The sequence below is a fragment of the Coffea arabica genome, chromosome 2c (genome assembly GCF_036785885.1).
Source record: "Coffea arabica cultivar ET-39 chromosome 2c, Coffea Arabica ET-39 HiFi, whole genome shotgun sequence".
NCBI lineage: Eukaryota > Viridiplantae > Streptophyta > Magnoliopsida > Gentianales > Rubiaceae > Coffea > Coffea arabica.
Genome location: NC_092312.1, coordinates 4,371,570 through 4,649,450, shown reverse-complemented (window position 1 = coordinate 4,649,450; position 277,881 = coordinate 4,371,570). Strand labels below are relative to the sequence as shown.

General features: G+C 36.5%; 35 protein-coding genes and 3 long non-coding RNA genes across 75 annotated transcripts; 20 read left to right on the top strand and 18 right to left on the bottom strand.

Annotated features, from left to right (window-relative positions):
• The first annotated feature begins 975 nt into the window (after positions 1-975).
• Positions 976-2,941, top strand: LOC113730277 (transcription factor bHLH61-like). Its single transcript, XM_027254863.2, has 4 exons — positions 976-1,223; positions 1,746-1,871; positions 2,047-2,220; positions 2,387-2,941. The coding sequence occupies exons 1-4, from the start codon at positions 1,146-1,148 to the stop codon at positions 2,483-2,485; spliced, it is 477 nt and encodes a 158-aa protein (XP_027110664.2). The 5' UTR covers positions 976-1,145; the 3' UTR covers positions 2,486-2,941.
• Positions 2,942-5,209: 2,268 nt separating this feature from the next.
• LOC113720660 (BTB/POZ domain-containing protein At3g56230-like) lies at positions 5,210-6,237 on the bottom strand. The gene is made up of 3 exons (XM_027245373.1): positions 6,055-6,237; positions 5,789-5,965; positions 5,210-5,668 (listed from the first exon to the last, which is right to left on the bottom strand). Exons 1-3 carry the CDS (start codon positions 6,235-6,237, stop codon positions 5,210-5,212), a joined length of 819 nt encoding a protein of 272 aa, XP_027101174.1.
• An 858-nt stretch (positions 6,238-7,095) lies between these two features.
• Positions 7,096-9,660, bottom strand: LOC113721226 (BTB/POZ domain-containing protein At3g56230). The gene is made up of 3 exons (XM_027245534.2): positions 9,283-9,660; positions 7,888-8,064; positions 7,096-7,758 (listed from the first exon to the last, which is right to left on the bottom strand). The coding sequence occupies exons 1-3, from the start codon at positions 9,460-9,462 to the stop codon at positions 7,300-7,302; spliced, it is 816 nt and encodes a 271-aa protein (XP_027101335.1). The 5' UTR covers positions 9,463-9,660; the 3' UTR covers positions 7,096-7,299.
• A 6,154-nt stretch (positions 9,661-15,814) lies between these two features.
• LOC113725304 (uncharacterized) lies at positions 15,815-19,606 on the top strand. The gene is made up of 4 exons (XM_027248409.2): positions 15,815-16,467; positions 17,215-17,773; positions 18,546-18,618; positions 19,221-19,606. The coding sequence occupies exons 1-4, from the start codon at positions 16,032-16,034 to the stop codon at positions 19,356-19,358; spliced, it is 1,206 nt and encodes a 401-aa protein (XP_027104210.1). The 5' UTR covers positions 15,815-16,031; the 3' UTR covers positions 19,359-19,606.
• Positions 19,607-24,071: 4,465 nt separating this feature from the next.
• Positions 24,072-25,441, top strand: LOC140035809 (uncharacterized). The gene is made up of 3 exons (XR_011839730.1): positions 24,072-24,439; positions 24,865-25,139; positions 25,255-25,441. It is a non-coding gene; the product is annotated as an uncharacterized lncRNA (long non-coding RNA).
• An 11,394-nt stretch (positions 25,442-36,835) lies between these two features.
• LOC113725303 (protein NRT1/ PTR FAMILY 5.1) lies at positions 36,836-41,472 on the top strand. Its single transcript, XM_027248408.2, has 4 exons — positions 36,836-37,107; positions 37,626-37,843; positions 38,507-39,063; positions 40,488-41,472. Exons 1-4 carry the CDS (start codon positions 37,005-37,007, stop codon positions 41,365-41,367), a joined length of 1,758 nt encoding a protein of 585 aa, XP_027104209.1. The 5' UTR covers positions 36,836-37,004; the 3' UTR covers positions 41,368-41,472.
• A 3,818-nt stretch (positions 41,473-45,290) lies between these two features.
• On the top strand, positions 45,291-47,588 carry LOC113725302 (peroxidase P7). The gene is made up of 4 exons (XM_027248407.2): positions 45,291-45,564; positions 46,026-46,217; positions 46,626-46,791; positions 46,972-47,588. Exons 1-4 carry the CDS (start codon positions 45,352-45,354, stop codon positions 47,364-47,366), a joined length of 966 nt encoding a protein of 321 aa, XP_027104208.1. The 5' UTR covers positions 45,291-45,351; the 3' UTR covers positions 47,367-47,588.
• Positions 47,589-51,515: 3,927 nt separating this feature from the next.
• Positions 51,516-52,783, bottom strand: LOC113721185 (LOB domain-containing protein 15-like). 2 transcript variants are annotated; one of them, XM_027245531.2, is made up of 3 exons: positions 52,588-52,783; positions 52,191-52,452; positions 51,516-52,072 (listed from the first exon to the last, which is right to left on the bottom strand). In XM_027245531.2, the coding sequence occupies exons 1-3, from the start codon at positions 52,599-52,601 to the stop codon at positions 51,653-51,655; spliced, it is 696 nt and encodes a 231-aa protein (XP_027101332.2). In that variant the 5' UTR covers positions 52,602-52,783; the 3' UTR covers positions 51,516-51,652. The 2 variants fall into 2 exon arrangements, with proteins under 2 accessions (XP_027101332.2, XP_027101333.2); XM_027245532.2 differs by having other exon boundaries at positions 52,191-52,449; positions 52,588-52,782.
• A 6,393-nt stretch (positions 52,784-59,176) lies between these two features.
• Positions 59,177-60,821, bottom strand: LOC113725300 (LOB domain-containing protein 3). 2 transcript variants are annotated; one of them, XM_072077206.1, is made up of 3 exons: positions 60,644-60,821; positions 60,073-60,343; positions 59,177-59,908 (listed from the first exon to the last, which is right to left on the bottom strand). In XM_072077206.1, the coding sequence occupies exons 1-3, from the start codon at positions 60,655-60,657 to the stop codon at positions 59,498-59,500; spliced, it is 696 nt and encodes a 231-aa protein (XP_071933307.1). In that variant the 5' UTR covers positions 60,658-60,821; the 3' UTR covers positions 59,177-59,497. The 2 variants fall into 2 exon arrangements, with proteins under 2 accessions (XP_071933307.1, XP_071933308.1); XM_072077207.1 differs by having other exon boundaries at positions 60,085-60,343.
• Positions 60,822-77,050: 16,229 nt separating this feature from the next.
• Positions 77,051-80,069, top strand: LOC113725299 (WEB family protein At2g38370). 2 transcript variants are annotated; one of them, XM_027248401.2, is made up of 2 exons: positions 77,051-77,490; positions 78,415-80,069. In XM_027248401.2, exons 1-2 carry the CDS (start codon positions 77,323-77,325, stop codon positions 79,852-79,854), a joined length of 1,608 nt encoding a protein of 535 aa, XP_027104202.1. In that variant the 5' UTR covers positions 77,051-77,322; the 3' UTR covers positions 79,855-80,069. The 2 variants fall into 2 exon arrangements, with proteins under 2 accessions (XP_027104202.1, XP_027104203.1); XM_027248402.2 differs by having other exon boundaries at positions 77,052-77,490; positions 78,418-80,069.
• A 2,028-nt stretch (positions 80,070-82,097) lies between these two features.
• On the top strand, positions 82,098-84,397 carry LOC113725298 (uncharacterized). Its single transcript, XM_072073745.1, has 5 exons — positions 82,098-82,347; positions 82,468-82,623; positions 83,073-83,160; positions 83,280-84,095; positions 84,304-84,397. Exons 1-4 carry the CDS (start codon positions 82,265-82,267, stop codon positions 83,373-83,375), a joined length of 423 nt encoding a protein of 140 aa, XP_071929846.1. The 5' UTR covers positions 82,098-82,264; the 3' UTR covers positions 83,376-84,095; positions 84,304-84,397.
• A 1,000-nt stretch (positions 84,398-85,397) lies between these two features.
• On the top strand, positions 85,398-89,487 carry LOC113725297 (5-amino-6-(5-phospho-D-ribitylamino)uracil phosphatase, chloroplastic-like). 2 transcript variants are annotated; one of them, XR_003457306.2, is made up of 11 exons: positions 85,398-85,613; positions 85,718-85,837; positions 86,139-86,207; positions 86,349-86,453; positions 86,536-86,590; positions 87,293-87,366; positions 87,767-87,850; positions 87,942-88,082; positions 88,556-88,621; positions 88,714-88,895; positions 89,138-89,277. XR_003457306.2 is itself a non-coding variant. In XM_027248395.2 (11 exons), exons 1-11 carry the CDS (start codon positions 85,506-85,508, stop codon positions 89,304-89,306), a joined length of 1,101 nt encoding a protein of 366 aa, XP_027104196.1. In that variant the 5' UTR covers positions 85,398-85,505; the 3' UTR covers positions 89,307-89,487. The 2 variants fall into 2 exon arrangements, 1 of the variants encoding a protein (XP_027104196.1); XM_027248395.2 differs by having other exon boundaries at positions 88,714-88,823; positions 89,138-89,487.
• A 757-nt stretch (positions 89,488-90,244) lies between these two features.
• On the top strand, positions 90,245-94,289 carry LOC113725296 (uroporphyrinogen decarboxylase, chloroplastic). 2 transcript variants are annotated; one of them, XM_027248394.2, is made up of 7 exons: positions 90,245-90,385; positions 90,512-90,606; positions 91,566-91,687; positions 91,927-92,037; positions 92,267-92,455; positions 92,997-93,122; positions 93,490-94,289. In XM_027248394.2, the coding sequence occupies exons 3-7, from the start codon at positions 91,661-91,663 to the stop codon at positions 94,003-94,005; spliced, it is 969 nt and encodes a 322-aa protein (XP_027104195.1). In that variant the 5' UTR covers positions 90,245-90,385; positions 90,512-90,606; positions 91,566-91,660; the 3' UTR covers positions 94,006-94,289. The 2 variants fall into 2 exon arrangements, with proteins under 2 accessions (XP_027104195.1, XP_027104194.1); XM_027248393.2 differs by having other exon boundaries at positions 90,345-90,606.
• A 1,330-nt stretch (positions 94,290-95,619) lies between these two features.
• On the top strand, positions 95,620-98,548 carry LOC113725295 (CBL-interacting protein kinase 18-like). Of its 4 annotated transcripts, XM_027248392.2 has the most exons (3): positions 95,620-95,851; positions 96,171-96,265; positions 96,726-98,548. In XM_027248392.2, exon 3 carries the CDS (start codon positions 97,058-97,060, stop codon positions 98,387-98,389), a length of 1,332 nt encoding a protein of 443 aa, XP_027104193.1. In that variant the 5' UTR covers positions 95,620-95,851; positions 96,171-96,265; positions 96,726-97,057; the 3' UTR covers positions 98,390-98,548. The 4 variants fall into 4 exon arrangements, with proteins under 4 accessions (XP_027104193.1, XP_071929845.1, XP_027104192.1 ...); XM_072073744.1 differs by lacking the exon at positions 96,171-96,265 and having other exon boundaries at positions 96,737-98,548; XM_027248391.2 differs by lacking the exon at positions 96,171-96,265 and having other exon boundaries at positions 96,702-98,548.
• A 3,101-nt stretch (positions 98,549-101,649) lies between these two features.
• On the top strand, positions 101,650-103,374 carry LOC140035808 (uncharacterized). Its single transcript, XR_011839729.1, has 3 exons — positions 101,650-101,920; positions 103,053-103,111; positions 103,211-103,374. It is a non-coding gene; the product is annotated as an uncharacterized lncRNA (long non-coding RNA).
• A 10,478-nt stretch (positions 103,375-113,852) lies between these two features.
• On the top strand, positions 113,853-116,112 carry LOC113725294 (adenine/guanine permease AZG1-like). Of its 2 annotated transcripts, XM_027248389.2 has the most exons (2): positions 113,853-115,250; positions 115,338-116,112. In XM_027248389.2, exons 1-2 carry the CDS (start codon positions 114,128-114,130, stop codon positions 115,904-115,906), a joined length of 1,692 nt encoding a protein of 563 aa, XP_027104190.1. In that variant the 5' UTR covers positions 113,853-114,127; the 3' UTR covers positions 115,907-116,112. The 2 variants fall into 2 exon arrangements, with proteins under 2 accessions (XP_027104190.1, XP_027104189.1); XM_027248388.2 differs by having other exon boundaries at positions 113,853-116,112.
• Positions 116,113-124,005: 7,893 nt separating this feature from the next.
• Positions 124,006-127,427, top strand: LOC113725293 (phosphoglucan phosphatase LSF2, chloroplastic). Its single transcript, XM_027248386.2, has 4 exons — positions 124,006-124,417; positions 125,659-125,864; positions 126,549-126,719; positions 126,913-127,427. Exons 1-4 carry the CDS (start codon positions 124,093-124,095, stop codon positions 127,114-127,116), a joined length of 906 nt encoding a protein of 301 aa, XP_027104187.1. The 5' UTR covers positions 124,006-124,092; the 3' UTR covers positions 127,117-127,427.
• Positions 127,428-128,007: 580 nt separating this feature from the next.
• On the bottom strand, positions 128,008-132,210 carry LOC113725292 (uncharacterized). The gene is made up of 13 exons (XM_027248385.2): positions 131,946-132,210; positions 131,636-131,800; positions 131,240-131,338; positions 131,026-131,160; positions 130,854-130,922; positions 130,605-130,701; positions 130,325-130,427; positions 129,877-130,087; positions 129,509-129,622; positions 129,244-129,375; positions 129,010-129,090; positions 128,602-128,718; positions 128,008-128,461 (listed from the first exon to the last, which is right to left on the bottom strand). Exons 1-13 carry the CDS (start codon positions 132,063-132,065, stop codon positions 128,357-128,359), a joined length of 1,548 nt encoding a protein of 515 aa, XP_027104186.2. The 5' UTR covers positions 132,066-132,210; the 3' UTR covers positions 128,008-128,356.
• A 1,625-nt stretch (positions 132,211-133,835) lies between these two features.
• On the bottom strand, positions 133,836-139,412 carry LOC140034932 (mini-chromosome maintenance complex-binding protein-like). The gene is made up of 14 exons (XM_072073741.1): positions 138,943-139,412; positions 138,425-138,538; positions 138,217-138,324; positions 137,970-138,086; positions 137,619-137,663; positions 137,195-137,314; positions 136,924-137,082; positions 136,140-136,214; positions 135,838-135,951; positions 135,507-135,709; positions 135,262-135,397; positions 134,827-135,054; positions 134,324-134,391; positions 133,836-134,238 (listed from the first exon to the last, which is right to left on the bottom strand). Exons 1-14 carry the CDS (start codon positions 139,108-139,110, stop codon positions 134,115-134,117), a joined length of 1,779 nt encoding a protein of 592 aa, XP_071929842.1. The 5' UTR covers positions 139,111-139,412; the 3' UTR covers positions 133,836-134,114.
• Positions 139,413-140,309: 897 nt separating this feature from the next.
• LOC140034933 (uncharacterized) lies at positions 140,310-141,560 on the bottom strand. The gene is made up of 3 exons (XM_072073742.1): positions 141,012-141,560; positions 140,735-140,798; positions 140,310-140,617 (listed from the first exon to the last, which is right to left on the bottom strand). The coding sequence occupies exons 1-3, from the start codon at positions 141,309-141,311 to the stop codon at positions 140,448-140,450; spliced, it is 534 nt and encodes a 177-aa protein (XP_071929843.1). The 5' UTR covers positions 141,312-141,560; the 3' UTR covers positions 140,310-140,447.
• An 861-nt stretch (positions 141,561-142,421) lies between these two features.
• LOC113725290 (potassium transporter 2-like) lies at positions 142,422-149,620 on the bottom strand. Of its 14 annotated transcripts, none has more exons than XM_072073733.1 (12): positions 149,346-149,619; positions 149,214-149,231; positions 148,453-148,539; positions 148,031-148,133; positions 147,683-147,917; positions 147,356-147,601; positions 147,223-147,276; positions 145,510-145,770; positions 145,247-145,299; positions 145,023-145,140; positions 144,212-144,466; positions 142,422-143,818 (listed from the first exon to the last, which is right to left on the bottom strand). In XM_072073733.1, exons 4-12 carry the CDS (start codon positions 148,067-148,069, stop codon positions 142,695-142,697), a joined length of 2,385 nt encoding a protein of 794 aa, XP_071929834.1. In that variant the 5' UTR covers positions 148,070-148,133; positions 148,453-148,539; positions 149,214-149,231; positions 149,346-149,619; the 3' UTR covers positions 142,422-142,694. The 14 variants fall into 14 exon arrangements, with proteins under 14 accessions (XP_071929834.1, XP_071929833.1, XP_071929837.1 ...); XM_072073732.1 differs by having other exon boundaries at positions 149,218-149,231; XM_072073736.1 differs by lacking the exon at positions 149,214-149,231 and having other exon boundaries at positions 148,031-148,168.
• A 10,916-nt stretch (positions 149,621-160,536) lies between these two features.
• On the top strand, positions 160,537-167,545 carry LOC113725289 (alpha-galactosidase 3-like). 2 transcript variants are annotated; one of them, XM_027248373.2, is made up of 15 exons: positions 160,543-160,884; positions 161,283-161,341; positions 162,059-162,115; positions 162,195-162,229; positions 162,460-162,563; positions 162,699-162,771; positions 163,682-163,740; positions 163,823-163,888; positions 163,990-164,073; positions 164,646-164,710; positions 164,802-164,884; positions 165,160-165,250; positions 165,415-165,473; positions 166,519-166,659; positions 167,230-167,545. In XM_027248373.2, exons 1-15 carry the CDS (start codon positions 160,670-160,672, stop codon positions 167,341-167,343), a joined length of 1,305 nt encoding a protein of 434 aa, XP_027104174.2. In that variant the 5' UTR covers positions 160,543-160,669; the 3' UTR covers positions 167,344-167,545. The 2 variants fall into 2 exon arrangements, with proteins under 2 accessions (XP_071929832.1, XP_027104174.2); XM_072073731.1 differs by lacking the exon at positions 166,519-166,659 and having other exon boundaries at positions 160,537-160,884.
• Positions 167,546-168,316: 771 nt separating this feature from the next.
• Positions 168,317-179,563, bottom strand: LOC113725288 (uncharacterized). Of its 2 annotated transcripts, none has more exons than XM_027248369.2 (8): positions 179,165-179,563; positions 175,274-175,450; positions 173,753-173,845; positions 172,305-172,487; positions 172,119-172,221; positions 171,097-171,279; positions 169,030-169,661; positions 168,317-168,946 (listed from the first exon to the last, which is right to left on the bottom strand). In XM_027248369.2, the coding sequence occupies exons 2-8, from the start codon at positions 175,445-175,447 to the stop codon at positions 168,632-168,634; spliced, it is 1,683 nt and encodes a 560-aa protein (XP_027104170.2). In that variant the 5' UTR covers positions 175,448-175,450; positions 179,165-179,563; the 3' UTR covers positions 168,317-168,631. The 2 variants fall into 2 exon arrangements, with proteins under 2 accessions (XP_027104170.2, XP_071929831.1); XM_072073730.1 differs by lacking the exon at positions 179,165-179,563 and adding an exon at positions 176,205-177,169.
• Positions 179,564-181,732: 2,169 nt separating this feature from the next.
• Positions 181,733-183,957, top strand: LOC113725285 (tRNA (guanine(26)-N(2))-dimethyltransferase-like). Of its 6 annotated transcripts, none has more exons than XM_027248363.2 (6): positions 181,733-182,432; positions 182,523-182,723; positions 182,810-182,912; positions 183,102-183,317; positions 183,420-183,482; positions 183,559-183,865. In XM_027248363.2, the coding sequence occupies exons 1-6, from the start codon at positions 181,855-181,857 to the stop codon at positions 183,667-183,669; spliced, it is 1,272 nt and encodes a 423-aa protein (XP_027104164.1). In that variant the 5' UTR covers positions 181,733-181,854; the 3' UTR covers positions 183,670-183,865. The 6 variants fall into 6 exon arrangements, with proteins under 6 accessions (XP_027104164.1, XP_027104163.1, XP_027104166.1 ...); XM_027248362.2 differs by having other exon boundaries at positions 181,734-182,432; positions 183,727-183,957; XM_027248365.2 differs by having other exon boundaries at positions 181,734-182,432; positions 183,102-183,302.
• A 650-nt stretch (positions 183,958-184,607) lies between these two features.
• Positions 184,608-187,924, bottom strand: LOC113725287 (superoxide dismutase [Mn], mitochondrial-like). The gene is made up of 6 exons (XM_027248366.2): positions 187,439-187,924; positions 186,445-186,491; positions 186,237-186,362; positions 186,068-186,124; positions 185,181-185,258; positions 184,608-184,944 (listed from the first exon to the last, which is right to left on the bottom strand). Exons 1-6 carry the CDS (start codon positions 187,722-187,724, stop codon positions 184,852-184,854), a joined length of 687 nt encoding a protein of 228 aa, XP_027104167.1. The 5' UTR covers positions 187,725-187,924; the 3' UTR covers positions 184,608-184,851.
• A 1,809-nt stretch (positions 187,925-189,733) lies between these two features.
• On the bottom strand, positions 189,734-194,330 carry LOC113725282 (UDP-xylose transporter 3). Of its 3 annotated transcripts, none has more exons than XM_027248354.2 (8): positions 193,916-194,330; positions 193,690-193,828; positions 192,659-192,843; positions 192,499-192,566; positions 191,751-191,883; positions 190,740-190,901; positions 190,391-190,660; positions 189,734-190,220 (listed from the first exon to the last, which is right to left on the bottom strand). In XM_027248354.2, exons 2-8 carry the CDS (start codon positions 193,808-193,810, stop codon positions 190,104-190,106), a joined length of 1,056 nt encoding a protein of 351 aa, XP_027104155.1. In that variant the 5' UTR covers positions 193,811-193,828; positions 193,916-194,330; the 3' UTR covers positions 189,734-190,103. The 3 variants fall into 3 exon arrangements, with proteins under 3 accessions (XP_027104155.1, XP_027104157.1, XP_027104156.1); XM_027248356.2 differs by having other exon boundaries at positions 193,690-193,812; positions 193,916-194,301; XM_027248355.2 differs by having other exon boundaries at positions 193,690-193,818; positions 193,916-194,054.
• Positions 194,331-195,231: 901 nt separating this feature from the next.
• LOC113725284 (reticulon-like protein B16) lies at positions 195,232-199,141 on the top strand. Of its 3 annotated transcripts, none has more exons than XM_027248358.2 (6): positions 195,232-195,492; positions 195,605-195,811; positions 197,319-197,499; positions 197,591-197,732; positions 197,905-197,974; positions 198,595-199,141. In XM_027248358.2, the coding sequence occupies exons 2-6, from the start codon at positions 195,664-195,666 to the stop codon at positions 198,759-198,761; spliced, it is 708 nt and encodes a 235-aa protein (XP_027104159.1). In that variant the 5' UTR covers positions 195,232-195,492; positions 195,605-195,663; the 3' UTR covers positions 198,762-199,141. The 3 variants fall into 3 exon arrangements, with proteins under 3 accessions (XP_027104159.1, XP_027104160.1, XP_071929830.1); XM_027248359.2 differs by having other exon boundaries at positions 195,241-195,492; positions 195,653-195,811; XM_072073729.1 differs by having other exon boundaries at positions 195,351-195,492; positions 197,591-197,633; positions 198,595-198,970.
• Positions 199,142-199,457: 316 nt separating this feature from the next.
• LOC113725283 (uncharacterized) lies at positions 199,458-203,168 on the bottom strand. The gene is made up of 7 exons (XM_027248357.2): positions 202,719-203,168; positions 202,520-202,568; positions 202,314-202,416; positions 202,114-202,209; positions 201,939-202,013; positions 201,778-201,847; positions 199,458-199,817 (listed from the first exon to the last, which is right to left on the bottom strand). Exons 1-7 carry the CDS (start codon positions 203,130-203,132, stop codon positions 199,740-199,742), a joined length of 885 nt encoding a protein of 294 aa, XP_027104158.1. The 5' UTR covers positions 203,133-203,168; the 3' UTR covers positions 199,458-199,739.
• A 1,374-nt stretch (positions 203,169-204,542) lies between these two features.
• On the bottom strand, positions 204,543-204,974 carry LOC140034931 (uncharacterized). Its single transcript, XR_011838797.1, has 2 exons — positions 204,834-204,974; positions 204,543-204,683 (listed from the first exon to the last, which is right to left on the bottom strand). It is a non-coding gene; the product is annotated as an uncharacterized lncRNA (long non-coding RNA).
• A 254-nt stretch (positions 204,975-205,228) lies between these two features.
• Positions 205,229-206,941, bottom strand: LOC113725281 (expansin-A4-like). Its single transcript, XM_027248353.2, has 3 exons — positions 206,689-206,941; positions 206,070-206,382; positions 205,229-205,933 (listed from the first exon to the last, which is right to left on the bottom strand). Exons 1-3 carry the CDS (start codon positions 206,846-206,848, stop codon positions 205,630-205,632), a joined length of 777 nt encoding a protein of 258 aa, XP_027104154.1. The 5' UTR covers positions 206,849-206,941; the 3' UTR covers positions 205,229-205,629.
• Positions 206,942-211,123: 4,182 nt separating this feature from the next.
• Positions 211,124-215,930, bottom strand: LOC113725280 (transcription factor RF2b). The gene is made up of 4 exons (XM_027248352.2): positions 215,052-215,930; positions 214,063-214,195; positions 212,493-212,577; positions 211,124-211,904 (listed from the first exon to the last, which is right to left on the bottom strand). The coding sequence occupies exons 1-4, from the start codon at positions 215,549-215,551 to the stop codon at positions 211,531-211,533; spliced, it is 1,092 nt and encodes a 363-aa protein (XP_027104153.1). The 5' UTR covers positions 215,552-215,930; the 3' UTR covers positions 211,124-211,530.
• A 1,197-nt stretch (positions 215,931-217,127) lies between these two features.
• On the top strand, positions 217,128-219,939 carry LOC113725278 (RING-H2 finger protein ATL74-like). 4 transcript variants are annotated; one of them, XM_072073725.1, is made up of 2 exons: positions 217,128-217,287; positions 219,036-219,939. In XM_072073725.1, the coding sequence occupies exon 2, from the start codon at positions 219,142-219,144 to the stop codon at positions 219,727-219,729; it is 588 nt and encodes a 195-aa protein (XP_071929826.1). In that variant the 5' UTR covers positions 217,128-217,287; positions 219,036-219,141; the 3' UTR covers positions 219,730-219,939. The 4 variants fall into 4 exon arrangements, with proteins under 4 accessions (XP_071929826.1, XP_071929825.1, XP_027104152.1 ...); XM_072073724.1 differs by having other exon boundaries at positions 217,131-217,287; positions 218,621-219,939; XM_027248351.2 differs by lacking the exon at positions 217,128-217,287 and adding an exon at positions 217,825-218,403.
• Positions 219,940-227,533: 7,594 nt separating this feature from the next.
• On the bottom strand, positions 227,534-229,633 carry LOC113725277 (chalcone isomerase-like protein 2). The gene is made up of 5 exons (XM_027248348.2): positions 229,493-229,633; positions 229,021-229,110; positions 228,764-228,919; positions 228,062-228,291; positions 227,534-227,945 (listed from the first exon to the last, which is right to left on the bottom strand). Coding segments are annotated over exons 1-5 (642 nt in total). The 5' UTR covers positions 229,494-229,633; the 3' UTR covers positions 227,534-227,780.
• Positions 229,634-238,093: 8,460 nt separating this feature from the next.
• On the top strand, positions 238,094-241,236 carry LOC113725276 (tryptophan N-monooxygenase CYP79A68-like). The gene is made up of 2 exons (XM_027248347.2): positions 238,094-239,314; positions 240,364-241,236. The coding sequence occupies exons 1-2, from the start codon at positions 238,370-238,372 to the stop codon at positions 240,997-240,999; spliced, it is 1,581 nt and encodes a 526-aa protein (XP_027104148.1). The 5' UTR covers positions 238,094-238,369; the 3' UTR covers positions 241,000-241,236.
• A 1,769-nt stretch (positions 241,237-243,005) lies between these two features.
• Positions 243,006-247,511, top strand: LOC113725275 (uncharacterized). Its single transcript, XM_027248346.2, has 7 exons — positions 243,006-243,464; positions 243,585-243,690; positions 244,154-245,149; positions 245,408-245,470; positions 245,557-245,777; positions 246,058-246,170; positions 247,211-247,511. Exons 1-7 carry the CDS (start codon positions 243,405-243,407, stop codon positions 247,320-247,322), a joined length of 1,671 nt encoding a protein of 556 aa, XP_027104147.1. The 5' UTR covers positions 243,006-243,404; the 3' UTR covers positions 247,323-247,511.
• Positions 247,512-247,800: 289 nt separating this feature from the next.
• On the bottom strand, positions 247,801-254,594 carry LOC113725274 (U-box domain-containing protein 62). 2 transcript variants are annotated; one of them, XM_027248345.2, is made up of 8 exons: positions 253,375-254,591; positions 252,999-253,272; positions 252,181-252,262; positions 251,530-251,587; positions 249,995-250,083; positions 249,765-249,860; positions 249,613-249,683; positions 247,801-248,234 (listed from the first exon to the last, which is right to left on the bottom strand). In XM_027248345.2, exons 1-8 carry the CDS (start codon positions 253,907-253,909, stop codon positions 248,108-248,110), a joined length of 1,332 nt encoding a protein of 443 aa, XP_027104146.1. In that variant the 5' UTR covers positions 253,910-254,591; the 3' UTR covers positions 247,801-248,107. The 2 variants fall into 2 exon arrangements, with proteins under 2 accessions (XP_027104146.1, XP_071929824.1); XM_072073723.1 differs by having other exon boundaries at positions 248,195-249,219; positions 253,375-254,594.
• A 4,009-nt stretch (positions 254,595-258,603) lies between these two features.
• LOC113725273 (uncharacterized) lies at positions 258,604-263,083 on the top strand. Its single transcript, XM_027248344.2, has 5 exons — positions 258,604-258,895; positions 259,002-259,088; positions 259,195-259,363; positions 262,112-262,236; positions 262,418-263,083. Exons 1-5 carry the CDS (start codon positions 258,749-258,751, stop codon positions 262,847-262,849), a joined length of 960 nt encoding a protein of 319 aa, XP_027104145.1. The 5' UTR covers positions 258,604-258,748; the 3' UTR covers positions 262,850-263,083.
• Positions 263,084-268,130: 5,047 nt separating this feature from the next.
• Positions 268,131-272,658, bottom strand: LOC113725272 (probable LRR receptor-like serine/threonine-protein kinase IRK). The gene is made up of 3 exons (XM_027248342.2): positions 272,274-272,658; positions 270,314-271,845; positions 268,131-269,827 (listed from the first exon to the last, which is right to left on the bottom strand). Exons 2-3 carry the CDS (start codon positions 271,783-271,785, stop codon positions 268,381-268,383), a joined length of 2,919 nt encoding a protein of 972 aa, XP_027104143.1. The 5' UTR covers positions 271,786-271,845; positions 272,274-272,658; the 3' UTR covers positions 268,131-268,380.
• Positions 272,659-277,881: the final 5,223 nt, after the last annotated feature.

Sequence of the window (277,881 nt, the reverse complement as noted above, 5' to 3'; positions counted from 1 at the left end):
ACAAGTCATCCTAACCCTTTTTCCTGTGCACGGATAATTAAATTTAGGAGGCGGAATTTTCAAAATTGTGGAAATTAATGAGAGCATTAGAACATATAATTGAGGATGAGGGTGGAATAACACGTGTGGAAAGAGAGAGAAGGGGAGAGGACAAAGGTGACGGCTGTTTTGAGATAGAGAGAAAGAGGAGCTCCAAATTTCCCGTGAGGAGTGTTTGGAGGCATCCAAAAATCACGAATAAAACCATCCAATATTGACGCTTCCTCTTCACAGCTTTCGATAACGTACATACGTTCATTTGATCCGTCACCCACACAAACAGTGCCCGCCATATATATACACACACACTTCATCTCATTATTACATTATTATATAATTGTTCTAAATTATACCAAATTATTTTTTGTGTTCGCAATCCATCAGCTTACGTTCTTCAAGACGAATTTACTAATGTACCCATATATCACAGCATATATATGCTTTTCTGAATCATATCATCGTTTCGCTTTCGCCCTCAGGAATTTTTCATCCTGCGTAAATGAAGAAGCGGTTAAAGCAATTAGCTGGGCTTAGCTAGAGGCCGGGAATGTGGTGGAATTGTAGCACTTGTAGATGATCCACACCTCTTTGGCCAGACTGAGACATCCTTAATTAAATGGAGATCCAAGTTTTCTGAAAACCATTGCTTTAATTTGTAGGCTAGAAGAAACCTTCTCATATATATTACTAAGGCGTGCATATGCGTATCAATTGTTTGTCAATTTCTGGCTAGTGCAAGCAAATAAAGATTCGTGCCATATGCTCACTCAGGGCTGCTAATAATCTGTCAATTTCCTTGTTGGTCAGGGGCAAAATTGTACTTTTATGTTGAACAAATAGTACAATTAGTACTTACTTCTAGTACGCTGTTGCATAATTTATTTATTTATTTTTTTTTCCGCTTGATATTTTAGGCAGCCAAACTGTGGCAGTCATGTCATGTGGGAAGAAAACAAGAGATGTTATTGATATTCGAGAACGGGTTGTCTTTTTAAAGAGTCTTCTTCAGAACTGGAGGACTTATGGTAGCGTAGAAGAAGAACCAAACAGCCAGAGAAGGATATAGAAAGGGAGAAATCAGCTGTAAGGTAGAAATTAAGGTGAGAATGGTTCCTAGAGGGCACAAGAGAGCCAATCTGCATGAGAAGCTGCAACTTCTTCGTTCTCTCACCAATTCTCATGCAGTAATTTCCCTTCATATCTCCTCCTTTTCCCTTTTTCTTTTTTGGTATGATGTTTTAATTTCCACGCTTCGAGCGTATATATCATAATCCTTCTATTCCTTTTTGTTGAATTACTCATCTCATATGTCTCTAGTTGCTCTATCTAATCCTTCTGTTCACTTGTTTCACTCTCTGTGAAGCGACGGCAGTCTCACAATTCTATTAGTAGTTGACCTCCAAATAGCACTACCGCTATAAGCCTATATATCTAGGATAGACCAGCGGCGGGGAATAACTTGCCAATTCCAATCGCCTTTTTTTTTTTTTTTTTTTTTTTTTTGCTCTTGGTATGGTTACACACACATATGTACTGACTAAAGTGACACAAATAAGTTGAATTCAGATTGTAAATATTTAATCAATTCAAACTGTTTGTTCCTAAAGAGTATTTGCAATAAGTATCAAAGTTCACCGTGAAACTTGAACATCATATGGTTTGTGGTTGTGGATGATCGATCTTAATACCATGCTGATGATTGGCAGATGAATAAAACCTCGATAATAGTGGATGCTTCCAATTATATCGAAGAGCTAAAACAGAAGGTAGAAAGGTTAAAGGAAGACATTTCAAGCGCACGAAGCTCAAGCGACGAGTCATCTTCATGGCCTGTACAATTTACATATATACTGTAGCTTATTAATTTCTCCTCCTTGTTTGATAGGTTTTGTTGTTCCCTGGACTTCCCCGGTTACACGTGTTTTTTGGTCGGAGGGTAGCTAGCTAGTACTCCATCAAAGTGATTATGGACGATGATAATTTTTCTTCCCTTTCTATGTTGTGCAGAAAGTCTCGGTAAAAACCCTAGAAAAAGGTATCTTGGTAAATGTGTATTCAGGAAAAAGTTGCCCTGGCCTGCTCGTCTCCATATTGGAAGCTTTTGAAAATCTGGGCCTTAACGTGCTTGAAGCTAGGGTTTCTTGTGCCGACAGCTTTCACTTACAAGCAGTTGGAGGAGAAGTAAGAAATTTCTGTTGAAAATTTTCTTGCATTCATCATGCCCCTTTTCACTAAATTAATCCGCATTCTCTAACTACTCTCGGAAAAGTGCTGGTACACAGTAAAAAAGTGTTCAACCTGTAGGGTTTCCTCAAATTAATATGGTACTGATGATGTTCTCTCTCAGAATGAAGACAACGAGGAAATTATCGATGCTCAGGTGGTGAAAAGAGCAGTTGCAGATGCTATCAGAAACTGGGAAGAAAGTGACACTAACGAGCAATGAGAAATATGATGAAGAGAATGAAGTTCAAGAAAATAAATGTGACGTGTTCTCTCATGTTCCATATTCGGTTCTGTAGATCTTCCTGATAGTGATATATTTAGATGGTACTGTTAGTGGAAGAATCAGGTGTTCCCTTACAACGGAGTTATAGATGATGATCGAAGATCACTAATTTTGATCGAGTTGCAGGACACAAAGAAGGTTGTGCCCTGCAGGAATCTGGAAATTCAATCCGTGCTTTCCAACTACTTTAACTAGAGTATTATTAGCACTTCTGCCAACAGCAGCCTTCCTGGCTTTGTTTTAGGTTTGATTGGATATAAGATAGGTTGTGCCCTGCAGGAATCTGGAAATTCAATCCGTGCGTTCCAATTACTTTAACTAGAGTATTATTAGCACTATCCCGAATGAAGCCACAATAAAAAATGTCATGAACCTCGAGAACTTTTCTGCCAACAGCTGCCTTCTTGGCTTTGTTTTAGGTTTGATTGGATATAAGATGTTCTATGCAGAACCTTATCTGTTTTTTGGTGAAATATACTATATATAAAGGCTTTTTCCAAAAAAAATTTTTTTTTTTTATGGTTGGACCATAAGTTATATTTTCCCAAACTCTATCTTCTGTACGTTTTTATTAGTGACAACATTATATATTCAAGTATTATTGATGCAGTGGACGACATAAAATTTTGTTAATGCATAGTTATCACAACCCCATGATAATTAAGGTCTTGTTTTGCAATTTTCTTTAAAAAAATTGCGTGATCACATTTCTTAATTATTTTTGTAGCTCATATACGTATAATTGTTACTGTATATTTTTCTATAGAAACTCTAGAAAAAGTGCAATCCAAACGATAGCTACGTTAGGGTATAGTTATTAAATTAACTGAATTGGCTAAGCATAATGACAAAATATTCAAGGTGACAAGCGACGCAGTGTTGGAGTGGATCTAAAAGTGAGAATTTATGAATAAATAATATACTAATTAACATGGATATAAACAACGTAACGCTAATCTTGAACTGTTTGAGAAAATTTTGCATCTTCTTTCAAAGAATTCACAATCATAGGAAAAAGCCAAAAAAAAGTAACGTTTTAGGACTTTTTTTATTTATGATATAATTTTGGATGAACAAAGCTTCTCATTCGCTTAGCCATGATAAGAATTGTCCAGAAAATGTTTTCAATCAATGACGCATTGTAAGACATGATAGTAGTACTTTTCAGGAAATAAGACCCGATGCATTTGGATATGAAATTATTTACAATAATACTATAATATATTTTTTTGTAATATGGTACATGTGAGATAAAAAAATATTTAAAAATATAAATAATTCTTTGAAAGATGTGGTATAAATATTTGGGTTAATTTCACTTTGTCCCTTCAAACTTTGGACGATTATTCACTTCAGTCCCTAAACTTCAAAATGGGACACTTAAGTCCCTAAACTTATAAATACCTCCCAATTAAGGAAAATTGTTGACAGAATCCTGAATGTCGTTGGTGGTCGAAATGTCCTGTTTTATAAGTTTAGGGATTTAAGTGTTCCATTTTATAAGTTTAGGGACTTAAGTGTCCCAATTTATAAGTTTTAGGGACTTAAGTGTCCCATTTTGAAGTTTAGGAACTGAAGTGGGTAATCATCCAAAGTTTGGGGGTACAAAGTGGAATTAACCCTAAATATTTTGATAAAAATTCATATCCAAATAGGCTAGCTCTGGTACTGACTTATCATCAGCATCACCATCATTATCTGACAAGACGTCCCAGTTGGATGCCTGCAAAAATGGGCCTAGTTCGGTTTGGATTTAAAAGCCGAACTTAACGCTACTTTATCCAATAAAAAGAGTACAAACTGGCCTTGAAAATTTACATACGACTGTGCTTTTTGCACACTTGATGTGTGTGTAATAAAAAAAATATAAATATAAATATTTATGGTATTTTATATGAATTTTTTATTGCTAATAAACTTTAATCTGTTTAAGTTTTTTTTTAAACATAATAATTGTTAAATTGGTAATTATAATGTTCAGAACTAGTTATGTTGAAAAGTAAAACATGTTTCCTATAAAAGATACAAATGAAAATCCATAAAGTGTCAAATAATAATATGTTTACACCAAATTAACCCCTCTCCATTCATATAAAAGAATGTATAGATATTGCATCTCTTGTATGCGTGAATTGTGCTTAATTATGATATTGAAAACTGAAATTAAACGAGGTCCTAAATACTGCATACCTCTTCACCCAAAAAAAGGATAGTATATAGCCAAAAAGAAAACAAAAATAACAAAAGGGCTTTTTTTTGGATCAGTATAGGGGTACAAGAACTGTTTATTTCTCATTTCTTATGGAAACTTTTTGTCATTTTCTTATGCCAACTTATCTTTCAGTTTGGGAAAATTCATCTATCAATTCAAAAGTCATAACCCGAAGATTAAAACGATTCGGAGTGGAACCTTCTTTGTCGACGAGTATTTGCACATTTTTATTAATTTGTGCCGAAAATTGTTCAAGATAGAGGATGGCGCTTTATTCGATGTTTAATTATCCAGTCGCTCTGTTGGTATGTATATCTATAAACCATTCCTGATGACTTCCGAAAATTAAAAACACCAGATGGATGCGAATTTTTTTTTTTTTTTATAAAAAAGAAAAAGAAAAAGAGCAAGCCATGCACAAGACTCAATCATTCCTGTTTCCTTCTCACTCAGATCCCGTTTCTTCTAGTTTTGGAATCTATACATGATGTCCTTGTGATCTGTACACTTAAATGTGGGTTCTTGAGAGCAAAAGCATCAAATTTAGATGAGAAAACTATGTCCTCCATGCTTTGAACGATGAATCTCAAGGTAGCCTCCTTCAAACTCTGACTAGAGCAAGTGTCCGAGATCTCTAGCACATCGAGTGCATTGGACGAGTTCAGAGTTCTAAGCATATGTTGTTCGCAAAACTTCTGCAAGAATGGAACTTCATACTTGTCTGCAGCCACTGACAGCGAGTAGACATGCTGTTCTATCTTTTCTCTTGCCAAGTTTCCGCTGTACAGAAACTCCAGAAATGCCTCTAGCTCCTCATAGTTCAATTCAGGGAGCTTCACAATGTCCTGCGACGGAGCCATGCATCCATCAAAATCCAGCATGTTTCTGAAGATTGTTGATCTTGCAGCCTGCCCCACGCAAAGAGCATAGTTGATCAAATATCTCATTGCCAGATTGTAGAAACTACACTCTCTGCTCCTTTGATCAGTAAAATATTCTTAAAGGAAATGAAAGAGATTGAGAATCACCAGTAATGCTCTGTGTGCTGGTATACAAGGACCACCACCGCCAGGCTTAACCTGAATATCAGTGTGAATTTGGTCTTTAAAGGCAGAAACAAATCCAGCAAGATAGGATAGCCTATCTCTCAATTCATCTTCTGTTTCCTTCATTTCCTTCACCCATCTCAGAGCATTTGCAAATCCCTGGTGAAAGAAGCCAACAGAAAAGCGAACATGAATATATTGTCTGCTACGGATATTATTTGAATTTGCTGAATACGATAAGAGCTTGCCTTCGATGGATTTGGGAGAGGGACTTTGTTGGCAGCTGACTTATTGGCACCCGCATTATGGTCCAGCTTGTTCATCAAGGCCATTACGCTTCTGGCTCCTTCAAAGCAAGATCCACATATTGTGTACTTGAGAGGTCTTACGAGAGTCGGACTCGACATGAAGTTACAGACAGGGCAATCCATGTTCTGATCTCAGATTTTAAATACAGAAACAATTTCTTGACTCAAGGAATGAAGACGAAGTAGATGAAGTTTGCTTCTTGGTTACACTGTGACCTGTATAGCTAGAATCACAGAATTAATGCTCCATCCCGGTAGAAATGTCGTCGCTGAAATTTCAGAAATGTGGATGAAGTTATCTCCATGTGTTGAATTTGGAGGAAATTAGGGAGCCAAGTAAGCAGAAAATATTTTGCCAGGACAGATCATCCATGCGGGCTATGCTGTTTCATCGAAGTCATCGGCGAGAAACTCAAGGATAACCATGTCTTCCTCGTATCTAAAGATGCACTGCACTAACAACACAAGCAAGACATTGCAGCATCAGGACTGAAGTTTGCGATGGTGTGATCTAACGTGACTGGATTCCGTTTTGCTTCAAATAAGAAATATTGAGGATCAAATTTGTTTTTTTTTTTGAAACTCTAGGAATTAAAATAATACAACCGTCAAATATTGAGGATCCAAATTTATCTTTTCCAAAACTTATAGACCTTTAAGTGTAAATGAATAATACCTTTTTTCCAAACAAATGTAAATGAATATACAACCGTCAACCTTTTTCCAAACAAATGTACGACCTTTAAGTGTTTTTCCAAAATTTTTGTTTGTTAAAAATGAGGCTCCATGTTATAAGACTATAGTTGTCGATATTAGACAAAATGGAGCATTGTCTTGCTATGAAAATCTTAATTTCTTCATAGGAAAGAGATAAAAGAAATTCATTTATTTAGATTGGTTACAAAAGTACAATGAATAATAATAGAGAAAATTGATGAATAGTACATGAGAACATGTTCACTATAGAGAAATGAAAGAATATTGGAAAAGTACTAATTTCTTAATATGCAAAGTAATTGAACTGATATACAAAGCAATTGTGACAACATATCCATCATTCTGAATGAGTTTTCATTTGACAAAACTAGAGGGATCATCTTGTCTGCAAAAATGACAATGCGGGTTCATATATCAGTCGGGGAAGATCCAGCTCTTTATACATGAAACATGCATTCTTTTACTCTTTCAAATTGCAGTCCTTCTGTTTCTAATCTCCATGAAGGATGCCCTCGTTATCTGTACAGTTAAATGAGGATTTTTAAGTGCAAATGCATCAAACCTATCTGAAAAGACTACATCCTCCATATTATTTACGATGAAGTTGAGGGCAGTCTCCTTCAAACTAGGATTGGAGCAAGTGTCAGCTATTTCTAAAACATCAAGAACATTTGATGAGCTTAAAGATCCGAGCATTCGATGCTCACAAAACTTCTGCAGAAATGGGATCTCATATTTATCTGCAGCCATTGACAGTGAGTAAACATGTTTGTCCGCCTTTTCTTTAGGCAAGTCTCCTCCGTAGAGGAACTCCAATAGCGATTCAAGCTCCTCATGATTCAATTCTGGAAATGTTATGGTGTCGCTTGGAGGAGCTTTGCATCCATCTGAATCTAGCATGTTTTTGAATACATCAGACCTTGCTGCCTGCATAATGTGATGAAGAGATGAAGTTGTAATTGCCACCACAACGCTTTATTGCCCCAGTGCTCTTATTAGTTTGCTTTAATGGTAAAAGGAAAGGAAAAAATCAATTAAAAGAAAAAAAAGGGTCACCAGAAGAGCTCTATGTGCTGGCAAAGAGGGTCCATCATTTCCAGGCTTGATGAGAATATCAGGGTGCATCTGATGCCTAAATGCAGCAACAAATCCACTCAGAAAGTTTAGTTTTTCATTTAGTTCCTCTTCGGCCTCCTTCATTTCCTTCACCCATTTCAACGCATTTGCGAGTCCCTGGAGAGGCAAAAATTACACTCTTTGAGCATTTGGACATCAAAATTTCTTGTTCACAAACCTAACATTCTCTGAACTCATGAGAATAATCACCAACAATCATGACTGTATCAATGAAAATTATCAACTGTTCTACGCTTGCAAAACTAAGTAGATTGTTTGATTCATCGAATTGAATACGAAATATCCATGTCTAAGAGCCCCCGAGTCTCTACTTCTTCAAATTCTGAATGATGAAAGGCTGTCTATATCTACCTGAGACAAGTACTCAAATGCCATTTCGATACGTAAATTTCTTTCCGAGATCCCCCTATAGCACATAGTTGACATGCACGATCGTTACGACAATTTTGCCACATGCAGAGAAACGATTTACAGAGTTGTGACTTGACGAATTGTTATTACACTTTTGCTTTTCATCATCAAGGAAGGATAGAGAAAGTAAATTGTTTCCGAAGAACATTCTGCTTTGCTTCGTACTCTAGTAAAAGCCCGAATCGTGGAAACTAGTTTCTGGTCACCCTACAATTATTCCTTAGGATCATTAATAATGCCACGGCCACTGCAGCAGGACTCTGTTTTCCGCAGTTTTGCGCCTACCCTGGCGTGAACTTTGGCCCATCAAAGGGGCATAGTTGATGTAGGGTCCGAACTTAGCACACTGGCAATTCAAGCCTTGCCCTCCATCCGCCGCCCACCCCGAAGAAAAGGACAATAGCCAAGAAAACACCTCAATCCAAAGAAAAGAGGGGAAGACGAACTATATAAATATATAGGGTACCTGGTCTAGTCTGCTAGAATTGGACCATCAGGTCCTGCGTGATCATAAATCACGAGAGCCCAGTGATCAATTATCATGGAAGAGTCTTCTAGTAGACTACATTTTATGAATGTCAATGTTGATTCTTCGCAAGAACTACATCCCCAATTCTCCATTAATTCGGCTTTCCTTAACATTATTGCTGGACCGACAATTGGTTATCCTCATTCCCTGGCTTTTCACTACAAAATTGATCAGCTGGGCACATACAAACGAGCTTAAGCTTTATGCTAATAGTTTTTCATTCATATGGTTGACGTTTGCAAGGTATATAATCGTATGCCCCGTTCTATCCTGCAACTGACTTGAACCCTTATTCAACCAGGTGGTTGATCAAACATATCATATTCCAGAAGAAGAAGAAGAAGAATAAACAGGCTGAGAATTAAAGAACGTACCTTTGCAGAATTATACGAAGAAACAGGGTTGTTGGGTTGTTTATCTAATAATCCCTTGTCATTATCAAGTTTGTTGGTTAAGGTGATTATGCTTTTAGCTCCCTCATAGCAGGCTCCACATATTGTATTTCTTGGAGGCCTTAAAATGAATGGCATCGCGCTGCAGATTGAACAATCCATCTTCTGTCTCTTGGCCGTTGCATACAAATTACTAGCAACTTATAGATGGGATACCAGTATACCACCAAGGCAGAGAGGAAGATATGAAGAATTTCAAGGAGGGCCTTTCTTGTTTGCAACTCAACTTTACCTTGGCCTGTTTATTTAAGTTCTTAGACTTTACTCCCAGCTAGAGAGATATAGAGCGGAAGCAGCCTTAATTACTTTCCTTGTAGTTGTAGGCACTTGATGATGGTCTTGATAATAAATATACAATCAATGATTAATTTAGTAAGAAATAAGGAACAACATGAGTGGATACTTGGTTCTGCGTAGGGTACACAACAATATTCTCCAAAAGAGCTTGTGTTGGGGATGATTTTTTTTTTCTCTAATAATTACATAAGGAGTAAAGGCATTGGGACTTTAATTAGAAAAAAAATTGAAAATTCTCTTTAACGCATTTCTCTATTATCATTTTATCTCACGCACGTCGCATGATAAAAACGTGTTGCGTGAAAATTTTTTCTGAATTTGAATTTTCTCTATTACAAGTAGTAGCTCTGGCCATGTATTCAGGTAAGATATCAATATCATCAAATTCATGCATTGCCTTCGATTTGCAGGAAACAATCCAATAGGGCAAGTGAAAAAGGTCGAGGTTAGAAAAAGCAAAATATTGGTAAGCGATGGCCTCTATTTGTTTGTGGCAGTATAATTTTTAATTAAAAAAAAATCATTGAGTATTAATATTAAACGACTGGGTCGTTACTCGTTAGGGGCCGAATAAAAGTTAGGAAGTGGAAAGGGACTTTCCAACCTTACGACAGCAAAAATGTGGTAAGGCATGCACGTCTTCTTATTCCTAACTCTCAGTATCAGAGACTAGCCAATGGCCATCTCAATTCAATATTAGGAACTTGAGGCCAACCAAGAAGAAATTGGTCTTTCTTTTGTCCAACCTGTCCGAACACTTATGCAGTGATCATTGATCAGGACACCGAAACCTTCATATAATTATTATTTTCCACATTTGTTAGTGTGACTAATTCTTTTTGGTTTAGAAGCTTAGTTAATTATTTACCCAAAAGGAAAAGAGAAAGAGAAAAAAAAAATTGATTCACATTTGTCGTAATTGCTTACAGGCAGTGAATATGGAGAAGTTTCTATTTTTTTTGTTGTCTCTGATTTAAGAAAATAGAGAGATTCTGGGTTCTAATCCCTCTATTCCTTCCCGGCTTCTTAAAATCCATCCTTCTTCCCTTGCTAAACATTTATTTAAAAAAAAAAAAAAACCATGCTTTTGTGATTGCTTTTGGGCTTGCAAAATTTTCTTTCATTTCCCTTAAAAGTCTTCATCGGTGGCCTGCACGATTTCTTTAAAAATGTGTTATTGGCTAAAATTTGAAGCATATGAACGTCGTTTTACTTAGCAAGTAGGATAAATAATTGCTGGCCTGCTGACTGCAAATGTTTTAACTTCATCCACAATCCTGGAATTTCGGTAAAGGACACTTTCTACCATCTGTTAACTTATAGTACTATATACTGAAAGTCTTAAACAGGCAAATCTTGCCCATAATCCGTAAAAATCAACAAGTAATGAAGGTTGATTATGGACCTAGACCACAAAAAGTAAAATTGAAGGAAGAAAAATTAGAAGAAGAATCGTTAAAATTGTAAAATTAATTACAATGGGTGTGTTTGGATCCCTTGTTTTTGGGACTGTTTTTAAAAAACTGTTTTTCACATTCCAAATGCTACAGTAAATGTGTATTTCTAAAATAACTCCAAAAACACCATAGTAGTGATATTTGCACTTGTTTTGTTATGAATTCCAACCATATAAAAATATTTGCTTCATTTTTATCGTTGAAGCTTGAATGCACACGCTAAAAATTCAGAGGCGTTAATTTTTTCAGCCCATAGTAGTTAAACTCGCGCGATAGCGGTTACTGGACTAGCACATGAGCATCAATCCAATGCTAAAACATTCTGTCCCGGACCCATGCTTCCATTACGAAAACGACCGACACATTATCTTACCACTAGCCCACACCCAGTGAATTGCCCCGCTGTTGTATTTGGTAGTAATAATCAAAACTCCACCCACAAGAAGCTTGTGGACTGTGCAACATCTTTTAATTAACAGACAAATCGCACATGCGTACACAAAATTCACCTGATTGATAGATGCAAACATCGGTCACCGGGCTTGGCCCCCGTGGGGTTCCTATCCCACGTCGGTCTCGGGGGTTGAGATTTGGGTAGTTAAGTCCTGAAACATGCTCAAGAGTTGTCGGCTTTTAGTACTGTTTTGGAATTAGGTTTAATTAAACAAATTTCGTTTCCGCGAGAAAGATAGATGCAAACATCTTTAACGGTGGAACATTGAAAATCATTTAGTTCACCGATTAACTTATACAACATCGGAGCCCTGTCGACAACGTCTCAGACAAATATTTACAAAGCAGAGTACTAATAATTTGAGTGACTGGATATATATATATCCCTTCTTCTTTTTTTTTTTCCTTGCTTTTGGTCCAGATAATTTGTGGGAGCTGCTTCTATTTGGGCACTGATGAATTTTCAGCTTGCTTCTCGTAGCAATGGTACATCGCTGCGCCCGACAGCACTGCCAGGGTTAAGGCTTGAGCATGCATCCTATCAAATAGTCGTGCAAATCAGTCAAATAATGGTGAGTCAGTTCCCAAGATCGGACAGCCTCCATATGGCGAGGTAGGTAATGCTCAAACAAGCCATTCAAGAGTTAAATTATCTACAATAGAAGAAGAAGAGAATTATTAGTACCTAGCATGAATGAGCCTAACGCTGGGCTTAAATGGAGTCGATCTAGCACGTGAATAAGCCAGTGAAGCACCCATTGCCGATGCCCACAGCGTTCCTGCAGAAAATACACAACTTAGAAGCGGGTTTAATTTGTTTCCAGTTTCTTCATCACCATTAAGGATAATACAATCGACGGAAAGGGGTTGAGTTTTGATACAGAAAACTGACCAATGCTGGTGAGTTTGTGTTCAGCAACCCAAGATCGGACAGCCTCCATATTGCGAGGTAGTTATCAAAATGAAATGGTTTCCGGTGCCCTCCTGCTCTATCTGATCGAGAGACTGTCAAGTTCACCTACTCTAGATGGAAGAAAAGATATGGAAAGGGTTGAATATTTATAGACCAGAGTTAGTATTACAGGCGGTGGATATTGGGAGAGGTGCCCTTTTAGTTTGGTGAATCCGGTGATGATAGTCAGGGCAGCCCTTGGTTTTGATCTCTCTTTTCTTGGACCACGAGGACAAATGTTCTTGAGTTGTTAGCGGTGGAGTTCGATGAAACCACTGGCTACACTTGCCCTGGTTTTTCATGCTCTTTCATTTTTTCCGGAGTACGATCATTTAATTTGTTCCCTGGCTATTTGAGCCCTCAGTTTTTAAATCTCATCCAACGGCCCCCAACCGACTTTTTCGGAACTTCCCAGATGACCCAACTGTAGCTTTGCATCGAATGTCTGGTTACTTGTCTGCCTGAAACTAATTAGTTGCGGTGAAGTTTGGACAAGTTTTTCATCTACTTTTCTTCTGCACTTCCTTACAATTTTGCATTTTAATCTACTGTATAACATTTTAGATTTGGGTGGTTTTCCTTCTCCCTTTTCCTTTTTTGGATCAAGATTCAAGACGCACAAACGAGCTGAGTTGAGTCGAACTTTGGCACAATAGAATCCAGCTCCGACTAATTTTCACTAATCTCTAACTCGATGAGCTCTCAATACAAAAGTCGAGCTCGAACTCGATCTCAAATTCGAATCAAGTCGAGATCGAGCTCGAGTTTTAAAAAAATTATTATTATTGTTGTTTTTGAAAAATGATTAAAAAGTGAATAAAATAGTAACTTTTCTTAACAAATAATAAAATATTATGTATATATATGTAATTTTACTATTAAAAATAAATAAATAACTATATATATATATATAATCGAATTGGCTCACAAGTTAACGAGTTAAGTATTTTTCGACTTGAACTCGATTTGATCAATTCGAACTTGATTTGAGCTACTCGCAAACAATTAGATTCCTGTGCAATTCTATAAATATTATTACAATCCTGTTAAATGACGGGATAATTTGGTACATCAGTTAGTATAACCAAATTCTTTTGTTTGTAGAGAAAAAGGAACAAGCCAGCTGAAACTGCAAAACCACCCTTGAAGTTAAAACCACGAACCCGTACATGGGGTGGTGCCTTGAATCTTGTCATTTAACTTTATCCAACTTCCAAATTTTTCGATCAATTATTTTACTGTTTATTTTGTGTTACGATTCATAGTTTTTCTCTGTTGAAAATATAAAAAGTGCGAATTTTTTATCATAACTTGGTAAACATGCCCCGATATCACGTGACAATTTAACGTGTAAAGCACTGGTTCAACCGTTTAACAAATGAAAACCTGCCGACATTAGTGCGCAAACCGCTGGTTTTAGTTAAGGAAAAAATTTAGGTTCTATTTTGGTTGCAGTTTCAAGTGTTTTTAGGAGTTGTTAAGAAAAAAAACCCATTGGGATATGCAGAAAAAAAAAGCCCATTGGGTATGCTGCGGCCTACTAAACTGCCATTCCATCCAAGGTAACTAGGGGTGGTAATTCCTGACACGACCCGAAAACACGACACGAACCTAACACGAAATTAATGGATTTGGGTTGAGGTTTTAGGAGTTCGGGTCAGAATCGGGTCGAACCCGATGAACCCGAAAAGAAAACAGGTCAATTTCGGGTCAACCCGTGGTGACCTGATATGACCCGATGTGATCCGTTTACGAATTAAAACTAATTTAATAAACATAAAAATTATTTTATCTAACTAAACTAAATCATTCTTTTTTTCCAAAGGCATTAATTACTTAATCCTAAATGAATTTATTTAACTTGTGTGAAGTTAAAATTATTATATTTGGACAAATAATATATTATGTTATTTTTTACTTTTATGTTGTTTTAATTTAAATTATATTTGGTTTGGAATAAAACACTTTTATGGTGTTTAATTTATTTTAGATTTGGTTTGAAATTATTTATTTAAATTTTTATTACTTGATGATGTAATTAATTTTGTGAAAAAATTGATTTTATTAGAAATTACAGTGATAAATTAATAAATTAAAATTAAGTTTCGGGTCATTTCGGATCGACCCGCCAACCCGCAAACCCGAAATTTTCGGGTTCGTGTCAGGTACCCTGACCCGTTTCGGGTTGGCGGGTCGGGTTCGGGTCAACAAATTCTTTGTTATACTTAAGCCTCAACCCGACCCGTCAACCCGAACCCGACCCGTTTGCCACCCCTAAAGGTAACGATTTCACCATGAGGGCCGGTTCACTGGATCGTTGATTCCCTTCGGCCAGCAGAAAAGTAAAAAGAAGGGAACACCAGTGTCACCCTCGTTCCCAACTACAAATATTGGAACATCAAAATATTCAATTCCTTGAAGTTGACCTTTGACAAAATATATATATTAAATTCCTTGAGGCATGATCATGATGGTTTGCCAAAGATTAATAGCAGTTCTAATTAGCTAAAACCTATGATGGTTTTTGAGATTGAGGATCAAACCTTTACAAATGTGAGGGATTCTGTAAGAATTTCACTGGGACAAAATAATAATTGACTGATTAATTATCCGTCCTTTGAAATCTCGTTCAATTGTTATATGTCAAACTAGTTTTTTACACTCTTGTCCTTTAAAATCTAGTTCTAATTATGTTTTTTTTTAAAACATATGTATCTTCATTTTTTTTTGGTTCCCTAACAAACTGTAATACCTCCTTAACCAATTAATTAATTAACTTTCCAAAAAGTCAACTTACATCTTCAAACTGGATTATAGGTTGAGAATTTAAAACCAGCACCTTGTAAATTTTTTTCAACTGTCGAGATAATTGGAAACCCCCAACAAAATTAGATTAACACTCGAAGGTAATTAACAATTAAAAAAATTAACCAGCACCTTGTAAATTAAAAAGACAATTAAAGGGTGTGCACTGTGCCGTGAGTGCTCCCTAGTCCCTCCCTTGCAAACCAATAGATTATATAGAGGTTTTAGTTAAAAAAAAGCTAAGGAAACTTTGTCCTTTTAACAATTTACTGCAGATTTATGAAAAGAAAAACCTATAATACAAAGGAATAGTGATGAGTCTGTCTGAATTGTTATTTTTAGGAGTTTTGTTAAAAAATATATTGTAACGATTTGATATATATAAAATAAAAAAATAATTCAAAAATGTATTTGATGAAAAACATAATAAATTTTTTTTTTTGGCAAAAAATTGCAACCCAAATGTCAAAGAAAGCAGAAGAAAAGGCTTCGAGGCCAACCCACATACAGAGCACTACTACTGCGTTCTCTCTGGTGGGACGGACCACTGCCACTGGACAAACTTGTCGTGAACGTTTTCTTCTTCTAAAATCAGGTTGAAATTTACCAGTTTTCCCCGCCAATTGCCATACTAACTAACCGACTCAGATGCAGTATATTTAGTAAACCAGCACCATTTTGGGTAGCTAATTGTGGAATGGGAAGAAATGCAGAGGATTAAACGCCACACAACCAAAATCCCTTCTGCTTCTGCTGCTGCTGCTGCTAGCAGGAGCAGTAAATCCGTCAACAACAACGAAATCAGTTGCAGCGCCAATAGTACTGCTACTGTGAGGAAGCCATTATCGGACCTTAGTAATTTCAATCTCATCCCTACTGATACTCTTCGCAAGCTGGTCTCTTCTAATTCTGTTTCCAATTCCGAAACCCATTCTCTCTTGCTCAAATCCCAGACTTCTATTTTCCCTATTTCTCAAATACCCCTAATTTCGGGTTCCCACAAACACAACGGCAATCCCAAGTCCGACACTAGGTCTGGAACCAGCGTCGGCTCATCCAACTTCGGCAATGATCCTAAGACTAAACCTCAAAACCCTACTCCTGTTCGTCATCAGCTTCCCCCTCGTTCTTCCACAAATCCTAGTATGTAAACGCGCATTTATGGATGTTTACTTGTATCTTTCATGTCTGGTTAATCTTAATTAAATTCCAATATCTTGGGTTTGATATATGGTTACTGGATATTATATATCAGTTATTGAATTTCTGCCTGTAATTACCTAGTTGTAATCCACTATTATGCGCATATTTCAATTCAAATCATGGGTTGTCCATGGATAAATCCTCCTGATGGCTTTTTTTTCCCCTGCAATGCCTTCTACTGGTTTTTTTTTTTTTAAATTCAATTGTGCTTGTGCCTTTTGATTAGGTTCTTGGTTTTCTTACAGTTTTAATGGGTATTAATTTGATTGTTCTGCTTTGAACAAAGGAAAAAAAAATCTAGGTAATTAAGATGAGAATGATATTGTTTTCAGAACCTGAATTTTGTTACCAATCTTCTGTTATGTTATTTCTAGCAACAGAATTGTTTTAGTTATCAAATCGTGGATCTTAATTTCCAGGTTTTTGGTGCTTATAATTGGTCATTACTATTCATATTTGGTACTGGTACTCTTCTAATGCATTTGTTCTCTAGTAGATCTACTTTTGACTTCTTAGCTCTTGTATGTCACAGAGTTGGTTTCAAGCTACTGCTTAAGATGCTTTTCACCTTGCCTCTTGTTCATTTCTCAATGTGTTTTCTGTTTCAAGGCATGTCTTAAACAAAATGAACGTCCTATGCCAATATTCTGTCCTGATATGCGTAGCACTGTTTTGACTTTTCCGCAGGTGATGAGGGCAGTGAACTTGTAATCTATAGTCGAAGGCGGGGAGAAAGGAAGCACAATGCATTACCCAAAACTTCGACCCCCTTTGAGAAAAAGAAGAATGAGGAAAAAGCAGCGTCTGTTCCTTTAAGTTCTACCCCTGCTGAGAAGGCAAAGAATAAAGGGAAGGCAATTGCTATGCCCTTTGATTCCATTGCTGCTGAGAAATCAAAGGATCAAGGGAAATTGGTTACTGTGCCTGTTGATTCTATTCCTGCTGGGAATTCAAGGGATAAAGAGAAGGGAATATCTGCATCTTTTAGACCTTCCAATGTTGAGAAGACAAGGGATAAGGGGAAGGATTTTTATGCGCCTTCTAATTCCACTCCTGTAGAGAAGATGAGGGACAAAGGGAAGGCAATTGCTGTGCCTGTCAATTGCACTCTTGAAGAAATGGAGGACAGAAGAAGGTCTACCGCTGTGCTTATTAACAGCGAACAGTTGACGAAACAAAGGGAGAAAAGACTAGCGGATGCTATGGTTCAGAGTTGTCCTCCCTTGTTAAAATCTGGCAAATTTGGGTATATCTCTCTTCTCTTGCACTGACACATTACCCATCCATGCGTCCATCCACTCACACTTGACCTAACAGAGACTTGTACTTTTACTAGTTAGAGAAACACTTGTGCAATATGCTGTTGAAAGTGTTAATAGAGAAACACTTGTGCAATATGCTGTTGAAAGTGTTAAGTACCTTAGAATTGTGGAGTTTCAGATGACTGAGATCATTGAGAAAGGGTAGGAATACCTGCTCTTATTGAATCCCATAAACCAGTGGTTTATCTTTTGTCAAACTTTTGCAACAATTGTTTATGTTGTTTGAACCAATCTGTTTAAGTGGAAAAGTTTGTCATTTCATGCTTGACTAAAGATCCCTTATGCAGGACCCACAGCTTGGGTTTAATGCTTGTGTTATTGCTTTGATTTTTACTTTCTACGACTGTAAGGAGATATTAGTGCGTTGGAAATTGAAATTCTTGTAATTTGCTGTATTCAGGCTTCACGTGGATTACTTGGTACAGTTTGTGGCTTTTCTTGGCGACTTTGATTTGTCTAGTTGCAACAAAATGTAAAGTTTTCTAATGTATAGTTCAGGTTTGATTCTGGAGAATGATTACAACCACATCTTCTGCCTGATGCCTGTATTGAATTCAATTGTACATTAGCTTGCAATGCACCTATATTGTTAACTCCATCACTTAAGCCTGGGGTGAATTGGTGATCAGTCTCAAGTTCTCTGCCCATGTCTATTACTTTGGCTGATACCCGTCATATTGGTGGTTGTCTTAATAGGAATGAATTAAATCAAGCGGGAGATGATATGCTATCAAAGTCGTGGACAGGTCTTCAAGGAAAGCACAAAAAGGTTTGTTAGACAATTCTATCATCATTTTGATTGAATTCCCCCAGCCTCATTGGCTCGCTTACAAATAAAAAATTAATCTACTGATGCAACTGTCAATTTCTATTTTTGCTGACCTTGACCTTAGTCATGATCCCGTTCTTCTATTTTCTTCATGCTATGCTGTATGATGTTAATTGACATATTAGACTGGTGCTTTCTCCTAATCTTTATCCATTTCATACGGATGGGGGAATTTTGCTGTAGACAGAGTGATATTGATTTTTGCTGATGTCAATTGCATTGACCGTCTGTATTATATTGGCCCATTTTTAAATGCCAAGCATTAGACCATTTAACTTCATAGTTCTAAATCTATTTCCAGAATACTCTAGCCAGTCTGAATGGACGGGGCTTTTTATTTTGGACACAGAACAGTTAGTCTTCCTCTTTCCCAGCCTCGGGAAATGCTAAGATGAAACTTTTGTACGGAAGGTGAAAGGGAAATGTCGAATATAGTGGAAGTCATTTGTAAATTTGTATACAGAACTCTTTGATGCCACTTTTAGTTTTGTTGTAAGTGTCTGCCTTGCTGTAATGTTGTCTACAAAATGATGTTCATGCAGAGAAAGTGCCCAGGAAAGCAATCTGCTTCTGAAGGTTCCTTATCACCAGAATTTGTTAAGAAGATGAAGGCTTACTTTGAAGAGGTTGATGCATTTGAACTGCCAGTTGAGGAAGTTTCGGACCATGATCTGGAATGAGGAGGGGGGGAAAGTGATAGCAGATACATAAGAGCTCTAACCTGGTCCGCTGATGTTGTTTGTATAGTCACACTTACATAGAATCTCACACGCTCTTGAAACTTTGGCCAGTTGCATGACATTAGTCTCAGGTGATTTTTTTTTCTTAACCTTGGGTGTATATCGGTGTCATAATAGTAAAAAACTCAAAAGAGATGCTCCCGCTGTATAATGTTTCAATCAACGAGTCAGCTAGATTCTGCAGTAAACTATTTTACTGGCATGTTTTTATACTAAAAACTGGGCACGCCGTTAACAGGCACCCTCTACGCCACAAACACCCGCGCACTGCTGAGTAGAAGGCTCTTTTGAGAGTCAGAGACCCTCTTGTGCCCATTGCAGCTAGGCCTGTCAATGGGTCGGGTCTAGATCCGAATCCGGACCGAATCCGTGAAATTATTGCGGGTATGGGTAGGGATTTAATTTCGTTTTTCGGATCCGGATCCGGATCTGTTTTGTCAAACAAAAAAGGGGTCGAATACGAAATATAGTATTCCGACCCGTATTAGATCCGGATCCGGATATAAATGAATTAATAATTTAAAAAATATATATTTATCAATATAATTTGATTAGGGTGATGTATTTGAGTAAAGTCAATTTGATTTGTTTTCTTATTTGGTTTTTTCTTTGCATTAGTTAGAAATTAGTTTACAAATATATTTTTTTCTCATTTTTATTAGAATTTATAAATTTTGCTAAATTTGTGCGGGTAGACCAGATCCGGATCCGAAACATAGAATAAAAGATCCGTCGTGTAAAGGGGTCGGATCCGGTTCGGTATAGTAATTCGGGTCCGGGTCCGGAATAATGAATTCCGGCCCGTTGACAGCCCTAATTGCAGGCACTGCCTCAGTGCATCAAACAAAGTTGCAACCAGTGTTTTGAAAACCGGACCGGACCGGCCGGTTCGACCGGTTGAACCGCGAACCGGCCATGGCTCCGGTCCGGTTCACTGCCAGGTTTGACTTTGTCAAGAAACCGGTCAAAAACCGGTCGGACCGCGAAACCGCTGAACCGGATTTGAACCGGTTATTTCCGGTTTTTGAGTTTTCCTTTTTTTTTTTTTTTTTTTTTTTTTTTTTTTTTTGCAAAATGTAGTTATCAAGATTCGAACTCAAGACCTTTGTAATAGAAGACCAATGTAGTAACCGTTGCACTATCACATGTTATTAGTTTTTTTTGATAACTTATTTATATAAAACAAACACTCATATTTCTTTTGTTCCATTTTTTTTACAAAATATTATCCTTTCATGACTCTTTCTTTTTAATCTTCAACACACACACACACACACACACACAAACTCTCTCTCTCTCTATCATCTTTTCTTTTGCCACTCATTTTTTAATCAAATCTCTTTATTTTTAATTTATTGATGTTTTCTTCCATATTTTAATTTTGTTTTTGTCCATCAAATTTAAAAAAGTTAAAAAAGAATTATTTTTCTTTAACCCAATTTATTTAATACCACAACCACTCACTTTTATCTCATTTTTTGTTTCTTATCAAATTTGCATTTCTATTTTCAATTCTCTTGATTTTCTTCGAACTCCAAACTTCCTTTTTTAAATTATAAATTTAAATTCCAAAATGTAAATTAAAATTTAAATTCACAATGTCTAAATTCTCATAGACGTGAATTTTGTATAATTTCAAATATTGTGATATTTTTGGATTATATTTAATATTTTTTTGGTTGATATAATTGAAATTGAGATGAAATTTATTTGTTTTAACTTATAATTTAAAAAATTTATTTTTAAAAATCCAAGTTATTCAAAAATAGTAAATTTTTCATCATATAAAGTATTAAATTATCCATTACATGTCTTATTTTGTGCACATATATATTTATATAAATTATTTTTTAAAAAATTCATTGAACCGAGGTTGAATCGGTCCGACCGGTTGAACCTCGACCCTTTCACTTCACCGGTTCGATTAACGGTCCGGTTTTTAAAACATTGGTTGCAACACTGGAGCTTTCTACCTTATTGTTTAATTGGTGCCGACGAGTGACTGACTGACTGACTTGACTGCTGTCGATGGATAGATGCATGGTTGCTTGCTAGCCTTTATTCGACACAGGAAATTTGTTGAGCATATTCATCCTTCCGTCCTTTTCTCTACTCCACGAGATTTTATTTGCAGCTGTATTAGGGAAATCAAACAATACAAACTACTACTACAGGGCATAAATACTATAGCTGGAATGCACTTTATTATTGTTATTATAGTTTGCCTACAACCGTAACGAGTTGGCTGAGCATTTTTTTTTTTTTTTAAGAAGGCGAACGTCACTGGACAAGCACGGTGTGTTTTTTTTTTTGTCAACGTTTAAATTCCAGAGCTGGCAAATCGTACTAAAGTAGAAATGGACCTTTTTTTTTTTTTTTTATTCTGCATTTGTAAGCGGGGACTGGAGCGGCCCAACAGAAAGAGAGAGAGAAAGACAGAGAGACTGGCGTGACAACTCAAACTTGGCGTTTAAAGGGCCCCTACGCCCAGACCGGCAGGGCTCACGGCCCAGATAGAGACAAAAATATTGTTTCCTGTTCTCTTATGAGTTAACTCGCTTGATCGCTCTCTTTCTTAATTTCCCTGCTTGATCTTTTATAATCATGGCAGGTTAACAGCTAAACTGATACTATGAGCTTCTTGTGCCCTTCTCGTTTTAAGCTACCTCAATGCGACCCCGAAAAAAGGACCTCTAGGCCTGGGACTGGGATTGACAAACAAGCACCATCTAATTAATTTCCTTCACTTTTCCAGACAAACAAGCACCATCTAATTTTTCTGAACATGATGAGGACAGAAATCTAATAATTGGTAGGTGTGAGATGGTGTAACGAAGAATTAGGGAACCGGAGTTACTTATTAGTTCCACTTTGCCTGTCATTAAGTAATTATGGCACCTTTTTACTCGACAACCAACTAGTGGGAAAGGCACGGCACACCTTGTGAGAGTGCAAATCAAAAAAAGTTTTTCTCGGTTACGACTTAGGGGTGGGCAAAAAATCCGATCCGATTCGAAAAATAGGATATTTGATCCGATTTTTCTTAGCGGGGCAGATGCGGGTTGGGTACCTGTAAAAACGGATACAGATAAGGATCAACAAAATAAAAATTCGCGAGTACCCGACCCGCAAGGTATATTATATAAATATTAAAAAAATAAGGGTTTATTATATAATTTTATAATTTTTAATCCTAAGTGTAAGTAAAGTGGTTCACAACCTCAAATTTTAATCTCATATGATCCGCCTCTCCTCATCTTGTCTAAAAAAAGTGAATATTCTTGGTGAAACCTGAACCAAATGAATAAAACAAAGAAAAATTTGTGAAACTCTATCACAAAAATTATTTATCCCTTTCATCCTTTTTCATTTTTATTCTACTTCCATCGATCTTTCCTGCAAATTTTTCACCAATTCAATCAAAAATTTGTGTTTGGAGCTCCAATTTTCTGTTAGCTAGATAATTAAAACATTTGTGTCTTTCATTTATTTATTTATTTTATTGCAATTGTCTCTCTTAAATTTGTCTCCTTTATTTTAGTGCAAGAAATTTATTTTTCTTTTTCATCACCTTTAATGCAACAAGGTCTATTTCAAAGATGTAAGAAAGTTGGGAAAAATTTTTCAAGATTATTTTGGTTATACTTTCTTCAAAAATTATTAGTTCTGTTCAATTCTTTTCCAGACTTGATTCCACAATCGACTAATTTTGTATGCAATCTTGTACCATAATATCCTTAAAAAAGTTGGAAAAGTTGCCATATACTTATTATTCTTGTGTTTATTATGTTGTAAAAGAATGAAATGCGTGAGAATAGTGATGTACTCAAAATTATCATAAAACTTCGTTTTATCCTTGTGTTTGTTATACTTGGAAAAGTTGGAAAAGTTGGCATATACTTATTATTCTTGTGTTTGTTATGTTGTAGAAGGATGAAATGCGTGAGAATGGTGATATACTTAAAATTATCATAAAATTTCGTTTTATCTATTAGATATTATAATTTTAATATGTACTAAATTTATGAAATCGGTTTGATTATTAGATGAAATGTGTGAGAATGGTGATGTATGGATTTTGATTATAATATTTCTACTAATGTTAATTGAAAAGCATATTTTTTTTTATTGGAAAACATGTTGATATTACGTGAAAAATATTTTTTTATTGGAAAATAGTTTTTTTTTAGGGACAGGTACCCTATGACCCGTCCCTTTTTTTTGGATAGGATCGCAAAATGACTGATCTGATATTTTAGGGTCGGGTCAGCCAAATCTTGTTAGAGGCGGGTATCCGACCCGTGCTCACCCTTAATTACGAGGTTTTTTTTTTTTTTTTTATGACAAAGGTAGAAGTTATTAGAAGTTTGATTTGAAAAAAAAAAAGAGTTATTGAAAGTTTTTTTTTAGAAGGAAGTTATTGGAAGTTAAAATGAAAAAGGAGTTACGAGAAGAAGTTGAAACTGAATAGAATAAATTCTTACTCATTTGAGAGTAAAATTGAAATAATAAATGATGACAAAAAATTTTAACACAAGTCTCATGCTTCATACATAGAAAATAAAACTCCAAATATTAATATTTTAGGCCTATTGATTCCACGTAAGATGCATCTTCCCGTTAACTTACGGACAAAAACATCAGTCAAGCGAATCTCCATCTTCTTTTCTTCCGCTACACAATCCCTTGTCTGGAACTTTCTCTCTCCACTCGTTTTCTTTCTGGAACTTGCCTCAATTTTCTTTTTCTTCAAATTTTCATTACAAAAATATTCTAACAACTTTGTTCCAAACTGCAATTGAGGGGTTGTCTGAGGGGTATAGAAAGTCATGGAAAAAGAAACCCGGAAAAAGAAAGAGATTATTTCTTGTTCTGCGTTTGTTTTGATTTCTTTTTTTTTTTTTTCCCTATCTTGTTTGAGACTAGACTAGAGGGATGGTGATTCTGTATTAGGTCGACTCCTATTCTGCTTATGGAGAACGTGATGCACACCATTAGATGTGCACGGTAATAAGAAAGCTGTAAGTTAAAAAAAAATGTAAATATTAATTGGTATATTTGTTCTCGTTGGAGAGTATTGTTGAACTGAGGAAGAATCATTTATGGGGATAATTTTTGGAATCTTGAATTGACGAAGAATCGTATATGAAAAATTAGGCTTAATAAATGTCTGTTCGCTAACTAACAAATGTTAGCAGGGGAAGGTCCGGATTAGGTGGTAAGGGAGGAAGGGTTGTATAGAGTAGCAGTAAATTTCGGATTCAAAATCTCTCGCTTATCCCAGAAAAGATAAAGAAAAAGTAACAAATGTTAGTGGCGGAGTTTGCATCAACCTTAACAAATGAATTTGTTTGGTCATGTAGCTGGTTAGGTATGATTATTAGTTAGTCTAGCTATCTACTAGACATATCTGGTAGTTGTTGAATGACCTCCATAAAACTTGCAGATAACATGGTACAAGGAAGGCAATTGCTGAGCCTTTTCTATTCCACTACACCTGGAATATGGATAAGGGAAGGAAATGCATGCACCTTTTAGATCATCCAATGCTGAGGAGACAAGGGATAAGGGAAAGGCAAATAGGCAATTCCTGTGCCTATCAATTGCCCGGAGGAGGAGGAGGAAGAAAAGTTACCGGTCTTCTCTCATAGAGAAACCCCTGCCACTATTTCCAGTGACCCTCCTATCTTCAAGAATCTCTCACCGGCAAATATCTCAAAGGTGCGCATCCAGCTATTCATCCACCCGCGCTTGACAGAATCAAAAGTTGTTCTTTTGCTCCGAGTGTCCCATTTTCTTTGCAATGCATATGACTGAAATTGTTAGTTCCTTTCAGATTGGACAGCAGCATTCGGTTTCTTTGTTGGATCCAGAGATGGTGAATATCTTGATTCATGACAGATGCTTGACGTATGTAGAATCTTTTGTCAAATTTGCGCTGCAATGATCGGTTACAATCGACCAACCATGTTTGTTTTTTCTTTCCATAAACAAACATGTGGTATTCCATATTCGGTACAAATTGTCACCAATCGCTTGTGAATTTTGCTAGTTTAAGTTGATTCCTCTTGTTTGATTCTCTCATAGAATTAGAATTCAACGAGAATTTGCAGTTGCACCATAGAAAAAAAGAAGAACTCAAGCCTTTTTTTTTTTGGTCGACAGAAATGGGAAGTTGAATATTCACAAGAAACGGGTTTCTCCCAATTAATCATTGAGACGTCTAGACTAATCCAGCACATTTCCGTGAACATATTTTTCATCTGGTCTATGGTTGCGGAAAACGCATGGAGGCTGAAACGAAAAAACTTTTACGGGGCTAACGTTGGAAAAGAATGTTGGGTACATTTGGGCTAGTCATACTTATCCTGAATCGAATCACTGTCCGCGGCAACTTTGGACATTAACATCGCGTCAAGCGGCGCTGTACTGCGGTCCGTGCCTCGGTCCAGATGTCTATCCTTTATTCTTCAATTTCCCAGTGCCTGTTTCAACCAATTGATGCCGGCTAGCAAGAGAATAACAATTTGCCCACACCCACAGCCATATCCTGTTTTTCATATGCACCCACTGTTCCTTTGTATGCGCGAAGGTGGGTAAGCAACCGGCCTTCGTGGATATGGTTGCTCTTAATCTCGGCCACAAGGCCGATGGGAAGCTTTCCGAAACAATATCATTGTGGTCTATATAAGACACTCCCATTGGACATATTCCCCACTACGCCTCTGCAAATGAGCTTCTTAACTCGTGAAACCTTTGGTCAATTGCCGATCACCAATGTTGGCTATCCTTTTGAGAGAGAGAGAGAGAGTTTAAAGGGAAGCAAAATGGCAATTGGTTAGTTTTATTATCGTCAAAAAGGAGGCATGAATTAAAGAGGGACATTTATCATCTTATGCTTGCATAACGTGCATCAAGACTTGAACATTTTAAAAAATCTAAGAAAGTCGATCATGGTCTATACAAGAATCTCCTCTGTCATCCACGAAAAAACTAACGATCTTTTATAATTTCTTTATGCATGTCATTGTGAAATGTCACTATTATCAGCTAGAGTAGCAATAATTACAATGGCCAGGTTTGGGAATTGGGATACGTGCATGCCTACGAGGAAGTTTGGGATTGTTGCTTTTGCTGATGCGATTGCCCTCACTTTTTATGAAATGCAAGGTCCGAAAATAACACAACCATTCGACTTTGCTCTAGTGGTTAGAGAGAGCAAGAGAGCTCTAAGCTCTCTCATGAATTTTTTTTTTTAATCCGGTACATGCTCCGACCGAAGCTCTTTGGACCCGAGCTGGCACACCAAACCGGAGAGAAGCCGATAACCCCATACAGCTTTTCCGGACGAGTTAGGATGTGTAGCGCAGCGGACACGAATCGAACCCCGGTCAGTGGGGAAGCCAGCAACTCAAGGCCGACCCTTCAACCGCTATGCCATATGCCCTGGGGACACTCTCTCGTGAATTAAGTTAGGCGTGCATAGAAAAGCTCTCTCGTGTGTCAAGTTATGTGTTCAAACCTCATTTGATGCAGTAAGAAGAAGTATACTGCTTTTAGGCAAAAAAAAAAAAAAAAAAAGGGGTTTCGAAACTGATTGATTGGTTAATTACAACTTCTGCAAAATAGTTGATTATTTGGCATGGGAAATTTATTGAACGCATTCATCCTTGTGTCCTTTCCTTTTTCTTGATAATTACTAGCTCCGGTACTCGGCAAAGTATTGAACACTATTCTAAACCGGGAAGCGAGGTGCATCCAGAGTTAGTTATAAGGTAAATCAAACATTTCTTTAAATACTTTGAAGCTGTTTGGATGTGTAATACTTTTACTAAAAAACAAACTTTTGATTGATAAAAGTAGCTTTGGCATGTTTGGTGAGTATCATTCTATAAACTTCAGAGTAGGATTTTTGGTTTTAAAAACACTTGTAGCAAAAGTTCAATTTTAGTATGTTTTAGAATAGTTTTGTGTTTTAAAAAATACCCCATAAAATTTAATTATTTTATCTTATACAATGAATTAATAAAGAGATAAATATAATTAATAAGCATTTGTCGAAGTATGCATTTGAACAACATTCTTAAGTACTTAATAAGTACTTCCAAACTTTTATTATAAGTTCTATATATTATGTGAGGTACTTTTTAATAAGTCATCCCAACTCCAAATCAACATTATATATATTTGATAAGGCAAAATTATTCGGATGGCATTCATTCAATGTCCAAGCTTCCTATCCAATTTCTCTGCCTATTTAAATAGGCAACCATTTTGTTTTAAATTCTTGTGGTTCTCCCTTTTTACTTTATCTTGAGGGTGAGTGGACCATCCATTTTCCCTTAACACTCACTTGCGCCATAATTTTTTTCGTAGTTTTATTTATTCTTTGTCTCTAGATTCTAGAAACTATAAATTTCTTTATTCTCCTGTTTGTGAATTAAAAAAACGTTTAATTCCAAAACAAAACAAAAGCAGCCTGCAAATCCTGACAGTAATTAATTTTCCTTCGCATTTCCTTGCAAACCTGAAAATCAACTAACAAAATATGTAATATTTTCAATTTTTTATTTTTTTCTCGGTACTAATCATGATAGAAAAGACTTTTGTTTGCCACCATTTTGTTATTAATCTTGAGTTATGAATAACTTTTTGAACGGTTTATTTTTGGAATAGTTGCTTCACTAAGAAATTCACAGGGAAAAAGATGTTAAAAAAAAAGAATATGATATCAGCCAGGTATGAGTTTTATAGTTTCTGTTGACAATTTTATTTCATCCCTTAAGCAAGCCAAAATAATTTTATATGCTTTGGAAAATGTCTGCCGATTAAATATATCCAAGCGTGATCTGCTCAGTTTCTAAAGCTCTTCAGTTTCTGAAGAAAAGCATCCTTATCTAATGACAGAAACTGTGGCATAACTTTCTAACGCTGTTTTAGATTTTTTTTTTTTTTGAAGCAACTGTTTTAGATTTCTTTAACTTATTAATTGTTGCTTAATTAATTTTCAACTTGAACGTCGCAGCTCTTCACCCAGTTTTGTTATCTTTTCTTCTCACAAGTCGTCACCCTCGCTCGCAAATACGTATGGTTCTGCCAATTCCCCACTCAAGCAAAGCCCATACGCTCGGATCACGCGGGTTCAAGTCGGCTGCAGAAGAAAGGGCAACCGGTTCGACAGGATCAACCTCGATTTCTGGCCAATTTCCTGGTCATTGACTTGTGTCAACTATTTTGAACCAGATTGGAGACATTTGACTTTGTCAAAACCGATGCATCACTCCCAAAAAAAAAAGAAAAAAAGTCTCCCATACTGTACAATGACAATCCCCAGCCGCCCAAGTTATCGAAACACAAACCGGAGAAGTACAATTCTAGGTTCTCCAAAGGGAAAATCGTCCAAAACGTTACTCACATTTTGTAAAATAACTTTTTTCATCCCTTATTTTTAAAAGTGTAATTTTATATCCCTTACATATTCATGTTGGTCAAATTTAGTCCCTAACTAGATTTCCAATCATTTTTTGGTTGGAATCCATCATGTGCAAGGCACGTGATCATTTTTGAAGGGTAAATTTATCAAATTATATTTTACATAATCTGATCTATAGTCCTCCATATTTTATAAAATAAATTTTTTCATCCCTCACATTTTATAAAATGATTTTTTTCATCCCTCACATTTCACAAAATGAATTTCTCCATCCCTCACATTTCAATAAATGAATATTTCTATCCCTCACTAATTATGTGTGTGAATGCATTTTTTTTAAACACATGTATATGTATATTTGATTTTGTTTAATAATAATAGCATAAACACATGTATGTAATTGCGCCCAACTTGTGGACTATCTTCTCTTCTTGTATGATTATGACTAATATTTACCAATAGAACCTTAATTTGTATATTCTTATTGTATTTTGACCGAAAATAGTTTTATTGGCCAAATTGACAATGAATGCAAGATTTTTTACTAGCTAATACCAGATGAAATCAAATGATCATGTATAATATATGGTATTCGTATTGTTAAGTGAAATCAAATAGACACATACATATATTTATGCTATTCGTATTATTAAACAAAATCAAATATGCATATACATGTGTTTAAACAAAATGTATTCACACACTTTTTTTTAGGATTTCCCTCACACACATAATTAGTGAGGGATAGAAATATTCATTTATTGAAATATGAGGGATGGAGAAATTTATTTTGTGAAATGTGAGGGATGAAAAAAATCATTTTATAAAATGTGAAGGACGAAAAATTTGTTTTATAAAATGTGGAAAACTATAGATTAGATTATGTAAAATATAATTTGACAAATTTACCTTTCAAAAATGATCACGTGTCTTGCACGTGATGGATTCCGGCAAAAAAATGATCGGAAATCTAGTTAGGGACTAAATTTGATCGATGTGAATATGTAAGGGATATAAAATTATATTTTTAAAAGTGAGGGACGAAAAAAGTCATTTTACAAAATATGAGGAACGTTTTGGACGATTTTCCCTTCTCCAAATCCAGATACTTATCTCCTTCTCTCTCTCTCTCATTTGTTTTTTCGGAATCTCTTTCCCCGGTGTCTACCTCTTCTTTATCAACTTTCGATTTAATAATTTTTTTAATTTTTACAATATTCTTTTTAAAATTCTTTGGAGAAGCTGGAGTACTAAATGAGGCGAGCTTTTGGTTTTCAAACTCGAACTTGTTAATGTAATGAGTCGAAAATTGTGTTTAAGCTTGGTTCATTATAGCTATATCGGATCAAATTCGAGTTTAAGGTCGACTCGTATTGAAGCCGAACTCGAACAAATTCGTGTTCTAAAAAACTAAAATGTGCTTGTATATATTGTTCAACTTTGCAATTAAAAAACTATAACCAACTTAATTTCCATATTGAATGAGAAAATTTTCACCAAATATAAGAAGATTACCAATATTTAAACAAAATAAAATTCTAAACAATCGAGACAAGATAAATCTACATAATTACTATGAACAATTAGTAATATTGGTTTTAAATAAATGTACGAACGAGCTTACACTAACTACTCGTGAGTCAGTCGAGCAAGCTCGGCTGGTTTATAAACGAGTCTCATTTACTGTTTGACCTCAGATCATTTAATTAAACAACGAGTCGAGCTTGAACTTATTCAATTCGAGTCAGACTAAACTCACGAACTGCTTCTTCATTTAACAACTTTAGGAGAAACTACCTCTAGTCCTTGACTATTGACCCAATGTTTGGGAAATGGAGTGCCAATGTCATCACTCTTAATATCTTCTCGTTATCTGTTATTGAAAATTGAGTGATCTGTGTAATTGTGGTCTGTGTGTGTTAGGTCAACTTGAGGACCAAATAGTTGCGGAGTCGACACAAACGGTATGTGCCACAATTTATATACTCCTCTGATATGAAAAACAACAAAACTAAGTGGAGGAATCATGATATGATATAGCTTTTCGGCGGGTCTATTTGATTTGTAATCCCCAGGTTTCGTTCTCGGGCCAGACATCATAACCAGATATGAAAATTTTTGGACGGTTATATGAGGATTAAAGTTATGATTTGTCCATATCAATCCCACCACTGATTGGGATCTAAATCGTCTTACCATGTCACTACAGAAAATAAATAAACTTCAGGAAGTTCGTGATACTTGTTCACCGTGAAATGGGTTTTCTTTCACACCCTTTGCATCACGTAGACGCCTGGACGGTGGCAAAGGAAACCCAGGACAAAATACGTAATATACGGTTCAACTAAAAAACCCAAAAAAAAAGGAGGGAGAGAGAGAGCTATTACCCAATGTCCTGTAAAGAAATATGGTTCATTTTGTTGAAAATTTGATACAAACAGCATCTCTGTTCTGTTGTGTGTGTGTGTGTGAATATACTTGTCCTTTGTGCAGTGAGACACTGAGACTGTGGTAGCTAAAAGTGTGGGAGACCTCATAGGCCTTAGTTGAGGCCATCACTAATTTTGGAGCATCATCATTTCACACGTTCAGTGATCCCCTCTCTGGTAAAGATCTTGGACATATTGCTGGTAAGGACTTCTGTATGTAGACGGAATCTGCATAGATGTCTCCCAGACTCAGAGAAGATGTGAACCTCAAGTGAATTCCATTTGTGAGGCCTACAATTCATTCATGTGAGAATATCCATGCATGTAGATTACGGTTTATGATCTCTAACCAGTTAATAAGCCTAAGCCCCAGTATTTGGCCATTATGATTTTTTGAACAGAATATGTGAGGGAGACATGACACTCGGCAAGGGAAGACAAGTTGCTACAATTATAAGCGAAACAGTTTTCGATGGTATGCGGTTTGTAGTATTTTGATAGGGGAATCTATAAAAGAGAGTGAGTGACACGGTACTTAATCAACTCTAAGTAGTTCCTCTTGTCTTCTAAGTTCTTAGTCGCATTGATTTGCTTGCGATAATTGAAAAGATAGGTGTGACAAGATACTGAAAGAATCCCTTTTTGTTCAACTTTGTGATTGATAGCCTGCTGAGACCATCCATTGCTCAAGTGGCCAAAGTCCATGTATCGATGAACCAGTAAATCTCTGATGCGATTTTCTGAGTGTATGTACGGTGATGAACTTCACCGGTTGCTCTCAGAACATGGGATGGGGCAAGCAAGCTCCGCGCTCTAGCTAGGACCATTCGTGTTATAATCAAATAGCATCAAACATAGAATTATATATGTATGCAACACCAACAAGCTTCGTTAAGTTAATTTATCAGATATTTAAAGTTTTACACATAAAAAGGGTTTGAATTTTGAAACCGAATTAAAATAAGCCTGTAAAGAATATATGCCCCAAAAAATCGAAGGTTGAATGCAATTGGACGAGTCTTCGTTTATGTATGATCACTACTAGTCGAAAACCTCCATGATGTGAAGTCAAGAATGGTCCAACCTCCAAAAGCTTCGAAAGCCTTTTTTTTTCCCGTCATTGTGGGTGAACATAAAATTGAAGATTCCCCATGATGTAAATGAGACCATGCAAAAAGCCTCATGCATGCATGGTTGATGTTTTGGCGTTGACGTGTTGGAAGATTGGTCCAGCATTCAGGTGATGAACTTGCAGATAGAACCAGGGTTGGATTGGTTCTATCGTTACCTGCAAGGCTGCAACACATATATTTGACAAGCTGCGGGGACACTTTACGTGGTTTTGATGCCCAGTTGACTTAAGACTGTCAAACGTAAAAACTAAAAACAACCTGTGACTGTGATATTAAAAGATAAGTCGTTGATAGATAGAAACCAACAGTGGACAGGGGAAGTTCTTAAGGCTTCTGTTCTTAAGGCTCCTCGATCGTCTATAACTCTCCCTTTCTGGGAAAAAGAAAACCAATAACTAAGAAGCTGTTTTTGAAAAAACAATGATCAGGACTCTCTTATCTTTTTTGGTATACACTTGCATTCATTCAATCGTGGCCATCTCTGAACTTCTAGTTATTTTGGTGGTTGAGTTGGGTTGGGTTAGTGGGCACCGGGCACTTTAACACACTTCCAGAAGATTTCCGAACAGCAAAAATCTAGAAGTGTAGTTAATTTCGCTGCAGCTGCGCGTTACTGTAAAAAGTTTTTAGACTTTAGAAATGGGATAATTTCAAAATCTCCCTTGAGGTTTCTTAAAGTTTTACTGCCCTTCTTTAAAGTTTTAAAAATTTCATTTATCACAAATTGCACAACATTTAGAAATTTAGATTTTTTTCGCTGCAAGTGAGATTTGAACCCCCACCCCCAAGGAGGGACTTAAGCTCCTCCCTGGTGGCCACTGAGCCATTGGCCCAGTGGTTCTTACAACTTAGATTGTCTTTATACAGATATGTGGAGACAGAGAGATAGTTAAATGTTTGCTAACTATATCAACCATAACTTGGAATGTAAAAAAAATTACTCCCTCCGTCCCACTTTAATAGTCCTGTTTCTTTTTTCACACAGTTTAAAAAAAAATAGTTAACTTTGTTGGAAAAGTAAATTTAGATTGCTATTTTCCTAAAATACCCTCACATTAAATATGGTACAACTTTATGGGAACTTGAATTGATGATAAAAAAAGAATCAACTCTCAATAAATGAGGTAGGTTTATAGTAACAACTACTTACATTGAATAAGGGTATTTTAGGAAAATTAAATACAACTATATTCTTCAATTGGAAAGTGGATTACAATTTGGGACAGATGAAAAAGGAATACAGGACTATCAAAGTGGGACGGAGGGAGTAATTAATTTACCATCTAAAAAATGAGCCAATACTTGTTGTATCTTTTCTTAGTCATATACTTGACAAATAAAAGGTATTAGGCATAATGCACCTAACAAATAAAAAAATTCTGACATGAGAAACAATTAAGTTGTTTACAAAGTAAAATAACCATAAGTTGTAATGTTAAAACAAAAAATTCTAATTTGGCATCTAAAAAGGCTCCAATACTGGGCACCCTTTTTTCGATTCAAGTGCTTGACAAATAAAGGAATTAAATATGAGCAAGTGTTAGTTCTTCTGATTCTTCTTATGATTGTGGTGATAACAAGAATCTTAAGGTACGAGGAACAAAAAGTTTTGTTTCGTTAAATTTTGAAAGTTTTTTATTTTTGGTTGCAAAAGATAGAAATTTTTCATTGATCACGCGTAGTAATGCCCCATAACTTAAATCAAATAATTAAACTGACTAGTGCAATAGCTGGGGAGCATTTTTTGGAATGTATAAATCTTCTCACACATGATATTATTTTTTATAGTTGCTATTTTTGAATTGAGCTAAATTATTATAAGGGCAGCTCCAATGGGGGTGTAATGGGGAGCCATTACACCCCTCCATGACACGGCTCCCCATTGGAGCCGTGTCATGGGGAATACACGCATCACATGTATGATGCGTGTAATTCATTGAATTTTCTTCCTATGGCAACGGTAAAATTTCAGCGAGGGGCAGATTTAACATTTCCAACGGCACTATTATTTCCAACGGCACTATTTTTAGAATTCTATATAAATACACAACACTTTTTACTAAAACATATCCCAATATTTTACTCTATTATTTCTTTTATTCTCTCACACACTTCTACTCTCTCACTCATTTAATTCATTTTTTGTGATTATGGATGAAAATTGGAGTAGTTTTACAAATATGTTAAATGCTCCAAATATAGAAAATTCATCATCCTCACAAAATCAAAACCCCCAAAATTTTCCAAATTACCCATTTCTGGTATTCCTACAAATGTGCAAAATTACGTAGCAGCATTTGAAGTATCAAATATTTGTTTAATTTCCTACATAATTATTTTTAAAAAAATAACAATATATTATTTTTGAAACATAGAAAAAGATATATTATTCAAACTTAAAAATTAATAATATCATTTTTAGAAAATAAAAAAATTCAAAATGTACAAAATTTAACGAAAGTTAGTACTTTATTTTTTAAAAATAACAAAATTAGTTTTAAAAATTACTTTATTTATTTATGGGATATGAGTTATGCATTATTAAAATAAATATTTGATTAATTGTGGACCCATGCTATTACACCTTGTGGAGTGTAATCCATTGTGAGTGAAAGTGTAATAAAAGAGGATAAAGTGGAATGCTGACGTGGCATGTGGATTACACTCCACAAAGTGTAATAGCATTGTGGATGCTCTAAGAAAATCAGTTTTGAGGGAAGTTAGTGATTTTGTTCAAGAGGGTATTTCAAATTAACCCTTCAAAAATTTTATCTGCATTAGCAGCAAGTGCATGTCAGGAATCTAGTGTCATTTCAAGATTCGCCTCGGAAGACAATTCCGAGAAGCAACGGCTCAAGTCCAATCATAGTTACCCTAATTAAACACCCAAGTTTGAGACGTAACCCCTGAAAATCTTGCAAATAGTTATGGATTATTGCCTCAAACAATCGTAAGGGGATTAAAACTACTCGCAAGTAGCGTTGCACCCCCAAAAACGCAGATGGTGGATATAATGACAATAATGCTCAAATCATAAAATTCAGATGCTCTTTTTGTTATGTTATAATGGTACGGATGCATGGGATCAAATTGCGTTGGAGCTTAGTTAGTTCCATATGGATCCAACCTCCAAGTCTTCTGCAGTTAATGCTGCACCATACACTCCAGACTGGGGTACACTACAATAAATAAGGACATTGATTAGTACTTAAGGTCCGTAGGTGAATCCAAAAGTCAGTAATTGTCTTTTTTTTGGTGGTATTTTGTGGGATTACTTTAAGTGTTGTTTATAAACTTTTTGTTAAAAAAAAAAAAAAAGAAGACCTGTTGGTGAGGTCGAAAGACCAGAGTGAGTGAGTGCTCTTTAGTGCTGAGTAGAGAGTCCCTGTTCCCTCTCCCTGTGCCCCACATCGTTTGTTGAATGTGTGCGTGAGTAGTATTTAAGGTTCATGGGTGCATCCAAAGGTCACCCTGTGTCCCACATCGTTTGTTGAGTGTGTGCGTGAGTAGTACTTAAGGTTCATGGGTGCATCCAAAGGTCAGCTATTGCCTTTTGGGTGTATCTTGTGGGATTACTTTAAGTGTTGTTTATGAATTTCTTGTCAAAAAGATTAAACTACTCAACATAGACATTAAGATAATAATATGCAAAATTACAATAATCATCAAAATTCAAGCCGTTACATCTACACCAAAAACTGTCCTCTGCAGTTACTCTTGTGATCGCTGAAGATCTTTGTCCGTCCCATACCGCTAACCCCACATTCCATACTCCCCCCCCCCACAAGAAGACAAATATACAGCAGGCAAGGATGGTTCAAAAGGCACCTTTTTTTATGCATTACAATATTAAACATCATTTGAGTAGAAAATTATTTCGAGTAACACAATGTTGTATAACTTTTGATGATGTAATATGTGTGAATTAAAAAGGTGATTAGAAAGATAAAATGTGATTGAAAAATATGTGTTACTATACGAGCAAATTAATAATATTCACAAATAATGATTTATTCAAATACATCCAATTCGTCACAGTGTATATTTGTGTTCACTTGGAAGGAGTGGATATGCCATTTCAAGAAAATTTTGGTTTAGAACTAAAATTTGTACTGTCATAAAATTATATATATATATATAAATAATTTTTATATACACTATTAATGTATACACTATCACGATTGGATATATAATATAAGAGTAAATTTTAAATTTTAGATTCAAATTTTATACATATATCATATATCTAAGATTAATTCTATATATAAAATACCCAAAAAAATATAAGATTAATTTTACATATATAAGATTAATTCTATATATAAAATACCCAAAAAAAAAAAAAAAAGAAACAAAGAAAGTGGGAGCGACGGTGCTTATCACTTGCGTCCAAAAGCAAAAGGCATCGCCGCCTATTTATAGCTGACTTCCCAACGCTCCCAGCTTCCCACTCCACTGCTCTCCGACAAAACCATCAACACCACCCAACCTCGCCTGCCAAGGTCCATCCACGCAATTCAGCCAAAGCCTTCGTTCGAAGCTTTTATCTTCGATTTCCCGCCCAATTTCCCGAAGTTTTACTTTGAATAAAATGGAAAGTAAAGGTTACACACAAGATGGCACTGTTGATCTCCGGGGACGTCCAGTGCTCGCCCATAGGACTGGCAAATGGAAAGCTTGTGCTTTTCTCGTTGGTATGCATCTTCCTCGATATTTACTAATTCTCTCTTGCCAACGACTTAGCTCAAGCTGTTGTAGAAGTAATTTAACACTTTGTACTATCACATGGAGTAAAACATATCACCAAAAGCTTCTTTATTGCTTAGTTCTTCGTTCATTTTTCAAGGAGTCTCCGTGAACTTGTTCGTGTAGGGCTCGAAATTTTTGTTGTTTTTTTTTTTCTTATGCATATTGCCATTTTATCTGGGACAGACAAATATTTATGTCTCAGAATCAGTGAACTTCTTGTAGAACACGGGTAACTGTACTTAATAGGACATCCAATATTCTTCAAATTATTTGCTGTCTACAGGATGCTCCAAATTATCCCTTAAAGGCGATTGGTGCCATGATAGTTTTCCTAAGAGGAAGCTAACCTCGTAGAATATCAAAAGGGCAGGGTATTACGAACAAAAAACCATAGGAAAGCAACAAGTGTGAAGCAAGTTTGTTACTCAGTAGTGTCTTTTCCTTGGTTTAATTGATGATGCAGGGTACGAAGCATTTGAGAGGATGGCTTTCTATGGAATAGCTTCCAATTTAGTGGTTTACTTGACGACCCAACTTCACGAAGACACAGTTCCTTCGGTTAGGAACGTTAACAATTGGTCTGGGGCAGTGTGGATGACACCAATTCTGGGCGCCTATATTGCTGATTCTTACTTGGGTCGCTTTTGGACCTTCACCATCTCATCTTTGATCTATGTCATGGTAATTATTTTTTTTTTAAAATGTTAGTTAAAATATTTTCTTATCTTATCTCATGTCTTTTCCACATTAACGCACTAAGAATCTTCCAGATAAAGATTGTGATTCCAACCTGGGATTTCTTTTCCATGGCTCCACCGGCTACACCTTTTTCGTGATTCCGTCTTTATGCACTATCTTTAAGCAGACCACTCGTCCGGCTTGTATTTGCGTTCACCACTTGCATGATCACCTGTTTTCGGAGGCCAATAATGTTCATGATTTGCTGTCGTGGGACCTGTTAATTACCCATCAAATGTTATCTGCTTCAGTCTTTTGTCAATCTCCATGCCACATGCTAGTGCTACATATTTGGGGGAAATATTATCGGATCCGTTGAATAAATGTTATAGGATTAACTTTTAGTAGTGCCATTTAGTTGGTATAGTTGGTACTGGTACATGTACCAGAAAAAGAATATTCCATGGTATTAACGCATGGAGCAACATGTAGAAAAATTTTGCTTCTTGTGATCGTTAAATTGCATATGCACTTCTGAATTTGTGACATTGGGATCGAAGTTGTATTTTCGTTACTTAGTCTAGCCCCCTAAGTTGTTTCACCGGTACAGTACTGGCGCCATTGATCTCCAAGTACTAAATTTTACTGCCAAAATGTTTTTAACAGGGCATGGTACTTTTAACAATGGCGGTTTCCATCAAGCATTTCAAACGAACTTGCATAAATGGAATCTGCAAAAAGGCTTCTACTTCGCAAGTAGCATTCATCTATGCTTCTCTCTACATAATTGCCATTGGGGCTGGTGGAACTAAACCGAATATATCAACCTTCGGCGCTGACCAGTTTGATGATTTCAATCCGAGTGAGAAACAGCTCAAGGCTTCATTCTTTAATTGGTGGATGTTCAGTACCTTCACTGGTGCTCTATGTGCAACACTTGGCCTTGTGTACATTCAAGAGAACTTGGGTTGGGGATTAGGATATTGTATCCCTACTGCTGGACTTATATTATCCTTGATTATATTCTACATTGGCACCCCATATTACAGGCACAAAGTTAAGAAGGCCGAGAGTCCTGCGGGTGACCTATTACGAGTCCTTGTCACTGTAATTACCAATAGAAAGCTTGAGCTCCCCATCCACCCATCTCAGCTTTATGAGCTTGACCAGCAGTATTACCTTAATACAGGAAAACGCCAAATCCATCATACTTCATTGTTCAGGTGAGAGTGCTTCAACATGATTAATCACGTACATTAAAGTTTCGTTTGTTTTGCTGTTTCGGTGTTGCCTAAATATTACAAGCTGCATATAGTTACCTAGAATATCTGCAATGATTTACAAATTTGTTCGATATATTGCTAATATGAAAGATGTCATCTGATGGACATTACTCGAGTCTTCAGTGATCACTTCGCTGCAACTAGAATCACCTGAGTTTAAATGTTATCTACATAGAAGACACAAAATAATTAGCTTAAGGGCTGAATTAAAATGGCTGGCTGAGGTTTCTGGACGAGTAATACGAGGCATCATGAAGTATTCATGCTTTCTCATCGTTCAGGTCCAAAAATCTGTACATTTTTGTTAGAAACAAGGTGAGGGGACCTGCCAATAGTGTGCATTACAACTATCCTCTGGAAAAACTGGTAGATTGTTGCATGTAATGTAGCAATAAATATTAGCCATGTGCAGTCTTATTATAGCTTCATGCATGGTGTCTCTGTCAAGCTGGTCCTGAAAATGGGGACGTCTCTAACTGCGCCTGCCCGGTAGCCACCAGTCTGTTATTTAAAGAAAACTCCATAAGCAATAGGCAAAACGTACTGGTAGTGGCTACAACGCTGAGTCGCCTTGCCAATGAGGGCACTAAAACAATAGCACTCATTAATTGATATTGAATCTACAGTAGCAACATGAATAGGTTACATCGTACTTCTCATTTGAAGTTAATGCGGGAAAATTTGTGACCATTACTGGATGATTCCCCTGTTATTTGCTTCGTTTCCATCACATCAAGTGCCCAGAAAAAGGATAGAGCAATGCAAGCTGAACCACGAATTTTACATCCTAGTATCTTCTTCATTGCACACGATAAAGTTCAAATCTATTGCCCTTGAGCTGTCATGCAAAATCTTATCTAATCCTTTCTCCTTTTATTTCAATTTGCAGCATCATTTGTTAATTCAAGTTTAAAATGCAACAACATTCCTCGAAAGTGTTGCATAAAGGGCCCCCTAGGTGGCCATTGCTTTGATATTTATCTGCTTAGGGTGACTAAGTGATCATATAGACATAAACTCGAGGATATGTTTTGTTTTTCAGTAGCATAAGCCAATTTTCTCGGGTTTATCCCTCTACACGCTTGTCCCCTGAAAGTAATAGCTCCGGGTTATAATACTCCATTACAAGTTTGAGCTGCTTTTGAGCAGTTTGTAGTTTGTACAAGACGTCCAAAAAACATTGTGGAAGATATGACGCTAGTAACGATAATGATTGAACGGGTCTCACTTGCGAAAAGCAGTGTGTTTTGTTTGGACTATGCTGGTGGGACACTATTTGAAGAAATGTATGGATCAAATGACGTTTTAGAATCATTCAAGAACGTCCAGACATTGGTAACTAATGAACTAAATTCTATATTCAGGTTCTTAGACAAGGCTGCAATTAAGCAAGATGGGGACGGGTCACGGAGGCAACCGTGCACGGTGACTCAAGTGGAGGAATCAAAACTAATCCTGGGAATGGCCATGATATGGCTTGCAACCTTAATCCCCAGCACCATCTGGGCACAAGTCAATACCCTTTTTGTCAAGCAAGGCACCACTTTGGATAGACATTTGGGCAGCACCTTTCAGATTCCTGCTGCATCCCTAGGGAGTTTTGTCACACTCTCGATGCTACTCACCGTACCCATGTATGACCGTTATTTTGTGCCTCTGATGCGTAAGAAAACAGGAAACCCAAGGGGGATCACGTTACTGCAGAGGCTTGGAATTGGAATTTTGATTCAAATATTTGCAATCGCGATTGCATACGCAGTGGAAGTAAGGCGAATGCACGTCATTAGACTGCACCACATTAAGGGGCCTGAGGAAATTGTGCCAATGACTATTCTGGCTTTACTTCCACAATATGTTCTGTTGGGGATTGCTGATGTTTTCAATGCCATCGGATTGCTGGAATTTTTCTACGATCAATCGCCAGACGACATGAGAAGCCTCGGGACTACGTATTTCACGAGTGGGATTGGCATTGGGAATTTCTTGAACAGCTTCTTAGTGACAATGGTGGATAAAATTTCGGGAAGCCATGGGGGGAAGAGTTGGATCGGGAAAAACCTGAATGATTCCCATTTGGATTACTATTACAGCTTCCTTCTTATCATATGTACCATAAACATGGGAATCTTTTTGTGGGCATCAAGAAAGTATGTTTACAAGAGGGAATCAATCGAATTGAAGGTTGGGTGTCTGGAATTGGAGAGCAAAGCCTTGGACGCATCTCCGCTGGGACTGCCTGTGTAATTTGGTTGTATTAGATAAATGGCGAGAGAATCAAGATCCGTTTAAACTTGAAATAGCTGAACGTATCTTGCTTTGTATCGGTGTTTTATTTTTATTTTTCCCCCACTTTCTGCTTACCTATTACCGCTTTTTATCTACTAGTACTTTAGGGGCATCGTGGCATAACTGTCGAGGTGAAGTCGGGGGCTAAAAGATCAAATGAAACAGTACGTAGACAAGTAAATCTCTTATGAATTACAAGGTACTCCCTTAATTATTAAGAATTAAGGTATTCAGCATTCAAAGGGAAGTAAGGGAGCTAACTTTACCATGATTGTAAGCTATTAATTTGGTCATTACGCCCAAAAAAAATTAAAATGAAAAGCCATTCTTGCTCGATTGTTCTCTTCATTACGCACTAAGACTTTGGTCATGGTTTCCACCGGAAAGAAAAAAAAAGGTTAAAACAAGAAATAAGCAATCTAATTTGCTGTGAACGAATTAGGACACACAAATGCTCAATAAAATCGATCATTTGATTATATCTCTTTTATTCTCATCATCATCTTCAATGCACTTCATACATTTCGGGGCAGTTAGGTATGATTCGTATGACTTTGTTGCCCAAAAAAAAAAAAGAAGGTAGTATTGTGCGAATCTTCAAAAAGAAAGAACTAAAGATGCAGCACGATCCAATCGTTCCGAAATGTTTATGGTGCAAAACCGAATTATTATTTTTTTCCACAGGTACCATATGGGAATATTGAAACACTCAAGATTAAAGTTTAAACAACTGTTTCCGTGTTGAAAAAGAGACAATTAATTGCATTATTATATGTGCGCGTAACTATTGCAGTCTGGTTTCTGTTTTCCCATGACAAATAGAAAGAAGGAGAGACAGAGAATGATACTATGCTCCAAAAGCGACGTCGATGCGCCCAAACAAAAGCTCCAAAATTTCTACGCTATGGCGGTCTCAAGCCAGCCAACCCCGCACAACTTTTCTTTCCAAATGCATTTAATTTGAGGAGGACGAAGTCAGAAGGACAAGTAGGAATTTTATGTCATGAACTGAACTCGGCATTTCTTGCTTTATTTAGCCAGCAGCGTAAATATATGGCCAGCCATTGCCATCACCAGACAGACACTAAAATCCAATTGAGCTGCTTTGTTTTATTTACCTTAACAGCGATCCAACGGAGGGAAGCATGTATAATTGGAACGACTAAATCAAATTTCAAAACAAGGAGTTTTATGTCAAATTTTCTTACTGCATAAATCTGTCTTCTTTGTTCTTTTGCAGGGCACCGGACGAAATGTGTCACTTTTAGTACTTACAAAAAAAAAAAAAAGTTTTCTGATACTAATTTTAGAACTTCTGTTCTGCCTTATACTGGTTTCAAGAAGGGATGGTGCTCGAACTCTTGTTGTGTTTGGATTGCATTTTTCGTCATTTTTCATGGAAAAATTACTGTAACGATTTGATATATGTGAGGGAAAAAAATGATAGGAAAATATGATCACGAAAAATGACAATATTTTTCGACGGAAACAAGCAATTCAAGCAAGGCTTTCTGCGTTATGGAGCACCCCTTTTTTTCTAGTTTTTATTTTTGGTATAATTTCAATCAAAGTAGTCAATAAAATTAATTGGATAACGACATGAAACTGTCATTCGTGCCCATGATTTCGACACTGTTCACCTGCCTAAATTTTTGGCAAAATTAGCTTTCATTCGGCAAGCTGTACATTTCCGCGGTCAAACTTGCGTTGTGCATAGCCATAGGTGGCGGTGCTCGAAAGGCTTCACACGGAAATAGTCAAAAGCTGTGTTAAAAAGTAGTAGTACTGAAATCAAAATGTCAAGTTTTAGCTTGGACTCTTGGAGCTTGCACAGGCCAAATTAAGATGAAATTTTGCTCTTCGTAACTACCTTATTTATGAAGAATTTGACATCCTTTCGTCCTGTTATGTTGTAGACCGAGATGGGAGGGTTCAAAAAAAAAAAAAAAAAAGAAATAGCTCCCTCTGATGAACAGTTTCTTAGCTTCTTTATGAAAAAAAAAAACAAAAGAAGATGACAAGAAGATATTAAATTTCTCCGGATAATTGACCAGATAACGACTTGGAAGGCTGACAATTTCAACCAGACCCATTTCAACTAGGATAAATTATAATATTAATCACAATTAATCATTTGATTAATTATTGTAAACGGCGAAGCAATTTCAGTTGACCGAGTAAATTGCGTAAAATGCAAAGACAATCGTCTAGTAACACATCCTAGCAAGTTTCAGATACCATCTACGGGTCTTCGAAAGCAAAGACGAGCCGTAAAGGTTGACCTTTCACGATACTGGAAAAGATTTAGGTGATATCCTTTTGAAAATCACTCTCCCATGAAGTATATTTTGGCTTTAATAGAATCTCATCTTCTTCTATTCTTAAGGTTTTAAAATTTTTAAGTGGGGCAAAAAGCAGCGAGTATATAGCGCACTACAGTGGATGCTTCTAATTTCTATTTGTCACATCACCATGTCCCAATTCAATGACTTGTACGTCTTAAACTTCTTGTACTGCCTTCGAGTACAAGGGGTGGCCATGACTTGCCTTAGTTAGGGTCCAAAATGGCAATGACCATTCTTAAAGTTCTCGTAAAATCTTCATTAGTTGTTGATGTAGTATGTTTTTTCTCTAATTTTTTTTTAGTGTAAATGGGATGTCTCGACCTCGAGATCTTTTACTTACATTTTCTGGTTCTGTACCATTCAATCCATTATTCTTCCTTTCCAACAGAGTAGGGTTAATGATATTTTATATGAATTTAGAAGTGGTGTCACTTCGCCGAGAGAGTTGTGTAAAAATTCTTGAATAAACAAGATTAATATATGGCCATCAACATGCTAAGGCAGTTAAAACCTCTTAGAAAGTAAGATAAATGTAATGTGTGCTTTGTACTATATAGAGAGTTGGAGTTCAATCTTTGGAAACTATCAACTTTATAGTCTTGTGCACTAGGGAATAGTTCAAATTGAAAGACACCTTCTTTAAGCATAATACTTGTTGAAAAGAAAATCCAAACTAGCTAGTGACAAACTAACTTGTGGGGGATCGTTAGTAGTTTGTCACTAATTTATCGTATTTAGAGATTTTATTACAATAGAGAAATTTAATTTAATAAGACGGTTACTTAAAATCTATAGGTTGAATATTCTGTCATTGTGGCTCTTCATAAAGGAGAAATTTATCATATTTATGACTCTAATCAAAAGAGATCTGTTACTTTCCATTGTTAACAGACTCTCTCCCTTCATTAGTGTGACAATAGGCTTTATAAGAGGATTTCAATCAATACGTAATTGAGGGATACTTTTCACATACTTGTTTAAAAGAGTTTTATTAATTATATCTTGGAGATATCAAATACCGTTAGGAAAGTGAGATCAAGTCTCAAAGCCATTGCTGAATGAATAGTTACTACATGCAACCTCGCAGCGGCTTTATCTGAATTCTGTGTACCTTAGATCTTTTTTAGTTAAGAAGTCTAGTCAAAATTTTAGTTGTTCTTGTCGGAAAAGTCCACTTGCGCTTATATTCTCACTGTCTCTCGAGTCTTCACCAAATCAAAAGATTAATGTTGCTTTATTGGACCCCCTTTTTGACAAAAACTCAAGCATTCTCTATCTTTTTTGAGCTTAAAAAACAATTAAGCTGCTTTTTTAACTTTAAGTTTACCAGTTCCCTTCTAGTATTGGTGTCAATTTCTTGCATGGGTTCCTTTCAAGTGGTTCCTTTCAGACGTAGGGGAGAAATGCCATGCAAGCGAGTCTTCGAGTTAGGTAACCTGCCGTGGCCAACACATGAGGAAAAAGAAAAAGTAGTCCACACCAGTGCTCATGACCCTTTATATAAACTTCAGCTTTCATCAGTATTTTTGCATAACAAACATCTCCGTTAATTTTCATAATCAAGCTTCCTAGTTATTGTTATTTTCCAGATCCACGAATGGCTTCATTTCCGGTCTCTTCGAGCTTAACTATCTGCGTGCTCTTCCTAGTTATAGGAAGCACTTCAGCTCAACTTTCAACTAATTTCTACTACCACTCTTGTCCAAATCTTTTTAGCACCGTCAAATCCACAGTGCAATCTGCAATATCAAAGGAAGCCCGAATGGGAGCTTCTCTCCTCCGCTTATTTTTCCATGATTGCTTTGTTAACGTAATTCACCTTGACATCTTTGCTTAAAGCTTGACAACCTGCATACTCCTATATATGTACTGTTTATGACTACAAACTTACTTCTAAGCTTCACATTTCTTCTAAGCACCTAGCTTAAACTATTTTGGTCTACATTAATTTTGTTGACATGCATGGCTCAGTATTGTTTACTTTTAGAGTTTTAAGTGTAAACAATAGCATGTTAAATTTGCTCCTATAGCGTCTTGTCGAGATTTCGGGCAAATGACATGCAGAGGTACGACGTTGGACGACAGGTCCCACGCAATGGCCCGACATTTAACAGCTTTAAGAGACAGCAAATTAATCAAGAAACTGATTATTGATCTTAACCCATTTTTTTTTAATGTTTTAGCTGAAACATGTTGACGTAGTTGCAGATTATAATATCTGCCAAAATCTACATGTTAATAACCCAGTATATGCTGGAATTTGCATTGCAGGGATGCGATGGTTCAGTCCTGCTTGACGACACTTCCTCCTTCAGAGGGGAGAAGAGGGCAGCTCCTAATTTCAATTCTGCCAGGGGATTTGAGGTGGTCGACAATATAAAGTCTGCTGTGGAGAGGGCATGTCCCGGTGTGGTCTCTTGTGCTGACGTTTTGGCCATTGCTGCTCGTGACTCTGTTGAGATCGTAAGTTGCTGTGTCCCCCTATTTTACTACTGCAGATAAGCGCCCCCCCCCCCCCCCCCCCCCCTCCAAAAAAAAAAAAAAAACTCATTCGACCTACTAAAGCAGTTGCATCCATTGCATTCTGATGCAAGAACCCATGCCTTGCAAGTAACTTTAACTAAAAATTGGTTGTGTTTAGTGATTAGCGCAAACCAATAGCCCTTTGCTTTTAAGTACATAATATGACGCGTTTATAGTTTATTGAAAGCGAATCATGTGTATAATTGCAATAATCTCATGCATGCTGTCCCAAGAGTACTGTATTACTTATCTTTCATTAATCGAATCATCACCTAATTAGTGTTGATAAACTGGTCAACCAATTAGTAAGTTCATGCGATTAAATTAATTATGGTTTGTAATCCGCAGCTTGGTGGCCCCCGCTGGGATGTAAAACTTGGAAGAAGAGATGCTAGGACTGCAAGTCAAGCTGCTGCAAATAATAGCATTCCTCCGCCAACCACCAATCTTAACGCTCTAATTTCTAGATTCAGTGCAGTTGGACTCTCTGCCAGGGACCTCGTTGCTTTATCTGGTTGAACTACTCTCTCTTTTAAGACTAGTTATTCCTCGCAACAAAATTCAATCAATACCTTGCTTAAACATGATTTCTTGCAAGATATTCAAATTGAATTAAGTTCTTTCATTGAACTGGCACGCAAAATCACAGCTGAAAATCAAATTGCAAGATCGCTAAACTTGGCAATGATTTCAGGATCTCACACGATTGGACTAGCAAGATGCACAAATTTCAGAGCACGCATCTACAATGAGACCAACAATTTGGACAGTTCCTTGGCTCGAACAAGGCAGAGCAACTGCCCAAGTGTTAGCGGATCAGGGGACAACAATTTGGCACCTCTGGACCTCCAGACTCCCACAAATTTTGACAATAACTATTTCAAGAACCTTGTCAACCGAAGAGGGCTGCTTCACTCGGATCAACAGCTATTTAATGGCGGGTCAACTGATTCAGCCGTTAGAGCATATAGCAACAACCCAGGCTCCTTTGCCTCTGATTTTGCAGCAGCCATGATCAAGATGGGTGATATTAAGCCTCTCACTGGATCCAACGGCGAGATTAGGAAGAATTGCAGGAGAATTAACTAGACCAGCATTTTCTTGTCTTTGGACTACATTCAAGAAAAAGATTTGTGTGCTTAATATGTCAGCAGTTTTTTTTTTTTTTGCGGGTTGTCTTGCTTCTTCGTTCCCTACTACTATTGTCTAAGACACCATTATAGTTAGACGAATGCTTTTAATCATAAAGGTACGAGTTCAGATTTTCTTTGAAAATCCTAAAATAAGCACATTTTTATGCTTATTAAATTACTCTTTCGTCTTCCCCTCTTTTCCTCTTTTTTTTTTTTTTTTTTTGCACCCCTTTTTTGTCAATCAAGAGATGAGAAAAATGCAATTTTGGTATTCAAACTTGACACATGAGCGGTTTAGTCCCCAAACCTTGGATAAAAACAAATTTGGTATTTAATTTTTCAAATTTTGAGCATATTTAGTATCCTTGACGATTTTTTTCCCAAATTATTACTGAAAAAAGTCACGTGATAGTTACATATCTAGCAATTATTGTATAAAAAAATATCTAAAAAAAAGTTAAGTATCTTTCTGACACTAAGTAATAGGCTTAAGGACTAAATTTTACATTTTTTGACATTTTTTTTGTACACTAGCTGCGGGACATGTGATTGTTATGTGACTCTTTCCGGTAGTAATTTAAGAAAAATCCATCAAGGGCACTAAATGTGCTTAAAAGTTGAAAGCAAAGTTTGAAAACTAAAATTGCTCGTATATCAAAATTTGGATACCAAAACGGCATTTTTCTCTTAAGAGATTAACCTAAATAGCTCAAAAAAGATTTCACTCTAGCAACAGAAAACAAAACCAAAGATCAAAAGAGAACGGGGTTAAAGAAAGACGAGGAATTCAACCTAATGGGCCTTTATTGATTTACATTTAGCAGGCAGGCACTTGTTCATCGCCACGTAGTGCCCAACTACACCTGGATCGGCATAATGCTTAACAGCAATAGATAGCCCTACCCCAGAGTTCGTGCCGTGTGCCTTCCAATTCATTGAACCAACATTTCGAACACAATCGTCATTTATGGCATCCGGCCCAAAGCTAAAGCCTCTCTGATCTCCTAGGACAAATAATGAACGTTTTGTCCGCAATAATTCACCATACAGATTTCTTCCTCTTCACCAACAATCCCCTACCCCTTTTGTGTTTTAAGCTTTATGTTTTTGGGCTGAACTTCTAAGTTCAATGCACCAACAATCCCCTCCCCCAAAAAAATTTCTTTAATTTTTCCTTCATTTTGTATATACTTATTCGAAATCTTAAATCATGTGATGATCCGACTAACTTGCACCAATGTTACAAGCTACCCCATGTGTCTCTTTTAGAGATTAATCTTGTCAAGCCTGAGGTTAATCCTTGTTGTAGTCAAGTTTCTTGCCTCGGGACGTTTTTCATTACAATGAGTTTTGCAACCGCTATTATGGGCGGACATAACATTTTTTCATTTGAGAAAGTATTCATTGCTGAATAAGTGAAAGAGACTGCATTACAATTTTTCCCCTTTTTTTTTTTAAAAAAAAAAAAAACATGTAAGGGGCAAAATATTATGCTTAAGAAAAATCAGAAATCTAGCCTTCAATCAAATGTTCCAAACCATTTAAGAGGGTTAAATGTTGTTCAAACTGATGGAATGGGCTTCATCGTTGCCTTGTTGGGAAAGAAGGTCCAAATTAATGGCGACGAAGGTCGAGAAGTGAAAATCTCAGGCAATATGTTCAAAAAATTTTACGTTTTCCATGAACATATTTTGCAATCACTTTTTTAATTCATATATATATATATATATTTTTTTTAATAAAAACTCCAGAAAATAGTAATCCAAAACAGATCATCCTTACTTTTGTCCAATATGAAGATCGGAACAAGGTGAATATATAACATAGCGACAAGGGAATGCATATACAAGAATCCCACCATGTAATCTAAAGCTAGTCTGATCGACAAGAAAGCATATTGTCGTTATTACTAATTACTAAACCAGCAAGTAATTAAGTAGCTCGAAATCTCATGCTGTTAGCAACAAATTAAATTCGTGCCAATTATGAAAACATTGGCAACTACAATTGTGAAACATTGGATCTCTGAATTCACGTGCTCATGTTCACATGAACTTTGGCCAATAATCCATTGGATACTATATACTATAACATTTATTATTTTAACGTAAGGGTAGTAGTACTTCGAATTAGGAGTGTGTCACGTTGGAGATGCACTATTATTGGCAAAAAGATTAATTAGTGGGGAATTGTGTAAGGACAAGTTAAGATGCCACCATCAGAAGCAACCGCGACTTCCAACCAAATTCCCATCACATCTATATTCTCTACATTACTGCTTCTAGACACGACTTTTGAATCTGACTTGAAAGGAAAGAGACTCCTCAATTCATCACCATACATTCATTTTTCTGACTGTACAAGGAAAACATCTCCTACATTCTGTCCTGTCCGATTCAAATAGGTTCTGAGATGCAAATTCGTCTAGTTTTCGTACGCCTAATTTGATGGTTTATACCAGAATTATCTAAATTTGTGCCAAATCCCAAATGTAATAAAAATTACGTAAATCGATTTGAGTTGGGTAGAATTAAGCTTGTGACGGCCTTCATCGAGTTCTAGTTTGTTCGCTGACTATTTCATTTCCATGGGTGAAATGAAATCTACACGCCAAGATAACCCAAACCCAATTAATACAGCATACGCATATGTATAGCTGGCAGGATTGCTGACCGTGTAACAATTAATATACACGATCCCATATAATTGGAAGCAAGACCAAAGATTGCAATTCCAATCATCCACATTAATACCCGCGACTACAAATCATTTGCTCCATTCAAATCAGATGGCTGGCTATTTTATTTAGTTCAAGGCAATTTAGCTGCACAACAATGAACTTGAACCAAAGCAAGAGCACTCCAATGACATACTTTACTTGGTATTCCAGAAATAATAATGCCTAAATTTAGCTTTTCTTTTGAGAAAAAAAAAAAAAAGTATTCATGATTTCGAACATTAATTAGCGTATTAGCTGTTCATCCGGTAACTTCACAACGTGATTAGTAGCATTTTTAGCATTTGCTTTTTGAGAAGACATACAAAAACCGGTTTCATTGTTGATCTAATCACATCACACAAATTTATCATGAAAACCTGTCAAGTTTGCCGCCGACTGGGCTTTGTTTAATAACGTGTTAGATTCTTTCTTTGCAGCCAGATTATCCCCACACTTAATACGGAGTTTCAACATCGTGGCGTGGCATATAATCAGTAAATTATGCAAAGAGATTAAGCCCTCAAACTGTAAATCAGTCCAAGGGAATAAAAAGGAAAAGAAACAATTGGAATTCGGGTTAAGGAGATTGGCGCTGGAATTCTTTGTGATTATTCTAAACGCAAGTACGCACGTCACCGGTATTTAGAGTATACCTGCTTATCTAAGCCTAAGGTGACCGCCCAAGATTCAATTTCTAGCATTTCAATATCGACTCTTATATGCTTGGATCGAGGAATTTGATGAAGGATTTGAAATCCATTCAAATAACTCTAATTGTTTGAATTACTTAATAGGCATTTGACTTTGTAATACATAACAACTATTAAAATATATTTTAAATATTAGAATAGTTGATAATTTACAAATCTAAATACCTCTTAAATAATATTAACAACTAGAGGGGAATCTGAGAGGATTTCAAATCTCTTGTCAAATATTCTGCTCAGAATGACAAAAAGGAAGAGACGACCCCAGTTATTCCTTAAACTGACCGTCAAAAGAGACTCCGAAATTAATGTTAATGTAAACTCAATTTCAGCTAAATTTCAGTTCGATCGGAAAAAGAAATCGAGCTGGAGAAAACGAGGCAATATTATCACCTAACAAATTAGAGCCAAACTTAGTAGTCTCATTCACCGACATGCAGAAAAACCGAATAGAGACACTGTTAAGGTTTTTAAGCTCCTAATTAGCAGGCTGATCAATCATAATTTAGAAATATACATGAGGGGAAATCATTACAGCCCTTCCCTTACTCTTCCCAGTCTAGAGATGATCATATTCACGAGACAAATGGTCTCCATTTGGATTTCATGAAGACCCTAATCTATGTGTGTATCAAAACGAATTCACCTTGCTATTTAACGTCAGAGGAAAAAGGAAATATAAGATCATAATAAATGAGAAATAAATTTACCACTTTTGTTCAAGAACATAAAATACTAATAATTTATCATATACTTGTGTCCCCCCCTTGTTCGTGGCTTTGATCAATAACGGGTTTTTAAACTAAGAAAATAAATTTAGCCAAAAAAAGAAATATTCTCGTTGGAGATGGTGCTAAAATCGGCGGCAGTACTAGAGGGTGGGGAGTACATGGAAGAAGAGGGAGATGTATGAGGAAGTGAAGGGGGCGGAGGGGGCAGATGCGGCGGAGGAGGAGGAGGGGGAGTAGGTGGCAGTGCAGCAATAGAAACAGCCCCAGAAGAAAGCAAGGCCAAATTAGAATTAGAGGGCACATGAATATTAATGTTGGAGGTTTCCCTAAATCTGTATTGCAAAATTTCAGCCCTTACTGCGTTGAGTTCTGCTTGCAAAGATTGAACTTGTTGTTGTAAAGTGGAAATTGCTCCCATGCATCCGTACACTGGATCTCTTAGCCTTACATTTGCCTCGTAAACTAGACTATTTGCTGCATCTGCTCTTTGACTTTCTGGAACTTCCTGCGGTTGTTGACAACAAAAACAGCATGCAGCGCAAGTAATTAATATACCATTTGATCAGAAAGTTAAAGATTATTGACTCGTGAGTTAAGGAGGAAGAGGGTTTGGATTTAATCACCATGAGCATCTTGGAAACATTACTTGCCCCAAAAACTCTGTGGACTGAAGCAAATTTTTGGGGCTCGTGAGGAGAAAAATATGGAGAAAAAGGGCACTCTTGAGCACAGCGTCGTCTCAAAAGTTTACAAGCCGCACAAGGTGTAATAGTGTTAAGGGTTCCTCCTCCATCTCCTCCCAACACGTGTCTCCTTCCCAACTGACTGCTGAACACATCGGATTCTCTCTTGATCTTCTTCCCAATCTCCTCAAGCCTCTCCCTGCTAAAATTAAATTCACAAAACAATAAATTGATTATGATTTATTCAGGCGCACGAGTACTCTCCAACATCGGGTCTTTTTCTTGAACATGTTGTACACCTTAAACGCTAGTGATGATCAGAGGTATCATGGATTACCTTTCTCTAGACATTCAGGCATGCTATAATTGTACGGAGCTGGCAGCGGAAGTGTTTGTGCCCACACCGGGGGGGGAAGGCAAAGGAGGGTCTGAAAATTGAGAATAAAGTTAAAAGGGAAAAAAAAAAAAAAGGAAGAAGAGAATGAAAATCGGAAGAGGGCTTTGAAATTAGAAGAGAGTGCTTAAAAGGCAAGGTATACAGGAAAAAGATGGTCCAGAGTTTTATTATAGAAACTGACAAAATTCGATGAATAGGGACTGAATTGAGGTTGAGTCCCCTTTATTTATTAAGCTAATCATCTTGCGGCTGAAGGAGAATTCGAATCACTTGTACAAATTACACTACTAGCAAGTGTGCAGGAAGATTTTATAAAAAATAATTAAAAAAAAAAAAACCTGCGAGGTATATAGTCGAAACTATAGAGCATGGACTTCTTTCGAGTTTACTCTTTGAATTTGCATATATGCTCACGAATTCCTCACGTGAGTCCTTGGAGAGTGTTGACTTCTTCAAGCTATATAGCATCCACTAGGCATTAGCTTTGCTTCAATTCTTTTCTTTGTTTTTTTATTTTTTATTTTTTTTTTTGGTAAGTGAGAGGTTTTTGAACCAAAAATCTCCTTCTAACAATTCCTCCTATTTTATTCAATTTTGCATTTTTTTTTGGTAAGCAGAAAGTATAATTTAGGATCTCCTACTTATCATTCAATCCAATCCAATCCAATCCAATCCTCCCCCGCTTTAATTTTGATTGATTGCTGTTAAAACTAGAATATTGGTGCATGTGAAATTGCTTCCATCTTCGGATAACCCTATAAATACTAGTAAATGAATTGGTCGCATTGGAGCTTTCGTTCTTTTAATTAATGTTTGATCGTTATTAATGCACCTAAAATTATTCCATTCTTGGTAAAGTGATAGAGAAGACGAGCCTGTGTTGTGAACTTGTGATAGATACTTCCCCAAGTCACTAGTCTGGGGATTGTTGGTTTTGTTGTCATTGTCAGTTATAACTTGCTTTCATTAAATTGACCATTTCTGGCTCTAATTAATTTCATTTTCATCTCTCTTGCTTCAAAAAAAATTAATAATATGCTTTAGGCAGCATTCATTGGGTTCTGCCGTTTCCTCCTTTTAACTGTGTACATGGAATCGACAATGTGCAAAAAGGGGTGGGACGAAAATACGATCTGTTGAGCGACGAAGACCTGATTCAATTGAGAAGTGGTTAAAGCCCATGCCATCGATCGATTTAACTTGTGGCGTCATTTTCATTGGTACCGCTATTTAACAACTGGAAGCAAAGTCGAAGTAGAAGCAATTATAACACCTCTCTTCTCAACCATTAAACGGAAAAAATAAAGCTTCTTGATTTCTGAACGTGATGGAAGATTGGAGACGGTAAGTTTCTGGATTAGCGGCAACCAATTTCAATTGTAGACGATGAGTTTGTTGTACTTAGTATAGAGATTAGAGAGTGTTGAATGATCCATGGCAGCGCGAGAACGATGCAAACATCTGCTAAATACGAGTGCAATTGGAGTTCTAAATGATGAACTGCATGATTGATTTGGTACAAATTCTTCATTTAGTGCTTTTGCTACACGATTTTTTGTGCATGCAGAGTCGAGAAGGCTCATCATAATCTTAAGTGGTCGCTTGAGACCTCAGTGACTACCACCAAAAAGAAAAATCTTTAATTGCTGAAACAATATTCCGTCAACATATACAAGGATTGTTTCTTTCTTTTTTGAAAAGACAAATCTTTTGATTTTTTTTTTTCCCTTCTTTTTTTGGTTGAGGATTGTTTTGTCACTGGAGTGAAGCATACTTCCAATTGCATAATCATCAACTGGTGGGAAATATATGTATGCCCAATACGTATGCAAATTAATAGAAAAATGTATAAGGAAAAATTAATGAGTACGTAGTTAATTACTAAAAGATTTTATTAGGTTATGTAATGTGATTTTAGTAGATCCTCTCCGTTTATATACATAGTAAAGCAACATATAGTAAGATATCAGAAATAATTGACATTGTTAGGATGATAGGATCTAATGTGTTTGGAAGTCTAAATGTGGCATGCATGGTTTAGCTCAAGCGTATCATCTATCTCGAGGTTCATTCTCAGTGATTTTGTTCCATGTTTTTAAGGATTGCATTGATAAACTTTGATAGCTAATAGCAAAGCAATTAATATACTAGCAAGATTTCAGCATATATATAGAAGTATAGAAAAATTTGGTCAAATCGCAAAGCATATCCTTACTATTATTTCTGCAGTTAATTTGGGTAGATCAAACTGTATATCCTGTTTAATTGGGATAACTAGCTCGGAACACAAAATTAGGATCAATGGATTATTGAGAAAGCACCTCTGCAGCCTAGCTTAGGTCCATTTGAAATAATGAAGATTGAGACTTTAAGAGGAAGTAAAAAGTCCTAATCTCGATTTTTATGAACATGTGATCAGTTACATTTCCTACCAACATGCATATACTACTGTCAACAATATGTTGCGGTATCATGCATCAGACCATACATGGAATGAGAACAATTATTTTGAAAGAGCTAATTTTATCATTTTAAAATAACAAGAAAAATTTTCCAAGTTTTGTGGGGTAACAGTTGAAATTTATATGGAAAATTTTTTGAAAATCTTCAACGTTTAGAGGGAGAAAAAGTTAACTTTCTTGGAATTTAGATGAGGTTGCCCTCTCCATTCTCCAGCTCCGTCCATGCATCAGACCATTTGCCATTGAATTAATCCTTCCTATTTGAATGGTTTGAGACGCTCAAAAAAAATGGTGAAAGACATAGGATGAGCTATTACAAACAACTTGTGTCCACTATGTCCATGCATGGATTGGAGGTTATATAACCCTTTTCACTTGACCATTTATTGATGATCACACGAAATACTAGCACAGTAAAAATGAAAAGCAGACGCATGAATTCTGATGCCTCGTCTCTCTCTCTCTCTCTCGTGAGCTCGGAGAGATTAGTAGACCAAATGAAGTATTTGCTGTGATTAATTACTATTTGTTTTTTACAGCAGATCAGGTGGAAACCAGACACAAGCACAGAAGATACGCAGAGCATTCCAGTAAATCTTTGGTTTAATAAACAAAGGCCGCAAACATCAAAAGGGCCTTGATTTTGAGAATCACTTCATCACTAGCCAGGCTGAAATCCAAGCCATATGGTCCATTTTGATAAAGCCAATGAAAGCGATAAACCCCAGACCCAGTGATGCAGGAAAGAGTAAAACTCTACTCAGAAACTGGGTAGGCGAAGGACAGATAAAGAGAGAAGAAGACATGATTGGCTGTGGAGTCATGAGATGTTATTTCAAAGTGGGTGACGATGGGGAGGGGTTTGAAGGGGGGAATAACCAAAATTTTTGTGTGTGTGGGGGGGTTTGATTATTATTATTATTATTTCTTAAATGCATAAAATTTTGCTTAAAGTGTAAGGCAGTGACGCCATGGATTCTTGTTTGACCCTTATCTTAAGGCAAACAGGTCGCCTTATCTTCACTCTGCCCCAGGCTACAAACCCCTCATTATCATTATCAAAACAGACGTCGATCCTTTGATATTTAGCTAATTAACCCTTCACCCTGCCTGGCTTCTGCAATTTAAACTCTCATGCCGGCCTTTCTTCTACTTCCAACAATTTTTCCGTGCACCAAAATTTACAGGGCAAACAAGTGGGAATTCGATACGCGTACTCAATAATAATAAAGGATAGTGAGTCATGATAAATGAATTCTATTTTTTTTTTTTCATTAGCGGCATATCTAGCCTAGCCTAACCTACTCCTACTCCTAAGAGGGGAGGACTTACTTTAAGGGAAGCGACTCTAGGGAGTGAGCCAATTGAGTCGAGGGAACTTGACGGGGGCTTAACCACCATCTGACCAAATAAATGAATTCTATTTGGATAACAGAAAAATTATCTATTTAATACTCATTAATTAAGTAATATTTAAAAAACATAAGCAGCTATAGAATTTGGTAACTTTGGCGTCTGATTTTTATGGTTCTGCATTATTTTAAGGTGATTTTGGCGGAGGTCGATATGGACTTTGAGACTAAAGCATTTTTGTGCAGTGTACGGGCCTTTACAAGGGCCAACTTAACCAAATGAAACCATGTTGGATCCAAATTCATTCAGCCTCAGTCCACAGGTCAAAAAGCAGAATCAGACTGCACAGGCTCTACCAGAATACGGAAAAGGCCCATTAAATCGGGACTTGGTCTTGCAGGTCAAAAGTAGACCTGGTAATTATATCCAAAACCCAACAACCCACCCAACCCACTCACTAATTTGAGAGGTTGGATTAGGTAATTTGGGTGTTGGGTCAATTTTGAGTCGGGTAATAAAAATTCAGATATATTTTGAACGATTTGGATATTTATGTTGGACACCCATTATCCAACTTAAATTTAGAAAACAAATAAAGAAATTACGTGTCAATTTGAGATGTTCCATTTGATGCCCACCCCTCAGGTAGCTTTTATGTGTTGGATGACATTTGCTGGTTGAATTATGTGTGATGCAGTACTTGTCCATTTGTTATATCATTGGAGTTGAACGCTGCCCAAGTGCCATAAAGCAAATTAGTTTCAGCTTTGAATTCTAGCATTTTCGGGATGTTCAGTAATTGTTTTTCTTTCCTTAGTGAGTTGTTGAAGGATTAGAATGTGCTTTATTGGTAACTGGTGGATGGTTAAGTTGTTATCGGACCCGTTTTAATGTTGCGTTAATTTTTCCAAGAATTTTCAAATGAATTGGATAGTGATATTTGAACTAATTGGGTTGAGAATTGTATCTCTCTCATCAAAATTTTAATTTTAATTAATGCGTGATTGGATCTTTTACGAGACTAGAAATATGTTTGGTACAATTAATGCTAAATCAAGTAACAATACTCTAAAAATCATATACTAGTATACCATTTTTCATGCTATATCCAATTTGGACTAAACTTGTTGTCTCGGTCTCTTAGTTTGGATCAAAGTTATATCCACTATCCAGTTTGAAAATCCTTACTTATATAAAAAGTAATGAGTTCATCCAAATAGTTTAAATAGTTAGTACGTGTATGTATTTGTGAAAGTATATTAGTGTGTATTTTAATGTATAAAAATAATGTCTTTTTAAAGAATTTAAGAAGTAAGTGTGTACTTATATCTGTGAAAGTGTTTTAGAGTGTGAAAAAAAATTTTTGTATGTAAAAATGTATCTGAGAGAATTTATGTATCAAAATCTATTAATTAAAATATTTGGTCATATTTGGGTCATGGGTTTAAGATGATCCAATATGACCCAAACCATAATTTACCCAGTCTAAAGTTGGGTGGGTTGGATAGAACACATTTAAGTGAAAATCCAATATCAACCCGCTCAACACCCGCCCAATTGCCAAGTGTAGTCAAAAGCTTAGAAAGTTGCACTTATTTTTTGTACAAGCATTATTTGTGATATTGTGTTTAAATAAGAAAGGTGATAATGTGTTTAAATAAGCATTATTTGCACCAAAAAAAAAATTTACTTGTATCTCAGATACATTTTTAAATACACCGCTTTATTTTAGATACATCACATAAAAAAATGTTATAATAATTATTTCGAGTAATATTTCAAATAAACTCCTACCCAGACACACAGTACTCATTTGTTGTCTCTGGTTTGGTTCTACGCCTAGGGATTAGATTGTATTGCCATTTTATGATCTAATGGAATAAAGATGACACGTATGTGTTTGTTTGGAAAATTTGTTTTGTTATTCGCAGTAAACAGCATCTGTGAACATCAGAAAGGCAAGAAATTAATATGTTCCACGATTAAGGTAATGTTTATTGGTTTTTTCTTGGAAATATTTTAAAAAAAAAAGAAGAAAAGAGTGATGTTCATGAACAAACTTGCAAAAGCCAGGGGAATAGTCCATCCTCCGTTTAATCAGTGAAGGAATTTGGGAGGAGCTGGGAAGATCATGGCCTCCGCCCGTAAAGACTTGCCTGGGCCTTCAGATGGTAATTCAACATCTTGGCCGAATACCTTGGGTTAAATTTGAGGTATACTTGAAGAAACGCGAAGGGAACAAACTAGTCATACTTCATCTTTTTTTTTTCACATTTTATGATACTTAATCCAGTCTAAGGCAAAAAAAAAAAAAAGGTAAGGAGAATCGAGAGCTAGAAACTTGGTGACGTAAATTTGGCTAGTAAGTAGCAGTAGTACATCACAATGCAAGCATGCATGCAAATAGTTTCTCCTTTTTGATTAAGCCCAAAGTTACCCATTAACTGACGACTATTAGCATCGTGTTCAACAATTCAAATTATCTCAACTCGAAACCAAACTACCAAGAAAGAAAAAAAAAAGCAGCCCCAGTGGGTTTTTTGGACTATACATTCACTGAGAGAAAAACTGAAATTGTGATGATTGTCAACTCGAATTGACTGAAGCAGAAATGCCAGCTACACACGTTAAAAATTCAAAAGCATAAGTTAAAACAGATAAAAAGGGGGACATTAATCATAGAAAAGTGATTCCAAAGTTAATTAGTAGTATCAGCTAAAAGCCACATCCACGGACCAGTACTTGCATGCATGTAATTTTGTATGGAATATTGAAGGAAACATTCATAAAACCTTAACACAAAGAAACAATCCATGCACCCTCCTCACTGTATAGGGCATTCATAAGGAAAATTAATGCCCAAATATGGCTGCCAACGAGAGACTAACATGTTGTGCTCCATGTATACCCAAAAAGATGCACAGTACCGACAACATTCTAAGTAATTTCTGTGCAAAAGGATAGCGAGACGATTTAATAACAAGGGCTAGTCTAGTAGTACTACTACTATTTTTCATTTAATCACGTACTGTCGTTTAATTTGATATGGTGCTGAAATCAGCGGCAGCAGATAGTGGGCAGTACTGGTTGGACGAAGCAGAGGATGAAAGGAGAAGTGAACCTGAGCTGGTGGGAGGGGGCGGTGGCACTAGCAGTACCGTTGGAGAAGGGGGAGGAGGGAAAGCAGCGGTGGTGGCAACGGAAGGAAGCAAGGCTACACCATGGGAAGGTGGTGGCTCTGCGTTAAAGATATCGGCTTCATGATGGGGATTCTTGTATTTGAGCAGTTCATCCCATGCTGAATTGAGTAGTTGTTGCAATGATTCGACTTGCCGTTGTAAAGCAGAAATTTCTGCGGTGCATCCGTACACAGGATCTCTTAGCCTCGCATCTGCCTCGTATACAAGACTAATTGCTACCTCTGCTCTTAGACTCTCCGGGACCTCCTGCAACATTTTATCCAGTTATTTTTAGATGTTTAAGTGCTTTCATTAAGAGGACAGAAAAAGAGTAAGAAACAACGTAATGAAGGAAAAATCATCATACAGAAACACCCGGATCAAGTTTATATGTTGCGTAAAAATGAATAGGGTTTTATTGATCAATTTACCCCATACCATACCGCGAGCATCTTTGACACATTGCTTGCACCAAAGACTCTGTGAACGGAAGCAAATCTGAGAGGTTCGCTAGGGGGAAAATATGGAGAAAAGGGACATTTTTTTGCTGAACAGCGTCGTCTCATTTGCTTGCAGGCGGCGCAAGGTCTAATCACTCTCCCGCCTTCACCTCCTCCTCCTCCTCCTCCTCCTATTTGATTCAATCCCTTATGCCCATAATCCGGCTCTATCTTTACCTTCTCAACCTTTTCCCTGCAAAATCTTTCAATAGATATATATAAATTACTAGTGCACCGAAACTGAGGAATTACTCGTTCGTTACTTGATTTTAATTTTATCCTTTTCACTGCCCACCTTAATTAAACGTACTAATTTAAACGGCGATGATCATTAATTAGTGCTGAGGCTCGCACACAATCACGTCCCAAATACATATTATAATAGCCAAACCAAGACTTTATTAGCTCTTTCTCTTTTTTTTTTTTTTGGGTCTAAAATTGATCATTAAAATGGTAGTAGCAAACATTATCAGTGACTGGTGAGAGGGGAGGAGACTAATACCTTATCGCAGACATTGAGGCATCAACTTGGGCTGCAGGCAAAGCTGGTAAGCAAATGGTCTTTGTTGTTGCCTCACACGAACACGATCGAGTGGGAGAGAGAAAGAGAAAGAAGAAAAGGAGGAGGCGGAGTTAAAAAGAACGCTTGAGAGGCAAGATATGCTGGAAAAAAAGGGGAAAAAAACAAAAAAAAAAAAAAAGGAGAGAGAGAGAAGATAAAAGGATTTGTAAGAAAGTGACAAAATCATAGTTGTAATAGAGAGTGGAGTGGAGTGGAGTGGAACGGGGGGGGAGTCTGAAAACTGAAAAGTTAGTGGGTTGAGTCCCTTTTGGTTTTATGAGGGTCATCAATGAAGGATGATCTTTTTGTGTTGATCAATGTATTGTACGAGGAGGAGACGGATTCACAAACTATTTCACAAACCATCCTCCCACTACTCTCTGTGTGTGTGTCTGTGTCTGTGTCTATGTGCAGAAACGAAAGGCATCTTCCAGGAAGGACGGACGAGCCTCGACGGATCCCATCACCCCCAAAAAAAGAAAAAAAAAACTATTTAGTAACACAACTAATTCCCCAATTGTGCCAATAAATATTGATCACTCAAAATTAAATTGAGCGTTCAATCCAAGCCCTACGTTTATTTTGGACGTAGTGATCAATGATCAACGAGGTTACATGATCCTTTTTTTCTTTTTTTTTTTTTGGTAAAATGAGAAATTATCGTAATTAACACCGTGGGTTCATGCAATGTTTATAGTTATCAACTTTTAACGCATCAATTATCTTTTTACAAATCTAAACAATTAGGTACTGTTTAGCTTCAAGTGCTACATTTTGCTCTACGCTGTTGCGTCACATGCTTGTAACAATAGAGAGGGATGAAAATATTCATTTTGTGAAATGTGAACGATGAAAAAAATATTTTATAAAATGTGAAGGACGAAAAATTTGATTTATAAAATGTGAAGAACTGTAGATTAAATTATGTAAAATATAATTTGACAAATTTACCCTTAAAAAATAAGGCGTGTGATGGATTCCTGCCAAAAAATGATCGGAAACCTAGTTAGGGACTAAATTTGACTGATGTGAATATGTAAGGGACATAAAATTATACTTTTAAAAATAAGAGATAAAAAAAATTATTTTACAAAATGTGAAGGACGTTTTGAACGATTTTCCCTATTTATTTATTTAAAGCCACTAGTGTAAAAGTTTTTGGTTAGCATTTGCCGTTTAGTGTCCGACTAATTTCATTGACAGCTTTCAGTCGTTAACTAATTAATAATGCTGGCTCTTTTAAATCTTTTGATGACGGCACGAAAGGGGGGAGCCATTAACTAATAATACTAGGGAGTGATTGATTTCCATGGAAAGTTCAGCCTTCATTTGATCGCATACACGGACCATGCGCAATTTGGATGCCGACAATTTTCTGGAAATCTGAATTTGGCACCTCTAGAGCCTAGATCCATTATTGTCTTTGACACATAACCATTCTCACTCTCTTTTTTTTTTTTTTTTTTTTTTTTTTTTTGTTGCAGAACAACCACTTTTGCTTTACGGAATACTACACAGGACTATAAATTTGGGTTTTGATGTTAAGATAACACATCCAATTTACGGTCAATGTACCCTAGAAAAACATCTTTTTATTTTCCAAGAAAAATATTGTTGTACTCTTCAATATTTTTTTATTTGTTGCTTTCTTCTGCTCTTTTGTCCTTGGTAAAATTCGCCATACATGTATGGGCCTCACTGTATTGGCCTGCCGATTGGTATTCTGTCACACAATCTTAGGCTATGGTAAAACTAAGAAAATTAAACTGGGCCTTGTAATATAGAACCTTCTGGACGCCCCAACCAACAGGCTCTTCCAGAAAAAGCCCACATTCGACAGAGATAGCGACTACACAGGCATTGGCTTTTGGAAAACGTGTACCCCAATTTGTTACTGTATATTATTACACAACCACAGTAAAATGATGATTGAGATAATAGAGACATAATTCAAATCTACGCATCAGAGTCCCCACCAAACGCTAATTAATTTGCTTCTCTGGTCCTAAGTAAGAGCATATATGATCTAAACTATGCTGGTGACACGCGGATTCAAGTTTTTTCCAATCAATGAGTGTTTGGGATTGAAAAAAAAAAAAAAGGAAAAAGAAAACAAACCACTGCAGTACCAAGGAAGTACTCAAATAATAAATTATGTCCAATGGAGGAGGAAGTGAGGCTGATCAACAACCCTGAAAAGAAATGCTACAAATGCAATAAACATCAAGGTCGACTAATAATAATATATCAGTGCCAACAGTAGTTTGTACCTCATAATGGGAATTTGGATAGACATATAACGATAGAAGAAATTTTAAATATATCTATAACTTTCAAAATTATTATAATATTTATTATGCTATTCAGAGTCGTCGTGAGAATTTCCATTGGCACCAAGTATGTTTTTAATCAAATTCATCTCTAAAGTTTCGCCAATCATCATTAGTCCCGTTTGGATTCCTTGTTTTTTATTCTGTTTTTGAAAAACTATTTTTCACATTCCAAATGCTACAGTAAATGTGTATTTCCAAAACAACTTCAAAAACACATCCAAACATTATATCAAACACAACTCCATATGTATATTCCAATTTGTATATATCAATTATGTATATTATATATATTATATTAATATAAATTGAAATATACAAATTGAAAATTATATATTTATATATTATATATTATATAAATACTTATATACATTAATATTATAATATAATATAATATACATAATATAATATATTGTATACATAAATGTATAAATATCTATACATAATATATCATGTACATTATATTATAATATATACATTATTAATGTATAATATTATTATGTACATTATTGTGTATAATAATTTATGTATAATATATAATATACATAATATGTAATAATGTATAAATGTATATTATGTATAATTTATTATATTATGTATCTTATATTATATATATACAATATTATGTATATTATACAAATTGAAAATTATATATTATATATTATATAAATATTTATATAATGAAATATACAATAAATATTACAAATTGAAATATTATATAAACACCATATTTATAATATTATAATATTTATAATTAATATTAATGTATATTATATATTAAATACTTATATATTATTTATACATATTATAGATATTTTATTTTATTTAAAAAAATATTTCTATATATTTATATAAATATTATATATTATAAAAATTATATATATTATATATTATATATTGTACATTTAGACATAATATATATTAATGTATATTTATAATATACACTTATATTATGTATTATATATAATATAATGCATTTATAATACATTTATACATTTATATTAATATACTTAATATTAATTTTACATTTATACATAATATTAATACATTTATATATTTATATTAATTATACTAATACATTTATACATAATATTAATAAATATTTATAATATATTAATTTGTACATTTATATAATATGAATTTATAATTTATACATTTATAATAATATACACTTATACATTTATAAATATATTTTATATAATGTATTATATATAATATAATACATTTATATATTTTTATATAAATATATAAAAATATTTATTTATAAATATTTATAAATGTATTATAAATGCATAAATATATATTTATATAAAAATATAAAAATTATAATTTATGCATTTATATAATATTTATTTATAATTTATACATTTATAATAATATACATTTATACATTTATAAATATATTTATATTATGTATTATATACAATATAATATATTTATAATACATTTATATATTTTTATATAAATATATTTATTTATAAATATTTATAAATGTATTATAAATGCATAAATATATATAAATATAAAAATTATAAATTATAAAAATACTCAAAAATATGTTTTAAAAATACCTCTAAAAATAATCCAAAAAACATCTACAGCAAAAGTTTTTCATATAGTTTTTTAAAAACAACCCAAAAAATAATTAATCCAAACGGACTTGTATTTTAAAAATGAAATGCTACAGTGCTGTTTTTGAAAAATAACCCCAAAAACTGCTAATCCAAACGGAGGCATTATCTGTAGCAATCCTCGATACCCCCGGGAAACCTGTAGCAAATTTCTTCACCTAAATCTAAATTTGTTGGCAACTCACTGCCACTTTCATACCTATACTAAGTGTTATATTTTTTTTGAAAAAAATTTTAATGACTCAAATTGATTTAGTTTATCTCGAGTTTCCTTTACCCTCATGTGATAAATAAAACTGACATTAAATTTGACATTGGGTAGCAACACCAAAGATTCGGACGGCTTTGCACATGGGATTTGTTAAATATCAATAACCTTTGAGGCCAACATATAAACCCTCACATCACGATTGCATTCAGTTTTGAACCCACAAAACATCTTTGGTGAGAACAATGCGACTGGTTTTCCTCTTCTCCTTTCTTTTCTTTTTCTTTATTTTCTTTAATGTTCCATTTCTTTGTGCAAGAGATTCAGAGCGCAATTTGTTTGGATTGTAAGTTATTTGGGATATTTTTACTGTAACACTTTTTATGACGTGATGTGTATGAGATAAAAAGATAATTATAAAAAAATGTATTGAAAATTATAATAATAATATAAATAAATAAAATTAAAAAAATAATGCTCAATCCAAACAAATCCTATAATATGCCTTTAAGAGGCGTAACAGTTTGCTCGGGACAACGCATGTGGCAGCTGCAGTGTGGCTAGTTTCGTGGCATCTGCCTTCCTTCTTCTGTCAAAAACAGTGCGGAATTATCTTTGGTCTTTGTCGACCACAATAATTAATTTCCGTTTCCATCGGTTACGTTTTCCCCCTTTGTTTTCCACGGTTTTACAGGGCTTCACTTTTCTTTTCCCCTTTGTTTGTTTGTTACCGATTTTTGCCAGCTCTCTCGTCCGTTAAAGTTGAGCGGCAGTAAAATAATTTCAAGGTGCGGATGGAGCAAATTACAAAAAAAAAGGGGAAAAATTTTTCCAAAAAAGATAAAAATGAAATGCCCAATGCTTCTATTTCTATTGCCAATTAATTAGGTCTTTAAGAATTCTCAAAGACCTAATTCCCCAACGATGCCAATGAGATGAGATGCTCTTGATTAATGAAGCAACAAAGGTGAAAGGTATCATTTATTTCCGGTGACAAGTTTCCGATACATCTGCTTTCATATAATTCGCAAAAAAAAAAAAAAAAAAAAAAAAGAGGAAGGGGGAAAAAAAAAGGCGAACGCTAAACTTATCCCGTTTGGAAGAGTGAATAGATTTCACTCACGTAATCAAGGACCAAATACATCATCCCCAAAAATTATATAAAAAAAAAAAAGGACTAACGCTAGTCTACTCCGAATTGGTATAGTGAATATATTTCACTCAGTTAATCATGAACCAAATATGTCACAATACATTCTTAACACCCTAGATTTTGACAAAGATGCACCTAAATAAATCGGCACTCCCTCTATATGGTGTTGAAAATGGACAGACTTCCAATTTCCATGTGTATCATCTAAGCCCTAGTACCATGTCCAACAATGGACAGGAACGCCTTCTTCATCACATTCTTCATTGGGTGGTGACCGCTTCCGGACTGGCCGGAGCATTTGATTCCGGCACCAAAGCACAAAGTTGAAGTCGGTGAAGTGGGCATGTGGTCAGGATCATCATCCTCATCTAGTCCAAAGTGGATGGCGGAAGTATGTTTTGGGGTGGATGGCAGCGAACATGACGAGGAGTGCGGCGACGATGATGAGTATGCTAAGGAAGATGGTGGTGAAAACGAGGCTGATTTACCGGCAGATTTTTTCGAAGAAGCTCGGGGGAAAATGGAGTTGAAGAAATTGGGCTTGGAGCGCTTCTGCATGGTTTTCATCCTAGGGGTGCTAAGCTGGTAAGAGGGAGGTGGTGTGAGAGGAGGGAGAGAATTATCAGAAAATGTGTGTTTTGGGGTGCCTGGCTGAGATTCCCACATGAAGGGGATCGAACCTGAGTTTCCTCCGTAGTACAAGACCCTGAAAGAGGCTTCTTCACGTTTAGAGCTTTCTTTGGACAAAAGCCTTGAGAAAAATTTGTCATCCTGCTTAATTTGAAGGAATCTGGGAGGTGGAAGATCTTGGCCTCTGGTGTGCATAATTTCTTATCTTGAGCTGTCTCCCTGTTGGTTCTTACTTCTGAGCTGCTGCGTCTCACTGGTTCAGGATCCAAGGCAAAGATGGAGTCGATGAGAAGTAAAGATGACTTATCTAGTCGACTAGTTGTAGCAGCATTTGGACCCTCTCTCTCTCTCTCTCTATATTATTACTACTACTACTCTACTTTAGAAGATGTTTGCAACGAGTATTTAAAACAGTGAGGGCAGACCATGCACATTGATCATTGGGTTCTGAATCAAGAAACCCCGATTTTAAATCTGGAGAGAATTATTTAGTCATCAAAGGGATACTAGTTCTAGAAAGGTTTTGTACTAATATTTAGTTCGAGTCAGATCATCCATGTGCGCCCATAAATGGAAGTGAGTAATTTTTATTTTTATTTTTTATCAATTTCTGAGAGAACTCTGACTCTTAGCATATAAATCGAAGTCTCCGAACAATTTTCAAAAACCGACAAACTTTTGAAGGCATTCAGGGAACTTATAAACTAACCCCCCAAACCCTCCCATAGTCGATGTGGGATAGAACTTCCACAGGAACCCTGCTGTTAGAAAGTAAAGACCTCCCAAGTACCTCGTAACGGAGAGTTCTGTATTTTTGTCAATTTCTGAGAGAACTCAGACTTTTAGCATATAAATCGAAATCCCCGAACAACCTTCAAAAGCCGGCAACTTTTGAAGGCGTCCAGGGACTTATAAACTAACCCCCCATAGTCGATGTGGGATAGAACCTCCAGAGAAACCCTGCTGTTGGAAGTGAGTAATCGGGGGGATTAATTAATTTTTTTTTTCTTTTTTGGTTTGAATTTGGACCACCGTCTGTATCGTTCTTTGACGCTGAAGGCACTTAGAAAACGATACGTACAGTTAGAGGCGCGAAGATGAATTTAAGGCAATAAATGAGAAGCCTTAAAGTGGTCCATGTCTGTTTGCGGGAAGCTGTTGCAGTGGCTGGTGAGAGGATATAAAACAAGTTGTTGACATTCACACTGAAGATGAGCTTTATATATTGCTGAAAATGGCGTGCGCATCGCATATGATTATTTATGCCACGAGCGATAATATACGGTATTGAAGGCATGATCAGTACGATTTTGAGACAAATCTAGAATCGGTTGGCCAGTGGCTGCAATAAGTTGCTGGAGCAATTAATGCTGCTAAAGAATTTGTTCTGATGCAGTAGTTTAATTAGCACTGGAAATATGGAATGATTGTTAATTGATGATGGTTCTGTACTTAAATCCTAGTTGAAATGATAGAAGCTCCTTCCGATCGGAGTTGGAAATACAAAGAAGTCTTGACCATCGGAATCTGCCCTCTGAGCTCAATCTTTACGGCTTGCAAATTGCAATACCATCCTAAAACCATGCAAATCTACAAACTGAAGAAGAAGAAGAAGAAGTTTCATGCCATCAATCACGTAACAAGACTTTCTTCCTCGTATTATGAGGCCTAATTAATTCATGGTCCCGTTACTAAAACCATGCAGAACTCCATATGCTGGAGTTCAATCTGTAGCAGACAAACCAAATGTGTTATGAGAATCTAATCTTGTGCACCATTTAGAATCAGAGGAGTACAAATTATAGAATGGTGAGTGCAAACATATTAGGCACGTCACTTCTGGCATGGGCACACAGATATTTATGTTTGGTACGCATTTAATCAATTAGTAATTAACACGATGGATCCCAGTCATATCATTATTATGAAATGCCTCTGTCTATCAACAATCATCAAATAAAAACTAATGCATATTGTTGGATATCATGATATCAGGTTACATATAGCATTTACTTCTCTGGCTGAACCATCAATTTTCGACCCCCCAAAAAAAAAAAAAAAAAAAATCAAGCATAGATAGCCTGTTGTCTACCGCTTAAGAATTAATTAACACCATAATTTGTAGAGTCATATTTAATCCAAACTAAAACTGATCGTACATTAAAAATGAAAAACAAATCACAGCAGTAATAATCAGCTTTAATAATTGTGTTCTTACCTTCTATAAACGCATCATAAATCATGCCGTGCGTCCGACTTTATAAACCCTTGCCTACTCTAAAAGGAAGGTGTATCTTAATCTTACACAGCAGTATACGAAATAAGTTAAGTTTAATCTCTCAAAAGAAGTTTTAAAGCAATTTGTACGATGACGAAAGCAAAATTCCATCCATGAATCATGCAATTTTCCACGTTCTCGGCTCCCAAAACCAGCCCCTAAGCGGCTAAACCTACCCCCAGGCGGTGAGGTACGCCGAAATTTATGATTGGCGTTAATCATTTGGCAGGTGACAAATTCCTACGACTGAAAGAAGAAACAGTGGTGGGGATAAAAAAAACAGATCAAGTGAGCGGGTCTCCTTGCGGGTTCAAAGGTGCAGACCATTTTAATCCACATGCTAACTCCTCACACCACGTGACAGTCGGTTTCCACATGGTTTTTTATTTTCGTGCTGCTCTTGTTTCCTTTTAAAACCATGCAATCAGTGCTAGTCAAAGCCCAAAATAAGACTTATTTCAACAATTAGGATGCTTGATTCATTAACTGATACATAGTTTGGGGTGTTCATAAAGAACCGAAAAAGCGAATCGGTCAAATCCAAAAAAAACCCATAGTTTTAAAAAATGGTTAGATTATTTGATGGTACTTGACAAGTTAGGTTAGCGTATGCTTTTCAAATTTAAAAAACTGTGGTTACGCGAAACTACCCCATATGTGTAAGGTTCGTTAAAATAACAAGCATCCAAACCATTAGACATTTTATTTTTCACAACTTATAAATTTGTACATTTAACCTTTTTTTTTTTTTTTTCATTTCCCACGTTCGTCGCTACTGATTTCATTTATTCAACTACTCTATTTGTTGTCTTTCTTCAAAATTGTTTTCCTTTCTCATAAATTCTATCCATTTCACCACTCTACTTATTTTGTCTTCAATTTATAGAGCTTACATGTTTGGTTGTGAAATAACCTGTCATCCTTAATAAAAAAATGAATTAATAGTTTTCAAGAAATAGAAAAAACAAAAACAAATGTTGAAAATATTTATGCTTTAATTATCTATTGCGTTTTGATTTTGTTAATCGTTTTTTGAGTTGGAGAATTAAGCACTCTTATTAATTTAGATAGCTATTGTATTGTTTTATTTATTAATCTAATTCTGTTTTTTATTTTTCGCTATAAGTACAAAAGGATTAGATTACTCTATATACCCGAACTTATCCTACAAGTTAACCGGTTAGCGGTTAACCGATTGAGTAGGGTTAAGGTGTGGAATGCAATTTTATTGAACTGCTACTTGTGGTTAGGATCAGCGAAATTGCAAATGGATTGATTATCCAATCCATGAACACCCCTTACTGATAGTACTAATTCTTGAACGCATTTTTCCTTTAAATCTTTATTTTCTTTTGACTTTATCATAATGGTTTTATTTTTTTTTCCCTAGGATACTAGACTTATTTAATAAGCTCAATTATTTTTTTTAATCACTGAGGTTAGCCCAGTGATCAAGGGAGGACTTGTAAAATATTCTCCACTATTAGTTTCCGCGTTTCAATCCTTTGTATGATAATTGGAGATAGGTTCAAGTTTCCTTTGCTTGACAATTGAGGGTACGAAAAATGCAGGAAGGGGTGGGAGGATTAATTTTTTTTTTTCTCTTTATAAGCTCATAGTTTGGTCAACTTGATCTTTGGGGATGACAACAAACAGTGTCTAATAGCGGAAGCTTTGGCGCTGCTAATACCAGTTCGAGCAATAGTCGAAGTATCGAGTGCAAAAATTGATGCATCATTCATCCATCTATAGCAGTAATTATGAAGGGGTGTACAAATAGTCGTTGTAGCATTCATGACACCAGATTTTCTGCGGTGGAAGATTTGCGCCACACTTGAATACTTATTGACTGACTACTGATTAATCACAAGACTGCGCCTCTGTCATATCTACTCAAAACAAGATTTCAAGGAATGAAGGGGTTGGTGGGGGTTCGTTAGCTCTTAGTAGAAGCCGTCCTGTTGGGCTTACCCCTGTGGGGGTTCATTTTCCACATCGGTACTGGGAGGGTGTTGGGATGGGTAGATAAGTCCCTCGATTGCCTTCAAAAGTTGCCGGCTTTTGAAGGTTAATCGGGGACCTAGGTTTATTTGCCGTTCTTGCTTTCCGTCAAGAAAATGTTAGAAAAGGAATGAAATTTCGACCTTACCATTTTTTTTTAGCTGCTTTTTTTTTTTTTGGGTCTCACAGGAGTGGACCTGTAGACTATTCCCTAATCCTCCGCAACTTGCTGGTAACAAGATTCGAACCAGGGACCTAAGCCACATCTTCAGCAATCCTAGCCACCAGACCAAGTCCTGGAGGGCAAAAATTTTGACCTTACCTTTTATACAGCGAAATGCACTGCTCTTGACTATTGTCATCAGATTAATGCTGGATTGCTCGATGACATTATTGATTACTCTATATGATTCCTGTGAGGATTTTTCTAATGGAACACTTGTTAATACATTTAAATTACACTTAATTTATCGTATAAATATATTTATTTCCTCTCTATATTTAGGCACCTTTTTTAAAAAAAAATAATAATAACGTTTGAAATGTTGCTTGACGGGTGTCCATTAAACATCTGTTAGCCAAATCGATCTTCTAATCATACACCGCAGTAATCAATACAGGCTGTCTAAGAAATTGCCAGTTGGTTAGGTTACGTACCACTTCCGACTTCAAGGGCTTCCCCTGGGCCGCATTTGTAGATACAACCGGGCCGTAGGCTTGGATTCATCCATCTAAGAGGAATGATATTTTAGAGGGACAATAGCAATGGACTTGTATTCATCAAATGATGTCATTGCGAGGTCGAAAAGCCGGAAATTAGTAGCCATGCTGAAAAGTGCTAACTGCGGATGCATGGTGCACTACAGCCTTTGTGTGTTTAACTACTAGGGTTGGCTCCGTGGCAGGAGAGACCCCTTAGAACCTTATTCGCCGTCAGGTTTAGGATTTGAATTGTGTGCTTACTTGACAGTTGAGGATATTAGTTCAGGATTTGAATCTCATGCTTAATAATTGGAGATGTAAAGGCCTTTATTTGTTTCGTGCCGAGCCAAATCGAGTTTACGATAAATACAGGCTGCTAACAATCCAATTATGAATCCCCAATTCAAGTCACCCGTTTCTGAGCTACAGATCAACATTCAGGATCATTGGGCCACCTCAGAACTTACAGATTTAAGAGAATGACTACTCGCACGCACTGACCCAGTTCACTTTCGGACTTTGGACCACTTATTTGGAGAGGGCAACCGAAGCATGTCCTCCACGCCCCGAAAATTCTTTCTTTTCACTGCTTTTTAGCTGGAACTCGTAAAACGTATAATTCGTGAAATAAATTTAAAAAAAAAAAACCACTTTTGGTAAAATATCTCATCCTGAAAAGTAGGTTAAGAAAAATCGTCAAATCACAGCCTCGCACTAGATAATTGAAGAACAACAAAAGAGAGGGAAGATCCGAGAAGAGAAATGAAAATTTGCTACACAGGGCAGAGGAAATCGATGGTTCGGGTCCCCCTGGATTGATAATGAATAATTTCATTTCACACGCTATTGTGGTGCATGGGGGATAGGGTTATAATTATGTTCAATTTTAGGAAAATGACACTGCGGGAGGGGAGGGTCTGGCTTCTCAATTCTCATGAAAGAGGGCAATTGGATGAATCATATGAATGAATCCTATATTATGGTAGTTCATGTGTCAGCATCCTTCAACAAAACTATGATGAATCCATATTCCTCCATCATCTGCTTTGAGACAGAAAATTGAGACCTCCTTTCAGCATTATCGTTTTTTCCTATTTCATCTACCATTAGTACCGTTCAGCATAATTCATCCCATTAACTCTCTTAAAATCTTGATGATTTTCGTGTATTTTAAACGTGAAATGCACCTCCAGATGGGATCCTCTGTCCATTATATCTATCCACTTTCATGTCCAATGCAAAATTACGTAGTTCCATTTATTAATATTGCTGATGTGACACATAACATTAAATGCATATTTAAGGGATGTTTGGTAAATGAGTTTCAAATTCAATTTTAATATGGACGGCCTAATTTCTGAATCAACATGACTACACGTAACTGCAAATTTGACAAACTTAAGGATCTTATCCTTAAATGTTTACCTAATCTCATCTGAATCATGAGGCATGGAATTCCAAATTAGAAAACTACCGTAGGGATGGCAATGGGGCGGGGGACACCTCCTCCAACCCGCGCCCCGTTGCATTTTAATTCCCCCCGCCCCTTCCTCGTTCCCCGCTCCCGGCTTCCCCCCGCCCCGTTTCCCTCGCGGGGAACATGTGGGGTTAAAAAAATTTATTAAAAATTTATTATATAATTTCATTATAATTAAATTTGAGCAAATAATCAAGTACTAAAATATCAACACATCACCAAATTATTATTCATTGTAACTTTATAATTGAAACTCATAAAAATAATTAAACAAAGGTTATTTGAATACAATCTAATATGATAAAACAAACATAACTATAATAATCAAGTTTTCACTTTTGATACAAATACAATCACTAAATTATTATTGTGTTTGTTTTAGAAAAAAGTATTATTGTAGTAAGTGTAGTTAGGATTTAATATAAATATATTAATAAATTTAGTATAAACAATTAATATTTTTATTAATATACATGTATAATTAATAGTATAATTAATAATATCATTATATATAATTATGTACATATATATTTTTCAAACGGGTGGTGGGCGGGGGTGGGGCGGAGGAGACCCCGCCCCCCCGCCCCATTTCTAAATGGGAGGAAAAATTCCCCCCTCCCAGTCCTCGCCCCAATAACCTCCCGTGGGGGCGGGTGCCCGTCTCGATTGCCATCCCTAGACTATAGGTACAATTGGGCATAAACAAAAATTATTTATGAATATAATTGAATTTGAAACCCAAATACCAAACACCCCTAAATTAGTAACGGAATTACGTACTTTTGCATTGAATGAAAAATGGACAGATATAATATAATGGATAGAGTAAACAAAACTCTTCAACTAATTGAGCAAATGAATTGCTTGTAGAAGGTGAAATGGTAAATATTAGTAGGGGTGGCAATTCAGGTCCAAATCAGGTTGGCGGGTCGGGTTCGGGTCAACCCGTTAGAAAATCTGTTGACCCGAACCCGACCCGCCAACACGTGACGGGTCAGGTATGTTGGCCCGAACCCGAAAATTTCAGGTTGGCGGGGTCGACCCGAAATGACCCGAAACTTAATTTTAATTTATTAATTTATCACTGTAATTTCTAATAAAATCAATTTCTCACAAAACTAATTACATAATCAAGTAATAAAATTTTAAATAAATAATTCCAAACCAAATCTAAAATAAATTAAACACCGTAAAAGTGTTTTATCCCAAACAAAATATAAAATAAATTAAAACAGTATAAAAGTAAAAAATAATATAATATATTATTTGTCCAAATATAATAATTTCAACTTCACACAAATTAAATAAATTCATTTAGGATTAAGTGATTAATGCCTTTGAAAAAAAGAATAACTTAGTTTAGTTATATAAAATTATTTTTATATTTATTAAATTATTTTTAATTCGTAAACGGGTCATATCGGGTCATATCAGGTCACCACGGGTTGACCCGAAATCGACCTGTTTTCTTTTCGGGTTCATCGGGTCCAACCCGATTCTGACCCGAATTCCCGAAATCTCAACCCAAATCCATTAATTTCGTGTTAGGTTCGTGTCGTGTTTTCAGGTCGTGTCGAAAATTGCCACCCCTAAATATTAGGACTTAGCTCGGAGTAGTTACAACATGACATCCACTTGTTTTACGTACATGATGACGAATCTTTTTCTTTTTCTTTGAATATATATAATGATGTCAAGTGGTAATAATAGCGATATATGGACTTCTGTTAAACTCGATCGGCAATGCATTTTGGCTTCACTCCAATCCAGTCTGGAAACAAATTGGATAGCTCATCAGCTTTAAACATGGTACTAATTAATATCACGACTAGTATTGAAATCTAATCTTCTGTCTTCCAACATTTTTTAAAAAATATTTGGCGAAAAATTCAAAGCTCAAAAAGATTCGATAAAGGTGTCGAGTTGGAAATGCTTAAGCAACATCAGTTATGAAAGCAACCACTAAAAACTTTTCGCGTCAATCTTGACAAATCCAACGCTTCACACAATCAGTCACCAAAAGATTCTACGTGGGAATAGGTGAAAAGAGAGGTCACCACTCGCCAGGGAAAAGCTTTATGCTGGAAACTTTTCGTGGTACCATACATATAATGATAAGGATCACTTTTGTATTATACTACTTGTATAAACTTCCTATTACACCACTATTATAGTAGTATCATCATGGGGCTGCAAATGCATTTTTATTTTAAAACCTCACCAAACGTGTATAGGATGATGGGTTTACGACTTTAGCTTGCATAGAATTATTACAATACTTCGCAGTCGAAGTGGCAATTATAGGGAGATCTTCTACTAATTTTTTTTTTAATCAGATGGCAACAATTAGTCTAATTTACTCGTATTCTAACCTACATCAGAGGGGAAAGAAATCTAATGAGATTTAGAGAAATCGACGAAAACTGAACAATTATCGGATCAGACCAGACAGATGCATACTATGCATTCGTATGAATTTAGGAAAAATCACATATAATGACACATTGATAAAAAAACAAGATTTAAATCCTTCGACCTCCCGCTCCACCCCACCCCATTTAGCAAATCAGTAGAAAAGCACATATAATAACACATCAATAGAAGACAAGGTCAAAAAAAGCCACATGTAATTACATATTAATAGAAGGCAAAGTATAAACCCTTCGACCTTTCCACCCGCTACCACCGAAGCTTAAAAATCTTCTACTGATTTGCTGAATGGGGTTTTGATCGTAAGAAGAAAGTAATGATTGAAGATAAGGTGAAAGATGCGACATCCTGAGTTGTAGGCAGGCAACGGTAAGGCAAGTTGGTGACTCAAAGGCAAAGTGGGGAGGGGGAAGGGGAAGGCGTCCTATCCTATGCTTGGGGTAACACTACTTTTAATTTGGTTCCTGCAATCACGCAAAAGGTTTTCGCCATGAATGACCTTTCCATTCATTTGTGTGCCTAATTAATAATATGGCTTTTGGCAAAGTAAAGGGTTCCATTCTTCCATGGCCTGCTTTTGTGGGCTGCTTTTCTTTTTCTTTAGTCAAATCTTCCTTGTGCGATTGTGTGAACCATCCCCTAATCCTGTCCTCCGGCTTTTGTAGCGTGATCGTCCTCACCATGCCAAGTTACCAACCTTCTTCAGGTTGGATGAAAAGCAAGAGCTGAGGAGCACCCAACCCAACCAAAAAAATTTTTTTAAAAGAGAGAGAGAGTAGCCCGAGTGAGGAGGAGTACAGGCTCAAGAAAATGACTGGGAACCAACTGCTCTGAATTGACATTAAAACCTGGCTATTTACAGACCGAAAGTCTGAAGAGTCAAGGGGAAAAAAAAAAGATGATGGACAGTTAAAACGAACTCGCCCCAGTCCCCATTTAGGAGGGTTATATTTCTTGTCTGGAGATTTAAATAAGCTTTAAGAAATACTCAATAGTTGATATGATTGCAGATTTATAGGGTATAGATCAATGCTACATGCATTATCGATGAATCAAAAAAGATTCAAAGATTGTTTATCCATGCATCTCAATCTCAGAAGATATGTTCTTGACTGAACTCTTTCCAGGAAAAAACCCATGTTTTGCGCCATAAAGGAGGGGAAATAAAAGATGATACTGGTACTAAACAAAGATATTCTGTGTCTGTTTCTTGTTTTCTCACTTTTCCCTTCCTCGTCTATACTACCTTTAATTTTACTATACTACTTTAATACTCTCTATTCAACTTTAGAATTTCCTTTCTTTTTTTTTTTTTTGGCTTCTTTTGTAACTAGTTACCGTACTAAATTACTACTAGTAAATTATTGGACCACTCACATTAATTAACTTCTAATTTTTCTACTTTTTCTTTCCGTGTCTATCAACTGTGCATGCCATCCCGTCATTGCACTCACACACACACACACACAGCTTGACAGTACGCTCACACACTCATCAAGGGAGTTGTGGTGCAGTGGTGAGCCAGAAAAACTGCCATCTTTACCTGGTCCCCGTTTACACTCCCAAAACATCATTATTACCCGTCACCTTCCCGTCACTAACACCAACAGTGTCACCAATTCATCCTTCTTTCTACTTATAAATTGCCGGCAGTCAATTCGTGGGATTCTCCAATTCTACTGCCTCAACAGACTTCTTGACAAAAAACAGACTTCTTGACTGCTGACCTCTGAAATATACATACATACCAGGGGGGGGGGGCACTCGGCAGGTGATGTTATGGCGGAAGCCACAGAATCTGCAATGACAGAGACCAAGAAGGTGATCAATCCCAGAGTTGAAATCGATACTTCACCGCCCTTTGAGTCGGTTAAGGAGGCTGTAGACCGTTTTGGAGGGGGTGGTCCTTGGTTGCCCCATCACTTGCTTGGTTTGGCTGCTCACCATGTAAGTAAAATTTTCTACTTCCGCTCTATTTGGTTTCGCAAGTTGCCGCTCGAAGATGGTGCTACCGTTGGGACTCATTTTTGCTGCAATGAATGTCATTGGTGATTCTGAATCTCGTACAGTCGATTGTTGCAATGGGTAGCACCGTCAAAAATCTTAATGTTTCCTTCTTTCATAACTAGGAGGGGGACCGGAAGTTACATTTTGTTTACTCGGCGAGGTATTGAAGGAATTAATTTTCTGTAACTCTGTGACAGTTTACATGATCTTCTTCAATATTGAACGATGTTTGCATCAAATGAGCACGAAACACTACTACTGTTAACTTCTGATTTAGCTGATGATTTCACCTAGTCATAGGCCAATTTACTTAACTTTGCTACTCGTCCCTAGGTTTCAGTTGGATGCCTTCACCTTACAATTCTCTGTTTGGGCTTATATTTTATTTCCTGTTGCAGCAATATGCCTGTCTTCCTTCCACAACTAGTAGCAGTAGCTAATTCTTTGCACTAAGATCCCACTTCTGTTATTCACGCTCTTTTTTCCTTCTTTTTGGAAACAACTCCGTATTTAAACACTCCTCCTGCTCCCAGGGAGCATCAGACTCTATTCTACACTCGTTTCTAGAAAGTCACACGCTAAACAGTCTTCAACTAAAGAAACTGTGGTGGGCTTAAGATAAACACGATAATATGCCCCATGATCATTATGGAACTTGCAAAAAGCAAATGAATTCAAGACTCTGGATTACATTTTGTCGATTTAATTGTGACATAAACACAGACTTTCCACCCTGACTTGCCAGAATTACTTGATAACTAAGTCACATTTCCACAATTGAAAGTGTTTCTGACATCTTTACTTTGTTATGTATGACAAATGATTGTTTTTTGTTTGTATTTTATCTTGTTTTTGAACATTTAGCAGCATGGCACCGAGGTCTTTGACATTGATAAAGTGGAGGAGCAAGCTGCACAATTGGAGAGGGACCTCATCATGAAAGAGCAGGAAACGCTTAATGTATTGAAGGAAGTGGAAGCTACAAAAAGATTTGTTGAAGGCCTAAAGTTGAACTTAATTCAAGAAATGACTGCTTTCATGGAAAGTCCCGATTTGAAGCCAGAAAGCCAGGATTCAGCTGGGAGATTAAACTTGTGTCCTGTTGTCTCACCTGGTTTAATCTCAATGGAATTGAACCAAGCTAAGATGAACCTCTGTAAGACAACCACAAATCTTGCGGTGATTCGAGCTTCTGTTGAGACTCTGAATAATAAAATGAAGGGAGAAAATGTTTTGCTTGAAAAGAACAGTGATAGGAAAATCCCAAATTCTTCTAAATTACTCTCAGCTCAGGAGGATTGTGATAGATGCAGAGTAATGCCAGATGAAGACCGAAATTTGCTAACTCCCAAGAACCCCGAAACCTCAATAGACATCTTGAGGGATGTCAAAGAAGTAAATTTTGAGGCTGAGCAATTCAAGAAAATGACAGAGGCTTCCAGATATGAGGTTATGAAGGCAATGTCCGAAATTGAACGAACAAAGACCAGCATCAAGATGGCTGAAATGAGGTTAACAGCTGCCAGAAAAATGGAAGAAGCAGCTAAGGCTGTGGAGGCTATTGCTCTTGCCGAAAGGAGTGCTCTATTAGATGGCAACAATTCACCAGATATATTCTTGCATAAGCCTGGTGGAATAACTCTGTCCATTGAGGAGTACAACTCCCTTACTCACAAGGCCCAACAAGCTGAAGAGCTGTGTAAGACCAAGTTTGTAGATATGAATACCTTGCGCCAGACTGATTGCGCAAATCAATCAGAAGTAACCATCTTGAAGAAGCTAGAAACAACAAAACAAGAAACTAGACGCTGTAAAAAATCCCTTGAAGAGGCTTTGGGCAGTGAAGACGGTTGTGATAGGAAAAGGTTGGGATTTGACGACTACGGTGGTAAGGGTGCTTCCGAAGTGGATCAAATGGGATACTCGGGGCATAATTCTGCAAAATACAGGTTTAGAAACTCCCGTCCAGCTTCTGCCCAGAGAGGGTCTGAGGCACTGAATGAAAATGAACCAAATGTAGTTAAAGACAAAGTTTATAGGTCTACCATTTCCATTGGCGATATACTAAGCAGGAAGTTGATTCTGCAAGATGATATTGTAGTGGGAAATCATGTTGACAGCCACGCTGAAAGGCAAGAGGTGTCTTTGAGCCAAATGCTTCGTGAACAAAGCGGACTTCTATTGCACCCTACAAAATCTATGAAAGATGGGACTCTGGACAAGCAATTCTATACTCAGAGGAAGAAATTTGGATTTATTCATGTAAGTATTCCCAGGCACAGCAAGAAAAAAGCACAGGTCTAATGATTATATCTTGGTTTATAGAGGAATTGCTTTATTCCCCATGCTAATAACTTGCCCCCTTTCTCAGTTCCCAGATAATTTGTTGCGTGTTAGGCTTGCTTAATTTGTGTGGATTTTGAGAGGTTGTCTCCTATAAGTTATTTGCTAAGGTGTTGAGTGTATCTTCTGTATAGAAGTTTTAATGCAATGGTTTATATAGGCCAATTTCGGATGTATACTGTTGATTATCTGTGAATTCATGGTACTTTTCAATTCTATCAGTGTTAAGCTAGTAAACTGCTCATATCAGCTTGTGATATGTATGGGATGCTGGTGTTCCTGCGCATTTCAGAATTGGAGAGCCACTGTCGTTCTGCCTTCTGGCGGGGGTCTTTCTAGATAGGAAGGATGCCAACCTCTTTAATCACCACTTTAAATCTAGACGAATGATATTTGTGCTCTAATAAAAGCTTCTGGCATTCCAAGCATTGGTCTATGTTCTTGAGCTTCGAAAATACCCTGCATCATCTATTACTCACGGCATTTCATCTACCTCCTTGTTCATGTCCCAAACTCAAGCTTGTTGCTCTTCTAAATCAAAGTCATCTTTTTTTTTTTTTTTTTGTCAACTCAGCATGATGGTTTTCTACATCAATCATTTTCTTATTCATTGTGGCTTCATAATGTCGTTGAAAATCTAAATCAATCACTACCTGAGATGTATCCAACTATGATAAAGATAACCTCCAATTATAGTAGTATAAACTATAATTCTTGCAAGCAATCATCACCAAACTTAACAAAAAGCTATCTTACAGAACATATTCAAATCTTTAATTGGCCATAAATTTCAAAAGAAAAGAACAAAGAAACACACGATTACCTCCAAATGTTTGTGCCCAAGAGAAGAGAGAGAACGAAAAAGAAAGAAGTGGAGGGTAGTTTCATTCATTAATTAATTTAGAATAGATGGAGTGCCAAAAACCTTTTTTAAGAGTACTAATAATATTATTTGACTAAATGAAGTTATTTTCTAATGGTTGTTAATACTTTACTTAATACGGTATATGATTAACATATGAATACACATACAACTCACAATTATTATACACTTACACATTTAAACACATTATTGCTAAGTTAATTTCCCTCTTTCCAAAAGATTTTAAGGAGTGCCTCAAGCACCCATTAGTCAAACCCTAAATTTAATGATCCCAAGAAAGCAATCAAAAGCGGTGCGCGGTCAAAGTCCAAGATTGAATGTGACCATCCCCACCTTTCCAAAATAGGCTCACAAGGGCCCAATTATCAAATCACTGGTCATATCTGGCCTGTGGGCTACTACAGCGGCGTTGATGGCCTATCATTTTGGCCACTGTGTCTCACAGTTATCATGATCAAATATTTGGCCACTGTGTATTATTTCAAATACTAAATGCCCAAATATTCTAATATATATATATATATATATATATATATATATATATATGTATCATCCTCAAGGTTTGTAAAATCGGGATTATACATAGGATCGATTTTAGTTTTACAGGATCGAAACGTAGGATCGTAAGATCCTACCAAAAGCTCTTAATTGCAATTAAAGGTTGCAATTCTTTTATAAATTACAAATATACCACAAATATTTTCATTTATTTGTAAAATGGAGCTTCGTATTTCACAAATTTATAAAAAAATTGTAGGATCGATTCTACGATCCTACACGATCCTGCTACGATTCTATGCGATCCTACAGATATTAATATAATTTGCGATTTTGAATACGATCCGAATCGATTTTGGTTATCCGGATCGTAGGATCGTACGATCCTACAATCCGGATCGCGATTTTGACAACTATGTTAATTTAGCGATCAAAAGAAAAGTAATGATTTATTCGGATGGTTCCATAAAATACAGAGACAAGTACAAGTAGAGAAGAATCGTAGTGCATGATACATCAGCTCAGCTTTACGTTGCTCACTTGCCCTTTCAGCTTCCTTTGTGCCCCGGAAAGAAATCTTTTACCTTATTTTATGGAGACGGCCGGAGCTGTGCTGCATAACTGCGATGAAGAATTTGTCCCTCCTGCGCCACGTGGCGTGATTATTCTCTGCTCCGACGAGTGTTTCCTCACGGTTTTCACGTGTCTATTAAGCAATCGTCTGTTTAAAAAAAAAAAAAAACCCAACTTTTGAGTCACCGCGGGAAAAGGGTAATCTTACCACTATTATAAAGTGAAAACAGAACAGCGATTCAATTACGCAATTGCTTCCCGCTCGCGCAAAAAATGAGCCCAAATGTGTAACCCTCACCCATCATCAAGTCTGGTTGGCCAACACTGTTCACCTGCTTTTTCGATGCAGTAATCGGCATTTATATCCAGAAGTTGTATAAGGTTATTTAAGGAGAGGTGGGCAATCAGAGTCCGGGGATGGTGTACCAGCCAAGAATGAGAAAAAGGGTCAATGCATACCCCATTCGCCGTGCTCCTGATGGAAGTGCTTTCCAGAAATGGTCCTTTTCTCCTCTTGTATCTTTTGTCTTCTAACTTTGTTCTTTTTTTTTTTTTTTACGAAAAAAAATCTAAATAATAAATCTTTATGTGAAAGTGTATGGTTTTGAGGTATATTGCAGTGAAAGGTGTGGTCGTTCTGTAGCAATTGCTTTGGCTGATATGCACGAGTGTGAGTCAAATAATAGCCTGAAGAAACTGAAAAGGCCGCGGCAGAGCGGAAATGTTAAATCGCAGAACATTGAAGATCAACCCAGATCAGCATTCCGCTTTTTCATGTACTACATTCCACATTACATTGCTTCATATATTGGGTCTGATTCTTGAGCACATTTCCTTTATATATATATATTTTTTTTAAAATTTCGAATGCTTGCATTATTATTGTTTATTGCAATTTAACCCTTTTTTCTCTTTTTCCCTTTTTCCTGTTGAGTAGGTCTAGTTTGTGATTTTTGTTCTCTAGGAGGCAAAGCGAGAATAAAACACTAGACTATGGATTCTTAAATTTTAGTCATTGGAAGGGTGAGCATGTGCCATTCAATAGTCTGCGTAAAGATGTAAACTGCCAATTATAGTCCCTTTTTGTTTTTTTAATTCTTGGTTGATGCTTTTAGCGGAGTAGGTAGCAATTTGTATTCATCGTCCCCCTTTCAGCTATGAAGCAAGACTGCAAGAGTAGAATTAGACTGGACAAAATAAGTTTACAAATTGATTGATTTTGCAGGGAAGAATTGTTGGACATTCACAAGGAGGAAAATGAGATTGCAATTGATAGCAAGGGCTTTGAGATGTGGAAGAAAATGTCTAAACAGGTAAATACGGTATGCTTCACTAATATGGAAAGAGGTTTAATATCACAGGCGGAATAAGCTCCTGCCTTCTCTTTGCTTATTGCTATTTGCTCTGTCTGTTCATTTGTTGGTGTTCTTAGGCGAGGCAACCATATCTCGTGAAAGCGGAAAAGGTGAACTCGGCTCACACAAAAGCTCTGCTCGAAGAGGAAAATGATATGTCATGGGTGAAGTGACTAAACTCTTGGTTTATGATTTTTTTTCGGGCATTATTTAATTCTTTAAACATGTATTCACGGTTCAGCCAAAAAAAAAGAAAAAGAGATCGCTAAAACCACTACTGATTTTTGTGAGTACTTCTCGATACAGTTAGCAAGGGTGACCAGTTCTTTTTGGTGTCTTAATACGCCAATTCTTTTCGATTCAGTTAGATTTCTCATAAACATAGCGATGCTGGCATTGTGATTGTTGCATGTTTGTTCTTCTTTGTTTGATACTAATCTGTGTAGCAGTTGTATCGTATGTAGTAATGTGGCAGTTCACAAGACGCTGAATGAATAGCAAGAAACAAGTGATATTTATATCCTGGCACATATTTTTGCACCAATCAGCAAAAATCTTGTACTAAAGTTGCTTGTAAGCCTATGTTGGTGCTGCTTTTAACTCCAGGAAGTCCTTGGAAAAGTGAAAAATGTATTGACAGTAATCGGTCCTAGCATTTCCGCCAAATTATGTGCAAGTCAAATCAAAATGATCTTACACAGGAGGTTACGTTTCACATCTTGTATTATGGTGGTCATACCTGGTTTAGCTTCTTATGTTAAAATCAAAAGAAAATACCCTGCCTCTCCTCACTCCAAGATCAGAGCTTTATCTAATTTTGGGGTCCTCGTATTGATTATCTGTAGCTGGATGATGAAGCGGACTCAGCAGAAGCGGGGAAGTACGACGAGGAGGTGTGTCTGTTTCATCTAATCCTTGTGCCTGTTTTATATCAGAAATATAATTAACCTTGGTACTTCAACCAGATTACACCTTTCCTGTTTGTCCTCCTCAGGGAGACAGGAAGAGACAAAAGATTTTACCTATCTTCGTGTGTGTTTCTGTGGTTTTCTAACTTAATAGCTGTATTCCAAATAATCCTACCGTTTAATTTGGTCACAGAACCGTGCAGAAGATGGATACTTTGATGGTTTTGACTATGATATATGTGATGATCCCCACGATTCAGATAGCTTTCTTTTCTGGTCTGAGATGGGCGACAGCTTTGACAGCAAAAATTGGTGTATACTTTCTAGTCCTTTTTGCCTCTATCATATTATAGGTGCTTCTGTTTCCGCAGCATCAAGAGTCAAGAGATGCTAAGCTAAGGCACTTTTTAACTGGTTCATCTGATGAAACAGGGCAAAGAAGTGGCCCCCGAATAATCCGCTAAGGAATTGAATTCCATTTTTGGGATCGGTTGCATGGTTTTGTTGACGATGTTTGGAGTCTTGACTTGAATGAATGAGAAAAAAAGCAACCTTCTGGCAGTGGCAGCCACCGGAAAATTGGGCCATTGCTTACATACATACTAAAGCGAGCGAGGCAAGTCACTTTGGCTATTGTACATACCACTAAATTGAGGAATTTTACTACGTCCAAAAGCAACCGTGATCTGATGATTGTCCTGTCCTAAGAGGAAATAGGAGTGGAGCAGCCCCTTTTGGCCTTTGGATTGGGAGAACATATATTTGATGTCTTGAAGGCTGTGTGTCAACCACTAATATGACTGGTTTTATTTATTTATTTATTTATTTATTTTGTGTCCATTATGTTTGGAAATGCAGTAGTACGTCTTCCTCCGTTTGGATATCTTCCTACGTATCCATTATGTTTGGATGAACCTTGCACTTGACTTGGAAGTAGAACAACAAAAGAAATATTTGCAGAAAGGTTGCCCGTATGGTATGATCACAAAGAAGATAATAACAAATGATAGATGATACTTCTTTGACTTCCGAATCATACATGAAATTAGAACTTTGATGATCAAATTGTGACATAGCCAGTGAGGGGAAAAAATTGCTAGTGAGGTGAGGGGATAAAATGTACCCCTTGCTAACTCGGTGAAACAAATCAAAATTTGTTCCATTGCTAACTTCTGGATAAAAGCCCACATCCGCTTCGACTTCAAAAGGCCCAAGTCAACTTTTCTATGAAACCGAACAGCAATAAAGGCCCAAGATGTTCTACAACATCTCTGGAACAATAGTACCCAAACTGTTGCAAGCCGCCCCGGCCTCGTGTCCTCCTGGATTCCATATTCCGCACCCCCCGAGGCTTCTACTCACACCGTTCTTTTCTGGTGAGTGGTTGAATTGAACATGGAAAATGCTCTGAGCTGCACCAGCTCCTCCTCCGCGCCTATTCTCCACCACCCTCTCTCTTCGGCGTCCTTCACTCCTCAGTTTTCTTCACAGCTCCGACTATCGGTTCGTTCTCTCTTTCGCCTTGGTGCTTTTATTTCTGTATTAATTCGATGATTAGCAAGCATATCACCATTTGTTCTTTTAAAACAAATTTCCTAAATTAACAGAGACTTAAACGTTCAAACTCAGTAGGCCAGCATCGGAATCGTTCCCTGGTCATAAGCAAGGCTTGTGGGCCCCAAGGAAATGGGTTCCCAATTATCCCCACCAGGATTTTCATCGAAGAGGTACTTTCGGTTGTCCGCTCCTTTATTTTGTTTTCTTTCTTTATTGATTATGCACAGGTAGTAATTTAACTGTCTTTCTTTGAAAGATTTACTAAAAAAAGATAAGTTCTATGACTCTGGCTCTCTCTTTTTTTTTTTTTTTTTCCTGAAGATAATCTTTGTTTAGCTGTAGTGATGACGTAGAAGTTGGGTCTGATTCTCGTTCCTTGGACTAAGTTTGTGTCTTGGAAGAGCAATATTAATCAAGTTCGTTTTTGTTCTGTCATTTGTTTTCTTTTTGTCCTTTTCTTCTCTTGGGCAGGCAATTGGAGCTGAATATGGAGAGGGATTTGAGACTTTTAGACCAGATGGGCCCCTCAAAATCGATGTGGTAAGCTACAGAAAGCGCTACTTGGATTAGATGCACTCTTTGTCGATTTGGCTTTGTTTGGATTGTGTATGCGCCGCTCCTGCTGCAATGGCACCGTCTTTATCACTTACAACTTACGACTAACGTCTTTGCTTTGTCCAGGATTTCTTGAATGATAGGCTACAAGAAGGTTTTCTTCAGAGAATTCGTTATGCCATGAAACCTGATGAAGCATATGGCCTTGTCTTCTCTTGGGACAATGTGGTGGTACAGTTTCAACCTCACCACCATCTCTTTTTATTCGAGAATTTTTGTTTATTAACAAGATGTTCATTTGGATGGACTTCAGGCTGATACTCGAGGTTTGAAGTTAAATGCCTGGAAAAAACTTGCCGCGGAGGAAGGTGAATTTGCTTTTTCTTGCAATGGCTTCATGACTTGTGGAGCAGAATTTTAGCTTTACCTTGGTTTTGTTGCAAAGCAACGGAAGAAATTTTATCTTGTTTACAGAAGTTACAAGAGCCTTTTGACGTATAATTGTCCATGTGTATTTAATATAAGGATAACAAGATTTGGTTATCCTTCTTCTTTCCCACAGCTAAAATCCATATCCTGTTCTTTTTTTTTTTTTTTTTGGAGTAAAAGTTTGCTAATTTATGGAATCAAGATGATATTTTATCTGCTATTATTATTCTGGAAAGGAATGAAAGTATTGGTCATGTGTGTGCATGTGGTTAAAGCTACATCCAGTAATCAAGCAAGTAGTTGGCTAAAGTCCCCTTTCCCCCCTTAGTAGCAATCTTCGCATTGATGATCAAATCCTGAAAGTTCTGATTATGTGGTCCCGTAGAACTTTTAAGTACATTTGGTATTCTCCTAACTTTTAGGAACTTGGTGAAGCTTCTTCTCTTATTTTAAATTGTCTGTTCAGCCTCTTAAATCATTGCTGTGCACACAATTTTCCCATGATTACTTTCTTGTTCAATTGTTTGTCTTTAGTTTCCTGCTTGGAGATGAAAGTTCCTATAGACTTTTAAACAACAACATAATTTATTCTTTTGTCCTTTACGACTTCATAAGTGCATTTTTATGTGGCTTTTGTGCAGGAAAGGAGTTTCCTGAAGACGATGAAATACAAAGACTCATGCTGTACGCTGGTGCTGAACATGTTTTACATAAGGTTTCAAATTCTGGCTTCCTTAGTGCTGAACAAATGGACAATGAATCCCAAACTTTCTCTGTCACATTTGATGATTATTTCTTTTCAGAATGTACTATTATTTGCTTATTGGTAGTAGTAGCTTGTGAGCCTTGGTTTTCACCAGTATGATTTGTTTTAGTTCTTCATATCATTCTGTTATGTACAAAGAATAAGGTATTAATATCCAGTGGCATCTATTGTCAAGCACAAGCACTTCTATGTATTATTCCTCCTATTAACATTCATTTTTTCCTGTCTGGATAGTCTTATGCTTCTCATTTTTAGGGTGGGGATATTCTTCTTCTGTTTGTTTGGAGTCCTGAATAGTCAAGTTTCATTGCTTACTGTCTGATTCATAATATCTTCTGCAAAATTGAAGGTTTTGCTCTGGGAGAAGGCAGAGAATGATATGGACAGATTAAAACTGAGACTTTCGCAGTTATATTATGACAATCTTCTCAAGGTCCACACCTTTCAGCACCATTCTTTTTTCTGTTACAAATGTAACATATCAGTATCATTAATATTCTCTAGTTTATCTGCTCAATCATCAGCTTTCAAAACCAGTCGAAGGACTAAAAGATTGGTTAGATGCAGTGTCAACTGCACGCATCCCTTGTGCTGTCGTCTCAAGTCTTGATCGGAGAAGTATGATTGAGGCGTTGGAAAGGATGGGTCTTATAAAGTATTTTCAGGTTGCATGTTATTTTATTTCATCAAGATAAATATATAGGCTTTGCCTTTTGTTATGACAACCATAGTATAGTAATGTGTCTTGTAACAAGTCTTATCTCGTAAATATTATTTAATGAAGTGTTGATTTTGCATTTATGTCTGGTGAACTTTGTTTATCTCTTAGTCCACACACTTGCCTTGTTTTTTACTATGTGCTCACTGGTAGTGGGACCTTCACTAATCCCAAAGGTAACATACATTCAGTCTGATTGCACGTGTACTAAATGACATATTTATTGCATGTACTTGCCTGAAACCTCTCTTACAGAACCAGTTTAAATCTCTAACAGTGATAGGTTGAAAGAGCAAGCCTGATGCTCTTGGATATCTATAAAATGAATCTAATGCGATCATCTTTTTCTCTCCGTGCCTGTTTGTCTCTCTCCTTTATGTTTTTTGCACTTTGTCTGAATTCATGACCTATCTGGTGCAGGCAGTTGTGGCCGAGGAGGATGGTATGGAGTCCATAGCGCACAGGTTTCTTTCTGCTGCAGTGAAGGTATAAGATGGTGGAAATGAAAAAGCTAGAATTTTTGTTTGACACTGGTTTAATTTTCTGGGTGTGCTTATCTGCTTGAGAATATATTGCAGTTGGACAGGAAGCCATCGAAGTGTGTGGTTTTTGAAGATGATCCAAGGGGGATAACTGCTGCTCATAACTGTACAATGATGGCTGTAGCATTAATTGGTGCTCACCCGGCGTAAGTGTTCATGTTGATGATTGTATGTGCCTGTCTTTTATTTCAGAAAGAAAGATGCAGTGAAGTTTCAAGGTCGAGCGAATTGCAATATTCTACTCAGTTTTATCTTTCTTTATGGACTTGGATTTCTTTGCATGTGCATAATCACCATATTGGGATGGTGAAGAGCTTTTCCCGTTCAGTACTTGGATACAAGCAGTTTGGAGTATCAACCTCTCTTGTCTTTGCCATTTTCTCATTGTAGATTTGCTCGTCTTTCGGCTTCTTTTTTAACCCGGCAAAGCTAACTTGATTTTGGTGCCTCAACATTGCAGGTATGAGCTACAGCAGGCTGACCTTGCGGTCGCCAGCTTTACTGAGCTCTCTGTTATCAACCTTCGAAGATTGTTTGCGCATAAAGGTTCCTCTTTCATGGACATGCAGAAGCAAATAATCGAGAAATCTCCTCCTAGAAGGAAGCTTACCATTGACACAATTTTCTAACTTACAGAGGGAATCGTCCTGTTCTCTATTTCCATGCTCGTATCAAAGTGACGCTTATGTCCTGATTCTTTTCCGTCAAAATTTATATACTACTCTCTCTCGAAATTGATAGTGTGATATGTTTCACTTGTACAGAACACTCATTGTTAAAAATCACCAAAGCAGATTATTTCTTCGTTTCTTCCTTCTTTGTAGAGAAATGAAAACTTCCTTAATGGGCCTGAATTTTCGATGGTGTGGGTGAAAGGGATGAAACTATTTTTTTACCCAATAATAACGAAGAAAGGAATGAATAAACTAGCACAATAAATCCAACTCTTAAAAGGCCATTAATTGTCGAAAGCAGCGCTTACACCTGTGTTCCTTCTTCTTTCTGCAAAAATTCTCGCAACAGGTCAGGTGCCCCATTAGTGCGAGTGCATCAATGCCTGTGGGTTGACCTTCAAGATGCATCAAGAATTCAAGATCAAAGCCAATAGAGGGTACTCGTGGTAATTTATTTTTAAAAACCAGTTTAAATTTTGTTAGGCAATCGTGATCAATTTAACCTATGTTTCGTGAATATTTTCTGCATCCTTGATATCATCAATTTTTTCTCTATAAGTATTGCAATTCGGGGATCAGTGCTGGTAATTTTAAAACTTTTAGTGCTAATTCACCCACTTCTTTTGATGTGTTTATCATTAAAACATTAAAAAAAAAAAATTTTTTTTGATGACCTGTGTGACTGACATGCGGGTGAGATAATTTCGCCTCTTAAATTATTTTTTTGTTAACCCAAAAGCCCATAGAAAAATCAAATTTTTATTAACAGAAAAGGCAACATAGGGGATAACAGTTGAAAGACAAATTGGATGATATGAAATAAGAGAACGTAAACGAGAGTTTTCAAATATAAATCTTTTCACTGATACTAAAAAAAAAATAATGGGTAAACAAGAAAACCAAAAAGTTAAGCCACGAAAGTGGACCCCGCGGACTTGCATTCGGAGATGGGAAGTGGTCTGAAGTCTAAGGAAGATAGATTTCGTCCCCTTATCTGTTTATCCAAGCTCTTTCGTCCGCCCCATGCAATAAAGGTAAATCAAAATCCCATACAAGTTCTTCTCTGGGGGAGACTCAAAAACAGTTTCAGGCCCAATTTTATCTGATTGTTTCTGCTGACAAAATTTTCAATTAGATAGAATAATGTCTTGCATTTACAGCTCGGTTTCTTCTTTCTCAATCCCCTCAAATTCAAACTTCAGTTCCTGGCGTTTGAATTCCAAGCCCAGTCCCAGCATATGCTGCGCCGTTGGAGGTATAATTTGAAGCTAGGAACTTATCAATTTTTTTGCCCTGTACGAGTATAATCTTGATGCACAATCTGAAGCTTTTTAACTGGGGTTTTCACTTGTGACTGCAATTGTCAACGCGTTTCGGATCTTTCTAAAGTTAATTTTAGTGGGGTCCAATTCTGTTCGTGTTTGCTTATGTAATTTTTCCTGGCCATTGGATTCTACCTTTGAAGGATTAGATCTTTGTTGAGGTAGAGAAGCTAATTTTCAATTAGAGCTCAATTGTTTACATGATCCTGTCGTTCGGTGGTTTAAAATATGATGTTAAACCTTAGAAAATTTTGGGACCCCAGTTGAAATTTTTAATTCTGTTGCTCAATGCTCTGAAACATAATTTGAAAACATGGAAGATTCGGAGGCTAAATTCTATTTATGATTATGTTGCACTCATTGTTTTCTGAATTAAGATACCGGCTTATATTTTTATGCAAATTCCTGGATCAGTTGCGTGTTTTCTGTCTGTGCTGTGTAGTTAGGGATTACACCCTTCGGATGATATCATATCAAACTTCATTTTACCATTTGGATGTACAACTCAAAAATTATCTGTTTGGAAAATGTTCAAAGGTATTTAGATGCATTTCACATGGTCAATCACTCTGTAAAGTTAACTATGGGTGAAAAATATACGTAGACATCTCTGGTGCTAGTTTGTGTGCATCTCTTTGGAAACACATGTTTGTGGCATACTGGATGTGCTAGTTGGTGTAGTAAACAGGACATGCAGCCTAAGATGTTTTTGCCATTAATGCAAGGAGAATCCAAGTTCTGGAAATGATTCTCTGAAGAAAAAATTTGGTCAAATCAAATCCAAATAGTACTACTCTCCAGACAGACATTAGGAATTAAGTCTGCCTTTAAGGTCCTATCTTGGGTGATGACTTGACTTGGAATTTCTAAATACGGCGCTACCATTTTCCAGGGACTGTTGCCGAACCAAAAACCGTCAGTGTCACTGAGCCTTTGTTGCTTAATGCTGCTCGAGGAAAAGTAGTGGACAGACCACCGGTTTGGCTGATGAGACAAGCTGGGAGGTACATGAAGGCAGGTTTATATGTCTACTGTTTGGATGATGTTTCTCTTATTCATGTCAATACAATGTCATTTTGTTTATATACCCAAGAGAGTTTGCATGAAGGAAAGTGATTGCAGTCCTGTGGTTTGAGTGTGCCAGGAATTTTACAGCTAAAATTGTTTACATTCAAGTCATTTTCTACACTGTTTCTCTAAGTGTCAGTGTATCATTCAACTGAGGGCTGAGTGGTTTTGCATTTCTTTAATAGAGCTATCAAGCTATATGCGAGAAGTATCCATCTTTCCGTGAAAGATCAGAAAATGTCGACCTTGTGGTGGAAATTTCCCTACAGCCGTGGCAAGTGTTTCGGCCTGATGGGGTATGTATGTGTACATAGCACCTTGTAATTTTTGTGGAGCATATTGCAACTGAAAAATCCTTTTTGTTTACCTACAAAAGCATCATTCTTAGTGCTTGTTTGTGGATGAGTTAGTTTTTCCTTGCAAATCTACATTTACCTTTAGGATGTATGCTGCACTGCTGATTAATGTAACTGCAAATGACAATTTCCTCTCACAAGCTTCTTCTGTTATTGCTCATTATTGCAGGTCATTCTGTTCTCAGACATTCTTACCCCACTTTCTGGCATGAATATCCCATTTGACATAGTAAAAGGAAAAGGCCCAGTCATATTTGATCCTCTGAGCACAGCTGCTGATGTTGAGAAAGTTAGAGAATTCATTCCAGAAGAGTCAGTTCCATATGTTGGTGAAGCTTTAACAATTTTGCGGAAGGAGGTTTGGCTCCACTTCCTTCTGTTGTTTCAATGAGCATTTGAGGCAGGAAATAATTCTGCACATTGGAACTAGTTAATCTTATATGCTCAATTACTTTGACCTTCCTACTGTCTTATATGCTCAATTACTTTGACCTTCCTACTGTATACTATAAGATAATTGTGCAGTTTGAGATATTTCTCAAAACTGAAAACATTGTGTTTCTTTTACATTTGAAAAACTAAGTTGAAACATTGAGATTTGGAAAATCAGATTTTTCTTGGACATTTGTGGTACTTTCCCACGATACTGTTCTCTAGTTTGATACTTTCTTCACTTCAACTGCAATGGATCTGCATCTAAAGAAATGAAACTATCGATTACTATTGTTTTTTACATAGTCAAACACGAGTCTACTTGCATCTTATAAGATCACATTCGCCAAGCATATCCCAGCTCTCCAACATTCCTAATGTAGGATATAGGTTGCTACAGATATCTAATGGAATTAACAATGTGAGGTTAACTTAATTGGTCGCTGACATGTCTTTTCTTTGGTCAGGTTAACAATGAAGCAGCAGTGCTTGGATTTGTTGGAGCCCCTTTCACCCTAGCATCATATGTGGTTGAAGGTGGTTCATCCAAGCACTTTACAAAAATCAAAAGGCTAGCTTTCTCACAGCCCAAGGTAAACTTAGTGTACCCTTCTCTGCGATCATTTCTTGGATTGAAAACATATAAACATCTATTTTACCAAAATTTGTAGATGAAGTTGCGATGTATGTGGATCTATCTAACAGCCCATTTGGTTTGTCTTCCGTACTTTATATTCTGCAGTAAATAGAATATAAAAATCCCTTGAAATACTTTTAGCTCATTTTCACCTACCGCAATAATTTTTAAAGCACAATTAAGAAGGCTCAGAAAGAGGTCTCAGTGATTGTTTGTACTGTTGGAAAACAGCATAGGAAAACATTGACCCTGCATGACATGTCACAAATTGACATTGTAATTAAATCCTTTTTTCCATTTTTTTTTTTTTGGGTTAAATGCAGATTCTTCATGCGCTGCTTCAAAAATTTGCAACCTCTATGGCAAAGTATATTCGGTATCAAGCTGACAAGGGAGCTCAAGCTGTTCAGATCTTTGACTCATGGGCAACAGAGCTGAGTCCGGTTGACTTTGAGGAGTTTAGTCTGCCTTATTTAAGACTGATAGTGGATTCCGTGAAACAAACTCATCCAGAACTTCCATTGATTTTATATGCGAGTGGTTCAGGAGGCTTGCTCGAGAGACTACCTTTGACGGGTGTGGATGTGATCAGCTTGGACTGGACTGTTGATATGGCTGAAGGTCGAAGGCGCTTAGGCCCTGACGTAGCAGTGCAGGGTAATGTGGACCCTGGTGTTCTGTTCGGTTCAAAAGAGTTCATCACCAACCGTATCAACGATACTGTAAGGAAAGCTGGAAAAGGTAAACATATTTTGAATCTTGGACACGGCATAATCGTAGGAACGCCGGAGGAGAACGTTGCTCATTTCTTTGAAGTTGCCAAAGGACTTAGATACTAGATTCCTATGTAGAGATAGTTGATTTTGAACTGACTTGTATTGCTAGCCAAGTTATAGCACCACTAGTCAATTTTTTTGGCAAGTTGCGGCTCAAGGATGTAATAGAGTGGAATGTAAAACAACAACTATCTGCGCCAAAACTTTTGAGAGTCTATCTGTCACCTGCATAGGTCCTGCAGGCTGTAAGATGTAAGCTTACTTATTCCCCGGCGATGAAGAATGTGTGGATACTGACTAGGAACATTTTGCCGTCTTAAATACTACTGGAAACAGGATGATTTTTACTTCGCTAGGTGCCCCAGCCAATGTTTAGTTTTTTACAGGGGATGTGATATCCTGAATAATTATTGAGATAAACACCATTACCATGCAAGTAAACTATTGTGTTTCAACATTGTAAGCGATGAAATCTATCCATCATTAGATTCTTTCTTACTACCATCCGCTTAACTAAATCGATCGATCCCACTTGGCTAGAGTCAAGGCGATGATGCGTATACATATTAAAGAAATAGCAGCATATATAGCTCAGAAACTCATCATCAGTTCAGTTAAATATATTCAGGGCCTCTTCGTTTTCCAAAAAAATAAAAATTTTGGCCACATGGCTCATAAGAATTTAAGGTGTGACAAAATTTGAATCACATGATCAAGCCTATCTAAGTGTTTGCCGTGCCCGCAAATAAAATCTTGAGTCTTTTTTTTATGTTTTTGTCGACACAGGGGTGTCCGGATCAATCTTTACGGGATCCGACTAATCCCCTGCAATCCAAGCCCGGCTCTCCAACTCGACCAAGGCACGATAAGTGCACAGGCGTCCCCATAGCGCAGTTTCAAACCCGGAACCTGAATGTCCCAAGGGAACGCTGCTACCATATGGCTAAACCGGTGGGGGCTTGAGTCTGTATAAGTGTTTATTAGTAAAGAATTGTGCGCACTCCTCTTCCTTGGAGCCATCCGTGTTATTTTTGAGATAAAACAACCTGAAGTTGAAAAATTACTTAAAAGATGTTCTCCAATACTTAAAATGTTTTTTGTGATACAATGCTCTGTTTAGATCCTTTAGTTTTTCAAATGCTATAAAAATTTTTAAAAAAAATTACTCTAAAAAGTAGTTTAATTTTTTTTAATGTTTAAAAAATATTCTAAAATATTTTTTAAAAACTCTACTACTTTTAAATATTTCAAAATATTTTCTAAAAACATATCAAAATATACACTAAAAACTCTGCTTTAGTACAATTTTTCAAAAAAATACTCCCAAAAATAGCTCATCCAAACGGATTGATTGTAACTGGGCTTTTAAAGTTAAATTCGAGATTGTGGTCCCCCAAACCCTAAGCAAATCGTTGTCGGTGGGTCCAGTCCAGTCCACCATGTGTCCCAAACTACAGCTACTGCAAAAAGGTTCAGAAAAGGAATAAACTATTCTTCTTCTGGCTCCTCCTCACAAAAATCACCAAATTACCCCTGACAGGAGATACCCACCCGTCCCGTCCACACAGGTGTCAACTGTTCCAGTTGACGGGTTTACAGGTAGGCAAGCCACCACAACACCATCTCCCACCCTCACCTCACGTCATACCCCTCTAACTATAAGACAGACACCGGATCTCGCCTTAAATTCGGTCCCGCGCTACTACTTATTACTTAAATTAATTTATTCTTCTTGTTAAATTGCCTCTTTTATACACTATAATAATAATACTACTACTACTGTTCATAATAATTGGTGGCCGAATTAAAAAGTTCTGTACGAACACATCTCCCCTCGCCTCACTTCTCTGCAGGCCTTTGTTCATTTCTTCCGACAAATCCAACGTGTTCATCTGACTGCAAACCCAAGGTATTATGACTCTCTTATATCTTGCCTCCCATTCTTTTGTTTCCTGCTTTCTGTTTCCTCCTTTTTAACGATATTTGTTTGTTGGGTACGATAGTAATTCTCTTGCAATTGCTCGATCCCATTTTCATATCTCGTGTTTTTTTGGTTCCTTGATGACTCCGTTGATGGAGAATACTAGAACTAATTATTTGCATCTGGTAATGGTCTTAGTTTTCTTTGCCAAAACTATACCTCCGTTGTCTGTTTCTTCTTTTCTGGTAAAGGCATCATAATCTGGTGATTTTTTTTTTTTTTTTTTGTGATTATATGTGCTATGAAGTTGGAAGATCTGGGTCATCGATTATCGAATAGGATCATAATACAAGTTGGAGATGAATCTTGCAGTGTTGAATGAAACGATCGAATCACAAGAGGGTAATCTTCCACGAGAGGGTGCTCTGTTATGTTCAAATTCCATGAGGGCTCTAATTTCGTAAATGAGCCTTGCGAAATTTATGATCTGCAAGATTTTGTCTTTCTTGTTCCGTTTTTTCTCTTTTGTTTTTGTTTTTTTGGTTTTTTTTTTTTTTTTTTGTGGGGGGGGGGGGGGGGGGGGGCGGGTCTACAAGTACAGAAATATAAAGGGTAAAGAAAAAAGTTAATGTAACAAAAGCTACCTTCTGAGTCTTAGATGTCAGCTAGTTTCTTCAGCATTATTGTTTGGTTTTCATGGAAAATCGAAATGCAATTTTAACATTTTGTTTCCGCTTCTTCACTGATCAAAACTTTTCGTTTTTTCCTGTTGTTATTGTAATTAGATTATATTCCATTGTTTTCACCATTGTGAAATTGTGCTTGGTATTTCTGATAGAAAACACCTATCCGTTTACTTCAGAAGCTTGGCAGGTACCATTGGTCAAAAATTACTTGGGAATGCAGAAAGATGTGGCTGAATGCGAGTACTTGTCACTCTGATGTCAAAGTGCCTTCCTTTCCATCTTGGGTGGATTTGTTCATTCTTGATGAAGTCGGGCGCATGAATCATGGCATATCAATTTTTTGCGGACAGCTGCAGAATAAAAGCAACACTTGTTGCCTTGCTCTCGTGTTGAAGCACGAGGGAGACGGTTGAATTTCTCAAATAAAACTACTCCTGCCCCGTAAAAACCAAATATTCGTACAAGCAGGAGAGTATAATAGAAGGTGTATAGTAGTTTTCTGATTAGAATGGATAATAAGACAAACATATTAATGCAAAGGTATGACCTTGGAAGATTACTAGGGCAAGGAAACTTTGCAAAAGTTTACTATGGTAGAAATCTTGCAACCGGGCAGAGTGTAGCCATTAAGATAATTGATAAAGAGAAGATTCTGAAGGTTGGACTGATCAATCAGACCAAGCGAGAGATATCTGTCATGGCACTGATTAAACACCCCAATGTGCTACAGCTTTATGAGGTCATGGCAACCAAAACCAAGATTTACTTCGTTTTGGAGTATGCCAAAGGTGGTGAACTTTTTAACAAGGTCGCCAAGGGAAAGCTCAAGGAAGACATTGCCAGAAAGTACTTTCAACAATTGATCACTGCTGTTGACTTTTGCCATAGCAGGGGTGTCTACCACCGTGATCTAAAACCAGAAAATCTGCTGCTGGATGAGAATGGGAATTTAAAGGTGTCAGATTTTGGTTTGAGTGCTCTAGCTGAATCTAGGCGGCAAGACGGGTTGCTTCATACAACCTGTGGAACCCCCGCCTATGTTGCTCCTGAGGTTATTAGCAGAAAAGGTTATGATGGTGCCAAAGCTGATATCTGGTCTTGCGGTGTAATCTTATTTGTTCTACTGGCTGGTTATCTTCCATTCCATGAATCGAATCTTATGGATATGTATAGAAAGATAAGCAAGGCTGAGTACAAATGCCCGAATTGGTTTCCTCCAGAAGCGCGCAGACTGCTATCAAGGATCCTCGACCCAAGTCCATACACTAGGATTTCCATAGCCAAAATTATGGAAAACACTTGGTTCAGGAAAGGGCTGGATCAGAGAGATTTAAGAGCAAGTATAGAGGACAAGGGAAAGAATCCCTTAAATGCTGATATTGCATTTGATCTTAATGAGTGTTGCAGCGGTCCTTCTACCGAGACAAAGCTAGAAGTACCAAAGCCAACTAACTTCAATGCATTTGACATAATCTCCCTTTCAACCGGTTTCGACTTGTCTGGTTTGTTTGTGAGGAATGATCAGAAGGAAGAAGTGCAATTTATATCAAAAAAGTCCGCACCCTCTCTCATATCCAAAATTGAAGAAATTGCTAGACGTCTAAAGCTGAAAGTCATGAAGAATGAAGGAGGGGTGATGAAATTGGAGCAACCGAACGATTGTAGAAATGGGACTGTGTCCATCGATGTTGAAATTTTCGAAATCACTTTGTCCTTTCACTTGGTGGAGGTTAGAAAGTCAAGCGGAGATACATTGGATTATCTGAAGGTGTTGCAACAGAATCTAAAACCGGCTTTGACAGAAATTGTCTGGGCTTGGCAAGGCGAGCAGCAACAATAGCAGTGATGATGACGACGAGAAGCTACTGACTTCATACAATTCACTGTGTGTGAGTTGCCAATTTAGTTGATTTCCGAGTGTGTGTGTTTTGCTGTCTGAATGCGTGTTGCAAATGATTTTCAACTTATATGAACCTTTTGTGACTTTGTTTCCTGGAAATTGTCCCATCGCCGCCATATTCATTTTCTGTAACTCTCCTTTTGTGTGGATTCATTATACGGCATTTCTAATTGAACTGTCTAATTGAATGGACTTTCAACACTGGATTCATTGGCCATAATATGGAAGTAATCGGTGAATGAATTTGCTGTGATCCGAGGTGGCCATATCTAGAAATTAATACTACAGGAAAGTTTTGGGTTAGCTTTCAAGGTTTTCATTTTCTTCTCAATCTGTAGAATTTTGGCGGCCCTGTTTAGAACCCCAGAGGTTCATATTCTCAGGAGTCAGGAGAGGAGACCAACAAAGAAGAAAAGCTCGAGGCATCAATCACTAAAACAACTTAGTACAATTTTGTGCTGTATGGCACCGTCCGTACATTAAACTACGATAAAGGACAAAGCATCAAATTTTATTTCTTTCCTTCTTACGATTGGTTGAAGATGACTAAAAGCCCCAAACAGAATTATTGCCAAATGATGTCCAATTCAATGAAAACCTGTGTTCAATTCTATATTCGGTTGGGAAGAAAGACTGGATTCTACATCAAGTAGCCCCTTACTTCCAACAGTAAAGGTTGCACGTTAATGCAATCATTACCAAAAAATGTATATATATATATTTTCCTTTCCATTTAGTTGGAAGGCGCAGGAAGTAGCCTTTCAGGATAGGGCCGAGGGGCCGAGACTTGTTTTGGGCAGGAACTGTCGCCTAAACGGACGGTTCATGGTTTGAATTGGTCGAAAAAATTGTACGCCTCAAATCAGAATCCAATCCAAACAAGGATGCAGAAATTTCCCTTGAACCTATCCTGCCCTGGCAAATTCCGTGCGTGTTGTGTTGCATGAATCTCAATTCAATTGTCATCCACGCCACACAGTCGACGACGCCTATACAAAGTGTGTCGCATAAACCATCAATCACACTTTCAATCAAGATTAAGATTATAATTGCGTGTATAATTTGGGAAAGCATGTTCCCGTACACATGGCGATAATTGGGCGTGTGAATCTATGAATTTGTTTGGTTTTGGTTCTGGTTCTTTCCATTATCCTCCAATGTGGGAATAAAGAAGACCTTCCAATCTACGTGTCTATTTCTCCGATCTTCATTTTCTTTTTCGAATTAGTATGAAATTGTACCCAATGACGGGAGTGACCCGTAGTGTCACAGCTGTTTAACTTTTCATGCTTAGACCATCCACTGGACTGAGAAAGCCGCAGTTGCACCTAAATCACTTTTATCCCTTCTTACCACTCCTCTAACTCTTCCCCGCAAAAAAAAAATTAAAATTCTCAACTCGGCGCTTTCCCATTGGGGAGTTGCTACCAATCAATCACTTTTCTGCAATCTTTCATGACTCACTTTCTTTTTGAAGTTCAGCTTTCGCAATTTGTCATTTTCCTATTACATAAAAGCTATTGTTAAAAAATACATAGAGAGAGAGAGAGAGAGAGAGAGAAGAAGATACTTCAACGATCAATTCCAAATGTTTGGTGGTGTTCCATAATCGACTTTGAACAACATGCTCGTAGAGGCCGATCGCTGCACATCATTTTTCATGAGCGTGTGGGAGTTTGCTTAGAATATATATATATATATATCTGTATGTATTGCAGAAGGAGTTTTTAGCAGAGACCCTCTCAATGACTTTCAAACTTCTCATTCTCTTTTCTAAATTTATGTATTTATTTTAATACATAAAAAGTAGTGGGTTATAATCAACCCTATCACCAGTCAAATTTAAAATTTAAAACTTTTCCATAATATACTTCATAAACCGTTTATAGTTTGTTATTTATACTTTAAATTCTTTTTACTCTTTCATTAAAGACAAATGCTCATTCACATGCTATTTTAATACAATTTTAATTCAAAACCATACAACATGATCAAGAAACAGCATAATCAATTAGGACCAAATTTTGACCAAAAAATAATTAGGTCTAGATGTCACTGGCACGTTGCCGTAACTTGCGATGCCAATTAGGACTATTTAGCCCTTTTTTTTTGTAAAGAGTTAGGACACTGTAAATCTTATTTAGAAAAACTTTGCCTCATCGGTGATTTGAGTATCAAGTTATTGAATATACTACAAATCCTATAATATCAGTCTGCTATAAAAATTAATATTTTACTAGCATGTAGTATTTGCGTATGAAATTTCAAAGGTAAATCAAATGCTTTTACTTATACTCTATATAATTTGAATAGTTTTTTAGCAAATATAACCAGACTATGCAGGACCATTACTTTGTACAATTGGAGCTAGCAAATTGTATATCAATTACAATTTAGATTTTGCTCGATACCTACGCAGTTGGTGAGTTCCATCAGTAACACTATATCAAACTTTTAATGTTGTTTCATACTCTTATCAACATGTATTTCAAAAAATTGTAGGTTTGAAAATGATACATGTACTCGAAAGTTAGTTACATGGTTGAGATCAAACAATTTTACAACATCACAAGCATTGTTGATAGCAAACTCAAAAAGAATATAGAACCTGTTTGGCACTCTAGTTTTTTACCAAGTTTTTTAGCTACTAATTTTTTAACAACTTTTGCTACAAGAATCCAAAAAGACTTTCCAAAGTTTTTTATTTACACACTTCAAAAATCTATACACAAAAAATTTTTCAAAAGCTTTTCTTCCTCCCTCACCCAACCCACCACACCAGCCACCACCTCCACCACCTCTCACGGCGCCAATTACCTATTCCGACGCCGGTAATCTCAAAAAAAAATTTTGAGTCCCTTACCCTCACCCCGTCTCCTCCTCTCCCCTCTAGAGGTGTCAACGAATCGAACTGCTCGTGAATAGTTCGCGAGCAGCTCGTTCAAATGATCGACTCGAGCTCGGTTAAATCGAGCTCGAACTATTCGAATATCGAAACGAATCGAATTCGAGCCTCAAAATGTTATGCTCGATAAGCTCGCGAGCTTTTCGAGCTTAAATATATTTAATTTTATATTTATAAAATTATTTAGATATTTATAGTTGTAAGTTTAATTACATGTTGTACCTATTAAAATTCAAAATATAATAGAGATATTATTGTCTTTTCAGATAATTCTTTTAAAAAAAAGAAATTCAAATATTAGGGTGTAATTAGGTCAAAGCTTCAAGCAACTTCAGAATCTTGTCCACCGTCTTCTTGAAGAGCTCCTCACCTCAGTCCCTAAAATCCCAATTCCTCACCTCAATCCCTAATTCCAATTCCAAATCAAACCCATTCGGCAAGATTTAACTCCAGTCGTTTCTTTTCTCTATTGTCATCATCCGCCGATTGGAAGTGGATTGTGCAGCAAGTGCAGTTGTGCAGCTAGCGGAAGGTGGATCTTGGAAGCAGGTGCAGGTGTGCAGAAGGTAAGATGTGATCCCTTTTGTACTTTGTGACTTCGAATGCTTTTCATTCTTTTGCTTATCAGCTTTCTTTGGTCACCGAAGATGAATATTTAGAGACCTTTAGAGAATCTGCACCTTGGGCTTACTTTCTAATTACCAAGACCTGCTCCTTTGCGAATATGCACCTTAGTAAAAAGTCAACTAATGTTGGTAACCTGACCTCCATGGTGAGTGCCCGAGAGGGTTATGAAAATTTTTTGTTTGCAAAAGAAACAATCATAAATTTCGGCCATTTGGAGGCATTGCGCTATGCAAGTCAACGCCCTCTCTGCTGGACCAAACTAGAATTCTGAGTATTTATTTAGGGCCCTTTGAAATTAAGCAGGTTTTTAACAATTTAATTTAGTTGAGTTCAAAACGAATTGAGCGTATCCGAAGTGAAAAAAAAATGAGGTTTTCTTCTTTTTTTTTTGGTTTTCTAGTATTAAATTTCAGAATTGGGGTTTAGGATTTTATACTTTCCGAAAAGCTTGTAGATGGAATATAAATTTTTTGGATCTTTTTTTTTTTGGAAAATTAATGATTTTTGAACTTTAATTTAAGGAGGCAGAGAAATGCTAGTACTAGTTGTTAAAGCAAAATAGTAGTAATAAAGTTTCTCCTCCGGATATATTGATAGATTTGTGGCATGCCGCCATTATTAAATGTTTGTTTCTAAATGAAAAAACCGTCAGACAACGCTGGCTAGTTTTTGTAATGGAATGACTTGCAACTGTTCTCCTTTAACACTAAAAGACTCTACCATACCATCCACGGATCATTTTCTTTTCGTTTTAGGCATGTTTTCTTTTATAGAGAATGGATTGAGTTGCAAATTAGAGTTATGATACAAAAGAATTCAGTATTCCAATGTCTATTACAATGATAATTTCTCCCTAGTAAATGATAAGATCTGATGACCTTTAAAGACTCATGGTTTTCATGTGATTCCTGCAAAATCTGTATAGAAAAGCTCTTAAAAGTAGTTTGTGAATTGAACTTTCAAAGTTGTATGCTATTATTAGATAAAAGTAAGTTTATTTTAAATTCATATTATTGATACAAAATTAGTTTACTACTTATTGTTATTCTTCTTATTATTATTATTTTGCAGAAATTGAAGGCAGCAAAAGAGATTCTACTTCCCATAAAATGAATGTGATAATTGGAAAGGTACATAGCTTGTGTTTAACACTTCGATTCCTCTTCAAATATCTTGTTTTAGATTTTACCACTACTATTTTATTACTTAAATTATTTTTTTTGTGATAGGGCCTGCAGTTGAAATTGGAAAGTTGGAAAGGATTATCTTGGAATGGACAAGAAGCTGTTGTTTTATTGCTTTAATTGCAAAATTTGTTTCACTTTTGTAAGTATGGTTATTTCTTGACAATTGACATTGCCTGTTGAAGACATTTACTTGAATGTTGACACTTTGTCTTTGTTTTTTCTATTTGTGTGACTTGGTGGATGTTGGTTGCCCGACTTATCTTTGAATTTGGATGCTGGTTTTGATGTTAAAATATGTATGGATGAATTTGGATATTGGTTAGCATAACGGCTGCAAAATTTTTGACAGTTTGATGCTCTGGCTTTAAATTGTTATTTAAAGCTGACTTGTCTTAGATGCTCTGGCTTTTTAACAGTTTGTATCTTCCATTTTCAAGATTGTATCAAGAATGTCCATTTTTATGATGCATATGCATTTTGTCTCGCTGTAACTTTGCACATAAATTGAGATTTAAACTTGAAGTTTTTGCATTTGCATTAGCTTGTCATTTCCCTAGCAAAATTTGTTAGGAAATGTCACTGCCAAAGTGATTTGGTTCAGATAAAAGACTGAATGAAAGAGCAAATTCTACTTACTAAGGATAGTAGATTGTTTGGTTCAGCAAGCTTTAAACGAGCAATATTTTTAATGGTTCGACCTCGAGCTCGAACTCGAGTTCGAACTTGACTGCAATTCGAGCAATTTCGAACACGAGCTCGAACCTCACGAATTTCTTACGAATCGAATTCGGGCATGTAAAATTAATATTCGTCGATCTCGAGCTCGATCTCAAGTCTTAAGTACTTTGTCGAACACGAATTCGATTAGACCAGTATTCGAACTCGATTCGATTCGTTGACACCCCTACTCCCCTCTTCCCCTCTCCCTTCCCCACCACCCTCCCCCTCCTGCTAGGTGCGATCTGGTTGCGCGACCAGATCGCAAAGAGGGAGGGGAAGAGAGCTGTGATCTGGTCGTGATCTGGTTCCAGATTGCAGAGCGAAGAGGTGGAGGGTGGTGGAGAAGTGAGAGGGGAAGAGGGGAGGGGATGGAGGGAGAGAAAAAGCAAAAAAAAAAAATAATGCACAGCTACCGGCCTTCCTCGGGCGTCGGAGTGCGAGGGAGAGAGGAGATGAGAGGGAGAGGGAAGAGGAGAGGAAAAGGGAAGAGTGGGCAGAGAGGATAGCGGGGGAGGGAGAGAGAAGGGTGGCAGGCCTAGGAGTGCCGAGCGGAGGGAAGAGGAAAGGAATGGTGGAAAAGTTTGGGAGTGACGGGGAAGAGGGGAGGAAAGGGGTGGCGGGGGAGGGAGAGAGAAGGGGGGAGAGGAGAAAAGCAAAAAAAAAAAACAGAGGTGGTACTGGCGGAGGTGCTAGATGTGGGAGGCAGAGGAGAGGTAACGGGGAAGGGGGAGGGGGAAGGAAGAAAAAGAAGAAGAGGAGAGGAAAGAAAAGAAAAAGGAAAGAAAGAAAAAGAAAAAGAAAAAGAAAGAGAAAGAGAAAAAGAAAAAAAAGTTTTTCATCTTACAAAAACTTCTACAAAATTTTTCACATTAAGAGAAAGAGAAAAAGAAAAAAAAGTTTTTCATCTTACAAAAACTTCTACAAAATTTTTCACATTCCAAAAACTTCTATAAACAAAAACTTCTACAAAAATTTTTCAAAAACTTTTACAATACACTACAGGTAAGTTTTAGACAAACTTATAAAAAACTCAGATTCCAAACAGGTCCATAGATATCCGAATATACAATCATGCATACAGTAAATTTACTCTATTTAATTTAATTACTGCACAAATTTTTTAAATTTATAATCATAATCTATACTCTCTTTCATTCTTATTAGATTAAATATTTTCAAATACTTACTTACATTCAAAGCATTAACAGAGAAAATATATTCTATGAGCTATGCAAAAATTGTGGACAACTATGTGAAGGTCATTTTTCAAAAACAGTATGTATGCATTATAATGATGTGGTCGACACTGTTGTTAGATCATTAATTTCATGTATCTTTAATTTTAACAAATTTTTCTGTATTGTATATAACATTTTATTTGTCAAACAGGTATAATGTTAACATACAAATCAAAGATTTCAGTAATAATATGTATCTTAATCTACAGGACAGACATACACGATTCATATTTGGTTGTGATGCCTCTTATCTTAGAGAATTACAAAAGAAGGTAGAATTTGTTGATATATGTTTATTTTTTATAATGTTATTTATAAACTATGTAAAAAAAATACACTAATTTTGAATTTCGCACATACTTAATTCTCAGGACAATGGTGATAGGTTGTTCAACCAACGAATCAATTCATGTAAAGATCGTGCATTTTTATTTGTAGTACACATTCCACAAAATTCAACAGAATTAATTAAATCACCAGTTTTGGCTTTCGTACTAAAAGTTGATTGGTGTGAAGAGTTTTCACATCTTCATGCAAGATTATCAAATCGAATGCATAATATTTGTAAGTATTTCATTTTAACAACATTTATTTACATTCATTTTTATTCATATATAATTCATTTTCTAATATAAATTTCTATTTTTTTTCATGGTCTATCTTTTGAAAAAAGGTAATTTTTGAATATTATGTTGGTACAGATATTATGTACATTCTATCATATTTCAAACTATTATAATTTTTAATGCACATTCTATCATATTTCAAACTATTGTTAGACAGATATTATATTTTAGTTGTGTTGGTTCAATTTTTTAACCTTTTTTTAATTCACCCTTTTATTTTTATTTTTTTAATAGTGTCAGCATCGTGCGTAGCACGGGTATTCACACTAATTTTGTAATATATAAGGTGGATAATGATGTTTAGCAATTACTATATTTAAGCATTACAGAAAAAATGTGACGAAGAAACACATATAATATGTTAAAACAGCGTCAGAGTTTATCAAAATTGGTAGATGAAGAAGGATTTCATTTTTTATAAATCACACACACACATACACACACACACATATATTTGTTTCTGTTTGATAATTGTGGCGCTAAAGGTGACATATTTTTTTGAGTTGCGCTTTGTGTGCCATTATTTCAAAAAATATGTCATATGGTATGTCTTAATTGAAAGACTGGATGAGCATTGCTCTATATATATATATATATATATATATATATATATATATATATATATATATATATATATATATATATATATATATATATATATATATATATATTTATATATATATCCTTTTTGTCTAGTGAAGTACATATGATAATAATTGCTTGGTTGTTCTTCGTTTCTACCTAAGTCCTACTGCAGATGTAAGATGTATAATTTTAGAAATTTCCATGAGATTTTTGACTATTTTATTGACTTTTTTTATTTTTAAAAATTATACTAACTTCTCTTAAAGTTTATCATTTTATAAAGTAATATTTAGATCCAACCAACAATTAAAAATGATATTACGAGAGAGAAGATAGTATAATAATTCCCTAATTAATTTCAATATGACGATTATAACTTTTTAACTTCTGCAACGTCTCTGAAAAACTTCAAAGTTGAAAAATGAAAATGAAGTATACCCAAAAAAAGGGAAACGTCCATTTCTCTTAGTATTGCCTCTTCTATCACCCATTAATTATCACAGCCAACTCTAGCAACTGGCAAAGGCGTAACCAACAATTAAAAATGATATTGCGAGAGAGAAGATAGCATAATGATTCCCTAATTAATTTCAATATGACGATTATAACTTTTTAACTTCTGCAACGTCTCTGAAAAACTTCAAAGTTGAAAAATGAAAATGAAGTGTACCCAAATAAAGGGAGACATCCATTTCTCTTAATATTGCCTCTTCTATCACCCATTAATTATCATAGGACGATTATAACTTTTTACCTTATGCAACGTCTCTGAAAAACTTCAAAATTGAAAAATGAAAATGAAGTGTACCGAAATAAAGGGAGATGTCCATTTCTCTTAGTACTACCTCTTCTATCACCCATTAATTATCACAATCAACTCTGGCAACTGGCAAAGACGCAACTAATAATTAAAAATGATATTACATGAGAGAAGATAGCATAATGATTCCCTAATTAATTTCAATATAACAATTATAACTTTTTGAAAAACTTCAAAATTGAAAAATGAAAATGAAGTGTACCCAAATAAAGGGAGACGTCCATTTCTCTTAGTACTGTCTCTTTTATCACCCATTAATTATCATAGTCAACTCTGACAACTAGCAAAGGCGTAACCAATAATTAAAAATGATATTACGAGAGAGAAGATAGCATAATGATTCCTTAATTAATTTCATAATGATTCCCTAATTAATTAACTTTTTAGCTTCTACAACGTCTCTGAAAAACTTCAAAATTGAAAAATAAAAATGAAGTGTACCCAAATAAAGGGAGACGTCCATTTCTCTTAGTACTGCCTCTTCTATCACCCATTAATTATCACAGCCAACTCTGGCAATTGGCAAAGACGCAACCAACAATTAAAAATGATATTACGAGAGAGAAGATAGCATAATGATTCCCTAATTAATTTCAATATGACGATTATAACTTTTAACTTCTGCAACATCTTTGAAAAACTTCAAAGTTGAAAAATGAAAATAAAGTGTACCCAAATAAAGGGAGACGTCCATTTTTCTTAGTACTGCCTCTTCTATCACCCATTAATTATCACAGCCAACTCTGGCAACTGGCAAAGGTGCATCCTCTGACCCCTTCCTATATTTATTTATTTATATATAAAAAACTAGGGAGGGATAGCAGCGCGACGCGCGAAAATTTGGTGCTTGTGATTCAAGATAATTAATAATTATTGTTTAATATTTTGTAGTATAGGAACTGAACTATGATGATTTTATCATGTGATTTTAATAGAAAAATCATAAGTTACATAGTGAGTCAATAAAATAATGTGCAATGAAACATCCTTATCGTTATACTATGTAAAAATCCGTTGTGATCAAAAGTTATGTTTAAATTTCAATCACAAAGATAAGGGTAATTTGAAAATGTAAGAATGTTTAACGTGCAATTGAAAATTATCCAAAAGTCTCTTATAAAACTTATCCAAGATGATAAAACATTTTAAAGTATCAATTGGACCTCTCATCCCTCGAATCTATATATGTTCGTGAAAGATCCCTTAAGCAATGCTTTTGATTTCTCTCTCGATTTAAGCTTAACCTGAATTATCAAGTCAAGTTTATTCATCAATCACTTTGCATCCAAACTAATCTAAAATAATTTTATTTTAAACTAACTATTTATATAATTTGGTGGGTATAATACGACTTAATAACATATTTCTTACCGAGATAATAATGCCAAAAAATGATAGATAGATAAGAAATTTAAGTGGTCTTTTTCAAAATTTTGTAGAAACTATTCAGATTTCGTGTTTTTTGCTAGGGGCATTTCTTTATAATCTCATAAATAAGTTCAAATTTGCATAATTGTTAAAGATGTGAATTAAAACTATCTTGATTATAAAAAATTGGTGCAAATAATATTTTCTAAATTTGAAACCGTAGAAAAAGGTAACTAAAATCAGAAGAAATTTCTCATATGAATTCGAATTGCAAACTATAAGTAGAAACTGCTTAATGATATTTTCCAATGTTTACTTGTATGAGTATCCAATATAACAACTCTACTTAATTGACTCGTTTGAACTATGGGTAATAGTTGTTTCAATCAAATCAAGAAACATTATTTATCATTGTACAACATACAATTATGAGTAAATGAATTAATACAATGTAGTCAAAATGGTGCTATAACTAAAGCATTTAAACTTATCAAGTTCCACTTCAAATTCTTTTAGATAGCATAAAAAATAAATTTTTTGTATTTGGAACTATATAAATAGTAGAATACAATAATGAGATCATAACATGGAAATCAAATAGAGTGCAAATGACATCTTAGTACTGTGTAGCATGATTAATTTTCTTTTTTAGTTTCAATGAAGTACAAAATTCTAAGTTAATAAATTTTACAATCATAAAATGTTCAATTAAAATAAACACAAGCTGCATACCAAATCATATTGCATGAAAAAATAACTACTTGAACCATACTATATCCATAATATACAATGCCATAATAACTCTGTTTAACCATCAAAAAATTTTTCAAGCATTAAACTATTGGCAGAATCACCGGGTCTCGACTCCATCCCTTCTTGCTATGTTTACTGTAACACCCATACCCATAAGCCTATTGTCTTAAACCCTTAAATTTCAATCGCTTTTATCGATTTTTCATACCTTAGTTTCAACAATATTGATTAGCATTTTCAAGTAATCTAAGGCCTTAGAAGAAGATGTCAAGGTTGGGGCTTCTTCATGGTAACTGTCGGATCATACCTTTTTCTTTTTTCTTTTTTTTTTCACTTGAAATTTTGGATTCCTAGCTATTGGGTAGCAACAAGACATCAGGAATTCTGGAAATTCAGACTCCTTTCTTTCAAGAACTGTCAAAATGTATCATGCTTTTACATGGTTTAGTTTGAATGATATATAGTATGTGACAGTATGTATAGGTGGTGAATCACGACATACAAGAAAGCTTTTTTTTTTTTAAATAAAGATGCATTAAAATAAAGTCAAAGTCTATAGAGTAATAGTTAAAGTATAGCCATCCGTGTATTGATGACACCCTTTTAAATCTTGCAAAAGTAAGGGAAGGGCAAAATTAGGATAGGATTAAAAAAAAGGCGGAGTCTTCATCGCTGCTTCTTCCCCGGTTTGCTAGCATGTTTGCACACTTGTTTGCTTTGCGGTAGTTATGGTAAAAACATAAATACTGGAATGTAGTCAACAAATCGTTGGAGTCAAGAACAATAAGTGAAAGTTCATGAGAAATAAGGTTATTTGACTTAAATAAAGAGATAATACCTTGGCCGAGGAGGAGAAGATGATAAAATTATTCTTTTCTGATTATTTTAGAAAGTGACGACATTATCTCAAATCAGAGACAAAATCTCTAGGATCTACTAAGGAAAACAATACAATTAGTCAATTGTTGGAATTAGAAATATCAAAAAGCAAACTACATTCGAACCCAAAGAACTCACCTCAATTTAAAGGAAAAGTTATGCCTTCTACCAAATATTTAATAACCATAATAAAATCAATGGGATGAAACCGAAAATGAAAAAAGGGTATTGGCTAAACATGGGGGTATAAATATGATAATGATTGTTCATATAATAATTAAGTTAATTAATTTGGAAGGCTTAGATGTTAGTCTAATAAATGATTAAAAGGGTTTTTATGTAATTCTATCAAAACACAACCTTAATTCAGTTGTACTTGATATTCAACTCGGCACCAAACATATTGTAACATACCAAACCTGTCCCTAACCTTAAATGTCTGAAAGGTTATATAAGTAATTATAGCGAAATTACTCAATGACTTGTAATGACTTGTATTCAATGCTCCAATTATTCTTCAAACACTCTCACATTTCTAAAATAATCCCACCCTTGCGATTGAAATCTAAAAATCGTTTTTGTTCTAAACTCGTTCTTATATAGTATAAGGATTCAAGAATGTCCAAACTGAATTGGGGCCTCTACATTATCCATCCTTCCGTTGCGTTCAGGGAAATGCAAAATATTTGTGCCAGCTTTTACTTTCCATAAAGACTAAAGAGGCTGACCAATTATTGGGGATTGCTGGCTACAGTATCGTACTTTCTTGAACACTGTTGACATTTAACCTGCCACCATATTTTTCACTTGTACCGTATTTCTTGATTTCGTTTCTAAGTTTACATTACACAAGACTAACAGAGGCCTGATCAGACGCGAACTAAAAATTCCCCTACCATCATTTCTTGTTCTGCTTTTGAATTGTGAGCTTAATTTATCCAGCTTCTATCCATTCATGCAGCTCATGTAAAGGGAAATTTCTTCCTAAGAAAACGCGACATTATCTACTCTTTCACTCGTGCATCTTTCTCGTTATGCAGAATTGCACCTTCGATCTCTTCTATCCTCTTTTAAGTGGGTGTTAAAGTGATTAAGTCGAACTATGAGTATAGGAAAACAATAAGCTAATTGTCTTATGTACACAACCAATGTTCGTAACAACAAAAATCCCTTACGGAAATAAGATTTTAAATGGCATAATTGTGCTGCTAGTGCAGAAATCACCCTTTTTGGCCTACAATTCTAGTTTGGATCCTGAAAGAAACGTCGCATGATTAACGTCCAAGTTTTCAATCGTCTAAAGTCATGAGTTGATGCAGATGGAGGGATCTTGTCGAGTTCGATGGAGAGATTTTTCTTCCCGCAGCCCCCAAAAAATCAAACTTTTGGTTGTCTTGCAACTTATGGCAAGTTGTACTTAAATCTCACGTCATTTCTCACTAGACAAAAGAAGACAGGAGGGAGGAGCCTCTTTCTGCTTTCTAGTTAAAAAAAAAAAAAAGAACTAATCCCCTCACTGCACACTACTACTTGAGGACCATTGATAGTCTTTTCAAATGAAAGCGCATATATATATATATATATATATATATCTATACATGCGTGCGAACTTTACTAGCTATAGTATTGACATATTTATGTAACTTCTCTTAGTCTTATGCTGGCATCATTTGATGAACTTTCTAATGGTAATTGCTTTTGTCCAAAGCCAGTTGGAATTCAACCACACCTTGTGATTGAAGGGTAGGAGCCACTTTCCTCTCAAAGTGAGGCTATATCACCTATTGCCGGTTACCAGAGGGAAACCAAGAAAATCTTTTTTAAAAATTTTTGAAGTTCAACTTAGCGTAATAAGTTTGTATCGTAACCAATTTTCACAGCATTAGTATTTTTTTTTCTCCTCCCTCTTTGCGTTGCTTAGGAATTAAGAGCCTAGTTTTAGACATCATTATCAGTTAAGGAAAGTACAAGATATTTACTTACACCATTGTATAGGAAATTTTTTAATTACATCCTCTGTCTCTCTCTCTCAAGCAACATATCTTGTTTTATAATACCATACATCTCCTTTATAAAGAAATGGTATTATGTTATAGTTAAAAAAAAAAAAAGAAGAGATTTTGACTTCAATACCTCGAGTTAGTTAGGAATGGTAGTCAATAGTATGGTATTATATTAGTAATTAAAAAAAAGAAATAGGAATATAAGCTAGGGTTGAAATATTTGATATATAATTATTGAAAATGGGGAAAGTCAGGTCCAACTTAAGGCGCCGAAGCCGGGAGAATCTGTGCGTATATTCAGCAGAAGCGGAATCTTCCAGGGCAGTGTGTACATGTGTAGATGATTTGATACAGATAAAGTCGCGAGTTTTGTGGAATACATCTATGGACTCGGCATTTTCTTCGTTGACTGAATACCTCTTTCCTGAACATGGGAAACGAATCCATTCCATAATTTTAAGCCGGTCTCTCTTTTTTTTTTTTTTTTTTTCTTTGTGGTGTTTGTGGGAGGGTGTTTGACTGACCAACCCCAAGTTTACATAAATACTGAGAGTAGGATGGACGAGGAGGAGAATTTGACATCCTTCTCCGACCTGAATAACGTAGCATGCCGTCCAAGGTCCATGCACGTAATCTTCAAGCTGCCGTGCGGAACAGCCAAATTGCTAATCGAATCTAACAAACTGCATTTGTCAACTATATACATACATACATATAGACGCACACACATAGTAGGCCCTATTTGAACGGCCTTCAAAATTTCAAACTTGGATTTGCTACTTAGCTGGCTTCAGCTTGATTCGGTTTTTTTTTATTGTAAGTGTGAACTGCAATTGGTTTGCTCATGAATGTTCAATGCCAACAACGAAGACTATTTTTTCTTGTTAGATGCAAAAGTTGGATTGAAGTATCTAATCATGTCTCCGAAAATTGAAAGATAAAACGTAATGACTTAACAAATTAAAAACTATTTTTTCTTGTCCAATGCAGGTTGGATTGAAGTATTTAACCACTGTCTCCGAAAATTGGATGATAAAATGTAACGACTTAACAAATTAAATTACAGATAGTAAAAAAGGATTGAATTGACTGGTAAGCTGAGATGAATTGTGACTACGATGTCGATGCCATCGCTTACTTGAAAGAAAATATTGGGTTGATATGTCCTCGTTAATATTATTATTCACAGTATTGTTTTGAGGATGCCAAAGACACTTTTGGCCGCTTCTTATTGTTGCTATTTATATCTCCTCGTCCCATGATCACCACCACATCCACGAAACGAGATTCTTTTTTCTTTTCAATATTCCCGTAATAGTAAATACCATACTACGGGAGTATTTCTCCGGTGGATTGATGAAAATTAAATATAATTAAGATGTGTACCAGTCCTCCCCGCTGGTGTACGTGAAATATATTATTGCTACCATTAGTATCAAAGAGTAGTATGCAGTCTTAGTGCTCGGCATGTTTTCGCAAATTTTGAAACGTAACCTAAATTCAAAGCCAACCAATGCTCGACCATGTAGCATTGAGGAAGTTCTTGACCTATCATGGTAGTATATTAAATTCTTAGTAAAGATTTTTCCCACTTAGAATTGTCCCATATTTTTTTATTTTTCGCTACTAGAATAATATATTTCAAGTGCTTCTCCCTCTCTCTCTCTCTCTTTAATTCTTCTTGAACCATTTGCTGCCGGGTACTAATTCCTTGGTTCCTCCTATACCAACTCCAATCAACTCCCCGCACGAAAAAACAAAAACCCCAATAAAAATCCCCATCCCCACCGCCCGCCCGGGGGGTATCGCACCAAGTTATCATTAACAAATACTACTTCTACTGTTAGTAGTAGTAGTAGTAGCAAAGAGTTTGAAGCAAGAAAGATAACCCTTTAATTCATTTAACACGGAGATCCCTATTTAACTAGGCTACTGATTAGCACTAGCCCAGACAATCAATCCCCCAGATGGACGTGGAGTCCGGAATACCCCCTACCACAGCCCCCCAGCCCTCGGCGACAACTCGGCTGAACGCAGCCGTCGCCAAGAGCCGACTCGGAAAACGCTTCAAACTCAACGAGCGCAACACCTCCTTTACCACCGAGCTCCGAGCAGGCACCGCCACTTTTCTCACCATGGCTTACATCTTGGCCGTAAACGCCTCCATTCTCTCCGACTCCGGCGGCACCTGTTCCGTCTCTGACTGCGTTCCCCTGTGCTCCGACCCCACCGTTTCCCCCGCAGACTGCACCAACAACCCGAACCTCCGTCTCCTCACCCCTGACGACTCCTGCAAATTCGACCCCGTCAACCCCGGCTACGCCGCTTGTCTCGAGAAAACTCGGAAGGACTTGATCGTCGCCACTGTCGCTTCCTCCCTAATCGGCTGTATCATCATGGGCTTATTCGCCAACTTGCCCTTAGCGTTAGCCCCAGGAATGGGAACCAACGCATACTTCGCCTACACAGTCGTCGGCTTCCACGGCTCCGGCAGCGTATCTTACCAAAGCGCGTTAGCCGCAGTTTTCATCGAAGGCCTCATATTCTTATTCCTCTCCGCTGTCGGTTTACGCGCCAGGCTCGCCAAACTTGTCCCGAAGCCCGTGAGGATCTCATCCTCCGCTGGTATAGGCCTTTTTCTGGCTTTCATCGGACTACAAAACAATCAAGGGCTTGGACTCGTAGGATACAGCTCGTCGACGCTGGTGACCCTAGCAGCATGTCCGCGGTCGTCCCGCGCATCGGTTGCGCCGGTGATCACGTCATCGAATGGAACGGTGTCGCTTCTCCCAGGTGGGACAGTGTCCAGCGACATTTTATGCTTGCATGGGCGCATGGAGAGTCCTACATTTTGGCTTGGAGTTGTGGGTTTCGTTATCATTGCTTACTGTTTGGTGAAGAACATTAAAGGCGCGATGATATACGGCATCGTTTTCGTAACCGCCGTTTCTTGGTTTCGCAACACCAGAGTAACGGCATTTCCCGACACGGCTACTGGGAATTCCGCCTACAAATACTTCAAGAAAGTCGTCGACGTTCATAAGATAGAGAGCACGGCTGGGGCGTTAAGTTTCAAAAGTATTGGGAAAGGTCATTTTTGGGAAGCCCTAGTTACTTTTCTGTACGTCGATATATTGGACACGACCGGAACTTTGTATTCAATGGCGCGGTTTGCAGGTTTTACAGACAGTAACGGTGATTTCGAGGGGCAATATTTCGCGTTCATGTCGGACGCCTCGTCTATAGTTGTGGGGTCCTTGTTAGGTACGTCCCCTGTGACGGCGTTCATTGAGTCGTCTACCGGGATAAGGGAGGGGGGACGGACGGGGCTGACGGCGCTAACAGTGGCTGGGTATTTCCTGTTGGCGTTTTTCTTCACGCCGTTGTTGGCTTCGATTCCGGCGTGGGCGGTGGGGCCGCCGCTAATACTGGTGGGAGTGTTGATGATGAGGGCTGTAGTGGAGGTGGAGTGGGATGACATGCGGCAGGCAATACCGGCGTTTATGACATTACTACTGATGCCGTTGACGTATTCGATTGCCTACGGTCTGATTGGTGGGATCGGTACTTACGTGGTATTGCATTTGTGGGACTGGGGTGAGAGTTGTTTGAGGAAATTTGGGGTGATTAAAGAGGGACGACGCAGCAGCAGTAATGGTGGAGCTACGAATAATAATGGAATCACTCCTCCTCCTCCTGTCGCCGCCCCTGTGGATGGAAGTAATAAAAGTACGACTGATGTTTAACGGGGTGATTATACACGTCGTATGTAGTAGTATTAGGGATTTTTTCCCCAAATTTCTTTTGGTTAACGTGATCAATTTTCTTTAAATTTTGGAGGGGACAAAAAAGCAAAAAGGGAGAGAGGACATTGTAGTTGATCAGCTCTTAATTCATGGTGTACAGTAGTGTTAATACTACTTAGATTCTTGAATGAATCATCTTTATCATATGCTCTTTTGGTTTTCTTTTTTTTTTAATTTTTTTAATCTGCCGGTGATATTGCGATCCTCTGGACAGATATAGGATTAATTCACCCTTTCAGTTTATAGAATTGTATAGATTTTTTACGTCCTCACCTCTTGAAATCAGGAACTAAATGGTCAAAATGTCGTTTATCGATCAAATTCAAATTGAATTCGAAATTTTTGAAATTAGTAATTCGGAATTCGGCACTGAAATCGGAATTTTCGATTTCGAATTATGCAAATTTGGTTCGAATTCGGTAATAGAGTTTTTGAAATTGGAATTTTCGATTTCAATTTCATTTTATAATATATATATTAATATTTATTTATATATATAATAATATTTTTTATTTCAATTTAGTTTTATAATACGTATATTTATATATATTTATATATATATAATAATAGTTTTTATAATATATGCAATATAAAATTTATATCATACAACAATACATCTAATAAAAAAGAAAAAAAAAGGGAAAAAAGGCTTCCGAATTCGGTGAATTCGAAATTTACCAAATTCCGAATTGAATTCGGAATCGAAATTGAAATCGAAACTAGTGAATTCGAAATCGAAATCGGTCGGTAATTCCAATGCCAAAATTTTGAAAAAATTCTGAATTCAAACTTCCAAATTCGAATTCGATGCACACCCCTAATGCCTTGATCTCTTTGCAAATCCTCAACTTAAAAAAAATGTATATATATCTTGCTTCTTCTTCTTTTTTTAATGTAATAATTAAATGCCGCTAAGATTTAGCGTAAGGTATGCAAAATAAATGTACGTACAACAAAAATTAGAAAATTTTTTTTGTCGTAACAATAATATTTGTATAACTGATTCTAGTTTAATCTAAAGGGAGAAGGTATGCAAAATAAACGTACGTATAACAGAAATTGGAAATTTTTTTTTTTGTCGCAACGATAATATTTGTATAACTTATTCTAGTTTAATCTAAAGGGAGAAGGAACCGATAGAAAAATTCAGTGAAAGAAAACCACAATTAAGTAGCAAAGTGAGAGACAAGGGGCCTGTTTGGAACCTGAGTTTTTTGGGAGTTTGTCTAAAACTTTACTGTAGTGCACTGTAGAAGTTTTTAAAAAAATTTTGTAGAAATTTTTGTAAGGTGAAAAAAATTTTTTGTAGAAATTTTTGTAAGGTGAAATTCTTTTTCTTTTTCTCTTTCTCTTTCTTTTTCTTTCTTTCCTTTTCTTTCCTCTCTTCTTCTTCTTCTCTTCTTCTTCTTGCTTCCCCCTTCCCCTTCCCCGTTACCTTGCACCGGCAACTCCCTTTCCCCCCTCCCCCGCCACCGCCCTCCCCTCCCCTGCCACCGCACTACCCTCTCTTTCCCCCTTGCCCCACCTACTGCCCTCCCCGGCCACCCCTCTGCCCTCCTTTTCCCCCTCCCCCGCCACCGCACTGCCTTTCTTTCCCCCTTCCCCAGCCCACTGCCCTTCCCCGCCACCCTTCTGCCCTTCCTTTCCCCCCTTCCCCGGCCACTGCCCTTTCCTCCCCCGCCACCGCACTGCCCTCTCTTTCCCCCTTCCCCTGTCCACTGCCCTCCCCGGCCACCCCTCTGCCTTCCCTTTCCCCCATCCCCCGCCCACTGCCCTCCCCCGCCACCCCTTTGCGCCGTCTTTCCCCTTCTCCCGCCCGTCACCCTCTGCCCTCCCTTTCCCCTGCCCTTTGCCTTGCCCTTTCCCTGCAGCCCAGCTGCATGATGGCAGGCCCAGGCTCGCGACCAGACGCAGCCCAGGCTCAGCCTTTCCTCTTCTCCACAGTGCACCAGAAGCAACCCGGGCTCACGACCCAGCCGCAACGCGCGCGCAGGATGGGGGACGAAACGGCTGTGGTGTGTTTTGGGAACCGGCGGTGGTGTGTTTTGGGATGGGGGAGGAAGAAGGAAAAAAGGGATGGGAATTTTTTTTGGTGTGTTTTGGGTATTTTGATATGTGTAGGTAAAAAATTTTGAAAAGTTTTTTGGGATTCCTGTAGCAAAAGTTGTTAAAAAACTAGTAGGTAAAAAACTTGTCCAAAAAACTGGGTTCCAAACAGGCCCCTGTTTGAACTTTTAACCTCTAACTCCCCTGAACTTAAATGTCTCGGTGGTACCAGTCCAGGAGGCGGTTGGCAGAAACAGGAAATCATGTGGTGTAGGACTACGTTCTCTGCCATGCCATTCAGAGAGAGCAGCTGGTGGGTTTTGCCTGCCGGGTAGCCAAGGACAAGTTAGTATGCAGCACACGTCTTTTCTTGCTTTCATTTCCTCAGCCTTAAAGGAGAGCAATGAATGTGCACTATAACTCCGTCATGGGTGCAAAGGACATCGAATGCATATTATATTATTATTACCGCACCAAAACGTCGGGCATTTCAAGGCCCTTTTTTTTTTTTTTTCCGTTGCTTGTGGCAGCATCAAGCCAGGATCCAGATTGTTTTCTTCAACGTGTGCGGAGTTGTTGATTTTTCAGTATACATTCTGAAAGTCTAATCCAGTTGGTTTTGGCGGATGCGTTCAATTTGTAATATATATATATATATGGCGGATGAGACGAATGGTAAAACATGTTATAGTACTTTTGCACTATATTATCGTCTTTATGTTTGTATGTATTATGCTTATGTATCTACTACATTTATTCTGTTAACGTTACATTGCAACATAAAATACAATTGAGACAAGTGAGATAGAAACCCTAATTCGGTTTCAATGGAAGTTCCATTCAAAATTCGGTTTGCCACTACTAATGCTGACCAGCGACCGTCCCAGCAGCGGCATGCAAATGCATGCGGCCGGTATGAACTTCTGATATTACAGATTAAACGAAGCATCGATGAATGCGACTATGAGCAGCGTGGAACTGTTGGCAATCAAAAGGCACATAAAACATCCTAACCTGTGTCCTTCTTGGGAATTTAATTAAAGCCTGAGATATGGATATCTTTATGACCCCCATCATTAATTTTACCACTTGTAATAGAAAGCTAGTCTTGAACGACGAATGAAACATCAATCTGAAATCTGACGCATTAGATTGGTGGACATATAAATGCCAAGAACTAGGAAGCAAAACCCTCAATGAATGTGTAAAAGAGGATCCATTTTTAATGCCAGTCGCTTTCTTTTGCGCTCTATTATTGGCCCCGTTGAGGGAGGAGTAGGGTACTGGAACCACAAAGGCTAATGATTTCATTTGCTTCTTATAGAGATGGAGAGATAGTGTGGTGATGATATGTGTATATATATATATATTGTAGTTGAGGTTCCAGTCATGGAGGGGCCTGAGCAAATATGGAGGCTGGTTATTATTGAATGTATCTCAACTGGCCCCGTACGTCCCAAATGATGACATGCCTGAATTATGTTATGTGTCTTTCAGTATTAAATTTCACATCTGTTGCTGCTACAAAGATAGGAATCCTCTTTATGACACCCCATTCAGTTGGTGTCTTGGTGATGCTATTTAAATCTTGCTCGCCGCTCTTCATCCCTTGAGCCTTGAGGTAAGGTTTACTGCAGATTCCAACCTATGTTTTGAAATTCAGACAGGATAATAACTCAACAGAGGTCAGGGGTCAGCGATTAATGGTCTGATCGGCTAGCCTGGTGGGGTCGAATCAGATAATATGATAATTAAGATATAAAAATATTTTAATTATACATAAAATAAAATAAATAGAATAAACATGTACTTATTTCAGTTTTTCGACATATGTCCTAAGGTGTCAAATTTGTAGTAACTAATTGTAATAATCAACTCGATCATATATATGTTCAGCTAACTTAATGATTGTGTATCTGAAATGCATATTAATGTGTCTCTAATTCTATAAGATGGTGAATCTAGAATGAAAATTAATAATCATTGTAAACATAACAAAATTAAGGCTGCAAATGACAGTAATAAAAGAACTTTAGGTGTGTAGTTATGATTGTACAAAACATTAAGGGATCAAAGTACAGTATGAGAAAATTTTTAAGATTAAGAGGGGATTCCTTATCAAGTCGTCTTCTTCGCCATCAAACTTTCCGGTTTCTTATGTCCCCATCACAAAGTCCAGTTCATCTGTTTGTGTCCTGATCTTTCTTTTTTCAAAAGGAAAAGAAAGAAATTGTCTTCATCCAGGCGTCCATCGTTGCTTTCTTATCAAACAGAGGTGAAGAAAAAACGTCCATAGTTGCTTTCTTATCAAACAGAAGTGAAGGAAACTTCTTATTCTTTGCTTTCCCTTCTATTTCTTTGCCTCGTTGAGGTTTATTTATTTCGGATGATGTTTTAGATATTTAGATTTGCAAATTTTTCTACCTTATCCAAGTTTTTCATTTAGGTGTCGATGAAGCAATTTCGCCATCGTTGATTTATTTGCAAATTGGGGAGAGAAAAAAAAAAAATCGCTGTTTGATTAGTTGTTATAAATCTTGTGATGATTATGACTGAATTTTCACAGTTTAAGTGTTTCTGCAGCCAAATTGAATACTAAAATATTCTCAAATAAATGTCATATTATTTTAGTATGTTGATCTGCTCATCAGGAAAATTTTTGTGATTGTCAAAAGTGTCACGTGCTAATCTTGGTTTGCCGTGTGAGGCTGTTGATGATGCCAGCTCTGAACTCTCCCCAGCCCACTCCAGTCTGGCGGAGGACCTCCCAAAGTAAAGTAGGACTCTAGTAGTATAATAATGTTTTTTTAGTTACTACGGTGGAAAGTGGAAAACACTTAACGTAACTAATGACTACTACATTCACGTGACTTATGAGCTTACGTCAGGCAGCCTTTTTTAAACCGAAAACAATGCGGAAAAAGGAAGCAAGGACTTTATTTTGTGTCTTTAATCCATTTTTTCTCTAATTCTTTTTCGTATGGTATGGTGTTGTCGTCCAACAAATTCATCCATTGATTCCTTATTATTATTTCTTTTTTTGTAGTTTTGGAGGGACACATGGTTCAATGAGCTGACAATATTCATTGTCATCTATCATTATTTTTTTTTTCAAACACGGTAGACCTACACTTATTCTATACTAGAATTCAAGGAGAAGGGGGATTTGAAGAGACCCAGAAGAGACTGAACTACTATCGGGGGTAGACGAGTGCTATAGATATACACTTACTCTATATTAGAAGAAAGGGAACTTGAAGAGGCCTAAGGAGAATCAAGAACAGACTAAATCACTATCGATCTAAACGGGTGCCTACGTATCCGCGGTGACAATATTTTTAAAAAAATTTAGATTTTAGAATGGAAACAAGAGAATTTGAGTCATTCACTTGCAGTCAAATAGAGTTTTAAACCTCTCTTAATAGTCAAATACTGTCGTTGTCGTTCATCATTAGCCCATGCAAAAATTGTCTATTCATTTAAAGTAGTAGTAGTATATGTAACATTGAATAGTATATTCTAAAATTTCTTCGCCCAACTGGTGACTTGATAGACCATAATTATCTTCGTAGTAGACAATAAATATATATTTTTAGTGCTTCTATTTGATATTCGCCAAATCCAGTTGCAGTTTAAAGAACTTTTTGTGATACACTTCGTTGAGACCATTAAAAGACGTTACTAATACTATGGTGGGGATAGGGCCGGCGGGGGCAACATTTGCGTACATGCTTTACTGAGTTGGGTATCAAGAAAAGAGTTACAGATTATACACCTGTCCTGGTTAATCGTAATGGAGTTCAATTATATTAATGCCGGAGTGGAGCCTTCATTCGAGTGGATAAAGGGCATTTAGAACCATCAAACTTCTTCATTTTTTATTATTAAAAAAAAAAAAAAGAGTGGAGAATCCATGGTTTAAATCATCTAACTAAGAATTAGGACTAATCCCAATAAAGAAAGGAAAATGGATTTTTTTGGACTATCATATGTAAGATTCTTGTTATGAGTAGAGTTAATGGAGATCACTACATAAAAAGTTCGTACGGTACCGTTCGACCTTTAGAAGTTCCATAATTAAAGAGTACCAAGATCAAGATGCAACTCTAAAAGTTTGTTTATGGGTAATTCATGCCTGCACTCCACGTACAGGCATCAAATATTATGTGGCCAACGGCCAGTGCTTCTTCTTCCTTTATCTGGTTTCTTTTTTTCTTTTTTTTTTTTTTTTTGATGACAAGAAATACAGCCAAATATTCCATGGAAGGAGGGCTTGGAATAAATTCTTAGGCGATGGTTGGTTTGGCAGAATTCTTATGTGTGTTTTGTCATCTCATCTCGAAAGATCATTTTTGGACTCATTTTTTTGGGACATTCTAAGATTAGGTTACCTCATCACGAACTTTGTCTGCCAATTTCATTGACATGTCCCGTCTTCATTGACACATATACTGCATTACAAAGAATCCAAACTAAGAACTTGGCAGCTCTCGATCCTGCTTCAAATTTCAATGATGCTTGCGTAAGAAACACGATTACTATATATAAACTCCAGATGCAACTCTGTTGACAGTTCCGTTTGATTACCTGTTTTTAGGGGTGTTTTTGAAAAATTTTACTGTAACAATGTATATGAAAAAAATTTTACTATAAAATTTTTTTAAAATATTTGATATATTGTATGGATGAGATGTTTTTTGAGTTATTGTGTATTACTGTAACATTATATTTAAAAAACTTGTTTTTGAAAAAATGATCAATCCAAACAGAGTTTTTGTAGCCTATTACTACTATTAGATAAGAAAGACAAACAAAATTGTTCATTAGTATCTATCTTCTAAGGTTGATAGAATGCAAGCGAAATATCTGATTGAATGGGACTTGGGACCGGGAGATGCAATATTGTGTACCATCTCTACCATAAGCCATAAGCAGGTGCTTTCAAGATTGAAGCAATGCAAATCAAGGGATCCTTCCTTCCTCGAGGATTTAAAAGGAAAAATACTACATGTTGGGCGTTCAGTTGTTGATGGCTTCTTATTTTTATAACCAACACAAAATTAACTTGGGCTGAGTAGCTTAATTTGGGCTTTGATGCCGTTTTCCTTGAAAAATCACGGTAAACCAAGTATCAACTGCAATATCAGTTTTTTAGCTTCCACACTTCAAGGCCCAATGCATGTACATGTCGAATGCACATTAGGATGAGTTGTTTTTTTTTTTTTTTTCACTTTTTCTTTTGGGGTTGACGTGAGCAAAAAATTTCCATTTGAACTGGTTTGGTGGCTTATCAAAAATTAATTCAATTAGTAGAATTTTTTTTTGTTAAAGTACTTGATTATATTATTTGGGTGTACCCCTGTATAAGTGAGTTTTTTATTTGATAATATATAATTTCGAATTTCTAAAACATATTTATCTCTACATTTAGTTTAAAATTATATATTAAAATAATCAAAGCTAATTTTTTATATTTTTTTTAATTACAAAAATTATTCTAAAAGTAAATTTTTGAGTCTGTGCTAAAAGTGCTTTAATGGCTAAAAGATATAATCTTAAATTTAATGACTCTTTTTTTTTGCCTATTTAAGTAGAAAATAGATGTTTTACAAAGGATGCACGTAGTTAGATGAAACATTAATTGATTATGGCGTAATATTTGCACTCTTAAATGAACCTCTCGGACTCTTTTTTTTTTTTTATTATCAATTGTCATCCCTATTCCTACTCGTACTCTAACTACGAAACGTTCAACTGAACTTACAGAAGATCGATAAGGATAGAATCACCATCGGATCAGACGAATGTATTAAAATAGAGCTGCAAGAGTGGCAATTTGGTGGGAGGCAACACCAAGGCCTCGAGGGCTTGGCGGTGGGCACCAGCCCAAGAGGGACTCTTGAGTAGTAAAATTTTTGTTTGCTACTAGTACAAGACTCAGAGGGTACAAATATCACTCCGCCTGCTAATTATTACTCCTAACTGGAAGGGCAGTTTGGTCAAATCAAGTTTCTTAAATTTCCATCTGTACCACCATAGAAAAATTGTGTGGAGATGACAGGAAGTGGAACAGACCGAAGATGGTCATGGGAATGGAAGGTCCATTAGGCACTGTGTTGAGCTTCTCTTCTTCATCACTGGTGCTTCCTCCTCCGCTTCAACAATCCAGCAACTGTAATGTCTTTTGTTTCTCTTCTTTACAAACAAATGTAAGGTCATCTATCAGGCTTAGGGAGCCCAGAAATAACTTGAGATTGAACAATAAGATTTATTGCAAAGCGCCTGAGAGTGAAGTTCAAGAAAACCCCACAAGAAAAGGCAGCTCCTCCAAGAACAGAATGGAAGAGTATAACATAGCCATGAAGAGAATGATGAGAAACCCTTATGAGTATCATCACGATCTTGGTTAGTTCCTTGCTTTATTTTCGCTTCTTGACTTTGTAAAGTAAGTTCATTTTTTGGGTTTGTCATGTTCGTTCACAAAGATTGAGAAAGGCAAGCATTGAGATGGGGTATTGTTTGCAGTAATATCTTGCTATTGGTCGAGTGTGTTTTGTGGTGTTTTTTTGTTTGTTGAGAGTTTCCTATATGAATCAGGAAGATTTGGGATATGATTTACCTTCTGCACTAGAAGCTTTTGAATTATTATACTAAAATAGTTCTCAAGGTTTTTGAGAGCATGGACGCATAGCTTCATCTTCATAAATTTATTTAGCTGCCTCAGGACAAAATTGATAATCTCTTAAATATAGTTTTCATTGATATGAAGTTCAAGGGCATTTTTTTCCCCAAAATGCAATTGAGTCTTGAGATGGATGTCTAGATGTCAACCTGAACTAAGTCCTGATTTACTGGTACAAATAATCAAGTTTGTTTGTTATTGTATATATGTTTTTCTAATGAGGACTACTCTTTTTGTTTCCCTTACAATATTATACACTCAAATTTGCTAATCATCCTCACTGAGCTCAATTTCCTTTCAACCATATGTGCTACCTATCCAGAGTTATAGTACCTTCACCACTTTCAATGAAGCTCCTTCAGTGGTGCAAATTTTCCTTCTTTTTTTTTTTTTGATGCCTAAGTAGACTGCAGCCCTTCTGAAACAAGATACTGTCGTCTCTCTAGTCTTCTGATATAAGAAAAGTGGAAGACCATGCATCCTAAGTCGATCGGTATTCTACGAAACTAAGAATCTGTGCCTTGTAACCATCAATTCAGATGTTTATTGCTAATTTGACACCCAAAACTTGCTTTACCCTAATCAAGCATGATAATGAAGAGTGGCCAGATAGGTTCAGCATTATTCTTGGAGAGATCTGAGAATCTGCTGGGTGAAATGCTACTCCAACACAAACATAAGTGGCAGCCAGCTTCTTCATGAAGAGTTCACTCGTGTTTGTTAATCACTTGGCTTTCCCGTCTTGCTACTGTCATAGCATATTTTTATTATTAATGAAAGAATAACTCACTTGTGATGCACTTACACCCTCAGGAAGATTTTCTGGTCTGGTTAAGTGGGATACACTTATTTTCGTGAATACAATATTGCACTGACTTTCCATACTTGTGTGCATGTGTGTGATGTGCATTTCTACTGAAATTGAGTCTTTGTAAGTTATCTAACAAGTGTATTTTCACGTCAGGCATGAATTACACATTGATTACCGAAGATCTAATTGTTGGCTCTCAACCTCAGAAAGTTGAGGACATAGATCATTTGAAAGAACAAGAGAATGTGGCCTATATTCTGAACCTGCAGCAAGACCAAGATGTCGAGTATTGGGGAATAGACCTCCAGTCAATAGTAAAAAGATGTGAAGAAATTGAAATCCATCACATGAGAAGGCCTGTAAGCAATTAGCAACACTTGCATTTTCCGAAATCCACACTTGAGAGTTTGCTGAAACCTTTGAACTTGTATTGATGACAAAAATTGCCATGTGATAACTTCCTTTCTCAACCATGCCCAGTTTCTGGATTAACTATACTGCATAACTGCTTGTGCTTGTGCCTATTCAGCAATCATGTCCTTGTGTTAAAAAAGAATGCTGTTGTTCAGGTTTTAGTAGGACAATTGTGGAATTTATTTACCTGCCTTCTCAGGATCATCATGAAGTCATATACTTGTGCTTCTTGACCTTGGTTTACTCTTCCAATGTGGTGTAGCATTTTAGATACTTGCAAATGTTCATTTAGTTTGTCTTTCAATTGCTGTCAGTTCACAAATTCCAAAAATGAATAGTCATCTATGTGTGTGTAATGCTGTGTACAGAATGATGTTTTTCTCTTGATCTTTATGAGTTGCCATTTAATTTTGTAAATTTTTCTAATTACCAATGCCAGCTTAAACAGTGCCTCTAAATTATCTGGGACTCGTATGTCCAGAATCACATGTCCTGCAAACCATTTTTTCAAAATTTTCACGGATACAGAGCATGTTTCTTTTCTTATTATTAGTTTTATAAATTTCTCTGTTATCATGCAATGCAATTCTTGACAGTGCTTATAACAGATATACATTGCTTACTTGCAGGCGAGGGATTTTGATCCAGAATCTTTGAGAATTATGTTACCCAGAGCTGTTTCCTCACTGGAATGGGCAATTGAAGAAGGTAAGGGGAAAGTATATGTACATTGCACAGCTGGGCTGGGGAGGGCACCTGCAACAGCAATTGCTTACATGTTCTGGTTTCAGGGCATGGATGTAAGTGATCAAGTTTTTTTAATCTTAAAGCAACCGTATTAAGTCTCCTTCACTGAAAATCAGCTTGATAGCCTCAGCTCTTTTTAAGAACTGACCGCGTATAGGCTGTGTTGGCTTTAAGATTAGTTTGTTTCAATCACCAAGAGATGCGAATTGATGTTTAATGTTTTTTTGTCAATATGCTATTGAGCAGCTAAATACTGCCTATGATGAACTTACTTCAAAGAGACCCTGTGGACCCAGCAAAAGAGCAATCCGGGGAGCTACTTATGATTTGGCTAAGACTGAGGCCTGGAAGGAGCCATTTGATAGTCTTCCAGATTATGCCTTTCAGGACGTAGCAGACTGGGAAAGGAAACTGATTGAGGATCGTGTCCGCGGCCTTCGAAGCACGTGAGAGTTAAAAAGAGTAATTAACTTGTACTACAATTTTTCATTTTTTCCTGGTGTGGCACAGTCCAAAGCTTGTGCCTGGAATTTAGTAATCGACCGGATGTTCTTTTCTACTGGCCAGATTACTCGACACATCCGTCACTGTTTCACACTTTCTAGTAAAGCAAATTTTATGGATGTAAATCTACTGGATAACCATTTTTATGGCGTTGGCCAGTTGTGAACCCTTTTATAGGAGGACGCGACTTCTTACCAACGAACGTGTTTCTAAATCACCTATATTGATTGCCCTAAGCTCTTTTGGGCGATTGAATAGTCGAGCACTCTTGAGATTTTTGTTTTTTCCTTCGTCGTTTCATCAATTTGACACCCAAGTGCTGCAAATTTTCATGCTTTCAGGATTCTCAAACCTGGGAAGAAGATCAGCAGTGTATATGATCGCAAATCGAGAGACTTGGACAAAATTTTACGTCGAATGGAAATGATGCGGGTAGAGGAAACTAGAAGCTTTATTAGTAACTAAAATCGTCTTTTTGGACATGAATTCGTGAATTTTGAAGCTAATGATAATAACCACCCGTCATTTAAACAAGGTTTCGCCTGTAATAATCAGTGATGGCAACTCCTGCAAAACCTATACCTGTAATAATCAGTGATGGGAACTCCTGCAAAACCTATACTTCATTAAGGTGAACTGAGGACAACTGTTGGAATTTTGGGAGATTCGTACATCATCATATCATAGAGAGACCGTAGGGCAACAGCCTCAAAGTTGCTAATGCAATTCATGAGAATGCACCTACGTCTGTCGTCGTCTTATTACCTCGGCCTCTCGAGGCTGCTATTGAGATCTTAATTTAGCGTACATCAAAGGAAAATTTTGGTCGTACAATCATTTTGGCAATGTAAGCAGCAGATAAAATGACAGAACTTCGCAGATGGTAAAGGAAATAGCAAAGTACAAACCCAAAAACCTCATATGTCTCGCCGTGCTCATTTTTTACAATAAACAAGCTATCACTTATCTATACCGAATTTGGTCTTCACCATTTTGGTCAATTTCAATGTAAACTTTATCATGAAATCAATTAAATAGAACGATGATTAGCAGCGCCGCTTCAACATTGCTTGGTCTTGCGGTGTCGGTCAAAACGATGGTTCACTCGTCATGCCGCAAAACTTCTAGTCCAACCATTGCCTAGTAAAGTTCATTTCAGATTGCATTAACAAAACCCCTACCAATATCATCTTGGGGAGGTTTCAAGTGACTGCGATGGTTGTGGCAGTTTTGCAAGTCGCCTTTGCTGGCTCCCTAAATGGAATGCTGTCACCATCCACAACACGCACACCTGGAATCATGGTACAAGGAAAAAAGGTGCAAAAACTATCACAGCTTCATTCTAGGCAAAATAACTTGAATTACAATTTGAAATTGTTTTGACAATTAAAAGGTACAACTCATTTTGCGTGTATCAAACAAACAACATACAGGAAGGGCACAAAGAGAGGCAAGAGACGCCTTTCCACTAAGCGTGTCAAAGAGTAGCTTGTACATTCCAGCAGCTGAAGCATCCCCCAGCCGTTGAACAATTACATCTATGCATACCTGAAACATCAGAATATGTAATGTAAACGGCTGCACTCCAGACACTACAACTAAATCCTAATCATACATGCATTTATCAGACTACATCCAATGGAACATTACGGACTGAATCTTCCTGGAGCTACTTCAAACCTCTAATTATAACAACTGAAAGGAAAAGAACAAAAAGAAAAAAAAAAATTGAAATGAGAGGATTATAGACTCCCCTGCGCCCTTGTACGTTTTCTCAAAATCCTATCTTTCAAAAAGAGGGAGAGGGAAAACAATCAATTTGTGTAATATGTCTAATACCTTTGCTTTGTACTTCTCATCTTGTGAGACAACAGTGAAAAGCAGCTCTCTTCCAGGCCTGGTTACAACATATGTAACCACCTGAAGCAACAAAAAGAACAGATAATACATTTAGTTTGCAACTAATGTAACTTTAATGCCACAATCCAGCTTCCCTCACTGTTGCCCACACAAAAGGTACAGCTACGTGTTTCCTTATTACTTTTCCCCATCCAACGGGTAAATAAAACAGACCTTGCGTAATGTTTCGCACACAGCAACTGCAATCCATGTCGGCCACACAGCTATAGCAATTAAATTAATGATCGCAACAAATGGTGCAGAGCTTATAGCAGTTGTAACCCCAAAGATAGTAAGGATACGACCCTGTGATTTCAGAGAAAATTTGTTTAAGTGTTGAAGGTAATGCAAAGAAAACCATGAAAAGGCCCGCATCTGGATAATCAGAGGAAATTCCAAGAGCACCAAACCAAAAACCAATTGGACAATTGTGTCATACCGTTAAACTAAGTTGTCCAGCAAGAATAAAAACAGCAATAAAGCTATTGATCTGAGCAAACAATCTTCTTCTGTCAACGGGACTTGTAAAACTTGTGGCAATCACAGTCACTTTCTGCAGAAGGAAGAGAACCGGATAACATCCGTCAGAGGAAAAGGTCTCAAGAAATATTATCTGGTCATTGTATTCAATCCCTCTGACTTGTCCAAAAATAATTTCCATAAGGACACACGGATGCAGCTATAAAGGAGGAGGCAGGGAGGGAGGGGTACAGAGAGAGAGATAATGAAAGAAAAAACACAAAAAAGAGGCTGAAAAAACATAATAAAACCCTCAAATTCTTTAGTATATGATCAGGCATCCTTTACCTGAAAGTAAAAGAAAGAGGACACTACTGCACTTAGCCACAAGAATAATGCAACAAGTAGCAAGTAGTTCGATGCGAGTATCAGGCGCAGTCCATCTAATATAGCCAAGAACTGAGGATTTGCTGCTGTAGAAGATAATCTAGGGGAAGGTCGTCTATCAGCAGGTTCAGTCTGTTCATTAGCCGTATTAAGATGATCAAAGTCAGATTTCCTAGAGCCCAAAAGAAAAGAAGGTTAAGCCTCGTATTATACCCTACCAAATCCTCAAGAAGGTTAAGATTATATGCACACACATGTGCATGTACGTAAAACTTTTATAGAAGATAAATGTACACAGATGTGCACAGCCACGGAAATGCATATATGAATAAGAAAACATGTTATAAGAAAAAACAAAGATATAAACTAAGTCAACAAGAGACAGAAACAAGAAGAATAAAATCAAAACCTTATGGGAAACTGTTCTTCAGGAAGACGAGAGATATCTTTGTCAATTCCTTTAGCAGATTGTGCAGCAAGTTCCATCAAAATAGCAGCAAAAAGAAGCAAGTCTACAAGTACCCAGATTCATAGTTACAAAGTAGAAGGACAAAATTTAACACAAAAGGGAAAAAAAAAAAAAAAAAAAAAAAGAACAAGTGAGCGATCAAGAGAAGTGCAAAGTGAGAGGCAGAAGCAAAATAGATTTAAAATTAGATCTTCAGAGTAAGCAGGGAATATTGACATACATGGTCCTAACCACGCCATTACAGTTGCAAATACTGAACCAAATAGCTGACCAAGTGTAGCACCAGCACCAATAAAACCAAACAATCTTGAACCTGACTGGATTTATGAGTGAGTTAATTGATGTAGATGCTTGTTATCAAAGCAGCAACGATAGCACTGTTTGATTTCTGCTATTACTTTGAAGTTTCTACCACATATCAGTTGCTCATAAAAAAGTTCTCAAAGCTGGGAAAGAGTAGTTAACTGACCTCACTATCCATCACATCAATAACTCTTGCCCAGGTTGATGATATAGTGATAAGATTAAGCAGTGCAACCTGAGGTGAGAAATGAAGAAGGTAAAACTTCCCCTGCAAGAGTGACCAAGTAGTCTAAAGTCACAATTATACCAAGATACAAGGAATAGAAGCAAACACATACCCAGAGAAACAAAGAAATTCTGACTGAATTGTAAAACCATCCATTGTTGCTCCATCCATCAGAAGATGGAGGAGTGGCTTGATTAACTTGAACCTTGAGTTCTTCTTTAATAGTGGACGACATGTGAAGAAGCCCCTAAAAATGGATAAAAAAAAGAATCTCAAATTGAAGAAGTCAAACGTTCTGAAGTTAAAGAGCTGATATAAAACCCCACCTTGAAATTGAACGCTGCGCTTCCAGGTGAGGAGGAAAGCCAGAGGATAAAGAAGACAACAAGAGACGCACTAAAAAACCTGTGGATGAAGACCAGAGCCTGCAAGTTTAAGAATCCATGAGAGATGGCATAAACTGGAGACTCAAAGCAAAGCACATTGTATGTGCAACAACTATTTCTCATGTAAAAGGATAAATTAATAGACTAGTAGAAAAATACTCAAAAATTTTAACTTTTTCCAGGAAGTGAATTCTCGACATCCAATTAGTACATGAAGGTGAAACTAAATAAACAAAAAGAAAAAATTAAACTGAATTCACAAGTTGTCGCAGCATGTGCTTGTGCAGGGGGGAGATAGAATTGAAGTGAATCGAATGGAAAGAAGATTGTAGCCACCTTTCTTTTAGGAAGATTAGGCAAAGAGAAGATGAGGGTGGAAAGGGGAGCAGCAAGCAAGGTGAGGAGCAATGATCCCGCAAATAAGCCAGGCAATTTGCCTAACCCTAATGAGATTGCCCCTTCGTCGCGTAAGGGTAAAACCACGAAATAAGCACCCAATATCTGCAATTGTTAGTTACATTGGTAATTTAATTCATCGAACAAAAGAAATCAAATTAACTAACTGAGATTTATTAGATACTACTACTATAAAAGAGATAGTAGTCGAAGAAGAAGAAAATAGTGGGAATGGAGAAGAAAAGCGTACGAAGAAGAAAGTGGAGGTGGAACAAAACAAAGCGGATGTCTCGTGGGGATGAACTCTGACGAACCAAGACATGAATGCTTCAATGCGGGATTTACCGATCATCTTCATCATCATCATCATCTTCTTCCTCCTCCTCCTGCTCTCCGTTTGTTGAGAATTGAGCAAAGATCGTGGCGATGGGAGGCCAATTTTAGGGGAGGACAGGTTATGGGATTTCACCTATAATCATCGCAGTCTCGATGGGATCATCCTTCCAACTGATTTTAACTTTTAAAGGCGGCGATCAATCATAAAATTCATGACCCACTCATTCACTGACTGACGATTTGGAGCAAAACGAAGGAACGAAAGCGCTCCCAAAAGCTATATAAACCGTCCGAGAACCCGTTTGGGTTGCCGTGCATTAAAAAAAACGCTTTTAAGTATTAAAAATAGTTTTAGCATGTTTGGTAATTAATTTTTATAATTTAAAGAGTCCAATTTTATTAAAAACACTTGTGTTAAAAGTGCTTCTTTGCAGGAAATAAATAATAAGTAATATGCTAGTTTATTGACTTATGGCCATTTTTTCAACAACCAGCAAGCCATTAAGGCACCTCCCACCAATTACTACATTATGTGGGCTCTTTGGATTTCTCAATTTTTGAAAAATAAGTTTTTCATATACAGTGTTACAATAATACACAAACAAAAACAACTCTAAAAACAACATATCTATACAATATATCAAAAACAACTCCAAATATACAAAATAAATAAATAAATAAACCACTACCCATCATCATCACTCTCCACCATCACAGTCACCACCTCACCGCCATCACTCCCACACTCACGACCCTCTTTTTCTCTCCGCCCATCTTTTCTCACTCTCTCTGCCTCCTTCTTCATTTTTCCTCTTCCTTTCTCTCTTTTTCCTTCCTCCTTTCTTTTTTTCTTTCCTTACCCTCCAATTTCTTCCCCTCTACTGACCACAACCTTCCTAATCACGATCAAATCTGATCGCAATCAGAAGTCACAACCAAGACGGTCGTGGTTAGAATAGTAGCTAAAGTCGCAGCCACCATCCAAAGAAGGGTTTGGGGTTGGGGGGAAAGGGGGAGGAGGAAATAAAGGGGAGGAGGAGAGGAAGAAAAATAAGGGGGTGATGATGGATCGTGTAAAATTTTTAAAAAAATATTCAAAAAAATTGTAAATTATAAAAATATTAAAAAATATCTCTAAAAACAATCCAAAAAATATCTACAGTAAAAGTTTCTCACATACACAGTTACAGTAAAGTTTTTGAAAAACACTCTAAAAAAACAGCTAATTCAAGCAGAGTCCATTCTTCAAAAAAGAATGCATAATGCACTCTTCTGATTAGGTGGTGATTTTGTCCCTATTGACTCCCTGTAGATTCAGTTAGACCTCATTTCTTAGTTAGATTAGAATAGAGTATGATATAAATAAAAAGTGATGATTGAAAAAAAAAAAAAAGGACTAATGACCATTATGTCATTTCACCGCGGGCTTGTTTGTTTTCGGTTGTTCTGCAGTCGGGACGACTATTGAAAACTACACTTCTGCTGCAGTGCGCTTTTGACCCCGCCCTGCTTCACGAAATTTTATTAGTCCTTTGCTTTGGATCCATCACCATTTGGAAGTCATGCCTACACTACAATCATTGCTGGTTCACTATCGCTTTAGGCACATCATTGATCATTCTCCTGTTGCAGCTCTAGAGTGACTTGACAGATTTAGAATCTTCTTGGTCGTAAGAGAAAGTTCATGATTCAAATCGTGTGTTTAATAGAGTAAGGTGTCAAAAGAATGTGAAAAAGGAGCAAAGGCAAAAAAATAAATAATAATAAAGAATTGGCCGGGGAAACACACTCTAACAAAACAAAATATAAAGGACGCTCGCTTCATTTATATACTTAAATTAAATTGCCCGAAGATATCATACTACAATGTAATGTAACTTCCAGCGTGCTAGTAAGTGCAAATCAAGTTTTAGTCAGTCATTTTACATTTTGCATTACCATAAGGTTGAATTTAGATGCTGACAGTTACAAGATGAGCTTCTTTACAACACTACTTCATCACAACGCCTCTCACATTGCCTACCAGATTGACAAAAGTAGCAACACTCTTTCACTCTCTTCTCCCATCGTTCCCTTGCTTCACCTACACACTCCCCTGGAGCCTTTCCCTCCTCAGTCTCTCCAGCTCCTTCACCATCTGCCAATGATCCAATGACAGACACGTGTCACCAAAGCTCACCGAAACCAATCGCCCCATAGTAAGCAATCTGCAAAAAAATGGTCTCACATCATCAACCCTACTATGAGAAGGATACAAGGGAAATATGGGCAAGTTCATAGTCCGCAACCAACCTGCTGAGTTCTTGGCTTCCTAAGCTTCTATCAGCTTGCCTTGCAGCAACCAAGTCATCTTCTACCACCTGCAATTATGTTTGATCAGTGTTAGCAACGAGTCAGCTGTAGATGCTGCACAATATACACAAGTGTGTCTCCATGTATGTCGATATTGGACTGGGACAGGAATATCATATGGGGAAATTGTGAGTCCCTCACTGGAACATTGCAAACAGTTGCACTAACAAATTAAACCCAACTTCACTGAATAAATAAAGAAATTTCAAACACTGTTAGCAGTTTCGCAGACATGCAGGTTTATTTTTATTTTGTAGGCACCAACCACGACTGCAAATGAGGAAATCATTATTGACTGCCACTGGGGACTTTTTCGACTATAAAGATTACACACATATATGACTAAACAGAAAAGAAAATACCAAATCAAGAAAAATTTTGGAAATCCACGTCACTTTCTTGGAGGACTTGAAAACGAAGATCAAAATTAACTTAACCCTTACCTTCTGCATCTCCTGCTCAATGGAATGTGGCAATGATCTCATAGTAGCTAAGTACCATCTCCAAGCTTTCAGTAGTTCTGGGTCCACATCACCATAACAGTCTACCGAGGATGGACGCAAAGGCAACACCAAATCAGCGGGTAAGATATTAGATTTTCCCTCAGAAAGAATTAACATTTGGATGTCTGCAGCCATGTCCATTTTATAGTATGTAAAATCATACTCCACCTGGAAAAGGGAGTGAAGATGTTAGCTAAGCTAATATATCGATCTAAACCAGCATTATCTGAAATCAAGAAAAAAAATTGTAAATCAACTCCTCTAGGCACACGTAACCAGAAAAGATATCTACATCTGTCAGAGAAACTTAATGCAACAGCGGACTGAAAAAAATAATACACAACCATAACATTATGAGTCCAAGTATCAGTGTACCTTTTGCAACTCCGTCAAGCTCTTCAGCACTCTTGCATTATCAACTCCAGTCGAGTTAAGGGTCCCTGTTTGTAACCGAGTCTCGTCGATAGTTAAATGAGTGCCCTCAGCTAGTTGTAAAGCTCCAGAAACCAATCTATGACACCGAGAACATTGAACCACAAAATTACACTGAAGCTCAAGAGTTATTGAAGTGCACTTCAAAGAGAAGTATTCTGCAGGCCAACAGTATAACATCAGAATACCTGTTTATCTGGTAATCCTTTCTTGGGGCAAGAGAAACAGAATTAAGGTAATCAATGGTGAGAGGTAGAGAATGCGCAAAAGGTACAAGGTTCCTGATCGCGAGGTTTAAACGGTTTCCAAAAATAGATATGCTTTCCTTGTTTAAACAAGTAAGGTTTAGTGAAAGCTTTCCCACAGCAACTGTATCCACCCTAGCATGTACCTGCAATGACATTACTTGGTGGATACATCCACTTATGTCCAAAAATTACATGACAAGGAAAGAGGATGACAAATATGATATTCTCACAAATAAAAGGACTAGGAAACTTGGTCTCTTATGAAACGTACCCTGGATAAAAGGTGTAATAACATAAACTGAGCTGCTAGCCCGTCATTTCCAAGAACAGCTGTGAGATGCCCCAACAGTGTTTCTCTTATCCCTTTCACCAGGAATGGTTTGGGCTGTGTTACAAGAATTCAGTTACAGAATTAAATAACCAAATGACAGAAGAAGCATCTTTATTTCTTGCTTCCCCTTTTGTTAGATTGAGTGGAAGGATAAAAGATGGAAAAGAGGGGAGATAGCATTGCAACTAATTTGCAGGTTCTTTTTTACTCTCGTACAACAACCACAAGCTCACTCATCTCACCTCCAACATTGTGGGACTTGAAAGAAAGTCATGAACTGCTAGTTTCCTGTGTACTAGACAATGGATACGAGGCACCTACAAAAGGAAGTAATCAGCAAAATCAGTCATTTTTTGTATGAAAAAATCATTTTATTTTAGTAATTGGTTTTGCAGTACAGTATCAAATGAACATATGCTGGTTAAGACAAATTGTGACTAGTTTTCTTTAAGGTCAGCAAGCTGCAACAGGATTTCAACTTTTGGGATTCACAGATTCTAGTGCATGACTACCAGTTTGTTCTCACTTCCATTTATGTAAAGAAAATTTTTAAAAAAATGGTTAGCTTTAAGACAATCTATGATGGAACTTTTCCTTCTAATTGCTGTCTATGGCAATTCAAAAGCATGGCTGTTAGCTATAATCATCTTATTCATAAGCAGGAGGATTAACAGCTTGTTGCAAATCATTATCAGAAAAAAAGCTTGTTGCAAATCATCATCAGAAAAAAAAAAAAGAGAGACATTGCAGGTTTTCATTCATGATTGATATGCTACAGTCCCCGTGAAATTAACCATCGACCATTGAAATGAAATGTTGCGTGAGCCTATTTGGTGGCACAAGCAGCACATAGAGAATTTTGAAAAGCATACAATAAAAAAGGTTGGTAATAATAGTGATCCTTACTTTTTCCTTATCGTTGCACAAGTCATCTTAACACTATTATTTGTTTCGTTACTTGATGAGAAAGGTAGACAGGGCAAACAAGAAGCGAGAAACATTTGGTAGTTTAGAATCAATTAAGACCTTGCTAGGGGGCAGATGAGTCAATTCTTCTTCATATAAACTGTTATTCAGTTCAGTAACCTCATCGGCATCTGTTTTAAGCTCTGTATCAAAAGTAAGGACACCAATAAACTCGAATACATCATTCAGCTTCAAATCCGACTCAGGAGAATCATACATCTGCAAATTCAAGATGATAGAGAAACTAATTTTAATTCGAATTTAAAAAGAGCAGAACATGTAGCTGCTACCACTACATGCAAGTTCTAACAATTAATAGCAATGAATTCACCTTCAGTAGACAGGGAAATGAATTTCCGTCAAAATCAGGCACCAACCCAGTATTAGAACTGGTTTCTCCAATTTTATTCGCCTGGAGATTAGAAGACTGTGAAGGAACACTTTCCTCTCTCTAACAAAGACAAATTAAACCAAAATAAACTTAAAGTCAGTTCAAACAGCTTAGTTACCTCAAATACAAAAAGGAAAACCAAATTGGTCAACTCAGCCCATTTTCAATTATAAGCATTGAAATTTTCAATTATATGAAATATCAACTGATTTCAAAGTTTGGCTCCTATCATCCCCTTCAAAGATTTCATATTGGAAATACACGTAGAATGACTGAACTGTAGAATTGGGAGGATGATTGGGGATAGACAGGAGATAGAAGAAGATTGTTGAGGAAAGAAGGTAAAGTACAGATTTTAACTAACCTTCCTTTTTGCAGATGGAGAATCCTGAAACTCGTGATCCGGATCCTGGAATCACACAAAGTAAAATACATGTAACAAAACTCTTAATCCTGGTTGAAAACAATGACTGATAAGATTCAATTACAATCCAACAAAGTGAAGGCAATGAAAAAATCTCTTATTGGAATTATCCAATAATTCAGTATAACTCAGGTCAAATAAGATAACAACTTTTCCTAAGCATAATCATGTTTCCTGTATGATTCATGCATCAAATAACTAAGGCGCTCATATCAAACTTCCAATGAAGTGTTATCTCCAAGTTGATAGCGTATGTACAAAACTAAGAAGGACCAGGTAGTTTAAAGAAACCTGCATGTCCACGTCATTTTCCCTCTGGCGCTTCTCTCTTGCTGGGGATGTAGAGTTTGCAAATGGAGCCACTGCAGCTTGGCAGAACGACTCGGTCCATGAGTTCTGTCCTGGAACCTAAAATGAGAAGGACACTAAACTTACTTATCTAACTCCACGGAACATTCTACCTAAATACTGACACTCAAACATGTTGTGACATTTGATGCAAAACCATAAAAGCACACGTAAAAGGAACAGAACTTACAGGCACACAATAAAGTAAACGGCGTTCCCATACTCGCATATCAGATGATGATCCAATGGGGAATTGGGAATGATCTGCGAACTTATTTGTTCTCCAGACACTCCCATCCTTAATAAAAGAAAAAGTTTAAACATCAAAGACATTAAGAGATGAGAACGTTCTATCTATTACATAGAGACATGTCAAATAGATAAGTAACAAGTAGTACCTTGTAAGCACCGACATAAAATTCATTTCCTAACATGTCTTGAATCATGCCCCGGAACTTAACCAGAGTGTTAGGCTGAAGCGATCTGATGGTGGAATCATTTAACGTTGGCACCTAAAAATTCAATATCCCAGTGAACACAAATTGGCTACAGTCGTACTAAATCAATTTTTTTGACCACCAAAGTAAAATCCGACATAAGTGGAAAGTACTCGTACACCATGAACTCCCATCTTAGTACCACTTTCTAGTTAAGACCATGAATTAGAAAGGTAAGGGTGAATTGGGAGGGCTATAAATGAAGAATGCTGACCTTCGCAATTTAACTTGCCAAACTAGAAACACAAGAAGAAATTCCCAATCACAAATTAAACTGTTCCTTACAGGTTTCCGCCCTAGAAGCTTTTAGTAGATTGAAGCAATTAAACGAACCAAACGAGACACGTACAGTAAACCCTAGGGTATTAGGAGAATTATCAAATACTGCAACAAATTAATCAACACATAAAAGAGAGGACCTGCGAGAGGCCGTCATTTTCGTATAGGAAATCGCGAAAGAGGTCGGTGGCGCCCCAGTCTTTGCCATCGAAGGTGGCCGGATCGATGCCTGAGGCCACAGCCTTCTCGAACGTCAATCGGACGGCTCCAAGTGGGTTTGCGAGGCAATCGTACGGCAACCCAACCATTTTTTTTTCCTTTGTTTTTTGCTAGCTTTCTGATATAATAAGAAGTTGTAGGTTTTTACCTTCCCTCTTTCAAGCCTCAAAATCCCACGCTCTCCAAGAGCAGTGCCGGCTTCCCGCGCTAAACTGTTGCGTATCGGTATCTTTTCCCGCCAAGTCTTGGGGGAGTCTTCCCGCCAATTCGGCCTAGAAAGCCCATCACTTAACACAATGCTAAACATTGCATTGTTCGATGAATGGGCCCTAATTTCTTGCGCATGTTTAGTGTATAGACTTGGAGTTTTACAATGTTGCAATCCTCTTCAAAGGAAGTGAAAGAGTTTCACTTTAACTAATAGGAAAAAAAACTATTTGTTCTAAAAGTTTAAGTAATTGAATAATATTTTCTTGCTAAATATGTAATACTGAAAAGGATATTGTATTGTTGTAAATTTCTTTGATTATTTTAGGCTTTATTAATTAGTTTGACGTTGTCAAATTGAATTTTCATCACTTTAGTTTTTTTTTTTTTTTTGGTTGCATAAGCATTGTGTTTCTTAATGAACTTCGTTGCTTAGAAATATCATTGGTGCCTTTTACAATGATCTTATTTTATGTCTCACAACATTAATTTTTTTTATTTTTTTTTCTAAACGAAAACTCCAAACCATAAAAGGGATAAGGAAAACGGCTAGAAAATCAAATCAAAGATTTCACGATCACCTGACTGATGTTCCTATCAGCTCAGTTGGATCCTTGGACGACCTTCAATCTTTCTATGCATTGATTTTGATACCAAAATTTACACGAATACACTTTACTATGTATCAAACCTTTCTGGTGTAGGGTTAGTGTCTACCTTTTTTTTTTTTTTTTTTCCCAAAACCACCTAGAGGGGTCAACATGCTCAACATTTAGGATGACCTATATATCTAACGAAAATTCCAATTGGCTCCGCTCATCGTTGGTGTTCTTCGAGTAAGATGCAAATTTTTTCCGTTGTGTTAGTCTTGTATCATAACCTTCGTATCATTGCATGAACATGCCACAATTCAAAAATTTTAGACTGAGTGAAGAATCTAAAATTATTAGAGTAAGTTCGGACTCCATAGATACTCCACACAAAAATGAAACTTACATAATGCTTAAGAAGTTCATCCAGCCTCAACCCATGCAGAGCCCACCAAAATTAGAAGGGAAAAAACAAATGTTTAGGAGCTGACTTCACTCAAACATGCCTGAACTGCGATTTCATCAATATAGGAAGCGTACAACTATTGTGTCCATATGGAAATAGGATAATCAAAACCTAAGCCCAGGAGGAGGGGGCAATCTTGGGGGTTATGTGCCTCTTCCAGAAATCAGCTGGAGAAGAGCCTTGTGAAAAAATTTCCGGACTTGGACTTCTCAAGACATTCTACATGAACGTATCTCCCGAATTTATCCACTTGCCTTGGTTCGCCCCTGGTATCTTTCTTGCAAACTTTGCATGTTTTGTCAACCCATCCTTCTTCAACGTATTGTCCATCCACTGTTTTTTTTTTTATATAATCATTAATAGAAGATGATAAACTGAAAGCTTCAAATAGTGGGGAAAACAGATGATCTTGGAATCAAGAAATGCGTATTTCAAAGTGTTCATAATTACCGTCAATATAGGATTTGAAGAAATCTTTGTATGTTCCACCGATTTTCCTTCTAAGAGCCCCATACTACAAAGAGGTCATTTATAAGTGTTAGCAACCACTAAGCAAAATATTAGCATCACAAATCATGAAGTGCAGGATAAATAAGTTTCTTCATATTTCATAATTACATTCCACGGCAGCAGCATGAATAGAACTTGGGAGGTTGGTTAATCAGCAAGCTGAAATTAAATTAAGGAAGAGCCGTAGAACTTGATGACTAGTATACTCAGAATTCACCTGTTCCTTACTCATGCGTCCACCTGAGCGCGTAGATTCCCTAGCTTCTTCCAAGAGCTCGGCATCCTTAGCTGATCGGACCTGAGAAAAGTCCAGAGCTTCTGTCACACTTGAAAACAGAGACTGCTTCTTCTCTGTGTTGCCCGCTTCTTCTTCGGTGCTAGCGCTCTCATTCTTGACGGAAACAGCAATGAAGTTGCAGCTTCTGCTAGAATGGTATCTGAAGACTTTTGGCGCAACCGCTGCATTACCCAGGAACCCATTCTGAGAGGGTGACAGGGGAAGTGCTTTTAGCCCCATATTTTTCCTTCAGTTCGAGCCTCAAAGGCTCAAAGTCCTTTCAGTCTTTCTTTATTACGACCCAAAATAGTCCTTACTATTAAAATTCAAATCAGTTTAAGTTCTCCTGCTAGAACTACTACTAGCTGTTTAGACGCTGCAATCCTTAAAGAGAAGTTTAAAGGACTTAAAAGTGGGACTGGCTGGGGGAGGGAAGGGACGAATGTGTGATCGTGGATGTACTGCAGCGTGATTTTGCTTTGTCTTTTGGTGGAGTTTTGGGTGATTTAGGAGTAGCCTACCGTCTAAAGATTGCATATTTGCCACTCGGGGGAGCTCGTGGTGGTCATGGGAGGACGACGTGGCCTTTTAGGCTTCATTTGACCTCTTCACTGGAACGGAAAAGTCCTCAGCCTGTCGATTGTTACTGTCAACCGCCAGCATCAAGCATGCTGACGTAGTCTAACATGCAAGAAATATGTATACTCTCTGGCGTCTAGATTTGCAACTTCCGCTTCCTCGTAACAAATTACAAGAGAGAAAGATAATAAAAAATAAATAAAAAAAGTAAGGGATTTCTTTAAAGTAGGAGTTCATCGAGTCGAGTCGAGTTTCGGTTTAATTGAGTTTAGTTTCAACATAATTTATAAAACTTAAATTCGAGTTCGAGTTCAATGAATTCAAAATGTCAAACTCGAGCTCGAGTTTAAAAAAATAAAAAATAATTATTTTATTTTTTAAAAAAATAATTTTTCTTAATAAATAATAAAATATTAGAGATATATATAATTTTTTTATTAAAATAAAAAATTATATATATAATCGAATGCGAGTCGACTCGCGAACTAACGAGTTTAGTATTTTTAAACTCGAGTTCAAGCTCAATATTAATCGAACTTGACTCGAATTTGGATTCGAACCGATTCGTTTGCACCCTACGTTTTTTTCTTTCTTGATTTTTTTGTTACCATGCATGTTGGAACGTCTTCGGTAGTTGGTAGTACACAATTTCAGATAGAAGTTGAACATTTTAAAAATGTTTTTTGTTGCATTTTTCTGATTAGAGGAAAGGCCACGGTTTCAGAGAATATACCAATCGTACAAATTTCTTTCGTAGCCATGCACAACGAGTTACCGAGAAAAATAAGTGACCCGCAAGGAACCCCTCCTTTTTTTTCCCCATTTTCTGTGTCCCCTTTCATCTCCGTTTTCACATTCGCGAACTTGCAAGTAGATTTTTGCTTTTTGGGGAGACAGTTTTCCCAAAACAATTTTCCTATCTGATCCCATGTTCTGTACGATGACCTACCTTCTACACCTGCTTTAGACAAGGTTTGTAACAGCAGACTACAATACAAGCCACACCTACAAGCAACAGCAGGACTTCATCTTCCACAAAAGTGCTCACACTACGTAAACCATGCCAACCTCTAGGAGCGAGGCCGGAGGCACCTTTAACGCCACATCTGGTCCCCTGCAATTCCTCCTCAAGAAATTATAACCAATATTAATTGCCAACCTCTTAAGAAGAGACGATCCTTGTTTTGCTCTCACATGTGAGTGACCAAGGATGAAAGCAGTCCCAGCTTGTTGAGCTCCATACAAATCTTCAAGCTCTTCACGGAGTTGGATGTCCATTTCAGGCCGTGAATCAGCTTCAGACTCGTAGCCAACAGCAAATCTAACTCTTCTTTCAACGACACCGACTGGTTCCATTTCTATTGCATCCGTCACACTGTCTATTGTTGGGAAGCCAACAGATACGCTTGCTGGTTGCAGGTCTTCCTCAATCTCAAAAGCTGGTGTGCCAGCGAAGCCCACCGTTCCTATCACTGCCAATTTGTAATCACCCGATGATGCACCAGATCGAGAGCCATCTTCCTCATTACACGTATCAATTATGCCACGTGCTTTAAACCAGTCAAAGCGGATGAAATCAGCCAGCTTACTGACCAGTTCGGATTCAAAAGAGTCGACATCCTGGTGAACATCACGGTAACCATATCGGACTATGCACCTATAGGATCGGTGAGCCGGGGGACCCACGCGACCCACAAGATATCGTTCAGCTGGGGGTACAAAGGGGACAGGCACTGATTTTACGCATACAAAAACAAGAACGCGGTGGAAAGCAGGAAGGTTTGTGACAAAACGTGAAAAATTGGCAGGTATGCCTGATGTTAGGTCAGTGAAAACAAGACCAATGCCAGGGACTCGAGCAATGCCCAAACTTGGGCCCAAGGCTAATAACCATTCTAGTGAGACCTTGTTGTGGAGGTCATATTCATATTTCTTGACAGTGGCATAGTGCCAAACAAACATGACACTGACTAGGAAGAGTGCAAGGAGGATTGGAAGCCAGGCACCTTCAAGAAACTTAATGAGGGAGGCAGAGAAGTAGAGCAGTTCAATGGAACCAAAGAAAAGGAGGAAGCAAAGGGCTACAATTGGAGGTTTATGCCAACAGAGTATGATGACCAATGATGTGAGGCATGTTGTCACCAGCATTACAGCCATCACTGCTAATCCTGCAACAGTCAAAAAATAAACAACAAAATGTTAAATGCTTCCAACCAAAGCTCATGATTTAATATCATTTGCAATTTCCAATTGAGATTTGTTCTCTTTAGAGAAGAAAAGGAGAATTTCCTAAACAACCTTCAGCTGATCAGGTCAGTGTTTGTCAGTTCAGGCAAATGCTGATAATTAGCTAGTTGGTATTGTTGAATTTGAATACTAAATAGTTAGAAGCTTGCCTTTGTAGGAGCAATCTACATCTTTAACCAACTTAAATACAAATGTTCCTTAGCATTTTCTGTATCTAACAGTTGATACAGAAGGGAAGCAGCCTTGCAGTCTGCAGGCAACAATAAACTGACAGCTTGATAGTATATATAATCAGCCATTGTGAGCGGACTTACCGGACGCATTTCCCATGTGTTTTACATCTCTGAATCCAATTGCAACAGCAATACAGAAGACCATGAGTGTCCAATTGATCTCAGGGATGTAAATTTGGCCATGTATCTTATCAGAAGTATGAACGACCTTAACTCTTGGAAAGCAACCAAGCGACTGACTCTGGTTGATTATAGAGAATGTTCCACTGATGATTGCCTGGCTTCCAACCACTGAAGCAAGGATGGCAATAACAAGGACTGGCCACCTTACATGTTCTGTATCGAGAAAATAAAAAACAGAATGTTATTCATGTACATTGCACACGGTTCTGGTGGCCTGAACTGCCACACCCAAGGTAATGTTCAAGCCTTTCTGAATGAAATGAAATTTTAGTGCTACCATTTCCTTTGCAGACTGAAGAATTTACCCTATGCATTATACTTGTCATTGGTTTGAGTAAAAAAGAAAAGAAATAAAACAACTGTTTCTTGACAAAACAAAAGAACTGTTTGCTGTCCAGTAACAGGAAAAGAAAAAGAGACATATTTGGATATTGTTTGTCCTATATGATGATGGTGATTCAACAAGTTTTGTTGGGTTTCTTGAAAACAACAGGCAAGAAGTAAGCTTATCCCATGTATGTCAATCACTTGAAACAATGATAATGAACTATTAACTATTAAATGACCCACAGTAAAGAAATTCCATATGATAGTTGACGTGCCTAGATCTCTCTCACACGTGTATTCATGGTATTCTTCTCTCAGAAATTCTTCCTCTTTGTACATAGACCCTGCAAAATGCTAACATTTTTATAAGAGATGGTAATACCTGGAACTGACACATAAAATCCAATCTGGTAGTTGGTATCATGATGCTTTGACAAGAAAGCTGCTTGACCCATGTAAGCCAAAATTAGAGCTGGATATACCATAAAGGTGAAAGCAATCTGCAGAAGAAGAAGGTTTTATAACTATTCCAGAATGTAAGCGAGAATTGGCTCCAGTTAGAGCTGTGACAGACTGGACTAAGGAATATTAAACAAACAATTGTACCTGAATTGCAGTATAAGAAAAATGACCAAGGTCAGCGAACATTGCTTCTGAGCCTGAAAATGCCACAGTAAAGAAGATCAGAAGCACTAGATCTTACTGATAATCTCCAAAATATCAAGTAGTAGAATTAGAGTCAGTCATTCATTGGTTAAGGTCTCAGAAAAAGTATCATACCCTCTCGGATGTCATTTAACTTCAAAAGCACCAAGTTTATTAAGGTATGTACATTTCTTGTAACATGAAAATTTTAACTTAGGCTTTACCTGTTATGCACAAAAGGATGCCACCCAAAGACATCCAACCTCTTTTTCTTGTCTTCTTCAAGAACTTGAACATGTAATATGGAGAAAGAGCTTTGTAGACATGTGGATTCCAGCGAAAGATGTTATATAAACCGAGAGCGCTAATGCATAGTAACCAAGTGAGAACCACTGGTGCAAAACAGAATCCTATGCGATGTGTGCCATAGTGTTGTAGTGCAAACAGGCACACCAGTATGAAGCAAGTGATTGGAATCACAGCATCTGCAAGCCAAAATTTGACACAGATATACAATATGAAAGAATGAACTCACAACCAGCAACTTGTTTCAAGCAGTCAAACACAAAATAAGATTTCTTTTGTGGCTTGGATTAGTTCTTGCAACCCTAGGGGCAAGGAAAATGTTTTCAGATTGTGAAGAATTTGAGTTCATCCAAAAAATTAGCCAAGGAACTCGTACTCTCAGATTTGTCATTAAGAACTTTTCTCCTATGTTAGTCACATCTATTGAGATCTCATAGATCGAAAATATATTTCCACTTTTGACTCACTAATTTATGTAATCATGTTGGGGAAATTTGTTTCCAAGATGGGATTTACATGAATTCTTGAACTTTAAAAAGAAAATGTGTCCTACAAGGCAGGTTTCAACAGATTTCCTTGGAGTGTCATACCTAATGTGCATTGCTACAACAAACAACAGGTACTGATGACTTTTGATATCAAAATTGCTCTCAAGTTTCTCGAGTATAAAAGAGTATTTCAAACAGTAATATAGAACAAATGCTTTCATTGTCAAATCCTATTCTAACAGTGATATTGGTGAAAAGAAAAAAAAAATCATAATTAGCCCCAGTCCCAATTGGTTAACAGTATAATCAAGGACAGGAAACCATCCAAACCACTTTAGGAGTTAGCTGGATATGTTCTCCCAGTATTCCATCTAAATGGCATGATCAAACTGGTTATCCTATCCAGAACAACTCCATGTGATACAGGCCAAACATCCCAGGACTCTTTAAACAAAACACGTGGAGTTTCCAAATAGAAGAACTAAGCAAAAGAGGGAGAGAGATTCTGTTCTATGTTTTTACCTGCAAATTAAGCATTTAAAAACTCAGGCAGGCTAAATTGATTCAATTTTAGAATTTTCACTTTGTCTGAGACAACACAACTTCACAGAGGATCCCTAACTCATTTTCCAGTTATATATACACTTTGTAACAAAGAGAAAGCAAACAAAAACATTTATATCATCATCCTACCCCTAGAAGCAGCTGCCTAACTAGCTGTCCTGAAAAGAGTAAAACCTTAAAAAATACTGACATAAGGAAAGGCCTCAAAATGCATCATGTGATTATGTGTTTTAATTCTCGAGGAAAATTGCCAGTCAAACTGAATTATGAGAAAGCCGTAAAGACACAGCATCAATTAGAAGGAGGGGGGGAGGAGAAGGCAATCATCGTGCCACCTGTTACTACTTTCTACTTGAGATGACTATAATTTATCACTTTAATCAACCAGAAAGCAGGCAAAGTTTCTAACTTGTAGAAAAGATTGGAATCTGAACAAATAATAAATTAATATATTCCTCTTTTTCAGTCCACAACCATACATTACCATACTAGTCTACCTATCAGTTACAATTAAGTCTGCAGCCATTGGAATACCTATATTAGGAAGGAAGCTTCTAAGTAACATAAGAAAAAGCTTACATTGGTGTCGATCTTTTGACATGGATAGCTCAAGGCCAGAAACTGCAGAGAAAACTACAAAAAACAAACAGTTAGCATCAGTGTTTGAATCACTGCTGCTCCATGAAGGATATGTAGCATGAAGAATGTTTACCAGATATAGCTGGAGTGAGTAGCCCATCTCCAATGACCATACAAGTGCCTAGGAGTACCAAAATCAATAAAGCTGTGTGCAAGGATTTGTGCTTCTCAAGCAAAAGTTTCACTCTGGAGCTATTCTTTGCCTGAGGTGAGTGTTCAAGTTTATATGTAGAAAGAGCTTCATCAGCAACTTGGCGGTTGGGGAGAAGGCTTACTTTGGCATGCCTGCAAATTAGTGAATAGAGAGCAATAGTACCACCTGCAACATCATGACAAAACTTCAATTGAATCACTCACTAGCATGCCTGTTAACTGCTCTTTTTCAGCACTGGGAACATACCCTCTCCATTGTCATCAGCTCGCAGAACTACGAACACATACTTGAACAGAGGAACGAGAGTTAAAGTCCAAAACACAAAAGAAAGAACGCCAAGAATTTCTTCATTTGTCTCTGAATGTTGAATATCTTCAGCAAATGAGCTCTTGTACACGTAGAGAGGGGAAATGCTCAGGTCCCCATATACTACACCAAGACTTTGATAGGCTAATAGCAACGTATTTTTCCAAGAGGTCTTCTGATATCCAAATATGCAAGAAAGTGATAGAAAATGCACAGTTAGAGATGACAACAACATTCCGATAGATCTTAAACTTGCTACCAGAAACTTCGGATTCAGCAAGGACCAACCTTTGAGGTGCTCCAACACCTTCCACAATCAAGATCCATGGAGCTTATATGTCAGTGGTCTATACGGTTGCTGATGATTGACAAAGATGGATGCAGATGCTCACTATAAGAACATCATATATGATGGTATTAGAATCCCTAAATGAAAACGACACTTGTTATATTCAACTTCCCAACTGCAAATAGATAAGATACAAAACAAGAAACATTTGCCCACGCTTCAAAAATCCCCTGCGCGTGCATACATATAGACACACTTTTGCAGAATCCACAAAAAAGACCTACACGAAACCCCGCAGCAAACTGAACCTCTCATCAACTTTTCCTTCAACAAGCTAAATAAAACTAACAGCAAACAATTAAGTAATACCCATACAAGTCATAATATTGAAAGAATGCTGATTCTGAAGGGGGGAACACACCTTCACTTTACAAGCATTCTTTTTACTTCACTTCTCTGGGAAAAAAAAGTAAAGGAAAGTGGCAGATAACTTCCTCGCCTATAGCACCTTGATTAAGGAAGCAAGCCAGTCAGAAAACACTAGACGCAAGAGAGAGAGAATGGCATGAAAATTGGAAACTACAGTATCATTAACGGTTCATCCAGATTAGGACATTGAACAACTGATGCAAAAATTGAAATCACTCTAAACCAAGAGAGATTGCATAATGTTGACAAGGACCGGGCACTAATCACATAAGGTGAAGACAGTTACATTACCAAATCAACCACACCAACTTGAGCTCAGCAAACCAAAAAAAGAAAAAAAGGGGGTAATAGTGGTAACACAATCATGCCAAGTTGAGCCCCACGGGAATGAAGGCGATCTTCAGGACCATAAAACGCACATACTTTGCATCCTCACCCCCCTACCCCATTCCCTTCTGTATGTGCCAACACTGTGCACCAAAACAATATAATAATATATTTTATGAACAGTATGTGTGTGTTTGTGTACAAAAACATTAAAGGGTGCCTGATAGCCCAAACACCGACCAACCAACCTGAAGAGGATAAAACCAATTTATCCCAAAAAAAAAAAAGAATGCAAAGAAGCTCCGGAAGCTTGGAAAAATAGCCGCAATGACTAAAGAGCTAGAAGCGGGGGAGAGGAGGGGGGGGGGGGGGGGGGGGGGGGGGGGAGTGATCTTTGTGCTGAATGGAAAATGGGTCCATCTTTACCTACCATACTCAGCTGAACTGAACAGAAAACAACAAAAGATGAAAAAGTGATTGGAAATGTATCCAAAAAAAAAGATTGGAAATAACATCAAGGCAGAGTTTTCAAATCTTCAAAAATAGTTGAGCACGTACCAATATTGGAGGTTAGCTTCAAAATCTGGTGATGGAGAAAGAGCAAAGCCCCATAGAGATTGAAAAGATGTGTCCGAGTAAAAATCTGGCACACTACTTGATTAGTACTAATATCTTCTTTAAAGACAGCACCACGTGATTAGAACATGGACCTCAACCCCAGCCTATCTATGCAAACATTACATGCTTGTAAGTATTTTGCTGTTCACCAACTTTTATTCTAACTCCTTTTTTTTTATTTCTTGCTTGTTTTCATTCTTCACGGCTTCAACGTTTTACCATCCGTCTTTAAAGCAAAGCAAAACTGATGGGAGCTTTTTTCCAGGTTTTCATATTCCCTTTAGCCCACTTTGCCCATAACTGCCACTTTGCATGCTTTTTCTGTTTCTTTAAAAGACTGCCTTTTTCTAGTTTTTTCTTTTAAGCTGTCACTGTTCTTTCAAATTAAATTAGTGGTTACTGCGACCTAATCCATCGGCATCTATAGTGAAAATGACCAGCTTATGGCACCAGATCCCCTGGGATGGCAATTGCTGCTGGTGAATCTCCAAATAATTATGCATCTTTTTCAGTATTCAAGAGAAAACGTGTAAAGGGTCCTTTTCTGCTATATATGTACTAGTCGTAATAAAGTGTTGATGGTTACCTTTCGATATCCATTAAATTGCCAGGGAGGAGAACGGTTACCATGGGGTAGTAGTACTTGCTGTCTTTTTGTGTAGGCCAATGACTTTTTAATTTGTCACCCAGGTTGAGTTTTTTCTTTCTTAATGAAAAGTTTGGCAGATTCTACATCATTTACAGAGATTTTACGTGTTGCCTACCAGCATAATTTTCACATTGATTTAATTTCAGCATGGATCACTTACAAAATTTTTATAAATCGCCCTACTAACATGATTATAACATTACCATAATAACGAAATTCAAACATACATGTTTTTCATGAAAGGGTTATACATCATCAACTCGTGTTAGCACTTAGCAGGTTATATAAGGCAATATCTGTTTAGTGTACTTGTCTATATACTCCGATTCTTTTTTGTTCTCATTTTTGTCGAGCAGGAGAAAAAAAAAAAGTAGTAGAATTACTTATACACATAAGGAATTTTAATTTTTTTTTTGGCCCCTTCTCATTGGGCAATTTCAAAACTCTAACAACGATTTAGCAGTAAAAGGTATTTCATCCACATTTTGGTTAATTTTGTACATGGAACAATGATGCCAGAACGTCACGTCCTACGCTAAGTTGAAGCATAATAAGATGTAAGTATATTATTGCCTAGTGGGGTAATTTATTAGGAGACAAAAAAAAGGAAATCTTAAAATTAAAAAAAAAAAAAGCAGAAAAGTCTGTTTCGGGATAAATTAGTGATATACACTTCATGGAAGATGAATTCGATAAAAACTTAGGAGATTGGCTATAAGGGTTCCTTTTTATTTTATTTTATTTCGCGTGCGTAGTTTCATGCACAGTAAACGATACGGGTGATATTGGAATCCACGCGCAGACATATATTCGCTGACCAAAACGGGAACAAGAAGCAGCGAAAAAAATCCTCGTATTGGAGTTAAACCAAACATTGGTGCGCCATCTTTTAATCTTGCACAAGTTTTGGGAAAATTTCCTCAAAAAAAAATGTTTTTGAATAATTGATATTATAAAAAAAAAAATTGACATTAAATCGTACGCTAATGGACAGTGGATTCTTTTTTTTTTTTTTTTGGGGATTCAATTATTTTTTCTTACCATAATCTAACAAAAATGAAGAGATTAAAAAGGATGTGTAAGAGATAGGGAAGCCTAAAAAAATTATTTAAGGGGTTAGTAGATATACAAGTCTGTCATATAGGGAAGAGGAGCCTTTTTTAATCCTCGTATTGGACTTAAACCAAACATTGGTGTGCCATCTTTTAATCTTGCACATAAGTTTTGGAAAAATTTCCTCAAAAAAAAATTTTTGGGAGAATGATATTAAATTGTATGCTAATGGATAGTGTTTTTTTTTTTTACTCAATTATTAATTTTTTTTACCGCAACGATAATATTCTTATAACCTAATATATTCTATTCTATAGGAATGAGAAGTCTTAAAAGACTGTGTACGGGGCAATGGGGTCTAAAAATATCCTATAAGAGGCTATAACCTAATATATCATATTTTACAAGAAAGAGACTGTGTAAATGGTGAGCCTAAAAAAACTGTATAAGGGACTAGTAGATATGCAAACCCAATATACACGAAAGAGGAGTCTGGACTAGTAGATATGCAAATCCAATATATATGGAGGAGAAATCTAAATAAACTATGTAAAGGGTAGAGGAGCCTAAAGAGACTATATAAAGAACTTAGTAGATATACAAAATCAACATACATAGAGTAGGAGTTTAAAGAAGTTGCGTGAGGAACACTAGAACCTAAAGAAATTGTGTAAGGAACTAGTAGGTATACAAACTCGACTGAATCAAATGAGTGTTTGTACATATCTTTTGAATTTTTTCACTACAAATGTAAAGTGTAAGGGAGCCTAAAGAGGCTATATGAGGAACTTAGTAAACATACAAAATCAACATACATGGAGTAGGAGTTTAAAGAAGTTGTGTAAGGGGCAGTAGAACTTAAAGAAACTGAATAAGGAACTAGCAGACGTACAAACTCGACTGAATCAAATAAGTGTTTGTACATCTCTTTTGAATTTTTCCACTTCAAACGGGATTCAAACCCCCAACTTATAGTTCAAAAAGAGATTTAGTTCTTTTTGAATGGCCGCCAAAGCCAAGGTTGGTGGTTTTTGGGAACTCGATTATCGTGGGAGATTAGAATAATGTGCCTTCCGACCGTTATAACGCTTGTTTCGGCTCATCCGCCTTTCACCTTTTACTCTGTAACGCTTGTAAACAAAGAAAGAATTCTATTCACCTGAGTTTGCTGTTGAAGTCCAACATTACGCCGACTTTCGGCATTTTATCCATTCCACGAGGGGGGGCGCTTTCCACCATGCGTTTCATACATAGAGATTCAGGATTTGGAAAAGGGTTTTGCTGATAGGTGCTCTGGTTAAAATTGAAAAGAGGTCTCAAGTGTTAATTTTATTATAAAAATATAATTAATTTGAAAATGTGTGTAGATATGGAGGTATATTAAATGTGGGTTGTGTATGTTCATACGACAAGTTAAATTTATTATAAACGTGTTAATAATAAATAAATAAGCATCCGTTAGAGAACTTCTTTGTAAAGAAATGAAAAGGACTTCCGAACAATTACCACTATTTCTTATTTAATTTTTTTTTCGGTCGAGTTTCATGATTTTTTTCCCAAATGCCCTTGTACTAACCACTCAATTTTCTTTTTCTTGTAAAGGGTAGGTGCGTTATTTTCCATCACACAAATCCCCACAAAAGCAATTATGCATTGCTTATGTATTATCTTTTGAATGTAACAAAAATAAATAGGAAATACAATTGTGAATCCGTGCAGTTATCATCAATCAAGTTGCAATTGTGATCCCTCCAGCATTACTTATTTTGTAACCAATACACGCTAATAGTACCTTTTTTAATACATCAATTGCGACCTCAAACGGTATTCTATTCAAATAAATAAACCAATGCATTGAGTTACTTCGAAATTATACTATTTGGTTATTGGTTTTCTCTTTGTTCGCCTACATCACATTTAATCTAATATGTGAATGCATATATTTGTATTTGTTGCCCCCCTTTACGTGCGCGCGCGCGCGCGTGTTTAATTAACTTTATTTTTTAACATATTTAACCTTTAAACCTCATCTTAACGTGCGTGGCGGATCCTTGATTATTTGGTGGAGAGGTGGAAGAATAAACAATACAATTATACAATTCCAAAATCGATTACCAACCCAAATGGTAATAGGTAACACAAATCGAAAGGGAAGAACTTGATTCATCCCTTGGCAGAAACAACAATCAAAGGCTCAAAAACATGACACTAATTTGCTTGGGAGCTTGAGAGTTTGGGCTTAAGGGACCCAATGCAACAGTAATCAGGAAGCAAATTCCGTTTCCGACACGTGCTCGCCTCCATTTTTTCAATAAGTACTACAACAGTTGGGCCAGCCGAAGTTTAAACCCCCCCACCCCCGGTGCTAGCACTTATCAACGACGGCTGTTCTTTTAAAAGGATTGAGCCCATTATCCCAAGGCTGAGCCCGTAGATTACAGCCAATGTATACGTGTGAGTTTTGACCACCTAGGGCTTTGTAGACTCCTTTGTTTGGAATAGGGATGTAATTGAAGTGAAGTACTCGCGAATTGGAACTCGACTTGCATTTGGCTTTGATCGAGTGCGAGTCGAGTTCGAGTGGCTCGATTGTGTACTTCGATTCGAGTTTGAGTATTATTTTTTCAGACTCGAAGGCTCGTCGAGCTTTATCGAGTATCAAGTAATTAATTAAAATTATATATTTAATTATTACATTTTTCCTCTTTTAAACTTGTTAGTTGTATAAATTACTAGAATATTGGCTATGGCTTTAAAATATTTATAGGTCACATGGTCATTTCACATGGAAAAAAAATAATTTGATAGGTAAAAGATTAAAATTGAGTATTTATAAAACAGGACAAGAATATCGAGCTCGAGTACTTGATTCGAGCTTGATACTCATAAGAAAATCGAACATAATCGAATCGATTTCAAGCATTCGAACAATTATTCAAGCTCCATTTCTGCTGCTCGTTCGAGTTCAAGTTCGAGATCAAGTAGTGCTTTCCTAGTGTCGAGTCAAGCTCAAATACCACGATACTCGAATTCGATTTGACTCGATTACGGCCCTAATTTGGAGCTTAGAAAAGAATTGAGAGGCGCACCCACTCTTGCCCGTGCAACATTTCAATCCTACCCTTGGCCAGTTCTTAGGGGAAACTTCCGAATGAAATGGTATTGGTATGCTGGCAACTGCGTTGATTGTCTCCTTCCTTCTGACCTGCATATTTGTCGCTTCTTGCATTTTGTACATTCGCATACTAGAAGAGTATCTTTTTAAACTCTAGATCGGTGTTCAAACTCCATATCGTCGGTTAAAATAATTTAGAGGCTGTGCAAAATGCATTAACTGGGAATTATTCACTGCATTAATTCATATACAAAAGGGGTGGAATTGCTTTTTTGGTCAGTTTTGGATGATAATTTTACAAAACTTTTTTTATAAAGTGTAAGGGCAATTCATTTGTCATGAAGTAAAATAAAAGCTAGTGGCAAATATACCAAGCATGAAACACGTAGATTTTCATTTAAAGCATCAAGAATTATTGTCCCACAAATGAAAATTTTAGTTAAGCACACCAGTAAATGTAATTACTACTACGATTTTTATTGTTTTCATTCAAGGAAAAAAATTCAAGTCGTGAAGGGAAAAGAGAAGAGTACTTCTTAATCAACTCAGTCGTCCAATGTCTTTACCAATTGTATCTCAAGAACACCCAACACGGTAACTTTAAATACTATCACATTCATTAGTCATCAATATTACCTGCTAACCACCCGTCATTAAAATTAGCCATAATAGTTTAATGAGTTGAGTCGGAGAGTGTTTGGAATGGTAACTGCATCCTGAAAGTTTTATGCATTGCCACTCGCAACTTTGATTTAATGGCGGTTTATTACAGATTCTCAAAATTATGCTAAAATGGTAAGAAAAAGGAATGACGACGAAATCTCATTAGTCTCCTCTCCAAAAAACGCCTCCTCACAAGGAAATAACACACTGGCAAGTCAAAGCGCTGGGTGGGCAGTCGGAACGGAGTTTTCCCACGCGCGACTTTCTTGAGCCTCTGACTTTTTCAACCACTTGCTGACATGCTCCTCCAATATGGTAATGTATATATTTGTAACCAGCGTTTATTGGGCACTTGATAATTTTTTCTTAAAAAAAAAATTTGAAGCGCATCTCAGTCGGGCACAGGCAGTGCCTAATGTACACCCATTAGACGGACTCAAAATTAGTCTTTAAATGGCCGAAGCTTTCCACCCCTAATAACTAGCATAAAATAAAACTGACGAGTGCCCTTAGCAGGAGCATATACAGTACAAGCAACCAGCTCCTTTCTTGCACTCAATTCCAGGTTCTTGCAAACAAATCATAGGAACCCAAATTCATAATCCTCTCACAAAGGAAAAGAAAAAAAGGTTCAACAGAATCAGCTATACCTTTCAATTTATTGCAGATTTTGAGATGATGATGGCGGCCAAGTCAAGCACACCGTACTCGCAGCTTACGACGCTAATTCTCTTCCTGTGCCTTGTTCTCTGCAAATCTTCATCAGCCAGACCACTAATTAATGACATGAATTCACAAAGTGTTGGGGCTGAAAAAGGCTCGCATCAGTTGATGAAGGCAGCACCTGCAACCGCAAGCCTAGGGAAGGTTGGAGGAATAGTTGGATTATTAGTCATGCAAGTGCTTCCCAAAGGGGCCACTCCCCCGTCTGCACCAAGCCGAAGAAACAACGGCGTAATACAAACCTAGTCTGGATCGAACAACATGTATCTAGCTATGATCATAGGATGGAATTGGCTGCTGATCATAACCATGCATGCCATGTTAATCAAGGCTTTCAGCTATATACAAATCTACTGCTACTTGCTTCAGTTGCTTGCTGCTGATCTCTCTCAGTGTTATCTCTGTCGCTTCTATATCCATTTCATTCTTTGAGTTTTTTCCCCTCCTCCTCTTCCTCGATCCTATCTTAATTAATTGCTAGGCCGTGTTTTCCTTTTTCCAACTAGTAGTAGTAGCCAGTAATAGCGAAGTAGTTGCATGTAGCCTAGCTAGCAGCTATGCAGGAGTTATCAAAACGCAGTATGATTATCGGCTAATTCCATACATCAACAGTTAGTGCAATCGTCAATGTTTCATGGGGGAAGTTTTGGGTCTCATCATTCGTACATGGAATTTCATGTGTTTGACTGATTATACGCGTCGACGAATTAAAGATGTGAACACGGGAATGGAAATGTAACTGAAATTGAGCACCCCGTTAATTCCGTTCCACCTTAGGTAAGTAGTTCTTTCTTTTGTCAAGGATTCTAATCAATCTTTGCACCATCAAACGACAATCTTGAGAGCATAGTTATTAAACCCAACCCGGGAGGGATCCAGCGAACAAGGTGGGTCAACGGGTTACTGGTTTAACCAGTGGGTCACTAATTATATTTAAATATTATATTTCATAATTTTTGATATAAGATATATGATATAAATTATAATAAATAATGTTATAACAAATGCTCATATAATTTAATTTGCTATAAAATAATTAATTCGTATAAGAATCAATAAAATATTAAGTTATTTAGTAATATACCAAACTTCAAGTATAAAATTTTATCTATGTTTAGTGTAATTATCTAACTTATTTATGAATTTTAAGTACAAAAAATTATTAAAAATAATATTTGTCTTTAAAATGAATTATGTAATATGTCATTTTTGAAGTCCATTTTATAACTTATAAAGTTTGGGGTCATAAATTTTTATTAAAAGATTCCAAAGAAATAAAAAAAAAGATAAAGTTGACAAAACGTTTATATATTATAAGTAAGCTACTCAATCAACAAATGGTGAAGTAGCTTGGTGGTCTGCAGCCTTGCTCTAAGGATCAGAGGTCCAAGGTTTGAATTCCAACAAAGAATAAAATTTTTATACGAAATTCTGTTCCTTAATAAAACCGGTCAGATTTTCGGTTTTATGCGATCGAACCGCCGGTCCGTTGACTATTCAACGGTTTGATTGCTTAAACGATCTAATTTAAAATCTAATTCGATCCAATGCCCGATTCACCGATTTGACCGGTTCGACTGCTCGGGCCGAGCCGAATTTAATAACTATGCTTAGAGAGTTGTATTCCCATTCTTGCATACGATTTTTTTGAAGGAAAAGTCATCATACATTGGCATCTTCCATTAACTGCTTGGGAAAAATACATAAATGAATCAAGAAAAATGCCAACGTAGACAGCTCAACTCAACGAGGACGACAACTGAGGGGGGCGCATGCTTTGGAGTTGTTAAGGTTTAATCAAGAACGAGCCAAACATAAAAATTGATTTCGAAGCTGTTGAGTCCACAAATCAGCAAAAGATGGCACCACCTACACATGGCATTATAGATGCTTTTCCAATTTTTTAATTCCCCGTGGTCAACTCATGTGAGAAGCATGGTTGGGCGACAGTTCTATTTTCTACGTATATACCAAACTTGAAAACCAATTGCAGTAGTATTATTTTCGGGGTGTGTTTTGAAGTGAGAGTAAATGCCTAGGAAAGTTTTTTTTTTTTTTTCACCAATGAATTAGGGAACACTTGGTACCAAAAAAAAGGGGAGTTTTATCATTTTACCCTCTTAAACTATACCCCAACTATCAGTTTAGTCTATAACGTTAACTTTTAGTTACTCAACTCCTTAGACTAATAGTCAAACGAGACAGCATTTTATAATTCACGTGAAAAGACATGTTTAGATCCAACTTAAATATGAATGGACAAACATGCCCATGAGACCTTAAAAAAGAAATTTCATTCTCAAAAATGCCGTTTATGAAGTGGCGAGACTACAAAACAAAAAAATCGAAGCCACTTTTATAATTTCTTCTTCGTAAGTATCAACCCAAATTCTCCCTCCTAAAAACCCTAGAAAGAAATCAAGTGTTTGACGACAGTAAATGTGGGGATACTAGTACATTCCAAATAAAAACGTTAGAAGGGGTTCCTCGTAAGTGTCCAAGTCCTATAAGAACAAGAGTGCTAATGCAAGATGGTTAGCTCAAGTGTTTGTTAGGGACATTGCTGATGATCCATCTTTGAAAATTGAGGTATTTAAGAAAGCAATGAAGAAGAAATACAATGTTAATGTGGGTGACTAACAACTTTATAGGGCCAAGAGTAAAGCGAAAACAATGATTCAAGGTGAGCATAAACAACAATACTGTGCTACTTTAATACTAAAGAATCCGGGTTCAGTTGCTATTGTAGTGACTGAAAGATTTCCTGTGTATCAAAACCCCATGTTCAAAAGGATGTTTGTAATATTTTCTGCGCAAAAAAAGGGGTTAGCCATGCTCCCAGACGTGTTGTTTGTTTTGTCCTATTGAATAGTGATATTATGTTGTTTTTTTTCTGGTTGGTTGGTGTCTTTTAAGGTAGCAGAATGACTATTTATCTTTTGTTTCAGGACAACTAGACACTTAATGTAATGATGGTATTTTAATGTGATGATGTTGTTTTTAATGTAATGACTATTTATCTTTTGTTTCAGGACAATTAGACACTTAACGTAATGATGGTGTTTTTATGGCAAGTAGACAGTGGAAAAACATTTGTTATTGTAAGTGCACCAGGTTGCTAAAGTTGATATTTTGAATTAATATGTGTAGACAAATATGATTTGTACATGAAAAAAGTTCCGTTAGGTCTCCTTTTCAACTAATAATGTCTGGTTTCCAATTCCTTAATATGTGAGAATTGCTTCAATTTGGAAAAACTCGCATGTTCTTATAATTTGGAAAATTATGAAAAAGAAAAGATCACTGGAGAAAATTTTTTTAGTAACATATCACTTGTGAAAAAATAGACCTTATAATGGAATAACTATAAAATTTTCCTTCTAAGATTGTCTTTGCTCAATGACGTGCAAACAGGTTATGAAATTCCACACTTCTATAGCATCATATTTGCAATGTCTTGAATTGCACAAAATAAGAAATTTTGTTAACAATTTAAGAAAATAGAGGAGAGAAAAGCCTTCTAATCCTTGTTTTACACTTAACGCACGAGGGGAGGGTATTTTTGTCATAAAAGTTTTCACCAAACTTTTAGTTAGTTAGCAAGGCAATTTTTAAATGGGTTAATGGTCAATTACCTACTTTGACTTAACAGATGGACTTAGATGACTAAAAATTAACGTTAGGAACTAAACTAATAGTTGGGGTATAATTTAAGAGGTAAACTGATAAAAAGCCAAAAAAAGAAGAGGATAGTTTTGTGCACGGAGAAATTTACCATTCTGATTTATAAATAATTACCAAAATTTTTGACGACAGAATGATAGAATTAAGGACTTGCAGTGCCATTGCGAATTCTCCCATTATTCCAAGGTGTTTTATGCACCAATACGTTCGACTTTCTCATGACAGGATACAATGCTACATGGACAAGGATGAAGATTTAACGATACATACATAATGATAACTACGCTAAACTAAACTACGCACATAATGAGATTTTTTTTTCTTCATAGTAAACATCTAATGAGATTTCAATTGAGAATCTCTAATTGTGAGTGTCTATTTCGACCATTAGATTAAAGTTTCATTTCTCAATCGATCCTATTAACAATACTTTTTTTTTCCCTGTTTTTTGTTTTTGTAATATTTATGTAAATCAGTGAACTTCATTAATAGGAACAAGTAAGAAAAGCACATGAGTACAAAGGTAATGAAGTTCATTAAATTCTCCTGTACATCAATCAAAAATTCTGAATTCTGCTGTACATTTGAAAAAATTTTTTGTTTTACTTGGCAATATTATAGTCAAGCGAGATTAAAACGACAAGTGTCACTGTGTCAATTGTCCTTTGATAGGAAGATTAATCGACAGCCAATGAATTATCAAAAAAAAAAATCGACAGCCAATGATGCCACCACTTAAATAAAAATAAATGACTCCTAAGAATAACTTTTTCATACTGCTTAATCCGTATCATGGGGGATCATCATCTTCTAAATCCATATTCTGGTTGCCTTCAGCGCTTTTGTATAATCAATGATTACGAACCAACCATTTTTGTCGAGCATCGAACCTGCCAAAATCCAAATCAACATAAAGCTTCTGCACCATCAATATAAGGAAGCATAATAAGTTGTCAACCTCACAAATGATATGGAAGAAATGATGAATAATTAACCATATTAGTAAGATTTAATACTGGTCTCTCCCCCAATGTTAAAATCGATGTATTGCTCCAAGCATTTGCGAGTATAGTACCATGTCAAATTCATACGGACGTCAGTACATATTTTACTTGAAATCCTGTCGAATGCTTAATTCAATATTAAAATTAGACATAAGAGTCCGAAATTTTATCCAGACGAAGAAGCTAGAATGGAAGTGGGACCATGTCCAGTGGTATTGATTGTTGGCTAAATGGGCGGTTATGCGAATGAAAGAATAGCGGATTTGAGAAACGCGAGCTGCTTATAAAAGAAAAAATTAGCATCTTCCCCTTTTGGCATATTCTTTTACCAAACCAGAGGAAATATACTGTAGTATTACTCATTTCACTACCTATGGTGTTGCAGAGCAGAGGCAGCTCAGCCATGGCGCCTGTACTTATAACAATCATGTACATCTACGTCATGTCGGTGATGATTGCGGCTAGAATGGTTCTACCAGTTCATCCTTATTCAAGAAGTCTAGTAAAACCCATCTCCAATATCTTTGATACTTCCAACTATGGCGTTTTTCAGCTCGATAACGGCTTGGCTCAAACTCCACAGATGGGGTACGACTTACATTCATCGTCATCTCTCTCTCTCTCTCTCTGGGGCATACATTTTAATTGGGTGATGACTGTTTCGTTTTCTTTTTTACAATTTTGCTTTTTGGGATCCTGCAGGATGTATAAAGTCTGTAACTTGGCTTTTTGAATTTGAGATTCTGTAATTCCATGTGTACGTTTTAACTGAGATTGAAATTGGGTTTTACTTGTTTGACTGTGGCTTTTAGTAGTTTGATAATTCAAAGTACTACTTGCAATTAAGTTTATCTGTTGGGGTTTTCATTGTGTACTACTTGCATTTGGATTTTAGCTGTCCTTGTTAAAATAAATTGTAATCTGTTCTTCGAAGTTTTAATTTTGGATAAGATTTTGTTAATTTTACTCAAGTGTATGTGTGGCAGGTGGAATAGCTGGAATTTTTTTGCTTGCAACATCAATGAAACAGTTATCAAGGAAACAGGTGATGCTCTGACTTTGTTGTTAGATATGCTCGTGCATTAGATGGAAGGCCAAATTAAGCTTCCTTTTTTTTTTTTATGGTTCTTAGAAGCGTAAAAATTTGTTTCATGAAAACTAATGTTATTAAATTGAGATTGGGTTCCTTATGTGACCACAATAAAGAGATATAGGAGCCACTGTCATAAGGACAAAAAGATTTATAAGATCTTGTTCTATGGTAATCATAATGTCTTTGATGTGCGTAATAGCGGCAAGTTACATTAATGATGCTTCCAAGAATCTGACAAAGTAGTCTGGTTTAATTTGGATGGGAAGCTGAAAATGACAGGCTCAAACTTATCGTCCCATGTTTTTCATCAAGTAGCGTTGGATCTTGCCACACTTTCCCTTTTCTTTCATTGTCTTGAGGAGCATGCACGCTATAGAGAAACACATGCAATCTGGTGCAACGCTGTAACTTGTTTTTCCATCCTATGCATATGCTTCCAATGGATCTCTGCTTCAGGGGTTGATGTTTGCTACATGCATGCACTAGCTGCAGCTCGCTAACAGATCTATTGACTAGTGGAGCTACACATATATGTTAATGTTTCTGTTGTATTTTTCTTTCTTTGGCGCCAAAAGAAGTTCACCTTACCCTTATAATTCTGACAGCCATATTTTCTGATACTGGACCCCTACTCTTTGAATAGCTGACACATATTACTCTCTTTTACAGCGGATGCACTGATCTCCACTGGTTTAGCTGGCCTAGGTTATAACTACGTTAATATAGGTATTGATGTCATATGTTTCCCTGATTGGCCATGTAATCACATATGGACTATAGAAGTACTGAGTATCATTTACCGCAGATGATTGCTGGTCCAGCTGGGCTCGAAACTCGAAGGTCAGTTCAAAGATTTCTTAAACTCGTCCTTTGTTGTAGTCCTTGTCTGTTAAAGAAGACAATGATATTTCTCTAGTTATAAAATGCTTCTAAGAAGTTGTTCAGGCTGCAATCTTTGAGATGGCATACTGAAGAGGTTGAAGTAACTGCTGTTGGCACAATTGTTTGTTTAATCAATTATAGCAAATTCAGTGTTAAATCAAAGGTTAATTGTGGAGATGGTTGTGCAGGGTCAGTTGGTTCCTGATCCTAAAACTTTCCCATCAGGAATCAAAGCTCTTGCAGATTATGTGCATGCGAAAGGGCTCAAGCTTGGTATCTATTCTGATGCAGGGTAGGACCAATTTACTGGTCAGAATGGTTATAATTAGACATAGTTATACAATCACTTTTCCCTGTAAACCATGACATCCTGCTGCAGTCAACATCTGTTTCTCTTCTTACTGATTGGAGCAACTAAAATGTGTAGAGTTTTTACTTGTCAAGTTCGACCTGGATCACTATACCATGAAAATGATGATGCAGCTCTCTTTGCATCTTGGGTTAGTTTCTATTTATCGTTGAATAACTCTCATCTTATAATTTTTGAGTCTGAGAAGTCTGTTCCACTGAAGTCATCTACTCTTTTCTAGTATAATTTGGATTTATTTTTTTCAATGTTGAACTGTGCTTTATAAGAACTTAAGGCAATATAACATGAGTTTACTCCTGATATCTATTTCTGCTTTGGGATGGAATTTTTTTTTTTTTTTTCAAATCGGACTCAGGTTAGTATGTTATTTTCATGGTAGATTTACCTATAGTAAGCACTGTTATCCACAGAAGATATGTACCGTAATTGAGCCTCTTGGTGTAGACGTATATTGGATTGCTGGTAGCGAAGGACATAAATCTCTTAGTTTACTATTTTATTACATTCTGCTCTCCGATACAGGTATATGGGCTTCAGATAAGTTAGGAAATTTACCAAGTCTGACCAGTATTTCAAATTTTGATATGTGCATTCACAGGAGTCTCATATACTTTTTTACCCTCTATCTAAATGCTACACAACTTTGGTGGCAGTATTTTTGACAATCTTGTATTTGTCTGATAAATTTTGTTTTACCTGGAGTCATAGCAGATGTAAAGCTATTGTTTAATTTGTTTAGAAAATAATGGTTTGATGGAAATTTGAGGTAGGTGTGGGTTGGAATAGAGCGTGTGGTAGTAGGGCTGGTCAAGCCACTTAGGGGATGATAAGAGCTTCGGTTTAATTAGTGGGAAGGATGAAGGTAGTGATGGTTGTGAATTTTGGTCAATATCTGCCTTGCCATCTTGAAACAGTGTGTTCCACTGCTGCTTAATAATTTCAATACATGAGTTCCAATTGTAGATAAACAACTTGTTTGGATCTTTTGAAATCTATAAATTTAAGCTGCTACCTTGTGTGTCACATTGTCTGTTGTACAGGATGTGGATTATTTAAAGTATGACAACTGCTTCAACTTGGGTATCCCGCCAAAAGAAAGGTTATAATCTTTCCCATGTTAATGTGAATCTTATTGCTCAATGTCCACAGTTTGACCCATGTGCTTATTTCTTGATTGCCAGATACCCGCCAATGCGAGATGCCCTAAACGCAACTGGGCGAAAAATATTCTATTCTCTTTGTGAATGGTAATCTTCTATCTCTTTTGCTTGTTTCTCCAGTATACAATTCCCAAATTCAAGCCTCCGGATATTGATAATGGATTTTACTTAAATTGTACATATGGCAGGGGCGTTGATGATCCTGCTCTGTGGGCTGGCAAAGTTGGAAATAGCTGGCGTACAACAGATGACATCAATGATTCATGGGCAAGGTTTTGTAATTTAAGCATCTTTCTCTTAGCTGGACTGAAAGAATTTCTTGAAAGCATGATAGTATAAAACCTTCAAGTTAAATAAAGGCAATACTCTTCTTTCAAATGCTTTTTTCCCTGTTTCTAAATCAAGTTGAGTTACAATAACTGCTATCTCATTGCCATGCAGTATATCATTAATGGCACTTACTAAATGTTACCTATTTAATTGAAACAACGCCATGAATAGAAGTTTTCTGCCAATTGTATTGAATAAAGCTTTAGATGTCGCTTTCAACAATATCACTTTGTATTTAGATGCTAAAGTTTTCAACTTTTCAACCACTATTACTTAATTAAGTTCCACCTGCAAAATTAACATGATTTACAAGCATCTACTTGAGAAAACAAAGTTTGAGAGTTGGTCCTAAAGCTGCTTGGGCCTATGGTTTCTCTGATGTAATTGTATAAGAAGATAGCTAGAAAAACATGGGCATGGATGATCTCTAATTGCTCTTCCATCTTCATGCATTTATAGTAACTGCCTCCAACCAAAAATTATGCTGACGAGCTTGTAATGTTTTCTATTCCAGCATGACTAGTATTGCTGATCTAAATGACAAGTGGGCTGCTTATGCTGGTCCTGGTGGATGGAATGGTAAGAATGTGTAGCTTTGTCTGATGAATTTTAACGTAGCCTTTATGGTCCGATTTTCAGTTTCTTACACAATCACTTGATCTTCTGTCAGACCCTGATATGTTAGAGGTTGGGAATGGGGGAATGACTTACCAGGAGTATCGAGCACATTTTAGCATTTGGGCTTTGATGAAGGTGCTCTTTTACCAAAATTTCACACCTCTTGGCAACTTATATTTTGTTTTACTTGCAATATAACTGTGATTGTTTAATAAAACTGAGTTTAGTGTTGCTTTTAGTTTTCCTTTTCATTGGCTCATTGCCCATTCTGTATACCAGGTAGATCTCAAAATATTTTACTGGTGAACTAACCTTTTCTATGCACATCCTTTTTACACTCAATTCTTTCAAAAATTTACTTTAGTTCCCTGCATGAATCTGACAATGGAAAGTAAATTGCTTGAGTGCAGGCTCCTCTTTTGGTTGGTTGTGATGTGAGAAATATGATGTCTGAAACATTTGAAATTCTGAGCAATGAAGAGGTTATTGCTGTAAATCAAGGTAAAATGTCTTAATTGACGGTTTTTCTAGCTTGCTTCTGTCTGTGATTGTAATGAAACAGGTTTGAAAACTGAGTTGCTTACTGGAATAAGTTTGCACTGCTTGGCAAAGACATCTCAACTTGATGTCTTTGAAAGAATAATCTTGATTGTTTCTCTCTGCAGACTCACTTGGGGTTCAGGGAAGGAAAGTTTACGTTTCTGGAACAGATGGATGTGAACAGGTGTTATTCTCTTTTGCTTTTATGTTCTTCCTTTCTTTTTGGCTTCGTTTTTCTTTTTCCTACACTTTCAGTTGTATGTATCCATAAAAGTAGTCTGACTATTAGAATGGCTGTATTTTTTAACTGGATCAACTTTTGGGATTGTAGCGAGTTTTGAGTTGAAGACAAAGTTGGTATGGATACTTTATAGCCAGACTAGGAAGAAAGGAAAGTGTGAAATCCGCTTTTATGAGGGATCTGTGCCTCAGTAGCCATGTTTGGTTTCAATGGGACTATTCTGAAAGACAACATAACAAGTTAGGTTCTAATTTTGTAAGCTGTGATTGATGTGGAGAATATGTGGTTTTCTACATCATCATTTGACTGTTGAGTGAAGTCCAAATGGGTTCAGGACAGTTAGGCTATATGGTTTTCTCCTTTTAGCATCAATTCAAACTTCCATTTTGGAACTGCCAAAAACGAAAAGTACAAGCCTTTTTCTGGACTGAATTCAAGGAGTTATCAAAATTTTTGAGCCTGCAGAAAAGAGTAACATGAATCAGTTGACACGTAAAGCAGCACAATGGTTCTCTCTGCAGTTATGAAAGCAGAGAGCCATTAATTCTGGAAATGGAAACTCTACCTAAGGGCAAGAAGTGATAATTGTATGTTTATTCTATGCACTTTGCAAAGAAGGTATATGGTTATTTTCTTATTGGGCTTGCTCAACTTTCAGAACTTAATTGTCACGAGGGGGTGTCAGGCTACAGTCTGTCTTGCTTCATGCCACTGGTTACCTTTTCATCCATAGTTGTAATGTCCTTCTAGATGTGTTTCTTTGAGTGCAAAATTGATGTTTCTTGAGAGATGGGTGAACTGAAACTGAATTTGTGAGAACAATTATAAAGGTTCTGTCTATTTTAAGAGTAATTGTCTTTTCGTCTTTTGCTGGGTGGGAGGCAATTGTGATGCAAACAAATCTTTGTCTGCTAAAGTATGCCATGACTACGTTCTGTCACATACAATACATATAAATGTGCCCACAGAGTTATATTTCTCTTACCAGGTTTGGGCTGGCCCTTTATCTGAGCAACGTGTGGTTGTTGTTCTATGGAATCGATGTTCAAAAGTTGCAACTATTACGGCTGGATGGTCAGCATTGGGACTCGAATCTTCAACCCCTGTGTCTGTTAGAGATTTGTGGAAGGTGATTAATACTGGTACACTTAGACAAATAAGGCAATAATATCACTTACTTGAAACATATTCTTTTTAAGGTTTATCTTCCACACTTTTTTAGTATTTTCTTGAGATTTGGTCCCCCTGTCACTTTTAAGTTGCTACGGCCTCTAAGGCCTTTTCAAGAAAGGAATTATATGCGGTTACTTAAGCCCCAAAATTAAGTTGTTTCTAGCTTCGCCTGTTTCATAAAACTTAGTTGCAATTTAGAGAAGTGTGGGAACTTGTATAGATCACTGGAACGCTCATATCATATGCCTCTGCGATTCTCTGGTGGCTTTTTTTAAGTTGCAGGGTTCTAATATTTTGCCTCTGTTATTGACCGAATGCTAATGCAGAAAATGGATTCATGAATTTGAACCTTTTTATGTTTCTGAGTGCCATCAAAATGTTGGAATTTAGTAGTTAGAACTGAAATATAACATCTTAGGAATCTTATATTCTTTTTTCATCAGAGGTAACATGATCCAATTTCTGTTAGTTGGAATGCATTTTGTTTCCATATTTACTTGGAATCTATTCTTCTGACTGATTGCAGCATGAAGTTGTTGCGGATAACAGGGTGGCTTCATTAAGTGCTCAAGTTGAAGCTCACGCATGTGAAATGCTCATTTTAACTCCTCAGACTACTACTAACTCTCAGATTCTGTAAAAGCTAGCAGAGTCATTGCATGGCTCAATCATATTAGCTGGTTGATGCCAGTAATTTGATGTACGACATGAAGAGGAATATCTGTATCTACTACCTGATGCTCCACCGTATTAGACACCCATCCATGTTGTCCTTGAGTGAATAAATTCATTTCTCTGTACGAAGTTGATGGACAAGTTGGTCAATATTACCTTCATAATCATCGTTCTTTTTTTATTTTTTTTTTGGTTGGGGAGGAGGAGGAGGAGGAGGAGGAGGAGGAGGAGGGGGGGGGGTGGTTGGCTAGTGTCAGCGTCCATCATTTTTGCTCCAACGTATGCAGTCTGATCAAGTTATTAGTATATGGTCTATACATAAGTTCATAATTCTCTGCGTAGTTCAGTAATATACTCCAACCTTGACTGTATCACGGTACAAGGAAGTTGCGTTGGTAAATTATAAAGGAAACTAAAACACCGCAGCGAGATTCATCTGTCACAGTACATTCAGAGATGAGAGAAGCTGCGCGCATCCTGCCTTGCAAACGCGGTTTGGCATAACTTGTTTGGCCGTTGGCTTCCCTTGTCAAATGAATGTCTCGACCATGTTGAATGAGCAGGAACACACTTTAATAATACAATTTTAAGTATGGTTACTTATCTACCTTCTATTGTTGCAAGGACCTAGAACCTAGTCTGATCCAATTTCTGGCAATGAATCCGCACCAAGCAAATCTTGTTTGATTTTGGTCGATTCTCTATCTCAAATCCTGACGTGCTCTGAATGTTTTCAGGCTCTAAAACTATTCATGTTATATAAACAAGAGAAGTTGCTAATTGTAAGATAGACGAAATACAACTACATAGACTGGATATTCTTTCTCAGCAAATAACCGGTGTAGCTTTCCAGGAACAATTTCTAGGCGGACTGACCATTAATCCATAACTGAAAACCCGGTAACGATTTAGCTATGTATGAAAAGTGCGTGCTACTCTTCTTGAAAAGTCATTAAATTATCTCTACTTTTAACATATCCAGCAAGGATTTAGCCATTTTGGAGGGTAGCACTTCCTTTGCCATTTGAGACCACTATATCTGCGGTCTAGAGCACTTAACATAGCATTCGATTGTATGACATTTATCTGGTTGAAGTGTCACGAATGGAAATTTATACAGAAGAAATGGCCGAAACATCATCCCGCAGATGGTCTGAAACATGAACCTGCTGCTTCTCTGTCATCGGTAAGGACATGACTCGTACAGCTACCGAAGATCTCTGCAGTTGGACGGTTTGCAAGCCCATGGGGAATCATTTGTTTGCTGAATCTGGTTGTGCCTTTCTGCTTGTGACAGGTTTTTTGCAGCTAGAAAGCACAGGAAAATCATCTAGTGACAGAACAAAAGTGCTGCTTCCAGCATCATAGTCTGATTCAGCAGAAGTTTTACGAGAAGAAAGAAGCCAGTGCCCTTCTCTCGGGACATTAAAACGACTGCTTTCCCTAACCCTGCTCGACTTGAATGGGATACCACCAGCCATCCGGTTACTTGTAGAGGTTTTCAGCGATGATCCTACTGAATAACTCTTCATCTGAGACGAGTTTATCCGCCAGTCATGGCACTGTGCCTGCAAAAAGTGAAACACAATTCAACCTGAAATAACCAGCCCCATTCATACCCAAGGAATGCCAGATTAGACAGATTACTCACCTCAGGCGAACGCAAATCTCTTTCTTTTGACTTCGGCTCCCTTTCTATATCCACTTTAGGGATGAACAAGCCTGTTCCTTCACACTTCGCTCTCTCGCTAACAGGTGAACTAATGAAAGGGGGAGCAGACGCACTCAACTTGAATTTTCCCTTAGAACTTGCAGGGGATACAGATGTGCACTTTCCCAGGTAATTTTCTGTTTCATGGACACTCAAAACAGAATCTAAAAGCTGCGAAGCATTTGGATGGACAATTGATGAGGGGACAAAACAATCTGCACCTCCAGCAAAATAGATATTCTGAGTAAATTCATCCTCTGTGCTTTGGCTCTGAACCACAGAAGGTAATGTCTGAAGGCTTGATTGTCGAAACACGTCCGAGTTAATATACCACTGGGAATAGTTTAGGCACTGGATGGGACAATTATAATCCCCTTTGAGGTGAAAGATGCTAGATTGGTTATCAACAACAGAAACTTCTGCATCAAGGGTTTGCAACCTTCCACTCCATTTGATAGTGTTGACAAGGAATCCCATTACACCTTCACCTATGCTTTCTAGTGGTCCCTTAAGAACGTCTCTGAGCTTTTCATATCCATAGGAGAAAGCAATTTTCATGCGACAGAGATTGCCTATGAGACAAAAGGCACAATTAATGACTAATTAATGAGCCAAAAATCAAGAATGCAAATGGTATGCTTATAAATACCAACAAATTGTCATGTCAAAGGCATAAAAATATACCATACATGTGAACTTTACATTAAGTCTTTGGCTAAAACTGCTAAACACCAACTGATCATGAACTAATAGTTAATCTTCAAAAACTAATTACAATATCACAAAGCAATCGGTTTATGGCACGAAGCTGATATTTTGTGTACTGAGTTCCATACAATTCTGCAGAGTATCTTTATATAGTATATGGGTTAAAGAGGAAGTGTGAAGGTACATATTTCATGATATATTGCAGACAAAAATCATACAACAAAAGAGGCAAGAGGAAAAAGAGAAACAACAGCATTCAAATTGTTGGATCATAATATTTGTCATATGCAACAACCTCTGCTACAAGCTTTTCTGACCAACAAATTCTCTTTTACGTCTGAAAACTTAGGAGTTTCATGTGCTTTTATGCATATTCGTATTTTATCTTTCCTGCTTTTTGCTCTCTCATAGACGTAAGTTTCTTTCTGTGTCCTTTCATTAATCTCTCATTTCCTTAATCTCAAAGTTTCTTGACTCTTTAAAATTTTATTCATATGCTGGACAGATATACTATTTTTCACCAATTGAAAATGTTAGTACAAGAGGTTTGGCATTTCTTATGAAAAATGGCAAAAGAGTCGGAAAGGAAATGAGGATAATCAGTCCATCAGTTTGGAGCCAATATAAATGCTAAGAATGAATCCAATCAATCGAAATATGTACAAATGCAACAATAAATCAAATAACTCAAATAACTAGTGCACTAACTCCCACAATTTTTTATAGTCAGAGGGTTGCATGATATCATTTGACTCGAATCTGTTTCTCTGCAAGTTATTCTGATTCTAGCCTCAAAATGGGAATAAATTATCTTCTCTTGTAGTTGGTCTCAGACAAAACACCATTAGTAACCTAGATAAATTTCCCTTCTTATCTTCTATGGTATCATTTTCATGCATTTAGCTATCTCTCCTTGAAGCTCACAATATCAGACAAAGGGAAAAGATGTGCAGCTTCTCAACTCTTACATGCCATAAACATGAAACTTTAAAAAATTAACCTCAATATTTCTATCTAATATGACAGTGGAGTTGGAACCAAATAACTCAAATGGACATAGTCTGAAGAAAAGAAACAAAAAAGATTTTAACATCCCTATAAAAGTTACAATTTCTTGAAATGACTTCGTAGTACTCCTGGTGACCGCATGTTAGTTGATCAATAATCTTCACTTATCAGTCAAACATGAAATTTCAAAATGTTCCCAAGTAAAGAATATTTATTTCACGTCTGGTTCACAATGCTCTCAGTCTAATAGCAAGAATAAATAACAGTTCCACAAAAAAGAATAAATGGTACCTTTGCTGATGCTACGGCCCAAGTTATTTTTGTGATTCAGAGGATCAATTATGTTCAAATGCTTTATCCGGAACTCTTGTCTTTCAGTCTCAAACATCCCTTTTGAAGTTGAGAAAGACTTGATGCAGCTTTCAAGGAAATCCTTACCAAGCAACAAGTTAGTCCCCCTGGTTGCTGATGTCTCTACCGGGCAAAAGAGGGGAACAATGAGAAAAAAGTTTTACAAGGAAAGTAACCACCAAATGCTCAAATATACACAGAAAAAAGGAAATCCACTCTGATATAATATTCAATTGGCAGCACCCAAGTGCATTAAGCACCAACAGGCAATAGGTGAATGAACATTGGGGCTCACATACAAGTCTAGACAAGGAAATACTTGACTAAGGCATGCCCCTTCCTCCTGCCACATGAAAACCCCATGCACAAACCGCAACCATAAAAGAGAAAAATAAGGTGCAATCGAAAATTATGAGCCAATACAAAAAAATAGATTCAAGGATCCAAAGGCAACAAACAGAAATTGAATACAGAAGAAATTAAGTTGTCAAAGACCGCCCAACACCTAGTGCTGCTACTGCAGATTATGAACCAAAACAAACTAGTATAGAAAAAAGCCCAGCCAAGCTCACACATAAGTTCGTGATGCAATTCTACAACCTGGGACCAACTCCAATCCTGAGTAAAACCCTTTGCAAAAACTTTATTTAAGTACTCAAACCATGGTCCCAAATTACGCAAAGCTTTCCAGTTCCAAATAAAAAACCTATCTGCATAAAACCTAATCCTTGAAATGGACACTCAATACTTTTACCCTTACATCCATGGTACTGGTAACATTACTAAATTTGAAAATTAAACAGCTAAAAAAGAAGAAAGGTGGAGAAAAGAGTTGCTCAGTTTTTAAGGCATAATGTAACAGATATGAACATTCAGAGAAAGGAAAATGAAGAAACATTGAAACAAAGACAGCTGAAAGTATTTTGAGGCACTAGATAGCATTCTTGTCAGATTCTACTCACCATCTGCTTTTGCAAGAAAATTTATGTCAACTGGACCATACACACTAATACAGTATTTGTCCCAATCCAAAGTGCTATAGTAGTCCAAAAACTTATACAAGACCTGTAAATACAACAGTAAATATGATCACTAAAAAAAATCCAATAACAGGGGTAAATTAGTTGAAATCATGAACCAGAACTAACCGCCAATGGTCCGCTCAAAGAACAATGAAAGATATTGATTATGTACAAGACCAAAATCTCTAATGCATAAGTTGACATCAAGTTACAGTGAGAACCAAGAAGCCGACTCTCATAGAAGCACCAGGCTTTGATCAGGATTAGACTCTGTTTGAAAAGGTTGCCCCTTCCAATATACTGGTCCATCTGTCGTATAGGCAGAAAAGATGTTGAACTTCTTCAGAAATAAAGCATATTCAAAGCGAGAGAGAGAGAGAGAGAGAGAGCTGGCAGCACTCAACAAAATTCAGAAGTATGAAAAAGCATGTATAGAATCATAAGTAACTGTTTTCTCAATTTTTTTCTCTTGGCTTTCTGTATCTAGTAAAGGGTCCAGTAATGAAGTTCACAATGCATACCTAAACATAAGCAAGTAATACAGTCTGATAAGATAAAATGGAGAAAAAGGAAAAAGAAACTAGTCAAATACAGCAATGAAATGAAAATAGGACCAATAAGATGACTGATAATGGATCTATCTAATATCACCATTCTTGTAATTAAAATTTTGCACAAGCATGTTTTAGTCCTATAAAACATTATATACAAGTGCAGATCAGTTACCACTGATTATGTGGCTTATATGGAACCATGGTTGTCCAACATTTCTACACAGAGGCCAGATAGAAGACTGACCGACAAAAACAAAGAAAACACTTTCTCAAAGCAAGGAGAATATGCATGTAAGCATAAATGTAAGCTAAGGTTGATAAGAACAGACAGATTGGTAGAACCAAATGGACACGAACAGCAAAAAAGATTCAACTGTTGACTTGTACTACAAGAAACTGGCATCAAGTATTGAGAATAAAGATATTCTTTGAAACCTATCCAGTCAAGCAACGCTCCTCAAAAAGGTGTCTTTTCTTTGCATGGTAATGCTGCTACAAAAGCAAGCTTCAGTGCTGAAACTATGGAAAGGAAATCTGCATCAATTGGTGATTAACATGCATGACAGGATGAGAGGGTACTAACCATCTCTTACTATAATTCAAAATTGTGGCAGTAATGCCAGATCAAAGTGCAAACTAAGATGCCATAGACATAAAAAAGCAAGCAAAGACAGAAGACCTCACAACTACATTCTTAGACTCCACAAGGATCAGGAAGAAAAGAAACTAGCAATTGAGTTTTGACTTGTAATAATTGTGCTTTAGCTTATGAATACACACACACACACACACACACACATATATATATATATGTGGGTGTGTAAGTTTGTATATGATTCTGATTACCTAACTGTTAATGCTTTTATCTAAATGAAAATATTCAAACTTATGTCCAGACGCACTTCTGAAATTTCATGTTACAAGACAGTAGATACTAGGTAATGTTTCTCAAAGGCATTTTCTCCTAGTTTGTTCTGTCAAAGCTATGGCCAAATGATGAGAGTAATTATAAAGTCAAACCTGCTCCAGGAAGCACAAAGCATGAAGTCCAGCCACTTGATTGAAGGAAATGTCCACCCACATATGTTGCACCCAGCACTTGACAATCTTAACCTGTCATTTACAATAATGACATCAACCCCATGAAAGTAAATATGTATAAAATTCTTGACCTGCTGACTATGAGCATTTTGCAGCCACAAGCTCTTTCCCAGAAGCAATAAGGAATAGGTCAAGCCCAGTGTTACCAATTTAAACAAAGACATTTCAGCTAAATCCTCTGTTGTCTTGCAATTTTAACAGCTTACCTCTTCTAACAGGCTGAAGTTAACACCAAAATCATTTGTCTAATCTTGATATCAGTTATCAGAGCAAACGAGGTAACGCCAACAAAATACAATAGGTAAGCACTCAGAGAAAACTTGAACAAAAAATCTGACCATGCCACTGACTCATTCAACTTTCAATTGTTCTACACAATGCTTCCAAACAGGTGGAATTTCTGGCAACAACATCCTGTTCACGTAGCAGCCATGTTGATCATAAAATTTTCATGAAAGGAAAAATTCTGATCCTCAACTTCAATGCCATCATTTAAACATAAGCAAAAGAAAAAACAATCATCCTCCATGACAAATTATGCAACACTTTTAAAGAAGAAACAAAATAAAAAAACAAAAAAGGAAGCTTGAACCAATGGAAACTCAACTCTACCATTGCGACCAATTATTATGCAACACAAAAAGGTGAGACACTCATGCTTAACAAAACTTCATTAAAGCTAAATAAGGTGTAAAGTGTGAACTCTATGGACAGGGCCCCAGAAAATTGGAGGTCTAAGAATAAACCAGCCTACATATATGTGTATGTGGAGTTGTGACTTGCCAAGTTAAACTGGAGTAACCCCCAAGTTGATCTAAGGCAAACCCTTAAAGCTTCTACAAGTTGTACAAATGACCACGTGTGTATGTGTATGTGTAAGTGTATGCTTGTCTCTATAGGAATTACAAGAATAATAACTAAATCAGCTGAAACAACACTACCAAATATAAGCATCAGAATCATTAGCATTTTAACTGCTTTCGCCATTGTCAAATATTTACTGATTATTTTAAAGTACAAAAGCTTGATATTCTCCATCAAAACTCAAAAGCAATCTTCATAAGCAACTTGACCATTTTTCATTTCTTTATCACCATAAGGAAATTATTCCTCCATACTTGAAAGACGACAAACAGAGAATGATACTTAATTGCTTCAAAGTGAGAAATCGGATTTCATGTTCCTTGACAAATAATTTAATGCATTTAAACTTTCAAAGATTTCCTAAGACATTTATGAACAAGATCTTGATTCATGCAAAGAACATGGAGAGGGGGAAGGGAGGAGGGAGAGGTGAATGAAAAGTAAGCATGTACAACGATCCAAGATAGCATGAACTGGAAAGCCAACTGTAAAAGAAGCATGTGCAGATCTAACTCAATTTTTCAATCCAGTCAAATTCTTAAACCAAATATAGCAGAAGTTAGATTTAAGAACTACCCGTGCATCAACGACTTGAACGTTCTTTATTGGAGAACTGTCACAAATCTGCTCTTCAAGGATACTGCAAACAGTGCTAACCAAATACGCCACATCATTTTGAGAAGTGATTACTGTCAGATCAATGTCTCCATCAGGTAGATATGTTTTCAGTGGCGTTGAACCGAATGCCATAACCTGCAATGCAAGTGCATAATGACCTCCTCATACATCAAAAAGTCTAGACAGCAGAATAAAGTACAATTTAAGGTAACCCAATGTCATGTAACATTTATTTAAGGCCATCATACAGCACCCATGTGTATATGCTCCAAACTTGTCAGGGGAAGCACAGACCAGAAAAAGCTAACTGCCATAGACAGTAAAGCTTCTAAAGTCCTTCATATCTATTTGCCTGACAAAGTCAGAGACATTGGCAACATACACTAGTCAGGAACACATGGTAAAAGGCATCTTAACATTAGAAAATCCTTGTTGATCTTATCAACAAATTTTACATTTTCAGATGCATTAAATGTTCAGAGCAATTTTGGGAAACTACAAGATTAAGGAAAAGAGATATGATGTCTAAATTATCCATTCCTGGCAGCAGTGTCTCAGATAAGTTTGAAACTAAATGCTGAAAAACTGTACATCAATGGTTAGATCTGGAGAAATTAGGTATTATCATTATAGTTCTGCACCAAGGATGCGGACTATTAAACTTTGAAATAAAGAAGAGAAAATGGAGAATTTTGGAAAATCCAATAAAGAGGTTTTAGAGGCACAATAGTTACATGAAGCTAAAAGAAAGACAAGTTTCGTGGTAAAAAACCAAGGTTAAAGCAAATACCTCAATCATATATGAATACAAAATCAGTCAAAAGGCCAAAAAGTGGCAGGAAAAAAAAAACCAACCAAACCAAAATTTAGGGACAAATGAAGGTCTAACCTCATCTCCAACAACATCTCTAATTAGTTCCCGGACATAGCTCACAATTTCCAACCTTTTTTTATAGGAAAGTACAGTTGGTTGTACGACAAATAATACATCCTGGGCTGCTTTTTCAGCTTTCAACCAACATTCAGCCTCACTGTGCAGAAGATTTTTATCCGACATTGAAGAGAAAGAGGATGAAGAACCAACTGAAGTATAATCCATGATCGGAACAATCTAGAGAATCTTATGATCAGAGGAAAAGACCAAGGCCACTCAAAAACCCTATCTATGGTGGCTAGTTTCGATAAGATAAATCAAGATATAAGCAGTATATTGCAGAAAAAGACCCGACCAACAGCAACCCCAATCTTAGCATCCAGAAAACTACAAATTCCACCATGGCACTATTGGCGGGGCCCAAGATATTTAATCCTCTGAGCCTACGTAGATATGGAGTTGGAAAACAGCAGTATGCTTAGGCAAGATGAACTATGAATTGTGCAAAAGCCTAATTGGATAACAACAAATTGAGGTGAAGCTAGCGAATAAAGGACGACTCGGAACTTGAAGAAGACTAGTTCACATTCCAACAGAAAGAGATGGGGACTTGATACACAAACAAAGAAAATGTTTTTCATAACCTGAGATTAAACAAGAAGGAAGCATAGAGACAATTAAACAGCCAATTGTAGAAAAGTACCACTCTCTATAGCTGCTTCCAAACGAAATCCTCCGTAAAGGAAACACAAACACCAGAAGTAACTTAGAAAAGGAAACTCTCAGACTTGAGAAATATAAGGTTCCTTTACTGAACAAATTTAACCCCAACCAAAAGATCTGAGATTAAGCCAGACCAGAATTCAACAATTAGAAAAGGAAAACAGGTTTTACTTCTCTAAAACTTGAAAAATACTAAACTTCCCAAAGGACCTTAGTCTCTCCACAGCAGAGAAAGAAACAAAAGGACAATGCTATTCTGGAAGAGTTAATAAATGATAAAGTTGGGGTCTTCCAAACTTAGACACCATTACGTGGCTGAAATTGCATGCATAAGATGGTACCTCAATCATGAAACTTATACAATTTTGTTTCAGATGAAGACACCTGTGCATTTAATGCCACTCTTTGTTGGGAAATTTCAGCCACGTCTATCTGCTGAGTGTTTTGTTCATTAAATTCACAAAAAATCCTTCACTAATTATCAGAAAAAATTGTAATTTATTTGCTTTCTTGGAAATTGTGTCAAATGAAAATCATGCAATTAGCATCAATTCCATAAACTATCTAAACCATTCCAAAACTTCATGACCACAAATGGAAATTACAAAAACAGTATTATCACTCCTTCTGAAGAGGCCAAAATATTCACTATATTTCGGCTTGATGCAATTCAATAATTACAAAATGCCCCTTCACTAAACACTATCTGCATTAAATATAAAGAGTCATTAAAATCTCGTTTCTGCCACTCCAGTGCCCAATTTAGACTTCTTAGACACCCACTTTTAAGGTATGTATGCTACAAGAAATGAAATAAAAACAGTGGAGATATTTGGCTATTGCAAGGATGTAAAATAAACAACTGAAAGTCAATACAAAGTTAAATTTATTTTGTCTGACTGCATGGGCTTTCTCCAGTTAAAAAAAAAAAAAAAAAGCTCTCGAATAATAACTTTGGAAGCCCAAAAGTGTCCAAATTCTCAAGAAGGCAACCAGCAGTGGAATTTATTACAAACTCTGGACCTTGGACCTGTTTCAACATGTCATCAGCTTAGGTTGCACTTGAGCCAACTCTTTGTACTTGCAGGATATACAAGACATGTTTTATGATGATTCAGTTTTTGTGCATCACAGGTACCATGCTAAACAAATAGCTTGGCATGCACTCTATACTACAAATGGAGGCAAGTATGGGATGTGCTCAATATACCAGCACAATCAAATTAAGTTTCACAGTGACCAAGAAGAATTTGGATTTTTTTTTATCACAATTATCATGACATTGACATCTAGACATCCATCTAAGTCAAACATGTTGAAAGCAAGCATTACACTTATGCATATATGATGATGTCACCACATTTTAGACCAAAACGGATAGATCTTAATAGCAGTAAATCACAATAAAGGACTTACCATAGTTCTATTTATATGCTAAATGGGCAAAGGCTACAATGGTTGTCACAGAATATAGAAAGAGTAATTTGCCCAATATACCCCCATTCACCAACTTCACTCATATCATGCATCAAGTGGCACAAGTTACTCAGTTGTATCATCACTAATCTCGAGCTGACTCATGATTCAAAAGGGGCAGAATAGAAATGCAGCATTACGAAAGGCCATAATGTTGTCGGAAAAGCATTCATCTCTAGTTAGGAAATACTTAGGTAGAGCAGACCTGCCAACTGAAGTAGGGCCACGTGGTCAATAGTGCCCCACAATATCTAATAAATAAGTTTATTCTTTGGTTGGACCATGTAGAAGGTGATGCAGTACAATCTTGACTAGATGATCCACAAAGAGATAAGCTAGGTCCATCTAAGTATTTTCCATGTCTTCTAATCTTCTAAACCCAAATTGAATGAAGTGCTTTCATTGATTCAAAAGCTAACATTACGACGTGCAATAACAAAATATGAATACTATGTCCAACATATTTTGCCAACTCGTTTTTCCATCTTTGGCCATAATGTTGTCGGATAATTGAAGGTTAACATCCTATATACCCAAGTAAGATAGTTTAGTGCAAAAGAACCCACACAGCTGATTTTGAACACATTTTCTGTAATTATCATTATTTCCCCAAAAAGGGATTAAATTTTCCAGATAACCACAATCTGGGGTATTGCAGCAATATATAATCAACGCTGTAAATGAACAAATAATGGTAAGAGAACAAATGCTTGTGAGATTAAACTGATCGAAGTAGATTCATGTAATCTGACCAAAAAAAAGACTTGAACTTTTACCTTATCATTGAATGCAAAGGGGGATGTCCACTCTTCCTTTCTTCTTAATTTTTGTCTTCTTCTTCTTGTTGACCATATTAATTGGGTGTTGAAACTGAAATCGCATTCTTTTGTTTGCTTCCGCGAGGGGGTTAATAAGCACCAACGGATCGATTGTTTTCCCTTATTCAGCAACCAAAAAGTAACCGCCTGTTTTCTCTTATTTTCAGCAACCAAAAAGTAACCACCTGGTATATTAGCAAGCTTCCAAGAAGTGTTCTCCTTTCTCAACAACCCACAGGATGGAATCCACCATTATGAGAGAGGAAGAAGCAGATGAGGTGAGCAGAGTGAAGGAGACAAAATTCTGCAATGTGCAGGATCGCACGGTTGTTTTGTTTTCCCTGTTTCTTGATCCCGTGTGAGCTAGTCCATGTTTGTCATCATGGACCGCCTACTGTCCATCATTGTCAATTGACGGCATTAACCCTACGTACTAGTACTAGTTGTGCTTGGAGCCTTGGACAGTGGATTATTTGCATTTTTTTAATTTGCTTATATCATTGATACATTTTCTATTCACATATTTATTTTAGATACATCATATCAAAAAGTGCTATAAATTTTTTTTTTTAACAAAAAGTGTTCCAAATAATCTCCTATCCAAACTTGTGTAGGGTAATGCCATTAATTACCAAATACTAGCACACACATTATAAAAAGAAAATTTATTTGAGAGGTAATAGATTAGCAAGACCAAAGGCAAGAAAAACTGTCAAATTACTAGTCTATCATTTGTTTATCTAAATTTGACTGTCCAATTATTAGTGCTAAGAGCACATGTGCACAATTTGGAAATACTTAAAATGAATTAATTTTATATATATTTATCTTTTTAATAATAATTTAGTAGTTATAATATTTAAAAGTACTTATAGATAGTTATTATAAGGGATAACTGCAGAAACCTCCCATGAGGTTTCTGACATTTGCACTGACTTTCCCTGTGATTTGAAAAATTACACTGACCTCCCCTGAGGTTACTAATCCTTTGCAAATTTAGTCCAACCGATTAAAATATTATTTTAGGGAGTGAAATTAGAATTTTGTACCAGATTTGCCCTTTGTGCTACATATCCAATGAATGACAAAGTACTATAAATCAATTAACAATTAATAAATTTTAAGGAGTATAATTTATGGGCAAACACGCATTACTCATTTAAAGTACCAGTTCTTTACGAGTATTTTACTTTCAAATATTTAATTTATGATAAATATATCAATATTTGTAAGCAAAATTCAAAAATTGTTATAGTAATATTCTTGCAAAAAAGAAATTAATAGGTTATTTATTTAATATAAATTAAATATTTTTAAAAAAAATAAATGGCCCATAAAGTATTAATTTTTTATGACTTTCATCCATTACACAAGTAAAGTATTCGCTCTTTATGTGCATTTTATTCTGAATCATTTAATTTATGTTAAATACATAAATGTTTGTAACTAAAATTGAAAAAGTGTTATATTAATATTTTTACGGAAGAAAGATTGGTAGGTTTTGTATTTAACAAAAATTAAATATTTGAAAGTAAATACAAATATGTATTTGAGCGTAAATATTTGTATTAAATTAAATGTTTGAAAATAAAATACCCTTAAAGAACCAGTACTTTAAATAGTTATCGGCTCTTTATAGACAAACATGCATTACTCATTTAAAGTACCGGCTTTTTATGGATATTTTACTTTCAAATATTTAATTTATGATAAATATATCAATGTCTGTTAGTAAAATTCAAAAAATGTTACAGTAATACTCTTGCAAAAAGGAAATCGGTAGGTTATTTATTTAATATAAATTAAATATTTTTTTAAAAAAATGACCTATAAAGTATTAATTCTTTATGGCTTTCATCCATTACATGAGTAAAGTATTTGCTCTTTATGGTATTTTATTCTGAATCATTTAATTTATGTTAAATACATAAATGTTTGTAACTAAAATTGAAAAAGTGTTATATCAATATTTTTACGGAAGAGAGATTGGTAGTTTTTGTATTTAACAAAAATTAAATATTTGAAAGTAAATACAAATATGAATTTGAGTGTAAATATTTGTATTAAATTAAATGTTTGAAAGTAAAATACCCATAAAGAGCCGGTACTTTAAATAGGTAATGCATATTTGTCTACAAACTATACTCTTTAAAGTTTATTAATTGTTAATTGATTTGTAGTATTTTGTCATTCATTGGACATGTAGTACAAAGGATAAATTTGGTAAAAAATTCTAATTTCGCTCTTTAAAATAATATTTTAATCGTTTGGATTGAATCTGCAAAGGATTAGTAACCTCAGGGGAGGTTAGTGTAATTTTTCAAATTATAAGAGAGGTTAGTGCAAATGTCAGAAACCTCAGGGGAGGTTTCTGCAATTATCCCTTATTATAATACTTAGGTGGTTACAAGTAGTTATGTTAGCAGAATCTATGTGATTAAATGAGTAGAGTCAGATTTTTATTCTTGTTTTAACAAGAGTATAATTAGAAGTTTAGAGAATGACCCGTAGGAGTAGATACTCTTGCTTTCACTGCATGGAGTAGATAAGGCACCTAAAAAGCCCAAACTACCCCTGCAGCTGCCCAGAAAGGCCAAACTATAAACCACCGCTAAGTAACGGTCGGCATATTCTGGTCATTTCCCGCCATGCTATCGCTCCCCCTGCAACTGCAACCTCTATCCCCGCCTTTCTACCCTGCCAATTCCCAACCTAAAACCCTAAAACCCGTTTTTCCCAAAGCGTGCAAATCTCAATACCAAACCGAAAGGGGTCTTCAGTTTGACATCGGAGACACCTTCTTCCGCCATGAGAGCGCCACCGGTCGTGACTTCGGCGTTCTCTCGGCAGCCCTCTATAAGCAATCCAATGGCAGTCTTCGAGTTCTCGATGCCCTATGTGGATGTGGAATTCGGTCCCTCAGGTACTTAGTAGAGGCAAAAGCCGACTTCGTGTTAGCTAATGACGCAAACGAAAACTATAGAGGGATTATTTCGGGAAATTTGTCCCGGATTTCGGAAGAAAGATGGGTTGTGATGAATTCGGATGCCAATAGAGTAATGACGGAGCGTTATCTGGAAAAGGATTATTTTGATCTGGTCGATGTTGACTCGTTTGGAAGTGATTCTAGCTTCTTGAGAGCTGCTATTGGGGCTGTCAAATTGGACGGTTTGTTGTATATTACTTCTACTGATGGCTACTCATCCGGTGGCCACCGCCCTCAACAGTATGCTTGGCCTTCACATTCCTATGATTTTCTTTTATTCCTACATTGATTTATGTTTGAATCATTTACTGTGTTATTGCTTTCTTCTAGTTCTTTGGCTGCATATGGAGCATATGTTCGGCCAATGCCATACTCAAATGAGGTTGGTTTGCGGATGCTTATAGGTGGGGCGCTTAGGGAGGCTTCTGTGCTTGGTTACCATGTTGTGCCGTTGTTTTCCTACTACTCGTATCACGGCCCTGTTTTTAGAGCAATGCTTCAGATTAAGCGTGGAAGGCTTCCTGATAGCAGGTAAAAAATTGTTTGATTCTTTGTGAGTCGTGTTTGATTCTCTTGGGATCTCTGTAATTGATGGTGATTTGCATGATTTATTACAGCACCTATAACTTCATCAGCCACTGCATTCAGTGTGGAAATTCTCAAACAGTTGCTTGGGATCAACTTGGTCAGATCAGATGCCCCTGCATCACTAATGCATGTGTGAGTACCTTATCTTACCACCCGTGTCTTCTTGTGTTGAGATGTTTGTGAGTGTTAGGCAGTGAACTGGTTCAAGAGAAGCATTTGCACGTGTGATGAGTTAAATAATGCAGCTCTCTTTCTGCTGAATGACACGCCCTTCAAAAATCTTCTATGATGAACTTTTAAATTTATGTTATTTCATTGTAGGTTCCCAACTCGCTAATCGTCTCGGGACCTCTTTGGACAGGACCTCTTCACCAAGCATCTCACCTTGCACGCATGTTGAATTTGGCTGAGCAATTGGGGTGGATAAGCGACGGCAATGGAAGAAACCTTGAAAAACTGATAAGACTAATGGTCGATGAAAGTGACCCCAAACTGCCAGTTGGATACATCAAGATTGATGAGGTACTCAAGGAATGTGTATGTCTAGGCCTTCGATTGTTATCAAATTCTTATCCATAAGGTGATCGAAGTTTGTGTTTTCTTTTTTCGTTTCTGCTTTTTGACGGTTCACTGGTTCAGGTAGCAAGTCGTGCTAAACTTAATTCTCCATCCATTGGGGCGATAATGAACACCTTGCACGAGGTAGCGTTTTCTCCTCCCTTGTGTTCTTTGTCAGATCAGGATCCTCCTATTGCTTTAGAAACTTTTGATCTCACAGCCTGGGCGAATATACTTTTGTGGGAAACCCCATCTCTTGGCTTTGGTGATGCAAATAATTGATTATCATCATCATGAAAGCTTTGTGACACTTTGCCTGCTGAATCCTTGATCTAATTGGCATATTGAGCAGTCACCTAAGAACGGGAATTTGGAACTATTGTGACAGGAGGGATACGTGGCCAGTAGATCACATATCGCTCCCAATGCCATCAAAACGAATTGCCCCATGACAGAATGTATAAAAACTTTTAAAGCGCTCCAACAGTGTTCAATAAGATGATTTTTAAGATGGTTTGAGTGTTCAACAGAGTTCAAAATGCAGTCTATACATCCTAAATAACAGCAGGGTTGACGGTCAGTTGAGATGCAAGTGGAGGTCCTCACATGACGATGAAAATTTATGGAGCTACCCTAAGATCCTAGCAGACAAAGAAGTCTTGGGTGGGTTCGCCAAGGCAGATGTGGCCTTTTAAATTGCTGAAATCGACCTCGCACTGCAATGATGCCATTCCTTCTAAGCGTTAAGCTCATATGTCTAGTTACACTTCCATTAGATTCCTAATGTGAACACAGCGTTGGTTTCTACCAAATAGTAGTTCACCTTGGAAGGTCTTTCTACCCAACGTCATAGAAACTATTCTTTGAAAGTTCTATAATTCCAATTCAGACTTGTATGATGTTGAAGCTATGCGTATGAAACGCACAAAATTAGACAGTAGGAAATTCATAGCCTAGTACTGTGCCTCTGAAAAAGGGGAAACTGACCCATAATCTTATAGTACTTCTTTTCTTGTTATTTCATGGATTTTGCGCCCGTTGATGTCAATATATTACATGTTAACGTCAACTGACATGGTTTCAGAAAATATTCAGAAGTAGCCAAATTATTCTGTAAGTTTGGAAACTGCCAGTCGTCAATTCATGTACTTTTCAAAGCAATGTTTACTCAGTGCCAAGAACAAGAAATCCAGAAGGTTCTGCCAAATCAAATGTATGGCCCATGATTGAAGGCAACTCGCAATCTTGCGTACTTTGTGGCAAACCAGAAACTGAAACCACAGGGAGGGTTGATATTATTAAGATGATCCTGAAAGCTTTAGAACAGCAGGCAACAACCTAAACTAAATATGCATTTAGGATCCAACGCTAATAATACATCATTAAGTTCACATTGCAACGGGAAATTTAGGGATGCCACAAAAGTTGCAGAATTTATTGCCTATCTAAACTGGGTAGAGAGCTGGTAAACCATCTCCCTTGAGGCCAGTTCTCCAGTTCAGCAAGTGTCTGATCAAGGGCATTCTTTCTCATAAATATCACTTGCATATTTCCAGTTGATGACTTTCCATATGTTTTTGAGGTAATCAGGCCTTACATTTTTGTACTGCATCAAAGGAGGTAATGAATGTATTCAGCATTAGAGGATTGTAATGTTTCAAAGTTCACGCTAAGCAAACAAGTACATAGATTCACAGGCCGAAACTTCCATGCAAGGGTGGACAAACTAGTACTGCAACTCACAAAAACTAAGCAACTCCTTGCAAAACCCAAGGAAAAAAGATGACAAAAAAGGTAAAAAAAAAAAGGAAGGAAAGGAAGGAAAATAAGGAGATAAATAACCTGTAAGTAGTAAGCGTGTTCCCAGACATCAATACCAAGCAGAGGAACCAAACTGGATCCCTTAGTAACCAGAGGGTCCTGCAAGGAAGCATTAATACACGTTATGAGGCCACAGCTTGCTTACTTCATTACTTTGCTTATACATGTTACAGGATGGAACTAGTGTAAATATCAGCTCAGAAGATTGAAATCTTTTCTTAGCCTCTTGCAGCTCAGAGTTACGCAGAATAGTAGCACACAGTCGAAACAGATTGGTGTTAATTACAAGATTTCATACTTACGAGAAAACACAGGAACACTACATGCGGTAGGCATTTAGTATTCCTTCAGCAGGAAAATTAAGGCTCCACTCAGAATTGAAAAAATAAAAGTACAAGACATGAACTTGCCAGCATTAAACTTGTTCTTTGAAAAATGAACAGAATGTCTCACATTTGCCCCTCACCACAAGAAATTTAAAATATTTAAACCACTTTACCGTGAAAAATCTTTTATGTAAAACGAACGAATTGTGTGTGTCAGATCTAGCAAGGTTTGTATGAGGGGATTGTATGGGGAAGAGAGTAGGAGTTGGCAACTCAATCAGGCTTGATGGGTCTACCAGACTGCCACGGTTTGACTAAGCAGACATTTGATTCAGAATGCTAAAGCAATTCCAGAATAAACACAAGCATAGTGCAATGAAAATTTTTTGATATAGATGCTACTGTATCAGATAGCCATTCCTGTGGACTTGAAAAAAACAAAATTCAAAGGTTAAAACTCATCCATAAACTCTCCAAAATTGAAGTTAGAACAAGTAATGCAAGAATTGAGCGTTGAATATACATCCAATAATGGCCAAAATTTTCAGCTAGAAGCTAAAAGACAAATCCAAAATCAAGTACCTGATTCGCTGTCGTTTCGACCACAAGGCGTTTCAGCTCTTTGTCCAATCCAAGCCACTGCCAAGTTTATTTAAAATGAGAACGTGAAGAAAATGTTACCTTCAAAAGCACCAGGAGCCAATTGCAAGTTTTGCCACGGGCAACACTGATTCACATGGATAAAACTTACCACCCAACCAGATCCCTGTAAACCAGCACCATCTGCATTCATCTTTTGTACTAAGGCTTCCAAAGAGCCAAAATGGTTATCAATAGCCCAGCCTAAAGAACCCTTTGGAGGCTCACCACCACCTTCCTGCAATGAGATTGTAATCATTTGGCATGCATATTAGCATAATGAACAGAAGAAAAAGACAATCCTCAGATGATAAACTTACACGAACGGGTGCAAGATTCTTCCAGAAAATAGAGTGATTGATATGGCCTGAAAAACAAAAAAGATAGTTAAAAAATGTCAGTAGATATTAAATAATCTGTCACATTGATACAGCCAAGCAAGCCATCAAGCTGAGAGCAAAGCAAGGTTGATAGCTGAAATCTAACCCCATACATCAAACATCACCAAAATTTTTAGTATCCCAAGCAAAATTTTTCCAACAATGTTTCGCACAGAATCATGGGCCTTTACAAACTTATAACAATGTGGTAGTTATGTATAGTATGAAATGATGTTGTATCCATGCTAATCTTCACAATAAAGGTGTTATTTTTTACCATGCACTTATTGTAGCACTCAGTAGACTCGAAGATGTAAATATTTTGAACTTAAAGGGCTAGAAAGCCCCATTGGTCATCTAACTTCAATAAATTAATCAATCAAAACCTTCTTAACAGTCTCATGACCGTGCATTTGCCCCCGACAACCTAATTCAAGCTTCTTTGAGTTACAATTATGTCAATGTGTATACTTTCATGCATCAAACTCCTATAACTTGGAAACTAGCCCATTAAGACGTGATTACTTTGAAAGTGTCCCTCTCACCAAAGGTTATTTTTGTGCACACGGACATGCTTTCCCTCATAAATGCCTACTTACCAAGTAATATAGATTAACGCAAATTACATGCCCCCACTAAAATGCCAGTGAAAGTTTACTGAACTTTTTCAATAGATTTTAACAGTGACACGCAGTCCAGCACCTTGTTCCTAAATTCCAAATGTTGCAATCACAAACGCATATTGTTTACATCTGAGCTAGCACAATAGCGTATCGCTCTTTTAACCGCAGAAATATCACTGTAATGCCTGATTATTCCTAAATTCCAGCAATTACCGTAAAAGCCAGCAAGACAAACTCATAGTTTTCCAAATACAAGACAGACGTGACAGTTCAAGCAGAATCTTATGCGCAAAGGGGAAAAAGGAATGAACCTCCGCCATTGAATTTGATGGCGCTCTGCAATTTGACAACAGTAGGAGAGTCGCCTTTGTTAATAGCATCATCAAGCTGCTCAAGAGCCTTGTTGAAATTGGTGACGTAAGTCTGGTGATGCTTCTGGTGGTGGAGTTGCATGATCTCTCCGCTTATCGCCGGCTCAAGAGCTCCATAATCGTAGGGAAGATCAGGCAACGTGTGGGTCTGCAAGCCGCGCAGCTGTTGCCGGAACGCTACTGAGTTGCCTAGGGCTTTTCTGGTGACTAGAGTTCGAAGAGCCATGCCGAAGAAGCTTCTGTTGATTTCCGAAATGGCAAAAGGAGACGAAAGTTGAGAGGAAACTGAATAGATAGGGTATTTGTAAAAACAGGGGAGATTAGTTGAGAAGATGAGATGAGGGAGAATCCAGTGTGCTGACCACAGGCTTGTCGAAATATGGCGGTGAATCCGGCGTCTTTCGGTTTACACTGTGAATCCAGTGTGCTAAAAAGCCACGGGCTCGTCAGAATTAAAACCTGTGAAGTTTGTTGGGCCAGCCCTAATCCAATGTATCTTTGAAACTCTTAAATGGGTTAATTACAGAAATTGCCCACGTTGCTCACTTGCTCCATTCGATTGTACGAATCAACATTTTAAATTTTCAGCAAAGGTTTTTTCATTCTACTATATATATATATGTATATATATTATACATGCCTCGTGCCCCCTTGACAAACATTAACATTTTCGTTTCCCGCCGAAAGCGTATGATTTTACATTTTACAGCCAGCGGCATGAGGCGCTATTCGAATGCGCTTACAAGGGAAAGTTTGCAGGTTTGGTGGTTCGAGACGGGTCGGGCCTGGAGATTAGAAGCACCAAATTCCCGCAACTTTGCTGCATAATCGTGTCATACATATATTTTTTTATCTGGACATAGATAGAATCTATCCTAAATTTACTTTTCCTCTATTCTAGGGGAAGCGAGGATCTAAAAAGGTCCCAAGGAAAATTCGGAAGGGATTAAATCACCACCTAACCAAACGGATGTGTATATCTACGCACCTTCTAACAAATTTTTTCAGGGAAATTTGAATTTTTTAAAATGCAAATCCCTTAACATACACCTAAATAAAGGTTTCTCTTGGTGGTCAACTACTCTAGGAGTAGTGAATAGTTGGTTGTATAATCGTGTTACATTTTTTGTTTGGATTGCAATTTTTCTCTAAAAATATTTTATATTTTTTGTGAATATATTTTTTAACAAATTTTCTAACTCACATACATCACATCACTACAACAAATTTTCCTATAAAAACTCCAAAAAAAAAAATAGCAATCTAAATAGCGTATTTATAACCCTCTATATCTCTTTTCCCATTGTTTTGCTCACCTTCACGGTAACCATTCCTTAATGATATAATAACTTTTAAGCACGCTGTAATTCATTATAAATTGATTGTACATTTTTTGTAATAGAAATGTTACATTCAATTATTGTTCATGTAAGCTCACGCATCAACTGTGTTAGAATTACATCGCATTTTCCTATCTTTACATCTTAACTTTTTGCCTTGTTAGCTTATTTGCAATCTTTTATTGTTTGTGACAAGTATACTTGTCCCTTACACCTCCTGTCGAAGCTCTATCTGACCAAGGTCTCTCTCCATGATGGCATAATATGTAAAGGGATAATTTCAGAAACCTCCCATAAGCTTGCTCGAGGTTTTAAAATAATACGTACCTCCCTCATCAAGCTAAAATAATTATATTAGCCTTAACACCTCAATAAAATTCTCTTGTTAGATATGGATATACAAATAATGGGATTTATAATTATTTTTCCTTTCCCTTTTCTCTTTTTATTCCTCCTTAAAAAGAGTAGCAACACAAGTTAAATAAGGAAGGGGCAAGGATGTAAGCTACTTCAGTACTGCACCATGAAAGCCAAGACCTTCACACGGTCTGCAAGGACAATCTTATTGTCTTGAACAGTTTACTCCAAAATAATTAATTGCAATATAATATGAGATCAGTAAATTCCTACAATCTGCTCATTTTATCTTCAAGTTAATGGGCATGAGTTTTCTGAGTTCAAAAGTTCATAAATTGACGTGTAGATATGTGTTACGTGTTTAAAGTCTTCAACCTATCTGGATGCAGTTCACTTCAATTGATTCCTTACCACACCTCCCTATCCCCCATACCCCCAGATATGGAGAAAGAGACGAAGAGAATGAACATACCTCTTCCAGTTTAAGAACTCTATAATTAAGATACAGATACAAGTGCATGAAAGCAGAAAGATCAAGTTATAGAAAAGGAAAGCGAGTCATGTTGGGATTGCTTTTGATACAAAATGTTTTAAAAAATCACAATATTCTTTTCTGTTGAGAAACTACACAATTTTTACAATTAAAAAAGCTATAAAAATTGAAAATTCAAATTCTAAATTCCAAAAGTATGCAATCCTCAGAACAAAATATGATTGGCATGTCAGATATATATACACAAATATATACTGTAACAATATCAAGGACCTGCCACGCACATGATTGCTGGGGTTACGGGACCAGAATTTTTATCAACATCCCCCACTTGCACTACATTGGCGTCAACTTATCAGAGTTCAAACAGTTCCATTGCAGCTGTGTACACAAGCACCACAAACCTGGGAAGCATTTATGCATGCATGAACCTCTCAGATTTCCGTTCTGGTGCCCTGGAAACAGCAATATCATTAAATGCTGCAGCACCATTTTCTGCATGTGTTAGAGGTTCAGATTCACCTTCCTCAGCCTGGATGAAAAGAGATAGTAAACTCAGGATGGTAAATTCAGGAAATGAACGAATAAAACTTACATCTGAAATAATTTTAGAGTCGACAATAGGGAAAAAAGAAGGGGATGTAGTAATTTTATAATAAGGATATATATCTAACGAAGAACAGAAGTACCAATGTCAAGTACCTCAGGTGTCGCTGTTGGTTCAATGGTTTTTTTCTGATTTTCATGATTACAATAATAGGAGTAGGAAACCATCCCAACCAGCGCAATCACAATCCCAATAATGTTCCTCCAGCTAAATGGATCGTGTAGTAAAACATAACCGAATGCTAATACCAGGCAAGTTTTCAAATGCCCAAGAACCTGATAGGTGACAGGAGATGTCCTTCCAATCACAAGGAATGTGCTAAAATTAACAGAGACAGAGATCAAGCACGAAAGTACAATAAAAGCCTGCAATATTGACAAAGAATTAGGCCTGAACATATTTTCATGAACACAAAGAAGTATTACTTTCAGTAGTAATCCTCACCAGTACATCTGGAGTATACTTGAACGTGAACACATTTTGATTGGTCAAAAACTTATCCAGAAATGGACCAGATATGAACAAGGTCATTGCTTGATATGGACATGATTGATATAAAAGCTGGGTTGAAGAAACTTTATATTTCTTCTGGATTGTATTCGTCATCTGAGAGAAACTAATTAAGATGCCAAACATGTCATAATATATGCAAAACAAAGAAACACATGGTCTAGGATAGAGTCTCTTCAAAAGGCTGCTTAGGTGTCTTAGTTTAAACAATGGTTCGCTGATTAATACCAGGTAGGCCATGAACTCTCAGCAGGTGATGACGTATTTAGAGAAAGACAACAGAACACGCCAAGATGGTTTTAAAAACAAAAACTAAGCATGGATTCAAAGGTTCATTTCTGGACAGAGATAAGTTTAGGTATCTTGTTTTGAAGTGAAATCTTCAGTTTGCTTTTAAAGTAATCCCTCCACTATGATTGACATATTATATTTTTATAGGTCTATTGTATATGTGCAGACATGCAAACAAATCAACACTTAATTATTGGACAATTGAATTTACTTTTACTTGCAGCAATAAAAGATCCCTAGAACTCCATGATTTTATCCACTATTTCTGCAAGATGCTCATTTAGTCTGACATTATTCAGACATCCCAATGAAAGCAGTTGCACTGACAGAGATCATTAATTCAAGTTCTGCATAACTATGTCACTACTATTAGAAACCAAGTATTAAATGATAAGCATGGTTTAATTTGAAGCAGAAAATATTCCTTTTGCAATGTCAATCTATGGCCTTTTCACATGAAACATATTGACTTACTAGGAAATGCATGTATCACATTCATTGTCTGAAATACTATGACATCAGACTGACAAACAACCATGGGCTTAAGTTTATGACTGATGAAATGCTTCTAGCAGAAAACTGTCTTACAAATTCATCTGTATGCCTGCAGTTTTAAACACTGACAGGAAATAATGCAGTCAAGTTAAAGGATACAATCTGTGCTATGCATGTTGTAACAACTGCAAGCAAGGACAAGACAGAGCCCAGGATGTTGAGCTGCAGATCTGTAACAGTAGCAATTCCAACACCCAGAAGGAGGATGGCAAGAGAAAACTGAACACTCCTACTGCATTAATGAGAGGAAAAAACAGAACAAGGTTGCATGAATTGACCAGGCAAAGAAAAAGAAAACAAGGAACAAGACAATTATGAGAAGTAAACAGGAAAAGTGATTTCGGTCCAAATAATGATTAAGAGCTTATAAAGCGCAACACTACGAAAGTGGCATTCTGCTTTTACAAATTTAAAAAAATGAATACAAATCCTATAACTCTGAGATATCCCCACAAAAAAAGGGCATAATTCGAAAAGTGCATCAATTCTTCATATACTCATTATATAATCAAAATGTGGCTGTACAAAGTCATGCATTACTCTACTAAAAAATGTTGAATCATAAGATGTTAGGCTAAAGTTCACAGTGCAGCAACTTTATTTGTCCACAGGAAGATTTGAACTTGCCAGAAGGTTTACCTGATCAACTAGATTTTGTTGTGGAGGTATCCTAATAAGGAATAAAGCACCACAAAGAAAACAAAAAGGACGAGAAATTTTCCTGTTCAGAAGCTGGCAATTCTCCCTAAAATTGTACCTATTAACAACAAATACTTGGAGGATTTACTATCATTACTTCAAACTTTGCTTCTTTTGCTTTAAATGGTTAAGTTGAAAAAAAAAAAACCTGAATCTCTTGCTCAAGTAAAGGGTCTCCAACAGCACAGTGCAAGGGATGATTGCCAGCTTGGTCATCTACACAGAAGTTGTAAAGCCATAATTCAGAAACCCCACAATGTTTCTCAACATATAGACTAATAAAGGATCAAATGAATGATAAACCCAACCTGATAGAAACCAACTGAGTTGAAACCCAGACTAAGGTTTAGCAATCCAATTGAAATCCCATTGAGAATTCCAAATCCAATTACAGTTCGTGGATCAAAAGGTTTGTGTTCAAACAGTTTCATCCACAGTGCAACATGCAGGGAACAGAAGGTGACAAGCAAATGCCAGCTTGTCAGAGTCGTAGCTGCATTTGGAAAGTGCAGAGACTGAGTCATAAAACACAAGTATATCCTGCCTCTTTTTCAGTTTAACGTTTTAACAAAACAAGGTCTTATGGTAATCAAGGAGCATATAAATCAGACTTGTAATACTGTAATTAACACCACAATGCAAATAAACTATGTTCTGACTTATGTATTTTGTAAAGTCCTGGCTTTCAGCTTTCAAATCACTGATCGGGTTGGATGAATAAACTCCGATGTCCAAAGACGGTAGGAAAAAGAAAAAAGAAAGAAAAAAGATAAATGTGGAAGAAATATATTCTGACTTGTGAAGATAAATCTCCTATAAATGCATGACTCCTCGAACTACAAGGTACATGACAACTTAAATTACTATTGACATCTAATAAAAGCAAATAATTGACATTCCAAGTAAAGAAACAGACTTTAAAAACCAGATTAACATTACAAGCAGTAGTTTAGTCCTTCATGATGGTAGCCCTTGATAGAATAATTTTTCATACTTTGTAAAATAAGTGGACACTCACCTTACCCTTCCGAATAATAGTACAAGAAAGTATACATAGTCCAGTGCAGAAGCAGCCAATATAATTATTACCCAACAAAAAAAAAAATACTATTCTGTATTCTGCAGATGTTACTCTTCCACAATCCGATCCCTTCTTATTACATGAAATCAGCCTAAATAGAAGGTCATTTAGACTCATTTCTCCATTAAGTATCATGAAAGAAGCGGTCAGCAACGTAAGGAATTCAACTGAGTTTAAAATATGTATGCATATATACTAGAAGCGACTAAATCCATTTCTTTTAGGATAATAGATAGTTAAAGAGTACTTGCAACTCACCAAAAATGAAACCTAGATAGCTCATAAGCGCTTTATTGCAAATTACGATCGATACTGATGAAACCACTGACAGGCCCAAAGCACCAATGGTCCCAAGCTGAAAACTCTTGCTCTCACTCATCTCTGCAACTTCAACCCTCTGCACATTTTTCACATCACCGAGAAAAGAAAAAAAAAACACAGAGAAAATAGAAATACGATCAATGACTAACCAAAAAATTCACACCTGCACTAGAATTTTCAAGTAGATCCGGTCCGAGCAGTTCGGCACTTCCGTGTCCACACAGGGCTGAGCTTTATCAGGAGCGGAGAAGCTTTAGTATTTGGGTACAGAAGTTCAGAGTTTTGTTTTGGAAGTTGAGGACTTCGCCGTGTAGATGTAAATTTAAAACCGATTTAGGGCAAACAGGTGAGCAGTCATTTTTTGGAGCCAGTTCAACTAGAGTTGGTTGCAACTTGCAACCGGGGGTAGCGTGGAAACTACAGGTTTCTGAATATGGATAGACGGTATCCGCTTGTCTTATAAAGTTTGCAGTCAAATTATCAAATGCGAGAGAGGGAGGAAACGGGAGAGAGAGAGGCGAAGACGTGCTTCCATTTTTCTCTTCTACCACCGTGGAAAGCGGAGGTTACGGTCTTCATTCAAAATTAACAAATGCAAAACAACGACGAGTGTGGTGCACACGCGCTGACTTTAAGAGCGTCGGGACTCGGGAGCTGTTGGCAATGCATTATTGTCTAGACAAACTTGTCTTTTCACTCTTTTGGTAGTTGAATAAAGGATTAATTACAAATCTCCGAAATAAACTATTGCTATTTTGTTATTTGCCCCCTGAACAATCCATCACCATATTTTGAGCATCGAATTATCAACTTCTTGTGGCATGTTGATGAAGTTGACGGATGAAAGCTACTGCTTTGTCTTCTTCAAAAACTAAAATGGTGAAAAAGTAATTAAACTGACGCGTGTCACATATATATATATATATATTGAGAGAATATTACTTTGCTTGACAAACTCATCTCAAATAAGAAGTTAATTACATAAGTTGTTAAGATTTAAGAATTGTTATCGACTTGATTTTTGCTTCCTGGAAAATTAATAGCAAAAGCATTTTATTGAATTAATATGTGAATTTGTGACCATTATGCAAATTAATTGAAAAAAAAAAAACAAAGATCTGCCTTAACCTATTTTTAATCTCCTCGTATTACTCTCTTATAAATAATGATTTGCGTTTTTCCATGAAAATAATAATTCAACCTAATTTTATTTGCTAGTTTTTTTTTTTAAAGTAGTCATTTTGTTTTGTTTGGCTTGGAATGCATTAGAGCTTTTTGGGCAATGGAATCATATTAAAGTCATTTTTAGTTTTTTTTTTTTTTCGCGTTCCAAACACAAAAGATGGGGCATGAGCAACTCAATGGTCACAATTGATATTCAAGATATGATAGGTGTTACATGGTAAATTGACAGTAGTGCAAGGGGCATTTTGCAATGATTCGATATAACAACACCTTCGAGACGGCCAGGGTGGCGATGTCAACTGTGGGGCTACAACGACGTCGTTAACCTTTGCTTTGAACCTCTAGTTCTTGAAAATTCTACAACGACGTCGGGATTGATTAGTTGAAAATTCTTGGAAGCTTTTTGTTTGTTTAGTTATTCCCTGGAGTCAAAACAAACTTAATATATAGCAAGATGATGATGACGACTCTCCAATTATTCCGTAATTCATCATTCTTCCTTGTTTAATCTCGTTTTTTCCAGATATAAAAAGATCATCCTCTACGCAATTACAGGTAGGAAAAGTAATAGTTCAGTTTGGTTCGACGGATTTTTTCTTATTTGTGGGTTTGATTAAATTGAACTTCTGACTGACTTCAGGGTTTTGAAATTTGTGCTTTTCTACAGAGTTTTAAGTCGTTCAGCTTTTAGTGAATTGAAGAAGTTTTCGTGCAGTTGAGAATCTGATGGAGAATTCTGATGATCCATGCGATGTAGTGGTGAACGGAGATGAAAATAACAGACATGACAGCGTTCCGTCGACGTCGACGAGTTCTTCGTATAAATTGTTCGGTCGTCAACGGTCCGTTCACCAGATGATGGGTGGCGGTAAAGGTAACAGCTGTTTTTCTTTTTCTCCCCTTCTCTTTCTTTTGTTTCGTTTGGTTTCCCAAGTCTGAGAAATGTTCATGAGAAATTATTTTCATTGTATTTGCGTGCGTGTTTGGAGCAAAGAAAAGTTTTATACTAAGTAATAAGATACTTTGGTGCTGGAGAAGGTGACATTTTTCGCTTGACAACTAACTAACTTGGTATACCGGCTATCTTAAATCTAGATGGACTTGCATGTCTGACAGTCCTCTTTTTTTTTTTTTCCTCTAAGTTAAATAATTAGGTAATTGGAGAAGTTTGTAGATGAGCAGGATCACTGTTACATGGAATGACTACCGTATGTAATTTTACTGGTCCTACAATATTTTGTAATGTATGCTTGGTTTAACGGCAATCGGTTTCCTAAAGAATGGGGTTCATCATTCCTCAAGGAGAATTGTGTTTATGTAAAAAAGACATTTGAATATAAATTATGTGGTTGAATCTTGTAGATCATTTTCCTTTCTATGAATTTTAGATATAAACATAGTACGGATGAAGTGAATATACCTATTGACATTTGAGCTTTTAGACCTTGAATATTGTGGGAGAGAGGGAAAATGAATACTTTACTCTATATTGGGAGTTTAGTGAAGAAAAAAAATTATGATGGGAAGAGAACAGAAAGAACAGAGAAGAATTTTTGTGAACCCACTTTTTTGCTTTGAAAGAAAGGTTAAGAAGCTTTTTAAGTAATTTGACATGTTAAACCTCTTTTCTTCGGTCTGGATCACAGCAAAGCAGAAAACAGGAAGTTTAATTTCTTCTCTTTTCTCCCTGTTTCCTCCTAGTTGGAAAGAAAGCAAAATGAATTGATTCCTCCATTTTATTTTTGTTTCTTCTCTTTTCAATTCTTTGTGAGCTTTCATTTCAATCCATTGTTCTTCTCTCCATTACTCTCCTCAAATCTGAAGCCTAAGGGAGTGTTGTCTTTCGATCAAGTTGGACTGAAAAGAACTGAGAGGAATTGGAAAAATTGAGTCATAAAATTTTGGATTTAATTTCCAGTGTGATAGGCTGTGGTGATTGGCGAGCAAAGGGAAGGAAACGGTGGGAAAGGGGGGAATAGCTTAAGCAATATGTACTTAAGTTTTGGTTTCACCCAGAAGCCTGCAAAAAAATGGGAAAGGAAACCAGTATGTTTAATTCCTTTTAACGTAGCTAAACAACCTTCTTTGTCATGCAGTGGTTCCCGTCACTTCTTTCCGTTTTGCTAGGAAAGAGTATGTTTAGATCCTTTTAGTTTCAGTTGCATATAAGGAAATGAACACTACCTGTCTCCTTTCTCTTTCTTTCCTTTATCTTTTTCTGAATGTTGAGCCAATTCTTGCTGGTAATCCAACAATTGGGGAGACATGGATATGCTTACCTGATTCTTGATACTGTTAGACATTTATTTCCCTGTTTGCCATCTCTGTGCATATTCGTCTTGTTTGTTCAAAGGTTTCACTAATTGTTATTACTACTGCAGCTGCTGATGTTATACTATGGAGGCGGAGGCGTGTCTCATGTGGCTTAATGATGGTTGCTACTGTTGCATGGTTTTTGTTTGAGCGGTCTGGGTTGTCATTCCTATCAGTTTGTTGTGATATCTTGCTAATCCTGATTGTGTTGCGGTTTCTTCGAGCTAACTATGCTGTTCTTAGGGAAAGGTGCGATAACCTTCACCAATATCAGTTTCACATTTTCTAGTTGCTTTAAGTGTGAAAATCAAGTTAACTCTTTCCTTTTTCTTTCTCACAGACAACTGCAATCCTTGCCTGAACTCGTCTTGTCAGAAGAAATGGTGAATAATGCTGCTGCATCATTTCGTGCTAAAGTCAATTACATGCTGCTTATGGCCCATGATATCACCCTTGGCAAAGATTTCAGAGTCTTTTTCAAGGTTGGTTGTTGTGGAGTGTTTGACTAGGGAAGCTTTCTAACACTTCCAAGTGGTCACAGAAAATAGACAAATATTACTCACCCGCAGATTCATTTCCTACTTGCATTTGGAATCTTCCATCCAAATATTTATGTCTGTTATCTTGGATTTAAACTTTTTGGAAAATTTGCAGGTGGTGATTGCTTTGTGGCTCTTGTCAGTGATTGGCAGCTTAATATCATTCTGCACTTTGGCATATATAGGTACATAATGTTAACCATCTGCTAACTGGATACTTGAACTCTTTGTAGTGATTTAAATTCCTGTGCTTTTCTTGGTTTCATTTAGAATACCACTGACCAGCTGTGCCAATGCAGCTGTACCAACTTGGCTTCTTCTAGACTATAAGGATCATGTTTATTTATGGTCATCATGCACTTCTGAATGAAAAGATTGAAATTTTGTGGCAAAGTTTCAAACTGTAGTAAGCATGTGAAGAATATAGTTAGCACTATAGGCATGACTTGTAAAATGTATGCGGACATTTTGGGTCCATTTTCGTTTTTTGGCTTTTCCTTTTCCATTTTCACCCTTGTTTCAGTGTGTTGGTTGGTTGGGTTGGTCTCATGAATGAGGAGGAGCTAACGGCAGAGAGAAATGATTATGGAGTCTAGGATGGTTTTCACGTTCTTTTGGAATCTTATGTTCACTTTCTTGACAAAATGTTTCCCTTTGGCAATTTGATTACAGATTCTGACCTCTGTGGGTTACATTACTGTTGTGTTTCTTATGTCATGACGAATATTGTGCTATGATGAACTTTCACCTTTAAGAATGGAGGAGGATATGGTTGATAAGAGTTTTGCATTTGCATTGATGACAGGAACCATTATCTTTATTACACTTCCTGCTTTATACGACAAATTCGAAGACCGTGTGGATAGGTACGCTGGAGTGATCCACCAAAAATTTTCAAAGCACTATAAGATAGTGGATGAGAGTGTCATTAGCAGAATACCCCGGAATTTGCGTAGGCACAAAGATTTGTAGAATTTGGCCATCCAGACTGGACAAGTTTTGATAGCAAGATTCTTTTGTAGCAGGGTCTCCTCAATTTTGGTACGATCAAAGATGGAAATTTTGCCTTGGTTTAATCTACCAACAACAAAGTTTCCCGGTTTCGGCTTTTCCACGAAAACGAAACGAAGCCCAGTTGGTTGTGAAGTTGCATGCTGCATTCAAGACCAGTTAATTGCGAATATGTATCCCGTATCTAAGCCTTGTCGTCGTTTTTGCTTTGTTGGATTTTGGGTATTTTTTTCACATTTGTTTCGCTCATTCTATTTGATATTTTATCCTTCAAACTGTTGCAAGAATGTGTGTCCGCAGACATCCGGGCATGCCAATCTTACGAAGTCCATCTTATCTTCTCCAGCTTGTAAATCCTGCTTACTTTACTGGTCATGGAACATGGCAACTTGCGAGAAATTCTGATTTATTCACAAATACAGGATGCTATGAAGAAGCCATTCAGGCTGGCAATTTAGCCTCACATGATTAATCGTTTGCGAAAATTTACTAGCTTATATATAAGCGACTTCAAAAACAGGATCATATGATATGAACTCTGAAATTGCTCAAGAGCTTCAACCTTTGGACCAATTCTGAAAGTGGGCTTCTCATCTTCAGAATTACCACCACTTGAGAAAACACAGAGATGGCCGGTTTCTAGGATTAGATATGATGTCAACGCAAAATGCCACACGAGCATTATTATCATATGCACAAGAAGCCACGAGTTTTTGGATAGATCATGCTACATTAGATACACTCCTTACCTCCTATCAAAAATCAAAAGTTCTAAATACAAGCCACCAATTTTTCGACAATGCTCCTGGAAATTTATTCGCAAACTGATCATTAATATCCTCAGCAAATAGCCCATGAACCTCGGAATAATTTTTAGAGACTGATGCAAGACAGCTCAGATGCCTCATTTTTTATCAACCATATCATCAAACCACCGGCTCATGAATTTGAAAGCAATTCTCTGGCTGCCTTCGACCAAGCATTGTAAATCTCATCTGAGAACAAGACAAAGTGGACCTGAAAATGAATGAAGAATGGCATCAAATTCTGAGCAGCCTTCACAGATACAAGCAGAGAGTCAGGAAAAGATAACGGTGAGCTTGCCTGTAAGCAAGCATGCCCCTATATCTAACCCCATTGTCGTATTTTTTTCAAATTCTGAAAAGTGATCTTATTTTTGGGACTGTAATAGCACATGCGCAAACGAAACTGTCTAAGCAAAATTATGTTCCCAAAGATGAAATAGATATATCTTTTCTTACCACTAAATATAGTTCTTTTTGCCAACTATTTGATGATTGCAGTAATTATTCAACATATCATCATCTAGTTGGCAACTTACTAAGGAGAGACAATATTCCTACTTTTTTGGTTCCAAGGCCATTTTTATTTTTCTAATCATGGCATGGCCCATAGATTTGCTATCTCAAACACGCAAAAACCCTTTTCACTCTACACCTCAGCTCTTGAACCACATTGAATTAGTAATTAAATAATCTTCGCTTGACCTTTCAGAGCAGTTTCCCCGCAAAAGCAAACAAAGATTAGCTAAACTGCAAGTAATAGTTGGTGAAGTTCTGGAACACCATAAGCTAAGTTTTTTGACACTTGACAACTGAGAAAAGAAAATTTATTGGTCAAGGCATGTAAACTGGAGGAGAGGTGAAAATGTTCTAATACCCTGTTTGTACTAATATGATGGAGAAAAAACTCGAACGTGGAACAATAGGATTGAGTCTGAAATCCAATTCTCAACAGAAAAGTTGTTTTAAGTGGCTGCACAATATCATTCATCATGACAAATCAAAGAATACTACTAAGCCATTGCTTTCAATCAAATATGACATTCTATACTTTTACTCATCTCCAGTTGCTATCTTTTAAATTAGGGATACTTTCAGAAACCTTCCTTGAGGTTTCTGATAATTTCACCCAGCACACCTTTAATTTGACAAAAATTAAACTGACCTCGCTTACTTTATGGTTTTTGGTAACAAATTTACCCCCTCTCAGAAAAAGTGAACAAAAAAATTAAAGGAAATTCTAAGAAAAACACCATTCTGAAATTACCCTTAAAGCTCTCACAATAAATTATGGCACATAATATACCTAAAAATTTGGAATACAAAATGAAGAAAAATCAGAAATTGGTCCAACCCTTTTAGTAGAAAAATCAGAATGAGTAAGTATCATATCTGTTGACTGGCAGGCCCAATATAACTGTTGCCAACGCAACATTGTTTCCGGTGAGGAACTGGATGAAAAAGGCAGGATATGCAACTAAAATTAACATGCCTTTTCCTACTGAATTAAGAGGTAAATAAGTTCTTAGCTTTTAAGTGCAGCAAGCCAAGAAACTAAAGGCCTAAGAACAGTTCTTCAAAGCATGATGGCAAGCTACAGAGAGAACTCATTTCAACTAGCAACATACTTGAGGATCAACATTCGCATTTGTAGTTATGGTCATAAAGCAACATTATGAGTTTCCAAGAGCCAAAACAATATACACAAGATATACTTTTGCTGGTACAAAATGTTATTTCTTCCATTAGAGATTGTTTTAGTAAAATGAATAGTATTTGAGTAAAATAAAGAACTAATATTTTGCAAAATCACCTTGCTTTGAAAAAACTGTTTCACTAAAGGTACTATAGACAATTTGGGCTTTCTAATTATGACACTTTGTCCCATCAAATTGACGAGGGAGGTTAGCGTAATTTTCAAAATTAGAGGGGTGCTAGGTAAAATTGTCAAAAACCTCAAGGGAGGTTTCTGAAATTATCCCTTTAAATTAAGTAGATCCATCTTCTACAATGTACTCATCTTGGTCACCTTTTATGCGCATACTATCTTTTCATTTTGACCTATCACCTGGTAAGCAACCAAAGAACTGTACAGTCTTTTGCAACCAAATTTGTAATCCAATGCACAAAATGTAGAGAAACACAATAAGACAGTTAACTCAAAATAGGCGTACCTCTTTGAGGCCATCAGCACATTCCCTGACCGTAGAGATAGCCACAAAGGCAGCTTCATCAGAGGGGTACCTGAATGATATTTTGAAAAAAGAAGTTAGACTAATTATCTGAGCTTTTGACAGCTCAAGATGAAGCAGGAAACCCAAAATGCCAACTTTACCTGAATACCCCACACGATATGGCTGGGAAAGCAATATACTGAATATTGTTCTCTTTAGCTACGCGTAGACTATTTCTGCAACAAGTTCCAATAAACAGATGGAAATTTGTTAAACAAGGTTAGAAATAAGGTTTCAAATAAAGTTGTGGTGTGTTCAGCATACAAAACACAGTACCTATATGCATTTGCCAAAGAAGCCTCAGGGTTTCCATCGACATCATATATGGGTCCAACAGTGTGAATCACATGAGATGCAGGCAATCTAAAACCACTGCAATACACCATTTGTTAGCAATCCAACAATAAGTTCGAGGAAATCTACAATCCAATGGACCAAAAAAGGGAAAAAATGAAGGGAACGGAACAATGCATTACGGTGTAATCCTTGCTTCTCCAGTAGGGCAGCGGACTCCAGGTCGGACTTCAGGAACTTGATAGCACGCATCTCGTAGTTCTGGACCAGCAGCTCGATGTATGGCTATAAAACAACTTAAGGATTACAAAAGGACAAATTACAAGCTATGCATGGCAGGGATCACAACTTCACACTGCATGTAATCCGCACAGACAACATAACTTACCTCCATCAGCACCACCACCTCCAAGCATTAGCTCATTAGCAGGATTAACCTAATTAAACCAGTTCAATCAGAAATGGAAAAAAAAAACGAAAGGAAAAAAAAAACTCTAATGTATGCTCAATCACTTTACGTACTATTACCTGGCATTTTCTACTGTAAAGAACAAATTTGGTTAGGTTAATTGCAGAATATAACTTACGATGGCATCGGAGGCTCCATCAATTGACCACTGCGTGATATCGCCTTTCTGAATTTCGAGGGAACAGGCAGGAGACAGCTGGAAACTGACTAATTTGCTGCCGTTATCTCCGCCATTTGACAGTGTTGAAACCCTAGCGGAGCTCAATCCACCACCGTTGGCGACGACACTGCTCTGCTCCATTGTGTTCAAAATGACCCTAAAGGGCCTGATCGGGATTTGAGCAACGAAGAAAGGTCTCCTATGAGGCAGGTTCCACCTGGCCTGGTGAAGTTGTAAATAACGGGGGTTTCTAGGGATAGTTAAGGACGATGAAGAGAAAAGTCGAAGGAAAAATCCAGAAGTGGAACTCGCCAGTCTCATAGAAATAGTGGCAGTAATAGAAGAGAGAGCGACTGAAGAGGAGGAAATCATCTGCTGACTGGTTGACCCTCTACGTTGACTTTTGGCGTGGGGGGGGGTGCAGCCCTTTCTATAATTATTAGTACAATTTTCCACTAGGGATGTATTGGGCCTTAGCCCGACCACTCGGCTTCACTGGACCAGCAAATGAAATTCTACCTCGCAATACAATAACGTGAGTGTGGTATTGTGGTAAATGGGTTTTGATTTTTAAGTACAGTAAATGCAACAACTCCGAGATATTTGGTTTGCTCAATAAATTTTTTTTTTTTTTGTATTTTTAGCAAGGGATGGGATTTAAGAAACAATGAGAGGAGGAAGCAGAATTTGAACTCAAAATCTTTTCTTATAGTTTCAACCTTAATTTACTTATAATATATATTCTTCATATTCTAAAAGGATATTTAATCCGGTTGTTTATTTATCACTGGCAGTGAAAAAATAACATAACTTATTATTGACTAATTATTTACTAGTGTAAAACAATAATTATATATATTGAACCAAATTTGAGACAACTATACAAAAGAGAAGGATATGAGAAATTAGTGGTATAAATAAAGGCAATACATTAAGAAAAATAAAAAAAGGAAGTTTAATTCGTATTCCTATTATCCATTTTACATAATTTTATTCTAATTCGCTTCTCACTTCATTCCTAAAGTCTCAATCCGACTATTTAAATTTTACGAGGCTATAATGATTTAAATTCCAAACATTACGGACTAAAGTGCAAAATCAAAATTGTTGGCTAATGGTAATTAGATTTTGATTATTAGTCAATATTGAATTTCAATTATTAGTCAATCGATTGAATAATCAATTAACATGCATACGTATGTATTGCATACTATACATTTTGTTTGCCTCAAAATGAAATACTTCATCCGAGCTCCATTTATTTAGTCATATTTGGGAAATTTAACTTTTTTAACGATAGTGGTTTGATTGTGATGTTTGTGTTTTTCTTTTCAATTTTACCCCTGTAAGTTCAAATTTTAAATTTGAATAATAACATGCATATGATTAAAAAGAAGAGATATATTGAAAAGAGAGACTAAAAATTGTTTTGATTTTTCCAATCCCAAAATAAAAAAAGTAAATTTTTTTTTTTTGAATAAACCGGAGAGAAAATGTGAGTTTGTTACTGAAGTTTCTTGCACGGTGTCCCTTCGGGGACATCCGATAAAATTGGAACGCTGCAGAGAAGTTTCTTGCACGCTATCTTTTCAATTTGTCATACATGGGTTTTCAGAAAAGAAAGAAATCGCTCGATAGTGATGTGATGTTTTTCACCATGCTGAACATAAATAAACAAGAACTGAAGGACGCCCAAATGGGACTCGGGGCTGGAGCGATTGTCAGTACAATCGTTACGGAAGCTTGTGTGTATTTTGCACGCGATATAACACTAGAACAACAGTAAGTAATATTAGTACAATATTTTATGAATTTCACACATATTAAAATCTGGACCTTACCAATTTTATTGGCCATTAACTTACAGGGACGGTAACTTACCGTCGCTGCCCCTCTCCCGCCCAAATGTAAGATGTAGAGCGCCTGCAAGTGATCAATCAGGTTACAGTTCACGAAAAACATGCATATGGAATTGGTTTCTCACCAAATAGCATGCGTTCTGAACCAAAAAAAAAAAAAAACAAATCATAAATGAATTAGGCTATTCAAATAGTAGAAGAACTGTAGAGGTACCATAATTGTCTAGGGCCCTCCAACTTTTTGCACCATGAAAGAATGGTTAATGATTATGTAGCCTAACAAGCAATATTTTGAATCCCAGAACACTTTCTAGCGGGTAAAAGGGTACTCAAATCTGGCCCGTGAAAGTTCTGAAGAGGAGACAGACCAAATCACATGGGCAGGCAGGTCATTCACTTCACTCTGTGAGGTTGGAGCAATGACTATGAGGAAGGAGGTGCTTTTGCACTGCTAAACCCGCATAGAATGCAATTAAGAAGCCACATTTCTGGGTCTGAACATTTACTCTCGCACCAAAGAAACTGTTCCTTATTAATTGGACTTTCGATCCAATGCGTCAATTTCCACCTTATGAGAAAAAAGCCAATGAAAAGAGCCTTCTTGACTGCTGAGCGAAGAAAAAGATAATTCAATCATATTTGCCTGCCTCAATCCGGCAACTGCACTTAATCAAGGGATAATTCTACAAGCTTCAACCGGCTTACATTCTATATAGCCACCGATTGAATATCACTTGTGGGGGAAAAAAAATGTAAAGAAGAACCTAAACATATATATATATATGAAATCCACTCCTAGTATATAGGTAGGCCTAAGCGGGTGCTTAACCAGCCACCACAGCAATAGAGCCAAAAGCCCTGAACCTCCTCTTCCAAACCTACACACCCTTTATATATAATGCCATATACAAACAAAACGCAAAAGCCTAATATTAATATATTTGTTTTTCAAAGACGGTGGAAACCAGCAATCACTATCCGTCAATCAAAAGCTTCACTCTCTCTGAAATTTAGAACTGGCCCCCCTCAAATGTTTGCCCAAACTGCCAATTTGCAGGTGCAACATTGTAGCTGGTGAGTGTTCTGCCATCACTGGTGGTGATTTGGAACGAAAGAGTCTGGCCATTCAGGTAGGAATTGCTCTGCCAGTTTTGGCCCCAGTTTCTTGACATGGATTGCCACCCTGTTCTAGACCCCTTGATTGCGACAGTATGAACATCCCCAGCACCAGCAACATTGGTAACCAGGACCAAGTTGAAGTAGGAGTGTCCATTTATTGTGTACCTTACTCCTCCCTTCTTGCTGCACGGTACCCTGTCAAGAATCGCAGAAACATTTATCAGCAAAAACAATACTATTAATATACTACTACCCAGAAAGCGTTTATTTACCGGACTACACTAGTCCCCCCCCCCCCCTCCCTTTTTGTTTTTTGTTGGGAAATTTATACCTCTGGAAAGAGACGGGAACAATTCCAGCGCGGTACTGGGCGATTTGCAGGAAAGCAGGCTCTGCCAAATCAAAGTGTTGGCGGGGAGGATTGCACCAGCCACCATTATCGTTGGGCAGAGCAGGGTTAGGAGGGCAGAAGTTTGTGGCCGTGACGGTAATGGTTCCCGGTAGGCATGCTTGTGGGTCAGAATCACATCTGATCTCGTAGCATGATCCGCAGGCCAATCCATTGTTGAATAGAGCAGTGCTTAGTGCTGCAGTGTCCGTACCATAGCCCTGGCTGTACAAATTCCCATATCCGCAAGCGCCCCCTGCATGCATTATTTGACCAACCAAAATTAATAATTAATATTACTTATTGAGAAGGCTAATGATGGTTAAGAATAATATAATATACTAGTTTTTTTTTTTGGTTGTTGTTGTTGGTAAGGAACTCACGATTTATTTTTTTATTGAGTATAAAAGAATGATGATTAGTTATTATTACATACTTTTTGGTCGTATAAAAGTCATAATGATGTGTAAAAAGGCAATAATAATATGTAAAAGGAAAGAAAGATCAAATATACACTATAATTAATTTGTTGAATCAGAAGTTTTATCAAGGGGACACGTACCCATTGTGCCAGAAGCATCACCCCCTCCATAGAAAGTAGCATGAGCGCTTTGCCACCCTCCATAGTCCCCAAAAGCTGTAGGAATGCACATACTAGTTACTACTATAAAGAAGAAGAAGAAGAAGAAGAACAGAGGAGACGAGGAGGAGGAGAAGGCCATTGGAATTGGAAGAGAAATGAGAGGAAGGGGGGGTTGGGGTTGTCGAGGTACTTTGGGGGAACTAGGAGGAAGTGCTTGTTTGGTTTGTACAACGTTTGGGAAATGGTGGCCTCTTTATATAGGAAAAAAATCGAAGGTGGAAAATGGATTTGGAGGTGGGAGGGATAGGGGCATTTGCATATTTGGAAGAAATATTTTGTTGTGGTAATAGAAAATGACGTGTTAGAGCAGTGGTCACGTCGAAATATAGGCCAATGCACAAAAGAAAGAAAGAAATAGTACTACTAGGAGGAGGAGGAGCAGCAGCAGTAGTAGAGTTGTGTCGCGTGTGATAGATAAATTTTTAAGTAATTTATTAGTAACAGCATACAACGACTGGTAATGCACATGCACTTGTTCCACTTGAACTACCAACTGCTGAAGCTCCATGGCCCTACATGCACATGCATTTCTCAACCGACTCTTTCTTTTCCACCCCCCTCCCCCAATTTTCTTTCATAGGAGTATAATTTATATGAATGATATCCTCAAAAATAAAAATAAAAAAAAATTTAGTTTTTCCTGCTTCGTGTGAATACAGATATAATTTTCCCGCTGATATATATATATATATATATTACTGAATGCATGGATTTGCCTGAAATCGCGCCAGTCAGTTAAGTGGGTTGCGTGGAACGTTTGGCTGATAGGGGGGGGGGGGGGGTTGCTTTGAATGTTGACTCTTATGATTCGTTTTCTCTGGGAGCGGTAGCTAGCATTAGCAAAAGGGTAAAAAAAATGGTTGACGGGCAGATTTCTGACCGACTCGAAAGTCACAATACTCACATTTGAATGATTTGGATACAATTCCAGAATGCATTCGACCAAGAAACCTTTCATTAATTAGTAGTAGTATATATTTCTCTCTCGAAAATGTAAAGGCTGACAAGTTTCCTTAGTTCAATACGGTTACCACATTTTATTAGTTTACGTTAGTTCCTCCAGACCAGTAGTACAAAAGCTGTAGTATTTTTATACCCTAGACTTGTAGTTAGTAAATAAAAAAAACCAACTAGGTGCAATTAGGATGACGGACTGGAGGATAGGGTCGGTTTAAAATCAGATTTCTTTTTTTGTGTTTTAGATTTGGTATGGGATTAGGACTTTTAAGCGGAATTTGAACACAATCAGATGAGATGCACAAAAAAGTCCAAAAGATGGGGTTGTCAAATTTTTCTAGCTGTTATTGGTAACCGCCACATTATTGCATCGTTTAGCACACGTGGTTAGACGGAAAGTGTGCAATTATAGATTATTATGTGCAATGATCAATTCTTAATCGTGATTCTGTGTGTTACGTGATGAATGATTAATTAATGCTGTCATTCATCATCAGTGACTGACCGAAAAAAGTGAACCCGCAAAAATCCAAAAAGGGGGAGACCATTATTGTTATTATTATTCTTGCAATATCTAATCAAATACTACTATATTGTGGTTAGCGTGAGATTAGGTTTGAACCGGAGAAGGTTTAATTAGTAATTAGTCGAAAAGGGGTGATTGGGAGATCTAAATACTAGGAAATAGTTTGGATGGCCTACCATGTTAGGGGGCACATGCAAGAAGCGGACATCACGGTCCCGTTGTTTCCGTGCGTCATTATCATATAATCTCTCTAGTCTGGGGTGGACATGCAAAATCTCTCTAATTTCTACTACTTCTCCATCCTTTTACGCCGGTGAGTTTCCATCATATATTTTGATCCTTCTCTCTCTCTCTGTAGAAGAGACAATTTTGTGTCCGTCGACTACGTTAAAACTAGTCCGTGTCCGTCGACTACGTTAAAACTAGTCCTTCATGAGCAGCTCGATTGATCGCAGCACGTTTCCTAAGGAGTTATTATCCAGTGCCCGTCAGGATTTCTAAAGAGCTGTTGTCCAGTACCCGTCAGGGTTTAAGTCCCATAATTATCATATTCGGGGGATGGAACCTCTCCTCTTAGACCGGTGGGAGATTAATCTGATTCAATTTACCCGATGGCTCGGATACCCCCTCCATCAGATCCAAAAAAAAAAAAAAAAAAGACTACGTTAAAACTACTAGTACTAATAAATAAATAAGGGAGATCGCCGAAGATGCTTTTGGACGTATTCTCATTCTCTACTCTAGTAGTAATAAATATTTTAAAAGATAATCCCGACAATCAAGAGTCATAGAATAACCATCCTTTAATTTCAACGAACGCCATTTCTCTCACCATATCTTCAACTTTGTCTTTGTTTTCTTCTTCTTCTTTTTTCTTTTTTTTTTTCCCCTTTTCCGCGAGAATACAGAGCCAAAGAGATTGGATTCTTTATTTGTTTTTTGAAGGTGGGGTGTTTTTGTGGTGGTGGGGGGTAATGAGCAACGGAAACAGAGCAGTACTTTTGGTCAATGTCAATTATATTTCCCTTGTCGAGGCCAAAAGTAAGCTGTGTTTTGTTGACAGTGAAGGTACCAATTCCACAATCCCACCGCATTAACGACGACTCCGCTGGCGCCCCGGCGGCTGCCAAAAGGAATATAGTCTTTAAAATAGTATATATTTCTGATTTCTGGTGAAATCCATCCGGAGTTGAAAGTGTGAGGATCGTTGTTTCCACAAGATAATGAGGCAATCATGAATGACATATAATCGTTTTTCCCCCCAATTTGATTTGAGTGGTTGAGTATCAAAATCGTGATCCATAAAGCCCTCACATCCCTTTTAACGGGGACACATAAATGATGCTCAGAATAGCATCCACAAAAAGGGCATGTGGACTTTATCCAAATGTCATTGGTTTGGAGGAAGTCAGGAACCAATGAAAGTGTGTATCAAAAGGGTTGTCTCATGTCTGCTAGCCCCACTTGTAATTGGATTAAGACCCCTTAAACTTGAACCCCCCATGAAAATGGCGATACCAAATACTACTATAGAGCTAGAGGCCTGTGTTGTTCTCCCAGCTCTCTGTGGCCTCAGGCAGGCGCCGCTCGACACTTTTCTGATGCATTTATGGACGCGGTCTTGTTGGAGCAGCCACAAGATTGCCCCACAGGAAGTTGCATCTCCGTATCGTAGGCTTATTGCTGACGGATGCCATGTGCATTGGGTAGAGGCCATGGCTATTCATGGTCCCTGCTCGGCTAACAAGTTTGTTACTTGTCTACAGTCGGGACCAGTTTTGGTTTGCTGGGGAGCGAAGCAAGTTGGCTTTGCGGAGTTACATTACATGAGCGTCGAATATACAAACGGAAACTTTCCTTGTCTTAGCATTGAAGGACGTCTTCACTGGAACCGATTAATTACCGTGTACCGTAATACACGAACCAATTTGCATTGCTGCAGACAAAACCAGGACTGTTAATTTAATTAGGTCCGGGCTGAAGTTGGGCTCCCAACCGGAATAGGATGCGGCCCAACTTGGGTCCTAGTCATTGTCAACTTTATTTTTTTAATTTATTTTTAAGATAAAACTAAACCCTGAAGTCTGAATCTATTAAGTTATTGAATTGTTAAGTATTAAATCTAATACATTTGAAATCATATTACACTCAGTGAAAAGTGAATGGCTTATCACTTAATTTTGATTTTGGAAGCAAGTTTTACTTAGAAAATTCAGTATCATTTAATTAATTTAGACATTCAATTTTTGGTTATCATATGTTACGATTTGAATCTATTAAATTTAAGTGTTGAATTAGATTATCAAACAGGACCTTACACTCTCCTTCCTGTACTACTATCTACCTCAACCTCCCCCCCCCCCCTAATCATAGTCAACTTGAACAAAAAGTGGACAATTTAACATTATGGGAATAACCTTATTCTATATGCTTTTTCTTTTTGGGTAATTAAGAGGTCTTAAACCTAGAATCTTTTACATATAATCCCACGAACTACTTGACCCTCTCCCACCCTATTTTATATGCTTAACATGCATGCATGTTTGAAAGTAACCGAATTTTGGGAAATAATTGTCCACAGAGAATTGTTCTAAAAATTTCCCATCAGCCAGATCTCACACACAAGACCAAACGGATTATGGGCTCCACCCACGAGATATACTGGCAGCCGCCGATCATTTGATGATGAGAGCTTTGTCTTGGCCAGGCTCAACACAAACTTGCCCTTGTGAAAGCCTGGCTCACTAGGCCCAATGATTGGCCTAGTTGCGGGTCACGTGCATGTACGGAATCACCCCACTGGCTATTCGTGAAGAAGAAAAGAAAAAGGAGAAGAACACACAACACAATACAACAGTTTCAGGCTTTCAGTTTTCAGCAGAGACAAAAAAGTTAATAAAGCAACAGTATACATAGTCGTGTTTCACCCATCGGTAAATTACAGTACAATTACCGTCCCAGACCGTGACTTAATTTTAACCTGGTACACACACACTGAGAATAAGATCACACGAGAGGTGCGTGCCATTTCCAGACAAATAAAGGACCAGATCAGAAATATGCTCTCTCACTTCAACCAAAATTTATGTTGGAAAATAAATAAACGAACCTCCACCACCATAACTGAAGACCGATACCAAAAGAACAAGTCAAGGCTACCGAAACCTAAGACACAAATCAAATAAACAATAAAAAAATGGAAGAATAGGTGGACGTGGAGGTTAACTGGGTGTCAGTCTATTAACAGCTTCACAAATACCCTTGGAGCAATGCAGCAATCAGAATGTGCTGCTGCTTTCGCTGGCAGAAAGCGAAGGGCCTTCAGATTTCACTGTATGAGAGGTCCTGCTCCCAATATCAAGGCCTTGAAAGCGACCGAGTGGATCCTGCTGTAATGTATCAGAAAAAGAGTGCATTTGAGCAGGTGCAAGCAAAGAGGGGTGGCGATTGGACATGTTTGCCTGCAGGGGATTGAACGGGGCCATTTGTGGACTTTGGGAATCACCGGGTCCTGGCTGCGCCTGATGTGAAAAGAAAGATTGACTATAGGGAACATGCTGCATCCCCAAATGGTAGGCATCTGAAGGGCCTGATATTTCTCCAGTGGCAATTCGAAGTCTTTCTACTTCTTGTTTCAGTGCCTCATTAAGCGCTGCATTTCATTAATGGCATAAACCGTCACATTAGATTTGTGGCCGCGGAAAAAAACGCAAGAAAGAATGAGGAAGGAGTAAGCAAGCCGTGAACAACAGAGCTTGATTGGTTTCTTTTGACATAAATCTCCTATATCAACACATTTAAGTTGGGAAGTGTGAGCGTGATCTAGGATTTGTCAAAGAACTTGCCAGTGCAGATGAGAGCATGGATTTTATTTATCTAATCAAAATCCAGGTCATGTATGCTGAGAGTTGACTACCAAAAAAAAATCAGAACTACGCATTGACGCAATATCAAGCATAGGATTATTAGGCTTAGATCCAACCTTGATAGTCTCCGCGTGCAATAAATGATGCTACACAATTCATAAATTATGGTGGATACTACAATAAACCATTAGAAAGAATTCATTTTCGTTCGGGAGAGAGAGAGAGAGAGAGCTAGAAAGGCAGAAAAAGCTTTCAAACCATAACATCGTATGCAGACACAGTGATATGAATGATAAATCTTGTCCTAAACAAGTATAATATGTACAGTGGTAATTCGAAGCTAACGAATTTAATTAAGGGAAAGGGATGCATACCGTCACGTAACTGAGCCTGTTGTTCCATAGCTTGTAACCGGAGCTTAAGCTCTGTATTTTCAGTAGTTAGTCCAGTCGTATCTCTCTGCAGAAGAAACAACGGCAAAGTAAAACTGATACTTGTCGACAATATCATTAATGACAAATCAAGCCCTATAAATTATGAGCCATGATGCATGGTTTATAACTTAAATGTCCTAGTTCTTAGTGGCATACTATGCGAAATTCATTCTTTCCTATCTCTGCCTAATTGCTCCCCAATCTCCAATCCCTTTGTTATTCTTTGCCATTTTGCATCAGTTGTTTAGCTTCATTTCCACCAAATGACATAGGTATATGTTTAATTAAGATTCATATACTGCGACCAGTTTGATTACTGATGACATAAATGTAGTAGCTAGTATAAAAATGGAATGAGACCATAAGTGCTCATAATTATTGGAAGTGGACTTCTTTGATTTCCTGATGAAGATTAAACAGGACAAATTTGCCAGCTAACACGCAAGTCCAAAAGAACAATTCTCATTCAGCTAATTTTACATGATTCGCTACATGCTAGACAACTTTCTTTGCCTCAGCAATAAGTTCCAAAATTTCAATTGTCAAGGAAAGTCTACAATTGCACTGAACTTAAGAACAAATTATCAAAATAAGCTGGAAATCCTCAAGCAAACAAGGTTATCTCCAAAAAAGGAATTTGGGTTATTGTTACTAATTTAATTGGTAAAAGGAGGCTGTTTAACAAACAAAGTGGAAGCGAATTCAATCTTTTTGCCTTGTAGCGGTAAGTATATTTAAAAGGTCTAAAAAGAATAATCCAATATCCGGATATGAACTAGCGTAAACTTAAATCCTAAAAGATATCAAGATATAAATAGAGTTCCAATACATCCAAGACACTAACATAAACATAAAACTAGGAACATATCTAGGTTTAAATAAATGTCTTCCCCCTATGTTTTTAGTCACGTGGTATCAGTAAAAACTTGCACGATCAGAGATGTATATTACTACTCTAACAGACAATGTTTCATATAAACGTTGTTCTATTTCCTAAAGTAAAGTGTCTTTTGATAATTGAAACTCCATATGTGCTCTAGACGAAATATTAATTGCCTGATTGGAACAGGACCACAATCTTATCAGATCTGATTGTAGCCTTAAAACCAATGAAAGACCAGTTCAAGGGGTGGATTCATGTGAGGAATTTGAAGAATGTGGAAGTTGCCCTCCTTTTACAGCATTGTTGGTGTTCTAGGTTTTTGGGATTCATCATTCTTAACTCATAATTTGCTACCCGTTGTGTATGTTGTCCAGGATCTTTGCAGCCTCAATACCAAATGATTCAAAACAAAAAGAATAACCCAAGGATTAAAACATTCAAATTTTAGTTATAAACCATCAAATATAAGAGCAAGAATTGGCCATTTCAAACCTAGAAAACCATAACTTTCAGTTCTAGGTATATGTACAAACTGGATGCACGGCTGGAAATACAAAGGCAGAGTTAATCAATCAAAGATATGGCCAACATAATCTTCATTTCAGTAAACAAGAACCTTCTAGGTACCTGGAAAAGAGTGAATTGTGCGGATAGAGTGGTTGCTTCAGTTTGAAGTGTCTGAACTTTCCTTTCTAGTTCATTTATATAGCGGGCTTTCCTTTCTTTTGATCGAGCAGCAGACTGTCGATTTGCTAAAATTCTGCGCATCATTTGGAAAACTCATCAAATGATCTATGAAGAAAAAAAACAACAGAATCTTTCTGATCAAGAAAGACAAAAAACCATTCTAGTTGACCACAGTGCAAGGCCTTTTGAGCTTCTGACTAGTGGGAGCAAGAAAGCTTGATGTATTAGACGAAAGCGTTTAAAGACACTGTTGCATGCCATGGAGTGGGGAACTCGTTTCAAATGCATGTCAGCCGGTATCGGCATGGTTTTGCTCACTAGGATATAGGCATGTCAACACTACATCTAGACGGTACCAATCAACCAGGTTAGTCTATCAAGAGAAGCGAGAATCCTTTCACACAGAGGTTAGAAGGAATAAAGACAGCTCTAATTTGGTACCAGTTTTGTACGGAAAACCACGAAACACGCTGAATGCGTAGAAGTTATGGAATTTTCAGTGAGGAAAAAAAAGAAGTAAACTTGATATGCGCGTTAGATGTAGGAAGATCAGATAGATACTATAAGTTGTTCACCACAATTGGATTGTTGGACTTAAATAGTGCGGGCAACACAAAATGCATCCGACTGCATTTCTGCTGGAGAAACAACTAAATCAATGCGATCATCCTTCTGGGTTGAAATGATCAAAAATAAGGAAAGAGTAAACATGCAGCATCCTACGCGGAAAAAAAAAAGGGGAGAAAAGTTTTGACTCGACTGGCTCTCAAGATCCACAAAGATCCAAACACTCGAGATCTTAGTAATTTCCTAAAAATTCAAACCAAACAGAAAAATTGAAAGGTTGAATCACCAAATCCAATCATATTCAGCTGAATTGAAGAGGAAATAAAGAGAAATGGAGTAACTAGTATTAATTTTAAGCATACCTTTTAGCTCGTTTAGGATCAATGGTCCAGAGCTCAGCAAGCTTATCAGGAGCCATAGCTTTCTTAGCTTCAATACTGCTCTCATTCAACAGTAAGCTGGAACTGTCAACGGAATTACTATAGCGATGACGGGGCCTCATAGTTCCAGGGGGCAAGCTCTTCTCTCCATCCGCACCACTGTGGGGCAAACAAGCACCACCCGCATTGTCGCCGTCGTTAACATTATTGTTATTATTATTAGAGTTGGAATTGTTAGATCCGCCGAGCTTCTCAATGTCCATGTAAGTAGAGAAGAGATCGTCCTCGGATCCCATCTCGTCGAAGCTAGTCCCAGCAGGTACATCGAATGGGTCAGGAACCAGATCTAAGTCTTCCGGTAATCTAAAGTTAACCTCGGAATGAGCTCTTCGGTGGTGAGTGGGCCTAAATGCAAATGGCGCCGCCTGGTTCCCCTGCTGCTGCTGCTGCTGCTTCGCATTGCCAACATTTGGATCTTGCATTTCTCCCTTCTACTACTACTGCTGCTGCTGCTGCTGGGCAGCAACCAAAGTGCTGCTCTTAAATTGTTTCTCTTTAACTACTCTTTTTGGAGAGGGTGTATTTGGCGGAATCTGGATGCAAAATCTAGTGCTGGCCTGAAGAGAGGTAGCAGTCAATGGAGGAGTAATCTTGCCACTACTTCTTGGTGTTATGGGCGTTGGGCTGGGGGTGCGTGGACAGAGTAACTGTTGTGTTCCTCTTTTCAGTTTTCTCCCGTTGTTGGACTTGTAAGGGATTTACTACGCTACGATACGCTGCACTACACCTACATTACGCTTGCTTGGTAGGAGAGGGGCAGGGGAATAGATACTGAGTATGGGACATTAGTGGTGTCGTGGACTTCATCTGAGGGATCCATGCCGGCGTAATCATTTCTACCCGTGGGGCAGGGGCAGGGGCAGGGGCAGGGGCAGGGGCATCTGCATGGGCTTTGGCCCCATTTGTCATTTTGAACAATAGGCACAAGTGTATCATGTGTGAGTCTCATTTATGGTTTGGTTAATGAATATCTTTAGATTTGGTTTGGCCTGTTATTGATCAGCTGCGGTTTTTAAATGGATTTACCATCAAATCCACAGTGTTGCCGCGTGCGACCAATTGTCAGAGCCCAAAGGGGGTGGAGTTCTGTCGCGTATTATTTGGTTTCAGTTTCCAGTTCCCCAGTTTCATATTATTGGCTTTCATGTCCTTAAGATCCCTTGAAAAATTAGACCCCAAAAAAAATTTTTTTTGTATTAACTTGTGGCCGCACATTTCTTGCCGTCTTTGGTGGACAAGGATTCGGTACGATTATATTCCGTACGGTACGGTTTCGTTCGATCGTTATACATGTTTAAAATTTTAGAGTACAAATACATCATAATGCTACAATGAATATGAATATAATGTGTATTGTGTATTGGGAAATTTGTAATTTTGGTACCAAGCATTTGGAGCATCGACAGTTTTAGTCCTTACAGTTTGGACGAAAGCAAATTTAATATCAAATGTTTCAATTTTTTAAGCACATTTAGTGCAAATGATCGGGTTTGATAAATTGTTACCCGAATCCAATCACACGAGTAATACACACAAATAGCTAAATTTTTAAAAATCAGAAAAAATGAAAAAAAATGTTGGTGACCATAATCTGTAATTAAAGGGCACTAGTTAGTCGTATGCCGAGTGACCGAATTCCGATAACAATTTGCGGAGCGGCATACGAGTAACTAGTGCCCTTTAATTACAGATTATTGCCACCAACATTTTTTCCTTTTATATAAATATATTTTTAAAACTTAGCCACGTCGCATGCTAATGCTACTCACGCGACCGGATTCCGATTATGTTTTGCCAAAACCTGTTAATTGAACTAAAAATGAATTTAAAAATTGAAATATTTGATATTAAATTTGCTTTCGTCTAAATTTTAGGAATTAAAACTACTTATACCTCAAGCATCAAAACTGCAATTTTATATTCAATTTGTTGGTGTTCTGGATTGCTCCATTTGTCAAAATACGTACTATTAAATAGGCAGGTATACTAACGTGGTAATGGTGGAACGCGTGGGAGGCCGTGGCTGTATGGCATATGTCCGGCTCTATAAATTCAAATGGTCCACCGCCGAAGTAGACGACGGGACGCCTCCCCGCTTGCAGACTCGTCTCTAATTTCTGCGTGGCCACAAATAGCTTGCCCGGTGACCCGATCCAAGGTGCAATTGCGCTTCTCACTTTGAATTCAAAGCGGCTGCTGTTGATTTTTTCGTATTTGGTTTGTGGATTTCTTACATAATTTGATTGATATATAAAATTTGTTATATGTATAAAATTTATTTGTGGCAAATAAATAACAATCGAACCAACTGTAACTGTACTCATCTTAGTCCCAAACATTTGAACTTTCATGGTTAGGATGTTCTTGTGTGGTGTAGTTGAAATCAAACTCCAGAAAATTTTAATGTTTTGAACAAACGAGTTAATGCATACATAGGTTATCTCAAGTACTAATTTGTTTCGAATCGATAATTATCTGAGACATTTCTCGTTTACACTTTGAAGCACGGGTCTCAAAAACAAGAGAACTCAGGATCATTCATTAATTGTATCCATATTACAGGAAAACGTCCTTTTTCCAAGCCTCAAATATAACGCCACGCACTTAATGTACTCATGTGACGCTCATAAGCCGTAGTTGTAACTACGCAGATAAGCAATAAAAAAGAAGAAGAAAAATCTAATGATGGTCCTACATAGATTATGAACAATTTGGGTCATGTATAATCCTGGAAAATACGGCAGTCGGGTTGATTACGGGCTCAATTAGAAGTCGTAGCTTTTAAGCTTTATTGATGGGGACAAGGTTTGTTGGGAAGGTGCCAGTGTAAATGAGCTCATAAAGATTAGATGTTGCGCTGAGTAGCTTTAGGTTGATGCATGGTTGAATGTAGCGTAACCGTGGAATTTGGCTTAATTTGCCTCCTAGACACAGGAAGAGTGTTGGAGCCGAGAAAGGACCGGGGTGCCGAGAGAATCAGTGCTAAGCTAATTGTGAGATTAGGTGGGATCAGGTGCGGTAATAAGAATTCTCTAGCATCCTACTTTTTTACTGGTTTTCTGCTATAAAAGTTGCCACTCCTCTGCGACAGATCAACTCCTCGATATTACGTAATAATGAGTTCAAAGAGAGTCTGCTTGAAGCTCAGCTTTCTTGTGGTATCTAGCCATTTTTCTACACCAAATAACTTTTGCAGTATCTAAATAAGCGACCTTTTCCGTACGTATCAGCCCTCTCCCGCCCGAGTAGGAACTTCTCTCTGTCCATCTAGAAGGTAATAGGCCAAGCCCTGCAAAACTTGTGCTTGAATTCCGTACAGTCCACTCCTTTATCTACTACTAATTGCTAGGTCGTTTGCATTTTTTTTTTTTGGGTCTCCAATAATTTGTGGTAAGAGCAGAAGTTTTCTTGAAATCTGTTATGTGTTAGGGAGGCTCTAGTTATTGTTCTCTCAATCTGTGGCTACCGGCTCTCCTCTCCTCGGCTTGCAGGTTATCATAGTAGGCGCACAATTTTGCTTGAGGATCAAGAAAGTTAAGAATTTTAACTTTCAGGGGGTAATCATACGTGCTTCCTCTCCCTAGCGGGTAATCTGGTTCGAAGGTTCAAACTAGAACCGAGTAAGCAAGAGGACTAGGGAAGGAAAGCTAGCAGCGAATAACTGTGTTTTTTCTTGTGTTTCCCTGTCCAATCTCCACTGGATGGTGTCTAGCACTTGAAATTTTTTTCACTGAAGTATTCCAGATCAAGACTGTATCACATAACCAAGAAAATTTTTTGCTGTTGTATGGGTCGGATGAATTATCTAATTTCCATATCCTTTGTTGTCCGATATACTCTGGAATTGTGGTGGAGTGATGAAATCTGCGGTCTATCTGCGTAACCATTTCTTCTTGTGGTTTGAAGCCCTCTGCGACTCTGTCCTTGTTATCATCAAGCTGCAACTGCAAGCGAAGGAGGAGAGTCTTCCTGCTGGATTTGTTTCGTACGTACACTTCATGATCTGGTCGTGATGACCACTTATCATCGCCCGCATCGCTTGCTCCTGGGAACTCAACCTGATTCACCCCCAAGAAACGAAAGCAGAACGCACAATGGATATACAAGCGAGACAAAATTTGACACCAATATGGTCATCATTCTGGCAGCTCTGCTGTGTGCATTGATATGTGCTCTTGGACTAAATTCAATCGTGAGATGTGCCTTGAGGTGCAGCCGAAGGTTTGCTTTGGAGTCACCGGACGAGACAGCTGCACGCCTGGCTGCAACCGGACTGAAGAAAAGCATGCTACGGCGGATACCGGTAGCAGAATACGGGACCGGAGTCGTTCTACCGGCAACAGACTGTCCAATATGCCTAGGGGAATTTGAGGATGGGGAGAAGGTAAGAGTGCTGCCAAGGTGTCACCATGGTTTTCATGTGAGGTGTATTGACATTTGGTTGGCCTCACACTCTTCTTGTCCTACGTGTCGGCAATCGTTGTTGGAGCAGCAGCCCTCGTGCCCTGATGATGCTACGGATACTGAGGCTCTAAGGCTGCCTGCAAATGGATCGGGAGGTCATGCTGATGTATCCGTCTCTGCTGAGGAGGTAGGGTGAATGCAATTTATTTTATTTAGGTAAACATTTAAGGAAGGAAATTGTGCAAGGATGGAAGGTTGAAACGTCCTTTTCCTAGTCTTGGTTGTCAATCTAGCCCCTTATTCTGCATGAAAAAGAATCCTTTTTGTACCATTGTTGTCCGAGAATTTTATAGTAATTTTGAGGGCTGAGACATGACTGCGACGACTGCTCTCTTTTTCTGGATTACCACGCATAAGGAGTGATGGAATGATTTTACGCTTTAATTAAATTGGAGGATTCTTGATTTTCTGTTGTCAGTTACCGTGTGGAAGGATTGGGTTCTTTTACATTTTCAACTTTATTTTTTTTGGTATAAAATCTGATGGTAAAAGTTTCTGATTCCTCCGTCAGCCATCCCTCGACTGAGGAATTTATCGGACCACTAAACTAATCCATCTTTCGTTTAGGTTCCCAGTCAGCCAAACAATTTCTTACCATTCAAACTTGGATCACCTTCTCTCAATTGTTTGTGCATAGTCGCATTATGACCCCCTTGTCTGATTGAGCTCGCTGCAAGTGGTAAACGCACCCTCGCAATGACTATGTGCTTACCCGTCAACATCGAGAACATGACCTTTTTATCAGAACATGGTAAGTTCCCCATGCGTTAATGGAGATGGCAACAGGGCGGGTTTGGGGGCGGGGACTCCGTTGCCAAAAAAACGCCCCCGCCCCAGTCCCATCCCCAACCTCCTGCCCCGTCCTGCCCAACTTTTCTCGTGGATGTCGTGGGTGATAATTTAAATTTTTTTTCTATAAACTTTTATTCAATAGATCAAAACTGAATTCAAAGAATAAAATAAAATACGAAACTGAAAAAAGTGAAAAAAAATTAAACAAGAATAGTGTTGAAATAAAACACGAAGAAAATTAAGAAATTCAATTGGATTATATGGATAATATTTGAAAATACTCATAGAACGCATAACATGTTTGTACTAAATAACAATTAAGAACTTAGATAGAATTGAAATAAAGGTTATGTTTAGCTATCAAATATTCTAAATTTATTATTATTAGATTATATAGTATATTACATTTATTTATACCCCCAATTTAGAACGGCCCGTCTCCAGTCCTTCACCGCCCCATTACTCCCCGGCGAACGGGCACCCGCCCCTGTTGCCGTGCCTATACATTAATACAGGTTCTGCAGTAGAAACAAGTGCAGTTTCAGGTGCAAACTGTTAGAGAGAAATTCATTATTCATCATTTAATCAGTTTTCCAAGCACCAATGATTATCAAGAGATTATGGTGTATTCTCCAAGTCTTCTAACCACTAATCCAAGCTGGAAATAACTCATCATCTTATCACTTGTAGACTTGGTACCCCCTGATTTGACAGGCATATGTATATTGGATGAAAAGCGATTGGGAACAGAAGGAATCATGACAAATGTGTCCATAAAATGGAATCGAATCCGGGAACTCTTTCTCCCCTTTTCAATTTCTCCTCCATCTTTTGCTCTCTGGGCCTACGAAGAGCCACGATCAGAATCCCTTCACCATCTCTTTGCATATGGTATATCTGACTTTTGGGGATGAAACGTAGCGTGACGAGGCTTTTAATTGTTAGTCCATCCCTCATCATTGGACCACATCTCCTGCTGCCCGCATTGGCGGAGCCAGAAAAAAATCTTAGTGGGGGCACAAATAATACTAAAATTTTTTATCTACTCTTTTTTTAATTTTTTGAGCAAAAAATAAATAAATTCACTAACAAGTACAATTGATATGTATATTCCATGAAAAACATAAAAAGACAAACTCAAAATTATTAATGTAATAATAATTTTATTTAAAAACTTCTTTTATTGTCATTTTTTGCACCTTCATTATCCTTGGCTTCTTCTCTATTAGATGGCTCTTTTTCCATTGATTTCCTCTTGAAATATCTCTCCATAGCTAAAGAAATTAAAATCAATATATAAGATACTAATCCAATTAAAATATTAAATGTACAATAAAATCTAATAATCTATCCAAGGACTATTTTACAAGTTAAAGTTATTTATTAAATCATTAATCACAACATATCATTACTATATCAAATCACAACTTATTCATTCATTACTATATCAAATCATTAATCAGAATATATGAACCTAATCAAGTTAATTAGACAAAAGGATCCATATAAGAATAATTTAAAAGTTAAAATATATGTCAAATGGCCCTCTATTCATCATTACATTAACTCCAAATAAGAAACTAATCATGGAAAATAAAAAATAAATTATAAATCTATAAAATCACCATTTCACAAGTTAAAATATTTATCAAATATCAAATAACCCATTTATTAGTTATTACATTAAGGGAAAATGGCCAATTTCGTCCCTAAACTTTTTTTTCGTGTCAATTTAGTCCATGTATATTTTTTTTTGCCAATTTGATCCTTATACTTATTTAACAGTTCCAATTGAGGAACTCCGCGGCGGCGCCACCGTATAAATTCAATCAAATCACTAATTGAACAATTAAGCAAGGGTATTTTGGGTAGTTCATTGTTGGAACAGTAAAAAAGAAGTAAAATCCGGCAAAAGGACCCAATTAGCTTTTTATAATTGCAATAATCCGGCAAAAGACCCAATTCTATTCTAAACTTAGAATTGGGTGCTGAGATTTATGTCGGCAAGATTCCAATCGAGTTTTGAGAATATTGAGTCTTTATTGAAGAAGCTCCACTGGATTTTAGTTTCCTCTGCTATTCGGCTGCTAATTATCACCACTCGAAAATCCCTTTCCACTACAAACCAGCAGAGCTTTTCCCTTCTTTTCCCAACTGTTTCGATACGTTTGAGGGCCAACAGAGTTGAGTGTTTTGGGGACCGATTTTTATCACTTTTTTTGTTCTTCAGAGTGCCTTATACCTGATATACACCCCTTTTTCTTTTATTTTTTTGGAAGAATTTAAATTATCTTGGGTAGCTGATTTTTGTTTAATTATGTTGCGGGGATACAAGTACATTCTTGAGGATTTTCTGGGTATTGAAAGAGGTGCCGATGGTGGTGCTGGAATTGGAGGAGGTGCAGGTAGTGGTGGTGCTGCTGGAGGCGGCGTTGGAGGTGCTGATGGAGGAGCCGGAGTTGGAGGAGGTGCAGGTGCAGGTGGTGCCGCTAGAGGTGGCGCTGGAGGAGGTGTAGGTGGTGGTGCTGGGGCTGGAGCTAGTGTTGGAGGAGCAGGTGGTGGTGGTGGAGTTGGAGGCAGTGCAGGTGCTGGTGCTGGTGCTGGTGCTGGTGCTGGAGGTGGCATTGGAGGAGGTGCAGGGGGTGGAGCTGGTGGAGGAGTAGGTGGTGGTGTAGGTGGTGGGGCTGGTAGAGATTGGTAGTGGAGTTGGGGGTGGAGCAGGCGGGGAAGTAGGAGGGGTCGTTGGAGGCATTAGTGGGGTGCCGGAGGTGGAGCAGGTGGAGGTGTAGGAGGAGGAGCCCGAGGAGGCGTTGGCAGAGGTGTTGGAGGTGGGGCCGGTGGCGGAAAAAGGGGTGGAGCAGATGGTGGCTTTGGGAAAGGTGGAGGTATAGGAGGTGGTGCAGGTGGTGGTTTTGGGGCTGGAGGAGGTTTTGGTGGAGGGCATGGGGGATTTGGTAAGGGTGGAGGAGTTGGCGCGGGCGGTGGATTCGGAGGCCGGACTAGTCCTAGAATTGGACGTCGCAAATTGTGATCTCACTGACGCAGTTGAAAAGAAACAAAGCAAAACTGGGCAATTTTTAAGCAATGGGAGAGGAGTTCGGACAGCCTTTGGAGACTTTGTTAGTCAAGAATCCAAGGTTTAGAATTGGATCCTTCAAGGATTTTACTTCTTTTGTTATTGTCCCAGTGAACTACCCAAAATACCCTTACTTAATTGTTCAATTAGTGATTTGATTGAATTTATACGGTGGCGCCGCCACGGAGTTCCTCAATTGGAATCGTTAAATAAGTATAAGGATCAAATTGGCTAAAAAAAATATACATGGACTAAATTGACACGAAAAAAAAGTTTAGGGACGAAATTGGCCATTTTCCCTTACATTAACTAATCAATTTTCAAATTTCTCTAAAACAGTAATAATCTCATGCTCTAGAAATATATTTGCAAACAAATTTAAAATAATAATAATAAGAAGTAATTGTTTAAAACCTAATTTCAATGGTCTCCCAAAATTGGTGAAAAGAGTTGCAAATCAGTGGCACTGTGGCAGACTTAGGTCCCTTTACTTCCTTTGTGCCCCGTATCACGTTATTTAATTGGAAAGAAGTCAGCTTCAAGGACTGGTTTCTTGCGGTTGAACTGAAGAAAGCAGGTCTTGGTTTTCAAAAAGCCTACTCCTTTAATGGAACACTGTTTGAAGTAGTCAACAACACCATTTTCATGACAGGAAAACCTAGATCGGACTATTTGATGGGAGAGACCATTTTCGGTGGGGACAACCAAGAGGCAAAAGAGGAAAAGAAAATTGGGGAATGGGGACAAAGGAAGTAAATGATTAATGATGATTGGATGAAGTAATAAAAAAAAAAAGTAGTTAGTTGGGTGTGGAAGAAGAGGAGTTGTGGGTTGTGAAGTGAAATGGGGGACCACAGGAGTAAAGGGAACTTCGAGAGTGGGAACCAAAAGTAATGACTGATATAATTGATATTTGGTCCTTAGAGGAGGAAAGTGAATGATATAAATTTTGTGATCCATTCTTTCATATTTTTTTTTAAAAAATTCTGGGGGCACCAGTAAAATTGTATCAAAATTATAGGAGTATTATAGGAATTTAAGGAGGGCAGTGGGGGCCGTGCCCCCAGTGCCCCCACTGTAAATCCGCCCCTGTATGGTCGTATCTTTTTTTTTCTTGAATTTTCACTTTAAAAAAACTTTAAAAACAAAGAAGAATCATTCAACAATAACCAAGTTAGCCATAATTTTTTTATATATTTATATATTTTTTTACTTAGGGACAAAATGTCCCTTCAAGTTAGCCATAATTATTTTAAGTACTTAGTTCAGAACCAATTTATATGCATCCCTAATTTTTTGACAATAAATAATTTTTCCACTAGTCAATGTGATTCCACATTGATGAATGCCATTAAAAAATCATTTCTTAGAAAACAAAAGAAAACAGAAAAGACAAACAATTCTTTTTTTTTTTCGAAGAAAGACAAACAATTCTCATGTTCATGTGTAACTCAGTGATGCAATCCCCTAAATAGCCATAACTCTCTGATATAGGTCAGTCACAAAAAACATTGCTGACCAACAAGCACTGCGTATCATTTAAGGATCAGTAATGTCCGGATGCGGTGTCCTTAACCCATTATCTAACACATTACTAATATAGGGGGTTTTCCGGCGGCTTGGGGGGGCTTAAGCCCCCACCAGCCCCCCCTTAAATCCGTGGCCCTGTTCAACTGACTCCATCTCTCATGTTTTCCTTCAATTCGTTGACAATGAAGCTCGTCACCTACTAGTCTACAAGTATTTTAGTACCGAAAAAGTATCTTAAAATTTCGGGGCCATGGCTAATTCTGTAGTAAAATTTTCGAAGTTAAATACTAAATAGTATAGAGTTCCATTTCAAAAATATGTTTTTCAATGAGAAGAAATGACAAATTTCAAAATTTAGTAAAAAAATAGCTATCTCTAAATGGGAAGGGCCTGCCAATTAACGCGCTACACGATTTTGATTTTACCACATGCCGAACGTACCAATACAGGGCCTGTCGGCTGCCCTTACCAAACTGCGCTGCCGTTTGGATTGCTATTTTTAAAAAAATTTATATATATAATAATTTAATATATGTAAAATAAAATAATAATTGAAAGGTATATATTCAAAAAACGTAAAAAACTTTTTTTACGAAAAACTTAATGAAATGATGTAATTTGTAAAAACTTTATAACACATATAAGTCATAGTAAAAAAAAAAAATTTTCTTATCTGTGCCTAAATTAAGAACAAAAAAAAAAAAAAAAAGAGATGAGATAGTCTGCTGTAGAATTCGACCTGGAAATCAAGTATCCGTGTATTTGTGCGTAGAAATGTGTGCGCGCAGGCGCGTTGGTTCTTTAAAAGGCCATCACAGATTAATTAATCTCGCGTCGCATCAATGGCCACCAAGACGTCTTTCTTGACGGGAAAGTCCGGCGCGCAGCCAGCCATTTCTCTACGTGCGTAGATTCTGCATTCCAATTCTTGCTTTTTTCCACGCCCTGATGATATTATTTATTTTTTCAAGTTCAACCGTTAAGCTTACTAAATAATAGCCTTATTTGGATTGCTAATTTTTCATCGAAAAATTACGTCATTTTTTGTAATCATATTTTTGTATTATCTTTTTTTTTTCACATACATCAAATCGTTATAATAATTTTTCGATTAAAAATTATGAAAAATGCAATGATTTCGGACCAAGATAAAATTTTTCATAGTGGTATATGACTATGGCTCCGGGTTCTTCCTGCTAGTTGCCCACCGAACTCAACTGTCATTTACCATTTCACTCCGTGGCTTTAATCAGTCTTGTACACAAGGCCATATAAATGCAGATGCCTTCGTCGTTGCTTAGAAGTAATTTACAAGTACTGACGGTAACCATTTTTGCTCTAATAAGAGCCACCACATAATTAGGGACATGAATACACTATACATGATCCGTTAGCATTACTAAGTTTGGCGTGCATGTTGACTGTTGAGAGCTCATAATTGCATAACTTTGGACTAGAAGCATTACACCTTTCCCGCCATCATTATTAAGTTGATCCAATGTGTGTGGAGAGTGAAACTTTTATTTATTTATTTGATAAAATAGAAGTCAACATTATTAATAAACATGTCAGTACGATGTTAAACAAAATTGCACTAATGGCAAAAAAAATATATAAAAATATCACAGCTAAATTTGATTTAAAAAATTAATTAGATTTAACAGAAATATTAAGTAAGAAAAAGTTACATTGTAAATCATAAACCATTAAATTTGACCAATTGTACGAGTTGTTCTATAAATATCTCTGCATATCTCAAATCAGTTATTCAATTGATTCAAATTAAAAAACTGATGTAGAGATCTGATAAGAAAACTCAAGAAATTTCAGATCTAACATATAGATATGAAAAAACTCTTAGATATGAGAAAAATACAAAAAAAAAAAGAAAAAAACAAAACTCTCACTAGAATTCTAAAATAGTTTAGGAAAGAAGAAAACTCTCACTACATTAAAAGAGAGAAAACTCTCACTAAAATATCCTTATAGAAATTTTACTAATCATAAAATAAAAACGGAATAAGAGGAATGAAGACCTTGAAGCCAAGGTCTTCTATGGAGAAAGAACGGCAGAGAGAAGCTTAAAAATAGAGAGAAGACGGGGAGAATGAGAGATGAGATTGAAACTTAAATGTGCTTTTGAAATTCTTTGCAGTCAGCTGCTGAAGGAAAACGCCTGCAAGCCCAAAATATGGGAAAACGCCTATAAGCCCAACTTAAGTTGTCTTAGGATCATATGGTCAAAACAAATTTGCATCATTCATCATCATGGTCCTATCAGTCCTAAGTTAGGCATGATGACGGCTAAGAATGATGCATTGTATTGTATTAGGTGATGTAAACCGATTTTAAATCTTAATTACTTAATGTTATAAACTTTACACGGCCAATTCATGAAAGGAGTTTATTCAAAGTCTTTTTGGTTTGCCGAAGAAATGAAACTTCTTTTATATCATCATGTTAAATTGGAAAGAAACAAACGAGGTACTAACAAATTATGTCAAACCCACTGTAGACTCCACCTTCCCAGATGATAAGCGAATTGGTAATCGAAGAACCGTGTCTCCACCTTCTTAAAATATTCAGATCGTAGGTCACAATTGGCTAAAAGGGATCCATAACAGCAATAGTACAGAGGGTTTCAACCGGTTTAATAGTCGACAAGTAAAAGAGATGAAGTAGAATTTACTATTAAATTAGGAAGACCATGAATCCCAACACCAGGTAACACCATCGTCGTAGAAAGTACAGACCAAGATTCCAAGCCCAGGCACTAGACGTTTAACTTCTCATTCTTTAGATAACTCGGCAGCAAGAGTATTGGCTAAGGAGGAGATGGTGGTCTGTGACACCCCTCTGGTTCCACCCAGGTACCATTTCTTGATCGTCTCAACCACGTTTGCATTCTCCACCTTTATCTTTGATTCCTCTTTTCCCTCTGTTGTGAATGCAATCTGTCATCAAATAAATATTCAGTGATCCGGGGTCAAAGATCAATTCTAGATTAAACCATGCAAGTTTACGGATAATGGTATAATCATACTAGTATCTAGGAGACGATAATGATCACCTCAGCGGAGGCAGAAGAACCGGCAGGGAAATAATATGTCAAGATAGAATCTTTCTTGAAATATTTAGGTTGGAAAAACTCAATAAGTTCCTCAAGAGCTGCTTCCTCCTCATCTTCATATCTATCATCAGCTGCAAGTCGATCCCTCACCGCGCTTTCTAGCTGCACGCCATATTGCGAGCCCTTTATCTCTTTAATCACTACGATTCTCAGAAACTTGTCCACGGGGGCTGCCAAAGAAGAAGTGTTAAAAGAGTACCACGCAGTAAATCACTCTTCCTCTACACACCTCAAAATTATTATTATTATTCTTAACTGGTGAGGAGCAGTGCTCAAAGCCTCGAGATATATGGGCACTTCGAATTTGGTCAGTTGTAGATAATTTGACCCCGGGAAATCTATCAAATATGTCAATCAAACCCTTTAAAAATCACTATGGGAATGTAAGTGTCCCATTGGTGAAGTTTTTTGTTGTTTGATTCCTATAATGTAATAGCTTGTCTTGATTTTGCCATCTAACCAGGAATCTGGCACGATGTTATGTTAATGGAGAGGGCTTAGAAAAAAGTTGGGAGATGGAGTCAGAGGGGACAATGCTCGGCAAAACTTGCTTATCTGAGAGATCATTTAATAAGAATTAACAATGTGTAAATTATTTTTTGTAAGAGGGGCTAAGGGATTGGGGAGGGGGAGAAGTTTTACCAGAAATTATAGCCTCAAAGAAGTCATCGTCTTCTGCAAGATCAGTGCACTTCTTGCCCTTCCATTGTTGTAAATAGGTGACAATTTCGGAATCCATATAAACCCCGATTGCAGTGAATTTAATTTGAAGGAAGTGAATCTCAATGTCAGTTATACCTGTTGCAAAATACACCTCAACATAATTGAACCCCCCCAAAAAAAAAAAGAGGGGAAAATTAAGCAATGGGGGCTCCAGAGTACGCTGACAAGTGACTTACCATGGCCTAGCAAAGATAGTGGCTTGGTGGTAGAAGGGGTGACTTGGAGAGGAAAGGGAATTTCATCCACCTTCACTACTTCAGTTCCCACTGCAGAGCATATAGGCACGCAAACGAATCAATTATCAGATCCCCGTTTCTTTACCATAGCAGTAATGATTTAAAATCCGAAGCAATCTAGTTAAAACAAACGCAGCTAAACACAAATTTGGTTAAAAAATGAAACCGCATGCAGCAAGAAGAAAGTTGTGCCGGAATTGTTAAGCTGTTTTAGCATTTCCAGAAGCAAATGAAATTATCACCCAAACACGAAACCCCTTCTAACCCAGGAAAGAAGACGAATAATAGGATAAAATTTCTATCGTTAATGGTGAGAAACGAAAGAAAAAACCGAACAACAACCGACGGTCAAAAGTATCTGCGGACTGCAGTTGGCAAACTGGAGCACGCACAGGGAGAAAAGATCACTCACTCTGAAAATTATTGCGAAAGAAACCTGCGGCAGATTCTTTATTGGCAGAGAACAATCTAGTGTTGCTGGTTACTACTAATTCAACGGAAATCGAAGAGAGGTTATATAGACATTATGGTTATGTATATATTTTTTTGAATGGCGTTGTATGGGTGGTAGATTGAATACTAGTACTAGCGCAGTCCAGTGGTAATTTGTTCGCACCCGTGACTCATCTACCACCGCTTAAATCTGCCATTCTGCTCAATGCGTGGTAGTTGAAGTGTTTGGTAGTCGACGAATCGAGTCACCCTGGACCAGAACCAACCCCCCCCCCCCCCCCAATCCCCCTCCCCCAAGAAAAAAAATGGTGCTTACGTTGGCCTTAGCAGACCTGCTATTTGTTTTTGCAATCTACCCGTCTAGAGTCCTATTTTTAGGGGTTTTTTAGAAGAAATTATATTTTAATAATTTGATCTATGCGAAGTAAAAAAGTAATTGAGAAATGTATTCATGACAAATATAAATTTTTTTTATGAAAAAAAAAACCTGATTCTCCTCTTTTTTTTGAAAAAATAAACCATGTCCATAAGAATTAATCTATTGGTCTTATTTATTGTCTTTGGTCGCTTTGCAAAAATTTAATCAATAGCGATAGTGCACGTGGGATGTTCAGTGTCACTTTTATATTTATTTATATGAAATATTCTATTTATTTAACTTGTCATGCGCTATTTTCACGTGATAAGTGAAATTTATACTAAATTTGGCACCGAATAGCAGCATAGAAAATCCTAATTGACTAAAATGAATTTTTAAAAAAAACCCTTTTTTTTCTTTTTTTTTTGGGACCGGCCCGCGCTTCCAGAATTTCTAAACCAGACGCAACCAGCAGCAAGCATATCGTTTATGACTAGCGTGTTAGGCAACAATTACAAGAAACAAAATATTAAGAATCTTTTCTTTCTTTTTTTTTTTTTTTTATTTCACAAACGTAACTGTTTACTTCTTTTTATTTGTTGCTGAACTTAAACTTTCTTTTTATTTTGGGTTTGTTTGTTACGACAAATTTCATGAACGAGTCGTATGAGAAAGACACGTCGCAATTTTGCATGAAACAAATGGCCGCTGTGTTTCTAACTCGTTCTCCTTGGACTCTACCCTGTGGAGAGACTCATTTGATTTTAGCCTTTTCTTTCCTTCGTACTCGTGCTCCTGCCTGCATTTTTTCATTGACCCTTCTAATTCTTTCCTATCGTTCCCGTCCGTAATTTTAAAACGGGAAAAAAAATAGAAAAAGAAAAAGATACCGCATATAAAAATAAAAAATAAAAAAAAGGTACCAAGTTCTCCAGCCACATGGTGTGGGCTGGTGAAGCAATCCTTTTTTGGTCGCTGGCCCATTCCAAAACCTGGACATGTCATTGATTATTACCACAACCACGTGATTCATTTGTCTTTTGTTTCTATTGCTTTTGGACGGATCTCATGTTAACAGAAATTAGGACACTTCTTTTTGGGGAAAAACGAAAACAAGGATTCTCGAATAACAGAAAGCCCAAATTTGTACTCGCAAAAGTTCTACGTACTCAGCCCAACCTAACACTAGTGTTCCTTGATAGCCCAAAACAATCCTCGTATTATCTGCCCCCTGTGATTTTGACCTTGAGAAGTTCCTTTTTTTTTAAATAAAAAATTTAACAGACGAGGGATTTTTCAAATACTATGTAGCAGAGTTTTAGAAGAATATTTTGGGATATTTTTAGAAAATATTTAAGAGTACTAGAGTTTTTAAAATATATTTTGGGATATTTTTTAAATATTAAAAAAAATTTAGACTACTTTTTAGAGTATTCTTTAGAGTACCTTTATAATATTTGTAAAACTAGTTTTTGAAAAACAGCAGGATCCAAACAGAGCCGTAGATGCTCCTCTGCATTTTTCTGGTTGATTAATTCATCAATCTTTATGTGCTCCACTTCTCTACAATTACTCTATTTCTTTGCAACAGTTGAACTTTCAAATTACCGCTTCCATAAAATACTCATCCAACAATTGAATGTTTGCACGGCTATTTTTTACTCTTTTTTTTTTTTTTTTGTATAAGTATTGTACTTCACTTAAACAAGCTGACCCCTTGCATTTTGACAATCCCGCCGGGAAAAAGCCCACCTCATTAGAGGTAAAGTTTCTGATTTATTAATGCCTTCTCAAAAAAGCCCACTTATTGTTGGGTCAGAGTGATGAGCTTGAGCACCTTAAAGATCGTTGGTTGTTAGCATGAGCGATGGAATTATGAAAATATATTTGTGTTGGGCAAGGAAAAAATAAATATTAAATCTTTATTTTTTTTAACAATGATAATATTTGTATAACTTACTCTATTATATTATAGGGAGAGTAGGGGTGAGCAAATTCGGGTTCATACTGAATTCATAACCGAATTTAAATTCAATTTGGTAATTTAAAAACAGGTATTTGGTAATTTGGTACAAATTCGGTATATACCGAATTCTAATATGGTATGAAATAGATAATGAGATTATGAATTTGGTAATAACTGATTTCGCATTCAAATTCGGTAATTAAAATAGGGTATCGCATTACCGCATTCGAATACCAAATTGGTATATAAAATTATATAATATATAGATAAATGCTATTTATTATTAGTATATACTACTAATACATTATTATATTATATAGATAAATGTTATTAATAATAATCAGTATATGGTATTATCATCATATCATGTACTTATAATAATAATAATATATAATAATGTACAGTATATTATTTTAGTATTTGCTAATTGTTATATGACTATAATAGTACAAATATATAGTAATACATAACAATATAAGATAACTATCATATTTATTATGTTATAAATGAGTAACATGACTAGAATTAAATAATAATTAATACATATATGTATAATACTAAATATTAAACAATAGACATAATTAGTAATTAGAATTTAAATATTGATAATTTGATACATCATTCATGTTTGAATTATTAAATATTTGAATGCGTAATCTATAATTTGCAAGTATTAGTGTGCTCTAAATTTACATTACATATTTAACATAAAAATTTATATTATCCATTCACTAATCTTAAGGTTTTAAGTATAGGCAAGACAACTAAGCAGTGTAAGTGAATGCATATGAATTGCAAATCAATGTATTAGTGTATTGACTTTCACAATAACATATGTAAGTAAATAAGTTTTATTTTGATTTGAAATAAATTATAAGTTTGTAACTAATATAACTTAATCATTGTAATTTGTAAGTTTGTAACTAATATTACTTATTATTAATCATTGTAAATTATACATTTATAAATTATCACTAATCATTGTACAGTCTAAGATTTATTCTAATTTAAATTAATTATTTTTATGTGTTCCTTAAATCATAAACTCAGGATTCTAGGTATAAGTAATCAAATAAGTTAAAATTCATATTATCTATTTACTAATCTTAAGGCTTTAAGTATGACAAGACAACTAAGTAGTATAAGTGAATGCATGTGAATTGCAAATCAATGTATTAGTATATCACAATAACATATGTAAGTAAATAAGTTTTATTTTGATTTTAAATAAATTATAAGTTTGTAACTAATATAACTTATCACTAATCATTGGAATTTGTAAGTTTGTAACTAATATTATTTATTATTAATCATTGTAAATTATAAATTCATTGTAACTACTAACTAATATTACTTATTATTAATCATTGTAAATTATAAATTCATAAATTATCACTAAATCATTGTACAGTCTAAGGTTTATTCTAGTTTAAATTAATAACTTTTTATGTGTTCCTTAAAAAAATAATAAATAAAAGATATTAGGGATACAATTGATATTATATATGCATCAGGGGAGGAAAATGAAATTATCCATTTTCAGAAACAGGCTCTTTTGGGTTAAGCCCTTAGCTGTCACTGAACCCACCCTGGTCATCACTTTTGTTTAAACTTCCACCACCGTTACTACCAGCACCTCCATCCTGACAGCTCCACCGCAAGAAAACGCAATCGGCCTCTCTGAAATCATCAATAGGACTCCACTTGAGGTAAAGCTTAATTTTTTTTCCGTTTTCTTTAATATGCCTGTATATATATGTCACCGGTGCTTCGAAATATTAATTCTTTTTGCAAGCTTTAAGTCGATATACTTGTTATTGAGCTCTGCAATTGGAAAATCATTATGTTGAATTATAATTTTGTCTACTACTAGGTTATCTTGTTGCATTTTCACTGGATTTTGAAAATATACTGCTTGATTTCGTCGGCATTATGAACAATATACTGGAAATCTTGACCTTGACAAAATTGAGATGTATATCATCCTTATATGGTAGAAATTTTACTTCACTTTTGTGTGGTTCATATGGAGCAGACTCGGAAGGTGTTCTATCAAATGTTTGATTGATCTTTTTTTTTTTAAGATGAATTCGGTTAGACCGAATTATTTACCATTTTTTAATTTGAAATCGGTTGTGGAATGAATTTGGTTATGGTCAATTCAAATTTGAAAACGGTTTAGATTTCTATAAGTCGAATAACCGAATTCAGCAAATTCATTGTACCGAATTACCGATTTTGCACCGAATGCACACCCCTAAGGGAGAGGATGACCCTAGCCTATGGGAGGCAGGAACAAAAGTGGCAAACCACAAATAGTTCCAACTATATTCTATTATAGGGGGAGAGTGACCTTAGCCTATGGTAGAGGTGTCAAAATGGATGACTTGGGCGGGTTTGAGTTGGGTAAAATGGGTAATAGGTATAAGTAAGTCAACCTATTTATACCCATTTAATTAGATGGGTATAAATGAGTAAGTCAAAAAATGAATTGGGTAATCCAGTTACCCATTTATAACCCATTTATTTTAACTTTTGTAAACTCATTTAAATTCATTTTTACAAACTAAGTTATCAATTTATACTACTTTTTGCACCCATCATTAGTTTTAAATATTTACTTATAATGTTTAATAAGCCTAATTATCAATTTTTTTCCTATTCGTACTCTATGTCGCAAAATTACATACTATTTAATAATTTAATAATAAAAATTTAAAAATTTAAATTAAGTACTATAAAAATTAACATAAAAACTTAATCCAAAAAATTTGGACCCCTAATTTTTTTTATGTGTAAATTTAAAATTTCATTTTGAAAATGTAGGAAAAGAGGCTAAAACTTTATCATAAATTGGTAATGCTAAAAAATGAGTAAGTTAACAAATTAAGAGAAAATAAAATGATAAAATAAAACCAACAAATAACAATAATAATGAAACAAAAGTGGTTAATATCATAACAAAATGAAAAATCTGAAAAAAAAATGGGCGGGGGAAGAGAGGAGATTTGGGGGAAAATAATTCTAAATAGGTTAATTGGATTTGATGGGTTACCCAATAATATCTATTTAATAAATGGATATTATTGGGTAACCCATTTATATCCATATGTAAAAATTTAAGATACTCATACCTATCTATTAATGGACGGGTATGGGTAAATTTAATTAAATGTGTTGATTTGCCACCTATAGTCTATGGGAGGTAGCAACAAAAGTGGCAAGCCACAAATAGTTATTGGGAGGTAAGATTTGAACGCTTAACCTCCTACCCACAACTAAGATTTAAAGTTTTGGTGGTGACCAACGGATTAAATGGCGGTTGGCTTTTGGCTATTAAATATTTTTTTCTGGTAAGGGGAAAAACAAATTATTCTAGGCAAGTAATAGTAGTACAAGTACAACATAGTACTATTACAATAGTTACAGCACGGTCGGGGCGCTGATACCCAAAGATGAGGTTGAGCTACTCTCTTTTTTTTTTTTTTTTTTTTTTGATAATGAGGTTGAACTACTCTTAGATGCATAAAAAGCTTAAAAATCAGCCCTGATTCATTTGATATTAAGGATTAAGTATACATTATTGGAATGAAGATTCGTTTGCCCCGTTTACTTTCTACTCGTGATTTTGTTATGCAGGACTTTCTCATTTTAGATGTATGCAGTTGTAGATATTCTAGTGAGGTTAATATGATCCAACCAGTAAAAATGCATGTCAGCGGAAGGCTTGAGTTCCAGTGACAGAGCCAGAATTTTTTCTCTGGGGGTTAAAATTTTTACTAACGAAATTATTTTAATACGTTATGTTCAAAATAATTTTCATATATTTAAAAATATAACATCTAAAAACATCAAATATTAACTTTAATTATAAATGTATGTAAAAATAAATAAATTTTTTTGAAAAAAAATTAATTCAAAGATGGCTAATCCGTGTGTATGTGTGTGTATATAAAAACTCTCATGCTATAAACTAAATTTGTAAAAAATTAAGAAGGCCAACTTTATTTTACATATACATTTACACACTATAAATTAAAATTTTCAAAATTTAGGAGGACCATGGCCCGTCAGCTCCCCCTGACTTCGTCATTGTTGAGTTCAATTATCAATTCAAACATGCCACATCAATAAAACGTTTTATTACGTAGACTTTGGATTTTCTCGTTTTAGACATATCGACTTATGAATGATCTATTGAGGTTTTACCTCAATATGATCCAACCACTAAAATGATTGTCAGCCACAAATCGAAACTTGTCTGTGGCAAAATGAGAAAAAAATGTCTTTCATGTATCTCTTTTCAAATCCAATTTCGTGCACGTCTCCAATGTTTACTTCAGAGACATTAAAATTTTAGATTAATCATTCATATATTAATAGTATATACACTATCAACATTAGATATATGACAACTCATCTGAATTTAAATTTGAATTCAAAAATTTGTTCATATGTAATGCATCTAACCGCGACTATGTATACATAGTCATTGTATATAAGATTTATTATAAAACTTTTAGATTGGTATTTATGATACAAACTCTTGTAGAATCTTGTCCCCGTTTTTTTAGGTATAATCCACAAGGATCCGCATCCGTTCGAGCCGGGTCGAGCTCAAGCCCCTTATAGGGGGAAACTCTCCCAACATTGTTTTTTTCATTCCCATAAATTTCGAACCCGAGATCTCATGGTTAAGAAATACAAGTCCCTTCCATTTGCACCAACGTCCGTTGGTTCCCCCGTGCCCTGTGCAATGTCTTTTCACCATCTTTTCATGAACTCGTTATTCTAATTTGTGTTCTCTCTATAAAAGGTGAATCCGCTATGCAAAAGTTTAAATCACTTCACAAAATTTTTCTCAATTTAGGAGTGGATAATGATATTTAAAAATAAGGGTATATCGTGTCCTTTGCCGTAAGAACACAAAATACCAAAAGAAAAAAAAAAACCCTTGTAATTTAACAACTTATGCAAAGTCATAATCAATACTCCAAATTCAGATTCTATGCTGCCAATTATAATTATTTTAAAGGACAACGAGAAACCACTCTTAGCCACTAAAATTCTAAGTGTATTGTTATCCTATTACTTCACCCTAAATTTTAGATATTTTCATTCCTAAAGTTTAGATACTTTTTCGAGTACTTATCCAAAGCAATACATACAAAGTTTATGTATGTATATGTATATTTATGTATGTATGTGTGTATGCGTATATATATAATTGCTATAATATTATAAAATCATCTGATTATCTCGCTACTTTTCTTTTGATCTCTAGATCAACATACTAAAAAAAATGAAATTGTTTTATAAATATTTTGGCATTCAATTTATACCTAGTATTTGAATGGTGAAAAGTAGATCAAAATTGTAAAAAAATTGTGATGATTAATTAGACTGCAAAACTTAGTCAATTTTATTTTTGAAAACAATTCCTAAATTAATTTTGATATAGTGTAATGGTAGGGTGTGAATTGGAATCGAAATCGGAACTTTGAAATCAATTTTTTTTTTTGCAATTTTGGTATCATAATTTCCGACCTAATTTGATTTCGAATCCACCAACTTCAAATTCAAATTCGTTCCAAATTCAATTCGGAATTCGGTAAATTCCGATTTCACCAAATTCAAGAATATAAAAATTATTATTATTATACAAATGTTATATTACATATCTATTAAAAAATTATTATACATATATATATACATGAAAAATGAATTTGAAATCAAAATAGGAATTTCGAATCACCAAATTAAAGAATATAAAAATTATTATTATAATATAAATGTTATATTACATAGATATATAAAATTATATATATATATATATATATATATATATATATATGAAAAACGAAATTGAAATTGAAATAGGAATTCCGATTTTGATTTCGATTTCAATTTCAATTTCGAATTGTGAATTCGAAATCGGGATTTTCGATTTGTAAAATCCCATTACCGAATTCAAACCAAATTTGCATAATTCGAAATCAGAAAACCCTATTTCAGTTTCGAATTTCGAATTATTGATTTTAAAAATTCTGAATTCAATTCGAATTCAATCGATAAATCGAAATTTTTTGATTTTGCACACTCCTACGTAATGGATAGAAATTCTCTCCAATGTAATAGAGAAGAGTTTAGTCTGTATCATCTGTTTCTTAAATTCTATCATTCCCTTACTAAAAAAAGAACCTTTTTTCTTTGAAAAAAGAATAAAGTTGTAACGTGTGTGATGTTATTAAAATCCTATTATAAAATTACATGGTAGTAACAAGGATGTTTAAACTCTTATACAATACGCAACATTTTTCCATGCCTAGTGCACCCCACTGTTAGCACAGGATTATTCTCTTCTGTATCTAGTTTTACCTGATGTCACCTTCGCCAGATCCAATAATTGAAGCTGGGGCAAAACCCTGTATATAAGGAGCATGCACTGGCACTTCCACTGAACTTCAAAAACTTAGCTTAGCACTGGTGTAATTCTAGCAACCTTTACCGATATGGCAATGCCAGTCGAGCCTCCCCTAATCCTTGCTTTTATCCTCCTCTTTATCATCATCAAATGGGGACATAATTCCTTCAAGAAAAGCAGGCTTGGTCCAAAACTTCCCCCTGGCCCATCACCATGGCCTATCGTAGGGAACATCCCTGAGCTCTACAAGAACAAGCCACCGTTTTATTGGATCGATGGCATAATGAAAAAACTCAATACCGACGTTGCATGCTTCCGTTTAGGCAGCGTCCATGTCATCGTGGTGAATTCACCCCAAGTAGCTCGGGAATTCTTGCACAATCATGATGACAAACTGGCCTCCAGACCATTCACCATGGCTACTGAACTCTCCAGCCGTGGCTTCCTGAGCATGGCTGTTTCTCCATGGGGTCCTCAGTGGAAGAAAATGAGAAAAATGTACACAAGTGAGTTGATGACCCCCGCGAGACATAGGTGGTTAATCGAGAAAAGGAACCAAGAAGCAGATAACTACGTGTCTTTCATTCTTAATCAGTGCAAGAGTTCTGGCAGAGATGGCGCTGTCGTTGATGTCAGAACAGCCCTCCGTCATTATGCTATAAATGTTGTTAGGAAGGTTGTTTTCAACACAAGATACTTCGGGGAAGGTGGGAAAGATGGAGGTCCAGGTGACGAAGAAAAAGAGCATGTCAAAGCAATCTTCACAATTCTTCGGCACCTCTATGCATTCTGTGTATCCGATTATTTGCCTTGGTTGAGGGTGCTGGATATAGACAATCACGAGAAAATTGTGAAGGAGGCTTTAGGAGTTATGAACAAGTACCATGACCCAATCATAGAGGAAAGGATTACGAAACGCAGAATCAATGGAGAGAAACAAGGGCCACAAGATTTACTAGATGTTATGATATCGCTTAAGGATGCAACAGGGCAGCCATTATTATCAGAAGAAGAGATCAAAGCACAATGCATTGTGAGTACAACTTCTTTCGAAATCTATATATATATATATATATATATTTGCGGTTTCTAAGAATTTAATTTGGCTAACTATTCGTATCACGTGGATTAAGGAGTTGGTATTGATAGGGAGGAAGATAAATTAAAATTGGAAATGCGAATAAAGTAAAAATAAAAAAAAAATTACGGATCTAATATTATGCACTGTTCTAATCTAATATGGTAAATCAAACAAACTTTTCGCCTGTTTAAGTTTAGAGGAAGATCCGCTCTAGTGTAAATTAAATTGAATTAGTCAATTACCCCGGAGGCACCTATAGTCCCCTTTATAGTTATTCCATCCAACTACTACATGGAACTAAAATTCTAAAACAGAAAAACTTTACCCTAAAAATTGTATATATACCTAAGATACTCTTTATAGGCAAATAAGAAATAAATACAATAACATGATTGAGATTTATAAATGTATCGATATAGTGTATGCACGATCGTGGTATAAAACTATGCATAGCAGATCTTCATCGCTATATAAATAATATACCCATGTAATGAATTAAACTTTTATTAGGGATTGATCTTTTGTACACTTTTAGTGTAAGAAAAATTTATACAATACCGATCGAACGAAACACGTTGGCTCAGAAGGAAATGATTGACAAATCGTCTGACAAGTTTGGAATCAGTTAGTGGCAGGACAAAGAATACGAGCCATTGGGAAATGGCGCACCAGAAAAGGAAATGGAGTAGTACAAACTCATCCACCTATCTTGTCGGAATACCTAAAATGGCTAAGGGACGTCGTCATATGATGCGAGTTTTGATTGCTCAAGTGGACATCACATCACTCCATGACAAAATATCCACAATCAACTCATTTTCGCTTGCTTTGCCTGCAGTAATTTTTTTTGATTGATTACTGAATGGGACTGTAGTGGAACAATGACAGAGCACCAACAATTTTGATGTAAATCCCAACCACCACTCCCCCAGGCCACCCAAGGGGGGGAAAAATATGTCAACAAATTTTTTGCTTATGTTTTGCTTGAGGTGACATTGCAGGAGCTGTTCTTCGGGGTGGATAGTCCGACGACTTCGCTAGAATGGGCTGTGGCACAAATGATCAACAAACCGGAGATTCAACAGAAGGCCGTAGATGAGATTGACAGGGTGGTGGGAAAAGGAAGACTGGTTCAAGAATCCGATATTCCGCAATTAAACTACGTCAAGGCATGCGTAAAAGAGTCTTTGAGACTCCACCCCATTACACCCTTTAACTTGCCTCACGTTTCCATGTCAAACATAGTCGTTGGTGGTTACTTCATTCCTAAAGGCAGCCACATCCTGTTGGGTCGCCGAGGACTTGGTCGGAATCCTAAAGTGTGGCAGGAGCCCCTGGAGTTTAAGCCCGAACGTTACTTCAATGACGACCAATCAAGTAAAATAGAGCTGATGGAGCCAGAGCTAAGGTTGGTTACCTTCAGTTCAGGTAAACGAGCTTGTCCAGGGATTGCACTGGGAACTGCGTTAAGCGTGATAGCATTGGGAAGGATTTTGCAAGGATTTGCTTGGAGTGTGCCGGAAAATGAAGGAAAGATCGATCTCACTGAAGCACCCAATGAATTCGAAATGGCCAAACCGCTGCATGCACATGCCAGCCCACGTTTGCCTGCCACAACATATCCAATTACCTCATAAATTCTGAAACTTGAGCGGAAAACTTAAGTTAAGGAACTTCTTGGTGATTAAAATCTTAATCTGGTCAGTGAATTGGCTTCTGCTTGCTACTTTGTCTCAATCCAGGGGTGGACAGTCGGGTTTCTGGATTTGTTTTGTGTTGCAATAATTAATAGCTAGCTCTAAAGTCTAAACGCGTCCCTTTGAGTTTCTGTAATTTCTGTTGTTATTGTTATTGAATAAAGTTCAGTTGTTTTAGACCGATCAAAGTCTAAAATTCACTGGGTATTTGCCATATTAAAAACAGGAATATCAGTGTAATATTTGCACAAAAAGAAAGACGTGAATTGAACAAATATCTGCCTCTACACATTTGTATTTATTTGCCATTTGCTTCCTATGACAGAAAACAAATCGAATATCTTTATTTTGTGTATGGTAAAAGCTTGCAATGCCATATTCCCCCTAAAGTGTACTTTAATTCATACTTTAATCCTTAATCTTTGGTTTGTGCCACTTTACCCCCTTTCAAAGTACAAACCAAATTACCCCTCCATTATTCTAACCTAGCCTCTGTTTTTTCATTTTCTTCTCACTGCCCTTTTTCTTTTCCCCTTCATTATCTTCCTTTTCTCCTTGTTGTTTCTTTTCTCGTTCCTTCTTCCACAACCCCAATATCTTACCGGTTGCCAACTTGTTTAAAAAAACACACCAAATGGGATATTCTCAATAATTTCAATTCTCAAATCTCAACTCAATAAATTGACGACTATAGAGTAGACCTTATATGTGTGTTTTTTTTTTTTCCATCCAATCTTCCATTTTCTTCCTTATTCCTTCTCCCTAGCCCACTCTATAACCATCAAACCCATCTTCATTTCACTTTGCTATCATTGACCAAGAAAAAAAGAATACACAGGCACGCGTAGACAAAAGTTGGGTTTGATAGGTTGCCGATACCCGGGGCCGGGGTCACCAGCGTATAGTGCAGCAGGATTGTCAAAGTTTGTGCTATTAGTTCTTGATTATTATTATTATTTTTGTTTATAAATACTCTTCCTGAAAATTCAATTCTTCCTTTTTTTTTTCTGGATAATTACAATAAGGGGATATTTATGATGCAATGTAGTTAGAGCTTTGGGACTTGAGTGAAGAAAATAGGAGACGAGAAAACAAGAGAGGAAAGGGAAAAAAAAAAAAGAGAACTATAAAAAAATCAAAATACTAAAGGCATATGATTTTTTTCTCATCGGAATGAAGTGACATAAAAGAAAGATTAGGAGATAAATTAAAGATAATATGATATATCTCAGAGCATATACTCTAATCAGCCCTTTTAATAATCAATCATATTATTATACAATCAATTATCACTTTGACCGAAAGAAAGGACAAAATGCTTCAAAACACAAAAAGTTAAGAGGCAAAATGCAAATCACTCTAAAACGTTAAGGGCGTTTAATGCTATTAATATTAAAATAGCGATAGAGGAGTTTCGTTAGGAAAAGGTTCTTCACAGTAGGAAAGAAAGATAAGAACGAGGGAAGGAAAGGTAGGAAAATTTAAAATTAATAGTAAGTGTGTGTTTGGATAGTACTATACAGTATATTATTTGAGATAATTTTTTGTTAAAAAAAAATGCAAATAATTAAAAATTACTAACAAATAGAGATGGGTTATCCAAACCTACCAATGTACCATCCAAAAGCGAGAGATATGTTTCAAGTAACGGTACAAATCCGGAAGTTGACATGAATGGCCCCATGAGTCAGGAAAAGGCGGCAATGTCTTTTGCGTCCGCTGAACCCTATGTGGCAGTGGCTCCAATATTTGAATTTGAAGAAGGAAATGCACCGTGGCTACACTAAAAAATAATAAACCAAAAGCCGTGGCAGCAGCCCATTAGGCCGTCGTCTCTCATGAGTTACTTATGACCCAAAACGTTGCTTAGCTGACACTTTCTAGTACTCTTTCTTACTCCCAAGTCCTATGTATAGTGTCAGCAAACATATGGTACATTAAAACAAAACAAAAGGTTGCAGATGCAAAGATTCCATCTTTTCTCCCAACCGAAATAAACGCTTTGCCTGTGTGTCAGCGCGCCTCTTCTTCAATTTCAAATCCAAAAACTCTCGACCCGTCTCCCCTCTCTTCTCCCCCCCCCCCCCCCCCCAAAAAAATATTATTCTTCTTCGCTCTCTTCTTTATCCCCAATGTAATGTACTCACTGATTGATTTCTTCGTTCCTCAGTTACTTACTGCAATAGAATCCTAATTCAGAAGGAACCGATTCTACAGAGTCAATTCTTTTTCATGTTTGTTTTCGACCCTCATCAAGATTTTTTGTCTTGGGTTTTGATTTGGGCTTTTGGGGTTTGGTCCGGGGTCAGAGCTGAAAATCTTGAATTTTTTTTGCGACTTCATTAATGGAGGACGAAAGTGGGGCTTTTGATAAATCCTTGGGAGTCCCTAGATCTGAATTAAAGGTTCGTGACATTACACTTCTACAATTTTTTTGGGTTTTTGACCTCTTGTGTCTTCTTTCTTTCATTCTTTAAAAAAAAAAAAAAAATTAAAGAAACGTTTTTGGGCTGTAAATTTTTCAGGTTTTGGTGGGAGAGAAGAGGGCTCGCCCGGAAGTGGAAGAAAGATCCGAATTTGAACAAAAAAGAGTCAAAACAAGGGATCTTGAATCAGTGTTTCGTTCTGAAGGTATCTCTGTTCTTTACTTGATGGCATCCTTCTTTTTTTTTTTTCCCCATTGAATTTCATATGTCAGCTTGATTAGATAAACAAGTTTAAATTTGACATATCAAACATTAGGATTTGTTTTTTGGGGTTGGTGGGAATCTACTTGTTAAAGGAACTTAGGTTGACTCAAATGTTTGTTTTTGCTCGACTTCGGCAATTACGCCTCTTGTCATCGTTCCTAAGTTCCTACCGGGGAGATAACAAAAGAAATTTCACCAGTTTAGAGTTTTGTACTGTCAGGTATCTTCTCAGTGCTGAATTTAGGTAACTTAACAGGATTGGTAGGGTGGAAATGTGGCAGAGTGGTATGTAAGTTTTTGGAAATCGAAATAATGAATTATTATGTCTGCACTTGATAATTGCATAAAAAAACTCCCCCAAATTAAGAAACTGAAGGTCACGGAACGCTGTGTTGCTGGTGCAGAAAGGACAACAAAGGACGCGGTACATCTCGCAGTTGACAATGCAACCAGAGAAATAGACCTCAATGCTAACTTTGGTGCCCCCAACAATGTGCTTGCTGATGATGCTATGGCTCCCAACAATGAGGAATGTAATGTGAGTTTGTTAAATTCAAGAGGTTTTGGCTTAGATCTCAATGAAGGAGACATCTTTACCTTCACCATGAACAAGGAGCCAATTCATCCTTGTGGAATCTATGGACATTCAAAATCTATAGATGATTCTGATTGTGGTAGTTCTGTTGGCCCTTTGGAGGAGAAAGATCCAATGAAGGTTTGGAAAGAGATGAAACAAAATGGATTCCTATCGTCTGCTCATGGTGGAGTGCCGATGCCAAAGCCACGTGGAAGAAAACACAAGAACGATGGGATCAAGAGAAAGATGGAGCTTGCTAAAAAAGAACAAGTGGACAGGTTTGCTAAGATGGCTGCTCCTAGTGGGTTACTTAATGAACTGAATCCTGGGATCATAAATCATGTGAGAAACAAAAAGCAGGTTCATTCTATAATTGAGGCTCTTCTGAAGTCGGAAAGAAATGAGAATTCTCACTCAGGCAGTAGACAGAAAGACCAAACAAAAAGGGGAACAAAAGACTTTAGTGAAGTGAAGGACTTGAAAGTCATAAATCGAGCAGAAACTAAGGGACATTCACTCTCTCATGAAGATGGTTCAATGAATAGTTTGCTGGAGAGAAGGCAGATGAGTGGATATCCGGCATCCTTTAATAACTCAGCTTCGTTGTACTCGGTGCTGACAGGTGTTGATCATGAATCCCGCATGGTTGACACAAGAGCAATGGGAAGTACTTCATCTTTCAAACACCCAAATATAGAAAATGAGGATGAAATACTTGCACTTAAGCTGTCTTCTGCTGGAGCTATTACATCAGAAAATAATAGTTCCTTGTCCAATGAGGAATCAGCAAACCTAACTAGTGTTACTTCACTCTCTGTTCAAGGTTGGTACTTTTTTTATGAATTTTTTTCAATAAATGCTCTCTGCCATTCATGCAGTTCTCCAAAATAGTATGAAAAGCACCCTTTTCATCTAGAAGAAAGAGTATCACTTAAGAATTTTCTGTTAAGAATTTGCTACATGTTGAATTTTCTGTGAGGTCACAAGGCCCAAATATCAAACTGAATGATGTCAATTTACGATTTTCATCTAGAAGAAAGAGTATATTAATATTTTAACATGGTATTTCTTTGATCTCCAGCTGCTAGTGTTGCTTCCCATTGGTTGGAACTTCTTCATCAAGACATCAAGGGTCGTCTTGCAGGTGGACCTTTACTCCTTGAAATATCACTGCAATAACACAATATTGGGAGTAAATTCACCTCTAATGTCCTATCTTCATCCATGCAGCATTACGACGTAGTAAGAAGAGGGTGCGGGCTGTTATTCATACTGAGTTGCCTTTCCTATTATCAAAAGAATTCCTGTCTGTCCAAGAGAATGCTCCTTACAACTCAAAAACTGCTGATGCTGGTCATTCTCACAATTCAGCTGCTGATGCACATCGTGCTAAATGGAATGTACTGTTTGATCAGATGGATAGAACATTGTCTGAAGAAGAGAAACAATTGGTAGGTTGGCTTCAAATGCTTGTTTCCTTTATAAGAAAAATTTTCCAAAATCATAAGTATATTTGTCGCGTTGGAGTGATAATACAACATGACATCCATGCTCACCGCTTACAGTTACAGTGAGTTGGCTTGTTATGAACTTATCTTTTCATGCCTTTATTTTGCTAGAGAATATGATTGGACATTTTCCCAGAGGGAATAATATGCATGCTACATAGAGCTTTTCATGATTGTATGTTAGGATTGAAACCAGATTGATCTAACGCGCTTATTGTTTCAGGAAAGTTGGTTAAACCAAGTAACAGAAATGCAGTTGCATTGTGACACGGGTCTTTTCAAATATAGTACAGCATATAGTCTGCAGCATTCAAGCACTTTTGAAAACGATTGCAGGTGAATATTCATGTTGCTAGATTCTACTTTTGTTTATTATGACATTGTTTGCATTGCTTACTGTCTAATTTTTTTGTGTTGCATCTTATTTCGGTTCATTTTGGAGCAAATAACAGCATTAGGTTGCTCCATTGTCTTAAAATGCATGTAATATTTGATTTGGCAAACTAATTGAGAAGACATTGAAAATATAGTAATAAGAAGATATGTAGGTACATCACTTAAAATAGTGAAATTTTGTGATGGAGAAGGGCAACAGGTAGAGCCAATAGCTTTCTAATAGAACGTCTGGAGTGATTATGACTAGAAATTTGGTTTATAGAAAGTAGGACATTCATTTTCCAACTGGGCAAGTACTAACTACAAGTTCCCTAATAGCAGTTTCTTACAATTCTTTTGAAGGAGTTACAGTCACTCGTTTCTATGCATGACATCGTAAAGCCAAAGAGGAGCCAATGTGAATTGTGCTTAAAACTTAATTTAATCACCACTTCAGTTCCTATCATTCACTGATAACCTGAATATAGCAGTTGGGAAGTCCGAAGTTTTGCATCACTTAAATGCCCAGCTGCGCTTTGGTGGAACACTATCTATATGGTTCAGGATTAGAAACGCGTCAACTACTTCCATCTATTCAATTTGAATCTCCAGTTTAAGTCCTTTTTGTCCAATTCGACTTTTATTCTTGATATGATCACATTGAGTCTGCTGCTGCGGTCTCACTTGCTAGTACTGAGACCAAAAATACCTATTTAATAATTTAATTAAAGTATACTAGAAAATTCCAAGTTGTAATCTTGCTTTCCATCGGCAAAATTGCATATTAGATGCAGTTCCATAAGCCCGTTGAATGCAGGCTGTCTTAACAGGCTAATAGTACGTCAAAATCTAAGTCTTACCTAGATATTAAATTTTGGGTTGCAAAGCTTGCAGTTCATTGTAAACTTCTTGTTGCTCTTAATTGTTCATTCTATATTATATATTATAATTGCTCTTAGGCTTGCAGTTCATTTGTGTATAAATATATATTTCTTTTGCAGACTGCATAAAGCTGATAACTCAGAGAGGGATTTAGCTGTCAGAGCTGCTGCTGCTTCCATTTATTCAACGTGCAATTTCTTGTTGTCCATGGAGAACTTACCTTGCTGCTGATCACTCTCTATATATACATTTGACCCTTTTAGCATTGAGTTCCTAATTATACTTGTATTCCTTCCCATGTTTTTAGTCCAGTTGCTAGCCTATAGCATACACAGAGGTCTGATAATAGGAAACTTAGAAACCCTTCATCTTGTATTGCAGGAGTTTATATTTCAATTTTATTCCTCAGTTTCCTGCCAATTTTATTTTATGCTTGTGTCCTCCTTGTTCAGTTTCCTTTAACCGCTTCACTTATTCGGGACAAAGTACAATGACTTTTGAACTCTAGAATACTCTCTGTCATCCCAATATACAAGTAGAGGGCTCCGTTTTGTCCTTTTTTTTTTTTTTATCATTTTGTCTTCGCTAAAGCGTAGAGAACTATCCTTTATGTAGTATTGTCCGTGTCCAAATGTGAATATCTCCGAAGTACATTGGGCTTTAGTTCAAACGTTACTTATAATTATAGTACCGAATGTGAACTTGTGAATACACCAACAACTCGAGGGCTCTTCGGTATTCCATGATCAATAATGTTAACCTATCCTTTTCCTATACAAGCATCAATCAAGTACAACTTATGATGCTAAGATGTATTTCAGCCAAAGAATTATGGCGTTGTTCAAATCTCTAACGTATTTGCTCACTACGTCCCTCCTATACTGTACACCTACTATAAGAAAATGGCGTGTGATGAGTACAACAGTGAGACTACAGCTAAGAAAGTTCAACCAGTATTGTCGTTAGAAGATAACGAAACTTGGTATGTATGGAACAACCTACATGCGGCAATCTGGTTACAACCAGTTGGGAGTTATTTTACTTGTTGCTATAGGCTTTGGCGATGGATTATCTGGAACTCTGGCAAGGGAGCGATACTGCAGTTTTACACTTTCAGCATTGTCCAACGTCTTTACTACGTACCTGTATCATTTGATATTTCCAATAGCAAAAAGTTAATTATTATTGTGAAAGTAATGCAAGAAAATAATACCAGTTTTTAGACTGAAAATGTGCTGCAAATCGAGGGAATTAGGAAAATACACATATCCAAGGAAAAAAGAGTACCAACTTCCCCAAGAACTTGCCCAAAAGATGAGAGCAAGAATGAGGGAAAACTCCCAGTAGACAAAAACCCAAGATCTACACACAATTCACTTCAAAGAAAAGTTTACGAGTGCCTTATGGCTCGCCCTGGAACAACTTTTCTTTTTGATAATCTGGAACCAACTTTTCTATCATTGGTAATTCCTGAGACAAAACTAATGACTAAACATGCAAGAGAAAATGACTTTCATCACTCGATCTGCACTTATGGTGTTACCAAGTAATAATTGAGGAAGTTTGTCAAGAAGTCAGCTTGAACTCAATTAACTCAAACTAAGATGGATGATGTAGGAAAACTGAGCACACCCTTCACAAAAATTATTACAGGAGTTAAAATAGCAATTATCCTAGGTTTTACTTTTAAAAGGTTTTGGAACTAGAGTCAAGTAACCTATCAAAAACCACACCAACATCTTTCAAGGAAGATTAATTTAATGTAGCCTGAAGTTGGGACCAATAATTCTGATCATTTAAGAACTTCATTTTGGGGACTTGACTACCAGCATCTTGGCAAATTTGGATGACATCAGGTGTCAAGTCTGAATTGTAATTATTGAGAATTTTACTTAAAGCCTGACTAGCCTTACCTCAAATAAATGACACTCTTACTATTTTTTTATTGCAGGACAACCACGATAACTCAGATACCTTGTGCATCGCGCATTCCAACTTGAATAAACAAACGAACAGAGCTACTCCTGACATGTTACATCAAAATCATACAAATCCCAGCCGCTAGCAAATCCTTGAACACGATAACCACCTAAATCTTCAGGCTGTGTATCTAGTGAAAGCTATGTCTCTGAAGATGGTCCCAACAAATGATTGTCATAACTAAATGGCAAGATCACAAGTCATCAAGGCTTACATTGTTCTCAGATGAAAAATTGACAGTATCAGATATCACCTGGATCGCTAGGAAAAGCAAATATACATGAACACCAAATCTTCCAGTCAAGTGATATCTCATTTTATTAATCCCATGAAATTCCATTTGATATGTTTTGCAGTGAAAAGTTTGTGATATAAGTTTATGGAACATCAAAAAGAATAAGAACATAGTGACAAGGTAAGTAAGAGAAAGGTAACAGAGCAGTCTCGGTTAAATATTTCCATCATGGAAGGAGCAGTAAATTGAAATTGGGAATGCCAAAGTGTTATATGGAGAAGGAGGGAGAGAGAGAGAGAGATTTACCATCCATTCAGACATTGTGTGGTAACAATAGCCTCGCGTCCAACAAAACGTGGGGGCGTCCTCTTGTTACCCTGGTTCAATTTTTCCTTACTCAGTGACATCATCAAAAACTAACCAAAGTTCTAGTAAAGCTTAACATTACAAAATAAAACCTTTATAATAACCCTGTCAGTCACAGCAAAAGGAAATTGAACTCCTCTACCCCTTGGATGATCTGTCTGAACTGAATCACCATAAGTCCCCTTATCCTACAAGAGAAATTAATAATTAGAGAAGATGCAACTGAAACCCTTCATTGCTAGCATAGGCATAAGTTTGCCACTTTCAAGGACTATCATGCTTCTACATAATCTTTTAGCCGACATCAAGTACATGGACGGACCTGCTCATGCCGTTCCCTCCTCCTTTTTGATGCACGGTGAACCTGCAACTCCTCTTCTCGACGGAATGCCTGGACAGCCAAGCGAAGAGCTAAAGGAACAAAGAGCAAAGGCAAAGTCACAAAATGTTTTAACTTCACAAAAACAGATTATTTATTCCTTGACCTTATTAAACGTTCATCCTTAAATTTTCTCTCTATTTACTCAAATAGAATATAGGTAAGAGGAATCTTCAAGAACTTTCTGGATATTGTTTCAAAAGATTGACTATCATGTTGTCCCTTTGCTTGTACTATCAACAAGAAGGAGGCCATATTGTTTACCATTAAGCACTGAACAAACAGCTTTATTATTGTAACTGTTATCATATAATTTCATCAATTTCATTGCACTTCCTACACATAACTCAATGACATCACCAATTTAAAACTTGACACCTGGCATGGTATAATGTCCAACCACAGCTACAAATTAAAAGAAACAAAGTGGGAAAAAAAATCAGTGGATCTAATTTTGTGTCACGCACAAACTGTCAGGACCCTGGATAACAAATATGACCACTATATGAAGGGAAAAAGGAAAAAGAAACAGGTTGCTGTCACCTATAAAATCGACAAAAAATAAGCACCTGGGTGATGGTCAACTCAACTCAGAACTTAAAAGGGGTTGTCTGAGGTGTACCCATCACTACCTATAAACCATGGCAGTAAACTATAAATACTCAGCTTCACCAGATTCTTCTTTGTAACTGGACCACCCAAACCGACCTTAAACACACCCAGTAAAAGACTTTAGAGCATACAATCAAAATTTGGGTACACAAATCCTTCTTTTCCATTCTGCTTGTCCAAGGGAACCAGGTCTTATCCAGTATTAGTCCAAAATCTACCTACAGTAGCTATGATGCAATTTCTGAGAAAATGGAAAGTATGATGTAACGTGCTTTGCCCAGAATATACTTAAACTGGGATCTAATTAACAGCAATATTTCATCCACCAGCCAATTAGGGATATAACTCCAATCAAAGAAAGATATCAAACTTCAAGTACAATGGCATCAGCCCATTAGTTAAATGTGATGTCGTATCGGCAATGTTACTACGTACAGAGTTTGACATCAACTATGCAGAATCGACCAAGTTCATGGCTTTTAGACCCTTTTTTTAATCAGGACATCAGGTATAACTTTTTATTGAAATTGAACTTTCTACAGTGTCTCTCGTTAATGATCTTCCTGAATCCTGTATGCCAAAGAAACCAAGGAAGAAAATGCTATTTTTGGAACTAAGAACAATTAATAACACCAAGCATAAAAAATTAAAAAGTTGACCGCACCAAAAATAGTAACATGAATTGAAAAAGGTTCTGCCATGCCAAAAATGTAGACAATAAGATTTCATTAACTGAGTTACACAGCAGAGCACAATAAAGATCAGTTGCGATTTGGGAGATACAAAAAGTGGGGGGAGGCATCTTAATCCAGTTAAGTTGAAAATGAAATTGATTTCTCTTGAAAAAAGTGGGGAGCTTCACTTACATAGATTAGGGGAGACAGAATCTTCCGACACTGCTTGTGAACAAGTGTAGCAAGATTTCTGGAAATGAATCAAAGAAGATGAAAGCTAGATCAGTACGAAGAAACTCCATTTCCACTAGATAGTCAAAAGATTAGCCAAATGAATCTCAACTTTGAAAGCTTGACAGCGGAGCTTCTCCCCCAACACGACAAATTGGATAAATACAAAAAGAGCAGAATGAATAAGAAAAGCTTGCTATTTTCAGAGCAAATTAACATATTATCTGTCTCATCACATTAAACACAAAAAAAAAAAAAGATAGCAAATAACTTCCAATGCCTGATACAGGTCAAAATATAATGGACTCTGACATCCAGGTAACATATATACATTCTAAATGTATACTTTTACTTAACTGCACATGGTGTTTTTTGGAAGAGGAAAACCACAAACAAACGCAAACAACAATCAGTATGGCAATGCATCATTGTGCCCAGCTCCTACCAAAGATCAACTAACATGCTAAAAAGCAATGAAGTTCAATAACAACCTTAAGAAATTTAGATCTTCCAGATAAGATAACAACTGATGAAACTAAGGATACTAGCAAACCCCAGCTACAGCCTTTTGGTATAAGCAAAATGACAGAAGATAGTCATTTGAACACTTACCATTCTAAGTACGTGCTGTATCCCACCACTGCCAAATGAATGCCCACAAGGCAGTATCATTGCATCATCCATGAGTGCTCCACTGTAAAGCGAGGAGAAAAAAATCCTTGAAGTGCATTTGCAGTTTAACAATTAAATTTGCCAGGCAAATAATCCTTCAATAATGTACTTATAAGAGAGGGAAGGGGCAACAGACCACATAAGGCACATCTGGGAGTAAAAGCACATTTGGTACTTTGTCTACAATGATACCTTCTTTCAGGAAAGTGCAAGGACAGAAAACAATAAACAACTCAACAGTCTCTGTCTCAAGCACAGCCACAGCCGCTCACCACACCCACAAATAAACTCACCATCAACTTCATCATGCACAAACAGTCACAATCACAAACAAAGACAGTAGCACACCAATCTCAAACAAAAGTTCCTCGATTGCTGGACCTAAGCAAAGAGATTGATGCAAAAATGAGAGAGGCTTGGTAGCATTGCCAGCTCTAATTCAAGCTTCCACCTTGGCAACCTATTGATACAATTTACAGAATAATAATTGACTAATTAAAGAAAGATTTGAGTATTTTAGCTTCTATGAACAACTTTTTCCAATTCACAGTTTTATCCATTCTGCCACTGCTGAACACAGTCATGATTGTTGCAAATAAACAACTTTGTCGAAAATCTGCTTTCATTGAGGTCATCTATTCCAGACCATTCATAAGCAACAAAGATTACCGCAACTGAAAATCAAAAGTGCAGATTTTGACAACACAGAAGCTAATATACTCGTCTGGTGGCAACAAACACAGGTGGAAGAAACTTACGTCAAAGGATCCGAAAGAATTTCCCTCAACGAGTCCCCGGATTCAGCCAAGTACGAACCCTCCTTTCTTCCACTAAACCCACAACCATTCTCAACCACCAAAACATCCTTCTGCCGGGCGTGTGGTCCCACCTCCGCCGTCCCCTGCAGATACTGTGAGTAGTACATCTCCCCATCAGCATCAGCTATTGTCACAGCATTCCTCATTTCGCAGTTATTATTGATCTCATTTCCACTCCGCCCCGCAACCCCCACAACATTTCCCTCCTTCAAGCCTAAAAAGAAACTGAATAAATTCCACAAAGAAAAAAGAGAAAAGAAAAGAATTCAAACAACTAACTTAATGGCGATTAGCAGTTCATAGTTAAAGACCTTACCAAATGAGGACAGCTGCTTCAATTTCTGACTTGCCATTTTTCCTCTGCTATTTTTGTTGATCTTTTCATTACTGGCAGCAATCCCTTCAACTTCGTTTTCGTCATCGTCATCATTATTATGGTCGTCATCGTCATCTTCTTCTTCTTCGTCGTCGTCGTCGTCATCGTCTTCGGATCCGTCGCCGCCGCTGGTGGTGGCGGAGGCACGGCTGCCGAGGTTCCAATTGTGGCTATTGTCCGGGTGGGATGCGGCGGCGGCGGCGGCGGAGGAGGGGGAGGAGAAAGTGGCTCGGCGGAAGTCAGCGGACGGAGGCTGGTGGAAGTAGTGATGGTGGTCAATGAAGCCTGAAGTGAGCTCCCGAGTGGCAGTAGTTTTGGAGCTAAGGCCGGCGGCGGAGACACGGCGTGGAGGTTGAGGCGGCGGGGGGCCGCAGGAGAAGGAGTTGTCCGGGAAGACGAGGTGGGGGTGGGGGTGGCTAAGCCCATTATCAAGGCGTTGTTGGGCTTGGACTAGGCCCATATCTTCAGAGGCCATGGAGGGTGATAAACAATCCAAAAACCCTAAAGAATTTGACAAAAGGCACAGAAGTAAAATCCGGCGGGGGGGGGGAGGGTCTACTTCATTTGGATTGATGGAAAATTGAGGAGATGCAGTAGTAGCAGAGTTGGCCTTCCCGGGGAGGACAAAGCCTAAAGGCGGCGGCGGCGGCTGGTACGATGTCGTACTTAGGGACAGGAAGGCGGGGTGGCGTTTTGCTTTTCGTTGATGTTTTATGCTGATGCTACTAGTCCTTGCAGTAGTAGCACCACGTGGATGGGATATTTTGTACTATTACTACTACTACTACGTGCATAAGACGGATGTGAAAGTTAAAAAGAAATGGATAATACAGACACGACCCGGTTTGGTGGTGGTGCTTTTGGGGGATTCTCAGGTAGGATAGCCATAGGAGGAGATCCAGCTGCGAGTAGCATAGCAATAAATAGAGTACTACTAGATTGAGTTGAGTCTCCGTTTGTTTTGTTTGTAAGTTAGTAGCAGTAGTGGGAAAGATCCCCCACCAAGCTACCAAAGTACTCCTCCACACTACGCTACAGACAGTTGAAATTGGTTCAACTGTTTCGACGACGACGACCACCACCACTACTACTACTAATGCACACCAAGCAAAAGTCAACGCTATGTGACGGCTGAACAGCCTGAACTTAGCTGCTGCGGACCAGTGACTTGCTTCTTTCTTTTCCGCTTTTCACTAACAGGCATATGGATTGAACTTGGGTTGTAGAAAAATTTCGGGTTCGTTTGGATTTCTTGTTTTTGCACCTATTTTTGAAAAACTGTTTTTCACATTTCAAATGCTACAGTAAATGTGTATTTCAAAAATAATTCCAAAAATACCCATATCCAAACATTATATCAAAAACAACTCCAAATATACAAATTTAATATGTATATTTCAATTTATATTAATATAATATAAATTGAAATATATAAATTGAAATATGTAAATTGAATATATAAATTGAAATATACAAATTGAAAATTATATATTTATATGTTATATATGTTATATATTATATATTATATAAATATTTACATACATTAATATTATACATAATATAATATAATATACATAATATGTAATATTCTATACATAAATGTATAAATATTTATACATAATATATTATGTACATTATATTATAATATATACATTATTAATGTACTTTCATTATTATGTACATTATTGTGTATAATAATGTATAATAAAGTTATGTATAATATATAATATACATAATATGTAATAATGTATAAATGTATATTATGTATATTATATTATATATATACAATATTATGTATATTATACAAATTGCAAAATTTTATATTATATATTTATATATTATATAAACATTTATATAATGAAATATACAATAAATATTACAAATTGAAATATTATATAAACACCATATTTATTAATATTCAAATATTTATAATTACTATTAATGTATATTATATATATTAAATATTTATAAATAATATATTTATATATTCAAATTATACATAATTTATTTATTTAATGTATATGTTTATATATTTATAATATATTTATACAAAAAATATATATTATAAAATTATATATAATATAATATAATATATATTATATAGATTATACATTTATATAAATGTACATTTATACATAATATATATTTATGTATATTTATAATTTACATTTATATTATGTATTATATATAATATAATACATTTACACATTTATATTAATATACATTATATTAATTTTACATTTATACATAATATTAATACATTTATATATTTATATTAATTATATTAATACATTTATACATAATATTAATATATATTTATGATATATTAATTTATACATTTATATAATATTCATTTATAATTTATATATTTATAATAATATACACTTATACATTTCTAAATATATTTATATTATGTATTAGATATAATATAATACATTTATATATTTTTATATAAATATATAAATATATTTAATTATAAATATTTATAAATGTATTATAAATGCATAAATATATATTTATATAAAATATAAAATTTATAATTTATAATTTTTACATTTATATAATATTCATTTATAATTTATACATTTATAATAATATACATTTATACATTTATAAATATATTTATATTATGTATTATGTATAATATAATACATTTATAATATATTGATATATTTTTATACAAATATATAAAAATATTTATTTATAAATATTTATAAATGTATTATAAATCATAAATGTATATAAATATAAAAATATATAAATTATAAATTATAAAATACTCAAAAATATGTTTTAAAAATACCTCTAAAAATAATCCAAAAAACATCTACAGTAAAAGTTTTCCATATAGTTTTTGAAAAACAACCCCAAAAACAACTAATCCAAACGGACTTATATTTCAAAAACGAAATGCTACAGTATTGTTTTTGAAAAACAACCCCAAAAACAGCTAATCCAAACGGACCCTTCGTGTTTGGGTTGCATTTTCTAGGATTTTTTTTAGAAAAATTATTGTAGTTATATGCGAGGAAAAAAAGTAATAGGAAAATGTGATCATGGAAAACAACGTAATTTTTTATCGGAAAATGGCTGTCCAAACAAGGACTGTCTTTTTCCGCTTTTATATCGAGTACACTTAAAAAAAAAAAGAAAAAATGATTAAAAATCACGATATGTTGTGTAAAAAAAAAAATTTTTGAAAGTCACGACAATATGTTATATTTACAAGTAATTGAAAATCACTACAAATATGAAAATCTTTAAACTCAAACAGTTTGTACGAGTTTTATCAATTTTTTTAATATCGTATGCTACAATCCATCTATTCTAAAAAAATTTTAAAAGTTTTGGTTCAAACAATGGGTACAAATGAGCTAAGTCAAATTGAGATTTGACCTAATCAAACCAAGTTTCGAGTTAATTTTACAAAACTCGAACTCGAATTCTAGTTCGATGAGTTCAAAATATCAAGTTCCAATTCGACTCAAATTCGAGTCGAGCGCTAACTCAAACTTGAGTTTTAAAAAATAAAAAAAGTAATTATTTTATTTTAATTATGAATAAAATAATTATTTTTTACAAATAATAAAATATTAGAGATATATGTGTAATTTTACTATTAAAATAAAAAATATATATATATGATAGAGCTCGCGAACCTTTCGCAAGCTAACAATCATTGGTATTTTTAAATTCGAATTCGATTTGATTAACTCGAACTCGTATTCTCCAATCGGGAGGGGTTCGATTCGTTTGCAACGGTAGTCCAAACGAACAAATAGTTCTTGTTTTTTCCCTCGTAATACCGGCTAACGAAAGAAGCGCAGTTAGGATTCCTACTATAGTCCCGGGACTTGTACACTTTACTTTTCAATTTTCACTGCAATTATTCCCCCTCTTATTTTAAGTATATTACTGGACGAGAAAAGATGAAGGAATATCGAATTTTGAAGGTGATTGCATAGAAGACATTTCATAACTGTAACATTTTTTAAACTTAATCTCATCCTTCAAGCAAGTTACAAGACGAATGTGTTGAGAATTTTTTAATACCACCGTCCAATGAAAAAGTAGTTTGTTCATCATTGAAAAGAATTTTTTACTTGATTTTTAAGTAAAACACGTAGTCTATTTTCGTGCAATAATTTTTTTTTTAAAAAAATTTGTTTGGACAATCGTTAAGATAGAGTTGAAGTGTTAATAATAAGAAAATTAATTAAATTTTTAAAAATTACAGATGCAATCTATAGCCATTGTTAATGTGCACTCGCGGAGATATAAACTTGTAATTTACACATGATTTGTGTCTAGATCCTTTTTTTTTTTTTTTTTTTTTTGCGTTGAAGCATTAAGCTCAGAAAGGTATTTAGGTGTTTAGTTTTGTCATGCTTTCAGTTTACAAGTAAGCTATCACATCTTTATATTTTTTTCAAGAAAGCAAAATTTATCAATCACATCTTAGGGTGCCTTTGGGAGTTGAGGATTCGAATGGAAAAGAAAGGAAAAGAAGAGAAAGTCTGATTTTTTTTTGTTTGTGAGTTTTAAGTAAGAGAGAAAAGAAAGAAAATGAGAGGGTGAATAGTGGGCAAAATTTTTCCTCCCAAATCGGAGAGAAATAGAGAGGAAGCTTGTAAAATTTTTTGAAAATACATCTTTTATTCTTAAAAATGTCTTGAACAAATATTTAATGATTTTCATATTCAAAATCATTCCACTAATTCTCAAAACTCCCAAACAACAACGCAACAATCGTTTCTCTCCTCTTCTCTTCACTCATAACTTTCCTCCTCTTTTCTAACCTAAACTTCCAAACTTGGCCTAAGGCTTTTGAATTCCAGTACATGGAACACTACAATCCCCTAAAGAATAGAAACCAAACCACACGAATGACTGGGAAAATGCAGGAAAAATCCAGCCCCTAAATCTGACCCCACCGCACCTTTGTTTCCTCAATTCATACGTAGTTCTCCGAGTACAACGTGTTTCATTCAGCTGACTGACTCGGGAGTCAGGACGCGGTCCGTTGTCCTCTGCTTCTTTAATGCTTCGTCTCCCTCTATTCGTCCGTCAACGGTTGTCTTCGCATCCTTTGTTCGCTTCGCAAATTCCTCCGCCCTTCCTCCAAACTCTTTTTCTAATATTTCCCCCCTTTTTATCCCAAACGACGACTAAAAATTAAAATAAAATGTTTGATTACTTTCCTATAACCAGACTCGTTGGACTTCTTCATATCTGGGAAAAACCACATAACTTTCGCGAACTGTATGTATAATTCTTGGTACTAGATTACTGAATCAATTTCAGAAGAGAAATCATGAGTCATTGGAAGATCATGACTTTCTTGTCCTTGATTTATTTGATCTGGGCTGTTCCACAACGATCAAGCGCTGCATCTCCATGTCAAGCTCGGCGGAACCTAGCCCTACGAGGTGATAAATTCAACCGAAAACCCGTTCAAGAGGTACCCTTTTTCGGCCTTCCACAATGTTGATTTGCATGTTTGTTGGATATGAAGTGGTTAAATTCTAAAATGTTTCTGAAGAACATCGATGGGGTTTTGTATTTAGGCAAGTCCGTCACCGAGCCCTGGTCCCGCAGTTGCTAAATCAAATTCTGGGGATGGTTACTTTCGGGGCAATCCACCCAAGACAGAGGTACCCTTTTTCGGCCTTCAAGAATATTAATTTGCATGCGTGTTGGGTGTGAAGTGGTTATATTCTAAAAAAGTCTTTTGAAAAATGTGAATGGTTTTGTGCGTAGGCAAGTCCTTCCCCGATCCCTGGTCCAGAAGCCGCTAAATCAAAATCTGTGGATCATAACATTGAGGGCAATGAACCCAATGCCTTGGAAACATGTGACTTGAATTTCCAGAAATGCCATGATGATGTTACCAATGTCACAGCCTGCCTTCTTCCCAAAGATGAAGATGGTAATTCACGTTTCCCCTTACTCTCTTTATTTTCATGGGAATTTTACTGCTTTATTTACTCCCAGCTATTGCTTGTTACTGAGGGAGAAGATGAAGATTTTTTTGGCGTTGCCCTTCTTTCGATTAGTCATTCACTAGAGTAATTTGTCTCTGATCTAGGTAATTAACGTGACCAATTGTATTATGGAATTTTGCCATCACAAGGATAATTATCACATTCAAACTGCAGGAGGGGGAGGAGCTGGGGGGTGGGGGGATGAACAAAAACTTGCTATAGTTAGCGAGTCATACAAACACATAAGCGTCACTTTGTTTTTCTGCGACCTTAATGACCTAAGAATGGCATATGACCGTTTTATTCTTTTACTGTCTTTTTCTAGTTTGTTCCTTCTTCCCGAGGGATTGCATTCAGACTTCAGGTTAGAGCAGGAATAGAAACTGGTTATACTGGATTCTTTGCTTAGGTTGTCTCCAAGGGCAATAAATGCCTCTTAGGAACTTTGTTTGTGGATCCTTTAATTTTTTTTTTCAAGTCTCCTATATTTCCAATGAACTTTGCTATCTGCATCAACATATAGAAAGAACCTAAGGGTAGTTAACCCTTTTTTTGGGTAAAAATTTATATGAAGAAAAACCTTGTATCAGGTAGAGCTGATGGCGTCACCTTTTGCTAATGTTTTAGGGTGAGAATCAAGCTTTGTATGTTTGCATACAACATTCAGGGGATCTTTACACGTTACTCTGTGTGCTCAAAAGCACAACTGTCATAGTAACGTGCTGCAGTAAATATGTTTGAATGAATGATAAGTATATATGGAGTTTGAGTAATTTCTCTCTTAATGTATAAGCCCCAGTGCTATTACAGTATTGCTATTCTTTTATTGATGTGGGATATACGTATGATAGTTGAACAAGCCGCCTGCTACTTTCCTGCTGGAAGTCTGGTCCCTCTAAAATTTTACATTTTACTGGTCTGAAAGAGTTTAACTCTTTTTTTGCATGCTTGGAATTTAGATGTTACAATAGAGGTTGTAGTGAATAGTCATGAAGATTGCAAAAGATCAGGGAAAAAAAAAGGTTGCAGGACATCCATCATAGAGCAAGATTTATTGCTTGTGGAGCTATTGATGGCTGAAGGCTTCATTAGTTGGTAACAGTCGGAATTAATACTTTGAAATTCTGGAGCGGGAGGGGGACTTTTCTAGTTGATAGTAACAGGAGAAAGACTATAAGTTGAATTAATTGCAGCTGCTGAGCTTTACTGCCTTGAAAAGCTGAAGTTAAGTGATGTAGAATCCCAAAGAAATTTCTTGTATAGAACATAAAAGTTGGCTTGAACCCATCATAATGTTAAGGACAAAGAAAGATTAGTAATTTAGACTTGGTTGAATGTTTAGCCTTGGAAAATCAAATTAAGGAAAAAAAATTATGATAAAAATCAATTTCCAAATTTTTCTTGTTATTATTTCTCCTTAGTTTTCATAAAGCAAGAATAACATCTGCAGTTGAAGAGTATGAGTATAGAAGAAGAATGTGTTGAAAGCATGGTAATCTTTCAAAAACTTTGTGTAGATAATCATAATTCATCAATACTCCAATTAAGAGTTGGAAATTAAAATTTTGAACACTGCAGATCCCTAGCCAGAGAGTTTTATTGTGGAATACTTAGGTTGAACAAACAAATTTTGAGAGAGTAAGACAAAAAAAATTTTGATTATTGAATAGAAAAGGCAAGAAATCTGATCAATCATATGTTCACTGGCTCAAGCAACTGAGAAATCTTAACGTGGAGCAGCAATTTGAATTTTCCTGTGTCTTTCAGGAGTTTGAATTTAATGCAAAACAAGGCTTTCTTGCTACTTAATATTGTTCTCCCTTATGGCAGGCTTCAAATGCAATATTGTTAATGTACTGTCTGCACTGAGAAAATTCATGAATATCTTGTTGCTCATCTTTTTTTCACATTCTGCCATCCCTCACACCTAATCTACAAGGTTCATCTGCTGTTTACCACAAAGATTTCGTTAGCAAACTCCTTAAGCATTTCTCTCTGGGAACTCGGAGACTCTTGCTTGCTTCTATACTGATAGCTAACCTGCCTTGCCCCTCCTATAACCCGTACTGGCTACTTTTATCTTACTACTGAAAGTAAGCACGAGCTACTTTACGAGCATAAGAGTTCATGATATGGTGTGGAATTCTTGTATACTTCAGCTTTTAATTTGTCCTTCTCGTGACCTCGAGCTTTCTCACTCATTCCCCATGATTGTGCATCATCATATATTTCTGCGGTGAGTTCCCACGTGTAGTTTTTTGTGCATTTGTTTCTCTTTACAAATGGAGGAGAGGAGGGGAGGTTCTATTTATTTCCTTCCGGGCTCTCTCTATCTCTGTCTGCGTTCATAGTTGTCGCTTTTTTGTCGGGGCTTGTTTCCCAAGCAGAAGGAATAGGAGGGGAAGGGATGGTGCTTTGTAGGGCGGAGGGAAAGCGGAAGTCTCTGGCTGATTTTCTTTTTGGAGATTTTGGAGTAGGGATAGCAAGGTAGTAGCAGCTAATTCTTTTACTGAAAGGCAGCATTTGCATCAGGTGTAAGTTAAGTGCTTTCTGTTTAGGAAGGAAGCGTACAGTAGTTGAATAAACTCTTAAGAATGAAAAACTAAATTATGTTCTTGAGTTAGTTCAAGATTGATGTATTTACATATATAGTTCTATGACAAGGAGTTTACTGGATCCTGTTTCACTTGCAGCTAACAGTGGACTGTTTCTTCTTGTCCACAATGATGGTGAGAGCTCTGTGAAACTGAATGTTACACTTCTTCCAGTAAATTCATCCCAAAATGATGTAGATATACTGGCACACAAAGTTAGAAAGGTATGCATCCTCAGTAATCCTTCCAACTTTTGGATATCCTTGATAAGGTGTAGTTTTTCAGCTTGATGGGAGACCTAAAAACTGAGTATATTTATGAGACTGTTCTGTTGGGAGGGGTCTTTTCGACGCGTTCAGTCTCCCATGTACACAAAATTAATGATATTGGGTTGTTTTGTGTCAGATCAATGTCTCATCTATTGCTAGCAGAAGCTCATCAATTGTAGTAAATGCTGGTAATTGGTCTTGTGTAATCGAGAGAGGTGTTCGAATTCCACCTGGCCTCCCCTCTTACACTGCATATGTAAAGCCCATAAATGGGGCCTACCTACTCCTTGCAACAGCTCTACTTATAGGAGTTATGTGGGCATGCTGCAAGATCGGGAGAGATGGAAGGCATCTCAATGGCGTTCCATACCAGGAACTTGAGATGGGGCAGCAAGGCTCTGGCTCATCAAGGAACGTGGAAACATTAGAAGAAAGTTGGGACCAGAGTTGGGATGATGACTGGGATGAAGAAGTGACATTGAAGTCGCCCGGTGGAAATCATTTAGGAAGTAGACGTGCCAATGGGGTTGATTCCAATGGGTGGGGAAGTGATTGGAATGATCAGTGAAGACACAATTAGACCCTTTCTCATGACGCTCCAAACGGGGAAAGACAGGAGAAGGCAAAGAGAAATAGATGTAAAAGATTAGAAATAGTGGATGGAAGAAAATTTTGGCTCAAATTTATGCGCCATCACGTGCAGGAATTATATGAAGCACCAGCTTCAACAGTTTTGGTCCATTTAAACCCTTTTTTTTTTTTTTTTTTCTTTTGACGAATATGAAAGTCTTTCTTTTCGCCACTTTTGTTGTCCTATGCGAGGTCTCTAGTCTAGTTTGTTAATGAAGCATGGAACTGTGGTTAAATTATATGCTGCTGCCGGGGTCAGGTAACACTTAGCTTTCTTTACTACTCTGAAGAGCCTACATGCCTTAGTTAAGCAAGGGATTCATCTTTCTCTTGGTTCTCAGAGACCTTGCAATTGAGTTAGCTCGATCAAAAATGGGCTTAGCCTAACAAGTAACAGTCCGATCATCTTCTTCTATCCCGGGAGATGGAGATCAAAGAGGGTGGCGTTAGCGGCCCAAAAGTATCATGTTTTCATAAATCTATCGCGCCCATCTTTTCCGGAAATTGGTATACTATCAATAGGACTTTAGGGGGAAAAACATGCACATAAGTGTTCTTAAACTGGATTTTGTGTTTCCAGCCCAAGAGGATTGCACGCTCTCTCGTCTTAAAGCCTCACCTAACACTAGCTAGAATTGAAATCCCTTGATATTTATTAATCCAGTGAATTTAACTGTAGCTTTTCGGAATTCCAAGTATACCCTTTCCAAATTCATACAACTAAAGCAACAGTATCTGCTAGACCTGTCAAAAGGGCCAAAAAAAAAAAAAAATCTACCTAATAAGACTATTTTACTAGTTTTGCTAACATTCTTTTACTACTACTGATAAACAGACTTAATACGTGGAAAGAACAACCTTGACAAGGACAGTGGATGAGGGGATAAGGGGCATGAACCGTTCCTGGAAATTTTGGTCATTTTCAACAGCACGTAACTTTGGTTGCACACGGCATAAATTTGTTTGCACAACGTGTAACTTTAGTACTCCCTCCCTTTTTTTATAACTGGTGTTTAAGGAATTGCACGTCAATTAAGAAAAGTTTTCATTGCTTAAATCTATACACCACTTTTCTTTTATACCCTCATTAATTATTCTATTCACCCATGTTTTTTCTCACTGTATTAAATAGTGCTATTTGCAATGCAAACTAACTTTCACCAAACTAAATGTTTCTAAAATGAAACTAAATGTTTCTAAAATGAAAAACTTTCCCACCAAAAATTTTCACCTAAATTTTTTATCTGAAATTTTAAACATTTTTAACTCCCACCAAATATTTTGAGAGGCTATAAGGATTTCACTATATAAATTAGTCTCAAGAGAAATACATTATTTTTAGAAAGGCAAGGTCAGCTTCCCCGATCAATTGAAATGTGATCTCCATGTGGTTCAAGAAGTTCTCAATTATCTGAATAATGTTTCAGCCGTACGAGCCATGAGGGTATCAACTCATCAAAAAGACTTGGATCATTCTTGGAAGTTGAAAAGGATGCAAAGGAGCTTAACCCATATCGATGACGTCGACGATGACGATGAGCTTTCCGTATTCCTTGCCATAGTTGATCAGAGCCACCCTTCCGATCACAAGCTAGTAGAAATTGGGAAGATAAATTTTTAACATGATCTTGACCACTTCTTCAAATTCTTTTTCTGCGACTTCTTCTCCTATTTCATCAGGGATTTTGTTCAAGTCAAAATCAAACTTTGCAGGTTCATTCAAATCAATACATAATGGAGCTTTATTTATTTTGGCACATTCGACTTCAACTTCTGCATCTTCATCCTCTCTTGTTTCTTCAAAAGAATCTTCAACCACTTGTTTAATTAACTCATCTTCAAATTCTTGGTCCATTCAAATTCTTGATGCGGAGGGAGGCGATGATGGAGAAGAACAAAGGGGTTCAACATTCTGTGAGAAAAGAAGAAAGAATATGGAAGGGCAGAGAGAAGCAATAATTACTAGGAGTAGTAATTAAGAACCCTGTAAGAGAGATAAAAGGGTAAAATTGTAAAAAAATAATAAATGCTGCATGGGGATAGTAAAACGACAGATAAAAGTACTTGGCCTGCAATTTCTTAAACGCCAGTTATAAAAAAAGGGAGGGAGTATAAAATTTTATGGATCTCACGCACATTGTGAAAATCGATGTATAACTAATGATTTGGACCGTACTTTTTTTGGCCAAAATCTGGTCGTGAACAGTTCTGATGACCGCTTCTGCCCCTCAACCGTGGATGAGGGCCACGAGGCCAAGATGTTTTAACACTTAGGCTTTTGAAAGACGGTGAGAATTCACTCGTACGCGTCATGAGAAGTAGCAGTAGTTGCTTTCCAAAATATGGTGTGCACATTAATGGGAATGCTAAGACAAAAAAGGGTTATACATGGATCTGAAGCAAGAAAATGAAAAGAACGGAGGAAATAGTTATAAGAAAAAAAAAATGGGTAAATCTTATATAGTGTATACACTATCACTGTTGGATGAATGACATATGAGTTATATCTAACGGGGATAGTGTATACAATGACAGTGTATACAAAATTAATCCAAAAAAATTGATATCGTTCTTATCCTGTGCACGAAAAGTTAATCTTAACATTGAAAGAACGAAAATTAATCTTAACATTGAACAACCCTCAAACGAAAGGGCTTTAATAGTTTTGAAAAAAAAAATTCTTTTGCTCCACATTGGCTTTTTTGAGCCAAGCAATACACGGGATATTTGTTTGCTTAATTAGAGTATTAAATAGAGAAGCTTGGGATTCAATCTGATTCATACGCACGCTTTAGGCGCGGGTATATTTGGGAAGGGATGATTATCAGCACATGCACACAGTAGTGTCTGTCTTCCCCAATTGCTTTACATGTTTGTATCAAAATTCCAACATCATTTTATGGTTGAACCCTCTTTTATATCATTTATACTCCTTCCCCACTGCAATGTGCTCAACAAAAGCAGGGGGAAAAAAAGGGCTCATCTGGTATCATTTGGTCTCCTCTCAGTAAAGCGCATAGTGCTACTAAAAAAGCAGTGTTGGGTGGACGGGATGATGATGATGATGATTCTTGATTCTGCAGACTCCCCTCTCGTCCTTCCCCTGTCATGACCTCTGAGCCCACTACCTTTCTCTACATTTGAGATTGCTTTTTATTCTTTCGATTCTATTTACTTTAAGCCACCCCGCCCCAGTCAAACAGAACCCCTGTCTTTAACTCCACAACTTTTGGATTCGCTGTCACCCCTTTTTTTTTTTTTTTTTTTTGGTTTTCCATTGATATCGAGACTATCTAAGGCAATTGAAGGCCGCATTGATCGGACTCCAATATCTAAACCCCAATTATTGTCTTCAACCACCAGCGCATTTCCGAATAATGCAATTTTGTATACATCGGAGTAAAATTTCACTAAATGACCGGCCGCTGGAGTCATAATGACTAATGAGCAATGAGAGTTAGGAGTATTGATCACTCAAGCAACCAGAGAACCAAATGATTAGATGAGGAATAAAAATGAATTCAGTTTCTTGGTAACCAATTCTTCAAAACAAAAACAAAACAAAACAAAAATGGAGTCTTGGTAATAATCCCATGTGGCTAGTTGATTACAAAATTGCCAAACGTTAGGTTCTTGGACCCAACGACATTCATTATCGGGTCCTTGGGGACAACTCATATTAGTTATCACTGCACATGGTCGAACATTTTCAATTAAAGTGATGCAAATTACTATCAAATGCAATTAAGTTTTATTTTTTCTTTCTTCCAAAGCAAAAAAAAAAAAAAAAAGAAAAGAAAAAAGAGACGGTACTGAGACCAAGCAAATTTCCAAAATACAAAGCCAATTTGCATGTTTTACTTCATCACAAATCGTGACACTTGGTAACTGGGGAAGAGGCCATGATTAGGTAGAAAGAGCCCTTGAAAGAAGTGTGGTGCAAATGGCCACAGGGAAAGAAACAAAATATGAATTTAATGAAGTCGATTGCGAATACCGGAAGGCATGGCTGGCATAATAAATAAAGGGTTAATTACATTTACCTCCCTTGAGATTTGATCATACTACCAATCAATCCCTGTAATTTGTCCAAATAACGGTCTCACCCTTTGAATGATCAAATATTTAACAAAAACCCCCTTAATGCCGAAAATGCCCTTATTGAGGCCATGTTGCATTAAAAAAAGAACATATTTTTATTTTTGTAATCTTGAATCAATCCAAAAAATAGAAAAAATTTTTTGCTTATTATTTTATAAAAACCATATCTGTGCTTCCATAAATAGTTTTGAATCAATAATTATTTTAAATCTTAAAAATGAATATTAAAAATTAGATAAATTGAAAGAAAAATAAAAAAGAAGCAACTATTTTAAATCCTCAATTTCTTCTTTTTTTATTTTTCTTTCAATTTATCTAATTTTTAATATTCATTTTTAAGATTTAAAATAATTATTGATTTAAAATTATTTATGGAAGCAAAGATATTGTTTTTATAAAATAATAAACAAAAAATTTTTTTCTATTTTTTTGGATTGCTTCAGGGTTAATAAAATAAAAATATGTTCTTTTTTTAATACAACATGGCCTCAATAAGGGCATTTTCGGCATTAAGGGGATTTTTGTTAAATGTTTGATCATTTAAAGGGTGAGACCGTTATTTGGATAAATTATAGGGATTGATTGATAATATGATCAAACCTCAGGGGATAAATGTAATTAACCCATAAATAAAAGAGTGCTGCTTCTCCGACATCCAAGTTGCCCTCTGACTGTTTCCTCCGTCGCATTATAGCTTCAGCTTTTTTTTACATGCCCCTCTTCTAATTATTATAATCATCCCTCAGATTACTGCCTGCTTTGATAAAGGTGCTTAGAATCTTTGAGAACCCTCGAAACTATCAACTCACTTTTGACTTGGTGAATTATACTCTGACCTGTCGCCCGGGAGCATCCAATCGTTTAGTTAGAAAGACCACTACTGTCACGGACAAATTGGATGTAAATTCAAGCTCTGACGATTAGAAAAAATGTGAAAGGCCAACTTGGACGGATGATAACTGCAACTGTCCTGTCCGCATTATCAATTTAACCAGGGGAGCGAGTGGTTGAGGATACATCTTGTTTGACATTTATTTGCAGAACCCAAAAATAAATAAATAAATAAATAAACAAAACAAGCTCCAAAAGTTAGAGATGAAGATGAGGTAGGAAGCCAATAGGAAAAAGAAATGTGACATCCCACTAAATAGTAACCCGGCGAAAATGAATCCGGTGATTGAACGGAACAAAAGAGGAGAGATTGCAAATATGCAACTAAAGGGTCAAAAGATGCCTAAAACAACAAGAGACTAAAGAATCTCTAAGAAGAAGATTTTCTTATAGTCAGATAACAAAACCGGATTCGTTCTCCCCGGATAAGCTATCACTAACACACTCTTTTTGAAGTTTGAAACTCTACTAAACTCATCATCCCAATTCATCCTGGCTTTCAGAAGGACATCTAATCAGTTCCAATATATTGACCACTTCTGCCATGTCCGGTCTGTTTGAAGGCACCTGAGATGTACAAATCAATCCCAATTTCATTACTGGAATTGCTTCCTCGGCCGGAAACTTCCCCTGCAGCCTCCCGTCAACACATTCCTCCACCCTGCCTTCTTCCAGTGCTCCTCTGACCATGTCACAAAGTACTACCACATCGTCTTCCATGTACTCAACCGGTCTCTTCCCCGTGACTATTTCCAGAATCAGAACCCCGAATCCATACACATCACACTTCTCAGTTATCTTCACAGTTTTACAAGCAAATTCAGGTGCCATGTAACCAAGTGCACTTTGAATCTTGCTACTCAAAACGTATCGATCTAACATGGGCAGCAACCTGGCTAATCCATAGTCAGCAACTTTGGGCTCACCTAAGCCATCAATCAGGATATTGCTCGACTTCAAATTGTAGTGTATAATGTTCATCTGGTGCAAGTAAGCCAAGCTTTTGGCAGTCCCAAGAATCGTATTAAACCTCTCGTTCCACGAAAGGTAGTCTCCACCAGATCCTTCGTGAAGCCGCTTGTACAAATTTCCACCGGAAACAAACTCATATATAAGAAGCTGAAGTGATGAAGTCCAGTAATAACCTTCAAGCGTCACAAGATTAGAATGACGAGCTTTCCCCAATTTTTTAACTTCCCTTTCAAAATCATCCTGCGACTTGACGAGGCTCGACACAGTAAGTTTCTTAATGGCAACTGAGCGCCCATCTTTTAGAACAGTCCTGTAGACAGCTCCAAATCCACCCCGTCCAAGCTCACAGTCCTTGTTGAGCAGAGCATGCGTCCCCGTACTGAAATCAGGATCACCAGAAAACATGACAAGTTTGCCTGAATTGGCATCTGTACTAGGAGAATGACTGAATTCATCACCCCCAGAAAACGTGAGAGCAGCTGCAGAACGAGATGCAGAAGAGCGTACACGAAGATTGAGCACAGTGATAGCAATTACGCCAACGACAATCACAACAGCTGCACCAATGGCAATCAGGGCAGAAATGCTGAGAATTTTTTTTTCATGACCGAATTTTTCAGGAATTGAGCCCGGAGGGGAATCAGAAGAGTTGGGATTAAGTACAATAGGTTTTGGGAGGACAGTAGGGCAGGTTCTATTGACTGAAGCACCACAAAGTCCCGGATTGTCTGATACTGAGGATGGAGATATGGTATTGAAAAAAGCCCCGGCTGGTAGTTCACCTTGTAGCTGGTTGTGTGAAATGTTGAAGGAAAGAAGGCGGCCAAGATCTGCCAACTGCTTTGGAAGGGTTCCAATGAGTTTGTTAAAAGACAAATCCACATACTGCAGGTACGCAAGTTTAGCTACGGCTGCAGGTACAGGGCCTGTCAGATTGTTCTGTGACAGTGACCTGCCAAATTTGGTAAAAGCAACAGATAAGACTTAGAAGGACATCCAATTCATGATCCACTATTAGGAAAACAGAGGAAAGCTAAAAGACAAAGTTCATGATTCACAAGTTATAACAAAGTCAATGCAATTTGCAGTTATTGAATGAATTTAATTAATTGGAAAAATAATAAGCTAGACCTACTGTAAAGCGAAAGAAATGCTGATATAGCATCTCAAAGAATACTTTTAGCTGACAAGATATTATTGCAAATTGTGAAACTTTTTTCGACATTAAGATGTCAAATCTCAAAATACTTTTGATCATAAACGAAGCTACCAGGCAATATAGCGTCTGAATTCTCTGACTTCCATCCAAGCTATAGCATTAAGCCCAAAACTTAATTCCATATAGATTCACAGATTGAATCAAAAATTGAATCGGACAACTAAAGGCATAATCATTAAGGAAACGCACAAAGGAAAGAATTAAGGGCAGAGAGCTTACAAGGAGGTTAACATAGAACAGTTGCCAATCGATGTAGGAATATTTCCAGCCAAAAAATTCTTCTCAAGGATCAGTTTGTTAAGAGATGTAGCTCGTCCAATTTCCAAAGGGATGCTACCATTTAATTGATTCTCACTCAAATCAAGTATATCCAACAACTTCAGTTCTCCAATATTTGATGGAATGCCACCAATCAGTGAGTTTTTGGACAAATTTAAAACTTGCAAGCTACTAAAAACCCCAATGGCTGGAGGAATTTCACCAGATAAATTGTTGTGCGAGATATCCAAAGCAACAACCTTTTGGCGAGAATTTTCCATTGATGCAGCAAAAGCATTGTCCATAGTCCCGCTCAATCTATTTTCTGAAAATATAAGTTGCTGTAAACTCAATCTGAAAATCCAAGAAGGAATGTTGCCACTCAAAGAGTTGTGACTAACATCTAATACCAAAAGGTTTACACAGCCGCTCATAGAATCAGGCAGGATGCCACTAAAGGTGTTGGTGGATATGTTTAACTGCTTTAACGAGCGAAGTTGGCCAATTGAAGTTGGAAGCCCACCTGAAAAGTTATTTTCAGAGAGATCCAGTGCCTCAAGGCTTCTCATTTCTCCAATCCAATCTGGCATGTTGCCTGTAAATGCATTAATCTGTAAACTCAGATCATTACATAAGGTAAGCTTCTGCATTGAGCCGGGAAGCGCTCCTGACAAAGAATTTTCACTCAAATCAATTGACCTCAACATTATACAACCTCCAATTCCATCAGGAATTTCACCAACAAACTTATTCTTACGCAAGTTTAGTGCTCTCAAAGCGGTCAAACCTTCAATGCCCTTGGGAATCTCACCCTCCAGCATATTGTCAGACAGATCAAGCGTTCTAAGAGCACGCATAGACCACACCCCTGCGGGTAACTGCCCTGAAAATTGATTGGATGAGATATTCAGGGAAGTAAGCATTGAGCACGAGCTCAAACTAGCAGGAATTTGACCCGAAAACTTGTTTTTAGCCAAAGATAACGATCTTAAAGACCCACATTGCTGAAAGAAATCACTTGAAATCGGTCCAGATAAACTGTTACCACTCAAATCTAGAGTCCTGAGGTTAGGAAGCTGGCCAAGGCTGAGGGTTAAGCTGCCTGTAAGATTATTGTCTGCCAGGGAAAGCCTATGAAGAAATTGGAGTTGAAGAAGGCCTCTGCCTAGTTTTCCTGAAAGAGAGAACCCGTCAAGAACAAGCTCAGATACCCGATTGGATCTGGGGTTGCATTGGACACCATTCCAGATACAGGGACTCTCGTCATCTTCATTCCAGGACGCCAATTTTCCTTGTGGATCTTGAACATCAGCCTTGAATACAATCAGTCCTAAAACATCGTCATTCATTGACGGACTTAAGCCATTCACAGAAATGGGGTATAAAACAACCAAGATAAGTGCCAAACCACAACACAGCAGAAGCCTTCTCATTTCAATCCCCACTTCAACAAATACAATTCCAATGCCCCCTCTTATATTTCCATCACAACTCTGTAAAAAAAAAAATACACATATATGCGAACATGATAATCAGACTCAGTACATTGTTTAGCTTCTGTAGTGACTAAAATTAACAAAGATGAATCCTGTTAAAAACCACAAAAAAATGTCCGAAGCAAGACACCTGTAAAACCACTTCAGATATTAGCTGAAAATGCTTTTCCTCGTATGCAAAAATCAAAATCTTATAGCACATTTTACAGTCTATACTTAAAACACCAAAATGCGCCTACTTTCTTCTTTCTTTTTCCTCCCTAACGGCTAATTACCGGTTGGAAATGAGAAGCAAAAACGAGAGGAAAATCACCCAAAAAAAATCGAGCGAACAAGGTGCGCAACATCAAAGTTATAACCCTAAAAGACAAGCAAAAGTCATCCTACAACGTTTCAAGCGAAGGAGCAATGGCGCTACAACGAACCTTAAAAATGGCGATGTTAGACAACTCCGTAACTGGAATAACGCAGTTATTATGAGAAAAACAATGTCCTCCCTCCCGCAAATGTTGGTACTAAAGCTAAACAAGCGAACTGAAATGGACTTCGAAATAGTTAAAAAGAGCTCTCGATCTGAGACCGAAGGAAGGAAGCGAAGAATGTCAGCTCTGCTGGTTTTGAGATTTCCGCCGGGAATGAGACAGCCGGAGGTGAAGGAGTAAGGGAGACTTTTCGAGAAGGGCGACGCCAGAATAGTCGCCGTGAAAAGTGGGGGGAATTGAAGTTTCCGGCAACGGTGAGTCAGTGAAGCATTTAAAGCACTCTCTTTCTGTTTCTCTCTCTCTCTCTCTCTTTTGCCTTTTTTTTTCCTCTCTTTTTCTTTGTCTGAGACCCAAACAAGAGACTCTTTAATAACGGCAAAAAAGTGGGGGGAGGAGGGTGTGGGGGCCGCTTTTATTAGTTGGACACGTGGCTGAATATAGTAAGTGAATATTTTCCGATGTGGCACATACGTGGTTCTCAGTCTTTACCATGGTTTAAACGGGTGGCGCCAGCAGTCCAGTGGCTCCCTCCCAATGCCCTACTAGGGTTTCTACCCCTGTAGCCTTGGCCGGTAAATGGTAAGGTTTCAACTTTTCTTTAATTCTTCACCCCGAATTATATTATTAATCAGATAGAAGCGATGGATGGAAGCATTAACGGGCATGGGTGCACATTACTTAATTTTAATTACAATTTGAATTTCAATTCTTATACATACAATACAATACAATACGTACATAATGTTATTAGTGCATATAAAATTAATTCATTAACACGGTAAGGTAACAAGTAATATATTTTGCCAATTTAGATGCCTATTAAAATTTTATGCTTTGTTTGGATTGTATTTTTTTGAATTTTTCATAGAAAAAAATTACTGTACTGTAATGATTTGATATATGTGAGGTTTGAAAAATGTGTTCATTGAAAACGGAGTAAATTACTCCTTTGAAAAACTGCTTTTCAAACAAAGCCTTAACTTGCACTACAAAATATGCCTGTAGAAAAGAATCCACACATACACACACGTAAATAATTTTTTGATGTGACGGTTTTGGGTAGTATTCTGTATTTCTCCCTTCACAACGTTTAGAATTATTTCTTCCTATATTTGGAAAAACGAAAGAAATGGGGCAGGGAAATAGGGAATTGCTTGTAGCGGTAAGCGTCCGTTTTTGTAATAATAAGTGGTCACTAAAGGCCACTTTTGGTGATGTTAGCTATTTTTAAATTGCTGATTGTCCTGGCTTGCTTCATTCTCAAATTTCGTCTGCATGAACTTTAGGATAATGATACCGAGCTTCCATAAACCCCACCAACAAAGAGCTGCGTCAACTTCACACGTCAGAAGGACAATTCAGCTTCTGCTCGCCCAAGTCGTTTTATGCTTGATTCTGAGCATTTCCTTTTCAATTTTCCCAGTCCATTACTGGTTGGCAAGTAACGTAACCGCGGTGGACAAGATGTAGTGATAACCGAGTCCAATACAGTGACCCTTTATTTTTAAAATTTTCCAATTCCTTCTTGCTAATCTATGGCATGGTGAGTCCCTTTAAGCCATTGATATCGTGATCTATTGGCATTTCGGTCTCCAAAATGATACTTAGGGCCGCCCTTAAAACATGGGAGGGATATAAACTCCCACTTTATAGCCAGTTCGGGAGTTGATGATAGGAAAGAAGAAAGGTTAAATTATGAGAGAAAAAGAAATGATAAGAGCAGAAGAGAAGAGATTTTAATGTTGTTTAGGAGTTTATGAGAGAAAGGAAATGATTTTTGACGCAACGGATCTTCTGTCCCACATTCTGTGCCACTCTCTGTCCCATTTTTAATATATTGCTATTTTTCTTACATAAACATCATGTTTTAATTCTTTTTTGTTTTATTAAAATCCAATGACTATTAATTGAGTAAAAAATAAAATTTAACAAACTCAAAAAATCAAAATGCATAAAAAATGAGATTTTTTATGAATTTTCTGCTGTATTTTTTAATTTTCTATTATATATTGCTTTTTTGAAGCTGTTGTATTTATTTTTTACTCAATTAATAATTATTGAATCTTAAGGAAACAAAAAAGAATTAAAACATAATGTTTATGTAATATAAATAGTAATATAATAAAAAGTGGGACAGAGAGTGACACAAGACGTGGGACAGAAGATTCGTTACGGATTTTTGATATATTGGTTAATAAAAATTTTATTCAATAACTTTTTAATAATAGAATGGGCAATTTTAAAATTTTTTGCCGGCTCTCAGTGGCTTTCCTTTGCTTTCTGCCCGATTTGGGATGGAAAAGTTTTTTAACTATTTTTTCTCCTTCCAAATTAGTTGCTTTCTTTCTTTTTTTTTTTTCTATTTCACTAAATCTCCAAAACATTGGAAAATTTTACCTTTCTCTTCCCTTCTTTTTTTTTTTTTTCTAGTTAAATCTTATCTCCCAAGCTAGCCATTAGAGTTCATATTGAATGTTTAGAACTCGTTTCGATTACATTTTTTGGAAAGTTTTTTGAGAGTAATTGATGTAATATCTGTAAGATAAAAAATTTATTGAAAATATATTTAGAAAATACTTATAGGAAATGATTTTTTTTTTTAAAGGTGACAGTCTAAACAATGCCTTAATTGCTTTAGGTGAACGAAGGCAGCGTGGAAAGAGGGAATTCACTGGTGCAAATGTGCCATCTGCATTTATTTCGAATTGCAGAAAAGCAGTAATAAAAGTGGGTGGAGAATATATATGGGTGGGTGGTGTAATAAAGAAGGATGTGTAATTGGAGCTCAGAAATTTTGCAGAGTTGGAGAGTGACTCAACTTTTGCTTTAATTATAGCTAGGCTGCGTTTGGATTGAGTGTTTTTGCACCTGTTTTTGAAAAACTGTTTTTCACATTCCAAATGCTACAGTAATGTGTATTTCAAAAACAACTTCAAAAACACACCATATCCAAACAATATATCAAAAACAACTCCAAATATATTTCAATTATGTATATTTAATTTGTATATTTTAATAAGTATATTTCAATTTGTATATTTTAATTATGTATTTTAATATGTATATTTCAATTATATTTTAATATATTTTAATATGTATATTTCAATTATGTATTTTAATATGTATATTTCAATTATGTATTTTAATATGTATATTTCAATTATGTATATTATATATATTATATTAATATAAATATATTTATTTCAATTATGTATATAATATTATATATATTATATCAATTGAAATAAATATTATATATTTATATAAATACATTTATTTATATATAAATTTATAAATATATTTATTCAATTTTGTTTTATAATATATATTAATATGTATATTTAAATTATGTATATTATACATAAATTATATTAATAATAATGTATATTATATATATTATACATTTCTAATATTATATATTTATACATATATATTATAAATATTTTATTTTATTTATAATATATTTTTATATATTTATAATATATTTACATAAATATTATATGTTATATAAATTATATATAATATAATATACAATATATTATACATTTATATAAATGTACATTTATACATAATATAAAAATATTTATGTATATTTATAATATACATTTATATTATGTATAATATATAATATAATACATTTATATATTTATATTAATATACATAATATTAATTTTACATTTATACATAATATTAATACATGTATATATTTATATTAATTATATTAATACATTTCTACATAATATTAATATATATTTATAATTTATTAATTTATACATTTATATAATATTCATTTATCATTTATACATTTTTAATAATATACACTTATACATTTAAATATACATTTATATTATGTATTATATATAATATAATACATTTATACATTTATATTAATATACATAATATTAATTTTACATTTATACATAATATCAATACATATATACATTTATATTAATTATATAAATACATTTCTACATAATATTAATATATATTTATAATATACTAATTTATACATTTATAATAATATACACTTATAATTTATAATATATTTATAATATTCATTTATAATTTATACATTTATAATAATATACACTTATACATTTATAAATATATTTATATTATGTATTATATATAATATAATACATTTATATATTTATATATGAATATATAAATATATTTATTTATAAATATCTATAAATGTATTATAAATGCATAAATGTATATTTATATAAAAATATAAAAATTATAATATTCTAAAAATACTCAAAAATATGTTTAAAAAATACCTCTAAAAATAATCCAAAAAAATCTACAGTAAAAGTTTTTCATATAGTTTTTGAAAAACAACCCAAAAAACAACTAATCCAAACGGACTTGTTTTCCAGATTCAAAATGCTACAGTGGTGTTTTTGAAAAACAAACCCAAAAACAGCTAATCCAAACGGAGCCATAGCTTTCTCATTCTAAATTCCATTCAGACTAAAGGGCCCCCTTCTGCCCTACATCTCCGTTCTTCCTATCTCATAGGCTATGTACCACTGAACAGTCCTTTTTGGCCTTTTCACTTCTTGTTTTTTGAGGGAAAAAATATTTCTTCTCATGGCAGAATTGCAGGTCAATCTCGTTTTGCAATTATCAATGGTAATTAAGTTCACAATTCTCATTAAGGCTGATTAAGCTTTGTTCTTTTACAAAAAATTTCAAGCAAAGTTCTAAGCATTTGCTTTAAATTCATATGTATAATATTTCATTTGTATCATAAATATACTTTTCAACTCACATTTTTATATTTTCAATCACCTTTTTATCTCACGTACGTCACATCACGTCACAAAAAATATTACAGTAATTATTTTAAATAATACACTGTTCAAACAGAGTTGGAGGGATGTCAAATCTTCGCAAACAGTTAAGACTTCTTCTCACAATAAACGGGAAGAGTGTGAGAAAAGATGAAAGGCAATAAATGCATATTACGATCTGTACCATGGAGGGAAAGAAATAGGGAACTGTTTTGCGGGAAGACTTTGAATGGAGGGAAATAAATACTCTAGAAGATTGTTTTGTGTCGTGGGAAAACTATATGACTGCCAATGCTGTGGTTCAAACTATTATGCAGACAACTAGGAATATTATTGTGGCTGATTAGAGGAACGCACCGAGGACTCGTGCAGATTGAGAGTTCAATTTGAAGCGAAAATTTGTCCCTAAAATTTTCTGTTTGAATTAGTATCCACGGCTACTAGTAGATAGGAGGGACATTGTGCTTTGTCTTAGCATCTCATCAAATTTTGGATAGCACAATTATCTCAAATAATATTTCGCTTGCATCATAAACACATTTTTCAATCTACCTTTTTATATTTTTAATTATTTTTTTATCTCACATACATCACATCATAAAAAGTGTTATAGTAATTATTTCAAATAATACTCTATCCAAACAAACCCAATGTGATATAATTTGAATCATTGAGTTTATGAATATGAGAATATCATGTCTACCCAAGTTTTTGCCTTACAATAATAATATTTTTATGCATTATTTAAAGTT

Coding starts and splice junctions, on each gene's coding strand:
- LOC113725288 (XM_072073730.1), bottom strand. CDS start 176,414: ATGGATTATACTTCAGTTGGTTCTTCATCCTCTTTCTCTTCAATGTCG. Junction 173,846..175,273: donor TTCAAGTCGTTGATGCACGG/GTAGTTCTTAAA, acceptor TGTAAATGACAG/GTTAAGATTGTCAAGTGCTG. Junction 168,947..169,029: donor GAGATTTGCGTTCGCCTGAG/GTGAGTAATCTG, acceptor CACTTTTTGCAG/GCACAGTGCCATGACTGGCG.
- LOC113725293 (XM_027248386.2), top strand. CDS start 124,093: ATGGTCATGGGAATGGAAGGTCCATTAGGCACTGTGTTGAGCTTCTCT. Junction 124,418..125,658: donor TGAGTATCATCACGATCTTG/GTTAGTTCCTTG, acceptor TTTTCACGTCAG/GCATGAATTACACATTGATT. Junction 126,720..126,912: donor TCTGGTTTCAGGGCATGGAT/GTAAGTGATCAA, acceptor GCTATTGAGCAG/CTAAATACTGCCTATGATGA.
- LOC113725276 (XM_027248347.2), top strand. CDS start 238,370: ATGGCAATGCCAGTCGAGCCTCCCCTAATCCTTGCTTTTATCCTCCTC. Junction 239,315..240,363: donor AGATCAAAGCACAATGCATT/GTGAGTACAACT, acceptor GTGACATTGCAG/GAGCTGTTCTTCGGGGTGGA.
- LOC113725275 (XM_027248346.2), top strand. CDS start 243,405: ATGGAGGACGAAAGTGGGGCTTTTGATAAATCCTTGGGAGTCCCTAGA. Junction 243,691..244,153: donor ATCAGTGTTTCGTTCTGAAG/GTATCTCTGTTC, acceptor TTGCTGGTGCAG/AAAGGACAACAAAGGACGCG. Junction 245,471..245,556: donor CATCAAGGGTCGTCTTGCAG/GTGGACCTTTAC, acceptor TCATCCATGCAG/CATTACGACGTAGTAAGAAG.
- LOC113725296 (XM_027248393.2), top strand. CDS start 90,495: ATGTCTTGCATTTACAGCTCGGTTTCTTCTTTCTCAATCCCCTCAAAT. Junction 90,607..91,565: donor CATATGCTGCGCCGTTGGAG/GTATAATTTGAA, acceptor ACCATTTTCCAG/GGACTGTTGCCGAACCAAAA. Junction 91,688..91,926: donor AAGCTGGGAGGTACATGAAG/GCAGGTTTATAT, acceptor TTTCTTTAATAG/AGCTATCAAGCTATATGCGA.
- LOC113725277 (XM_027248348.2), bottom strand. Junction 228,920..229,020: donor ACTATCTTTGCTAGGCCATG/GTAAGTCACTTG, acceptor ATTTTGCAACAG/GTATAACTGACATTGAGATT. Junction 228,292..228,763: donor CTTTGAGGCTATAATTTCTG/GTAAAACTTCTC, acceptor CTTCTTTGGCAG/CCCCCGTGGACAAGTTTCTG.
- LOC113725295 (XM_072073744.1), top strand. CDS start 97,058: ATGGATAATAAGACAAACATATTAATGCAAAGGTATGACCTTGGAAGA.
- LOC113725285 (XM_027248360.2), top strand. CDS start 181,855: ATGCTATCGCTCCCCCTGCAACTGCAACCTCTATCCCCGCCTTTCTAC. Junction 182,724..182,809: donor GGAAGGCTTCCTGATAGCAG/GTAAAAAATTGT, acceptor GATTTATTACAG/CACCTATAACTTCATCAGCC. Junction 182,913..183,101: donor CCTGCATCACTAATGCATGT/GTGAGTACCTTA, acceptor ATTTCATTGTAG/GTTCCCAACTCGCTAATCGT.
- LOC113725272 (XM_027248342.2), bottom strand. CDS start 271,785: ATGAGAAGGCTTCTGCTGTGTTGTGGTTTGGCACTTATCTTGGTTGTT. Junction 269,828..270,313: donor TGTTCTATGTTAACCTCCTT/GTAAGCTCTCTG, acceptor CAAATTTGGCAG/GTCACTGTCACAGAACAATC.
- LOC113725300 (XM_072077206.1), bottom strand. Junction 59,909..60,072: donor TGCTCGCGGTATGGTATGGG/GTAAATTGATCA, acceptor AAAATGTTGCAG/GAGGTCCCGGAGAGTCTAAG.
- LOC113725281 (XM_027248353.2), bottom strand. CDS start 206,848: ATGGCCTTCTCCTCCTCCTCGTCTCCTCTGTTCTTCTTCTTCTTCTTC. Junction 206,383..206,688: donor TGATGCTTCTGGCACAATGG/GTACGTGTCCCC, acceptor TAATGCATGCAG/GGGGCGCTTGCGGATATGGG. Junction 205,934..206,069: donor GTTCCCGTCTCTTTCCAGAG/GTATAAATTTCC, acceptor GATTCTTGACAG/GGTACCGTGCAGCAAGAAGG.
- LOC113725273 (XM_027248344.2), top strand. CDS start 258,749: ATGAGTCATTGGAAGATCATGACTTTCTTGTCCTTGATTTATTTGATC. Junction 258,896..259,001: donor ACCGAAAACCCGTTCAAGAG/GTACCCTTTTTC, acceptor TTTTGTATTTAG/GCAAGTCCGTCACCGAGCCC. Junction 259,364..262,111: donor TCTTCCCAAAGATGAAGATG/GTAATTCACGTT, acceptor TTTCACTTGCAG/CTAACAGTGGACTGTTTCTT.
- LOC113725297 (XM_027248395.2), top strand. CDS start 85,506: ATGGAAAATGCTCTGAGCTGCACCAGCTCCTCCTCCGCGCCTATTCTC. Junction 86,454..86,535: donor TCTCTTGGGACAATGTGGTG/GTACAGTTTCAA, acceptor GATGGACTTCAG/GCTGATACTCGAGGTTTGAA. Junction 88,824..89,137: donor TTAATTGGTGCTCACCCGGC/GTAAGTGTTCAT, acceptor TCAACATTGCAG/GTATGAGCTACAGCAGGCTG.
- LOC113725284 (XM_027248358.2), top strand. CDS start 195,664: ATGGAGAATTCTGATGATCCATGCGATGTAGTGGTGAACGGAGATGAA. Junction 195,812..197,318: donor GATGATGGGTGGCGGTAAAG/GTAACAGCTGTT, acceptor TTACTACTGCAG/CTGCTGATGTTATACTATGG. Junction 197,733..197,904: donor ATTTCAGAGTCTTTTTCAAG/GTTGGTTGTTGT, acceptor GAAAATTTGCAG/GTGGTGATTGCTTTGTGGCT.
- LOC113725280 (XM_027248352.2), bottom strand. CDS start 215,551: ATGCAAGATCCAAATGTTGGCAATGCGAAGCAGCAGCAGCAGCAGCAG. Junction 214,196..215,051: donor GATCCTAAACGAGCTAAAAG/GTATGCTTAAAA, acceptor AATGATGCGCAG/AATTTTAGCAAATCGACAGT. Junction 212,578..214,062: donor CACAATTCACTCTTTTCCAG/GTACCTAGAAGG, acceptor TTTCTTCTGCAG/AGAGATACGACTGGACTAAC.
- LOC113725278 (XM_072073725.1), top strand. CDS start 219,142: ATGACCACTTATCATCGCCCGCATCGCTTGCTCCTGGGAACTCAACCT.
- LOC140034933 (XM_072073742.1), bottom strand. CDS start 141,311: ATGGGGCTAAAAGCACTTCCCCTGTCACCCTCTCAGAATGGGTTCCTG. Junction 140,799..141,011: donor GACGCATGAGTAAGGAACAG/GTGAATTCTGAG, acceptor ACCTCTTTGTAG/TATGGGGCTCTTAGAAGGAA. Junction 140,618..140,734: donor CTTCAAATCCTATATTGACG/GTAATTATGAAC, acceptor AAAAAAAAACAG/TGGATGGACAATACGTTGAA.
- LOC113725290 (XM_072073737.1), bottom strand. CDS start 148,069: ATGGATCTTGATTGTGGAAGGTGTTGGAGCACCTCAAAG. Junction 147,602..147,682: donor AGCTGATGACAATGGAGAGG/GTATGTTCCCAG, acceptor ATGATGTTGCAG/GTGGTACTATTGCTCTCTAT. Junction 147,277..147,355: donor ACTCACTCCAGCTATATCTG/GTAAACATTCTT, acceptor TGTTTTTTGTAG/TTTTCTCTGCAGTTTCTGGC.
- LOC113725298 (XM_072073745.1), top strand. CDS start 82,265: ATGGTGTACCAGCCAAGAATGAGAAAAAGGGTCAATGCATACCCCATT. Junction 82,348..82,467: donor GGAAGTGCTTTCCAGAAATG/GTCCTTTTCTCC, acceptor GGTATATTGCAG/TGAAAGGTGTGGTCGTTCTG. Junction 83,161..83,279: donor GGAAGAAAATGTCTAAACAG/GTAAATACGGTA, acceptor TGGTGTTCTTAG/GCGAGGCAACCATATCTCGT.
- LOC113725299 (XM_027248401.2), top strand. CDS start 77,323: ATGGCGGAAGCCACAGAATCTGCAATGACAGAGACCAAGAAGGTGATC. Junction 77,491..78,414: donor TTGGTTTGGCTGCTCACCAT/GTAAGTAAAATT, acceptor TTGAACATTTAG/CAGCATGGCACCGAGGTCTT.
- LOC113721226 (XM_027245534.2), bottom strand. CDS start 9,462: ATGGATTGTTCAATCTGCAGCGCGATGCCATTCATTTTAAGGCCTCCA. Junction 8,065..9,282: donor CTTCGTATAATTCTGCAAAG/GTACGTTCTTTA, acceptor TTGCCTCTCCAG/GGACTCGCAAATGCGTTGAA. Junction 7,759..7,887: donor CAGCACATAGAGCTCTTCTG/GTGACCCTTTTT, acceptor CACATTATGCAG/GCAGCAAGGTCTGATGTATT.
- LOC113725303 (XM_027248408.2), top strand. CDS start 37,005: ATGGAAAGTAAAGGTTACACACAAGATGGCACTGTTGATCTCCGGGGA. Junction 37,108..37,625: donor AGCTTGTGCTTTTCTCGTTG/GTATGCATCTTC, acceptor TTGATGATGCAG/GGTACGAAGCATTTGAGAGG. Junction 39,064..40,487: donor CATCATACTTCATTGTTCAG/GTGAGAGTGCTT, acceptor TTCTATATTCAG/GTTCTTAGACAAGGCTGCAA.
- LOC113725292 (XM_027248385.2), bottom strand. CDS start 132,065: ATGATGATGATGATGAAGATGATCGGTAAATCCCGCATTGAAGCATTC. Junction 131,339..131,635: donor CTAATCTTCCTAAAAGAAAG/GTGGCTACAATC, acceptor TTAAACTTGCAG/GCTCTGGTCTTCATCCACAG. Junction 130,088..130,324: donor GAAGAACAGTTTCCCATAAG/GTTTTGATTTTA, acceptor TTTGGGCTCTAG/GAAATCTGACTTTGATCATC.
- LOC113721185 (XM_027245531.2), bottom strand. Junction 52,073..52,190: donor ATGTTTCCAAGATGCTCATG/GTGATTAAATCC, acceptor CAACAACCGCAG/GAAGTTCCAGAAAGTCAAAG.
- LOC140034932 (XM_072073741.1), bottom strand. CDS start 139,110: ATGGTTGGGTTGCCGTACGATTGCCTCGCAAACCCACTTGGAGCCGTC. Junction 138,539..138,942: donor AAAATGACGGCCTCTCGCAG/GTCCTCTCTTTT, acceptor TTGAATTTTTAG/GTGCCAACGTTAAATGATTC. Junction 135,398..135,506: donor AAGGATTACCAGATAAACAG/GTATTCTGATGT, acceptor TCGGTGTCATAG/ATTGGTTTCTGGAGCTTTAC.
- LOC113720660 (XM_027245373.1), bottom strand. CDS start 6,237: ATGGATTGCCCTGTCTGTAACTTCATGTCGAGTCCGACTCTCGTAAGA. Junction 5,966..6,054: donor CTCTCCCAAATCCATCGAAG/GCAAGCTCTTAT, acceptor TTCTTTCACCAG/GGATTTGCAAATGCTCTGAG. Junction 5,669..5,788: donor CAGCACACAGAGCATTACTG/GTGATTCTCAAT, acceptor TGCGTGGGGCAG/GCTGCAAGATCAACAATCTT.
- LOC113725289 (XM_027248373.2), top strand. CDS start 160,670: ATGGTGTTGCAGAGCAGAGGCAGCTCAGCCATGGCGCCTGTACTTATA. Junction 162,230..162,459: donor GCTGGGCTCGAAACTCGAAG/GTCAGTTCAAAG, acceptor ATGGTTGTGCAG/GGTCAGTTGGTTCCTGATCC. Junction 163,889..163,989: donor TTCTATTCTCTTTGTGAATG/GTAATCTTCTAT, acceptor TACATATGGCAG/GGGCGTTGATGATCCTGCTC.
- LOC113725294 (XM_027248388.2), top strand. CDS start 114,128: ATGGACGTGGAGTCCGGAATACCCCCTACCACAGCCCCCCAGCCCTCG.
- LOC113725283 (XM_027248357.2), bottom strand. CDS start 203,132: ATGATTTCCTCCTCTTCAGTCGCTCTCTCTTCTATTACTGCCACTATT. Junction 202,417..202,519: donor AGGTGGTGGTGCTGATGGAG/GTAAGTTATGTT, acceptor GTTGTTTTATAG/CCATACATCGAGCTGCTGGT. Junction 199,818..201,777: donor GTGCTGATGGCCTCAAAGAG/GTACGCCTATTT, acceptor ATTCATTTTCAG/GTCCACTTTGTCTTGTTCTC.
- LOC113725302 (XM_027248407.2), top strand. CDS start 45,352: ATGGCTTCATTTCCGGTCTCTTCGAGCTTAACTATCTGCGTGCTCTTC. Junction 45,565..46,025: donor TCCATGATTGCTTTGTTAAC/GTAATTCACCTT, acceptor TTTGCATTGCAG/GGATGCGATGGTTCAGTCCT. Junction 46,792..46,971: donor GGACCTCGTTGCTTTATCTG/GTTGAACTACTC, acceptor CAATGATTTCAG/GATCTCACACGATTGGACTA.
- LOC113730277 (XM_027254863.2), top strand. CDS start 1,146: ATGGTTCCTAGAGGGCACAAGAGAGCCAATCTGCATGAGAAGCTGCAA. Junction 1,224..1,745: donor CTCTCACCAATTCTCATGCA/GTAATTTCCCTT, acceptor GATGATTGGCAG/ATGAATAAAACCTCGATAAT. Junction 1,872..2,046: donor ACGAGTCATCTTCATGGCCT/GTACAATTTACA, acceptor TATGTTGTGCAG/AAAGTCTCGGTAAAAACCCT.
- LOC113725274 (XM_027248345.2), bottom strand. CDS start 253,909: ATGGCCTCTGAAGATATGGGCCTAGTCCAAGCCCAACAACGCCTTGAT. Junction 251,588..252,180: donor TACAGCACGTACTTAGAATG/GTAAGTGTTCAA, acceptor ATTCATTTCCAG/AAATCTTGCTACACTTGTTC. Junction 249,861..249,994: donor GGAGGGAACGGCATGAGCAG/GTCCGTCCATGT, acceptor TTTCTCTTGTAG/GATAAGGGGACTTATGGTGA.
- LOC113725287 (XM_027248366.2), bottom strand. CDS start 187,724: ATGGCTCTTCGAACTCTAGTCACCAGAAAAGCCCTAGGCAACTCAGTA. Junction 186,363..186,444: donor AGAATCTTGCACCCGTTCGT/GTAAGTTTATCA, acceptor ATCTCATTGCAG/GAAGGTGGTGGTGAGCCTCC. Junction 186,125..186,236: donor TACAGGGATCTGGTTGGGTG/GTAAGTTTTATC, acceptor TAAACTTGGCAG/TGGCTTGGATTGGACAAAGA.
- LOC113725282 (XM_027248354.2), bottom strand. CDS start 193,810: ATGAGTGAGAGCAAGAGTTTTCAGCTTGGGACCATTGGTGCTTTGGGC. Junction 192,567..192,658: donor ACTCAGTTGGTTTCTATCAG/GTTGGGTTTATC, acceptor ACTTCTGTGTAG/ATGACCAAGCTGGCAATCAT. Junction 190,221..190,390: donor AACCAACAGCGACACCTGAG/GTACTTGACATT, acceptor CTTTTCATCCAG/GCTGAGGAAGGTGAATCTGA.
- LOC113725304 (XM_027248409.2), top strand. CDS start 16,032: ATGCAGAGGATTAAACGCCACACAACCAAAATCCCTTCTGCTTCTGCT. Junction 16,468..17,214: donor TCGTTCTTCCACAAATCCTA/GTATGTAAACGC, acceptor ACTTTTCCGCAG/GTGATGAGGGCAGTGAACTT. Junction 18,619..19,220: donor TTCAAGGAAAGCACAAAAAG/GTTTGTTAGACA, acceptor ATGTTCATGCAG/AGAAAGTGCCCAGGAAAGCA.